Raw genomic sequence first — 288,358 nt, 5'->3', positions numbered from 1 at the left:
ACACTTTTCCTATATATTTAGTTTCAATAATAGACTTTAATAGGAATGCTGTTAGTATAGTACCTAGTTTGGGGAAAGTTTATTTGTAGAACTGACGAACGTATTTTAAACTTTGTCAGTAACACATATCAATTCAAATCATGTGCTGATTTGGTCAAAGAAATTAACTGTTGTTAAGCATTAGGTTGGCATTCTCCCTATGTCATTATTGTTATGGTTAATATCCAAACACTACTGAAGGCCTTCTCCAGGGGGTAATATTTCCCCAAAGGGAGTGAAAATTGGTTCTTTTAGGTGTGGGGTGAAAAAAGATCTTAGCTATTACAGTGGTTTCTGGCCACCTCAAGGGCCACAGTACATAAACTGATATGTAGGGTATCTGTGATACTAAAATTTCATAGTTTGGGGATGATTAGGGGAAAAAATATACAGAAAGGTTCCTTGTAAGGGTGGTAATGAAAAACAGGTTGAGAAACACTTCTCTACGGCACAAAACAGAGCTGCTAAAATGTGAGCCCATTAGAGATCATTGAGTCAGACCTTCTCATTGTACAGTGTTTAAATAAGGCACTGAAATGAAATAATTTACTTCCTGACAAAAAGAGTGCCTACTGTGTACAAGGACTCTACTATTCAGGGGGATAAAAAATGAAAAGACCTTCCGCTTCCCTTGGGAGAAGTCTTATCTAGAGTTAAATGTGGAGTGATTGATTATTGCTGTAGTTGAGGGAGGTCTATTCAAGGGGAGTGAGGGAGCACAATGGAAAGCCACATAAGACAGCTTGGGAGAGGCAGGGAAGGGTCCAGGAGGAGTACTGTGTGTAAGCTCTGAGTCTTGACTCACCCTTCTAGGCAGCTGTAGTAGAATTTAGTTATTTTTCAAACTTGAGTGTGTTTTATAACCACTGGGTTGCTTGTTTAAAATGCAGCTTCTGAAGCCTCACCCCAGAGAGTATGATTTGGGGTTGGGTTCTGGAGATTCTGGTGCAGGTAGTCTAAGAACCTTGTTTTGGGAAATGATGCGCTAAGAGGTGGCGTTGGAAAATTTTCATAGGCAAACACTTGGTCTAATCTTGCTTTGTGGACATTAACCCATTAGGCTGTTGCCTTTCTTCTTTTTTCCAGCAGCCTATAAATAAATACTCCCCAAACATGGATTAGAACTTTTTTCCCCTAGCTAAGCTGTCAGAACTGTTTCTTGCCTTCCTGGGTTGCTTATGTTCTGTTTGTATGTGTTTTCTTTAGCCATTTCTTTGTAGCCCTTGAGGGTGATGGGATCCTTTACCTATTGCTGTTCAGAATAAAGGCAATGTTAGTCCTGTCTTCTTTTATTTTTTTTAAAGATCGGCACCTGAGCTAACATCCGTTGCCAATCTTCTTTCTTTTTCTTTTTTCTTCTCCCCAAAGCCCCCCCTGGTACATAGTTGTGTATTTTTAGTTGTGGGTCCTTCTAGTTGTGGCATGTGGGACGCTGTCTCAGCATGGCCTGATGAGCAGTGCCATGTCTGTGCCCAGGATCCGAACCAGTGAAACCCTGGGCTGCCAAAGCGGAGAGCACGAACTTAACCACTCGGCCACGGGGTCAGCCCCTTCGTCCTGTCTTCTTACCTGGTTGAAGAATATTGCGTTCAATCCTGGGTGCTGCAGGTGACAGGATAGTGTCAAGTCAAGGGGACTTGAAGAGGAGAGAGACTAGCATTATCTGGGACTGATGGAAAGAAAGAACCCTGAGTGTTTAACTTGGAAAAGAACACATACTGGGCATTGTCCAAGTACGGGCTAAATCGCCACTCGTTAAAGTTGTAGAACTGGATGTCAAAACTACAGGGCCAGAGAGAAGATCCAAGATGGCGGCGTGAGCAGACTTCTTTCTCTCTCCCCCTTCAAATCTACAACTAATTGGACATTCATCGCTTGACAAAGGATATCTATATAGCATCTCAGGACGTCGGAGAGACCCACACTGCTATACATCAGAAGGCTAACGGACTTCCCTCCGGGAGGAGATGGAGATAGGTGAAAACTCTCCGACCCTGACCCCCGAACAGCCTAGATCCTGCGCGCGGCTTTCTCCTTGCGGACGCCCCCCAGAACATCGCTACACGCTAAGGGCAGGAGGGAGTGCACACCAGAGGAGCAACGGTGGAAACAGGTGAACAGACCCCTACCTAAGCCCCCGCAATTACACCTGAGACCAGAGGGAAGCTCCAGGGTTACACACCGGAGGCTGTGGGAAAAACCCCTACCCGCCATAAGCGGAGAGGTCCCCCCAGCATCAACAACGCCTGGGGGCTCCCGGAGAGAAACCCAAGCGGCGCGCCAGCCCACCAGCTGCCGCCGCCAGCTCCTCTGACCGGGCTTTCGCCCGGGAGGGGATCTGGACTACCGAAGATCTCCTGGGAGAGGTCCGGGCTGGGTGGAGCTCCAGCGGTTGGCAACTCGGCCTGGGGAAGAAACTCTGAAGTCCCGTCCCGGCGGCAGGCAGGGACTTTGCCTGCCATTATCGGAGAGGCCCCGCCCAGCCTCCACAACGCCTGGGGGCTCTCCCAAACGGCGCGCCAGCCCGCCAGCTGCCGCGGCAAGCTCCGCTGACCGGGGCTCTCGCCCGGGAGAGGCTTGGGACTACCGGAGATCTGCAGGGAGAGGTCCGGGGCTGAGTGGAGCTCCAGCGGCCGGCTCCGCGGCCTGGGGTAGAAACTCTGAAGGCCCGTCCGGGCAGCAGGCAGGGTCTTTGCCTGCCATTAGCAGACAGGCTCTGCCCAGCATCCACAACGCGGGGAGGGTCCCAAAGAGGAGAATCTCAGGCAGGGCAGCAGCCGACCAGCTGCCACTGAACTCAAGGTATCCGGCTATCCCCCAGTTAGGGGAATGAGCTCCCCGAGATCCTAGGGGAGAGGACTGGGGCTGGGTGGAGTTCCAGCTACCTGGCTCTGTGGCCCAGGGGGGAAACTCTACAGTCTCACAGAAGCCTCAGCGATAGCCTCTGCACAGCACTAGTAGAGAGCACCCATCTGGCAACCACAAGGCTGGAAGACCTTGGGACAAAAGTAGCATAGCTAGGGGAGCTAACCACAGACTGTAGAAAATGCCCATAGCTCTGCTGTGACCCATAGTGGAAAAGCGAGATTTTGTGGGCGCCGACAGTGACAGAGCTGCAAATATAAGTGATCCTGCCCCTGGCCGCTGGGAAAGCCCATAAAACTGCTGCAAAACCTAAGGAGGGACCACGTCTAGGTGGTCTGCAACAGTAGGCACCAGCAGTCTGAAGCCCCCCTGTGATGGCCTCCACAGCTGAAGAGGGAACCCATAGGATCACTCTGACTGCATGGAGGGGCCCAGGCCCAGTTAGCAACAGCTGATAGGGTTCCTGGTTGGAGCAGTATAAACAGCTGTCCCCCCACCACACCAGTAGAAACAAGTGGAAGCAGTAACTAAACTCTGTCTCTATGCGGAGGCACAAATCTACACCATCAAGCAATATGAAAAAATATATTAAATCTCCAGAACAGAAGGAAAATGACAAACACACAGAAAACAACCCCAAAGACAACGAAATATACAACCTAAATGATGATGACTTCAAAACAGCCATCATTAAAAAACTCAATGAGTTAAAAGACAATTCAGATAGACAGCTCAACGAGTTCAGGAGCTATGTCACAAAAGAGTTTGATACTGTAAAGAAGAACCAAACAAATACTGGAAATGAAGAACACAATAGAAGAGATTAAGAAAAATCTAGATGCACTGAACAGTAGGGCCGATAATATGGAGGAAAGAATTAGCAATTTGGAAGATAGAAATATAGAAATGCTGCAGGCAGAGGAGGAGAGCGAGCGAAGACTAAAAAGAAATGAAGAAACTCTCCGAGAATTATCTGACGCAATTAGGAGATGCAACCTAAGGATTATAGATATACCAGAGGGAGAAGAGAGGGAGAAGGGTGCAGAAAGCCTATTCAAAGAAATAATGGCTGAGAACTTCCCAAACCTGGGGAGGGAGATGGAACTTCATGTGACAGAAGCCAATAGATCTCCAAACTTTATCAATGCAAGTAGACCAACCCCAAGACATATAGTAGTGAAGCTAGCAAAGGTCAACAACAAGGAATACTAAGGGCAGCCAGGCAGAAGAAATTAACCTACAAAGGAAACCCCATCAGGCTTTCAGACTTCTCAGCAGAAACTTTACAGGCTAGAAGAGAGTGGAATGATATATTCAAAAATCTGAAGGACAAAAACCTGCAGCCAAGAATTCTCTACCTGGCGAAAATATCCTTCAAATACAATGGAGAAATAAAAACTTTCCCAGATAAACAAAAATTAAGGGAGTTCATTGCCCCCAAACCTCTTCTTCAAGAAATGCTCAGGAAAACCCTCATTCCTGAAAAATCAAAAAAAGGAAAGGGACTACAAAACCAAGAGCAAAGGAGATAAGTCGAAGGACAACAACAGAGAGTAGCAGCTCTACATCAGAACAGACTAAACCATGGGACGAGAAACAAAGGAAATTGAAGAGAACCAGAAAACAAGACATAAAATGGCAGCGGTAGGCCCCCACATTTCAATAATCACTCTAAAGGTAAATGGATTGAACTCTCCACTCAGAAGACACAGAGTGGCAGGATGGATCAAAGAACAAGACCCAACAATATGCTGCCTCCAGGAAACACACCTCAGCCCCAAAGACAAACACAGACTCAGAGTGAAGGGATGGAAGACAATACTCCAAGCTAATAATGAACAAAAGAAAGCAGGTGTCGCTATACTAACATCAGACAAAGTAGACTTCAAAGTAAAACAGGTAAAGAAAGACAAAGAGGGACAGTATATAATGATAAAAGGGACTCTCCACCAAGAAGACATAACACTTGTAAATATATATGCACCCAACACAGGAGCACCAAAATTTGTAAAGCAACTCTTAACAGAACTAAAAGAAGACATCAACAACAATACTGTAATAGTAGGGGACCTCAACACACCATTAACACCAATGGATAGAACATCCAGACAGAAAATCAGCAAGGAAATTATAGAATTAAATGAAAAATTAGACCAGATGGACTTAATAGATATATATAGAACACTTCATCCAAAAACAGCAGGCTACACATTCTTCTCAAGTGCGCATGGAACATTCTCAAGAATAGACCATATTCTGGGAAACAAAGCAAGCATCAATAAATACAAGAGAGTTGAAATACTATCAAGCATCTTTTCTGATCACAATGCTATGAAACTAGAAATCAACTACAAGAATAAAGCAGAGAAAGGTGCAAAAATGTGGAGACTAAACAACACGCTACTGAACAATGGATTATTGAAGAAATTAAAGAAGAAATCAAATATTATCTGGAGACAAATGAGAATGAGAACACGTCATACCAAATCATTTGGGATGCAGCAAAAGCAGTCCTAAGAGGGAAATTCATTGCAATACAGGCTCACCTCACAAAACAAGAAAAAGCTCACATAAGCAACCTCAAACGACACGTGACAGAATTAGAAAAAGAACAAAGCCCAGAGTCAGTAGAAGGAGGGAGATAATAAAAATAAGAGCAGGAATAAACGATATTGAAACTAAAAAGACAATAGAAAGGATCAATGAAACAAAGAGTTGGTTCTTCAAAAAAATTAACAAAATCAACAACCCTTGGCCAGACTCACCAAGAAAAGAAGAGAGAAATCTCAAATAAATAAAATTAGGAATGAGAGAGGAGAAATCACAACAGATGCCAAAGAAATACAAGGGATGATAAGAGAATACTATGAAAAACTATATGCCAACAAATTGAACAACCTAGAAGAAATGGACAAATTCCTGGACTCTTACAACCTCCCCAAACTGAACCAGGAAGAAATGGAGAATCTGAATAGGCCAATCACAAGTAAAGAAATAATAACAGTAATCAAAAACCTCCCCAAAAATAAGAGTCCAGGACCAGACGGCTTCTCTGGAGAATTCTACCAAACATTCAAAGAAGATTTACTACCTATCCTTCTCAAACTATTCCAGAAAATTGAGGGAGATGGAGTACTCCCCAACACATTCTATGAAGCCAACATCACTCTGATCCCCAAACCTGACAAGGACAACACAAAGAAGGAGAACTACAGGCTGATGTCACTGATGAACATGGATGCAGAAATCCTCAACAAAATTCTGGCAAACCGAATACAGCAATACGTAAAAAAAATTATACACCATGGTCAAGTGGGATTTATACCAGGGACACAGGGATGGTTCAACATCCTCAAGTCAATCAACGTGATACACTACATTAACAAAATGAGAAACAAAAACCACATATCATCTCAATAGATGCAGAGAAAGCATTCGACAAGATCCAACATCCATTTATGATAAAAACCCTCAATAAAATGGGTATAGAAGGAAAGTACCTCAACATAATAAAGGCCATATATGACAAACCCACAGCCAACATCATACTCAACGGACAAAAACTGAAAGCCATCCCTCTGAGGACAGGAACACGACAAGGGTGCCCACTTTCACCAATCCTATTCAACATAGTACTGGAGGTGTTAGCCAGAGCAATTAGGCAGGAGAAAGAAATAAAAGGAATCCAAATAGGCAATGAAGAAGTAAAACTTTCGCTGTTTGCAGACGACATGATCTTATATATAGAAAACCCCAAAGAATCCATAGGAAAACTATTAGAAATAATCAACAGCTACAGCAAAGTTGCAGGGTATAAAATCAACATACATAAATCAGTAGCATTTCTATACACAAACAATGAACCAACAGAAAAAGAACTCAAGAACTCAATCCCATTCACAATTGCAATGAAAAGAATAAAATACCTTGGGATACATTTAACCAAGGAAGTGAAAGATTTATGCAATGAAAACTACAAGACTTTCTTGAAAGAAATGGACGACGACATAAAGAGATTGAAAGACATTCCATGCACATGGATCGGAAGAATAAACATAGTTAAAATGTCCATACTGCCTAAAGCAATCTACAGATTCAGTGCTATCCCAATCAGAATCCCAAGGGCATTCTTTACAGAAATTGAACAAAGAATCCTAAAATTCACATGGGGCAGCAAAAGAGCACGAAAAGCTAAAACAATCCTGAGTAAGAAAAACAAAGCCGGAGGCATCACAATCCCCGATTTCAAAACATACTACAAAGCTACAGTGTTCAAAACAGCATGGTACTGGTACAAAAACAGGTGCACAGATCAATGGAACAGAATTGAAAGCCCAGAGATAAAACCACACATCTATGGACAGCTAATCTTCGACAAAGGAGCTGAGGGCCTACAATGGAGAAAAGAAAGTCTCTTCAACAAATGGTGTTGGGAAAACTGGACAGCCACATGTAAAAGAATGAAGATCGATCATTCTTTTTCACCATTCACAAAAATAAGCTCAAAATGGATCAAAGACTTAAAGGTTAGGCCTGAAACAATAAGTCTTCTAGAAGAGAATATAGGCAGTACACTCTTTGACATCAGTTTCAAAAGAATCTTTTTGGACACTATAACTCCTCAGATGAGGGAAACAATAGAAAGAATAAACAAATGGGACTTCATCAGACTAAAGAGTTTCTTCAAAGCAAGGGAAAACAGGATTGAAACAAAAAAACAGCCCACTAGTTGGGAAAAAATATTTACAAGCTACTTATCCGACAAAGGATTCATATCCATAATATACAAAGAACTCACACAGCTTAACAACAAAAAAACAAACAACCCGATCAAAAAATGGGCAGAGGACATGAACAGACATTTCTCCGAAGAAGATATAAGTATGGCCAAGAGACACATGAGAAGATGTTCATCATCCCTAATCATCAGGGAAATGCAAATCAAAACTACACTAAGATATCACCTTACACCCGTTAGATTGGCAAAAATATCCAAAACCAAAAGTGACAAATGTTGGAGATGTTGTGGAGAAAAAGGAACCCTCATACACTTTTGGTGGGAATGCAAACTAGTGCAGCCACTATCGAAAACAGTATGGAGATTTCTCAAAAAGTTAAAAGTAGAAATACCGTATGACCCAGCCATCCCACTACTGGGTATCTACCCTAAGAATCTGAAATCAGCAATCCCAAGAATCCCTTCCACCCCTATGTTCATCGCAGCATTATTTACAATAGCCAAGACATGGAACCAACCTAAATGCCCAGAACCTGACGACTGGATAAAGAAGATATGGTATATATACACAATGGAATACTACTCAGCCATAAAAAAGGACCAAATTGTTCCATTCGCATCAACATGGATGGACCTGGAGGGTATTATGTTAAGCGAAATAAGCCAGACAGAGAAAGACGAACTCTATATGGCCCCACTGATAGGTGGAAGTTAACATATAGACATGGAGAACCGATCGGTGCTTACCAGGGAAAAGGGGGGGTGGGGGGAGGCCACAAAGGGTGAAGTGGTGTGCCCACAACATTACTAACAATAATGTACAACTGAAATCTCACAAAGTTGTAATCTATCACAATCTGAAAAAAAAAAAAAAAAAAACTACAGGGCCAGACTGTAATTTAATGAGGTGGTGGGCCTGATGTACAGTATGTGACCTGGAGGGTACATGTCCATTCTAAAAGGGGCAGCCCCACCCATTAGCTCCAGCTGGATCTTATCATTAAGAGCCATGAATCAGTCAGATCTTATGATTTTTCAAGAGAAGTGAGATATCCAGATTTTTATGTAAACTCTCCCAGATTTTTTAAAAAATCACGCAACCAATTAAAGAAAAACAATAAAAACAGAACTACAGACCAAAACAAGTATTTCTGCATGCTACCAGTTTGTAATCTCTTATGTATCAGATAAAACTTTGACTAGTTAACCCATAAATTTTTTTCAAATTCTGTGATTAAGGTAGACAGCCCGCAAACAGGAACTTACTTATTTATAGGACCCGACCTTGGCAGCAAGATTGTAAGGCAAGGTAGAATTTGGAGATAAGATTGTATAATTGCAGGACCATACTTTTGTGAATTGTCGGTTAAAATTAGTTTGTCTCAAAGTGAGATTCAGGGTGCAGTGCCCCTTCCTCTCTCATCTCTAAATTTAGGAATCCCAGGACCCATTTAGGGCTATGTAGCCTAATAAAGAAGGTTTCTGGGGAATTAGCAAATGAGATCAGTCACAGAACATCCATTTTTGTTTAATCCAGTGAAAATTCTGGCCAGGCCATAACTACATTTAGCCTAGAGTACTCACTGGATCTCCTTTTACCCCCAAGAAAAATCAAACCAGTAGCAGCAGGGCCCTCCAACTTAACCCACTTAAATGGTTATTTTCTCGTAGTTGTGCTATCCCCTTAGACTAGACAGTCTCTCTCTGACCATTAATTAGTATGTCAGATGTTCTGAAATACACTGTAATAAATTAGAATTGGGGCCATCGAATATGAATTATTAGTAACCCTCCAAAGGTACTGGGCATCAGAAAAGGTAAATTCCCTAAGTTATTCATCTTCTTGAAATACAATTTGCTGTTAATCTTAATTATGCTTAATTACAGTCAAATCTGAATTCGGCCTTTGGATAGATTTTATATACAATACACAATACTTACATACATTTCCTCTTTCTAGTTTATCATTTAAAAAATTGGAGCAGCTTAAGAAAGATTTGAGTCAATTAAGAATCTTTACACACTGCTTGTTTGTTCCTACCTTTGACATGTATTTTAGTAAACTTATAGTCTTTCATCAGATGTTTGGGCTATGTTCCTTTTGAATAATTAATGTCCCTTTTGAATTAATTACTCTTTAGGTAACTGATTTTGAAAAACCTTTATTTGTACCACTACTAATTCTGACAATCCTTTTCTCAAATTGAGATGCCTTCTGTGACTACTCTCGTGTTGACTGAGTTTGTTTGTCACCACCGTTTTCCCCAAACAGGGAATCCCTATGGGACCAATATCACTCTTCGGTCAGGAAGAGGTTGTATAAATAGCTGTGGACACACTCAGAGGAGGGAAGGAGGAGAACTTAAGTGTTGGGCCCCAGATGTGAACTCCTCCTGTTTTTGTTTTAGGGTAATTAATGTTTCCTTGGATTGAGCTAAACTTGTGCTTCTCATTTTCAGTTCTGAATCAGCAACCTTTAGGCATGGGCTGGGGGTGGGGGAAATGGAGTTTGTATTTCATGTCATCCCCAGATGAATGGAGTAACATGAGAGCAATGCTTTTTTAAGCTTGGACTTGAGGCTAGAAAATGGGTTATGGAAGGTGGGAACTCTCCCCCTAGAATCCCAGAGACTTGGGAGAAACTAGACCACGAGGGGTCTCTTCTTATACTCTAATGACGTCAGTTCTTAGAGATCGTGTTGGGTTTTGTGGTGTTTGCTCCTAGGTTCTCTGGCTGATTGTGTTAAAAGGTGGGCTTGCTCCTGTCTGCCATTCTGCCTCCCTTTCGTCTCCCCCCTTCCCCCCCCAGCCTTCTAAATTAGATACATTCCCCCTCTGCTCCCAGACGTCTCCATCTCTTCGTCCCCTGACAGAGCAATCATTTATCAAGTTGTTTCACGCGTTGTCGGGAGGGGGGCCCTGGGGACTCGAGTTTGTTTCGTCCCTTTGTTGGAGCTCCACAGGATCGTCCAGCTTAGTCTCCAGCCAACTGCTGAGAGTTGCTGGACTCCAGGAGCAAATGTTAAAGGGGCCGCCTTTCATCTACTTGCTGCTACTTCAGTCTTGTATTTTAAATTCCAGTTTATTGGAACTGTAATCACCCTGAACTCTTAGAATTTCTGGATGGATGTAATCCTCAGAGGTTTTTGGTCTTTTTTTTTTTCATTACTTTTTCTTTCTTCCCTATCCCAGTCATTGAGGATCTGGAAATAGATTTCTATTCCCTTTATTTATCTTTGTTATTCCTTTTCTATTTTCTTTTCTTCCTTCGTTACTACCCCACTTCTTTCTAAGTGGTAGATTATTATGGATAGATTTAGTAAGTGGGAGTTTCTGCTTTTGTAAGACATCTTCTTTTTGGATATATTTTAACTTATCAACGTGTCATTTTTCCTGATGTCACATTTCATTATCAATAGATATATCTAAATAGTAGAGAGATTAAAAAAAGATTTTAAAGCTTGTTAAACTTAAATGCAAGGTGTTACTGCTTATTACTAGGGGTTATGCAAGTTTTCTAAAGTGTCTAGAAAAGTAAAAGGAACAATACACTTAGACTTAAGGATGTAGTATGAATGTTAACCAGTGTTCATTGACCATAAATTTGAAGATGCATGTTGCTTACTGTAATTTAATAGTTTAAAAGGGCCATGTTTATTTTGTAGAGTAATAGAAATCAGACTGTAATGTTACAAGGGTTATGAGAATTTTTTCTGTGATCCTGCAAATCCCCCCCACTCAATATTTTATTATGAAATCTTTCACATAAACGGAAAGGTTGAAAGGATTGTACCTTATATTTTGGGCTTAAAAAGTGTTTTTTCTTTACCAAGCTGAATGAAATGTAGTAATCTCACAATGCATTGTAAAGTTACATTCGGAAGCAAAATAACGAGGAAAAAATACCCCAGATGACATGCGTTAAAAACAGTCTGGGGCTGGCCCAGTGGTGCAAAGGTTGTTTGCACATTCCGCTTTAGTGGCCCAGGGTTCGCCAGTTGGGATCCCAGGTGCAGACCTATGCACTGCTTGTTAATCCATGCTATGGCATGCATCCCACATAAAATAGAGAAAGGTGGGCATGGATGTTAGCTCAGGGCCAGGCTTCCTCAGCAAAAAGAGGAGGATTGGCAGCAGATGTTAGCTCAGAGCTAATCTTCCTCAAAAAGAAAAAAGTCTGAATTCTAAAATGAGCCTACACTTGTGTTTCCTGTAGACAAGCTGAGCCCAGAACCTGAAGTTGTACGGCATTGCTAGTCGTCAGGTTTAATGGGGAAGATGTTCCCCCTCCTCATCGCACACTTGAGGTTGAAAGCATTTAGTCACCTTGATCAGACTTACCAACTGAAAAATAGTTTATAATGAGCAATAAATTGTCTTTAGTGCTGTGACTTTTAATATCAAAGTGAGTCCAAAATATTTTCCCCCAGGGTATGTCCTTATTGGGATATTTTTCAGCTATAAAACTGTAGTGTGTTATTTCCCATTGATTTTCACAATAAAACTTAATAAAATTGTATGTTGCTAATAAAAAGGATTTTTTCTTATATATACAACTATTCAAGTATCAGTAATACTTAGCTATATTTCAAGTTAATATGAAAGCAAGGAGACTTTGCATTAATCTGAAAATTTAATATGTGCTGTTTGCCAAGATACCGTTTTAGGCAGTTGGATTATAGCAGTGAATAAAACATGCAAAAATCCTCTTGGAGCTTCAGTTCTATGGAGGAAGACATATCAGGCACTCCATTTTCTTGATATTCTATGGCAAGAGTTGGTGAGCTTTTTTTCTATAAAGGGACAGACAATTTCTGTTGAATTACTCAACTTTTTATGTAAATGATTGGGCAAGCCTGTGTTTCAGTAAAACTTTATTTATAAGAACAACTGGCAGACCATAGTTTGCTGATCTCTTCTAAGCTGTAAAAGAAAGACAAACATTAGATCATAAAAATTCTTTAGAAATATTTGTATAACAAAAGACGCTTAAGTAAGTGGGTAAATGAGAGATTTAAGAAATAAGTGTTGGCAAAGCAGATGACGAAGAGTCGATACTGTTAATATATGTACATTCCAGTGGAACAGTAGGCAAAGGATGTGAAGAGGCAAATCACAGAAGAGCAAATTTAAATGGCCAGCAAATATCTGAAAAGATGCTCATCTGACTGGCAAAAATTGTAAGGAGGGTAATGTCTATTATTGGAAGAGAAAAGTGTACCCCTATATATTGCTAATGGGGAAAATGAGATTGATGCTGCCTTTTTGAAAAATAAGCTGACATCCATTAAAAATAAAACTTCATAAATATATAAACTCTGTCCCAGCAATGCAGCTCCTGGGGTTGGAGGAGGGGGCGGGGTAGTGATATTTCATTGCAATTTTATTTTTTCCGATTTTTTATTGTGTTAAAATACATATAACAATAACATAAAATTTACCATCTTAAGTGTACAGTTCATTGGTATTAAATATATTCATATTGTGCAATTATCACCACTGCCCAACTCCAGAACTCTTTTCATCTTGTAAAATTGAAACTCTGCACCTATTAAACAATAACTCTTCCCTCCCGCCAGCCCCTGACGACTACCATTTTACTTTGTCTGTCTGATTTTGACAACTATAAGTTCCTCAAAAAAGTAGAATCATACAGTCTTTGTCTTTTTGTGATGGCTTAATTGCATTTATCATAATCTCAAAGTTCATCCGTGTTGTAGAATATGCCAGAATTTCCTTCCCTTTTAAGGCTGAATAATCTGTTGTATGTATATACCACATTTTGCTTATCTCTTCATCTTTTGATGGGCAATTCCACATTTTAGCTGTTGTGAATAATGCTGCTATGAATGTGGATGTACAAACATCTCTGAGACCCTGCTTTCATTTCTGTTGAATATATACTCAGAAGTGGAATTGCTGGATCATATGGTAATTGTATTTTTAATTTTTTGAGGACCCGCCACACTGTTTTCCATAGCGGGTCTTCCATTTTATGTTCCCAGCAACTGTGTACAAGGGTTCCAATTTTTCCACGTTCTTGCCAACACTTGTTATTTTCTGGTTTTTTGGATAAGAGCCATCCTAATGGGTATGAGGTGATATCCCATTGTAGAAAGTTTTTATTTCAGTTATCTCTTATCAGATTTATTAGATGGAATAATAACCACCCCCTCACCAGCACTCCCTACACTCCCCACTTGGTCTGGGGCTGAGAAGCCAAGGCTGGCTGCAGCCTCTGTTATTCCTTAAACATTAATTTCCAGGCCTAGAGGATTTAGCAGGTAGGTTTTTATACACTTCTAGTCTTCCTTGCCACTGTGTCCTGTGTTTGTGTCTTAGATAAGCTTTGAAAAAACAGCTACCCAATACAATTATACAATTATTGGAGACTTACCTTTGTTTTCTGGCTTATTTATTTAGTAACTTAATGTCCAAGAAATTAGTACCTTTGTCTCTGTTGATGATTATGTTTCTAATTCCGTAGTTATTCAGAGAGTTATCATGTCTTATTATCACATGAAAATGGTATGTCTTGAGGAAGCAAGTATTAGGTGTTGGGAGTCTGGAATGATGGTGGATGAATTATACCTTTCCTGCTGGCAGGAAAATGACTATGGTGGAAGGCAGAAGTATGATGGTGTACTTAGATGATAATCTTAATACATAAAGCTGCTTAATTTTATTTTAGTTTATTAAATATTATTTGTGCTGCAGTATGGCTGTTTTAAACTAATTACCACTATTTTTATAGAATAATACATCATTTATTCAAACTGTTGAAAGCTTTCTTTTAAAGAAGAGTTGCCTGGGGAGATTCACCAAGAGTTTAATGGTTTCCCTGTGTCTTACTCTCTGACCCCTTTTTTTTTAATGAGTTTATGTTCTTGTTTTTGAGGATATTGCCAGAGGATAAGTTAGATAGTAGCTCAGTCCCAGATCTACGAATGGGTTATTTTTCAATCTTAATAGATTATCTGTTTCTAGGTTGACAATTTTACATGGAAACAAGATTAGGATAGATGATAAATAATTGTTTGCTTGAAGTGCTTTATGAAAGAAAATTTTAGAGAGATGTGATTGGCATAACTCACCTTTAGATAAGACTTTTATAGAATATATTTAAATATAAAATTCTAAAAGACCACACCAGGCAATCTGTTTGTCTATCAGTTAACAGTTTGTCTATCAAAAGGAAAGGAAAAATTGAGATACTCTAAGCCTATTTCTGAGCAGAAAGGGGATGACAGGCCTGTTGACCTTATTTTTAGTGAACATCTTGTACCTAGAATCAAACTCTTATTTCTCTGAAATTATACATATTCAAGAAGTTAACAACTCAGAAGAAGAGCCAGGAGGGAAGGGCAGTCAGAAAAAGAACGTTTAAACAGAGTATGTTATACTTGGAAGAATTCTGTGTAAAATTTCAGAATTTGGTCCCCCTTTAACGCTGTGTGCTTTGATGTTCATGTGAACCACGGTGAGGGAAGTTTCTTAAAAGTGGCGATCACTGGGCCTCATCTGAGATATTTTGATCCAGTAGGAGACTTAGCAATTGGCATTTTCTTTCTTTTTTTTTTCCCCCTCCCCAAAGCCCTAGTACATAGTTGTGTATCCTAGTTGTAAGTCCTTTTAGTTCTTCTATGTGGGTTGCTGCTATAGCATGGCTTGATGAGCAGGTGTGTAGGTCTGTGCCCAGGATCCAAACCATTTGACCCCAGGCTGCTGAGGTGGTGTGCGTGAGCTCAACCATTACGCCACCAGGCAGGCCCCTCAATTTGCATTTTTAGTAAGCACACCATGTAAGATGATTCAGATCCATAGAACACATATTGAGATACAGTTCTCTAAAACTTTGCTTAAATTAATGTCTTTGTTTTATTATTAGCATTCTAAAAAGGAGAGTGATGAATTAAATGATATGACAGATTTATGAACTAGAGAGGCAAAAGTAACTTGATCAGGTCACAAAACCCATCTCTACAATACTTGGTGCTAAAACCCTACTTTCTTGATAACACTTCCGATCTTCTTTTTTATTGTATTGATAAAATCTATCTCAGTGTTCATTTCAATGATTTTTGTTCATAAAAGCAACATTTTCTTATTTCAGAAATATGGGAAAAACTGTCAGTAATATGAGCTGCTGTCTTGCCACTGTAATTGGCATAAATGGAGCTACTTTTTTTCTTTAATACTTGTGATGAGTGGCAGCAATTTTTTTAACACCATTTCATCTTTTATGATTGTCCTTTGCATATTTTTCTATTGGGATTAGGATTTTTTTTCATATTGGGTTTAAAGAGCTCCTGTGTACCAGACAGCCATTTGTCCTACATTGCAATGTTTTACTTAGCAGTTGTTTGCTTTTGCATTCTACTTAGGGGTTATGTCAGACCTTTCAAGATTTCCTCTTTGAATGGAATGCTTAGACTTTTTTCATTTTAGTGTTAGTTTTGTGATTTTAATTAGTTTCTGTAATCCATACCAATTTTGTTTGGGTGTGTGGTATAAAATGGGAACCTAACGTTTTTCAGACAATTAACCAATTATATCAGAACCATTTATTGATCTTCTACTGATTTGAAATGCCACTGTGAGGGACATAATGTGTCTTTCCCATTGATCTGTCTGTTCATAGGCCAGCACTACACTGGTTGAATAATAACTTTATATGAGATTTTAATATGTGATACTTGATATTATTCTTTGCATGGGATCATCATGTTTTCGTATGTGAATTTGTTTATACAAGTTATAAATAATGTTTAAAAAATTACTAGATAATAACAGTAATTCATGATTCCACAGAATCATTAAAATTTCTGCTTAATGACTGAATGAATCATAGTTCTTGATGGGATTTTGCTGATATTTTGTTCAGGTTTTTCTCTTTTTTAACTTTATCTTGAAAATACCCCTTTGTTCTCATTTAAAGAACCTTTTTTGCATTCTTTAAATTGGGTTCCATTTAATTGCTGTCCAGTCTTGTTTAGTGGTATGTAGTCCTTTGTTCGTCTGCCTCTGAGCCGATCTCTAGTTCATTTTCTTAAAAAAACAAACAAAACCTCTCACCCAGCTATTCTACAAATCTTTGTATCTGTAAATGTGAAAAAACAAAGCCGATAGGAAGTTGGACGTGAAGTTAGAATGGGTGTGCTTTTAGGTTAGTGTTATGTGTGTAATCTTACCACTTGGTAGTGTTCCACGGGGTCATTTCTCTGTTAAAATTCTGCTTGGCTGTAACTTTGTAGTAATTGTAATCATATTTTAAATGGTGTTATTATCTTTGAAATTAATCTTGGAAGTTTCAGAAAGGAAGGAGGAGCAAAGTCCTTTTAAGCAACAAAAATCTATTATAAAGACTTCCTGGGAGCCTAGGGCAGATGGTGGAAAGGCACCGATAAGGAGGAGAAAAGATCATATTCAGTCCCAAGTGTTACTTATTTCTGATTTTGACCCGGAAGAGAGGAGAAACGCGTCCTAGCTGAGGAGGCTTGGGCAGCGCCACTTTCCAGCGGAGCAGCTGAAGCTCTCAGAGTGAAGCGCTGCAGGTGCTCTTCTCCCTGCAGCGCAGCCCTGAGTAGCAGTTCTCTGCACCTTATTCTCTTTGGTGACTCTGGTTGACTCCCCGTTCTTCCTAGTCTCCTTCCTGGTTTAGCCTGCTTCACCTTTTTGGGGTTCCTGTCTGACCCCTGGAGTCATTTAGATGTGTAACACCTAAAATAGGAGGCCCTTGGCTGACAAGCTGAGTATAGGAGCAAATATATAAAAGTTGATAGAGGGGCTGGCCCCGTGGCCCAGTGGTTAAGTTCGCGCGCTCCGCTGCAGGCGGCCCAGTGTTTCGTTGGTTCGAATCCTGGGCGCGGACATGGCACTGCTCATCAGACCACGCTGAGGCAGCGTCCCACATGCCACAACTAGAGGGACCCACAACGAAATATACAACTATGTACCGGGGGGCTTTGGGGAGAAAAAGGAGAAAAATAAAATCTTAAAAAAAAAAAAAGAAAGTTGATAGAGGCATAAAGATTCAGACTAGGAAAACATTTTGAAATGTGGAGCAGAAGAGAACAAAAATGATACAGCCGTATTGTAAAGAAGTAGAATTTGATGGCTAAAGGCAAGGTGGTTTGGATAGTTCACCAGCTTCTCTTTTGATCTACTAAAAGACTGGTTAAACCCTTTCAGCTTCAAAATCATCTTCTAGGTACTTGCGTATATAGCACACACACACATGCACTTTGCTGGTGCTCTTATAAGAGCTAATGGTGAACCCCTGCCTCTGGAGAGATGGTCTCCCTGGAGCTGGAATGTTCCTTTCTTACCAGTCTCTCCTTCAGCCTGCTGGTGGGTTCTCTTCATAGTTGACTGCCAGAGTTGATGGCAGGCAGTGAGGTTGTTGCTGGCTAATACAGATAGTGTTAATTCCCCAGCTAGCATCTAAGGCACCAGGTGATAGATGAATAAGCAACTCTTGTAGGTTGTCAGGCGGGTAAGGAATACCTAAAAAATAGCTTTGAACTACCACCATCACTATCATAAGATTTCCCATAGGAGAAGTTATATAAAATGAGAAATAGTAATAATGTCCTCTAAACCTTGCCTAGAACTACTCTCTGGAAGAGTGTAACCAGAAAGAGATGTTTTCTCTCTCCACTAAATCAGAGTTAGTGAAAACCTTCCAGTAAGAGGGCATGTGAATTTACTGTATTGATGATCTTGTTAGTAGCAATATTTTCTCAGGAAGATGATGCAGACAGTAATCTAATAGCTGCACTAAGAAGTATATTCAACAAAAAGCACCAAATAGCCTCACTTAAGATGAAAAAGAATATATCATGATTTCTTGTTGGAAAAAGTGATTTGCTCTTTAATTTCTCAAATAGGTAAAATTTTATTTTTCTCTTGCTTTAATGTTCTTAAGTGCTTTTGAATTCTGCATATTAACTTGGATTTGTTAGACTAGTCTTAATTGTCATATAATTAGGGAAACATTATACTTTATGGCCTAAGATTGGTAGATTTTCGTTTCAGCAGAAGGATTAGATTAATAGCAGGTAAATTAGTTGTAGAGCCTTGCATCAGCTTGTTAGAAATGCCTTACTCCAGACCTAGATGAGTCAATCTACATTTTAAGAAGCTCCCCTGGTGATTTCTATGCACACTCTAGTTTGAGGAACACTTTTCTAAAGCAGTAGCTTTCTGCTTTGCCTGCATTTAAAAATCACCTGAGTTTAAAAAAATATTTTATCTAGGTCTCATCTCTAGAGACCTTTATTTTTAAATAAGCTTTGGTCTAGGCATTAGGATTTAAAAAGTTCTCCTAGGTGGTTTTATTGTGCAGGCAAGGTTGAGGACCATTGTTCCAGAGCTATACCGTGCAGTGTAGTAGCCACTAGCCACATGTGGCTATGTAAATTTACATTCCTTAAAATCAAATAAAAATTTAAAATTAGTGTCTCATTCACAGTAGCCATATTTCAAGTGTTTAATAGCCACATGTGGCTAATGGCTGCTGTATTTGACAGTGCAAATAGAGGACAGATATGGTTCATCATCAGAGAAAATTCTCCCTTAATACTTTGAGAGCTTCCTGGATAACTTGTAATTTTTAGAGAGTTTTAATTTTAGAGAATTGATTTATACTGTTTTTTTTTATAATGAACAGACAAGAGTCTTTTTTATATATATGCTTTTTGGTGAGGAAGATTGGCCCTGAGCTAATATCTGTTGCCAATCTTCCTCTTTTTCTTTTTCTCTCCCCAAAGCCCCAGTACATAGTTGTATATCCTTAGTTGTAAGTCCTCCTAGTTCTTCTATGTGGGCTGCCACCACTGCATGGCTTGGTGAGCGGTATGTAGGTCCTCAACCAGGATCTGAATCAGTGAACCCTGGGCCACCAAAGCGGGATGTGCAAACTTAACCACTCAGCCACGGGCTAGCTCCAGTGATTTATACTATATTATAAATTGTTTCCTGGGGAAAAATACAAATAGACGTTCAAAGACTTGCAGATGTGAGTAGGGTGTGCGAAAACACGTGTGTTTTGGTTGAAACTTCCTTTTCACATCAAATCAACCAGTAATCAGTTATGCTTTTGCTATATGTAGTCAAGTGAAAAGACAAAAAAGTGAGATAGGTAGTACGTGTTCAAGACCCCAAAAAACTAGTTAGACATGACTGCTTTTGGCAAATAATTAAACACTTAGGTGCACTGGTATGAAAAATCAAAGTTAGATTAGTTATGTAACTAGTTGATGTAATAGCAGCTTTGTTTTAATTCTTATTAAATTAGATTTTTATAAATGTAATTAATGTAGTTTATTGTGTATGATGCGTTGAAGGAAGTAGTATAATGGAAGATCACTTTGTCATCTAACAGCAGTCAGTTCCTCCATTTACTTGCTGTGTGACCTTTGGTTTTCCCTGATGAATCTCCATTTTTGCATTTGTAAAATATAGTTAATAAGATCACCTACCTCATAGTGTTCCTGAGGATTAAATGAAATAGTGTATGTAAAGCTCTAAAACACTGCCTTGAAACAGTAGGTTTTCAATAAGACAGCTAACATTAACAGTATATTTATACTTTGGGACTAAGTAGATCTACTCTTGATCTTATGTCCCCCTCCATTCATTGCTGTCTTCCTTTCTCCAGTGTGAGTCGTCTTCATCTTTTCTAGGGCTATTGACTCCAATGCCAAATCAGTTGCTTTTCACTTTGGACTCTGTAGTACTTTCATCCTTCTATCCTGGGCTTCCCATGTGCTCCTCTCTTAACACCATTATCAGTTCTCCTCTTCAAGTTCCTTTTCTTGCACTCATCATTTAAATGTTAATATTCTGTTTTCTGCCCAGGGTGGTAAAATCTCTGAAACAGCAGCAGAAGACCATGGCTTGAATACAAACTCTGTCTCCTGCGCTCTATACTCCGTCACCTTTTGTTCCTCAGATACTTGAGACTCAACGTGCTTAACAGCGAACTCATTTTTCCTAACCCTCACACCTGCTATTTTACTTCTCTCCCCTGTCTTGGTAGCTGGCACCACCATCCATCTAGTTAAGACCATTTTCCATAGTCTCACACATTTAATTGGTAACCAGGTCTTACTTCCTAACCTTTTTTCATCTGTTCCTTGTTTAGTACTTAAGCATCTCTTGCCTGGACGATTGCAGTAGTCTGGTAAGTTTCCCTGCCTGCAGTGTCAGTCCCCTATGCAGAGCAGCACTGCTCCCGTTGGACTTCATTTCAATTATTTATGTACATAGCTGCATTTCTATGAGACAAGATTCCTCAAAGACAAGGATCGAGGCTCAGCACTGCATCTTCAACACATGCGAGGTAAATGAGCCTGAATAAACAGATGCAAGGCTTATGTAATAAACATCATTCTGCATTTAAGAAATGAGAACAATAGGAAGCAGGAATCTTTGAATTTGCTCTCTTAGCAGCTTGAATTTCCTGTTTTTTCTTACATGGAATTTGAACAGTCTTAAGTTGTAAATGTACATGCAAGCAATTTAGATACATTGGAGGAAAAGAATGGTGTAAAATTAGGGGTTTTTTAAAAATTAGTGTAGTACTGAAAGTCCTAGCCAGAGCAGTTGGGCAAGAAAAAGAAATAAAAGGCATCTGAATTGGGAAGGAAGAAGTAACATTGTCTCTATATGCAGATGACATGATATTCTGTGGGTTCTCATACTGTGGTGGCTTCTTGTTGCTGTGATGCTGAAAGCTCTGCCACTGGTATTTCAAATACCAGCAGGGTCACCCATGGTGGACAGGTTTCAGCAGACCTTCAAGACTAAGACAAACTAGGAGGAAGGACCTGCCCACCGGCTTCTGGAAGAATTGGCCATGAAAACCCTGTGAACAGCAGCAGACCCTTGTCTGGTATAGCACCAGAAGATGAGGGGGTGGTACAAAAAGACTGGGCAGGGTTCCGCTGTGCTGTACACAGGGTCGCTAGGAGGTGGAATCGACTCAGTGGCTCTAACAGCAACAAATGGTCTATGTAGAAAACCCTAAAGACTCCATCAAAAATCTATTAGAATTAATAAACAAATTCAGTAGAGTTCCAGGACAGAAAATCAATTTAAATCACTTGCATTTGTATGCACTAACAACAAACTATCAGAAAGAGAAATGAAGAAAACAATCACATTTACAGTAGCATCAAAAAGAATGAAATACTTAGGAATTAACTTAACCAAGGAGGTGAAAGATCAATGTACTGAAAAACTATAAGACATTGATGGAAGAAATTGAAGAAGACAGAAATAAATGGAAAGATATTTTGTGCTCATGGATTGGATGTAATAGTGTTAAAATATCCATACTACCCAAAACAATTATGTGATCAGTGCAATCCCTGTCAAAATTCCAGTGGGGTTTTTCACAGAAGAGAAAAAAGTTATAAAATTTATATGTGGCCACAAAAGACCCCAAATAGCCAAAGCAATCTTGAGAAAAAAGAACAAAGCTGGAGGCATCACACTTCCTGATTTCTAACTATATTATAAAGCTATAGCAATCAAAACTATGTAATTGGCATAGAAACACATACATGGATCAACGAAACAGAATAGAGAACCCAGGGGGCTGGCCCCGTGGCCAAGATTAGAAAAGTGGTTGCCAAGAGGTGGGGGAGATAGGGAGAGGTGGGTAAAAAGGGTATAAACTTTCAGTTATAAGATGAATAAAGTCTGAAGATTTAATGTATAACATGGTGACTATACTTGATAACACTACTGTATAATTGAAATCTGCTAAGAGAGTAAAACTTAAATGTTCTCAACCCCACCCCCCAAAAGGGGGAATAAACATGTAGAGTCAAGGATGTGTTGATTGAGTCAGTGGGGGGAATCCTTTTGCAATGTCTGTGTGTCAGATCATCACATTATACACTTTAAATATCTTACAGTCTTGTCAGTTATACCTCAATAAAGCTGAAGAAATTAGTTTTTAATGGGAAAAATGATAGATTAACTTAATTTCTTAAAACATTGAAACAGTACAAAAGTGTATGCAATGAAAAGATCTCTTCATTAACCACTGGTCATGTCTTTCCAGAAATACTTTCTGCATATGGAACCATCACCTGTGTGCATATATTTCCTTCTTCCTACTAAGTTACTTTGTCAGTTTGATTTCCCCAACTTCTAATCTAGTTTTAGCCATTATAATAAGTGGCATCATTATTGACTGAATTTTTGCCTACACCAAAATCTTAAGAGTCTTCTTAGCTTCCTGCTTTTCCTTTGCCTCACACCTTCCTGGGTGCTAGCAGTTCTGTTGGTTTTGCAGTCATCATAGATCTTGAATCTCTCCACTCTGTTGTTCGTCTCTTGCCCTGCTACTGCTCCAGTCCAAACCACTGTCATCCCACATCTGGATTATTATAGTTCCCTTCTAGCTGATCCCCCTGCTTTTCTTTGCCCCCTCTAATCCATGCACCGCCAGCAGCTAGAGTAATGAACACATTCAGATCTTGCCATTTTTCTGCATAAATAAGTCCCATTCCTCGTCAAAGCAGATAGAGACTTCTTGTCTCAGTCTACGAGGCCCTGTGTGATATCTCCCCTGCGTGCTTCATCTCATGCTGCATTTCACTGTGCTCATGCCATTCCTGCCTGACAAGATCCCTTTGGTTCCTCAGGTTGTTGAAGCTCCGAGCTTTTCAACTATGGTTTCATTTGCTTAGAAAGCTCTAATACTTTTTTGTGGCTGACTGCTTTGCATTCTTTAGGTCTCAGGTTAAATGTCATCTCAGCAAGACTTCCTTTTCCAGTTTCCCAGATTATTTCCATAAAAAATAATATGTTAGCGGGAGCTGGCCTGGTGCTGCAGTGGTTAAGTTTGCACATTCTGCTTCGGCGGCCCAGGGGTCGCCAGTTTCGATCCTAGGTGCAGACCTACGCATCACTTGTCAAACAATGCTATGGCAGGCGTCCCACATAAAATAGAGGAAGATGAGCACGGATGTTAGCTCAGGGCCAGTCTTCCTCAGCAAAAAGAGGAGGGTTGGCTGCAGATGTTAGCTCAGGGCTAATCTTCCTCAAAAAAAAAAAAAAAAAAAATATATATACACACACACACACACACACACACACACGTACGTACGTACAGCAGTGCACTAGGTATACAGCAATGAACTAGAGTTCCTACCCTTCATGTGTATAATAGCATGGCACTCTGTGCCTATCTTTTGAATAGTTCTAGAAGAAGGAGAATTGGTAATGCAAATGTCTAGAAATGGTGGAGGGTTTGGGTTGGGGAAACAACTATGAAGGCCCTGAGGCCACATCCAGACTTGGTATGTTAGTGGTCTAACAGTGAGCCCATTGGGCCTGATATAAGTCGGGGGAATAGTAGGAGTTCAGATTTGAGGTTGTCGGAAGGCAGACCATCTAGGACCTTCTAAGCCAGGACCTAAGTTTGAGTTTTATTCTGACTGTGATGGCAGTCTTTTAAAAGGATCCCTCTGGCATATGAGATTCTTTTCAAGGTCTCAGGCCTAAGAGGAGAGGAGGAAGAAAACTGGGTGATGGAGGTAGAGGTAATGAGCATGGTTAGGTGTTTGATCTGTTAAAGGTAGAGGCAACAGATTTTGCTGTTGGATTGGATATAGGGTGTGAGAGAGAGGAGTTAAGGATGATGCTAAAGATTTTGTCTTGAGCAGCTGAAACAATGGAGGTAAAAGTACCTTTTGCTGATATGAGGAAGACTGGGGAAGGAACACTTATGGGGTAGGTGCTATCTAGATTCAGTTTTTTGAAAGCATTAAATTTGAGATGTTTATTAGACATTGGTTATTGTTTAGGAAGTTGGATAGAGAGTCTGGAGTTCTAAGCTGGAAAGATAATTTTAGGAACCTTCAGTGTACAGGGAGTTCTTAAAGCCTTCAGAAGGGATCACTTAGGGATCACTTAGGGAAAGAGTGAGATAGAAAAGAGATTACTTCATCATGACTTGTAAATTTTTAAAAACTTAATTGTTTATTATCTGTGTTTTTTGCCAGCAGTAAACTTTATGAAAGCAGAGAGGTCTTTCTCATTCACCACGTCACTTTCCTGTTTATGAAATAGAGTACACACACAAATGTTTATTGAATGAATAAATACAGAGAGCTTCTTCCCTCCACCTCCATACAATACATTGTAGTACATAGTGGGGATATACCATAATTTTGCCCTTATTGGTGCATGTTTAGGTCTTTTCATGCTGGTGATAAAAATATATTTGTGCATATTTCTAGAAGTGGTATGTGAATTTGAAAAATTAACTTGCCAACTATCTTAAAAAGAGTTTTTCCCATTTATGAGAATGTTCCTTAAAATTTGGCGAATACTGTATTAGCCACATTTTCATTTAGAATAGTTTATGTACCAAATGGATACATCAACGCTGCATTCTCCTTGTTATAAAGGATATCGAGTTGACTGGCATAAGAATTATATTTTGGGGGGGGCTGAGGCGGCATCCCACATGCCACAACTCGAAGGACCCACATCTAAAAATACACAACTATGTAATGTGAGGCTTTGGGGAGAAAAAGGAAAAATAAAATCTTAAGAGAGAGAATTATATTTTTGGTTTTAGAAATATTTGCTTGATATGAATCTAAATTTTGATGACTTTTTTGGTCTATGATGAAATTTTATGTGCCTCAGAATCGTACAAGCACAGCTCATCTAAGACTGGAGTTCTCTGATCTGGGCCAGTACAGGGTTAGCTTTAGGCACACCTATCCACGTGCCAGGCATCAAATGTGTTAAGTTCTGGCCTTGCTGTTTCCCAGCACTGTGCTCTCAGGAGGGCACCTCCTCTTTTCTTTCACCTTATTTGTAAAATGATTGAGATAAGGCATGTAAAGAGTTTAGCACAGTATCTGCCACATAGAGCCCAGTATGAGTTAGCTAATACTGCCATCAATTGAAGTACTATACTTTTTGAAATTTTGTACTAATATGTGAAGTACTTTTTAATTGAAAAAAATAGAAAGTTTATCCATAAATTTATACTCTTAAGAAAAGGCCACCTTTTGTTCTGTCATCTTACTATTAGGTAAATAAGAATTTCAGTGATATTCATAGCTTCTTTTTAGTTTGAGGAATCGGGATGCTGACAGATCTGGTCAACAGGCAATGCTTGTGTAACTTTTTTACTGTTTTTGTTGAGTAGGGGCTACCTCTATCAATTACTGAGAGAGGAGTGTTGAAATCTTTGACTTAGATGTGAAATTCTTAAAATTGACTTTTCTTTTAAGGAAGCCATCTGAGTAGAGCTAAGCTGTGGTTTGAACAGGGAGTCAGAAAATTTACTGTTGCTGCTGGATTTGAGAGACAAACTTACTGTTAGTGGCTTTTAATAACTTCAGCTTAGAAAAGTAAGTAATAGCCAGCCTCCAAAATGCTCGCCAGTGTCCTTGTCCCCTTATCTCTGAATCAGGCCGACCTCTATGACCTATAGAATACTGTGGAAGGGACAGTGTGCAACTTCTGAAGCTAGGACATAAAGGACATTATGGCTTCTTCCTTGGTCTCTTGGATCGCATGCTGTGAGTGATGAACATGTGGTGTGAGGACACTCAGGCAACCCTCTGTGAAGAGAAACTGACTAGCCAACACCCAGCATCAACTTGCCAACTGAGTAAGTGAGCCACCTTGGAAGTGTGGATTCCCCAGCCCCAGTCAGTCCTTCAGATGACTGAAACTCTGGGCAACATCTCTCTACAGGCTCATGAGAGACCCTGAGCCAGAGCAGCCCGTGCCAAACTGCTCCCAAATTTCTGATCCACTAAAACTGTGAGAGATAACACATGTCTGTTGTTATTTTAAGCTGCTAAGTTTTGTGGTCAAGTGTTACACAGCAATAGATAACCAATCCAGAATGATTTATGATTAGTTTTTAAATTTTGGAAAATACCAAATTTTAAGAAAATTGTAACCTGTAGCCCCATGTTATTCATTTATCTTTAATAAAATTAGGAGGGTGTTAGGCGTATTATTACCTTTTTCCTTTGTTATTTATAGTTATATAATATTTCCATGCCAAACGCAGTCTTTTTTATTGATTTTTTAAAATTTTTGCACTCAGATATTCCTATCCCTAAATGCAGAAGAAAGTGAACCCACACTGCTGGGCTCTAAAATAGTGGTTCTCAACAGCATGTGTCACTGCTGCTCTTGGGGAACATGGTTTTGGTTTTCACAATAACTGGAGGGTGCTGCTGGCATTCAGAGAGCCAGGGATGCTAAATAGTCCTCTCACTTTTGCCTTCATACTACATTGGGAGAAGGACAGGGTCCCCAGAACTCCACCATTTTCCTGGGCAAGCCTACACTCCTCCTTTCCCCCAAAACTCACTCACTTGCTGTCTTTGTTCTATTTGAACTGTTCTCTTAGGCTCTTTATTCCTGTTTATGTCAGTCACTTTAAGACTCATGGGCCATCCCTCACCTCCTAGACCAGTACTGCTCAAAGTATGGTCCCTGTCTACACCAGATAAGGAGCTTTCATCAGAACATAAACCAGTTATGTCACTAAGTGTACTGTTTAGTTTAGCTGACTTTCTTTTCATAATACCTTTCTCAGTGAGGGAATAGGGCGTTGATTCACATCCTTCCTAAGTCCCGAAACATCCACCGTCAGTCGTGAGCAAAATTCCCATCATCAGTCTCTTTTGAATGTTTCCTACACTTTTTATTCTAAAACTAGTTCTCTCATGAGGACACTGCTTCCTTATAGCCCTCTAGGTCGTGGCTGTTTTCTTACCTCTAGCCCTCCTACCACTGAGCCTAGAAGTGAGTTTGGTGTCCAACTTACTCCTCATTGCTACTTCCAGAACCTTTCTGTCTTCTTCCTCCTTAAAGCCCCCAAGTTAAGAATTCATGATAACTGCTTTTTTTTTTCTTGCTATAGTCATCTATATACCTTCCTGTCACTCCCCCTTATTTATCAGTTATCTTGATTATGTCACTATCTACAGTACTCTAGTCCAACACTCGAGCCTCTTGGTTCCTAGCCCTCCCTTCTTCCACTGAGCTTGTCTTTCCTGCTTTAGCCACTCATTTACATGTTCTTGCTCTAGGCCAGAGCTTACCATTTGGGATGTCATGAGTGAACGGTTGGGTTGAGAAGATGGTCCCCCAGCACTCCCTCCCAACCCCCTTGGCTGGGTAGGCCTGAATTAGCAGGAAAAAACAGGTCTATAGTCCTGAGAAGGCTGTACAAGTACCTATTAGTGTCTTCTGAGTGTGACAGTGAGAAAAAGCCTAGACTTTCTCATTTACCAACAACTGCAGAATCTCCAAAGTTTTAATTTCAAGCATACCATTCTGACCATTGCTAGCCTACTCCTGGAACTGTGGCTCTGGCAATTTTTATATCCCCAGGATTTACATACATACATAACATACATACTGTCCCTATATTCATGTGTTCCCTACCCTCCTGATCTACTTCTGATTTCATGGTTTATTATTATAGTTCTTCTGTTGTATATGGCCTGCATTATTATCTGCTGACATGTAATAATGCATAACAGATGCAAACTTGGCAGCTTAAAACAATGGATGTTGGTTACCTCACTGTTTCTTTGGGCCAGGAGTTTGTGCACAGCTTAGTGGCAGTCAAGGTATTAGCTGGGGCTGTAGTCTCATATGAAGGCTCATCTGGGGAGGGATCTGCTTCCAAGTTTACCTGGTTGTATTGAAGTTTTAAAATTGAAGACCTCAGATTTTTTTTTAATTTAATTTTTATTGAGTTAATGATAGGTTACAATCTTGTGAAATTTCAGTTGTATGTTACTGTTTGTCAGTCGTGTTGTAGGTGCACCTCTTCACCCTTTGTGCCCACCCCCAACCCCAGCTTTCCCCTGGTAGCCACTAATCTGTTCTCTTTGTCTACATTTTTAAGTTCCTCATATGAGTGGAGTCATACAGAGATTGTCCTTCTCTATCTAGCTTATTTCACTTAACGTAATTCCCTCAAGGTCCATCCATGTTATTGCAAATGGGATGATTTTATTCTTTTTTGTGGCTGAGTAGTATTCCATTATGTATGTGTGTGTGTGTGTATATATATATATATATATATATATATACACACACCACATCTTCTTTATCCAGTCATCTGTTGATGGGCACTTAGGTTGCTTCCACATCTTAGCTATTGTAAATAATGCTGCAGTGAACATAGGGGTGCATGGGACTTTTGGAATTGCTGACTTCAAGCTCTTTGGATAGATACCCAGTAGTGGGGTAGATGGATCGAATGGTAGTTCTATTTTTAATTTTTGGGGGAATGTCCATACTGTTTTCCATAGTGGCTGCACCAGTTGGCATTCCCACCAGCAGTGTATGAGGGTTCCTTTTTCTCCACAACCTCTCCAACATTTGTTACTATTTGTTTTAGTTATTTTTGTCATTCTAATGGGTGTAAGGTGATATCTTAGTGTAGTTTTGATTTGCATTTCCCTGGTGGTCAGTGATGATGAACATCTTTTCATGTGCCTATTGGCCATCCCTATATCTTCTTGGGAGAAATGTCTATTCATGTCTCCTGCCCATTTTTTGATTGGGTTTGATTTTTTGTTGTTGAGTTGTGTGAGTTCTTTATATATTATGGATATTAGGCCTTTGTCAGATGTATGACTTGCAAATATTTTTTCCCAGTTAGTGGGTTGTTTTTTTTGTTTCACTCCTGTTTTCCTTTGCCTTGAAGAAGCTCTTTAGTCTGATGAAGTCCCATTTGTTTATTCTTTTGAAGACCTCAGATTTTTGCTGGTCGGAGGCTGCCCCTCAATTTCTCACCTCATGAACCTCCCAACATTGCTGCTTGCTTCATTGAAACCAGCTAGGGGGAGACTGTCTCAGCAAGACAAACATTACCATGTGAACGTAATCACAGAAGTGTTATCCTGTGACCTTTGCTGTATTGTTTTGGTCAGAAGCAAGTCCCAGATCCTGCTCACATTCAAGGAGAGGAGATCACACAAGGCTTGAGTGCTAGGATGCAGTGATAATTTGGGGAAACAGGGGCATGTTAGAGTCTGCCTGCTACCACTCCTTTGTCTCTTACCCTGACACTCTTACCCAGTTTTGGTTATAATCCGACTCTTCCTATTATGTATATCTTAGGACCTGCTGTGAAAGTAAATGTAGCTGAACAAAAATACACAACCATACCCGCAAGTCTGGTTTAAACTCATCACCACTAACTTAGGGAGTTGTTGGTTTCACCTAGTGATCTTACTGCATTTCCCTACATTCCATTATGATATGTGCGTTATCCATATTTTCTTCTGGTTTTCATAGTTGGCATTGTAAGTAACTCTTTAATCCCCGTGATATATGGTAGAAATCAAAACCTCTCCCCTAAATTTTTAACAAATGATTGCAGCACCTTGAATAGTCTACTGTTTACCATAGATAAAAATGCCATCTTTATTCTAAAAGTTTATGTATAGCTGAGTTTGCTTTTGGATTTCCATTCTCCTTCATTTTATCTAATGCCAACATCACACTTTTATTATGGTTTTATAATATGCTTTATTTTCTGGCTATGCTAGTTCCTCTTATTCTTTTTTCAAGTTCCACTTAGCCATTCTCCTAAGAGCTGACCCATGGCAACATAGAACATTGAATTTGTTGGGATCAAATCTGCTGCTTTCAAAGTGCTCTACTGTTTCAATACCCTAATATTTTGTCATTTACAACTTAAAACAATGAAACTTGAGTTTTTTTATTGATGTTATAGTAGTTTATAACATTGTGAAATTTCAGTTGTGCATTATTGTCAGTCACCATATATATGTGCCCCTTTACCCCTTTTGCTCAACCTCCAACCCCCTTCCCCTCTGGTAACCACTAGTCTATTCTTTTTGTCCTTGTGGGTTTTTTAACCTTCCACGTATTGAGTGAAATCATACGGTGTTTGTCTGGTTTATCTCACTTAACACAATACCCTCAAGGTCCATTCATGTTGTTGCGAATGGGACGATTTTGTCTTTTTTTATGGCTGAGTAGTATTCCACTGGAAATATATAGCATATCTTCTTTATCTAGTCACCAGTTGATGGGCACTTAGATTGCTTCCATGTCTTGGCTATAGTGAATAATGCTGCAATGAACATGAGGCTGCAGAAGTCTCTTTGGATTGTTGATTTCAAGTTCTTTGGATAAATATCAAGTAGTGAGATAGCTGGGTCATATGGTATTTCTATTTTTAATTTTTCAAGAAATCTGCATACTGTTTTCCATAGTGGCTGCAGCAGTTTGCATTCCCACCAGCAGTGTATGAGTTCCCTTTTCTCCACATCTTCTCCAACATTTTTTGTTTTTTGTCTTGGTAATTATAGCCATTCCAACAGGTGTAAGGTGATATTCATTGTAGTTTTGATTTGTATTTCCCTGATGATTAGTGATGTTGAACATCTTTTCATGTGCCTATTGGCCATCGTTATATCTTCTTTGGAGATATACTGATTTTCTTTGGAAAAATGTCCATATCCTCTCCCCAGTTTTTGATCAGGTTGTTTGTTTTCTTATTGTTGAGTTGTATGAGTTCTTTATATATTTTGGAGATTAACCCCGTGTTGGATATATGATTTGCAAATATTTTCTCCCAATTGGTCAGTTGTCTTTTTGTGTTGTTCATGGTTTCCTTTGCCTTGCAGAAGCTCTATAGTCTGATCAAGTCCCACTTGTTTATTTTTTATTTTGTTTCCTTTGCCTGAGTAGGTATGGTATTTGAAATGATCCTTCTAAGACCATTGTCAAAGAGTGTACTGCCTGTATTTTCTTCTTGGAGTTTTATGGTTTCACGTCTTACCATCAAGCCTTTAATCCATTTTGAGTTAATTTTTGTGTATGGTGAGAGGTAATGGTCTACTTTCATTCTTTTGCATGTGGCTGCCCAGTTTTCCCAACACTATTTATTGAATAGACTTTCCTTTCTCCATTGCATGTTCTTAGCTCCTTTGTGAAAGATTAGCTGTCCATAGATGTGTGGTTTTATTTCTGTTCCATTGACCTGTGTGTGTGTTTTTGTACGAGTACCGTGCTGTTTTGATTACTATAGCTTTGTAGTATATTTTGAAATCGGGGATTGTGATGCCTTCTGCTTTTTTCTTTTTTCTCGGGACTGCTTTAGCTATTTGGAATCTTCTGTTGCCCCGTATGAATGTTAGGATTCTTTGTTCTATTTCCTCAAAGAATGTCATTGGGATTCTGATTGAGACTGCATTGAATCTTGTAGATTGATTTCAGTAGTATGGACATTTTAAGATTATTTTTCCATTTCTTTATGTCATCATTGATTTCTTTCAATAATGTCTTAGAGTTTTCATTGTATAGGTCTTTCACTTCCTTGGTTAAATTTATTCCTAGATATTTTATTCTTTTTGTTGTAATTGTAAATGGGATTGTATTTTTGAATTCTCTTTCTGTTATTAGAATATAGAAATGCAATTGATTTTTGTATGTTGATTTTGTACCCTGCACCTTGGGTGTAGTTGTTGATTACTTTTAATAGTTTTCCGATGGATTTCTTTAGGGTTTTTTACATATAAAATCATATCATCTGCAAATGACGAGAGTTTCACTTCCTCCTTGCCATTTTGGATAGGTTTTATTTCTTTTTCTTGTGTAATTTCTGTGGCCAAAATCTTCAGTGCTATGTTGAATAAGAGTGGTGAGAGTGGGCACCCTTGTCTTGTTCCTATTCTTACAGGGATGGCTTTCAGTTTTTCTCTGTTTGAGTATAATGTTGGCTGTGTGTTTGTCATATACGCCCTTTATTATATTGAGATACTTTCCTTCTATACCCCTTTTATTGAGAGTTTTTATCATAGATGGATGTTGGATCTTGTCAGATGCTTTCTCAGCATCTGTTGAGATGATCATGTGGTTTTTATTCCTCATTTTGTTAATGTGGTGTATCACATTGATGGGTTTGCAGATGTTGACCCATCCTTGTGTCCCTGGTGTAAATCTCACTTGGTCATGGTATGTCATCCTTTTGATGTACTGCTGTATTCTGTTTGCCAGTATTTTGTTGAGGACTTTTGCATCTATATTCATCAGCGATATTGGCCTGTAGTTTTCCTTCTTTGTGTTGTCCTTGTCTGGCTTTGGGATCAGGTGATGTAGGCCTCGTAAAATGCGTTAGGAAGTGTTCTGTCTTCAATTTTTTGTAATAGTTTGAGGAGCATAGATGCTAAATCTTCTTTGAATGTTTGGTAAAATTCACTAGAGAAGCCGTCTGGTCCTGGACTTTTATTTTTGGGCAGGATTTGATTACTGTTTCAGTCTCTTTACTTGTGATTGGTCTATTCAGATTCTCTATTTCTTCTTGGTTCAGTTTTGGGAGGTTGTATGAGTCTAAGAATTTATCCATTTCTTCTAGATTGTCCAATTTGTTGGCATATAGTTTTCCATAGTATTCTCTTAGAGTCCTTTGTATTACTGTGGTATCCATTGTAATTTCTCCTCTTTCATTTCTAATTTTATTTATTTGACCCTTCTCTCTTTTTTCCTCAGTGAGTCTGGCTAAGGGTTTGTCAGTTTTATTTATCTTCTCAAAGAACCAGTGCTTAGTTTCATTGATCTTTTCTACTTTTTTTTTTTTTTTTTTGGTTTCAATTTTATTTATTTCTGCTTTAATTTTTATTACTTCTCTCCTTCTTAGATTTAGAGTTTTGTGCAAAGAGCCCTTAAAGTTGGCCATGTTAATAAGTTGTTGTTTCACAATGAAAACTAGAAATTTCTCTACTTTGGTGGCTTTGTTATAGCCCCTAAACTGGAAATAACCCAGATGTCCATCAACTGGTGAATGGTTAAATAAACTGTGGTACAGCCAATGCTGTGGAATACTACTCAGCAATAAAAAAGAGTGAACTGTGTGTGTGTATGTATGTGTATACAAATGAGTGCATGTAAGACTGATGAAATCAATATGGCGAGTGAAACGGTACCAATGCCAATTTCCTGGTTTTGATATTCTATTATAGTTATGCAAGATATTACTATTGGGGGAAACTGGGTGAAAAGTACACAGGACATCCCTGTATAGTTTTTTTACAACTTCCTATGAATCTATAATTATTTCAAAATAAAAAGGTTTTTTTAAAGAATGAATAAAAAGACTAATTAGAAAACAGGCACATCCTGATCATGCACAGAAGAATTAAAGCTACTAGGTTATTATTACCAAATATTCTTGAAAGCACTTACTAAAAGATGCAGTATTCTGTGTGTGTTCTTTTATTAAGGAACAGATTTCTTGAGTTGAAGTTTTGTATTCTTTATGTGCGTAACACAATTTTAGGTACTTTGTTTTAAAACATCTTTCAAAGGAACAAAAAATCTAATTTCAGGAGCTTTAAAAATATGCTACGAGGTTAGCATATTTGAATAATAGTGACTTTTAGCTTTGTGAAAATGTCGTTAATTGTGAATTACCATCTGCATCAGTTTTAAAAGAAACCAGCTTAAACTGGAGAAAGTAAAAGAGAACCATCCTCCCTCACCTTAAGCACATTTTTGTTTCCCAGTTAGTTACACAAAAGTATTGCAAGGGACTGACCAAGGATGTGAACTAGACTTAAACATTTGATCTACCTTAGAAACAGTTTTTCCTACACTAAGGGGTATTCTCTAATGATGAAGTTGTTTTCATATTAACCCTTGTCATATGATAAGATGGAACTAAATAGGCACATGTTCTAAGAGATTAGTTTTGATTTTAGTTTCTGTTGGATATTGCCAGTTGTGCTAAGATCCAGCAGAATGGTATGACTCAGACCCCTAAGAATCGCCAGGGTCAACTTGGGGTTTATGTTTGAGAAAAAAGATTGAGAGCAAAGATGCAATTTCTTACTACCAAAAATATTTTTAAAAGGGAGGGTAGAGGAAGAGAAAAACAAAAGCCACATACAGTCAAAATAATTATAGCTGCCTCTTGCTGGCAGCTTTTTAGACTGTTAAACATCTTCGTGAGTGAAGTCCAGTGTGCGCCCTCCTCCCTGTTTGAAAGTCTTCAGTGTGGGGGGTTTTCAAACAGGCAGTCTAAAGCAACTCTTTCTTGAAGCAAACTCTTGAGAAGCAGCTCACCCTTTCAACTCCTTGAGCAGAGCACTTTGTAAATTGTCTTTATGAAGGGCCGCGTGTGTTTACACCAGTAACAGCTTAAAGTATGCTATTCAGGTGTTTCTCAGGTTGTATTTGCTGGGGGCACAGTAGGGCACAGGTAACTGAAATAAAGTAGGAAACAAATTTCCCCCAAGCAAACAAAAACTCTGCCGCAGAACCCAGTCCCTTTATCATCTCCCTGTTTCCTGCAAGAGAGGCCCATTGTGTATTTCACGTGTACATCACTGCTGCTTTCACCCAGCTTGCTCTTGTCTGTGGGAGTGAGTCTGCCTGCTATGGCCCAAGTGCCCTGCCTTGCCGGGAGCTGCTCCTTAGACGTCCTTCCTTTGAGCTCTGTTCCCACCTAGCCATCCTCTGTTTGCTCAGTTCTCTTTTCTAATTCAGACCTCTCCAGTACTCAGTAGCTTTTTCTCTTCCATGTTATATTCCATTAAAACACAAATTATGCCCTAGCAATACAGGTTTTTATTTGACTCATTATTTTTAAAATTTATATCAGTATAGATCCATAAATATTTATTTTGTTTTTTATTTGCACATATATCATGTATTTTTATAGTTTTATAGTCCATTAGTTGATTTATGTTGTTATTCAGATTGTTCCAGCTTTGGCCATTGGGAGCGCTTTCAGTTGGCTATTGGGTGGTTTTGTTTGGTTTTGAGTACTTCCTTACTTTCAGACACTAAAAGATGCTCCAGGCTCATTTTGTATATTTCCTGCCCCAGTCCTACATTCAGCCATTTCTCCAAGGAGCTCTGGTTCCTTTTATTGGAGAATGGTGTTAGAAACCAAGATTTTGGTGCTAGGTGTGCTCTTTGCTACTGGGTAATTTTTGCTCTAGGCCTTCTCAGCTGGCAGAGCAAGGAGATATATGAGTGTATACTAACCTGTGTATATACGTATATTTACAAATATTTCCGTGTGTAACCCTCTCTGTAGTAAGACTAAACATGAGCTCATTCTGATGTCTCCAACTCAGATCCATTCCCCCATGGATCATTGCAGCCTCCTCCCCTTGCTTATCTGTAAACTCTCACTCCAGCAGTGAGAAACTGGGTTCCCACCTTCTGCCGTTCATTAGTTTAATTGTTCAATTCCAGTATACATGTATATCAGTATAAGAATCGTTAACCCATGGAAAACAACTCTATCAACCAGAATACAATGCTTCTATACACTCTTTTGCCTTTTAATCTCACAGATTCCACTCATTTCCAATGTTACTTAGGTCAGCACGCATTTATTTTATAGACACTCCCTCTTCCTCCAGCCCAGAAGGCAGTCCAGTGTCCTCAGTAGTCCTCGCCCATGACACTGACCTGTTTACAGTTGTAACTTGGAGTCTCCTCTGATGTTTTGTCTTCCCTCATTTTGGACCTTTGAGAGGGAGTGAAGGTTGCCCCTGCGTGAGTCATGTATTCCCCAATCACTCAGGAGTCTTGATTTTGGGGGTTCAGTTTCTTGCCTAGTCAGTTTTCTTGCTCCCTCTCATTTAAGTTTAAAGCTTCAGGTTGGCAAGCCTGTATGGAGACAGTCTTAGATGTTATGGATAGTCTCTGTCCCTAGTCATATGCCGCCACTCTTTAGTATCTTAATCTATGGCCTGATAGTTGAATCACCATCTTAAACGTTGTCTGCATTGCTACATCCTATATTTCACGTCCCATGTTTCTCTTCCACAAACCCAAACTTCATTTTGGGGGAAAAAACCTCTCTCGTTTGCACCAAATACTTTAAATTCCTGCCTAAGACTTCATTTCTGGGTCTCTCTGGTGAGTAGTCTTTCATCTCCACAAAAACTAGGAGGATATGGTCGACAAGTTTGGTTTAGTCTTAGCTGGCCTTTTGCCAAATCTGGAGACCTATTTGGGGAAAGCTATACTCCTTGTCGACGTACAAGTGCTTGTTGTTGCTTCCCCAATTCCCAACATTGAGGAAACACTCGTTCCTGTGATAGATTTTCCCCACTGGTTCCAGTAACTGAGCTGCTGTGCTGGTAGCACTTGTTATTTATCTGCAGAAGCAGAAAATTGTGTTTATGCAGAAAGTCTTAGTTAATCCTATTTGAGGAAAGCGTCTCTTCTCTTTCTCTCTTGATTCAGAGTTTATTCTTTTCCTCCAAAGCAACTTATTTTGCCAGACAACTTATTAGCATTAGTTTTGATTCCAACCAATCTCCTAAAACAATGATGAGTTTTTATTAAACAACCTGATTTCCTTGATCCTCTTTTAACTATTCTCTGTGTGCTGAGGCAGTATTGTTCAAGCCCCTTTCTCTTTTCAAGCACTCTTAGCTGATGGGTGCCTCAGGCAAAAAAATAAAGATAGCACACCCTATACTCCCCACCCCTTCCGTGTTTCCTATTTTGGATTAAGGTTCACATTTTAATTTACCACTGTTTGAGAGACTCAGCCTCTCTCTTGAAACTCCTGGGTACAGGAGTTTGGGCCTTTCATTATCAATAGACCAGTTTGTCCAGGTGAAAGCAATTAGCAGTGTCCAATTAGCAGATATTTGTTAGGGGCTCAGGCAGGCATAACTCAGGCCAGCCTTTCTCACAGGCAAGCCTCTGTGCACCAGGATGCACAGAAAATCAGCCTGCCTTCCAGGGTTTTGCCATTTTTGTCCCCTGTGATTGGATTGGATGGAAGTGAAGGAAGGACGTTTATTCTAACAGAAGAAATGACAGGAGTAAAAACTGGGAAGTACCTGTTACTTTTGAAAAATACAATTAGTTGGTTCTCCCCAAGATCTCTTTTCTTTTTTTTAAAGATTGGCACCTGAGCTAACAATTGTTGCCAGTCTTCTTTTTTTTCCTGCTTTTTTTTTCTCCCCAAATCTCCCCAGTACATAGTTGTATATTTTAGTTGTGGGTCCTTCTAGTTGCAGCATGTGGGACACCACTTCAACATGGCCTAAAGAGCGGTGCCATGTCCGCACCTGCGATCTGAACCCTGGGCCACCGAAGCCGAGCGTACAAACTTAACCACTCAGCCACGGGGTCGGCCCCCCCAAGATCTCTATCTTAATGGGAGAGAATATTGAAAAGGTAAGTTGAGGTCATTTCAGAAGGGCTTTGAATGGCGAGCTTAGGAGTTAGTGCTTGCTCAATTTGGTGAGCTGTGGGGGGGTCTCTGGAGGCTTCTAAACAAGTGATATGACAGTAATTGAATTTGAGCATATTTAATATGGCAGCGGGTTAGATTGTCTGTGTTGGGGGTGGGAGGTCAGCTTGGAGGTCCAGGTGAGAGTGTTGATTAGCAAATCCTGTCCATATTAGAGCAGTGGCAGTGGAGGTAGAGAGGAAAACATGGATTTAACAATACTCAAAGTGGAGCTCTTTAGCTGTCCAGTGTTCTTCAGCATTGCTTCCACCCAGAGAAGTGCTTCTCTGTCGCTTGTGTCTTCAACCCAAGGGTGAGCTTAATTTTCCCTCGGAGCAACACCTGTATTTGCTGTGTTAGTGAATAGTTACAAGTTTAATTTTTGAAGAAAATAGTTTTCATAGATCTAGGTAATTGTTAAATGACTTCAGACCAAACTTTAGCGTGATCATAAAATGTTTCAGGTGCTTTATTTTCATAATAGGCTTCTAATATTCATATTTTTGATATCCCATACAATAGCTAGACTTTAGGGTTTATTGGGATGTAGTCTTAAATTTAGAATCTTGGCTTATGGATGCTGGCCAACTTCTTTAAAAAAATATTTACTAAATGCTTACTCCAGGCAGATAGGATTTTGGGGACACAGCCACGAACAAAAAACAGACAAGGCTCCTCCAAGGAGTTTACATAATGGCAATGGAAGAAAGAAAATAAATGCATATAGTAGGTGATAAGTTAATTAGAAAAATAAGAGCACCACAGATGGACTAGGGAATGATGAGGACTTACAGGAGGTGAGATGGCAAACTGTGCGGATGCTAGGGGCGGGGCTCCTGCAGGCAGGGGAGGAGCAGGTGCAACGGGCTGAGGCCAGAGCATGCTGAGGGTGTCTGAGGAGCAGGTAAGAGGCGTGACCGACGGGGGTGAGCAAGAATAGGAGATTAGTAAGAAATGACAGGTGTCAGCAGGAGGCTCTGCAAGGTAAGATCCTAAAGCCCAGAGTATAAACTTTGGGTTTGCACAGAGGAGTGGCGTGCTCGCTGTTAACGTGGACAGACAAGACTAGAAGCAGGGAATTGAGTGAGGAGGCTGTCAGGTCGTGGCGAGGGTAGTGAGAAGAGAGGTCCATTTCTGAATCTGGTTTGAAGGTAGAGTCGACAAGATTTGTTAATGGATTGGATGTGAAAATGAGAGAAAAAATGGAGTCAAGGATGACTGAAAAATTTTCTGCCAGAGCAACTGGAAGAAGATGGCACTTACTGAGATTGGGAAGGGCAGAATGGAAACCGTGAGATCACAAGTTCAGTTTTGGTTACCTTATGTTTGTTGTGCCTGTTTGACACTCAGTGGTGATGTACCCAATTGGATATTCTGAGGAGTGGTGTGGAGCTATAAAGGGAGAGAGTTATTAGCATAATAGATGGTATTTAAAGGCATGAGGCTGGATGGGCTCATCAAAAGGACAGTGAAGAGAGGGGAGGTTCAAAGACCAAGCCCCAGAGGTATTCTGCAACATTTAGAATTAAAGGAGATGGGGCAAACCAGACAATGGAAAAGGAACACCAGTGAGGTGAGTAAGTGTTTTGAAGCCGAGAGAAGAAAGTGTTTTAAGATGGAGGAAATAAGCAACTAATTTAAATGCCTCTTTTAGGTCCAGCATAATGAGGGCTGAGAACCGTTCATTAGAGTTGACTTGGTCACTTGTCTGCAGCACTAATGTTGGCAGTAATATTTTGCACAGAGATTTTTTTTTTTTTTTACCATCTCTGAGATCCAGTCATTTTAGTGAAGAGTTTCACTCTTAAGTGAACTACTGTTTCATCAGTTTGAGGCAAATAATTAATCGAGAGTTTCATTGCTTGAGGCCAGCTGATGAAATTTCTTGACTGGTAAAGAGTTTTAAAAGGTATCCACATGTTTTTTTTAAATTCCCAATTCTTAAGTTGTCAGAGAAGTGACCATGTGTTGCAGTTGCCAACTCTCTGCTGCATATACCTGAGGGGTAGAGATTTGACAGAGTATCTTTGCTCTGCGACTCCTTTTTACCATGGCCCAATTTCAGTTAATTTTGGCAGTTATCTACATTTATTTTATGCTCATTGTGTGTTTGAGGAATCAGAGTCTTATGTGGATGTATGAATGAGTGCTTTCCAACAGTTTTTTGTTTTATTTTGTTTTTTAATGTCTTTTGGCCTGTCCTGGAGATACCAGTCTCTTCCATATATAAATGTCATCAGAATACTGCAGTATTCTACAAAGTATTTGTATCTAATATTTTGTTACAACCACCGGTAACCCTATTTCTTGGTTTTGTCCTTTGCTGTTCATAATGTACCTTCTGATCTTCTACCTGTATTATTCCTCTATCCTCCAGGTTGTTTGCATCAAAATCTTTAATCGAATTCAGTCTTCTGCCTAATACTTAAAGACCCTAACTGGTTTTTTTCTTGTTACCTTTCAACTCCTTCCTGCTATGAAGTTAACATTTCCCACTACAGTTGTTGATAAAACCTAATTGGGAAATATTGGATTATTTTACTAGTCAACTTGATTAAAAATACAGTTTTTGTGTGGAGGATGAAGGGGGATGGAAGCAAAAACAGAAATAGAGGGGAGAAATCTGGAGATTATAAAGATGCCTTCTAGATTGGGGCCTGGAGAACTAGAAGGGTATGTGTAAATAACTGGTTATAATGGAATATTGGATGGGGGTAGTAGGGTAATGATTCTCTTATGGGTGGGGTGTAGGTAGTGATTCTGATCTGTTTGAAAGTTGACTACGGAATATAATGAAGTCAGGCTATGTTTTAGAAGAAATGGGGTCATTGTAAAATATTATTCTCCACACCTTTTCCCCTTTCCAGACTTTTATGGTCTCTGCCTTTATGAGAGGTGTGATTCCCTTTCCTAAAGTGGGAAGAGCATGAGTTAGGAATTCTGGCTCAGTCACTTTTGTAGTAGTAGTAACATGTGTAAGTTCCCATATATGCTTAAATGTAAGCAATACCCCATCTTCCCAATGAGATGATTCAATAAAACTTTTTCGGAATACTGACTTAGAGTATATATAAACTTTTAATGACAGAGATGAAATAGCCGAATTTCTGTTTGGAAAAATTATTTTAGGGATTTTACATAAACATTTGAATTTTTAAATTTAGAAATAATTGCTTTTTTTCCCCATCTTTATTTCCAGAAATAATTTATCACTAGAACCACTTTTGAAGGACTAATAGTACACTAGAATACTTCAACCTCACTTTCATCTTAGGTTTTGAATCTGCTTCTGATGCTTTTTTCTGAAAATTTTATCCCAAGTCACAAGTACCTTTTCATTTAATAGTAGCATAGTTTGGTTTCTCAGTTTCTCTGTAGGTGTATATTTCTGATCATTATAACATAAATACATATATTTCTATTTAATGTGACTTTTATAGTGGCATTCAACACTTGTAATTGATATCACACCCCCAGAGCTATTACTGAATCATTGTAAAGTTTTGTTTCCTTGTAAAATGGATTCAATCAAATGACCTCTGTAAGCATGCTAAACTGGCATTGATTGAGGTTGTTTCAGGCTATTGTTTCTTAATTTCTGTTATCCAAAAATAAAACAATTGAGTGAGTGTCTTGTAATAGAAGAAACTTAGTATTTATGTTCAAGATAACTCTGTTTTGTGAGAGAGAATTTTGCTGAAAATTCTTTGCTCAGCCCAACAAAATCATGTGTGTTCATTTGCTAATTGGCTTCTATGGGTTCCCAGTTCTGGTCTTCAGCTTTGTAGGTTGAAAAATTTAACTATGTTGATAGCCCAAAGGTCTCAAAATGATATTTTGTGTATTTAAAATTGGATTAACATCCTTCCATGGTTGTTTTATTCACATCTGCCATTCACCACACACCACCTTCCTAATACCAAGACCCACTTACTAATAAAAGAGCTGAGAATCAAAGAGAATGAATTAGTCTTGAGGGGATAATGTCTCCCAGGCCTGATGAAATATTTCTGCCCCCATAACCGATATCATCAGTCGCTTTCCCAGGATAGGGCTGGATAAACACTGCCAAATTCTTTACCTTGGGGCATTTTTCACATCATAGATCGCATACAGGTTGTCTCCTTTTGGTTATAACATTCTTTTTTTTCCCCCAATGAGAATTTGATACTATTTTTTTTATAATTACACCCTGGTCATTCTTAGTTTGTCCTGCTTTTACAGATTTCTTCTCTTGTTTGGATTTCAGCCATTTCTGAAAATCTTAAGTTACACATTTCTATTTTAGACTGGTTGTTCCCAGTAGCTAATTTCTTTCTGTTTTCTCTGTGAACGTTTCGTGACCGCTTACTCTGTGGAGGCACTGGGCAATACCAGGGATTTCGGCACAGATTGTTAGGAAGTTTTCATTTTTAACATTTCATTCGTAGACGTGAGCCGCGTTCTACCGAGAACCTTGCTCTTCCCACCTCCTTGGAGTGCATTGGCTGAGTCCTGCTCATCTTCCACCTTTGCTGCTCTCCATGGGAGCATTTTGACTGTACCTCTGCTGTGCTAATCGTCCATTGAATGGAGATTGCTGCTAATTTTTGCCTGTCTCCCTTCTACATCTTACCTTACTTGGGAGTAGGGTCCTAAGCCTCCTCTCTGCATCCCCAGCACTGAACACAGAGCCTGGCACAGAGTGTGTCTTCACATGCCAGGGTTGCCTTTCCACTTGTGACATCCCACTGTCACATGACCATGATATGTAAACTGGCCAATTCAATCAGAAGGACACTCTCCCCGCCCGCCCCCGCACACATTGAAATTATATATAAAATTTTCTGTGCGTGTACATTTCTGCCGTTCTCAGGTAGGAGACCAGGACACAATCAGATATGAACAAGCAGGATTTAGGACACTGCAAGATTATTTCCCACCTTAAACTTCCAGGGCGTTAGCTCAAGCATCAAGTCTTTGTTGTCTGTATTCCCCCACCCATTGAACTTTTACTGTCCTTATTTTTGTTTCTCAATTAAAGATACCATAATCTTTTGGTGGGGGGGAAACAGGATTAAAACTTGCTACCTAGAATTTTTTGGTCCTTTTTTCCTCCACATACAGTTAGAATCATGTACCACATAATGGTATTTCAGTCAAGGACAGACCTCATGCACAACAGTGGTCCCATAGACTAGTACCATTTAGCCTAGGTGTGTAGTAGGCTATACCATCTAGGTTTGTGTAAGTACACGCTATGATGTCTGCACAGTGAGATCGCCCAACAATGCATTTCTCAGAACAGATCCCCGTCGTTAAGTGACAAGTGACTGTAGTTGCAATATCTCATTGACTCTGCTTCTGAAATTCTCTCCTTTCATCTCATCCTTTCTAGTGCTGGCCCCATCACTTCTTCCCTGGACTAGATCAGGGATCTTCAGTTTCTCTCCCTAACAATGTGACCTGCAAACCACAGATTAACCTTCCAGGTTTAATTATTCTTTCTTTTCCCTGTCCAAAAGCATTCCTTGTTCTTTAGTTGCTCCCCAGTACCTAAAATAACTTCAGCTAATCCAGCAGTGAGCTCCTAATGGCAGAGGATGACGATTGCACAACCTCAGAGGTCTAGAGCTATATAGTCAGAAGGAACTCCAAACGTAAATTGTGTGAAGTCTCTTGTTTTATTTTTAAAATTCATGCAAATGTTTATTTAAAATATCTTTCCAAGCAACAACAATGAAAACAAACAAAAAATCAAAGTAAAACCCATTCTCTAGGAAGCTGTGCCATTTCTACCTGGCGGTTTCCTCTATTGTGGCCACATACTGTGGAGTCCAGGGAACACACATACCCTAAATGGAAAGCCTTGGTCTGAGCGGTGAAGTCTAGACGACTCAACCTGGTATCTGCTGCGGTTGTGTGTATGGTTTGCCAAGAACCTACTTTTCCCAATCTCTTAGCTGCATGGCTGTGCTTGTCCATCACTAGCTTCACAGAACGTGCTGAGGAGCCTTCCAGCTTCTTCAGTGCTCAGGAATTGTTTGTGTATCATAGGCATTTTCTTGTGGTACAAGACCCATGAAACTTCTGAGCCTTTTTTTTTTTTTTTTTAATTCTGGAACCAGTTTTGGTAATTTATACCTTTTCAGAAAATCGTATTCTTCTAGATTTACACATTTATTGGTGTAATTAGTATTTTCCAGTTAACCTAATATTTTAGGGTAGCAGTCGTATTTGGGGGGAGGAGCTATCTGGGTTTCCTTTCTGTTACCCAACAGCGTAGCCAGTGACACAGCTGTTTCATGGACGGTTGAGAGCAGTGGTATGGTTACAGCAGAGCCGCAGTGGGGACCTGCTAGCCTTTGGGGACTCCTGGGATAAATCGCATGGCCCACTGAAAGTGTTATAATAGCCAGTTTCAGGTCCCTCACCATTATACCCACTCGAGCTGATTTATACGTTACAGTCTAAATTGGCATGGGGCAGGCCTTTGGGATTAAATTAATTTATACCAAGTTAGAAAGCATCAGCTGCCAGAGTGAGGAGTGCCTTCTGGAGGCTAGAGTGCTTATTTCTTCCTGTATTCTAAGCCCACGCTTGGGCATTCTCTCTTGGATAGCAGCTGGGGTAGTCCTTCAAGAGGGCCTGCTTTGCATCTTCTTTGTGTAGGCACGGTTCCGGGTCCTGTACAGAAGCCCTGATTTTTGACTGAGACTCACTACGTTGCAGTTCGTCCTTGTGGAAATTAGTAAGATTTGTAATCTTCTAAAATGTAACACAGCATATACGACTCTTTTTCCTTTGGGCCTTTTCCCCCTCCTTATGTAAACTCAAAGGAATTACTGTGCCTGAGTGGCAGTAGTGCAAATCTATGATCTTGATCCTTACTTGGAAGTTGGAAAAAAGAAGGTTTTTCTCTCTTTACCACCTTCTTTAGCACCAGATTAAAGAAAATTTTTAAAGATTAGAAGCATGTCAAACAATAAAAAGTAACTGTAATGTTATTTAAGAAAAGGTGTTAAGGTGGTGGTTGTTATACATGAAAGGAATTAGTAATATTCTGTGTCATTTTACTATCTCAAGACTGGAAATTATCTTTTTTTATTAGTCAGGCGGGACTTTTTAAAGTAAAAACTGTAAACCTTTTCCATGAAATATGCTGGAGGCCCTCTTTCCCTCCCTCCAGTTGCCTGTCGGGGTTGGAGCTGTTCCCCTTGCTTGGTCCTGAGTTCTTTTCCCAGCAGCCACTGCTGTTCTTGAGGGTGGAGGAGGTGGAGCCACGTTAAACAGACTTGTCCCTAATGAGCTGTGACGCCAGCTGCTAAGAGGGCAAATCCTGTTATTCCCTCCACCTACTCTCTGAAGCTACAGAAGGAGCAGTAGGAACGGTCTCCCTCCTCTAGGCTGATTTGCTGATTTTTCTGCCCACGCCCCCTTCTATCCCAGAGCATCTTGGCAAAGTTCAGATCTCTGTGCTCACAGTTCAATGCTCACAGTGAAAAGGAAATACAAAAGAGGAGGAGAGAAAGTGGGCACAGAGAGGGGGAGATCTTTTAGAAGGATATTCCTTATTGCCTTTAGTCTGAGACTTAAACTCTGGGTTGAAGGCATAAGTAGTGTAGCTTTGAATAACCTGGATTTCCAAATAGTTCTTTGGAGATAGTTTTATTGGCTCATGAACACGGTAGGCCATGTATTAAAAGAATTTGAATTTCTATTGTTCAAAAACCTCCGAATTTTAAAAAGACCACTTTCTATCTCTTCAATCTTTGTTTTTTTCCTGCACTGTCATTGTAAGGAAGATGAAGTAATTGTAATGTTAACATGTGGTAGAGCCTTTACCGAGTGCCAGGGACAGCCAGCTTTTATACGCATTTAATCATTACAACAGCCCTTGGAGGTGTAGACACTTTTAATGTGAACAACTTTTTTTCTAAATTGTGATAAAAAAACAACATAAAATTTACCATCTTAACCATTTTTAAGTGCACAATTCAGTAGTGTTAAGTATACTCACACTGTTGTGAAACGGAGCTCCAGAACTTTTTCATCTTGCGGATCTGACTCTATACCCATTAAAGTGAAAATTTTTTAACTGATTAGCCAGTTCTTTTTTGTTTGGCACGATTAAAATTGCTTTCCTGTTTCTTTTCTTCTTTGCTGTCTTTCTATAACATTTTCAGTCCATATTTCACCATAGGGTGGTAGAAACTGAGGCATGAGCCTGTGTGCCTTGGTTTTATCCATTTGATACAAACAGCTGGGGTTAATAGTTACTACGGGAACCAGGAGCAGCTTAGCGGGGCGGGGCAGTGTTCATCATCACCTATTCTTCATTCTAATCCTTTTATTGATTCTGCATTTTAAGTTCTGCTGAGCTAGAAGGGAAAAGTTCACTGATACCTGACAAGTTACCATGGGTCTGCATATTTTTTGGTGGGTTATCTAGGTAGCTTATGATTTATGAAGCATAATATCATAGAAATACGTTTTAAAAGCAATTTTATATTTCTGAGACCCATTTTCTTAATGATTTATGAGTTACTGTATTCCATGGGTAAAATGGTAGGCAAGGGTGAGGAGTTGCATTATATTTATAAATGACACATGGTTCCTCTCAATGCTTCTGTCATTTGAGAGACAGTTCACGCCTGCTCAGTTCTCCTTGGAAGAGCTGATTCAACATCCCTAATAGTCTACCCTTCAATGCAACAACCTTTGCCATTTGCTGACTCACTACATCATTATTGTGCTGGAAAAAGCAAACCCAGGTTCACCGGGGAGAATTTTTTGCTAATCCCTTTTAGCCTGTCCACCACAGTTGGGTAGAACAAGATCATTTAATTTTTTTTTTTTTTTGTAATTTAGATAGAGGTTGTTAGTCCCAGTTTATGCTGATATGTTAAGAAAACTATGGTTGACTCACCAATGAAGCCTAGGTACTGAGGCAGGCAGAAAATATAACGCAACGACTTTTTATTTCCTTCTTTTTTAAACCTCAGATTCACCTTTTTCCTTCTTTTATCTTTTAAACCTCAGAGTCACAGATTTTATTAATCATAATTATTGATTCACACATTCTTATCATGGGTCTTGATTTATTCATTCCTTTATATGTAATAACATCATCAGTGTCCATGCTTCTCTCCCATCCAATCTTCTGCTCCCAGCACCCATGGGAATTTCTAAAAGTCCAGATAGGGAGTAAAAAGTTACCTTAGATTTACTGAAGAAAATGTAGATTTGCTATACAGATTAACAGTTCAACTGTTGGGCATGTATTTTAAGATAAATAGTTCTTAGACTCTGAAAGAATCTAGTTATATACAGTTGATTTATTAATTTTGATTTCTGCTAACCACGATAGGTTAATAAGATGTTAGTTTCAAACTTGAAAATTCATAATTTACATGTAAATGAAATGTGGATTTAAGGACATTTTATCTTTTCGACATGTCACTCCAGACCTTTGTGGGTCTTAGCTTTTGTTTTGTCATTGAAGGTCTTACTTCACTCTAATTGTGTGTAATTCTATTTGATGACTGTTTGGGAACAATAATAAAAGGATATTGGCAGTTGATATTGTTTGGAGAACACTTTAACCAGAAATTTCATGATACACCCTCACATTCTTAGTTGGTTGCTAAATAAATTTATTGATAGAAATGACATTTTCCTATAAGGAGCAAATGACCCACTCTTCCCATCTATAACAACTAGTCTTGTATTTAGAGTAGATTGCTTAGTGGTCTACCGTATATTTGGATTACATTTAATTCTTCAATACAATAAATTTCAACAGGTTTCAGAGGTGGAGGCAGGAACTCTAAATTCCACAGATATTGATAACCAGACTTTGTCTGCATGATTTGATTATGATCATACATTACTGCTAGTGTTTTTAGATAAACAGGGTCTTTGTCTTGAGATTGTCATTTGAGTATGGTTGGGTTACAATGTAAGGATTTCATTCAGAGTCCTTATGTAAGAAATGAACTTGATTTATGAGAGTTCTCTCATATTTTAGAGCATTTTAGGTCCATGGCATTATTTCATTTCTGTTGGTAGTTATATTTATGTCTTTTGTTCATTAAACCAGCGTTTATTCATCTTTCACATGTTCTCAAATCCTTCCCTTCTCTATTCCCACAGCTGCTGTGGTATTTACTGTAGACTCTGACCTTTCGTCTTCCCGACTAGCGCCTCCCAACTCTCTATGCATGTGAGTCCTGGGGCTCTTGTTAGGATGCAGATTCTGGTTTCAGTAAGTCTGTTGTGGGGCCTGAGGTGCTGTGCATCCAGCAAACTTCCAGGTGATGCTGACGCTGCCAGTGTACACCCACCTCTGGTACCCGCAGTCATTCTGCATGCTACTCTCAGAACTCTTTTCCTGAGACAGAATTCTGCTCATTTCACTCTCCTTCCGACTTGATTGCATAGGGAAGTAAAATCCACTCTCTTTGGTGTGGTTTTCAGAAAAGGTCCTCAAGAAATAGGCTTGTCCCGTCTACTGTTCTCTCTCTAATCGCCATCTCTGCTTTGGGGAGAGCGATTGGTACTGCTACACATTCCATGAACTTCACACTTCACTCTTCCTCACTGTGCCTGTGCCAAGTAAGAGTCTCCCCTTCAAGGCCCCGTGCAAATCTTAGCTCCTTGGCAAAGTCTTACTCTGTGCTAGCCTCAACTTCTCTAGTTTTTTCCATTTTCCCATATCACTTGGTGTATTTAATATAGCTTTTATTATATTGTCTCAAAATTCTTTGGTATCATTCAGTCAAGAAAATGTTTTTACATCGGTTCTGCATCAGGTACTGTTCTAGTTGCTGGGGAGACAGCAGCGAACACAATAAAGAATAAACAAAAATTTCCCCTTTTTGACTTACATTTTAACCCTCCCTCAGACCCTCCCTTCCTTTTCCCTTCCTTCCTTCCATAAACATACTAGGACTTTCTTATTCACCTTTGTATCCCTACTGTCTGGCATGTGGTAGGTGAACTATATATAGATAAGTTAATTTGACTACCTACGATTTGCTAATTTTTATCCTAATATTATATGTAGGGCCCAAGAGAAGAAAACAAGAACATTTCTTTCCAATAAGCAGCTTAAGAAGAGGAGGTGAATGAAACTAACACTAATGTGTTATTTTTAAGGAAGAGAAAGGGCGTTCAGTGATGCTACTGCTACGTTTTATTTTTACCTTCTCAGAGGACAATGTTATAGGTAGAAACTGGACAGCTAGAGCTTGCCTCTGGTGAAGGTGACACTGATAGGAAGGAAATGCCCTGGTCCAGTGTTTCCACCTAAGCTAGAAGAGAACGTCTGCAGGTGGCAGACAGGAGATGGAAAAGAAAGGGAATTAATAGTATAGTTTAAACTTGTTTCTACAAGAGTGACATTTTTTAAGGAATCTCTGCTAAAAAGTTAATGTAGATTTTGCATTTTGCTCTATAGTATGATTGTTTTATAAAAGTAATGTTTTAAATAATTTACTAAGGAATAAAACTGGGGGGCCGGCCCAATGGCACAGCAGTTAAGTTCGCACGTTCTGCTTCTTGGCGGCCCAGGGTTCACCGGTTCGGATCCCAGGTGTGGACATGGCACCGCTTGGGAAGCCATGCTGTGGTAGGCGTCCCACATATAAAGTAGAGGAAGATGGGCATGGATGTTAGCTCAGGGCCAGGCTTCCTCAGCAAAAAAGAGGAGGACTGGCAGTAGTTAGCTCAGGGTTAATCTTCCTCAAAAAAAAAAAAAAAAAAGAAAGGAAGGAAGGAATAAAAGTGATCCACATTGTCTCCTGTGACTTCTAGGAATCCTGGCACAGCTTCGCAGTGATCTGTGGCAAGCTTCTTTCCGTCACCTCCTTGGGAAAGCCTTCCTAGTTCTTACCTCTTCCAATGTGGCCTTTTATCATCGTTTAATTTGATACTCTTCTTTAAAAACACTAGGAAGCAACAGTTAGTACAGAGTACAGCACCTCTAATCAAGAATCACTCTGCGTTCTTAATTTACACCGATGGGGAAAAGGACAGCATCGATAGAAATGTGTAACAATGAGTAAACATACAGTGAGAAAGGAATTGCTGAAGGAACCGGCAAAGTGGAACTCAGCCAGGAAGATTTTGTAGATAAAAGTTTTTCATGTAAGGGACTACAATATGGCTTGGCAGAAGGGAGCCAGGAAGGGATTTATTCTACATAGGGAGAGTGGTACCTGTCAGGGCTTGGAGAGGGCAGTGATGAGACGTTTACTATAAATGTTAAAACCATCAGGCCTTTCTAGAACAGAGAGCCTGTGTCAGTGGGAAGCTGCTTACTTTAAGGGAAGAGCACTGTACCTGATGATCTGGATTTCACTTGGCTCTGATTTGCTGAGTGCATCTGGGGAAGTGCATCTGGACCTAGTTTATCTTTAAATTGAGAAAGTTAAAATAATATCTTCTGTGATTTCCCTTCCAGCTCTAGCATTCAGTAATTCTGGCTTATCTATCAAACAAGATGGCCTGGGACTTTTTACTTCAAGGGTTTGGCTTCTGTTGTAATTGCGGTTTATTTTGGAGTCTGGCCCAGCTGACCAGGCTTAAAATATGAGTCATTCAAATCTTCCCTTGCTTTGCCTCTCCTTTACTTCTGTCAGATCTTGAATTCATGTTTCTTCTTCCTGCTGTTTCTCTCCTTAATTAAGTCCTTCAGAATCTTTCTCCTGGGCTGTTGCTTATACTGAACATTGCCTCACCTCCCCCCTCTGCCACTAGAATTCATCTTGTATGCACAGCAGCTAGATTAACCTCACTGTGTCTTTCCTCTGTAAAATAACTGTAGTGGATCTCCACTGTCTTCCAAAGAAAGGCCAGACTCATTAACTCTGTCTTCAGTATCAGCTCTCAGTCTTAGCTCACATTACTCCCCTCCATACTCTGTAGAATAACAGGGCCTAATATCCTCTTGATGCCCTTGCTCATGTTGTTCCTTGCACCTACTTGCGCCCTGCCTCTCCATCGTCACACAGGTCACAATTTTGCCATCTCAGGTGCCGCCCCCTTGGTGAAATCTCTCAGGCTTCACACAGCCAGAAGTAATCCTTTTCTTCTCAACTCCCACAGCACCCATAGCATCTTTTCTGTGCTTTAATAGTGCTAATTACTGTGTTTGTCTGTTTTGTACTGTCTTGTCTGTCCTGACTAAGCTAAGGTCCACAGTTCTTAGGAAATACTGTGTTATCTTACACAAGGTGGGTGCCCAGGAAATATTTGTTGAATAAATGAATTCTGACTAATTGGAGCTCAGATCCTTGTTATCTCTGATTGGCAGAGTTTCTTAGTTTTCTGGATAATCACTAACTAGAAGGTAGACAAGAACTCTGCCCAAAGGAGTTAATAAGCTAATATAAGAATAAGAACCATTGCTATGGGTGTGTTAATAATTCCCAAATTTGTATTTAAGGCAAGCAAAATGTTTTAAAGTTTGAGCCTTGTGTTTGAATTTTGAGTTTCATTTGCCTGGGGAACTGCCTCAGGGTGGTTTCTATTTTGTTTATTTTTATCAGTTACTGGGCTTAGCAGTTTTTTGTCCTGTGAAGTTTTTAGAGTGAGTGTTTACAGACTTAGGAATTTGTTAAAATAAGATAATAAATAGAACAATTAATATAGTTTACAGAAGAATTGTACTGTTTTTATACTACAAGCCGGCTACCCTCTTTAGTATATACTGTCCTGTAATTGGTGTTAAGGTCAGAATTGCATCTTATGCACACTTTGTGTTTTCAGAACCATTAATAAGATCCTCGGAAGTTTCATTTATAGATCTGGATAATAGAGCCTGGTCATGAGCTGGTCAAACCATAGGCATAGCGGACCCTTGGAAAATGGTTTGCATGCAGAAAATAGATAGCATCCTGGATTGAAAGAATATGGGCAAACTTTGCTTGAAAAGAGTTGATGACTTAGAACATAAATGTTTCGTCATCTCAGAGAATACCAGTTTATTATGGGAGATTGAGAAGAGAAATAAGATCTTGTAAAATTCCCCACTGTCACTTTTTGTCCCTGTAGCTCCTCTCAACTAATCTTTGTTTAGACTACTATGCTCAGACGAGTTAAGTCTTTGGCATGGTCCACCTGAACCCCAAGGAAAGCAAATACATCTCACCTAGGGTTAGGTCATTAACATAGACATTACCTCACTTCTCTCCAGATGATGTAAGACTACTCTCAGTTCTGGTAATCTCCTATCATCAGTCGTGTAAGTGTAGTGTCATGACAATAAAAATTCCAAAATTGTTTACACCAATACTATTTTTCAAAATGCAGTGGTTCTTTAAAGCTGTTGCTGATGGTTTACCTCTTGAAACTGTTAAGTGAAGAATACTTTCTGATTAACTACGTATTTGTTCCTTTATTCTCTTGCCATTAAAATAGAAAGCAATGCAAGGTATTTATATAAGTTAAGGTCTTTGATAATTATGCTAGCATTGATTTATAAAAGGAAATATATGTGTGTTTCTTCTAGAGCGCAGACGAAAGGAATGGAGCTGTGTAAGGAGCAATGGGAGAAATAAAGCCCATGGGACAAAAGAAAGTTGGACTCTAGTTGCTTTTCTAGCAGTAATAACTGTGGGAGGAAGGGCAGAGTTGATCCCTAACAAGCACTTCTGTTACAGTGACCATTCAGTTGCTTGAGGGGGTGATGGTGATGGTGGTGGAAGGGGTGGATGGATTTTAAGACATCTCTCTCTGTGTTTGATCCCTCAATCTCTGTCTCCCCTTCTCCATCTCAGGAGTTAGAAGCAGCTCTTCACAGAGATGACGTAGAGTTTATCAGTGACCTGATCGCCTGCCTGCTTCAGGGCTGCTATCAACGGAGGGATATCACGTGAGTAATCCTGATCTTACTAAGTATTTCTTGCGGAGAGAGCTAATTAACCAGTTGTAGTGATGTTTATGTCTTCTGTTACAAACCAGAACAGATCATTAGCCATTATATACCAGTGTAGACTGAGCAGTTACAAACAGATTCCCAAGCCCTGTGTTTGGCTCCTTCTGCAGTTGTTTTAATTTTATCATAAGCCTTGGCTTTACTTCACTCTCACAAGTCTATACCCCATACTCTTGGATCCACCAGCTAACACGTTCAAGTGTAGAATTTCTTCTTCTCAGCATATGACTTTCTTTCTGATTTTTGTTTGCAGTATTGGTAAAATGTTGCCTAACAAATTAAAACCAGATTTTACTGCCTTTCTACCCCTTGAGTATCTTCTGTGGCTCACGTAAATGGTAGTGTAATTTTCTACATGGAGCTTCTAGGCCCCTCACACCATAACTGCCAGGTAAACAGCTCTGCAGTGCATTTGAGGTGTGGGGGAAGTTTGGACCACAGTTTTATCTGTGTAGACAAATAAAGAGTATTCCTGATATGGCCTTGGCCTTGTCCCTTGTTTTGACCCTAACTTGATATACATTCTCTTTGCTGCTACATTTCCACACAGAACAGAACTATAGGGCCAACTCGCACAAAGCTGAGACAAAGCAAGTGTCCCAGCCTCCAGCCCGTCAGTCCATGGACGACTTTGGGATGCTATGATTTATATTTTTCAGATAGTTAAAGATGGGATCTGAAATACTTCTGTTCTGTTAAATCCACTCTTAGGTGTCTGTCAGGGCTGGGAAACCAGGCCTGATACTCATGTGTGATAAACTTGTGGTTACAAGGTGAATAAGAGTGACAAAATGCCAGTTTTTTCAGGGTGTAAGTGATGAAGTGCCCTTTTTTTCAGGGAATAAGTGTGTATTAAGAGAGAGTTACTGCTCCTGCACTCAGTATTATAATGACTTTTTCCCCCTAGAATACCCAAGTTGTGCCAAACCAAGAGGAGAAAGAAAAGGGGAAAATCGTTTGTCTTACTGCCAGAACATGATGTTGCAGTTTTTAGTCAGAAGAAATCCCCATTTAAGATACTTCTAATAAATTGCCACGGTACCCACCACAGAGGTTCTCCATTTTACCCTTGAACTGTCAGCACATGACCAGTATCTGTTTGCCTAACCCTCATTCTAGACACTGCCCTTTATATGCTGGGCCGCAGGTACTGTTGGAACAGACAGACACTCTCAGGGCCCTCATGGAACATATAGTCCTGTGCTGTAATAATTACAGTAATGATTATACAGTTGCAAATTATACAGTTCCCGTGATAATGCTCTCAAGTCAACGGAGCATATAACCTGGTGTGAGAAAGTTATGTGTGAACTGAGCCTTCATATAGGAGCTTCCCTGGGCCAGTGTCCATATCTTATAAAGCCCAATAAATAAGTGAACGAATGAATGAACAAACCCACCAAAGAAGTGCAGCTAGGAGGAATAATTTTCTAGGGTTTGATTCCCTAGAGCAGAACCTAGAGGTTACAGAAGGTCCCATGTGATTCAGAAACGTGATTTGTTTGAGCTGTACAGTTTTGCCTCTGAGTGTTAAATTTCCGTTTGTTGCCAACATCTAAAATGAGATTTCACATTTAAAATCTCGATTTATAGCTTCCAGAAAACATCCAATCAGTGGTCTGGCACCCATCAAGACACCCATTAGCTGGAGGGAAAACAGGGCCTGTGTGCTCTGCTCTGCCTCATCCGTAGCATTCCTTATTGCCCTTCCATGCTGGAGCTTATTGCTACTTACCATCTGTAATGTTCACGTGGCCCACCTCACATATTTTCTTTACCTACTTGTCTTCTACAGGCATTTCAGTTCAAGGAATCCAACATGGCCACAGCACAATAGGAATTGGAGCCTAATAGGCCCTGTAGGCTTCTTTAAGAATTTGGGGATATAATCCTAAAAGCAAAGAGATGGGGATATGGTGAGATTTGTGTTTTTATTTTTGAAAGGGAATTTTTTTTTCTTTTTGGGTGAGGAAGATTGTCCCTGAGCTAACATCTGTTGCCAATCCTCCTCTATTTTTTGAATATGGGACGCTGCCATAGCATGGCTTGATGAGCCGTGTGTTGGTCCACGCCCAGGATCCGAACTTGGGAACCCCGGGCCGCTGAAGCAGAGCGCACGAACTTAAACAGTGTGCCACTGGGCTGGCCCCTAGATTTTTGTTTTTAAATAAGCATCTTAAGGCAAGAGGGGAAACAGGAAGGTCAGATAGGGGCTAATGAATTAATCAGGCAAGAGAGGAGAGAAGTGGACAGAGTGGAGGACTACTATGAAGGTGAAATTGACTGGACTTGAGGTTTCTAATCTTGACCAGATAGGTAAAAGCTATTTTAACTTGGATTTCATTGATCCTTCCTCACATGTTCAATATCCTTTCTTACGTTTATTGGGCATATTGGTAATTTTTGTATGCTTGAATTTCCTGTTGTATACCAGGGTCATTTCTTCTATTGGTTTATTGATTGAAGATCAAGCAAAAGAAATGCCCATTTAAAATTTATCAGAGGTTGTTCTATTTTACTGTTCTCATGAGAGTGTTCCTCCACCTATGGCAGCTCTGGACATCACCCATGACACGCCAGCCCCTAGGTGCTGGTAGGACTAAAGTGTCTCCTCTCCATTGTGGAGCTTATAGTCTTCTGTGCGTGATGATGAGGAGGGGGGAGGGCAGGGTGTGGTTGACGATCTAAATAACTAAAGTCATTTCATACCATTTATGGGATAAGTCTTCCCTTCTCTGTTGGTATGATATCTGTTCAATCTTTTACATTTTGTACATATGCTAGAATCTACTTAGTTGTTTCTAATTGTACGTATCAGTCTGTTTTAACTCTAATACCGTTTTAATTAATCCTGCTTGGTAATTCTTGCAGAAAATGATTATGTAATCTGTCAAATTTGATAAGAAATTCGCTTGTTTTGATTAGAATCAAATAAAGCTATGAATAAATTTGGGCAAAATTGACATCTTTACAATGTTGAGATAACCCTTTTATTTAAGTCCTTCATATTACTCAATAAAAAGTTGTAAGCTTTGTTCATTTAGGTCAGATACATTCCTGGCTATTTTAATTTTTGTTGCTATTAAGAATAGAATCACATTCATACTACAAGTACTTTAGAATATATTCCTCCATATATATCTTGAATCTGCCCGGTTTATTGACCTTGTTTTTCTTTAATTGATTCTCTTTTGATTTTCTAGGATTATCATCCTACTTTCCTTTCAAGATTTGTCCCCTAGCCTGTTTCTTGCCATGTTAGTTATCTGCTGCTTTGTGACAAGGTGCCCTAGAACTTAGCAGCTTGCAAACAGCAAGAATGTATTCTATCTCAGTTTCTGTGGGTCAGTAGTCTGGGCGCAGCTTAGCCAGGCCTGTCTAGCTTAGGAGCTCTTCCTAGGCTGCAAAGTATCAGCTGGGACTACAGTTATCTGGAGGTGTGACTGGGGGGAAGATCCATAGATTTGTTTTCTATTGCTGCGTAGAAAATTTCCAGAAACTTAGTAGCTCAAAAAACACATTTTTGGGGGGCCAACCTTTTGGCACAGCAGTTAAGTTCACACATTCCGCTTCGGCAGCCTGGCGTTCACTGGTTCGGATCCTGGGTGCAGACATGGCACAGCTTGGCAAGCCATGCTGTGGCAGGCATCCCAGATATAAAGTAGAGGAAGATGGGCACAGGTGTTAGCTCAGGGCCAGCCTTCCTCAGCAAAAAGAAGATTGGCAGCAGATGTTAGCTCAGAGCTGATCTTCCTCACAAAAAAAAAAAACAAGACATTTTTGGGGGCCGACCTGGTGGTGTAGTGGTTAAGTTCATGTGCTCTGCTTCGGCCGCCCAGGGTTCATGGGTTCAGATCACTGGTGCGGGTCTATATGCCGCTTGTCAAGCCATGCTGTGGTGGTGTCCCACATACAAAATAAAGGAAGACTGACACAGATGTTAGCTCAGCAACAATCTTCCTCAAGCAAAAAGAGGAAGATTGGCAACAAATGTTTGCTCAGGGGCCAATCTTCCTCACCAGAAAACCCAGATTTATTATCTCTCAGTTTTGTAGGTCAGAAGTCTATACATGGCTTACCTGGGCCCTCTGCTCAAGGTCTCACAGGGCTGTCCTCAAGGTGTCAGCCAGTCTATGTTCTAATCTGGAGGCTTAAGTGGGGAGGAATTCAAGTTCATTCAGGTTGATGGCAGAGTCATCTCCTTGCAGTTGCAGGACTGAGGTCCTAATTTTGTTGCTGGCTGTTGGCTAGGAGCTCTGTCAGCTCCCAGGTCGCCCATAGTTCCTTTGCCACGTGGCCCTCTCACAACGTAGCTGTTTGTGTGTTCACAGCCGGCAGGAAAACAGCTTTAGTCTGCCAAAACAGAGTCTTATAAGACATAACATAGTCATGGAAGTGACATCCCTTTTGCCATATTCTTTTGACTAAAAGCAAGCCACAGACATTCTCCCTCACATTAGGAGAGGGGATTATACAGGGTGTGAATACCAGGAGGCAGAAGTCGTTTTGGGAGTCTCTTAAAGGCTACCTGCTGCGCATCCTTTTGTTGTACTGACCGTATCTTCCAGAGTACAAAACTTAACAACATTGGTAAGATGGATGCTTGCGTCTAATCACATTTACTTAGTTGTTGACAATATCTCATAAATTGTCTGTGTATTTTGATAGACTTTCGACAAGAACCAGTTGACTTATAGATCATCACATGTGGTGTTAGTGGACCCTTATGTATCTAAGGAGTGGCCAACAAGAGGTCTGATTTACCCTTTGTGTGGGTAAATGGCTGTAACCCACTTGTTCTTAGTTTAATTTTATTCCTTCCATTAGTCTTTCCTTTCCATTAGTCTCCAGTATAAATTATAGAAAAAGTATATATTTACATTGATAATACTCCCTTTAAAACCAATTTGTTTGAAAATGATGGATATTCTATGGAACATTTTCAGCTTAGATGCAACCTTTCCTGTCATTCATTATATTTTCATTTGGGTCCATTTCGTTTTTTCAGTCTCATGAGGTGATGAAGGAGAGATGGTAGGGGGTCATCTCGCAGGTCCTATTTTATAGGGGAGGAAACAGCACATCCAGAGAATGTGAGTTATTTATCAGGTCATATAGCCAGTTAGAAGATGAATAACTCTCACAAGGGCAAGAGGAAGTACAAAGAACTGAAAGAACAAGAGTTCAGATCTTTCATCATTCATAGAATCTGAATATTAGGCCTATAACTCAGCCCCCTTCTTGTTGTATCTTCTTCATATAGAATTAATGCATTTTGGTAGGATAAAAAGTTAGGTTTAAAAAAATCATCCAGTATAGTGTAGAGCAGAGATCCCCATCCTCTCCCTGAAGACGGGGCGCAGAATGGGGTAGGTGTCTCTTTCACATATGTATACCTAAAGGTAAAAATAGTATTTATGTATTTTAGAATGTATCTGTCTCATCGGTCACATGTAAATGCCGTGTACCATTCCGCCATCTGTTTCTGTCCTCTCCACAGCTTGTGTCCTCCTAGGCTGCACAGTGGCCAGTATTCGGGAGCAGTGCTGAATCAGAGCAGCTCTTAGGAATACCAGTTTGCTCCTTTCACAACACGGTGTCAGTTACTCCTACATGATTTCTTTTGAAATGAGGGATTGATTTCTTAAAGAAAAGACTACTCAAATGTCATAAAATTTCAAATGCTTGGTTATAATGGGGAGGAGGGAAATGAGTTTCTTCCTTTCCCTTTTGCCAGCAGCTGCTTCTTTGATTTTTCTGCTCTCTAAGGAAAATATGAGAGTCTCACACAGGCAGAAGCAGAGAGCGCACAGGGAGTGCAGTGCTCCAGCAGTGTTCATTATCCTTCTGTGGGGGCAGCACAGCCCCTCCCTGAGTGAGGAAGAGCTCTTCCGGAAGAGACAGGCCCTGCTGCTCTGTGCTGAGGCTGGGAAGCAAAGGATTGTTCCAGCATTTCTGAAACCATGTTCTGCAAAACATAGCTGTGAGCTATCAGAGCACTGCAGAAAACAATATGTGATTTTTATTTGTTTAAAAAAAATGGACACATGAAATAAAAATATTTCTGAATGGTCAAAGAAGTTTAGGAACTGGTAGCCCCAAGCTTTTGAATTAATTGTTCTGGGGTGAGGCGCAGGCTTCAGCCTTTTGAAAACTTGTTATTGTTGATGTATAATATACACACAGAAGCGTGCACCTTCCTTAACTATACAGCTCAATGAATTTTCACAAATTGAATATACTGTGTCCTGAGTACCCACAGAAGAAAACACAGTGATGGATTCTGCTTTTTCCATTGAAAGGAATTTCCCAAAGTGAGGGGTATTTTGTCCCACCAGTGGTATCCACAAGCATTTAGAGTGAATGCATGTTCATTGTTATGCTCTGAAGTTTTACGTTCATCCCATCCTAAAGAAAGAGAAATTTGGACAAATGAATGCTTGTGCTTTCTGTTTCTAAGACTTAACCTACTATATGGAGCTAAGAAAGTTACTTAATCTCTTTGTGTGTAACTTGCCTCATCTGTAAAATGGAAATGATGACAATACACACTAAAGTTACTGTGAGGATTAAATGAAATTATTTATGAAAAGCCTTAGAACAGTCTTGGGCTTTTAATAAATACCAGTTATTATCAGTGTATGTAAAAATATTATCATTAGTTTTCTACACATGCTGAGTAGAAAGTTGACATTGACTCAAGCAACTTTCCCTGTCTTATCTGTTGTAGTTTGCACATTTTAGAACTGGGATCATCAAACTCTTTTCTGTAAGGGGCCAGAGAATAAATATTTTAGGCTTTGTGTGGATCACATGATCTGTTAGAACTATTCACCTCTGTTGTCATGGTACGAAAGCAGCCATAGGCAATACTTAAATGACTGATTGTGGCTGTGTTTTATTAGAACTTTATGGACACTGAAATTTGAATTTTATATCATTTTCACATGTCATGAAGTAGTTGTCGTCTTTTGATTCTTTTTTCCCCCAACCATTTAACGAAGAGTGATTTTCACATTCTTAGCTTCCAGTATGGACTTGGCCCATGGGCCATAGTTTGCCAGCCTCTGTTTTTAGAAAATTAAATGGGTTACCATTCCAGTTCGACTAACTCAGTCTAATCTTTAAACTGGCATGTGGAAGCCACATTTCGTTTTAGTTGTATTCTCCAAACTCAAATTTGTGTCCCTATGGAGAGAGCGTGATGCTGTGTCTGGTTATGGGAATGGTAACTGTCTCTACTGTCTAGGCGCTGCTCAAAGTGCTTTTCAGGGGCTCCCATTTAATCCTCATAGCGGCTCTCTAAAGTGTTCTCTCACAGAGAGGTTAAACAGCTTTCCCAAGGTCACACAGCTGGTAGTTGGCCCCTAACTGTTGAACCCTAGACCTCCAGCCTCTAAACTACAGCCCCATGCTGTAAATGAAGTAAAAGAGAAATGTAATGAGAAGGTTTTCCTCTAAAACAAGGATTTTTAACTAATTTTGTACTGTGAGCTTCTTTGGCACTATAATGAAGTCTACGGGCCACATCTTAAGAATATGATTTCAAATCGCAAAGTAAAATAAGTAGGATTACAGCAGAACCCAACTATACTGAAACGTAGTCAGTAAGATATTATAAACAATTTTTTATACAGTAATGTGTTTCAACTCATTAAATAACATGCTCTAGCAGCAAGCCTGATTTCTCGAGATTACTATCTTAAAGTATGATGTTTATAAATATTATTTTAAGGTATCTATGATACCTGTAATGTAATATGAAAATATATGATATCTTTTGATGAAAAATAGACATATTCCTAAAATTACTGTATTTTATTGCCTGCAGTCATAATGGAACAGAATGTAAAATTTCAGTTAATAGGTTAGTTAAAAATTATTTCTCAGCCAGGCTCATGGACTGTCTGAATTCTGTCTGTGGACCTCTGCTTTAAAAGCTTTTTCAAATGTCAAATTAATCTACAGTTCAGAATCAGCATCTCAGAAGTAAAAGAACTTTAGATATCATCTAGTGCGATTTGTTTTACCTACGAGGAAGCTAAGGTAAACAGCAAGACTGGAACAAGCACCCAGGTCGCCTGACTCCCCTTTCCACACACATTCCGTCGGACTCTCTTGTGATAGCCAATCACACAGGTATCTAAACATTTTCTCAATAGTGCACTTGTATTCCAAGGCACATCTTTGGTTTGGCTTGGTTTTATTTTATTTAGGAATTTGAGGTGCCTGATTTAGAATAAAGTCTTAGTTCAAAAGTTTTTCAGGAATTTGTTCATTTTGCTGCCAAGAAAGGGTGGTGTCTTTAATGGGTACTGAGTGTGGCAGTTGGACTCTGAGGGGCACCCCCATGATCCTGTGGAAATCCTCTATGCGTTTGTGAGGTCCCCTCCCCTTGCGTGTGTGCAGGACCTGCTCCTAACTGTTCAAATATGGCAATGGTGATGGGATGTCACTCCTGATTAGCTTACATTAGCAAGACTCCAGCTTGCTATCAGATGCTCTAGAGACTCCCCTTGTTGCTTTGAGGAAGTAGACAGCCATGTTGGGAGTGCCTCCATGGCCACAGACTGCGGGGGTCTCTGGGAGCTGCGAGCAGCCATATCACCAGTATATACATTATCGTGAATAAAGCAGGCCAAAAAATAACATTGGCAAATAAAGCAGGTCACAGAAGCATACATGCCCTTGATTGTATTTTTATAAATGGAAAACTAAATGAGGATAAATGTATGTAGAAAGCTCAAAGAAAATCAAAGGAATATTAATGCAATTCAGGACCTGGTAAGAAGGGACTGTAGCTAGGGATGAGCATAAGTGGTAATAACATCTAAGGTAGTGATTATCAAAACTGGGGAACATCAGAATCACCTGGAGAGCTTGGTTAAAGACGTTGCTGGGTCTATCATCATCTAATTCAGTAGATCCAGGTGGGGCCTGAGAATTTGCATTCTTTACAAGTTCCAGGTGATGCTGATGTGCTGGTCCAGCACGTTGAAGTTCCACTAATTTAAGGTACTGCTAATTTTCTGTTAAGCTTGATGGTGGACGTACGGGTTCTTGTTTTATTTTTGGACCTTCTTTCCCTTTTTTTTTCTCTTAATATATAAGCTTAAAGACAGTTTTGAATTGTTAGTAACACACTTAGGACTTTCACAACACTCCGTACTTTTCTCCTGTATTCCCCCTGGAATTGTAATTCTAGCTGGTGGTTTTATGGGCCTGTATCAATAAAAGTACTTTAGGTATTTAAAGTGATTCATCAGCTAGGTGATCGTTCAGCTGCATTTCGTTTTCTTCATTGGGAAGGAGCCCAGCATAATTGAACACTGGATTGGAAATCAGGAGCTTCTGGTTTGTTCTTAGCTGTGAAAGTGAAGATAGACTTGAATCACTGTCTTGAGCAATGGTTTAAGCAGTATAAATATATTCTCCATTAAATGCTCATTATGATATTTGGCACCAAAAGATTTTTATCCTTTTGTCATCTTTATTAGAGTACTTTTTAGATAACCTAGACTAATTCATGCTTCATTGTGGTGGTTCCTTCACTTTTCTTTGTGGTTTCCACTCTTAAGTAGAAATTCATAACAATTGTAAATTTAACTTCTCAAGGTTAATTATGTATCTAACATTCTGTAATAGATTCTCTAAAGTCAATTAAAAACATTTAGTGTTTCGGGGTCTTATCTGCCCTCTATAGAAATATTATTTACCTTTTTGCAAATTACAACACTTCTGTTAAGTATGTTCATTTAAACTCATCTTTGTTGAGATAAAATTTAGACAATAAAATTCACGCAGTTTAAATATACAGGCCAGTGTTTTTTTGGCAAATGAATACATCATGTAGTCACCATCCTACTCAAAATGATAGGACATTTCCATCTCCCCAGAAAGTGTTCTTTGCATTAAATCTACTCTCCCTCCCCCCGCACCCCCCCCCCCCCCAAAATACAACCCAGGCAACCTCTGATCTGATTTGTATCACTGTAGATTAAGTTTTACCTTATTCTAGAGTTTTGGATGAATGGGATCATACAATATGTACTGTTGTGTGCGGCTTCTTCAGTTAGCGTGTCTCTGATATTCATTGATACTGTTGTATGTGTCAGTAATTTGTTCCTTTTGGGGAAGAGAGGGTCTAAATTGTATTCCAGTGTAAAAATATATCACAGTTTATCTGTCCACTAGTCAGTGGACTTGTATGTTGCTTCTGGTTGGGGGCTATTATGAGTAAAGTGTTCGTGTGGGCATATGTTTTCATTTCTCTTGGGAATAGCTGGGTCATATGGTTAGAGTATGTTTGACTTGAAGAAAATGCCAAGCTATTTTCTAAGCAGTTCCAACATTATACTCCTAACTAGCAACATATGAGCAGTCCAGTTGCTGCATGTCTTTGCCAATATTTGTTGTTTTTAATTCTACTGATTCTGTTTTGTGTAACTTGATAACTCATTGTAGTTTTAATTTGCATTTCCCTGATGACTAGGTATATAATGGGTTATGAATATTTTCTCCTGATGTGTAGCCTGCCTTTCCATTTGTTTGACAGTGTATTTTAAAGAATGGCAAGTTTTAATTTTGTTGAAGTACAGTTTGATTTTTCTAGTATGTTTCATACTTTTTATTACCTAGGAAATCAGAACCTACCTTGATGTCAAGATTTTCTGAGGGCTGGCCCCATGGCCTAGTGATTGAGTTTATTTCACTCTGCTTTGGCTGCCCAGGTGTGGTGCCTGGGCCTGGGCCTATGCCACTCGTCGGCTGCCATGCTGTGGCAGCAACCCACGTACAAAATAGAGGAAGATTGGCACGGATGTTAGCTCAGGGCAAATCTTCCCCAGCAAAAAACAAAACAAAACAAAAGTTTCTTCTAGGTTTTCTTTTAGTTTTATAATTTTAGCTTTTTGCAGTTGGCATAATGATGCATTTTGAGTTAATATATTTGTGTATGATATGAAGTAGAAAGTCTTTTCATTTTCTTCCTTACAAATACTGTATATGTTCCATCCATTTCTGGACTCTGCCTTATTCCATTGATCTGTATGTCTTACAATTTATACAAGTATCAGATTGTCTTGAAAAACCCTACTTAGAGAGAATGGACACTTTGAGCAATATTGAATTTCCCAGTCCTTGAACATGATATATATATATCTCCATTTGTTTATCTTCTTTGATTTCAGCAATATTTTGTAGTTTGCAATATAAGGATATTTGGACATATTTCCATTTGTTCCTAAGTATTTTTTAGTTTTTGATGATAATATTAAGTTCAATTATTTAAAAATTTTTATTTTCCATCTATTTGTTGCTAATATGTGTATAATACAGTTGATTTTTGTGTATTGACCATGTTCTGTAGTCTTCCTGAACTCACTTTAAAAATTTTACTGATTTTGTTGTAGATTCTTGAGGATTTTTTGTGTAGTCTGCAGTCAAAAACAGTTTTGCTGCTTCTATTCCATTCTTTATTCCTTGTTCTTCCTTCTCTTGGCTTACTATATGGGCTAAGACTCATAATATATTGTTCCTGATTTCGGGGAAAGTAATCAGTCCTTCACCATTGAGTATGATGGAATGTTGTCCCTCTTGTATATTGCTGAATTTGATTTGCTGATACTTTGAGGATTTTTGCATACTTGTATCTGAGAAATACTCGTCTGTAATTTTATTTTCTTCTAAATCTTCGTCAGGTTTTGGTACACGTTCCCTCCTCTGTTTTCTGAAAGAGTTTGTGTAGTTTCTTTCAAACAATTCCTTGAATATTTGAAAGAATTCACCACTTAAAGCCTTTGGGTTTGTAGGTTTCTTTGCAAGTTTTTTGTTATTATTGATTCACTTTCTTTAATAAATTAGGCTTTTCAGGTGTTCTATTTCTTAAGTCATTTTTGGTAAGTTATCTTGACACTTTTTAAGGAATTTGTCTATATTATCTAAGTTTGTGAGTTTATTTCTGTAATGCTGTTCATAATCTTCTCTTATCCTTTTAATGTATGGTCTACAGTGATATTGCCACTCTCATCCCTGATACTGTAATTTGTTGGTCCTCTCCCTCTTTATTCTTTCTACAGGTTTCCCAACTTTTCAAATGTTTACTGACGAAATAACTTTTTACCTTACCTATTGTTTACCTGCTTTCTATTTTATTAATTTCTTCTGTTTTATTGATTTCTTGTGTTTATTATTTTCTTATGTTTACTTTGGCTTTAGTTTGTTTTCCTTTTTTTTCTTCTTAAGTTGCAGTGCTGGTTTTGAGCCTTTTTTCTTTTCAATACAGCCATTTAAAGCTATAAATTTCTTCCTAAGCAGTGCTTGGCTGCATCCCACAAATTTTGATGTGCTGTGGTTTTATCATCATTCAAAACATGTTCTAATTTATTTTGTTATTTCTTCTATGAACCATGGGTTATTAACGGGGTGTTATTTAATTTCTGGATATACTAGTGTAAGTGAGTCCTAACTTAATTTCATATGTTCAAATAATATACCCTATGAGATTGCAGTCTTTTGAAGTTTTTTAAGGCTTATTTTATGTCCCAGTATGTGATTTATCTTGGTGAACATTTTACATGCATTAGAAAAGAATATGTATTCTACAGTTTTTGAGTACATATTCTGTAAATGTAAACTAGGTCAGGTTGGTAGTATTTTTGAGATCTCTGTCCTCATTGATTCTTTTGTCTACTTGGTATACTAATTAATGGAAAAGATATTAAAAATCTCTGGCAATGCTTGGGGATTTGTCATTTCTTCCTTTAGTTCTGTCAGTTTTTGTTTCATGAGTTTGATGTCCTGTTATTGGATATACACGTATAGCTTTGTTATATATTCCTAGTGAATTGGCTTTTTGTCTTTAGGTCTACTTTGACTGGTATTAATAGAACCATTCAGCTTTCTTGTGCTCATTCTGCCTAGTATATAACTTTCTATCCTTTTACTGTTTGTATTTTTGTATTTACATTGTATCTTATAGATGATATCCTATAGTTGGGTCTTGCTTTTTTTCTGCTTAGCCTGACAGTTTCTGCCTTTTAGTTGAGATGTTTAGTTCATTTACTTGTAGTGCAGTTATTGCTATGGTTGATTTTCCATTTGTTCTTCTGGGGTTCTTTTTAAATGTACAATTCATTGGTTTTTCATATATTTACAAAATTATGTAGTCATCACCACTATCTAATTCTGGAACATTTTTGTTGTCCCCAAAAGCACCTCATTAGCAGTCACTCCCCATTTCCTCCAATCTCCAATCCCAGGCAACCGCTAATTTGCTTTCTGTCTCTTTATTTTCGACTGTTCTAGGTACGTAAGTGGAATCATGCAAGATATGTCCTTTTGTGTCTGGCTTCTTTCACTTAACATAATGTTTTCAGGGTTCATCCATGTTGTAGCATGAATCAAGTACTTCATTCCTTTTCATGGGTGAAAAGTATTCTATTGTATAGATATATGTTTTATTTATCTAGTCATTAGTTCATAGATATTTGCACTGTTTGAACTTTTTAGCAATTATGAATTATGCTGCTTTGTCTGATTGATTGTGTACACATTTTTGTGTGGATGAATGTTTTCATTTCTCTTGGGTATATACCTAGAAGTGGAATGGGTGGGGCAGATGGTAGTTTTATATTTACCTTTTTGAGCAACTTGCCAGACTTGTCCAAAGTGGCTGCACTGTTTTACATTCCTACCAACAGTGTATGAGGGTTTTAATTTCTCCATGTCTAGGTCAGCACTTGTTATTATCTGTCTTTTTAATTTTAGCTATCCTGGTGGATATGAATTAGTATTTCATTGTGGTTTTGATTTTCATTTCCCAAATAACTGATGATGTCAAGCATCTTTTCACATGCTTCCTTCTGAGTTTTGTTCCTCTGTTGGTCCTTCAGTGCTTTCTTTTGCATTATTTTTAAGCATTTCACTTTATTTCATTTATTGGCTTATTTGTGTCTATGTTTGCGTGTTTGAGTGGTCCTAGGGCTGGCAATATGCATCCTTAAATTATCAGAAGCTATTCAGAATTTTTGTTGTACCTTTTCACACCTTACACTTGACACTTCAGACTTCCCCATTCATACAAATAGTATTTAGGATCCCATCTGGCTTCCGTTAGAAAACGTCCTTTATTGAGGCTAGCCCGGTGATGTAGTGGTTAAGTTTGCGTATTCCAGTTCTACAGCCCAGGGTTCCTAGTTTTGAATCCTGGGTGCAGACCTACATACCTCATCAAGCCATGCTTTGGGGGCATCCCACATACAAAATAGAGGAAGATTGGCACACATGTTAGCTCAGGGACGATCTTCCTCACCAAAAAAATAAATAAGTCCTTTATCTTTTTCAAGATTATTACATGTTGATTTCCATTTGACTTTTAATACTTTTCTTTTTTACCCAACATAAATATTCATAAACACATGTTAAAATCTATATTGTGTACATCTTTCCCTGCTGAAAGATATATTTTGTGTCTTAGTCATATTTTCCTTTAATTTGAAATTGCCATGATTTTTATTACATCCTTATGATTTTAAGATATATTGGCTATGGCAGCCACTATACAGCTTTAGAGAAGAGATGTTGTTAAAATTATTTTGGCCTGGGTCTTTTACAGTCTTTAAGGATAAACACTTTATCAAGTGTTCTTATGGAGCCTTTTACTTGTTGCTTCTTTATCTCAATCCAGTACTCATGTTAAATGTGGCTTGAATGTGCATACGTGTACTTCATTTGTTTCACAGATAGCTGCAGCAAAGGGGAGAAGGGGGTTTTTTCATTTAGTCTCCATTGTGCTACCCAGGATGCCATGCCATAATTGCTCCCCTGCAAGTAGACTAGGCATACCCTTTCACATCTCAAAGAACTCAGCAGCCTTCTTTCATCTGTGACCTTCTAAAACAGGTTGCAAGTGTTAAAATTTGTGGCCCTCCAGAGTCGGTTTCTGCCTGCTCCAGCCAGCTGAGACTTGTGCTAAGACCCTTTATTCAGGTCATGCCATCCTTGTCAACATTGGTCTCACCAGTAGAAGCATGTTCTGTCTGAAGCAAACTGAGAAATTCTCGGCTGGGATTCTAAGAAATGGCTAACTCTGGGAGTGTGGAAAGTGGGTCTCTGTCTCTGTCTCTCTCACTATTAAATGAAAGAAGGGTAATTAAAAGCTGCTCATTTAACAGCGTTTGGAATGTTTTTCAGACAAGAAAGAGTAGACTTGGTTGTGTTCAGAACCTCCAGTTGGTTTGATCTTTTTGTTACCATATTCTGTTGAAACATTTCATTATAATTCTGAGTAATTTGAGAAAGATGAGCAATAATTAAGTCATTAAGATAGAATTGCACTGAGCTGAATGGATGACTAAGTCAGTGAATGTTCCAGGCAACCTAAACTCTATAACTGTAGTCTGAGAAATTTTTAAAATATTATATCCCTTTTTAGCAGCTTCGTGCCACTCTACTCGTCTTTCTGTAAGTAGCAAAATCTGAAAGTGTGCACAAAATTGTGTGTGTGCTCATTTTTCTGAGGGGAGAGAATATATGGTCTTAATCAAATTCTTAAAGAGTTTTATGTCCAAGAGAAGATTAAGAACCTCTAAGTAGAAAGTATTAGCCTAATTTTTAGCTTCCTGAAGCCTTTTTGATTCAAATACTCTTGGCCAGATTGCCTTCAAAGGTTTTCCCCCTTGAATTTCTGATGTTTAAAAGAAAGGGATATAGATTTAGATGAGAAGGTTTATATATATATATATTATATATACAAGGAAAAGGAATTATCTTGAATTGTAAACCCTCAAGGTATGGAGATGCCTTAAGAAAACTTCTAGCAAAAGTGATGTAATTGAAACTGAGTAGGATAATAGGCCTATTGGAAAGGAATCTCAAACATGCAATTCTTTGAGACAAGTAGGGGCTTTCAGACAGATTGTAGGCACAAAGAGCAACACTGTTTACACACATACGATGGTCGCTGGACTGGTATGCTAAGGAGGGCCTCCCTAGTCTGGTCCAGGCTGTCTCCTGCCCTGTCTTCCAGCAAAGCTACATTCTGGTGAAATGATCTCAATGTCATAGATTCCATATTTTATTTTACTGCGGGAAAAACATGCCTTGTTGTTTGGGATGCTTGGTGTGCATTAGAAATTCTAGAAAGCATGTAATAGCTAAAGGTATTTATTACTGAAGAGAGATTGTTGTCTTCATAGTCGTCGCTACTGAAAAAACCCAATTTTTAAAAAACACCCCATTTTACTTTCAAATCACCATTACCACACTGTCTGCTTTTGCCACCAGTTTGAAGTGCTTTTGCCCGGCTCCTCCTTCCCAAAGAGCAGCACGAGCTTCACAGGCACTGGGGAGAGGAAGCCAGTCCCAACACACTGTGACGCAAGCAGGTATTCAAATGCCTGTGCTCAGGCTTTGGATGTGAATGCTGCAATCAAAGTGAATTTGTGAGAGCCTTGCAATTTACAGGTGTTATGCTGCATTTTGATAAGCTAACACATTCACATTTTGCCCAGTTGAGGTATCAATAGTGAGGAAATAAGGTTTGTTGTCTCTCTGAAAAAGCAGAATGTTTAATTTCTTATTTGCCTAAGGCCCTTTGGTTTGTTTTCCATGACTATTTCCTCTGACTCTTTTCTGCAAATATAACTACTGTGGCCGATAAGTCACCATGGGACAGGCCTCTTTTAAAAATTATGTTGATGCAGAACTCCTTCAGAGCCCCTGCGTAGGGAGAAAAAATTTTTAAATCAAGCATTAAGTGAAATTATATCCAGATTCTTTAATAGTTGAGATATAGAATAACCGTCTAACAATTAAACAGCACTGTATTATTATATAGGCACATTTAGGTACTAATGAAAATGCAATTGTAGAATTGCCAAACTCTAACAGAAAAAATTTAAGTTGCCACCAAACTGTCTTAAATGTTGCCTATTGAAAAATTATCTTCAAAATTTAGAATATAGTATTTTGTAACATGCCCCAAAGTTTGTGTATAACAGAATGCAAAATTATAGTTGCACATTGGCTTAGCCGCTCATCATTTGCCGCCTTTTCATCTTAACCTGAAATATAAATTGATTAGGCTAGGCAGACATTGAGTTTATTTTTTGTTTGCCCTCTAAGTTGTGGACCTAATTTTGAACTGAATATCCATCTGAACTGCATAGAGTCTCTTAAATTGTGTGAGTAAAGGGAAGACTGTTGCCTCAGTTTCACTCTCTGTACCATTGATTTTTAAAACTTTTACCTATTTCACCAGAATGTGCTTTTTGGGGTTTAAAGTAAAAAAAAAAAACCTGTTTAGCGAGAAACCCTGTTAACGTATTTATCTTCTTCGGGATTTGGCAATAGAAAGTTCAGGTAGATACTGTAATAACATGAAGTGATCAGCAGGGGACTTTCAGATCCTTCCCATTACTGCTTTCTCGTTTCCTGCTTTCAGTTTAAGGTTTGTGAGCTGTCATACCGTCACTTCTCTCCCCTTTCCCACCCGTCCTCTGTATCTTATATTAATGTACTTTTGTGGTAGGCCCCAGACGTTCCACAGCTACCTGGAGGACATCATCAACTACCGCTGGGAGCTCGAAGAAGGGAAACCCAACCCTCTGAGAGAAGCCAGTTTCCAGGAGCTGCCTCTTCGTACTCGTGTGGAAATCCTGCACCGACTCTGTGATTATCGGCTGGATGCAGATGACGTCTTTGATCTTCTCAAGGTGCTTAACTGGCGAGCCCTTTCCCGAGAGCAGAATCTGAAGTACTGAAAGAAGCCAGAGTTTGGCTTGTGTTACTAGTCTTGGGACTCTTGATTGACAGTAACGATGGATACGAAACCATGACCACTGTAGCCAGAGGAATCCAAGCCATGCATTTATATGACTGTGGGTTATTTTGGTTGAATTTCTAGTTTGGTTTTGTCTTCCTTTACGTGTGCTGAGTCCCATCGGACACCGGAACAATCAGAGGCACGTGTTTGTTCTTCCTGGCATCAGCCAAAATTGCAACTAAATTAGCCACTCAATGTTATTTCCCAACGTCTGAAATTTGATTTACCATATTGAAATATTTATTGAAAACTCTTAAGAACTTCAACCTGTATATACAAGTGAAGTTCATCCCTACATACACATTACAAAATTTATGTTGGAGAAGGAAGGTGTAAATCTCTCTTCCCTCCCTCTTACTCTGTTGTCATCATTTATTTTAGAAGTCTCTGTCCAAGTGAGGGTGTACAGGGTTGTTGCTTTTCACTCATGGGGAGGTCAGTTTCTAATCCTATTCAGTCAGAAATGATTAAATGTGTTGATGACTCCTCAGTTCACCCCCGTTCGTGGACATGGTATAAAAATCATTGTGCAGTTTAGCACGGTCTTTGCTAAGCACTCAAGGACTTCACTAGCAGTGGGAATGCCAATGCAGGTCAGACCCTGGGTAAGTTGGGAGCTGTGGTGCTGGATCTCAGCTGGAATGAGAGGCTGCTATAGGTTATGATGGAGCTGCCACAGGATCACATGGGACAACGCTTTCACAACCTTGGATTCCCTTGTGTTGTAGTTGTCTTTCCCTTTATGGGTGCACACGTAAATAACAGTAAGTCCAAACCAAACGTGTAATAGTTTCATCACAATTCCTTTTGGTTTTTCTTTCTTTTCTGAAATGAGGGCAACAATGGGGATAGGAAGCATTTGAAATATTTTCCCTATCCTCTTCATCAAAGAAGTGACCAGCTTCCCATTCTATCTGTGTTTCCTATGCCTTGATTGAAAATTACATAAGTTGCTTGGGCATTTTTTAATTATGAGGTTTATCATGAGTATATGAAGTATATCATGAGTATAAATTTTGAATCCTCATTTTAGGTCTTTCTTTTTTGTTTTGTTCCCCATTTCCCCAACCATTTCCCTGTTTTTCTACCTAGGGTCTGGATGCAGACAGTCTCCGTGTGGAACCATTGGGTGAAGACAATTCCGGGGCGCTCTATTGGTATTTCTATGGAACGCGAATGTACAAGGAGGACCCTATACAAGGAAAATCCAATGGAGAGCTCTATTTGAGCAGGTATACACTTTAAGACCAAGCTGTGATAGCTACTGTAAAAAATGTCATTAAAATTAAATACATCAGAATTCTGCAGCAAAAAAGTTTTTTCTTATGAAGGGATTGGCTATAACAGCATAACACAAATAGATGCAAAGAGTTATTTCATAGAAAAATTGAAAGGGCGGGGCCGGTCCCATGGCCGAGTGGTTAAGTTCGCGTGCTTGCTTCAGCGGCCCAGGGTTTCGCCAGTTTGGATCCTGGGTGCAGACATGGCACCGCTCGTCAGGCCATGCTGAGGTGGTATCCCACATAGCAGAGCCAGTAGGACCTACAACTAGAATATACAACTATGTGCTGGGGGGCTTAGGGTAGAAGAGGAAGAAGTAAAAAATAAATAAACCCAAAAAAAGGGCAGCAGATGTTAGCTCAGAGCAGGACAGTCATTTCACTGTAGCAGTTTTCCTCTTTCATAGTCACTTCTTGAGAATACCTTTTTTCTGCTAGAATTGGTGATCTACGCTGTCAGTATAGGACCAGATGGACCTTAAAGAATGCCTGAACATAAGCCTTCCTAAATGAGGAAGAGACCCCTGCTATCAATAGCATCCCAGAACAGTGCTGTCAGCTTGTTTTATTAGACTTTCCTATTGCTAGGAGTGCTCACTATTAAGAAAGTGCTACGTCTTACTCAGTTTTTAATAGTGTAGAAGGTCAGTTTTCCTTGGTTCCACTCTCTAGTAGTGGAAGACAGGAAGTCCCCTGTTCTTTCCCGATGGCTGCTGCATTTAGTCTTTTGTAGTAATCTCTTGGCCAGAAAAGCTGCAGTTACTCATTTAAAAGTCGTATGTAACACATCAATCCTATGACAGAACATTTCTAATTAATATACTATTTCTTAGGGAAAGCGAAGGACAAAAGAATGTCTCAAGTGTTCCTGGGAAAACAGGAAAAAGAAGAGGAAGACCCCCAAAAAGGAAGAAACTCCAGGAAGAGACTACAGTGAGGTAAGAAGATCTCATTAGTCTTTGATGGTTCTAGACCCTCATGCTGGGAGGGACCTAAATTTCATTTGTTCCTTCACCCTTGATCTTCGCTCGAGCCATCGGAAGGACGTAAATTATGGAGATCTCAATCAGACTCCCCATGAAATTACTGCGTGTGCGCTAGGCATCACGAAGCCCTAGCTGCACGACCTCCAGCAAGCTCCCTCCCCTCTCTAAGCCTGTTCTTTTATTGGACAGTGGGGATGCTAGTAGTAATGAGGATTGAATTGAACAAGACAGTGAATGTGACAGTGTAATGAACTGAAAACAATGAATGGCCCGTAGTGAGTGCTAAGTATGTGTTAACTTTTAATATTTGTTCTGCCGCACGTTTTTTCATAGGAGCGTGGAGCAAGTTAATTCTGTGATTAAGTGTTGACTAATAATCAGCATTTTAATAGAATTATATATCATACCTGAGTTCAGGAGTTAATTCTTTCCTGTTACAAGATTTTAGTAGCAAACATGCATTATTTTGTTTAAAATACCATTTCCTACAATAAAGAAAAGGTCAGATCTTTAACATTTTTATAGTCTTTATTTTATATTTAATTTTAGCAAAGAAAGATTACATTACGTTTCAGCAATTCTTTTAAGAAATTCTACCATCAGACCTGTCATTATCTACCTATGAAAGTTAGGTCATGTTCTTAAAAATTTGAATCACAGGACAAACTGCTTCTTCCCTCTAAATTTTAGAACTACTAAATAATCTAAATGCTTAGAGTAGGCCAAATTTCACTGTGTTGCTTATTAACCACTAAGAAGTGTTTGCTAGGAATTAGATTATGAATAAATCAATCAGAATTTGATATTTTTACATATAAGAATCTGCGTTCCACTTAACTTCCCGGAACGTGGCTGCAGCTGGCAGCTTTCCTCCTACCAGTGTTTGTGAGAAATGTCTCTGATCGTATTCTGTACATGTGGCCTCTGTGCTTGGATCTTGTTAGCAATCCACACCTCCTCCTGTGTTCAGAAAGCCGTTTTATGCCTATCTCCATTTTCTTGTAAGTACCAACAATTCAAGTGTTGGGAATATAGAATCACTCTAGCAAACATACGTGGACTTGTACTACCCTCTACTGGTGGTATTACTCTTTAGAGCTCTGTATCCAATACAGTATATACATATTTTTTAATTAAATAAAATTTAAAATTCAGTTCCTCAGTCACACAAGCCACATTTCAGGTGCTCAGTAGCCACATGTAGATCGTGGCTACCATATCGGACAGCAAAAATATAGAAATTTTAATCTTCACAGAAACTTCTGTAGAAGAGTACTGCTTTAGATAATTGAGAGCAAGCCCCCAAAAAAGTCCACAGAGAATGTCCTGTACGACTCGGGAATACAAATGGCAGTGATACCTAATGCCATTGTGCGAGTACTTTGTATTTTATATTAATCCCAACATCCCTTTGAGGTAGACGTTAGTAATAGCCCCATTTTACAGGAAAGTTAATTGGCTTTCCCAAGGTCAAGTGGTGAGTGACAAGCCTTGAACAGGGCCAGTCTGCCTTCAGAGCGCATGTTCTTACCCTCTGCTGTATGTGAGGTTATGTTAAATGTGCCTTGTCTATAGGGCAGCCTTGCCTCAGTGAGGAGGATATTGGAATCCCTATAGTTCTTTTTTTCTCGGCATTTAACTATTAACACTTAACTGTTTGATTACAAAAAAAAATGTTTTAAAAGTTAATATTTTTCTATTCATTGATGTTAGCATAACATTGGTTTCCTATACAGCAGTCCTTCTCTCTATACCAACACACCTACATCCTGGTGTTTGTTTATTCAGGACAGTCACTCATCATCTTTTTTTTTTTTTTTTTTTTTTAAAGATTGGCACTGGCGCTAACGTCTGTTGCCAATCTGGTTTTTTTCTTCTTTTTTTTTAAATTCTTCTCCCCAAATCCCTCCAGTACATAGTTGTACATTCTAGTTGTAGGTCATTCTAGTTGTGGCATGTGGGATGCTGCCTCAGCATGGCCTGATGAGCAGTGCCATGTCCACGCCTAGGATCTGAACCAGTGAAACCCTGGGCCACGAAGCAGAGTGTGCAAACTTAACCACTCGGCCACAGGGCCGGCCCCTCCTTATCTTGACCTTGCCCCGCTGACACACACACACACACACACCACTCTCCTTGTATTAAGTTAATTGAGTCTGCCTTATGGGGGAAGCACAGAACAATTTTGAACATGTCTTTGTTTTAACTGGTACCTCCTTTTCCTGTGTTTCAGTGAAAAGCCAGAAGAAAACTCCTTGGTATCTGAGACACAGACAAGAAATGGTAATGACCTTTGCTGGAGTTTAGAAAGGATTAAGTAAGCATGGTTGATTTATATTATGATGGTGACTCTCTCATTTTCCAGAGTCATACAAAGCAGTTAAGGTTATTGCAGTGACCTTCTAACTATTCTCCTTGCCCTCCAGTTCTCTCTTCCTCACACTTCATCCTGTCCCCATCTCTCCCTCTGATGAATAACTAGAGGGAAAGACCAGGTCTTTCCACTTGTATCCTGTTACCTGGACTCAGTGTAATAGACACCCAAACAGTGGGATGAATGAGCAACTTCTCAAAGAGCTATCTTTTTAATGGAGAATGCTTAACTGCATAAGGGAGTATACTGGTTTCCTACCTAGATTTCATTTCTGTAATCCAGATTGCATAAATTTGTCAGGAGATATCAGTTTACACTCTCAGTGTAAATGAAACAAGGAAGACTGCCAAACCTCAAGTCAAAATCAATTGCATGGAAAGTAAATACATTTAAGCATTTTTAGGATATTAAAATCTATCTTATGAAGGTCACAAAAGTTATATTTGTATTGCCTGTAGGCAATCTTAACTTTTAGGGGTAAATAGTGATAGTAACAGGTAAACCAAAAGTATACATTGTCAAGCTTAAAATTTAAAAAGTAATAGGTCTCCGTTTTTTCTGATTGCCTAGTTTTGGTCATGACCCAGGGTAAAAATGAAATTGAGAATAAATGGGAAAAAAGCTCCTAGTGAGATCTATTTAATGAACCCATCCTTTTCTTTTCTAGGATCCCAAGGGCCGGGTCAAGGCACTTGGTGGCTCCTTTGCCAAACAGAAGAAGAATGGAGACAGGTCACAGAGAGTTTTCGGGAGCGGACCTCCCTTCGAGAACGGCAGCTCTATAAGCTCCTCAGCGAGGATTTCCTGCCTGAAATCTGTAACATGATTGCCCAGAAGGTATGCGGTGATTCCTCCCTCTATAGGAGGTAATCCAGCCATGTTACGTAAGGATTATTCGTTAGAGGTTTTGAATACATTCACCTGTCTCCTGTAAGTGGTATAGCCTCTATCTTCTCTCATCTGGAGTGTTAAAAGGGGACCTCATGCTACCCACTCTCCTTCACTGTGAGTCAGTAATTTAATTCTCCTTACCCCAAGAAGTCCTCAGTGCCCCCCACCCCCAGTACCACAAGGGCTTTTCAAATCTGGAGCCACCTTTCCTTCTGTAACATTCCTCAGGAAACATTCCCTGAGCCTGCAGCTGTCTCTCAGAGCACCCTGTGCGTACCTCTGTGTATATGCTCCCAGCTTTTTAAAATTGTCTTCTTATGGCCTCCCTCTCTCCCACTAAGCAGCAAGCTCTGAAGAATCCTTGTCGCTCCAGTGCCGGCTCTTTTCCCAACTGGACCTGAGCTCTATGTGTCGCCTCCTCCAGCTTCAAGGCAATTTGTTTCATAAACCATACATCCTATATTTTCATACATATACACCCTAGTTCATGACTTTTTCCAACATCTTTCCCCTGTCTGCCCCACCTATTCGAATACTATTTCAAAAGCCCCATTTTAAAGCTATCTCCATGAGCCATCCCGTTTCTCCCAATCTTAGGATTCTCTTCCCTAACATGTTTCCTCATCCCTCACTTAATTTCACTGTGAGTTGTTTAAGCATCTTCAGATTAGGGACCATGTCTTACTCATCATTTTAAACCCCCACAACACCTGTGTGATGCCTTTTCTATGGCAGATGCTCAATAATTATTCAGTTTGCTTATTTCGTAATTCTAATACTCCTGATTGTTAATACATGTTAATAGAAGACAAAAACTTGACCACCTGCCCATGAAATCTGAAGAGAAAGTATTTATAAATTATTGCTGCAGTACCTTTAGAGAAGTAAAAAATGATAAATATATTATTTAATTTGTTGTGAATCCAATGATATTTCTAACCATTAAGCAAGTTGATGCTTTAGGGAAAATTCTGGAAATTCACCTTTCTCTAATAGCGAGAACTTACAAATAGTGCTTCAAGAATTACGTTTTCATGGGGCCGTTCCAGTGGTGCAGTGATTAAGTTGACATGCTCTGCTTTGGCGGCTCAGGGTTTGCAGGTTCAGGTCCTGAGTGCAGACCTACACACTGTTCATCAGGCTATGCTGTGTTGGCATCCCACATACAAAATAGAGGAAGATTGGCACAGATGTTAGCTCAGGGCCAATCTTCCTCACACACACACACACACAAAAAGAATTACATTATCACAAATGAGCAAAAAAGTCTGCATTTCCCCATCAATATACTTAATTCCATACACTATAATTACACGTAGTTTTTGTGATCTGTGGCTCACCGTGATGCTTTTTCCAAGAATTGAAATATATAATCTAATTGTTTAACTATTTTATAGAGATGGTTTTATAACTTTATGTAATCTTTTATGTGACTTTATTGCTAGGACTGATGATGGCACATTAAATCATCTATAAGGCGTATATCTAAACATGCTTAAACCTTCTTTTATAATTTCTGCTTTTTTACTGCAATGTTCAACCTGAGATTTTTTTGGATAGGATAACTAAGAGGAAAAAACCTACATGCATAAAGCTGATGGTTTTGATGCAAAAAATTTCAAGAATTGACTCTTTGCAAGAGAAGAAAAAATTAAGATAAACCTTAAATATAATTCTCAAGAACCATGAAATCAGAAACCAAAAAAAGAAATAATAAATTTGATATTTTGAGAACTGTGCAGTGCTCTAAATTTGCAAACCTCAGTGAAATGGGATGTTGATTACCAAAAAAAGAGAATCTAAATTGTGCAATAGAAAACCATAGCGGACCTGTCATTGGGGAAGAAGAGTTTTCACAAAAGAATCCCGTGAAAAGCTCCAGAATTATTTGGATTTATTCACAGGTAAAATTTTCTAAACCTTCCAGAGAAGATAATCTCCAAGCATGTCAAAAATGAAGAAATAGGTAGCTAACCTGTTCATATAGTATTGGTGTCTTAGATCCCTATTCCTCAGAAAATTAAACACACTCTCCTCATTCAGTAGTATAAATATCAACTCCTTGATACTGACAAGTAAAACCATCACTTCACCTAAAGAGTAACAACTCAGAACCCAGCAGGGTTAAGCCTAAGTCTGTAGTGCTGGTAATATTGTTTTGGAAGTCTTGTCCAGTGTAATATAACAAAAAAGAAGAGAAGAGGCAAAGTTTTAGAATGTTTTGCCTGGAGTAATGTAAATCCACTTATAAAGTCGATTGATTAGAACTTAGTAATAATACCGAGTAACTAGATGTCCTGCATCTGAATCACCTGGCGTGCTTAGTAAAAGCTCAGATTCCTGTCAATGCCCTGCCCCCAGGCCCCGCCAGAAGGTCAGAGGTGGTGTCTGTTAACCTGCAGATGTAAAAGCTCTTCAGGTGACTCTTGTGCATCCTAAAGTTTAAATATCACTGAAAATAAACCCATTTACAGTAGCAACAAGACAAATTTTGCTGTGAATCTAACTAGAGTTGTGTGTAGTTGATAAGAAAGAAAAAGCTACAAAACTATTAGACATGTTTTTGAGGTCTCAATGTAAATATATTAAGACGTCTCTTTCTGGAAAGAAAGACTAAGTTTGGGTGTCAGTATTCATCAAGATAAATTGGGATTCATTATAACCTTAGCCAAATCCTAGAATGATAAAGATTTTCCTCCTAAATACCAGGTGAATGTAAATATTATAAGGTGGGAGCAGTGGGATAACTAGTCCTACCATGTATAACCACATAGATCAGTATGTTAGAAGCATCTCAAGGAGCTTTCATTTAATAGACCAGCTATCATAAAGGATTTACTCAAGGCGGGACACAAGTATGAACTCCTCACAGTCTGCTGAACTTGGCCTTCAGCAGAGTTTTATGTTCATCAACGGTTGTAATATTTTTGCCAACCTGTTGTATCCATTGTAACTTATTACTGAATTTACACAATTAAATATCATGAAACCAATAAAGTATGAGCATAAAAATTTCTGTAAAAAGTTTTTATTAAAAAAATCATTAAAGATCAGTTGCTTCTAAAAAGTTGACTGTCAAATTAGGGTAAAACAGTAAAGACTGGATGGGAAAGAATTGTTAAAATCTTAAGATTTCTGTATTTGGATTACAAATGTCCTTAACATCTCACTTTCACTTAAAAAAAAACTAAACTAGAGGGAAAAATAAAGGAGTAAGAGGGTGATTTATATGAAAGAATCTCAGGAAACCCCTCTCGATGGGGCCCTCCATGTAGGATTGGTGAGTGACGGAACATTTCTACATTGTTAAAATAAGTGCTTGAAGTATATACATTTTCTAAATCCCTTGCTTTAACTGTGTTAACCTACCACTACCCATCCTACTTGTCTTGGCCAAAAGTAGTTTGCTCTGATAATGAAGAAAACCTATGATTCAAATCTGGAATTGAGACGCATATCAGTAAAATAGAATGTGATGCTTGCGTATGAAAATGTAGTATGTAAAGCAGTCACAGACACCTGGAACGATGGATGAAGGCTAATGTGTGGTATGGTGGGAGTGACTAGCTTTCCCTTCAGCTTCTATAAATTATAGTGCTGCCCTTTTCTTAGCTATCCCTTTGGATAAGTTACTTGATATCTCTGAATTTCACTTTTCTCATTAGTAAAACAAAAGGCCATAACTCCACAGAATTTTTCTGGGAATGAAAAGACCCACGTCATCATAGTACCTGGTGTAATACTTAGCAGTCACTGGGCACTTGGTCCCTTCCATTTTTTATGGTGGTGGATAATCGATGAGAAATTTTGGTAGAAAACTATGTCCACGCTTCTTACCAAAATGAGTACAAGTCAGAAGAGAGGTAAAGCAGATAGGATGAATTGTAAAGATGTGACAGCCCTGTAAACTTTAAAGGAATAAGAGAATCAGAGGTGAGGCCTGCTTTGACCATATAAAGTTAAATTTTTATGGTAAGATTTAAATAAAGGGGACGTAGACGAGTAAAAATATTTTTGCTAATCTTACAGACAGTAGTCTTTAGACAGCTTATAAGCATTAGATCTTTAACAAGTAAATTGATTAAGGGTATAGATAATTCACACCAAAGATGATAGTAAAGTACAGAGGAAAAGGAGCTCACCTTCTGTATCAAGAACACCACTTTTCCTTGATAGTAACTTTCATCTGATTTGGCGCAGTTGGAACCAGACTGTTATTGACCTATTGCTAGTGGCAGGGAAACTGGCATGATCTCTTTGAAAGGGAGTTCCGTGGTAAGGTTTTACGTTTTTTTTTTTTAAGTTGAAGACTCTTCCTGTTGGGGTCTTAAAGATTGTAGAGGGGTTGCTCACAGGCACATTAGAGAAAACTGCTGGGGTAGCTTTTGGGAAAAGGAGGCTCATGGCACCTCGGACAGTTGGGGTTGCATTTGAGTAGGCCTAGTCATTCTCATAACAGAAAAGCTTTCTAACGCTCTGTCTCATTAAATCAACTGCCATTGTTGTGCAGTATGTTTACAATGTATAAACCACCCCTGTTTTCATTGAGTTTTTTATCCTTTGTTGCTTTACCTGTTTGATTCTTCAAGTCTGAAGATTTTTGGTTAAGTGATGCCAGAACCAAACCTGGATAGTGCTGATACTGATACTGAAGCCACAGAAATTACTCATCTTAGGGGCCGGCCCGGTGGCTGAGTGGTTAAGTTTGCGTGCTCCGCTTTGGCGGCCGCAGGTTTTCCTGGTTCGGATCCTGGGCGCAGACATGGCACTGCTCATCAGGCTATGCTGAGGCGGCGGCCCATATACCACAACCAGAAGGACCTGCAACTATAATATACAACTAGGTACTGGGGGAATTTGGGGAGAAAAAGAAAAGAAATTACTCGGCTTCAAGACCCTTGCTTTACTACCTCTTAATAGTACTTCACAACGATGAAGCTATGGGGCTTATCCCACAGAAACAAAACTTAGATTGGCCATCAAAATGGTTGCCTAGCTTCAGACAGTCCTCACACTCCTCCTCTGAATTCCCTATGGCGCTCACTTTCTAGCCTCTGCAGACTTCTCAGGGCTCAGCCTCTCAGGCAGGCTCTGATTCCTGCTGGTGAGTCTTTCCCTTCTCTGTCTTACTCCTTCTGACCCAGCCCGGGCAGCTCCTCTTACTTCTCACTGCTGCCACTGAACCGCCTCGACAGGGATCTCTGCCGTCTGCTGCTTAGACGCCCTCTTTCAGAGCCATTCCTGTCAACTAAAGGTGATCAAGCATGGCTTTCCCTTAATAATTTGAAACAAAATATTTTTTTAAATGTTTAAACAAACAGTTAAGGGTATTTCTTGCCAGTCATAAAGATTGACAAAGGAGACACCTGGTGTCTATGAGTTGTTCTGGTTTTGTTTTTTTAATAGAATAAACTGGCTTGGTACCTTGTGGAGTTGAATAGTCATCTTTACTGACTGTCCTAAGGATACCTTTGGCCCTTTGTAGGTAAAGCCATCACCTATGTGCCTTAAAGGCCACTTTTCTACTGGCGGCAGCAGTGGCAGAAGCTGAGAACACCCTAATCTATCTCTTCCTTTCTTTTCCTCACTTCTGACCATAGGAAAAGCGTCTACAGCGCACAAAGGCAGAGTTGCAACCTAGGTGGATGTCTGACCACCTGTTCATCAAATCCATCAAGCGAGAGGTGAGTGTGTGTGAGAGTAGAGAGGAATTTTAAGTGTTCAAAAAGGATTGTTCCATTTTATTTTGTGTACTCCTTTTAGTCCTAATTCTTTATTTACATCATTTTTTAAAATCTCAGACCTTTATAGGGCATTCTTATACATAAAATGCATTTCTAGAAAGAGAAGGAATGATAAAAATAAGACATGAGTTCAAACTCTTGGATATTACAATCTCCTGGAATGATAAGCACATCATATTTAATTTCATATAGATCAGAATGATAAGTATCATAGTAAATATATATGTAATAGAAGTTCATGAATGCAAAGAGGTAAGGAATTGGAGCTGGCCAAAGAAAGGAGAGTTGGGACAGGCAGAGCTATATTTCACCTGAACCCGATAGGCTGGCTAAGATTTTGATGGTAGACAGAGAGGGTGGAGGAGTAATATGCAGGAGTAATGAAAACAAAAGCCCAGAGGATGGTGCATGCAGTCAGGCGCCACATAATGCTGTTTCAATTAAGGATGGACCACATGTACGACGGTGGTCCCATAAGATTAGTACCATATAGCCTAGGTGTGTAGTAGGCTCTACCGTGTAGCTTTGTGTAAGTACACTCTATGATGTTCACACAACAATTAAATTGCCTGACGACACATTTCTCAGAACATATCTTTGTCGTTAAGCGACACGTGACTATAATATGGTCAAAGAGCAGCGTGTATTTGGATGTGGCTAGCATATAGATATACTATAATGTAAAGTGGAAGAAAAGGCTGAAACAGATTTTGGAGTTCCCTGACTATCGTGCTTATATCTTCCATAGGCAGGCAGAAGTAAGGGAGGTTATATCATTCGATCTTTGTTTTAGGAAGATACGTCTCTGGTCACACCATGATAAATGATTTTGTAGGGAAAAACTGGAAGGTAAGAAAGCAGTTAGTGAGCAGTCCTTCCAGCAGGCACTGGCAGTTAGAATCCCTCCTATTGGAAATGCGGGGTCTGGAATAGAGGAGGAGATGACCTTTGAGCCGTAAAAACATTTCATTAGAGAATGGTAGCTATGAAAGTTCAAGTTGCAAGAAGTTGACTAGTTAATAAAAAGATGGATTCTTATTGATTATCGTGTTGTGTCCTTTTGAGAAGTATGATGATGAGAGAAAACAAATCATGAAAGGGTAAAGAGGCAAGATTGTGGAGAGCTTGTGGCAGGTTCCTTTTTTTTCCTAATTTGGAGGTATAGCATGGACATGAAAGATATCCAAGTGAGGAGCGTGGATGTTGCTGACTCGTAAGGTGAAGGGCCTACAAGCAGGTTCGCCATGGAGTAGAGTTGCTCACGTTTCTCCTATGTAAAGACAAACTTTTGAGGTGGCAAGGAAAATATCAGGAGTTCACGTTGGATGTCCGTCTGTTCTCTGAAGACAGACAGGGCATCAGGTGGTAGTTGAGATGCAATGTTCGGTGAAAAGAGGATATTTGGGGCAACAACTAGGTATTAAAAGGATTTACCAAGCAGCATCCAAGAGCCAACTGTTTGGTGTTTTCATTTTGTGACAGTTCAGAGTAGTTAAATGACTTTATCTAGCATCACACTTATAGGAAGGGACAAAATTGATACTTATATTTACTGAGATTTAAAATTTGGCAAGATGGGAGTGGAATGAGGCCTAAGGACCCTGGATCACAGGTAAGGATATATTTGATGATGGAATCAAATAGGAGAGTAAAGTGAAGGAAGAGGCCAGGAATAAGAGAGAGGCAGGCAAAATGGGGGTGTTGGGTGGCCTCTTCTCACTCTGAGGGCTGCAGAAGCTGCCTGCGCTCCCACACCTCCACCTCGCACACCTCCCCCTCTCACTCTTCTCTTTTACCTGAGAAGATTTTTCTCTGTTGATTGCTAATCTAACTCTCATGTCCAGACTCAGTGCTGGCCAGTTCTCATGCTCTCTCCACGTTTTAACCACTTCACTTGTTGCAGCTTTACATTTCACCGAACACTAAACAGTGGAGTGGTCGCAGCAAGGGTTACCTTGGGTTGACTCTAGACCATGTCTTTGGCTGGCCTTACAGTGTGGAACCTTCTTCCTGCCCCGCAGTGATGTTTTCATGGCTTAAATTGAAGTGACAATGTGATAGTACATTACAGAGATGATGGCATTAACTAAGTGTGTTCTACCCTGAAAAGGGAGAAACTATAGATTTGTATTTACTTCAGTATATTTGGACAACTCTTTTTTTCAGTTCATATACCTGTTCTGCCAGGGGATAAATTGCCCAACATGTAATAACTCTGGATTGGCAGCTCCAGAAGGACCGCCCTCGCTCTCCCCAGCGCAGCAGCTGGTTCTGAATGGCCCTCATGGCTCATGGCCAGCCACAGCTCTCAGATGGTTTTCTGGTTCCTCTTGCTTTCTCGGGTCCTCTCCACCATCTCTGTCACTTCGGAACCAGCACCTCTTTGGAAGCTCTCCTTCCTGCTCTGACCGCTCTGGCCTGAGTGCCCTCGTTTACATTTCAGATTGCACAGTTGTCTCAATACAGACCAAAAGTTCTTCATTGCTGCAAGCAAAAGCTTAGCTTCAAACGCTAAAAGCTTCTTCTTTTAGTTCTTCTTGGGAGTGATTTTTTTCCTTTTTTCCTTTCTTTTTTTCCCCTTCTCTTTAGTTTTAGTTACAGGTAACCATGGAATTATAGAGACTCTGAGTATCTGTAATGGTACCAAATATACTGCAGAAAACCTTAGTGTGGGCAGAGTTTTGTGCTTTTTTGTTTAAACAGCAGAAAATCTTCAGGCCTTTAAAGCCTTACAGGCAGGGTTTCTGACGGATAGTGATAACCCAGGAGTCCAATCTTCTTGCCTCCAAAAGTCTTTTAATTGTGACTCCTGGAGAACATAGCAGTGGAGAGAGATTGTCTCTCTGAACCCCGGGATTGGGGCTGCAGGGGTTATTTTTACCAGGGGATCTGGACATTGCTGTTGCTCGGGAGCTCATTGTGGTGGTACAATCTCAAGTGTGCTGCTAAAGCTGGCAAGGCTGCCAGGGAGTCTGATGACCTGCCCTTGGGGGAGGGGAGCACGGAAGGGGAGGCCTGGGCCCTGCTTCAACCGGAGATTTTATTTGTAGTCCTGTAGAGTATTTCAAAGTGCTTCTCATTAAAATCCCTACTTGATTCTAGCGGGCCTCTTTCTCGCCTATATAGCCTTTAAACACCAACCCACACCCCATTTGCAACTGACTCCATTTAAAGAAAGAAAAAATTGCAGTGTAAGATACTGTTTTTTATCTCTTCAGTTTTTTGTACAGTTTTTGTTCACTTGGTTGTACTTGTTTTTTAAATTATTAGTGTTCAAACTGTTTAAGTTTAAAACACTACTGGAAGTATCTTTGGCTGGTGAGTCCTGGGCTTTAGTGGTGAGTGTTTTCATTAGTACTTGCTTTACCCAGGGGTGGTGAGCTGCTGAAAATTAGCACAGAAATTTTAAGACAGACCCTTGGTGCACAACATAGATTTTTTTCAGATGTATATGATACAATTTATATAAAATAATTGTTAAATTCATATCAGATGGGAACTGCTGAAATTATAACACATTATGATGAAAGAGAAAAGGGCATGAGAAGGTTTCTATTGAAGAAGTGATGAAGCAGTACTGCTGGGTAGGAGGTCTGGGGAAAGTGATCAGAGAACAGGTGGAGTGAGAAGTGGAGGTTGAGTTTGGGGTGGAAACACAGGAAAGAGGCCACGGTGGGCACTGGTAGTCAGGCCAGTGCCAGTTCAGGGGCTTGACCTCCTTTCTTGCCCCTCAGCTTCAGTGGACATTCTGGGAGCTTTAAGTTTATTTTTTAAGATGCTATAAATTCGAGTGACTCAATTGTTACATCTTAACTGCTTAGCACAAATGTTAATGTATTTTAAAAACAACTAGACACATATCGTATGATCCCATTTATGTGAAATACACAGAGTAAGTGAATCCGTAGAGACAGAAAGCATTTTGGTGGATGCCAGGGGCTGGGAGAGTCAGGGAGCGACTGGTTAATGGGGCTGGTTTCAGGGTGCTGTAAATCTTTGCAACTTGGTATAGGTGGTGGTTGCACGACGTTGTGAATATACTAATTGCCACTGAAATGTTCACTTTAAAATCGTTAATTTTATGTGACTTTCACTTCAGTTAAAAAAACTTATTTGAGGTAATCTTTACGTATCTTTTAAAATGATGTAGAGCCTCTGACTTAGCAGTAATCATTTACATTTATGATTTTCCCAAGTTTTAAAATTCCTGCTTCATTGTTATCAAAATATCTTCAGCTGTCATCAGTTTTTAATACATCACCTTAAAATTTAAAAATTCTAAGCTTTTGGTACTTGAACATTTTAATTTTAGACTGTTAACAGGGATCACATAGTGGAGGGAGTAAAAAGTTAATAAAATTAGATCATTTTATAACATGTAATACAAGTTGATTTTCCCCAGATCACTTGGGAAGTGATTGTTCTGGGTCCAAAAGAATGTCCATGCTCTTGAAGAAAATGGGAGATGACACGTAGAAAAATCCCCGCAGTTCAGGAATCATCACTATTTACATTTTTACATGTTTGCTGCAGGCCATTTATGCATTTATTACAAATCTGGGATCATATTGAATATTATTTTGTGACCTGTGTTTTTTATTGAACATTGTGAGCATTTTCATGTTACATTAGATATTCCTCAGAAACAGAATTTTTAGTGATTGCATAGTGATGATTATATAATTTCACCTATTATTAAACATTTAGGATATTAACAGTTTTTCACCATTTTAAATAATGTTGACTTAAACCTACTTATACAAATATTTTGCTTATCTCATTTTTAAGATAAAATTACAGAAATGTTGGGGCCGGCTCCGTGGCCAAGTGGTTAAGTTCGCGTGCTCTGCTGTGGCAGCCCAGGGTTCGGATCCTGGGCGCGGACATGGCACCGCTTGTCAGGCCATGTTGAGGCGGTGTCCCACATCCCACAACTAGAAGGACCTGCAACTAAGATAGACAACTGTGTACGGGGGGGGGGGGGGGTTGGGGAGATAAAGCAGAAAAAGAAAAAAAAAAAGATTGGCAACAGTTCTTAGCCTAGGTGCCAATCCTTACAGAAAAAAAAAAATTACAGAAATGTAATTACTCTGTTTAGGGTTCCTGATACATATATCCAGATTGTCCTCCCGAAGACCTCTTCCCCGACAGGTTGATAACGTTCATTTTACCACATCTCTGCAATCACTTTTATCATCTTTAGCAGTTTTGTAAATGAAAAGGTTGTTTTACTTTCCTTTGATCATTGACATGGTTTGTCCATCTTCTGTGTATTCAAGTTCCATTTGATGGGGAGGGGTGCTACTGTTAATTGATTTGTAAGACATCTTTACATGTGAAGAATAATAAGTTATTGTCATATTTGTTGCAAAAAAGAATTATATAGATATTCTTAAGATTTATGTAATTATTTTTTCCCTTTTTCCCCCTTTCATTGACTTAATGCGTAAAACTCAGATGACTCTTTGGCGACTTAACATTTCTATTCATAAGTCAACGGCTTGCATTTCATTAGTCCTTATTCAAATGCTGGTCCTGTTTCATATCCCATAGTACTGGTTGAAGGAAGAATATTTCACATGTTTTCACCTGCCAACCTTTGTCAGGGAGGGACAGAATACACACACATTATCATTATTTTATATATATGTAAATAACTTATGGTTTTTATACATGCCTCTTTTTTCTCTCCTTTTTCATTGTGTCTGATGTGTAGAAAGCACTATAGTTTTCTTTGAAATACGGTCATACCTCGCTTAAGAAGAGGGATACCTTCTGAGAAATGTGTTAGCCTATTTCGTTATTGTGTGAACATCATAGAGTGTGCTTAGACAAACCTAGATGGTGTAACCTACTCACACCTAGGCGTATGGTCCTAATCTGTGGGACCACTGTTGTGTATGTGGTCTGTCATTCACCGAAATGTGGCTATGCAGTGCCGTGACAGTGATTCCTTTCTCAAAGCTTAGTTTTCCTCTGTCTTCTCCCTTTCCCCCACCCTATCAATTGATATCTTAGGGGTATCTCCTTGGAGTCACTGTACAGCTGAACGGAGCAAAGGCAAATTGGTTCATTAACTGTAGTTTCACCCTGACTTCTCAGCTGAGTGAAAATGTTGCCGGCCCCATGGCCGAGTGGTTAAGTTCGAGCACTCCACTTCGGCGGCCCAGGGTTTCGTCGGTTCAGATCCTGGGCACAGACATGGCACCGTTCATCAGGCCATGCTGAGGCAGTGTCCCACATGCCGCAGCTAGAAGGACCTGCAACTAAAAATACCCAACTATGTACCAGGGGGCTTTGGGGAGAAAAAGGAAAAATAAAATCTTTAAAAAAAAAAAAAAATGTTGCCAAAAAGTTGGGATAAGTGTGGCCCTGGGGGGTGGGTACTTCTGGAATGCAGGGAAGGTGCTTAACTGGCATTCAAGAGGCCATAGCTAGAGATGCAGTCCTGACAACAGTCCTGCTTAGTGCCAGGACCATCCCCGTTTCAGAAACATCATCTCGCATGTCTAAACTGCCTGCTCTTAGATGAAGATTTTAGGAAGCTTTCTCTAATTTTGTTTGGGCAGCTGCTGCTCCTTATGAGTACAGTGTTATGTGTGCAATATTGTTAATTTTTTTGTTTTATTTTTCTCTCTCCTCTCTTATTCACTCCACATTTTTACCTTGCAGGTGGCAAACTCTTTTAAAGTCAGGCTCATAGACTTTTAATGATAAAAATTACTTTGAGGGGCTGGCCCCGTGGCTGAGTGGTTAAGTTCATGCGCTCCGCTGCAGGCAGCCCAGTGTTTCGTTGGTTCGAATCCTGGGCGCGGACATGGCACTGCTCAAACCACGCTGAGGCAGCGTCCCACATGCCACAACTAGAACGACCCACAACGAAGAATATACAACTATGTACTGGGGGGCTTTGGGGAGAAAAAGGAAAAAAAAAATTTTTTTTAAAAATGACTTTGAGATCTGCTGTCAGGGAAGATCGTTTCCAAATTCTGAGTCAAATGAGAGTCTAGACTGGTTTTAAGAATCATAAAGAAAATAACATGAAATTGTGATCAGAGTAGTTTGTGTTTAATGATGACTTATATAAATGGCAATCTGCATTCATCTTTTTTCTCCCCACATGAAGACTACTTATGCAGTTTCCCTGATATAAAACTTTTGAAAATTTATCTGGCGTGGAAGATTCGTAGGTGGTCTTCCTATTGAAAAGATCTGTTAAGAAAAGCTTCACATTCCTGATTAAGTTTCACCTAAAATGGGATGGTTAATTTTACCTTTTCTGTGAGGTAATGTGAATTCTCCCTGTGCTGACACCTGATTCATTTTTCTGTATCTCTGCAGCTTACGCTCTCTACTGCAGGCAACAGTTACTACCTCATCAATAACAATTTCAAAAAATTGAAAATTGTAGCTTTCACATCAGCACAAAAGTCAAGGGAAGAAATTATAAATAATCTATCTCAGTCCTAGCTTCAGTGTTCTGGGCTACAGAATGGCTCAGAAATTAGTTATGTTGGAAAAATGTGCAGAGTAAACTTTCATAAATTAATGGCAGTAGTGGTTCTGTTTTCCTGTCTTTACTTTTCCTTTCAGTAAATTTCTTAGTCACATTCCCAGTGACCACCTGATGATATAAATATGGTCACCTTCATTTCTTCTCTGTATTTTAAAGGAAAGTGGTGGCCCTTCCTACCAAACCCCCAGTTTTAGTTAAAAAAAAAAAAACTATGAAAGTTAAGGGTTTCAAAGTTATGTACGTTATTGAAGGTGTGAATCTGTGTTCTCTCTAGTGGCTATCTGTGATCCTTCTAGTTTACTTAGATGAAGATACTTTTTAAGATTTCACTTTTACCAAATATTAAGTCTGTAAGAATTGTGTCTCTGAACTGCCTCAGTGTGTCTTCTCTGGTTCATCATATTCTTCATAAGATTATCTTCCAAAGACTACAAATTATGTAAATCATTGGGCCCAAAAGTTTTACCCTGTTTTAAATCTCCATTCTTTTAATGTTTCTATATATATAATGTTTATATATGTTTATATACATCCATACGTTTTTTCTTTAGATGATAACATCAATTTGTAGTTATGATATAAATTCTGTAGCTATCTAGTATTATTTATTGAATAACTCGAGTTCAATAAAAATTTAATCTTAACTCAAGGCAAAGAACTAATGTTACCTTATTGTGTATTGACCCTGTACACTTCCTGGCTCCTCACAGGAGACCCCTGTGCTCACCAGAATAGAAAAACAGAAGCGCAGAGAGGAGGAAGAAGAACGGCAGATTCTTCTAGCAGTGCAGAAGAAGGAGCAGGAGCAGATGCTAAAGGAGGAGAGGAAACGAGAGTTGGAGGAAAAAGTCAAGGCAGTGGAAGGTATGTGGGTTTTCTGTGCAGTCTGGAGAGCTGCATGTGGTGTGAGAATAGCCCTCCTGGAGCCAGAGCCACACCAAACTAGGTTCTAGCATTTGTCTAAGCTATTTCGCTCTAAATCTCTTGTCAGTTGTATTCTGTCTTATTTATGCATCTGGATCCAGTCTTCTTGCCGTTGCATTCCTGCTAAGGTACTTGTGCTTGTCATTCTTGGGATTCCTTTCAGGCTCTTGCTTGTTTGCTCTCATCTCTGCCATGTCCCTTGTGTGGAATAGCAAAAAAAAAAAATTAAGGTATTGATGACAACTAATTTCACAGAAATAATTTTGAACACAAATGAAATGTGCTTAAGAAAAAGTCTTAGAGATTTTGTTCAAGTATGGCACTATACAAATCTAGGTATTACCCATTAGTATTATGAGGGCACATAGTTTTCTCGGGCTTAGGTCTGGGTCTTAGTCTTAGTGTACTATTTTTCTTTCATTTGTGGTTAAAGCAGAGGATACCAACCATCTCTAGGTGTGTTAGCAGCCATATTTACAAGCTGTACCCGATAAACCTTGTGAAAACCAATCATTTGGCTTGGTTGAATACAGACTAATATTTCTTTTCTTTTAAATAAATGTATTGAACTTTTTGAATTTTTGAATACAACAGCATAATATGGATTCAACTTTTTTAATGCAGTGTTTCAATGAAAAATTATAACAAATTTTGGCTATTTAAAGGATTCTGGCCTTTTATATGCATTTTTACTCCCATTCCTAAGTAGTGCCTTATGTTTCTTAATAGGCTAACCTGATTCCTACCTCAATCATTTCTTCCTTCTAAAACCCTTAGTGTTTAATCGACATATTTATCCTGTGCCACATTATGTATTATATTCTACTTGTAAGATTTTGCATACGTTTTATTTCCGCTGCTAGATAGAAATTCCTCTAGAAGGTAACTATGCCTTGCATTTCTTTATAATTTTCAGCAGCATTCTTCTTGGGTGCACTATGGTCATTTAACCTTAATCTATACAGACAGGTTCAAAACTTATTTTTGTGGTTTAGTTTCTATACCTGTAAGATCAGTCATGCTTATGTTATACATTTTTGTTTAAATCAGCAAGTATTTCTTGAGCCACCTGTTCTGTGCTAAGCACTCTTCTAGGAATTTGGTAGTAAAACTCCTTTCCTGGAGCTTACATTCTAATGGTGGGAAGACAGAGAATAAACAAATATTGTAGAATCATAGATAGTGGTAAGAGATCTCAAGAAAAATAAAACTGGTTTAGAAAGAAGGAGCATCGTGTTATAAATGGCATTTAAGTTAAGATTGTTAAGAAGCCCTTCTCAGGGGCCAGCCCGGGGTGCAGCGGTTAAGTTCGCATGTTCCGCTTCTCAGCAGCCTGGGGTTCGCCAGTTCGGATCCCGGGTGCGGACATGGCACCACTTGGCAAAAGCCATGCTGTGGTAGGCGTCCCACATATAAAGTAGAGGAGGATGTTCATGGATGTTAGCTCAGGGCCAGTCTTCCTCAGCAATAAAGAGAGAGATTGGCAGTAGTTAGCTCAGGGCTAATCCTCCTCAAAAAAGAAAAAAGAAAAGAAGGCCTTCTCGGAAGATGTGGCACTTAATAATTAAATGAGTGAGGGTGCCGTATGAATATCTGATGGAGAAGAGCCCTGCAGTCTGGGGTAACAGCAAGTGCAAAGGCACTGAGGTGGGACTGTGTGGCAGGAGGCCCGTGTGGCTGGGTCAGAGTGAGCAGAGCAAGGAGAACGTTGGCAGGAAATGGTTCATAGAGGTAACGAGTCAGGTCATGTAGGGCCATGCAGACCTTGTTAGAAGGAATAAATGAAAGGACAGTCCCTAGCACACAGCAAGCTCACAGTGATAGTTATCATGGAGGAAATGTGGAGAGAATTTTTACAGGCTATAAAATAGTTACAACAAGAAACTTTTCCTGACTTCTTGGCAGCTAAGTTAAAAAAAAAAAAAAGGAAATAATAGATTATTTACTGATAGGAGAATTTTAAGGTTTGTAACAGTTAACTCAGAGAAACAAGCTTTTTGTGACATTAAATTGTAAGAGGATTTTATTGTGTGGGTCCTTTTTACCATAACAGTATTGATTGTGTTGAGGGTGCATCAGAACATTTTTCATATTGATGTTTAAGATCTATCTATAAATGAAGCAAACGACTTAATGATTAGTTTTACTCGATTGTGTGCTTCTGTTCATACGCATTGTCCCACCGGTACTAGCAGTCAGTCACTAGGATGAGGGTCCCCTGAAATTGCTGGTAAAACTAATGTAATGTGACACATGAGCACATATTTCCAAGGAGAGGCTTGTAGCTTTCATTTGTTTAAAGAAATTTGAAAGAAGGGAAGTGGATTAAGAAAAAGTAGAAACCAAAAGATAGAAACAACCCAAATGTCCATCAGTGGATGAATGGATGCACAAAATGTGGTATAATTGGATTTCCACAGTGTAGTTGTTATCACCTTTGCCTCACAAAATGTGTCATGTACTTACAGTGGATTATTATATAGCCTTAAAAAGCAATGAATTGCTGATACGTGCTGCAGCAGGGAAGAACCTTGAAGACATGACACAAAGGGAAATAAGTAGGGGAGAGGGGACTGAATATTTACGATTTAGCAGATAGAGGTTCTGTTTGGGTTGATGAAAAAGTTATGGAAATGGATAATGGTAGTAGTTGTACAACATTGTGAATGTACTTAGTGCTCCTGACTTTTACACTTAAAATGGTTTAAAAAGGTACATTTAATATATTTTTTACTAAAATTTTTAAAAAGGAAAAGCCCAAATAAATGTGCTACTATTTATTGGTGTTGTCTTTGTGTAAAAAGGTTGTTACAAGAGACTGGACAATGGCGTAAATCTCCATTCTAAGTCGAGCAAGTCAGTTTGGAAATGGACATTATTGAGACTTTCTCTCAGTAGGGTTAGTAGGTAACCTAAAAATTATTCTTGCCATGGAAATTATATTTGTAATATATTATCTATATGTTATAATATTTTATCTCATATTGTATAAATACCCTTTAAAGAGCATATCTGAAATCTTAATCAAAGAAGAGTTATCAGGAGCTCTTTTTAGGGGACTAAAAGCAGCATCCAGAAAGTGAGCAAACTCTTAGGTTGAATTGTGGCTGCCAGGAGTGGTCAGTCTAGGTCAGTCTAGGACCTCTACCTTGAGAATGATAACCATAAACAAATCCCTGCAAAAGATGAGTAGAAAACTAGACTTTCAGAGCACACAAGGAAGCACCACTGTGAGCAGTAGGTGATACATGCAACAGACAAAGAAGAAATATATTTAGCATTATCAGATATAAAAAGGAAGGAATTGTAAACATAAGGGAAAAAATAACCTTGATGAAAATACAGGCAAATTCAAAGGAAACAAATAGAACTGCTAAAAATGTAAAGTATGGTTATTGAAATAATAATTGAATAACTGGGTTAACAGGTTAAGTACACATGAGAAAAGAATCAGCAACCTGGAAGATATATCTGGGAAATTATTACAGAATGCAGCACTGAGATAAAGAAGATAGACATGACGAAGGAAGTTACCTTTGGTTAATCATTCAGTGTCTGGTTATGAAAACAAAAACTACATATGGGTCCTTGGTTAAACAGAAGTTAGAGAAGTAAAAAAAAGTTAAAGGAGTTCTGAAGTAGCACCCCTAAAGCAAGGGAAACAAAGGGAAGAGGTTGGGGTTATCAGAACCTGGAAGTTGAGGGGCTGTGCAAAGTTGGACCTCTGACACCTGAAGATGGTGCCTCTCTAGGCAGGCAGCAACCTGCTTCTGGGACTACCAAAAGAACTGGGTTATCAGAACCAGCTGCCTCTCCACAGATGAAGGACCAATGCTGGGGTAGTGTTGAATGGCAACAGCAAGCAAACAAGAAGAAAGAAATCCCTTCTCCCCTCATCTTGCCTCTCATTCTCCCTCTAGTACTCCCTTTTGACAGAATAAAGCCAGCAGAGAATGGAGAAATGATGGATTTGGAGCTCATAGAAATAGCTTAATAACTGACTCAGGTGGTGTATAGCATGAAAGATGCAGTATGTGTCTACTATAAGTTCTAGAATGAAACAACCAAGAGAATAGGCTAGAGAAAATATTCAGATGTAACGGTTGAGAATTTTTTTCATTTGATGAAAAACACGAATCCTGTGATTTAGAAAGCAAGAAGAGGACCAGCCCAGTGGCCGAGTGGTTAAGTTCACGCGCCTGCTTCGGCGGCCCAGGGTTTCACTGGTTCGGATCCTGGGCACAGACATGGCACCACTCATCAGGCCATGCTGAGGCGCCGTCCCACATAGCATAACCAGAAGGACCTATAACTATGTTCTGGGGGGGCTTTGGGGAGAAGAAGGAAAAAAAGACAGTTGGCAACAGATGTTAGCTCAGGTGCCAATCTTTTAAAAAAAAAAAAAATGGAACTTTCTTAACTAGTATCTAAAAAAAATCTGAACTAAACATTCTGTTTAATGGGGAACATAACAATTATTTCCTTTTAAAGTCAGGAAGAAAACAAAGATTTTCTCTATCATTGATTCTATTCCGTATTGTATTGTTTTGTAGGGATTTCTTCTCAACAAAGGAAAGAAATGTATGTATATATACATATGTATATATATTGTTTAGGAAATGTATGATTTCAAACTCCCAGGAAATAGTCAAGAAACTATTATAAGAATACAGCCAGGTAGCTAGATTCATTATTATTATTATACAACTATCAATATGAATAATTTTTTTTTTTTTTAAAGATTGGCACCTGGGCTAACAACTGTTGCCATTCTTTTGTTTGTTTGTTTGTTTTTCTGCTTTATCTCCCCAAACCCCCCCTGTACATAGTTGTATATCTTAGTTGCATGTCCTTCTAGTTGTGGGATGTGGGACGCCGCCTCAACATGGCCTGACGAGCAGTGCCATGTCTGTGCCCAGGATCCGAACCCTGAGCCGCCGCAGCGGAGCACGCGAACTTAACCACTCGGCCACGGAGCCGGCCCCACAATATGAATAATTTTTTTAAAGATAGCATGACCCAATAGCAACGAGCATGCCTAACACTCAGATGGTGGTCTCTAAATATAATTTCCCTCCAGAAGGAATGAAGACTCGGAAAATGACTGATTTCAGTACTAGGGCAGTAAAAATGTAAGATGAGCCTAGACTCTTTTATAATAGAAAGCAAAGAAGCATCAAAGACTCCTGGAACTCTGTCAAAAAGTATAGGAGCCAACCTGAAGGGGCTCTCGCTGGCCAAAATGGGACATTCCAAGCACTGAAGAAATAAAACAAAAACCTTAATAGATTACAAAACATCCAATGAGTTATAAATTCATGAGTTCATAATGATATTTTTTTAAAAATCAGTGATCACTGTAGGAGTTTAATGGGACAGCTTGTTATTCTGAAAACTGGTAAAATAGAGGAAAGAATCAAGTGTTTTTGTTTCCTTCTCTTTACAGACTGTATTTCAGAATATGCAAATAACTTATGAGGAAAAGAATTTGGTCAATAAATGTAGCAGGAATAATAGAATTTGAATAACAAATAATGGAAGACTGGATGTAGGCAAAGCTGCTCTCAACTAAGGTTTCAGGAGACTGTTGAGACCTAATGCCCTAAAGTAGAGATCCACCAACTTTCTGTAAAGGGCCAGAGGGTAAATAATTGAGGCTTGGAGGCCATATGGGGCTCTGTTCCCATAAAACCTTACTTAGGTATTTATTATTACACAAGCAGTCAGCTAGTCGCCCTACATGCTATAGTTTGCTCTTTGCAAACCCTGGACCCAAAGCATCCACTGCGCGTAATGAATTAACTTCTCTTCTGTGTGTCTTTAGAGGTACTGAATACATACCTTGGAACTATTGAGAACACAGTCACAAAAATAATTTTCCCCGCGCCTTAATTCTGTCTTGGAACTCTGGTTAAACTTTGGGTGAAAGACCGATGAGGAACTTTATAATGGAAGGGTCAGGTTAACACTGATGAAATTTAACATAATGAAGAGAGAGAACCAGATCTATTTCTCCTGATATGAGGGAAAGGGAAATACACAGCATCACTTCTGAAATAGTATTGCCCCCAAGTCAAACCTGTTCGTCTGTTCAAAGCCTCTAGATGTAACTGCCAGTTTACAGGAGGTCCAAGGAGTTGGGGGGCACATTAACACCACAGTGAAGATGCCGTCAGCCAAATTCAGAATGTGGGAAGTTCTACAAAGACAAAATTACCAAGTTTCTCCACCAAATAAATTGGAGAGGATACTGTTAGAAATTCAACTAGATTTAAGAGACATATCAACCACATGCAATGTGTGGACCTTTTTTGAGTTGATTTGAACAAACCAACTTTAAAGAAAAGTATTGAACAAGTGGGAAAGTTTGACCCTGGCTCAGTATTTGCTGTTAAATAAATCGTTTTGTGTTCCTAAGATTCATACAGAAGAGCAAAGGACCAAGGATAGCCAAGATAATTTCCAAAAATGGTATGGTAGGGACATTCATTCTATCAGATGGCAAAATAAAAGCTACAGTGAATGAGAGAGAATGGTGTTGGCATGGAGATAGGTGATGAGACCATGAAATGGAATACCCAGAAACAGACCTTGGTAGGCATGTGGGTTCTTTAGTAAGTGATACAGTACCTTCGCCTACTGATGGGGAAAACAATTACATCTCTGCTTTTCATATAAGGATAAGTTCTGGATAGACCAAAGGCCAAAACCCTTTTGGAGAAAATATAGGTGAATATCTTCAAGATATAAAGAATTTATTAAGTATGAAAAATTCAAACTATAAGGGGAGAGAGATTGATATATTTGATTAGATTAATTGCTGAAAAGTTAAATATGGCAAAAACACTATAAACAAAGTGAAAAGACAAACTACAGACTAGAAGGTGATTTTAACACATAGTCAACAAAGACTTGTGATCCAGATTATTTAAAGCAATTCTTCAAATCAGTAAGAAATTCAGCAACCCAGAGGGGGAAAAACGCAAGGACCGTAAAAAGGAAGTTCACGGGAGAGGATGTTCAATGGCCAGTAAGCATAGAAGATATGTTCGTTCTCACTTTAATTAGAAAAACGAGAATGAGAACATCAGAATTCCCTGTGATAGTCATCAGTTTGGCAAAATGCTAAAATTTTATCAAGTGAGTGTGAGGTAGTTCAAATCACTATTGAAAGGATAGATGGAACCCTTTGGAAATCATTGACAGTGCCTGATAAAGTTAAGGGAGATATATATGCCTATGTCTGGCAATTCCACTGCTGGGTTGGTATCACAGAGAGCTCTCACACATGCATAAGAAGACATGTCAAAATAATGGTCATTATAATACTGTTTACAAAATGTGGAAAATTGCAGTCAACTAGAAAATGGATTATTAAGCTGTGAAGTACTGTATTCAAGTTAATAAGGTAAAAATGTTAGCTTTGACGGTTTGGTAGGTACGTGGGTATTCATTAATTTAGTTACACTTTTCTTTAAGCTTAAAATTGTTCTCTTAAAATAGTTTTAAATGTTTTCAATGGTAAAGTGTCTTTGTAATTAAAGCAGATGTCGGTCACTCTATGTTTACAAGTGGAGATAATGTAGGAGCAAAAGCACAGGTCAGTGGAAGTCGGCAGGGGTGCGCTATTGGCAGGGTCACGCCACACTCACAGCAGTGGACTGACGTGGAGTAGATCCTTTGGAGAAGAAAACAGGATCTTTCCTGGCTTCTCCTTTCCATTTTTGTTTCTTGCTGTCTGACAGTGTTCTTCGTCTCCCTGCCTCTTTTATTTTCTGACCTTCCTGTTCCCTGCTGGCAATGAGTGCCCCATGGAGCTGGTAGTGGAATGCCAAGTATGTTTCTCAGGGCCATGGCTATGAGCCAGAGAAAAGTCATCCGTGTCTGTCAACTCCTTGCCAGTTCAGCTGGCATCTTTCCTTTGTTCCCAGCCAAACTTAGTTCTACCATGGCTTGGTAGGGGCCATTGACCATGGCGGGGGTGGGTTGCAGAGCAAAGACAATTGGTGTGTGTGAATGCCTTTGTAAATGTGAAACCTTGAGAGCTTGGATGTGCATATAAAATCCTGTATGTATATTTGGATTGAGAGTCTGATCCTAAAAAACGGATGTTGCTTTTTTTGAGAGAAAGCTAGGAAAGCCTTAGGTAGTCAAAGAAGGATAATCCTCGTTCAATCTTCTATTTTTCCTTTTTCTTCTAATTCTGTTTTTCTTCTACCTTTCTCTTTCCCCACTCCCCATCCCACTGCCCACCCATATCTCCCTCATCCCCCAACTTAAACTCAATATGATGACTAAGGAAATGGGTCCCATTCGTTTATATTTTTCTTAAAAGCATTCCACTATGGAATCATCCTAATTACCAAAAAGAGGATGGAAAGAAAGCAAAAATAGTTTCCTAATACTACTTTGGTGATCTTTGTTTCTTCCTCCTCTCAAGATGGTTGACAAACATCTAATGGCCTAGAAAGCAGTTGACTCATGGTGCTGCGGTGCTTTGTGTTCACTGTAGATCGAGCTAAGAGGAGAAAGCTCAGGGAAGAAAGGGCATGGCTGCTGGCACAAGGAAAGGAGCTCCCCCCAGAACTTTCTCATCTGGATCCTAACTCCCCCATGAGGGAAGAAAAGAAGACTAAAGACCTGTGAGTGTTTAATGATACTGACAGTAACAGCCGGTCACATTTGCCAGGCTCTTTCTCGTTTAATCCTCAAAACAGCCCTGTGTGGAGGCAGCGCTCAGTGTCCACACGCTCCTCAGTCTAATGAGTGCTTTTTTGGATTATTATTTGTTACATTAAAAAAATTAAGTAAAGTAAACCTGGAAAGAATTGTGCTATTAAATAACTGATATTATAGAATCATAAATTAAGTTCCAGATCATCTAGGCGAACCTCATCATTTTATAGATGAGGAAAATGATATTCCCTTTTTTACTAAGGTTTGCTAACTCTTATCTTTATAATTATTTCCTGGAGTGTTATCAGTGTTCCAGACTTATCTTTAGAAAAATTTATTGGGACTATTCCAAATCTTGTTGCAATCAGCGTGTGTCTGTGATTGGATTAAGGAACTAAGAGAAGGTGGTCAAAGTTACTATTGATTTCTTATTTTATGATTTACAGCTTTGAGTTGGATGATGATTTCACTGCCATGTATAAAGGTCAGTTTCCCATTCTCAACTATTGTATTTCTGGTAGAAGTATTCCCTAGTGTGCATGTGAACTAAGCTCTCTCCTGTGGCTCTCAGTTCTAGATGTGGTAAAGGCTCACAAGGATTCCTGGCCCTTTTTGGAGCCTGTGGATGAATCATATGCCCCAAACTACTACCAGATTATTAAGGTAGAGGCTGCCTTTGCAATTATACCTCCTATGGTATATTTGTCTTAATTTTGCGTTGTTGTTGTTTGTTTTGTTTTGTTTAAGTTCATCTGTTGTTCCTTGAAAATCAGGGTCGCTGGGTATACACCAGGCTTTTCAGCATCTCGTAACAGCATGATTCCTTTGCCTCATGGGGACTATGAGATGTTTTTTTCTCAATCATGTGATAACTTAAGGTGTCCTATTTTAGGTCCCCATGGATATCTCAAGCATGGAAAAGAAACTGAATGGAGGTGTATACTGTACCAAGGAGGAATTTGTAAATGACATGAAAACTATGTTCAGGAATTGTCGGAAATACAATGGAGAAAGTAGTGGTGAGTGGGGAAGGAGGTTGCTCTGGGTACACATTTGCTGGACCATCGTAAGCAAGCATACAACGCCTTCTCAGAAATACACATTCTAGTGACTCACCCCTTTCTTTGCAACTATAAAGAGAATGTGTATTAAAAGCCATCAGATTGGCCATTCCAGCCACCTACAAAATGTGTGCCAGGCCCACTCTCCTGTGCCACATGACGAGAGCGTATCTGGTGGCTACCTTGGCTCAGCTTGTTTCTTATTATCTTAGAGACCAGTCTGGGTCTAGTTTGTGCTGTGCCTTCTTGACACAGACAGTTAACCACTGATGAGACTGAACCTAGATAGAGCTGATTCTAGATCGTGTTGACAAGTCTGCAGAGTAGATCTCTAATAACAAGGTGTATATGGCTCCGAGTATAGAAACGTGGGCTCATTTGTGCATTAGCTCAAACTGCCTCCGTTTAAACACTTGGGCAGATTCAGTGATTATATTTAATATTTCTGCAATTTAGCCTTACAGAATTAAATTTTCACAGGTTTGAGGTAATAGTCCTAGACTCCCAGCAATGCAGCCTGGAGCCTCTGAGTATTGAAACCGTGTCTTCAACTTGCACCTGTAGCTCTACAACGTAATATGCACTCGAGCTGAATTAAACTCAGCGTTTACCCGAGTAGCACCTATTCTTGTTTATTAGGAGAGTAGTCCTTGTGGCCTGAAAAAGCTGTACCTGAAAGTCGATCCTTGTGTCTTCCTATAGAGTATACCAAGATGTCTGATAATCTGGAGAGGTGTTTCCATCGGGCTATGATGAAGCATTTTCCCGGTGAAGATGGAGACACAGATGAAGAGTTTTGGATCAGAGAGGATGAAAAGCGGGAGAAGAGACGGAATCGGGCGGGGCGAAGTGGCGGAAGCCATGTTTGGACCCGCTCCAGGGACTCCGAGGGGCCCAGCCGGAAACAGCAGCCCATTGAGAACGGAGGGCAGCCGTTGCCGCCCGCGCGCCGAGCCTCCCCTTCTGCGGGCGATCCGAACAGCAGTTCCTCCCAGCTCCCTCGGGGCGGGGGCGCCTCGCACGGCCGGGGCTTTTCTCGTCCCCTCTGTTACAGTGGGGTGCCCAGCCAGACACCCCTTTTAAACCAGATGGTAAGGAACAGCTAAGCTGTTGGGGTTTCTCCTAGTTGGTGAATTCAAAGGGGAAGTAAAGCCTTTCTGATTGGCTCCTCTTCCAAAACAATTTTTCTTTGTAGAGATGATTTCTTCTCCCTTCATCTGTCCTTCCTTTTTTCTTCCTTTATTTTAAATCCCCCTTTCTCTTGATCATTTGAACCACACGTTCTCAACATGGGCGGAAATTGGGATTAGAAAAACTTGCCTTTTTTCATGTGTATAAAACACAGAGCACATACAGTATGTAAAATATACAGCGTATCTGTGGTATGAAATTTCATTGGGGCTGGCCCCGTTGTGTAGTGGTTAAGTTTACGTGCTCCAGTTCAGCAACCCCGGGGATTTACAGGTTCAGATCCTGGACACACACCTAATACCGCTTGTCAAGCCATGCTGTGATGGCACCTCACATAAAGCAGAGGAAGAATAGCGGAGGTGTTAGCTCAGGGTCAATCTTCCTCTCCAAAAAAAAGAAAGAAAGAAAAATTTCATGGTGGGGGGCAATTAGGGGAAAAGTTGGCTAAAAAGTCTCCTGCAGGGAGGAGGCAATAATGAAAGAGATTAAGAAACACCAGTTTGTCTCTCCTGGAGAGGGAAATTGCTTTGGGCTCAGGAGCTGGTCCTGAGCTAGGTGAGCCGTGTGCTGGGCCATCTTCCTCTCCTGGCCCTCTCTCCTGCGTTGTTAGTGGTCTGTGTTATTTTAGCAGGACATTCATCTTCACGAAAGTCCTTATTTTCTACTGAATGTCTGTGCTTTCTCTTTTTTTTCTCCTCTTGCCTTTGCTCATTGCCCTCCAGAGGCCAGCAGTACCAGGAGCATTTGGCCCTCTTCGAGGATCAGACCCTGCTGCCTTATATGTCTCCCCTAGAGTCCCGGAGCCGCACCCTCGAGAGCCTGGACAGCAGCAGCCAGCTTTTGCCATGCAGGTAAGCAGCCTCCTCAGAAGGTGCAGGTGCAAAATGTCAGACATGCAGTCTCTTCCCAGGTTAAATTCAATTTATTATCTCTTCTTCTGTAGCATCTGTTTCTCTAGATTAAGCACGTTACAAAGTATGCCTTATTCTGTCAGTCTGGTGAACTCTGCTGTCTTCTCTTGTTGCCAGCCTCCTGTTGGAATTAACAACCATAGAGGACCCAGGCTAGGCACAGCCGAAGAGAATCAGGTGTGTGGAGGACTGACGCAGTTTGCTAACATGGGATCACACCCTGGATCCTTGCAGCTTGGGCAGATGAGTGGCCCCAGTCAGGATGGAAATATGTATCCCCCAACTCAATTCCAGCCAGGATTTATTACTCCCAGGCACGGTGGGGCTCCAGCCCGAGCCCTAGACTTTCCTGAAAGCTCAGAAATTCCTCCTGGCCACATGTACCGATCATACAAGTACCTGAATCGAGTGCAGTCTGCTGTCTGGAATGGGAACCACGGTGCTACAAACCCAGGACCCTTGGGGCCAGATGAGAAGCCCCCCATGGGGCCGGGACCCTCTCACCAGCCTCGTACTCTTGGTCAGATGATGGATTCCCCAGTGATGAGACCACCTCTCCCTCCAAACCAGTGGACTGAACAGTCAAACTTTCTACCTCATGGAGTCCCTTCTTCAGGGTATATGCGACCACCCTGTAAATCTGGTGGACATCGGTTACAGCCACCTCCAGCCCTAGCGCCCAGTCCTCTCTTTGGAGCTCCCTCCCAGGCACTGCGGGGTGTGCAGCGAGGGGCCTCCATGATGGATAGCCCGGAGATGATCGCCATGCAGCAGCTGTCTTCCCGTGTCTGCCCACCAGGTGTGCCTTACCACCCCCGACAGCCCGCTCCCCAACACGCGCCTAGCCCCTTCCCACCAGCTGCTCACTCAGCATCAGTAAGTGTGTCTGCCCCCAAGCCTGCCTTGGGGAACCCTGGGAGGATGCCGGATGACAGTGAGACACAAGAGCCTGAGAATGACCGAGGTAATTTATGCTGTCACTTTTGTCTGACTTCATGCTGTGTAAGCTGTTGAAGTCATGAGTAATCTCTTTACACAGAATATCAAACCAATTGTAAACTGGTTTCCAGCTTCTCTTTCTTGAATTACTGAAGGTCAGGCCAATCATAGTATTGTTTTTGGTCCAAAGATCCAGAAGGATTTCTGGTGATGGTGATCACTACACAGGTGTGGTACTCACTGTGCCAGGCACTCTTTTTGAGACTTGTGTGTGTAGTAACTCAATAATTCTCAGAACAAACCTTTGAGATAGCTACTGTTATCATCCTTGTTTTTACATGGAAAATCCAAGGCACAAAGACACTAGATTATCTGCCCTTACCTCACTAGTAAGTGGTGGACCTGAGATTTGAACCCACAGACTCGGTCAGCATCCATGCTCTTACCCCCTGCATCATCAAACTGCCTTTCAGAATCCCTGTCTTGAAAGTTTCATTATGAAATAAGTTTTCAGTATTTTACTTAAAGTCTACTCTCATCCTTCTGTTCATTTTGAGTACATGTCTGTATCTACTAAGAGTGAAGAACAGTGAGATCTAGCAAATCTTGAAAGAATTTCTTAGAAGTGCCATTTAAGAGAGTAAACCTGAAACTGGAGGAGAAAGATGAACACTTTGTGTGATTGATGTTTATTTCTAGGATAGATGTCTAGCATGTATTGCATGTAATTTTCTTCAGTTCGTGACTGGTAAGGAAGGCACCTAGACTTTTATAAAATATGAAGATTCCACATAAAATTGATAATAGGCCTAAACTCAAACTTAACTTCTTAGTGTTTCTTTCAAGGAAAGGCCTACTTTCTGAACACCAGCTCTAGCAGGATTTTTTAATACTGATTTCAGATGATGTCTGGAATTCAAAGCTTTAAAACAAGAGTCCCTCTGGTGAGACCTTGGAGAAGTCTGTTTGTTAGCCACCATGTTTTGTGCTGACTGAATAATGAAAAGTGCAGATTTTAATTTTCATTGTATACTTGTACCTTTGATCTTTAAAGCAGCGTTAGTTCATCAGTAGCCTGAGATCCTAGTAGATCTTTAAAAGTTGCTGTTAATCCTTAATCTTGTCCTTAAGATCTGTTACCAGAATTGTATTTGGACCACACCTGGGCAACAATTCTGTCCTACTTGAAAGATTATAATAATAAGACCATATTTATGGGTGGTACATTAGCAAGACAATTCTGAGTTTGTAATTAAGCATCTGAGTCTAGTATATTAATTTGTTTGGGTTTATTAAATTTCTGTAACATGTTAAAGATGCCTTTTGAGTTTTATGCTGTAGGCATCTTGTTTTCAAAACATCCAGACAAGATGAATATTTTCATTCATTCAGTAAATATTGACTGAGTCCCCGTTTTGTGCAAGTACTCAGAATATGGTGGGGAACACAACAGAGCCCCTACTCCTGTGGAGCTTATGTTCTGATGGAGCAGAAGTCGGGGATCCAGCCTTCCTGATACCCAGCACGTCCTGGTCCTTTTCATCGTGTGAGTTTTAGAGCTTCCCAGCCTGGCCTGCAATTCTAGTGACACCTGTGCCGTCCTGCTCTACTTACATGCATCTGCTGGAAGTCCATGGAGTCATCTCACACCCTCTTACTAATCTGGCTGTGACAGCACAGGAAGAGGGAGGCCAGGACATCTCCATTCTTTGGCAGACCCTCCAAGTAGCCGTAGAGGTGCTGGGTCTTACCTCCTGGTCTGTGAAAGGAAGTGTGCAAGGGCCTCAACATTAGGACCCTTTCAGGGACTCTCAAAAGAAGCTTGAATGGCCACACATCCACCTCAACTCTGAGTCCCCTTATCTGACTGCTTATGTTCTTTTCATTAACATGTCCCTCAGTAGTGTCATTTCAGCTACTGAATTAGTATTTTTTCTCCATTTTTCTTGCAGCAGATCCCTTGCCTGGGCTTGAGGAGAAACCACCAAGTGTCGGTGCATCAGAGGGGGTGTACCTCAAACAACTACCTCACCCCACGCCTCCTCTGCAGACCGACTGTGCCAGGCAGAGCTCTCCACAAGAAAGGGAAACAGAAGGCCCGGGGCTCAAAAGCGACTCCTTGGAATCTGGAGACAACTGTAAAGCAACAAAGGGCAAGAGTCCCTGGACCACAGAGAGCAGCTATGCCAGCACAGCAGCCCAAGGGTGTATGAGAGACCTCGCCGGGCTGGCGGAGAGAGGGGCTCTACCCGAAAACGGAGTGATCGTTGAAGCGTCCCCGTGTGGGTCAGAGGGGAAGGGCTTCAGTGGTAGTGGTTCAGAAAAGCCACTGTGCCCCAGAGGCAAAACACTGCAGGACACCATGCCATGTACAGGACAGACGCCAGCTACGCTTCCTAACACAGACCCTAATTTGATGGGAGGCACCATAAGCCAGTTTTCTCCCTTGTACATGCCTGGCCTGGAATACCCAAGTTCAGCTACACATTACCACATCACTCCAGGCCTGCAGGCTTTGGGCCCTGTGATGGGAGGTAAACCCTCAGTCTCACACCCTCAGCAGTTTCCCCCTAGGGGCTTTCAGTCTAACAACCCGCATTCGGGGATCTTTCCCCGGTATCGCCCCCACCAAGGGATGAGGTATTCCTACCAGCCACCACCTCAGGCTTCCTACCATCACTATCAGCGAACTCCTTATTATACATGTCCACAGGGTTTTTCTGACTGGCAGAGACATCTCCATCCCCCGGGAAGCCCAAGTGGGCCCCTACCTAGTCATCCTCTGCCACCAAGACCCCTCTTCTCAGATAAGAGCGCCATGGCTGATCTCCAAGGCTGTGAGACACTGAGTGCTGCCTTAACCTCCCCACCCCGAATGGAGGCGGTGGCTGCCACGGTGGTCACCACTGAGGGGCAGAATCCTGGTCCAGAGGGAGAGAAGCTGGATGAGTCTATGGAGAGGCCAGAAAGTCCCAAAGAATTTTTAGACCTGGACAACCATAATGCAGCTACCAAGCGACAGAGTTCATTGTCAGCCAACGAATATCTTTATGGAAGTCCTCCTCCCCCTCTGAGTTCGGGGATGGGGTTTGGCTCATCTGCTTTCCCACCCCACGGCGTGATGCTACCGTCGGGGCCTCCTTACACCCCTCAGCGGCCGGCCAGCCACTTCCAGCCCAGGGCTTACTCTTCCCCTGTGGCTGCTCACCCTCCTCGCCACCCAGCGGCCGCCCAGCCCAATGGCCTCTCTCAGGAGGGCCCCATCTATCGCTGCCACGAGGAGGGCCTGGGCCACTTTCAAGCAGTAATGATGGAACACGTTGCCGCTGGAAGTGGAATGAGGGGACCTTTCCAGGACATGTACAGACCGTCAGGGTAAGATTGCATTAGATTGAGTTTTTTTGAAAAAAGAATAGGTGTTGGTTTTAAAAAGAAAAATAGTCTTAGGAATAAAGATAAACTTTAGTGGTCTAGGTCTGGGATCACGCATGTGAATCATTGATGACTTACTGGAAATGTGTTAGCGTTCAGAGTCCAATTTTATCTTTGGCGTTTTCTTTCCCTCTTGAAAGTGAATTGACTTTTAAATGACTGTTTTGTTAGATTTTGATATTAGAAACTTGGCAGCTGGGTTGAGAGCTGTAGGCAGAGGGTTTAACATTGCTGCTGAGTTCAGACGTACTGACCAAGAGGTCTCTCTCAAACCCTGGGAGTATGGGAGGTCATGTGTGGTGTTCAGGGTTTACTCCTTACCCTCATTTCTTACCCTAATGTTGAATGAAAGAACTAGGTTTATCTAGAATTGGAACAAGTCATATAATATCCTCATAAGAATTCTCGGAAATGGTGATGTTTTTAAAGACCCACTGAGGTGATCTGTGATCCAGGAGGTTTCCAAATTAATAATATATAAGAGATGTGTAGATAAAATTGTTCATATTAAAGTTATGAAGCCTAATCATAAAACCAATACCATCCAACTTAAAAACCAGTGTGTCCACCGAAGCAGCCCTTGCCTCCAAACCCTCTCCCCAAGTTAACGTTTTGCCATGTTTGTTTGGTACCTCCATAAATATCTATTGTCATTTCATTTCTTTTCTTTGCCCCTTTTCTAAACCATTGGGAGGTAAGTTGCAGACACCATGACCCTTTATCCCTCAGTGCTTCAGCATGCATCTCCTAAGAATAAGGACTTTCTCCTGGAGCACAGTCTCAGACTGTCCTCACACCCAAGGAAGATAACCTTATGTAATGTAGAGTCCTTACTTAATTTCTTCACTTGTCGCCACAATGTCTGTTATAGCTGTGTTTCTTTGTTTTGATTTTTTTCCCATCCAGGATCCATTCAGGGTTCATGTATTTACATTTGGTTGCTATGTGTGTTTAGTCTCTTAATTTACAACATTCATCCTATTACCGTTTTTGTTTTTCAAAGACTCCAGGCCAGTTCTTATGTAGTGTCTCCCAGATTCTGGATTCTTCTCATTGTTTCCTCATGTCAGATTAAACACTTCCTCAAGCACATTACATATGTGGTGTCGTGACTTCTTGTGTCACACCTAGGGGCACATAATGTCACTTTTCCAGTATTGATTGCAAGTTTGATCACTTGGATAATTAAGGCAGTATTTGCCTGAGATAGGATTCAAGTATCTTTTTTTCTTTTCTAATTACTATATCTTCCTTCTTTCTCACTGTTCCTTTCTTATGTCTAGAATACAAATGCATCCGGTCCAGGCACAGGCCTCGTTTCCAAAGACCCCAGCACCGGCAGCATCGCAGGAAGAGCTGCCACCACATAAGCCCCCAACACTTCCCCTTGATCAAGTAAGAATCAGCAAATATCACAACTGTTCTGTCTCTTCCAAGTACGTGAGATCATTGCTGTTCTGAAAAAGTCTTCCGAGCTGTCCTGTTGATACAGGGGCTTTCCCTGGAAAGTGCTTCTGTCCTGCAGGCACCAGGTAGAAAGGGCCACTCAGCCGTGTGCTCCCTCTGAGCCGGCTGTGGAAAGGGCAGGAGAAGAAGGGCTGACAGAGGGCTGCTCCGCTCTTCCCTTGTGGTCCTTCTTCTTCTCATGGGATCAGCTGTTTAGGGGTTATTTAAACCTTATTTCTCCAGACTGGCTACTAGCATTCCTTTCGATAGGATACCTTGTCTCTTTTATCCTTACCACCTGTTTCTTGTGAGAGGGACAAGTCAGTGTGCCAGGCACGGTGCTGAGAGCTCCTACGTGCTGCATCCCACTCAGCCTCTTCATCGACCCTGAGAAGCAGTCATCATCCGCACCTCAGCAGTCTCGTCATTCCCCGATGTGCAGGGAGTCCTGCAGCCTCTGAGCTGGGGGCTGCAGTTGGAAGTGGGAGGCCCAGAACTTAGAGCTCACCCTCCGGTAGGTTGCAGTAAACTGTGGCAGGTGAAGCAAAATCAAGCCATTTTCCTAGATGTAGAGGAACATGAACAGCTCTTTGGCTTATTTGTTTTTAACGGTTAACACAAATGTTAATTTTAAGTTGTCTTTATTTTGCTTTTCTCAGAGCTAGTCCAAGGAGGAAATGACCCCCAAGGAAATGGAAAGCTGCACATGAAGACTGGAACAAGGAGAATCTGGGGGAACCATCTCCCCCATCACTGTTCCTCTCACCCCGCTGCGCCCTTCACCATGCATCACTTCATGCCATCTCATCGCTGGACCATTCCTGAGCCCTGGAAGCACATCCTTCGATAACCGACACACCGCTGCTGAGGTCCTGGGTTGGGGATCTCTCAGATGGCTGATAGTCAAGAACAAATGAACTGGAACCAGTGATGGCTTTTGTGAGTCCTGAGACTCTTGTTCAGGGAAAATCATCTTAAACTTGGCAGGGGGGCATACTTAATGGAGTGGTGCTTGTAAATCTTCATGAGCAGCTAAACTCAGGTATATGTTTGGGGAAGGGACTACTTGTAGTATTAATGTGTTTGGAGCTGGGTCCAGTTTACAGAATTTTCATGTTGCCTTTTAAAATAATTTTTGTTGTTGGTGGTGAATGTATTGTACATAGAGTGGGAAGGGTGGGTGGGGATGTGGAAGAAATGGAAATCCTCACTGGTGGGCACACCGCACTGGAGTGATCCTTATCTGTTTACAATCATGTCACGCTGAATACTTTGGGGAGCTGGAGACGAGGGTAGGAAAGGTTTGCTCGTGTGACATGGCACTGGGTTTCCTCAGTGGCCAGCCATCCTTTTAGTGCTCAAGGCCTTCTTTCTAGTCAGCCCAAGAGAGTACTGTTACACTGCCCCCAACAGCTCAGCTGCTCAGTTTGGAGGCAGAGAGCTCTCACGGCCTTCCAGAAGCTTCAGCCCAGAAGACAGGCTGCCCTCTCCTCTGGTGGCCCAAATCCTGGATAAGAGAGCAGTGCCCTTCCTGAATGCCACCAGCCCTACCAGATAGTAGTAAACAGTATCAGGAATTGGGATCACTAGAGTGTTTTGCTTATTAGAGGATAAAAGGAATCGCCCTCTTCACAGGCCTCCAGACTGTGGTCTGGAAGGCGCCAGGCAAAGCTTCTGGCACAAGCCACGTTGTGCGTGAGTGACTACTCAGGTCTGTGTATGTTAGTATCAACAAAGAAATTGCACAGTTTTGAATAGGAAAAATGTATTCTATAGATTTACAGTTTGGATTTAGGAATATTTCAATATATATAGTTTTTATTCAGTTTAAGTGAATCATAGTAAAATAAGTCATGGTGATTTAAAATAGCTATCAGGAGCAAGTTCTTGGAAATCATTTGTCGTATCTGTGATAGCAAACAATTTTACAGTATTAAATTACTTTATTACAGTTTTAGAAGTGAATTACACTGGATTCTCCCTGTTTAGCATTCTGTATTTGATTTTAGCTGAGATGCCACCAAAGTTAGGACTCATGTTTTAGACTTTTGAATATCCCACAAAGAAAAAAAGAAAAACTAAGGAAAATGCCCTGAAATTACAGGTTTTGTAAAGAATAGCATATTTTTAAGCATGCCTTTGGGATAGTAGAAAACCTTCCGTATAATATTAATCTGTCCTAGTTTCTTATAAATTCACCTGTGTGAGGGTCAGTAGAACCCCTCCCTCCAATTCCAGCATCCTTGATGAAACATGGAGCTGGCATGTTTAAAGTTTGCTAAACATAGGCTATCAGTAGGAAAAGAAACAAATGGGAGACGTCTGTGTGATACAGCTGGAACCCAAGTCACCAACTCCAGTATAATGGAAGTTAGTACAAAGAAGCGAGTGCTTACTGACCTGGCTGACGGCTCAGGCAGGATGGAGAGTTGGATCGGGAACACAGATGCCTTTAAGATCACAATGCACAAAAATACCACTGTTTCTCTAATCGACTTTAATTTTAAATTTGGTGTGCTTTTTTTAAGTGGAATGAGTTTTGAGACTGTGTTCTCATTTGATCCTGATTCTTGTTAGAAACTATCACATCGTCATCTGGTGTTTGCAGGAAGAATAGATGAGGAGGTTCGTGGACAGGCTCAGTCAGCCCTTGAACTAGGGAAAGGTGGCGTGGAGGAAGCGTTCCTACTTCCATGTCCGTGTGTGCAAAAGCAGGGAGGAGGAAAGACCAGCTGGTCTTTACAGCTAGTTTGGGCGTGGTTAGACCTGGTCTAGGCCTAGAGCATTCTGCCACCGACGGCCTTTCTCTTTTCACAGTAAAGCTGCTTTGAGAGGCCTCTGGCTCCTCCCTGACTGGGAGCACAGGAACCATGGGGCCTTTTCCCTTGGTGCTGGAACTACAGGGGATTGCTTTGTGCCGAATCACCCTGGGGCACAGGTAGGATGGGCTGAAAGCAGTAGGTGAGCTGATTTGTACCTGTCCTTCCGCCCTGGTGGTGTTGGAGCAGCTGTGTCCACACTGTTCTAGGTAACCCTTTCTCCTCTCTCCCAGCCCATTCCCCCAATTACCTGTTGCTAGAGAGAAGCTGTGAACAATATAGAACAAAAACAGTAAATTCTTTTATTGTTAATCTCCCTTCTTGGTATGTAGGGAGGTGAGAAGAATACTGAGGGAGAACAGTAGGAGATTGAACTGCTGTGAGCACAACACTGTGAACAAGGGCAGCAGCAGACCCGCAGTCCTGCTGACCCCACGTGGGACGGGTGTGCACACAGGTGCCAGTGCTTTGTCCTTTGTCTGCTGTGTCTTGAACCTTGAGTGGTCTTCAAAGTGCCGATCTGCTGAGAGCAGGCGGGAGCTGCAGGGTCACAGGAGCACTGGATGGAGAGCTGCCTGGACCAGTGTCCTGCTCTTCTGCCAGGCGGGCCTGTCTTTTCACCTCTTCTTTCTCCTCCAGCACTTCTTCCCAAGTGTCTTCAGCAGGCGCAAGCGCATTTGCCACCTTCTGCACTCGGGATTCATGGATAAGTGACATGCTGTAACTGGACAGGAGTGCGTAAGGGCATCCTGAAAAGCCTCCGGCCTCAGTCGAGAAGGCCTTTGACACTGCGGCTCCCTGCCACCTGTTGATGTGCCGGCTCTCGGTGGTCCCCACAAGGGACAGCTGAGCTCCATGGGTCATGAGAAATGCTCTCACACCTGTTTGATTGAACATCTAGGGCTGACCTTGATTTAGAGTTGCTAATAAGTTCGAAACTCTTTCCCCAAGACCCAAGAGAAATAAAAGACCCACAAAGAAAAGTAGAGCCTTTGGGAAGGTTTCCACTTTGGGTTTTTTTTTTTTTCCCATCAGAGTCTATTCATTTAGTTTTTGGCTAAAATATATTATAGTAAATGTATATGGAGAATAAATAAGGACAAAATACGCAGATTCTTACTCATAACTTTTTCCATCTCACTTTTTAAAAGTAAAATTAAACCTGTTCCATCTCACCTTAGTCGGATTTGCTTAGTTCTTCTGGTGCACACAAGCACACAGCTTATTATTAACAGTTCTTTGTTATTTTATTATTGAGTGAGCCCAAGTGGGCGAACTGTATAATGCTCATCTTCCTTTTTATGTTTATTGAAAACCTTAAGACCAGTAGTTTGTGCCCCTTGAAGTTCAGTCAAACCTCAGCAATAAGTGTCCGTTCCTCCTGGCCTCAGGCCGAGACCTTGAAAGTGCTTCTTGTGACTAGCCCTTTGGCGTCCTTATCCCATGGCCTTTATCTGCTGTATTATTATTACTGTTTATGTTAATTCCTGCTGGAGTGAAAGAGTACACTAAATGCTGTCCAAAACACAAATCTTCGTGTGGCCCTCATCACAGATGTTGGAAAAAACTTCTAATCTGTACTACTTTGTTGAACTTTCTTCTTCTTTTTTTTTAATGGAAGTTCAAATCTATAAATAATATACTGCTGTTAAGACCTAATTTGAAGTTTACAGGAAGTCTTAACCCAGCAGTCCCAAGGCAAGGACAATTAACATAGTGTCTGGACCCTAACCGGCTTTCAGAGAAACTGTCTTCAAGGAAATGAAGGGCTTAGAGTTTTCTAGCATCATTGCCTGCTTTGTGCCTGTCTGTCAGTTCACCGCCTGCCAGATACTGCATGGCCCCATCCTGGGAGTCAGCTCCGTGTGAGAGTGTGTATGTGTGTGTGTGCGTGTGTGTATGAGAGAGAGTCGAGGACTGCTCAGCCCTGGGGGTCTCTGGGATGCAGCATGCCTACAGCTAGCTCTCTGTTCAGCACTTCAGTGCGGACGTTGGGATTTGGGTTGAGCGTACAGAGGCTTTTATTCCTGGGTTCCCATCCCTGTCCAGGAGCTGAGAATGTGACTGAGATGTGCTGTGTGAAAAGGAACCAGGCCCTCTTTGGCTCTTTGGGTGGTTGAACTCTGTACCATGTCACCTTAGGACACTGAGCCTTGCCCTGCTTTCCTTTTGGGGAAGCAACTTGGGTGAACACTTCTGCATCCTTTCTCTCATATGGAGTCGTGACACAAAGCTTTGTCTCCAGGCTGGCTGTGTATTCCTCTCTGTGCTTTGTAGGGCTTTGCTGAATAGACATTTCGGGGGACTGTCTCCCTGGCTGTTCTCTCTCTCTGCACAGGGGACTCACTGAACTTCGATGTCGAAATGCCCGATAACCAACTGGTTGTCTTGCATGTGTTTGAAAAGGGTGGGGTGGGGTTGGGAACAGGGGTGTGGGTATTGAGTAAGTTACTGAAATGCTGAACCTGTTCGATATCCTCTATGACCCCTTCTTTTCCCTTGCCGGGCTCGGGTACCTCACTCTCCTGCCTTGCACACAGCTTCTGGAGCCCAGGCCAGTCTCCCCAGCCTGCCATGCACAGTGTCAGGGATTCTTTGCTCCTGCTGCAAAAGCCGTGTGAACTTTCCTGGCCAGTAATGGAAAGGGGAATGCTATTTATTTTTATATTGTGTATATTTTGTCGTGGTCTGCTGATTCCCTGTTTCACTGAGAGCGACACTTACCTCAATAGTTAGTTCAATATTGTGTGTTGGATAATTTTTTAAGAGAACTTTTTAAAAAGCTTTTGATCTTCAGAGGTCTGTAGATTTATTTCCATATGAACTGGTTATTTTGTATAAAGTACATTCTTAAAATAGCAAGGCTCTGATATGTGTGAGTTGTGTGTGTCTGTGTGTCACTTTTATGAGGACAACAGTTTGAACTGGGCCCCAGTGCCGTGACCTAAAAATGCCTCCCTGTCTCAACCTCGCTCTGTCAGGGGGGGTAATGTGGGGCGGGCGGTGGGGGCAGTGGGCCCTGTGCAGGCGATAGTGCTGTGTGCTCTGTAGAGACCTTCAGAGCAGTGGTCACACTGACTGACAACTGTACACAGAGTCAGGGATAAAGTACTCTTCCCAGCTAGGCCTATCCACACCCATCTCGTGCATCTACTCCCCATACCACCCACACATCCCCAGCCCTTGGTACGCCATCTTAAACATACTGTAATACACTAATTTTGATCTCCTTCCAAAATCTAGGGTGGACTGGGGGCCCAGGAGGCAGAATACAGTTGCTAATGGGGGAACAATGGTCAGCTCTGGTCTGGAGCCATTGGTGAATGAATTACAGGTGGCCCGACATGGGAACTATAAGTCTAATTAAGAAGATACTTTTCTGTAAGCCAATATGACCCCAATAAAATAAATTTAAAAAAAAAAATGGCCAGCCCCTGTGGCCAAGTGGTTGGGTTCGCGCGCTCTGCTTCAGCAGCCCAGGGTTTCGCCAGTTTGAATCCTGGGCACAGACATGGCACTGCTCATCAAGCCATGCTGAGGCGGCGTCCCACATGCCACAACTAGAACGACCTACAACTCGGATATACAACTATGTACTAGGGGCTTTGGGGAGAAGGAAAAATAAAATCTTCAAAAAAAAAAAAACAGAGAAGGTACTCTTCTACCTGCCCAATTTATTTATTTTTTATTTGCTGTTCCTGGGAGGGTTTTTTTTATTGGGGGAGGGGGAGAACAGATAAAAAGTCCACCTTATCAGTTAGCTATAGTCTTAAGGTACCAAAACTGGCCTGTTTTATCCTGAAATAATTGGCCTTGTAAGTAATCTCATTCAGTAAAAATTGTACCACAAATAGTACCAACTTCCAAATCTGTTGTCCTGTCAAGTTTGTCACTTTCCATGGCAATGAGAGAGCTTTCCGTCTTGACCTCCAGTTGTTTGGTGTCACTTATCCCCGTTGATGATGTATTGTTGGCTAACACATTTTTGTGACTTCCGTCCTGTTTTTTAACATCATGTTCAAAATTAAGTCATACTCCCATAAAAAGCATTTTTCCTATAAAATATCATGTCAGTCCCATATTCTAGTTTAGTAGTTACATTTCCATATGGTTTTTGAAACACAAAAAAGTCACCTATAAAGTGAGAATCCTTAGTAAACCGCAGTTTTACGTGATGCTGGTCAGATCGTTTCTCTCACTTGGTTCTCTCAGTATCTCTTGCCCTGGTGGGGCGGGGGCGGGGCACCATTCTGGCCTGGCTTCCTTTGCTGTCGTGACAACGGTGACACTGGAGCATCAGCTCCACTCCCTGTGCATATTGGTATCACACCCTTAAGAAACATGTAAAATTGGATTTCTAACTTTTGGATCCCCAACTGGAACCTCTCCTCCTGTGACATGAATTCCTCACCAAACAAACACCAAATGTTTTGACAGTTTTAACTAATGATAAGGTTTAACTTTATTCTTTAGCAGGAACTTAGCTCTCAGCTGAGTGCCCTTTAGCTTGGGACCAAAACAAAGTATCTTCCCCTGGTCAGCTGTCTCAAACTCAGCACAGCAGGCAGTGTAACCCAGCTCTGTTTGGGGATGATTATTTGGCAAGCCCCGTGCCCACCAGACCTTACACAAAGATTATCCTACTCAGTGAACGTGTTGCTTCAGATTGGGGCAGAGAGGAACGCTGAGAGGGTAAGATTTAGGGGAAAGGAAGGGAAGCCATAACCCAGCAATGAGGATTAGTCTCAGAATTCTGATGAGCTCCATTTTGACATGGGGAAACATCCAAAGGTGCTTGTTAAAACATTAACGTCTTTTGTCTCTAAACCAGTTCCTGTCATTGGGAGAAGAGGCGTCTGAATTTTATAAACAAGGACCCCCCTAGGGGCTCAGTTTTGCCATAATCCCCACAGTCTCCGAGAGTGCTATGAACAGAATTGAGAAAACACAGGTTGGGCTTTTTTGGAGGCTGACATTCATCCTGAAATCTTCCTGGAGAGGTAGATGGGCTATGTCTTTACATTGTGGCAAGAGTGGCCTTGGGAAGAGATTCCGTTGGACCTTTCCTTCCCGGTGGCTGGATTCTAGGCCAACGGGGAATGGCAGAGCCCTGAGTTCCCAGGCTGCCCCAGCCTTCACTGTCCCTCCCCCACTGGAGTCTCTGTAGGTGGGCCCTGTCAATCTATTTCTCTGGCCTCCTGGTTGCCTGTGGGTTTTTAAAAGAAGAACATCTATTTTAGTCCCCTTTCTGCTGCCAGGGCTCACTCCTCTAGTTTCCTTAGGCAATTTTAGCAAAAACCTTCAGTGCAAGATGGACTGTGAAGTCCTAGCCAAGAAGACAGCTGGAAGAGCCCCAGATCTGGTGGTTATGTGCTGAAATCCCACCTCCTGCACCGTGCTGTGCATGCAGATGCAGTGCTCCTGAGAAGAATTCAGGTTTGGGAAGTACTACCTGCTCCCAGAATCTTGCATTGGAACCTCATACCAGACAGCAAATGAGGAGGACACAGGGGCCCTACTCTAGCCGCTTAGAGCTGAACAGAACTTTTAAAAGTACTAGAGTCAGTTCCTGGATTGTAGCAAAGCTTATTGCTTTGGGAAGGAATTGAGTCCTCAGAGGGCAAAGACGCACCCAAGCAAAGCCTGGCCCGTGCGCGCCCCGAGAACTGAGATGAAGACAGCCGGACTCGCAGGCCAGTTCTCGTAGGTATTTAGCAGATACCCAGTGTGCGCCTTAGTGCTTTGCCTAGTTCCTAACAGTACAAGAGGGAAAAAAATTGCTTCCTCTGCTCAGACTTCATAATAAGCGAGACAGACAGAACACAGAAAAAGTGGGCCACAGTCAAGTGTCAGAAAAGACCCTGCTTGGCAGAAGTAGGAAGTTCGGGACAGGTGTGTGTGCCCTCCAGTTTGATCGTCCAGGGGGAGGGGTGCTCAGCTTGGATAGACCTCTGCGTGCAGGCTGCGTGTGGAGGGCTGGCATCTCCTCCCTGGGGCCTGCAGTTTCATAGCTTGTTCCCTATAGCAGTCTCTCCGCCCGCTTTCCTCTGAGTCCTTGTTCCAGCTTGAATCCCTCTCTCTTCACTCGTTCCACCCTCACTAGGCTAAACAGAGAGGATGACATATGCAGAGCCCAGGCACCAGCACCTCTCCCAGTGCAGTCCTGAGAGCGCACTTCCTAGAGATGGCTAGATCTGCAGGAACCGGCGCTGGTTTGGGGAGAAGCATGGCATGGCCCCACTCCGTCAGCCTTACGCAGTCTCAGTTCTCTTCTTGCGGTCACATCCTCTGCTCTGGTGGCTCACAGGGTGGTCTCTGGACCAGCAGCTTCAGCTTTGCCATCACCTGGGAATTTGTTAGAAATGCAAATTATGGGTCGCCATCCCAGACCTACAGGATCAAACAGGGTGGGCCTCAGCGGTTGTTGTAAGTGAGCCTTCCTGGTGCTGAGGCAAACTAAAATCTGAACGCTGACCTGTAGGAAAGGCCAGTAGTAACATGTTAGTCCTCAGGTGCACCTCATCCCGACTGACCGGTTCGTTCAAACTCAGTGCATGTCAGAGCATTCTGCTGATAAGCCGCTGGAAATTGATGCCCTCCTGCCGGTTCACGTGGGGACAGATGCTCCTCTGTTGCAAACCTGGGGGGCGATTGCAGAACAAGAAGGGCTGCAAAGACGAGGCCTTCGCTCATTGCCCACCCTGCCCCCTTGACTCCCTGCTTCTGGCCTCCCACTCCCTCCATCAAATCTCACGGCCAGTCTCTGCTTTCTCTGCCCCGTCTTCTGGGCTATTGGGTGTCTTTTTGGGATCTAAACCCAACAGACCACTGCCGTTCCAGCGTCTCGCTCTCCGTCACGTCAAGGCCCTCCCTGCTGTGTTACGGCCTCCTGCAGCTGCTGCTGGCATTTATTCAGCAAATTTCAGTGAGTTTTTATTTGGCTTTGCAATGCCCTAAACCAATTGTTGCCAATCTAGGCTGCCATTAGGGGGTTAACAACCTGGGCTTTAAAAAAAGTAGATACAAGCCAGCCCTGACGGCCTAGCCGTTAAAGTTCAGCCTCTGCGTTGGCGGCCCAAGTTCAGTTCCCGGGCTTGGAGCCACGCCGCTTGTCTGTCAGTAGCCACGCCGTGGCAGTGACTCACATGGAAGAACTAGGAGGACAACTAGAATCTACAACTATGTACTGGGGCTTTGGGGAGGAGGGAAGAAAGAAGATTGGCAACAGATGTGAGCTCAGGGTGAATCCCTGTGACGACAACAAGAGTCAGATACCTGGGCCCTCCCCCCAGAGAGTTTTCCACTGGGCTGGTTGCAGCCTGGGCAGAGGGAGTTTTCAAAGCTTTCCCATCAATTCTGTGGTGCAGCCAACATTTGACAATGTTTGCAGTTTACAAAACTCCAAAACCAGTGGCTTGCAAACTTGCATTCTGCCCATGAATCACCTGGGGAACCTTGACAGGGTCAGATTCTGGTTCACCAGGTCTGGGGTGGGTCCCGAGATGCTGCATTTTTAACAAGCTCATCACAGGATAACGCAGAGCACTAAGGCCTCAAGTGCATCCTTGCTTTCCCGCACCAATGACCTCACCTTGTTATTTAAAGAGGAGGCCTGGCCGCCCGTGGCCCAATGGTTATAGTTCTGTGCTCTGCTTCAGCAGCCTAGTTCCCGAGTTCAGATCCTGGGTGCAGACCTACTCTACTCATCAGCCATGCATACAAAAAAATAGACGAGGATTGACACAGATGTTAGCTCTGGGCCAATCTTCCTTAAGCAAAAAAAAAAAAAAAAAAGGAAGATTGGCAAAGGAATGGATGTAAGCTTAGGGCAAATCTTCCTCACCAGAAAAAAAAAGAGGGAGGCCACCTCACACAGTGCTCTCACTTGCCATGCTTTTCCAAATCTTTACCTTTCTTCTTTTCTGCCAGTGATGTCCCTTCATCAAAGCTGGCTTCCCCTTGTGCTTGTGTTCCAGCCTCTCCTGTCTGTGCCCTGACCAAATCCAGTCAACTAGCCTCTCCTCCTCCTCTCTGCCGTCCCTACACAAGTGGCTCCAGTTTCCTCTACTTAAGTATGACATATTGATCTCTTTGCCTTCATTCACACTCTTCGCTATAGGAGCTGGCATTTCTTTCTCTACTACCATCCTCCTGCAATTTGGCTATCCCCTCCACCCCCCGCCTTTCTAGAACTACTGACTTACAAACAGCCTCAGCCAGATCACTTCACAGCCCTCCAGCTCCTCAAGTTGGGCCCACACCTGCTGGGACCAGCTGTCGTGCCATGACCACGCTCACCCGGCTCTCCTGCCCCGCCCTCTGCTTCCCTTCCTAAGGTGTGCTCTTCCTAACACTCAGCCCCTCCTTAGCTTTACACACCTTCCTCTAGATGATCTTGTTTTTACCTGCAAGTTCAGTTGTCACGCTGTGCAGTCAACTTGTGCTTGCGAAATCTTCAGTTCAGACTTCTTTACCATCCTCTGGTCACATTTTCCAGATTTCTTCTGGATGTTGACACCGAGGTATCCTGCTGCCATTGTTTTGTGATTTTTTCTTTTTGTTTGCCACTGTTTTAAACTTTTTATCGGTAAAATGACTTGAAATTTTATTACCGACACCTTGCCTCCTTGTTTTTAAAATCCTTTCTAAGCCGTTTTATTACAATTCACCTTAATACTGACACCTCCCGTCTTCCTCTAATGCCATCCATTATGTTTAAATGTAATACACTGGTTTCATTGCTCACTTCTTTTCCTTTTTATTTGTTTATTTATTTTTGAGGAAGAGTAGCCCTGAGCTAACATCCCCTGCCAATCTTCCTTTTTGCTGAGGAAGATTGGCCCTGAGCTAACATCTGTGCCCATCTTCCTCTATTTTATATGTGGGATGCTGCCACAGCATGGCTTGACGAGTGGTATGTAAGTCTGTGCCCAGGATCCAAACTGGTGAACCCCAGGCCACAGAAGCGGACCACAAACTTAACCACTATGCCACTGGGCCGGCCTCTCTTCCTTTTTATTGTGATAAAATACACATAAAATTTCCCATTTTAAGCATTTTTAAGTGCACACTTCAGCTGCAGTATGTACATGCACATCATTGTGCAACCATCACCACCACCCATCCCAGAGGTTGACCCTGCCCAGACGCCAGCACCCATCACAGGCTAACTCCCCCGGGCCCTAGCAGCCCCTGTTCTACCTGCTGTCTCTGAATGTGACTATTCCAGGTGCTTCAGATAAGTAGAATCACAATATTTGACCTTTTGCGACTGACTTATTTCCCTGAGTATAATGTCCTCAAGCTTCCTCCATGTTGCAGCAGGTGTCAGAATTTCCTTCCTATTTGAGGCTGGATCATATTCCATTGTGTGTATAGGCCATATTTCTACCTACTCATCCGTCAGTGGACGTGTGGGTTTTGGCTACCGTGAACGATGTTGCAATGAACATGGGTGTACAAGTACATGTTCGAGACCCTGCTTTCAGTTCTGGGTATATCCGCAGAAGTGGGATTGCCGGGTCCTGTGGTAACTCTGTTTTCAGCCCTTTGCAGACCTGCCGGGTCTCCACAGCCGCCACACCATCTCGCCCTGCCGCAAGCTTGCAGGGCCCGGCCCACGCAGGTGCAGGGCGCTCCACTCGCTCTTTCTCAATTGCCATAGCTGCCACTAACCCCACATCAACAGCCAAATTTTTCTTCCCTCCTCTCTCGCCACCCACTCCTGATGCTCCTGGTTGGAGTGATAATCAGTCTTTCTCCCGCTGATCCGTGTTTGAAACCTGCCACTTGCCCCTGACATGTTTCATCAGCTGCCCAGCCCTGTCGATTCTGCACAGAAATCACTCGCCCCTCTTCCCGCCTGCATGCAGCTTCTCATTTTGTCTCTTGCCTTGATTATTGTAATCCCCTTGGCCTGTCCAAACCACCTGATGCTGCCATGAATTTGAACTGTGCCCTCTAACCCCATTCCACATCCTGCATCACCTTTCCATTGTTCACCAGAAAAAGGGAGGACAAAAGCATTTAGCAAACACCTTTTACGTGCCAGGCACTGTACTCAGTGTTCTGCATCTAAGTATGAGTCTCATTTTGTAGATGAGGAAGCAGGCACCGAGAAGTTAAGTAACCTGTTTAAAGTCACACAGCTAGTAAGTGGTAAACTGGAATTCAAACCAGTTCGAAAGCAGTCTTACTCCAAAGCCCATTCTTAGCCACACTGCTCTCCTGCCTCAGGAGATCCTCATAGCAATCCTAGGAAGTGGCTATCTCAATCCCCTTTTGATGAAGAAAAGCACTAAGTTAAGTAAGTTGCTTCGAGAGAGAGAGTTATTAGCCTGGCAGCTGGGATTGGAGCCTGGGTCTCTGACCCCAAAGTCTGTGCCCTGCAGGCTCCTCATCTCCCCAGTGCCTGGCGGGGCAGCGAGGTCCCCTCCCATCCGACCCGCATGGCTACAGCTTTCCTCCACCCCACTGCCTTAGCCCCTTGCCCCAGACTAGACGATGTGCCACTAAAGAGAAGCTGGTGTCGCTGTCACCTCTCTGCCTTTGCTCTTCAAGCCCCAAGTCAATCCCTAATTCCTCCCTGAAAAGCGGGAAGGAAGCCGCCCCGAGCCTGCGCCGAGTCCACAACTCAGCCGTGACGCTCGAGCGCGCGGAACCGTGCCGGCCCGGAGCGCGCCGTGTGGACCCCGCACGCCCACTCGCCGGAGCGGTCAGTGGCCGGAGTGGGAGAGCGCGCGGGCCGGAGCAGGGCCGCCCCGCGCTGCTGTCCCTGCGTGTCCCCGCCCCGCCCCCAGGCCTCCGGTGGCCGCGAGCGAAGCCTTCCTGGCGCGGGCTGTCGTCCCAGTCGGACCAGCGACCGAGGGCGGCCGGGCGACCGGCGGCGCGGCGGCCCCTTCGGGTTTCCTCCAGGCCCACCCGAGGGAAGGTGCCGGAGCCGGTGGGGCTGGGGCCGCGGCGGGGGCTGCGGCGGCGCGCAGACGGGGAGCCACAGACGGGCCGGGCCTGGCGCGGGCCTCTGGCGGGGAGCTGGCCCGATTCCTGGCGTCCTTCCTGACAGCAGGCGAGTGTGTGTCCGTCTGCGTCGAGCTTGGAGCTGCTCAGAAAAGACCCTCTTCGCGCACGTGGACAGCCGGGAAGAGGCGGGAGCGGTCGTGGGCAGACGGGCCCCCGGGGCAGCCGGCGCCGCCAGCTCACTCGAAGGATTGGCCCTCGTCCCTGAGCCTCTCACAAGGTGAAGCGTGAAGCGAGGAGGGCCGCGGAAGAGCAGAGCCGCCTGTCTCGCGGGGTCTCCCTCGGGCGTCACTCCGACATCCGCACGCGCCTCTGCCCTGGGCCCGTCTGTCTCCTCCGGTAACTTAGCATCGCGCCGAGGGCGCAGGCCAGGAGACAAACGGTCGTGACACAACGTGGGAAGTGCTCTAAGTGGGAATTAAACGGGGTCACAGAAGAGGGCCCCGCTCCAGGATTGGCGGGCCTTCAGGGCTCCTGGGAGGAAGCGGAAACCCACGGAACAACTGTGCTTCATCAGGTGGAGATGGGGAGGAGCGTCCTGGTCAACAGGGACAGTGTGTGCCCACCTCAGACAAGGGGCCTGGGCGCCTCCTGGAAGGGCAGGTCCAGGCGGCCGCAGGGGCGGGGGACGCAGCCCAGGGGGCAAGAGGGCCCATGAGGATGGAGTGGGGAAGCGGTCCTAGGAGGTGGGGTAAGTTAGCAAAGCCCTTTAGGAGGGAAGTGCCTACATGGCAGGCTGGAAATGGGGCCCAGCCCACCCTTCCCCTCACTTGGCCTGTTATAGGGAGTAGATTTGAGGGGAGGGAGGCTGAGGGCCGTGGGCCGAGTCAGGCTGTGGGGCTCCAGGCAGTAGGTGACACCTGTGTGATCTGGCCGTGGCTCTTGGGCCCTGGAGACAGTGTTTTCTTCCATGATGAAGGACCTGTTTTCCCTCAGTCCAATATAGACCTATAATTTTGTAAAATGTAATAAAAATGAATTACTAGAAAAATAGAATTTTTAAAAAAGATAAAATATAAGCCCACATTTTTATTAATGGATTCCAAAACATGAAATTCGTCAAGTTGCCATGAAAATTTCTGAGGCTTCACTCACAATTTCTGTGCGTGTCACAGACCACCCTGAGCCACACGCCTGAGCGGCACTGACTGAGGAGGAAGAGCTGATGGTGCGTGAGGACGGGTCATCTGTGGGAGGGTGGGTGGCCGTGTGCAGATTTATCCTGGGTGACTGAACGGCTGCAGGTGCTGTTCTCAGAGCTAGGGAGCCAGGAGGTCTGGAGGGGCGTTGTGAGCGGGAAGAGGAGAGTCCAGCACATTGTGTTGGACTGGACCAGCAGGGTGAGAGTGGCTGGGAGCAGTGAAGATGGTGGTGTGGACACAGACAGGGCAGAGCGCCTGAGCTGGGGCTGCTTGGGAGTCATGAGTGAGCAGACAGTGAGCAAGCCCAGGAGGAGGTGGGCTTGCTCAGGATGCCTGTGCAGAGGGCAAGGAGTCAAGAACTCAGGCAGGATTCTGCAGGCACCGGTGAGCGAGAAACATATGTCACAGGAGGCTGAGGAGCCACTGGGGAGAACCCAAGGGGTCACAGAAGTCCAGGGAATAGAGTGTTTTCCTGTGGGGTGATGACAAGCCACCACTTGATCTGAGGAGCTCAGAAACCCTGGCCTGCTAGGGCCTGCAGCTCCCCCCACCCGGGGATTGTTTCTCTAAAGAGATGTGTCCGAATGGCCTTGGTCAAAATAGGATCCTCAGAAACAATGCAGCAAGAATTACTTTACAGTTTTCTGTGCTTTCTGAATTTTCTAATGTTTTTCTATTAAGTATTTTAAGAACTAGAACGAATGTTCATTATTAACAAAAAAAAAGGAATTGATCATTGCCTAAGCATCTGTTAGCCAGCTATCTCCCTGGGAAGCAGATGGAACGGGTCACAGGTTAGTTTTGATGTGAGGGGTGGGTCCCTGGGGGTGGGGGAGGCCTGAGCAGCCCTTGGATGCCGCCCTCAGTGTGAGGAGACTGAGGGTAGAGGCCCGGCCTCTGACGCAAGGACTTCCCCCATCCACCAGAACCTGTCAGCAGCTGACTGCCCAGGACCACCCTGAGCCAGCTCCTGGTTTGCAGAATAGAGTTGACAGTCACGAGGGCAAGGGGCAAGCAGACCCATTGTGTACAAAAACACGCACACAAACACAGGGCAGAAATGCTTCTCGAAACTGGGCAGCCGAGGGTGGAAAGATGTGCCCCGGCCGTGCCCCAGCAGAATGAGGTGTCTGCGATTGCGTTGAGCTGGGTGTCCCTTCCCGCTGACTTGTCCCTGGAGGGGACACTTCCTGAAACGCAGGCAGCTTCTGTCTCATTGTCCCTCCCTCCCTGCAGGCAGCTCCTCTCCGTGCAGGCCTTCCTCCTCAGGTTGCAGGCCTCCAGCAGTTCCACGTCTCCATCTTCTGCAGCCCCCGCCCCTGTACTCTGCGCCCTCCCCACCGCCCTAGTCCTTGCCTCTCCACTCCATCCTTTACCACATGGTCTCCTGACTAGTCTCTGACCCCAGAGTTCCTTTTCTCAACCCGTTCTTCCAGAACTACTGTCCCCCTACCACACGCAGTTTGGGAGGTTGCCCTTTAAAAGCATTCAGTGTTTCCTTACTGCCTATAGGATCAAATCTGTCAAAGTTTACTTAATTCTGGGGTACACGCTTATCCGGTGATCTCCAGGTTCCCCACACCTGGCCTCAGCCACCTCTGCAGCTGCCTTCCCAGCGCGCCCTGCGGGCCGGCCAGGGCCCCATCTTCACGCCCGCAGTGCTCGCACCCAGGCTGCCTCCTCCCTCTTCTCCTTGTAAACTTTCTCTTGTTCATTCAGGCCACTTCTAGCCCTTTCTCCAAGCCAGTCCATAATGACCTGGCACGAACCCTACAGCACTCACTGTCTAAGCAGCCCTATTGCTATTAAATGGAATTTGAGAGTTTTAAAAGATATCCATTAGTTAAGGACTCTTTTGTTACCAAGTTACAAAAACTAACTAACTTGCTTAAGACTATCCTTTGCCAGAAGCATAGTGGAATATGCCCTCGGTACCCAAGGTCAGGAATGAAGTGGGTCGCTGTGTGACCAGGGTTTCTATTCATCTCTTGCTACAAGTTGTCTCTCAGTTTCCCAAACACTGTGACAGTTCACACGACTGCTGATAGGCCCCATGTTTTATATGTCCCAGAAAAAACTCATTGAAAGAGCTACATAGTCTCTTTGCTGGAAGGATTCCCCTTGCCCGGGGTCTTGCGAGGCCTGTGTTGGGAGAAGAGTGCGGAGGGTGCCCAGTGGGAGGGGCGCTGTGTCACTTTAGAAGTCTATTCCTGTCACTGCCAGAACCAGTAGCATTTAAACTCTGAGAAGGCAGGGACCTTGTTTTTGTTCTCAGCTGTATCCCTCCTGCCTAGAACTGTGACAGGCACACAGTGGGCACACATCACATACTTGTAGACTGACTAACACTGGGGCCTGTGGATTGCCTTAGGGATGGAGCAATTATGGGCCCTGTTGACAAGTTTGGGATTTTTGTGGTGTTGTGACTCCTTTAAAGCCTTGGCTGGCTGGCTGTCAGTTTCCTCTTTGCTGACTCTGTTTACTAGTGCACTTTCCAGTGCCAGAAACTTGTCAAATCATGGTCTCTGGTACTAAGTAAAGGCACTCTGTGGCTGCAGACGCTACCATGTCTGTCCAGTGGAGGTGTAGGGAGTGGACCTGGGATTGGGGTGTCCCTAATTTCTCTGGCTTCGGCGGCCCGGGGTTTGTGGGTTTGGATCCCGGTGTGGACCTACTCACCACTCATCAGCCATGCTGTGGCAGTGCCCCACATAAAAGAGAGGAAGATGGGCATGGATGTTAGCTCAGCAACAGTCTTCCTCAAGCAAAAAGAGGAGGATTGGCAACAGATACTAGCTCAGGGCCAGTCTTCCTCACACACACACACAAAATCCCTCTTTGGTATCCCCTCAGCTTCCCTCACCTCTGCTCTCCCTTGTCTCTCTAGAATGTCCCAGAATGCCCCAGAAGTCCTCCCCGTGAGCCATAGTTTAGGCCCATTATTCCTTTCTCTCATCCTCCCTTCTAGTCTCAATCCCAGAGTCCAAAGGTCTGGGAAGGGAAAGTAATGAAGCAAGCTGGCCCATGGCGGGCAAGTTGTGACTTGCTGGGAAGGTGGCTCAGGCCAGTCTCCACTGACACCCAGGCTCTGCCCGCACTGCTATGGCGGGGAGAGTCGAGGGCACGGATGCTGCTTCTGCTTCAGCCAGGGACCCCCTGAGGAGCACAGCCTGCGTCCCAGGGCCCCTGCCGTGCCCGGCCTGGTGCAGGATGTTCAGCCTGGATCAGAGGTGAACTCTGCCTGTCAGCCCTCTGGGCCAGGTTTCAGGGAAGGGTTGCTGTGGAGCTACATGTTGCCCGGCTTCTCGTCCAGATTCCTGGAGGACAGCTGAGCACAGCTGAGCCCTGCCCGGGGGAGCAGGCAAGAACCACTGACCCGCAGGATCCCCCCAAAAAGGAAAAAAACATCTACAGTTAAACATAATTTGTAATTATTTGGATAGCATCTTCTCAGATTGCAAAATTTAAGTCACAATTCTGTTTGTTGTCACCAGGTTTCCTGCGTGCTCCTCAAGGTCCAGTGGTGAGAATATCTAGGTTATCTGCTCTGACCACTCCCAGATGACCTCCCTCGCCTGAGAGACAAGGACGTCCTCCTAGGTCCCAGGAGTCTGAGAAAGCTTTATTTTCTATTTTGGTCTTCCAGAACTCCTGTGGGATGAGGGGCCCATGTTACGTGAAGTGTGACTTCACTTTTGGCCAGAATCAGACAGTCTCGATACTCCACCTGGTTCCTCTGCTGACAAGAAGCCCTCCTTCTCAGAAATGTGTGCTCTCCTATTATTAATAATAGCTATCACTTACCAAAGGCATTAACTTATTTCAGTCTCACAAAACCCCTGAGGCCAGTTCTACAGAGGGGAAAACAGGATCAGAGAAGTGAGGTAACTTGCTTAAGTGAACAGCAAAGCCAGGATTCAAATTCAGCTCTGACTGACCTGAAGCCAGGAATAAAATTGCAATGTGTTTGAAAACTTTTCCACACGTGGCTCCAATGGTGGGGGACAAGCCAGAGAGCAGCTGCTGGTGGCAGCTCTGATGGCAACCCTCGGAGCCTCGTTGAGGACTCCCACCCCATGGCAGGGCCCCAGGGGGCAGAGTTGGCCTCTGGGCTGGCTCCTTCCCAGAAGCCCTTGCAGTGCCCTAGCTTTACGAGCATTTCCCTGTGGGGTGAGGGCAAGATGCTTCAGCCCTGGTGAGGGCAGTGACCCCAGAGGAGGTGGCCAGGCCCTCCTGGCCCCTAACCTGTCTCTGGACCTGGATCTTGGAGAGGAAGGCACACCAGAGCAGCTGTGGGGGCTGCTGGGTGGGCAGGAGGCTGAGGAGAGCGGTCTCTGGACACCTGCAGGGTGTCAGTCCTACCCTTTTCCACTCTAGTCCCACTCTCCTGCCCTCCTCTCTCCGTTCGCCCGCCAGGCCTGGCCACGAGCCAGCCTCCCTCCGTGCTGCTGTCTCTTTCTGTGCCGCTTGCTCTCACTCTGTACTTCCCTCCACCCCATGGCCTAGTGTCACAGCAAAACTCATCAATGGAGGCGTGGCAGGGCTTGTGGGGGTGACCTGGGTGTTCCCCATTGACTTGGCCAAGACTCGACTGCAGAACCAGCATGGAAATATACCTACAAAGGGATGTAGGTCCTGGGGCTGGGGTGCGGCAGGCGGGGGGCCGCAGAGGAGGAGCATGGGGCTTCACTCCTTCCAGTTTCTGTAGGGGGTGTGTACATCAGGGGGTGTGTGTTGGAGGTTTGGGGGAGGCAGTCCCCTAGGGTGTGCCCAGCACAGGGTGGGGCAGGGCTGATGGAGCAGCCTCCTATTCACCACTAATTCCTTTTCTGACCTCTGCTTCTAAGATAGATTGCCTGATGAAGACAGCGAGGACGGAGGGCTTCTTGGACATGTACCGAGGCGGGCTTATTAGGCATCCCAGAGGCCTGGCTGGGCACAGGACGGAGGCTGTGGCACAGGAGCCCCAGTCTTTGTGAGTTTATAGGACATTGGGAAATGGCATTCCCTCTGCCCAGGGAATTCCTGGATGGGGCCTGGCCACCAGGTGATCCTGGACCACATGTGCTGTTCCCCAGCCCTCATGTTCTTTGGTGGAGGCAGAAGTGGTTATGGTGAGGTGTGGGGGCACCAGTGAGCACACTGAGGAACCCAGGAGCCCTGGGCTCCGGCCTGGCACCACCACTGCCTCACTGTGTGATGTTAGAAGCAAGTGAGCCCTCAAACTTCTTCCCCTCTCCTTCAGGGCTGTCAGGGCATCTAGGTGCTAACAGCAGAAGGGGGAGAGGCTGGCAGGGACAGAGATTGGAAAGACTTTGGAGCTCCTGGAAGGGAGTTACTGGGTGGCTCTTCCCTGACACAAGCCAGTGCTGTGTCGGTCCCCACAGCGTCCCTGTCCAGGGCAGCACAACTGTGAGTATACCTTGGAAAATGGAGACGGTGCTCTCGTGGAAAAGGAGCTGATGTGCGAGTACCCCTGAGAAATGAAGGAAACACCTGTGACCCACACCGCAGCCCATGGGCCTGGGCTAGTGCAGCAGAGTAACGAGGCCTCCAGCCCTGTCCCCCAAGCCTTATCATGGAGGCTTACTCTGGGAGCTGCTCGTTAACCGGCAGAGGTGGGCAGCACCAGGAAGGACAGTGAGCCCAAAGGAAACACACACATACAGAAGGGCAGCGTGCTGAGAGAAAACGACACAGAATGCATATTTCAGCAAAACAGGCAGAGGAACCCACCTTGACCCTGTTTACTTCCAGAAACTTCCCTGGCTAGAGCTGGGAGTGGGTTGCCAACGTGAGTGGCAGACTCAGGGAATCGTTACTCCTGAGGGGGCATTTCCTCCTCATCTTCGTTTGTCACTCCAGGGGCCGCTGGGAACCTAACCTTGGTCACTCTGGAGAAGGCCATCAAGTTGGCAGCCAACGACTTCTTCCGGCAGCTGCTAATGGAGGATGGGTACGCCAGGTGGGAGGATGAGACACGGAAATCCCGTCACTGTGTCTATGGTTTTTTGTTTTTCGGAAGGTGGTGGCGAGAGGACTGCAAATGTGCCTCAGTTTACCTTTCTGCATGTATATAAATATGTGCACACAAATGGCTGAGGGTTAGTGTGTTTTGGCAGATGGAAAGTGAAGGAATAAAATGAGCTGGTGTAATTTGGACGTTCTAGATAGACAGACACTGACTGACTGACTGACCATATAGAATATATATACACACACACGTATATTCATCAACTAGTGATGAATTTTTTTTCAGGTCTCATTGAGATATAATTGACATACAACACTGTAAGTAAGTTTAAGGTATACAACATAATGACTTGACATACATGTATTATGAAATGAATACAAGTCTAGTTAACATCCATCACCTCATATAGTTACAAAAAATTTTTTTTTTCCTTCTCATGATAACTTTTAAGATCTACTCTCTTAGCAACTTTCAAATTTACCATACAGCAGTGTTAACTGCGGTCATCATGCTGTACATTACATGCCCAGGACTTGTTTATTTTATAACTGGAGGTCTGTATCTTTTGACCACCTTCACCCAATTCCCCCACCCTGGTAACCACAAATCTGATCTTTTTCTGAGTTTGACTTTTTTTTAGATTCCACATGTAAGTGACATCATACAGTGTTTGTCTTTCTCTGACTTATTTCACTTAGCATAGTGTCCTCAGGGTCCATCCATGTTGTCACAAATGGCAGGATCTTCTTTTTTCTGGCTGAGCAGTATTCCACTGTGTGTACCACGTTGTCTCCATCCACCCATCTGTCAATGGAACTTAGGTTGTTTCCATGTCTCGAGTGTTGTCAGTAATGCGGCAGTGAACACGGGGTGCAGATGTCTCTTCAAGATGGTAATTTCCTTTCCTTTGGATAAATACGCAGACATGATATTGCTGGATCACATGGTAGTTCTATTTTTAATTTTTTGAGAAATCTCCAGACTGTTTTCCACAATGAGTGCACCAATTTACATTCCCAGCAACAGTGGACGAGAGTTCTGTTTTCTCCACGTCCTCTCCAACACTTACTTCTCCTGTTTTTAATGACAGCTATTCTAACAGCTGTGAGGTAATAGCTCATTGTTGGTTTTATTTGCATTCCCCTGATGACTAGTGATGCCGAGTGCCTTTTTCATGTACCTGTTGCCCATCTCTACGTCGTCTTTGGAGAAAGAAGATCCTCTGCCCCTTTTTTAATCAGATAGTTTTATTGCTATTGAGTTGTATGAGTTCTTGACACATTTTGGATTTAACCCCTTATCAGATGTGTGATTTGTAAATATTACCTCCCATTCAGTAGGTTGCCTTTTCATTTAGTTGACGGTCCTTTGCTGTGCAGCATTTTAGTTTGATGTAATCCTACTTATTTATTTTTGCTTTAGGTGCCATATTCAGGGAATCATTGCCGAGACCAATGTCAAGGAGCTTTCCCCCTGTTTTCTTCTAGGAGTTTATGGTTTCAGGTCTTACATTTAAGTCTTTAATCCATTTTGAGTTACGTTTTGTGACTGATGTAGGATATGCGTCTAGTTTCATTCTTTTACATGTGAATATCCAATTTTCACAACACCATTTATTGAAGAGACTGTCTTTTCTCCAGTGAGTTTTTATGGCTCCCTTGTCAAATATTAGTTGACTGTATGCTTGGGTTTATTTCTAGGCTCTCAATTCTGTTCCATTGATCTATGTGTCTGTTTTTATGCTGATGAATTTTTAAAAATCAACCCCCAAACACTTGCTGGTTCTCTCTGTACCCCTCTTTGCCCTAGTGATTACTGCTTAAGGGATCAGGGACAATCAAATGCCTGTAATGGGTAGTTCCATGGTACTAGTTTCAACTTTGATGGACTGCTACCTCCCTGGCAGCCTGTTTTTTTTTTTTTAAAGATTTTATTTTTCCTTTTTCTCCCCAAAGACCCCCAGTACATAGTTGCGTATTTTTAGTTGTGGCATGTGGGACGCCACCTCAGCATGGCTTGATGAGCAGTGCCATGTCTGTACCCAGGATCTGAACCGGCGAAACCCTGGGCCGCTGAAGCAGAGTGTGCAAACTTAACCACTCGGCCATGGGGCCAGCCCCCCTGGCAGCCTGTTTTAAATTTAGTCTTATGTCTTTAAGGAGATTCAGCCTGAGGGCCAGGTGATTATTTACTCAGCTGACTGAGTGGCAACCGATGGGGACAAGACTAACTACCACACATGGAAATTCCCAACTACCGAGGGAGGGTAGACAGGCCGGGTGGGATGGCAGGGCTGGGCTGTGTCTGGAGGAGCCTGACTCCTGGTCCCACAGGATGCAGCAGAATGTGAAGATGGAGATGCTAGCCAGATGTGGAGCTGGAAGGTGCCAGGTGCTAATGACCTGTCCCATGGAAGTGCTCAAGATTCAGCTGCAGGATGCTGGGCGTCTGGGGGAGGCCTATCCCAACTTCACACGGGGTTGATAAAGGGCTATGAGCAGAACAGATTTCCCCACATTCTGTGCTCATTTGCTAGACTGCGCGATCCAATCACTTTCCAGGTTAGTGCAAGTCTTTATTTTATGGTTATCATTCTAGATTTCAACTCTAGAACCACTCTAGCTCCAGAACCAATAGCAGAAATGAGAATCCTGATTCAGGAGGGACACAGAATACTCACCCTACTACCTCTATCATATTGCCTTGATATGTAGGCTTGATTTCCTAAAGATTTTAGGAACCGCCCATGGCCTGTAACACTTCTGTCCCCAAGTGCTGATAGGATACAGCTATAAATAGGTTCAGAGGTGGTTTAGAAATAGAACACAGATCAAAAGCAGTTTTAACAGGAGGATAAGGAATGGGGCGGGGGGATTATGACTGCTTCCTTTAAAGAAAGCCAGGCAGGCAATGGCTGTGCTCTTGGGAAGCATCTTATGCAGCAGAGACAACGCGTTAAGTAATACAGAACTTATAAAGATTTCTTTCGAGCCAAAATTAATGTTCTAAAATTAGGACAATCCTCAGAATTCTAGCAGGGTGTCAGCCTTGCCTCGGAGCGGTCCCAGGGATTGGACAGGGAGCCAGACTCGTGCGAGTGTTTTGCCGCATATGCTGGGCCTGCCTTGTGACGGGGAGTCTGTCTCTTGCTTTCCGTCCATCATCAGGGCTCGGCCTCAGCACCTTCCTCCTTCAGGTCCTACACTACTGGCTCAGCAGCCACCCACGAGCGCCCATCTGCCACCCTCACTGTCTGGGAGCTGCTTTGTACCCAGGGCCTGGCTGGTCTCTAAGGGTCTGGGTGCCACTCTCCTCAGGTGAAGAGACACAGGTGAGGAGGTGAGTTCTTCCTGGACTTGGGACACAGAAGGGAGAGGGAACAGAGGGCCAGAGAGATTGCTGCCCCAACCTGTCTCTGTGGTTTCCTAGAATATTCACACCCAGGATAGCAAACTATCTCGGTGCTTCCTACTTTGTCCAGAATTGGGCAGGGCTACATAGAATGGGCACCTGGAAGACTAGTCCTAGGCCCATCTCCAGTGACCAGGCCCACAGGAGTACTGGCTGTTCTGTGGCCAAAAGGCACTTAAGAATCTTCGTCTACCAAAGACCACGGATCGCTTAAAAGCATACACCCCATCATTTTACTTTGCTGCTTGGCCAAAATCCTTCAAGCTGATCAGAAGCATCCCACGACACGGCCTAGTTCTTCTGTCACCTGGGCAGTGGCTAAACGAACTGCACCTTCCTGCCCATCCCACCCCTCAACCCTTCCTTACAGCTCTTCACCAGCCACTTACCCAACTTACTAACTCTGACCGTGGCCTGCCTGCCCTCTTCTAAAGAACAAGTTACTGGTCGCTGAACCTGCACCTGGCTCCTCATCCAGAAGCTGCAGGTGCTGGTAGGGCAGAGTAACGAGCTGGGGGTGGGGGTGAAGGCAAACTGATCTCTCTGATGTTGTCGCCCTACATTATAATGGGTGCCATGGAAGGACTAAGTCGTTGTGGGTTTGTCTCTGACCCATCTGAGGAGCGCTACAGCTAGTGGGCTCACTGTATGACCTTGGGCAGAAGCCCGAGGCATGTGGCTCAGTGTTTCTTATTCCTCCCCTGCAGAGACATTCCCTTCGCCATCATCTACTTCCCACTGTTTGCCAACCTGAACCACCTTGGCTTCGATGAGCTTACTGGGAAGGCTTCCTCTGCTCACTCCTTTGCGCCAGGCTGTGTTGCAGGTTCTGTAGCTGCTGTCACAGTCACGCCTCTGGAGGGTAAGTGCATGGCAGATGTAGGGGCTTCAAGGGTTGATTTGCTTTACGAATTAGCCACCTGTGTAGTCATCCATAGGATAAACAGGAATTGTGCACATTTTTAGAGATGCGTCAGCCCCAACTTGAAAACCCTCTTGGGTCACAACCTGTGGCCACAGGCAGAAACTCACCAAAGGTCCTCACACAGAAAAGTGGGGCCCAGGAGACCTCTGCTTTCTTATCATTGACAAATCTCCTCACCTTCTAAGTGCTGATCTCATTAGCTTTTTGTCCCTCAGCAGAGTTGTGAGCATCAGCTATAAATGACTGCTGCTATTTTAAAGTTTGAGGCGGTGGGAGCCCTCACTTTAGGGCTGCGTCCAGCTGCTCTAACACGCAGATGGACCTTTCTAGAGTGCGAGTGACCTGGAGGGTTGTGCAGTTTCCAATTCCTTCATTTTATGAGACCAAAGAGAGGAGACCTTCCAGTACAGACCACAACGGCAGAACTGGCCTCAGGATTCATCTCACGTATACTGGCTCTAAAAGGAAACCCAACCACTTCATGCTGAGGACACCAAAAGCAAAGTTCACTACTTATATGGATTGTGGCTGGGACAGTTCTCCGTGCTGGTGTCCACCTATGCCAGATCTGGAGAACCATTTTATCACTGTGCTATGCTGAGCTCTGGATTTCTTTGAAATCTGTCCCTTTCCCTCACCTCTCAACAAAACCAGGATGCACTGGGACCTTTTTCCTTCATCCCTACACCATCTTTCTCCCAAAGGGTCTAGCCGGATTGAGCCTATTTTCCATGGCCTGGACCCAACTGCGTAGTAATCAAACTGCAAACACATAATGGGTGAGGCCCGGCTCCACCCACTGGGATCTCACTATTGTGGAAAGTGCTGCTGCTCTCAAAGGAAAGGCGTGCACACGCTGGAGGGGAGGACGCCACCTAGCTGCATTGTACTCCTGCCCATCAGCTCACTGGGCTCTTCTTTCTCCCCAGGAAACTCTGGATTCAGGAGGGACCATCTGCCTTCACGAAAGGAGCAGGCTGCCGGGCCCTTGTCATAGCTCCTCTCTTTGGGACTGCCCATAGTGTCTACTTCATTGGTATCGGGGAGAGTATCTTAAAGTGTTCTGAGTAGACAGAGCTGGAGCTCAAGTCCCCTTACTTGCTGCCATCTCTCCAGCTCATTCTTTCTAGACTAGAGGGGGAAGAGCAAGATGGCCCCCGTGTTGCATTTTGTCCTCTAACCTGCAGAACTACCTCAGTCTCAGAAGAAACCGCCTTATTCTAATAAGCAAGCTGGGTAGAGCCTTGCTCTCCCTTCGTGATACCTGCATTCATTTTCTTTGAGGCCACAGCTTCCAGGGAACTGCAGAAGCCCCTAACCACCTCCTTTTCAACAACAACTGAGCAGCCCAGGCAAAGTCAGGGCAGCCATCCTGTCCCAAATCCTCCTTCTGAAGCACAAGCTCTTGCAGACCAGTGTCCATGGAACACTGTTTGAAATAAAGTCAACTAGTTAAAATCTCGTCTTGTAAGTAGTGGGAGAAGCAGGCAGGCTGCAATGAATAGTGTCTGTCATCTACCTTTCTGTGTCCGTTTCAGAACCAAACTACAGTCATGCGCCACATAACGACGTTTTGGTCAACGACAGACAACATATACGACGGTGGTCCCATAAGACTATTACCACACAGCCTAGGCGTGTAGTAGGCTATCCCATCAAGGTTTGTGTTAAGTACACTCTGTGATGTTTACACAATGAAATCACCTAATGACACATTGCTCAGAACGCATCCCCGTTGTTAAGTGACATGCACGTAACTGGACAGTTCAATGAGCACTGGAGCAGGCCTCTGTCACTTACTCTTCAAACTGCTCCTCATGAGTGGGGAAGAGCAAGAGGAATACTTTACTTTATTTTTAAGTTGGATTTGGTTTTAAGTCTTGGTTCTATCACTTCCTAACTGCACCATCTTGAGGAACTGAGTCTGCAGTGACAGAGTCCTCATGCGCCTCAATTCCTTCCCCATAGGCTGCAATAGAGAAATGACATTACACAAGTGGAGTTAAGTCCTAAGAAAAAAATAGGTGTTCCAGGAGCTGGTATTCATTAGTCCTCACCTAATCTAAAACTTAAGTTAATGAAAAAACGGTCAGCCTTACTGGCCTCATTCTCTACCAAGAGGACTGCATGGAGTATAGGCTCTAGAGACAGAGCTGGAATTTCTGCCACGTACTAGCTGTCAGACCTTGGGCCGCTCTTACTAGACATCTGAGGAAAAAAGAATGAGGAGTGGGAAGAAGAGGATCTTTGGGAAAAGGTTTAGGCCTAACACACAGTAATCCCTAACCCCTCTCCCCTTAAAAAACCTTAGTTTCTTTTCTGTCTCTGCCAAAGCTAATAAAACTACTTCCTCAGTAAAGCTGTCAAACCCTCTAGAGGACAGGTAATACTGAACACTTGCATGAGTGGAGGTTCATACGGGGCTGGAAGGAACATTCCTTCTGGGTGAGTCTGGTAAAAATGAGCAGGAAGCACCAGAGGACACAGAGAGGGTTAATGGCTTCAAGTACTGACAGCTGTCAACCAGCAAATGCCACAGGGGTTTGGGAAATGCTTCTTTTCTAGATACGTCAGTAAGACATTTACCCTCTCAAACCACAAACTTGTAGTGCCTTGCATAATAAATTACACTGAAATCCACGTAAACCTTTTGTTTTAATAAATAAAGCATACTTGTCACTTAGATTTTAAATCACATTTACAAATAAGGAACATTTCTAGGCCCAAACAGCTAACAGTGAAGCTACTACTGCTGGAAGGAATGCACGCCCCACATGCATTTGAAGCCTAAAGAGCAGAGACTTAGCGGCACAGAAAACAGCAGACACATCACCCTCCAGACTAGATAACTAGGACCAGAGAGGAGCAGAAGACGTTCACGCAGCCACTATCTGACCCCTCACCCTCAGGCTGCAGAACCAGCCAGAAGCTGTGTTACTTTTAGATAAGCTAGAGGTAGGTTTCCTGATCATACAAGCGTAACTTTCTCCACTGGTAACAACAAGGCCAAGAGCATTAGCTACAGAAGGGCATTCACTGATAAATAGAGTATATTAGAACAGCAAAGTGGAAGCTACAGAGATCATCTTGTTTCTTCCAATATCAGAAACTTGCGCATCACAGCAGTGGAGCAGTGGATGAGCTCCAGCTCCCAAGGCTTAGTCCAAAAACTTCCTGTTGGCATTTGCACCAAACAAGGCTCCCCGCACTTCTGGCATCATCTGTGAAGAAATAAGTTTGTAAATAAATAAGCAGTCAACTGGAGAACGTGGAAACAACTGCACAGCTCAACCACAGGCGGCAAGTCATTAACGCCTACATGGCTGGGAAGGAAATCACAAAGCTAAGGGCATCCAATCTTTCCTTACTTATCTAAAGCACTGCAACAGAATCCTTGGTGAGAAACAACCCATCACAAACTTGGGGTTAAGACTGGCTGCTTAACGGGGACAAAGAAGAAAAACTAAAGTCATCATCAGTGTCTATAGCTTCTGCTACACTGTGATGCAGGGAGAAGAGATGAGTCCACCAACATCATGACCTCCTCATGTTCTGGATCACCCATGTTCTTTCTCTCAACCAGTATTTCCTGAGTGCCCACTCTGTGCCAAGCAGAACCCTTAGAATGCAAGGTCGTGCTGAAGCACTCGCCACGGCAACTGCAAACTCTAAGGATTTAACCTCAGTCTTCTAAGGCTGTGCTCTCCAACAGAGTAGCCACCAGCCACACGTGGTTACTGTGCATTTCAAAGCAGCAGTGCAACTGAGGAGCTGAATTTCTAATTTTACGTATTTTTAATTAAACTGAATACCCACATTTGGCTAGTGGCTACTCTCTTGGGCAACGCAGCTCTAGGGTCTGAGTTACCAGACGATACTTAAGGCCCAAGGGCTTTCACTATAAGACAAATAAGCAGCCACGGCAACAGACCACCACCACTGGAAGATGCCCAGCCTGCCGCAACAAGCCACTTTCCCTGCTTTGGCTCCCAGCATTTATTGGTGCAAACCTGGAAACATCTCAAGAGCCAGCACCTCTATGGTAATTCCCTTACCCAAGGATTTACTTTAGTTCCCATCATTCCTGTTGGAGAAAGAACTTTGGTCAGCATCTCTACATGTAGTACACATTAGAATCCTAGATCAACTAAACCCTTGTTCTGACCCCAAATCCTCCTTCGTGTAAATGGTATCGCCTCGGTAAATGCCACTAAATGCCTAAGCCCCATGCCTTTTAAGAAACTGTCAAAAAAAGGTGGAAAGAGACCGATGAATTCCAAATACCAGTGAATGAATGCGTGTTCTCTGTGCCACCTCAAGGCGACACGGCAGCTCCCGAGGAGCACACTCACCTGCTGGGCTATGAGGTCCAGCCGGCTCTCCAGGGTATTGCACACCTTTATCTTACGATCCCCATTATAGATCTCAACTCCTCCAGCTCTACAAAGAACACAGCAAGTAACAACTCCTATAGATTTGAGGCAGACAGACACACACAGTGCATTTACTTTATTTCCTTGAAGAAAAGCCGTTTTGGTGTGTGGAGTGTCTAAGCGGCCAATAAACATCAACAATGAGTTTGAAATTAATTCAAAAAGCTTCTGAGGATTTAAGGTATGCATAGTTATAACTGCCATTTACCAAGTGACTGCTCTGTGCTAATTTGATTTTATGTTATTGCACCTAATTTAATTCTACAGCCAGCCCTCCCCAACCAAGAGAAAAAGGGGAGGATTCAGTCCTAGTTTGCAAATCAACAGATAGAGTCCTCATCTGAATGTTCCTTAGAGGCCAGATCCTGCTAATTACCACGGGTTACTGATAAGGCGATGTTATGTATCAGGTAAAAGGTACCACACCAAACCTGTGCCAAGCTCGCCCTCAGAGAGTCCTGCCTCTGGCCGTACTTCCCTGCTGACAATTCTTTCCTCAAAGTTTCTCAGCATTTACAGGTTTGAGGTAAACAGATCAAATTCTATTACAGAGAGCCTAAGGGAATGACATTGTCTTGCTACATTAGAATTCTATAAAATATTTCTTGAAACAAGCAGGCGATGAGGCAAAGACTGGGGGAGGTTTTGCGAATTTTCTTTGGGAAACTGTAATGGACTCCGACTTCAGTTATTTTCATACTCCCTCCTAACTCCCCCCTATTTCTTTGTTTCATCTATCCTTGGTTTCTATAAACAGACTATATCCTTCATTAGGGCATGGGTGGTTCTTTCCTGAAATCCTGACCCCACTTCGGTGATATAATTCTTTGTCTCTGTTGGGGGAGTAAGGCAGGGAAGGAAGACTACCACTAAGTGAGAGCGTCTCCCGTGTGCCAGGCACTCGCCGGATATAAAGCCCAGGGCTTCCCACGACTTCCACCTGCCCCGTAAACCTCAGAGAGTCTTGGTATCCTCACCATTTCACAAACAAGGGAACAAGCATAACAAGGCTGGACAGAATGACAATATGTAAGCTTCCAAGAATTCTGTGACGTAGGTGTTATTATCCCAATTAAGAGACGACAAAATCAAGGCTCAGTGAGATTAGATAACTAGTCCAAGACTACCTAGTAAGAGGCAGAGTGGAGAATCAAACCTCAACAAGACAATAATGCTCAAGCTTTTTTCACTAGCGTATAGACTGTCTTATTTTATAAAGCAGTTTCATATACAGTAGTCCTCCCTTATCCATAGTTTCAGTTATCTGCAGTCAACCACAGTCCGAAAACATTAAATGGAAAATTCCAGAAACAATTTATAAGTTTTAAACTGCACGCCATTCTGAGTAGCATGATGAAACCTTGTGCTGTCCAGCTGTGTGCCACCTGGGACAGGAGTCATCTCTTTGGCCATGGAATCCACGCTGCATACACTAACCTACCCATTTGTCACTTAGTAGCCATCTGGGTTACCAGATCAACTGCGGTGGAATCGCAGTGCTTGTGTTCATGTAACCCTTATTTTACTTGATAATGGCCCCAAAGCGCAAGAGCAGTGATGCTCGCAAGTCGGATATGCCAAAGGGAAGCTATAAAGTGCTTCCTTTATGGGAAAAGGTGAAAGTTCTCAACTTAATAAGGAAAGAAAAAAATCATATGCTGAGATTGCTAAGATCTATGGTATATTGTTATAATTGTCCTATTTTATTATTGTTGTTGTTAACCTCCTACTGTGCCTAATTTATAAACTAAACTTTATCACAGGTATGCATGTATAGGAAAAAACATAGTATACATAGGGTTCAGTACTCTCCGAGGTTTCAGGCATCCACGGGGCTCTTGGAACATATCCCTCGAGGATAAGGGAGACTACTGCGTACTATCTCATCTTTTCTCCTCACTTTATGAAACAAAAAAGCAGAAAGCATTGATTCCATTTTACAAATGATAGAATTAAGTCCCCAGGTCCCACAGCTAGCAAAAGGTCAAATCACGACTCAAAGCTCGTTCTTACAGTCCTGAATCTGGTGCTCGTTCAAGTAAGTTCATGTGTCCCAATGACTCTGCAGTGTGAGCCAATGGTGTGCCAGCGCAGCATCAGACAGACAGGTGCAATGGGAAAATGACCCTGGCTGTACCCTTGTAAGGACTTTCCATAGCCTATCCCAAATGCACCAAGTTTATCAGGGATGCTGAAAAAATGTTCTGTCATTTCCTCACAGTCAGCAGAAATACCACTGGTATTTACAATTTTTTTTCTTGTTTTTGATAACTTCTCAGAAGTAGCGATTATCTTCCTCAGCATGTAATACAGAAAGTGGACCCAGCTTTGAGTTCTGGGCGCAGACTTAGTGCTGCATCTTTGTAGTTTGAACTGAGCGACCACAGGGAACTAGACCGTTACCAGATGTCTACTGGCTAACAAGAGAAAACAACAACAGTGTGGACAGAAACACAGCAATGATTGCAAGTGGAGCATAGTCACACCTCTGTGGCGAAGAGTGCCTTGGAGAACACTTTAAAAAGCCCAGTATAAAGGCCATTCTCACAGTGAGAGAAGCTTAGATGTTAAAAGCAGGAATACTCCTTACATTTCTTCAGGCAGGTAGGCCTCCTGATCAATTTGGACATCGACATCTCTTTTGGTGGCGATTTTGTACATAGGGATTGCTTTTTGCACTGCAGCCTGGAAAAACAGAAAACATAAGAAGTTTCAGCATAAACTCTGGAACAGGTATCCAAAAAAATCCACAAACTATATAAGCAAGAATATTCCTATTTATCTTTCAAGTAAAAGAATAGCTGCATTGCTGGTGGGAATGTAAAATGGTGTAGCTGTGGTGGAAAATGGTATGACAGTTCCTCTAAAAATTAACCCGAGAATCACCGTATGATCCAGCAACCTACCTGTGGGTCTACATCCAAAAGAAATGAAAGCAGAGACTCGAACATATACTTGTACCTCCGTGTTCACAGCAGCATTATTCATCAGAGCCAAAAGGAGAAACAACTTAAGTGTCTATTAACAGATGAGCAGATGAACAAAAATGTAGGATATACATACAATTTCAGCCTTAAAAAGGAAGGAGATTCTGACATATGCTACGACATGAATGAACCTTGAAGACATTATGCTAAGTAAAATAAGCCAGTCACAAAAGGACAAATATTGTAGGATTCCACTTACATGAGGTTCCTAGAGTAGTTAAATTCAGAGAGATGGAAAGCAGAATGGTGGTTTCCAGGGGAGAGGGATGGGGGGAACGGGCAGTTAGTGTTTAATGGGTGCAAAATTTCAGTTTGGGAAGAAGACAATTTCTGGAGATGGATGGTGGTGATGGTTGCAAGGTAATGTGAATGTACTTAATGCAACTGTACACTTAAAATGGTAACTTTTATGTTATGTGCATTTTACCACAATTTAAAAAAGACATGAACTCACTGTGGAAAAAAAGAATAGATGGAAGTGGGTTTTTAATGCTTTACTGCAATTAGCATGGTAAAACATAATTAGTGGAAAGTCCCGTCTTTGAACAATATTGTGCACTCTAGTCGACATGTAAATAACATTTTCTCGAAGGAACTTTAATATTTTTCTCTGACAAGAGTACTAGCTAACAGATCTATGTATACATTCAACTCTTTCCTGCTCTTCATATCTAATATAGCACCACCTTGGAGAGCTACTCTCTCACAGTGGATGCTGACACTGTGTTAATTTCAAGAAAAAACTTGGCTGGTACCTAGCAATATCATGGTATCATCTAGAAAAGGCTAGTTGGTCACTCAGACCTGCCTCCATAGAATGATTTTCACCTTGATGAACTCCCCTCTTACATCTAGCTCTCTGTTTTACCAGTTCATAAATAAGGCTGTCAGCACAAACACAGATCCGGGTTACTGGCATGGCTTATACACTAGAATCACAATTTATTAATTTATAGTGGAGACCGAGGGGAATCGACCCCTGTGTTGTCTGGCTGGGATGTTTTCTTTCCTAGGAGACATGTTACTTGGGGAGACAAATTATAATAAGAATGCGAATATATTATATGTTGTAAATGTATTAATTTATAGCAGGAAATACTGCTGAAGGACCACGCACCCACATCCTTGTCTGAAAGCAAGTTACGTGGAAGAATGTGAATCTACAGAGTAAGTTGATGACACAATCAGAGCCAGGACAGTTCATTCTAGGATTCGAGGCTCCTTCAGCCCAGAACATCTCTACTGCTACACGTGTATGTTCCTCCCATGTGGCCAGCAGATGCCCCCCAGGCCAGGGCACCTTCTCCCTCAGAGAGGACATGGAGGAGAACCTCAGTATTTGCCTCTGGGGCTGCAGCTATGTTTCCACGGCTGATCAGCCTTTTTTCTGGTACCCACATTCGATCTCTAGGTATAGGAATATACGAGGTTACAGCCAAGCCTTGCTAATCTGGGAAAATTTCACCCCTTTAAGATGGTATTGCCTCTCTTTGCTCTAATGCAATAGATCCTGCTTTTATTGCTGAATTTTCAGAAGATTATGGTATCACAAAGTCTCCAGAAAAGGAGGAGGGTACTAGGTGAGATGGCAAAACCTGACCTCTTTAAGAGAAGAAATCAGAGTCTTAGGTACACTTAAGTTAATATCTACAATGTGTTAAGACTCCTCTGATTCCTGTGGTTGAGCTGTCATCTATTAGAGCATGTACTTCATCCCTAACATTTTGATGTTAAAAAAAGAAAAAAGGGGGCAGGCCCAGTGGTGCAGCAGTTAAGTTCACACGTTCTGCTTTGGTGGCCCGGGGTTCACCAGTTTGGATCCCGGGTGCGGACATGGCACCGCTTGGCAAGCCATGCTGTGGTAGGCGTCCCACATATAAAGTAGAGGAAGATGGGCACGGATGTTAGCTCAGGGCCAGTCTTCCTCAGCAAGAGGAGGATTGGCAGCAGTTAGCTCAGGGCTAATCCTCCCCAAAAAAAGAAAAAAAAAAAGATTTCTTCTTTAAGCTCTTTACCTTTACCAGAGGGAAATCCTGTTTTTTGCAACGAACAATCATTCGGGGCTCCAACAACTGGTACAAACCCTATAAGACACAATCATATGCAGTTAGCAGGAAATGCAAACTATAAAAGAAAGCAACAGCAAAATAAAATGTTTTTATAATTCATTCTAGTTTGGAAAAAATGTCCTCTTGTAAGTTCCCCAAAAGACAATGTACATAGTATGAGAACGGGAAAGAAGATCTTGATTACACAGACCAGATAAATATACCCAATGCTCTGGTGGTAGGAATAAAATTCACATGGGAGTCTTATCTTACCTCCCCTAGGTTGAGGATAACTATTATTGTAATTAACATAAGTAAAACAAGGATTCAAAGCCGAGCAGAAAATAATTAAAATGCATACAGCCTTTGGTCTGAACTCCAATATCTAAAGCAAGTATTTTAGTGGTGAAATCAAATGAGGGAAGTTTAAAGCTGAAGTTGTAAGCAGATCTGACCATTGAGTTACAAAGGAACTAACAAGACTATGCAAAAGAGGGGGAAGCCTGGAAGTCAGATCCAATCGGACAGACATTACTACCCTCCCATGCATTTCTCTATTAGACAAGGAAAAGAGCAAAAGGAAAAAAAGCTAAGATGAGAAAAAAGGAAAAACAGAGCTGGTCTCTAATATATCTTGTCCCTTCTGTAAAAACTGCGGCTATCTCTGGTAAATCTGGCCTATAAGCTTACCTGGAGTACCAGTCCATCCAGCAGCACTTGGTACCTGGCTGTATCTTTTACCACTTTGCTGAGTCTCTGTTTTGCTTCATTTAGTAGGTCCTATAGAGAGTGGAAAACACAAAAGTTATCTACACATCTGGTAGCCAGCTCAGAACCCTTTGTAGGCTGGTCCTGGCTCATACCCCAGTGCTTCACATTTCACTGTTGTTTCCAAACATTTCTCACGTCCTCTGAGCAATATGATAAACCAGATGCTATGTACATTGTACACTGATACAAGGAAGCACGAAGCACCACCATGGCTCCCAGGAGTTCACACGCAAGCAAGACAGCCCAGATTATCAATTAATTCAGAAACCTGCATAACCGACTAACATGGAAAGGCGTCATGACGCAGATTTGAAAAGCAAGCCATCAAGACAGTTATGCAAGATGATTCCATTTTTTATTAGAAAAAGACAGATAATATCTGGATATAGATCAAAGTGTCAACAATGTTTACCTCTGGGAGGCTGCATTATCAACGATTTCAATTTTCTTTATGCTAGCTTGTATTTTCTAATTTGCCTATAATAAACATTGACTTCTGTACTAAAAATAAAATTAAAAAGGATTATCAGGAAACAAATCTCATATGGTTGAGAAGAACATCTTGGAAACTAGGCAAGAGTAAGAAGCATTTATTGGCTTACTGGCTAAAAGAGGACTCGGGTCTTTTAAAAGGAAGAGGTAATGCGTTTGAATTCAACTGCTGGCCCCTAACACTGTCAGGCACATTTAGTCATAGCAAGACTTCTACAGTCTATTTTACTTAATAAATATGATCTTTGGTAAGTTATGTTTTTTAGTATTTTAAGGACAAGGAAGAGACAGATGCTCATCTAGAGGACAATCAGCATTTGGGGAGAAAGGGCAGAGAGGAGAAGGTGGCCCTGTATGTTGAAACCTCCTTTAATACAGCTCTGAGAGCCAGCCCTGGTCCCCGTCCCTCTGAAGCACGGCCGCAGACACCTGCAGTGAGCAGTGCCCAGGCGAGGGTGCTGTCTGAAACTCACACATCTAATTGCAAGCAAACATTTCTTTTGACACCTATTAAGTCTTCTGACACCTACTAAGTGCAAATATACCAAGATTAAAAAACAATCAGGAATAATCACTTTAAGAGCCAATTAAAAAAATTTTTTTAAATAAAAAGTAAAACAGACTCAAAGACTTCAACAGCAAGGCCTGGTATTTCATCACAGGTCTATTCTAAGAACAGTGACCCCCACCTCCTCTACAGACTTACACTTTGCAACAAAATAGTCTTCAGAGTCAAATTTGACAGCAGACAACTAAATGTCCAACCACACACACTTTCATAGGAAGACTGTTTCGAATGCACTAACAAATTAAAAAAAAAAATTTAATGTGAGTATGCACTACCGTAGAAGATTTTTAATCTGTGGCTGGACACCTGCAAGAATTTCACGAAGGTGTTCTGAGGATCCAGGTCATTCAAGATTGTAACGGAAACTACTTAAAATTTATATCTTTTCAAAAGCAAACAAAATGATTAGTTTAAAAAAATTCTAATTCACATATTGTTATATACCTTAAGATTATCTTCACTGAATTCAACATCTGCACAAAATCCTTATACTACACATCACAATGTCTCTAGAACATCCAAACTAAGAAAAAAATATATGTATAATGATGTATTTCCAAGTTGGCTTTTCATTTATCTGGAAACAAAGACCAACCACACCTACAGTGAGTTATTTGCAGAGATATCCTTGCAAAAAGATTGCCCAAATTCTCTTATTTTGTCCTTAGAACCCTCTTCAATTATAAAAATAAACTGGTTGACCTTTTTAAGCTCCACATGCAAGGACTCCAGACATCAAGTGATGAATGCAGTTTCTATCCACTTTAGAAACTTTTAACACACTGTTTACTTATTCTTATATTTCAGTCTACATTATAATATATACTCCATCACCAAACCAAACATGACTTGATGCCATTCACTGGTCAATGAACCACACCTTTCACTCATATTTTAAGTAAAACGAAGTAGACTACACCACTTGTTAAATGGAGAAAAGGTAGGAAGATTATAATTATTTTAAATATATTTTAAATATACTTTAAAATACTAAATTTTTTCCCCTAAAAATCATGTTTATATTACATTCTGTACAAAACTGATGAAGCGATTAAAATTTCCAGGGGAGTCTGCAAGATTTGTTAACGAATCAAAAGAAGATAAAAATAATGCTCTTTTACTGCTTCTCTGTTATGACCCAAAGTAGAAGTCTTTTTCTAACAAGGCCCTATTTAAGAAAAGGGCCCCGGGCCAGCCCTGTGGCGTAGTAGTTGGGTTTGCGGGCTCCACTTGGGCAGCCTAGGGTTCGAGGGTTCAGATCCCGGATCCTGGGTGTGGACATGCAAACCACGCGTCGAGCCATGCTGTGGTGGCATCCCACATACAGGGTAGAAGAAGACTGGCACAGATGTTATCTCAGGGACAATCTTCCTCAAGCAAAAGGAGGAAGATTGGTGACAGATGTTAGCTCAGGGCTGATCTTCCTCACCAAAAAAAAAAGAAGAGGAGGAGGAGGAGACGGGCCCAAGTAACAGCAAAATATTATATAGTCTGAAAGCTGAAACAAGTCAGCAGGCAAGTTTTGCTAAATTTACCTATGAAGCAAAACCAAGCACTTTTGATATTAACAGCAATGTCCAAAAAGGCCGTTTTTCTTCTTCTGAATATGTAATTATTAGATGATAGTCACTTTCTGTTTCCCATTGGTGGGATCATCTTAGTGGTTACGGTAGGTTGGATCTATTTCCATTTCTATTCCCTCCTTCGCCAGCTTTGGTTCTGAGCATTCAGCTCAAAGGGGACTCCTGTGATAACTGCTATTATAGGAAGCTACTAAACAAACTGGGAAGCCATAACCTCTTGAGTGTGATTAGCTTCCAGATTTTTCTAGTCCCTGAAGGCTCAAGAGAAAGTGGAGCCTCAAAATCTCCCCCACAATGACAGTCATTCTCCAATGTTCTGCACAAACCAGACTAAATGATCAGAGCAAGAAAGATTTACACAGTAATTCACCACCTCACAACAATGTGGAGACTGAAGACAGGATTATAACTCTGAGTTAGGCCAGATCTGAAAGAAGTGATGACAACGGCAATGTGAAGAATGTCTTCTTTAAAGTTCAAAGGAAAAATATGTATTAAAAAAAAAAGGTGAGAAAATTAACGCCTGGGGGCTAAAAAGAAACTGGGTGGAACATCGTGCCTTGATAGAACATTTTTAGAATTAAAATTTATACATGAACATAGTGAAATTATTACAAGCTGATCAAAATTCAACCTCTCATTTTTGATGTCCATCAGAACAACTAAAGCCCTAGGAATGTTACTAATTAACCCTAACAGACTGGGAAGAAGTCGCTTAGGTGTCTAAAATCCAGGACGTTGATGGGCGCAAAGATTCAAAGCACATACTACATAAGACATTTGAAAGGAATCTCACCCCTCCTCACCAACAGATCCCTCACAGATTTTTCTCTTTGTGCTGAAAAGACTTAAGGGTTACCGGGTTAGGCAACTGGATACATGGTGGAAGAGGAGGGAAGGGTGATGATAAATCTCGGAGTCTGATTTGCTTTACGGATCCAAGTGAACAGTATGAGTGGGGCTTGAGACAGTGGTTGGGACTCAGATATGGACAGCACATAGGTCCCAGATAGAGTTGTGGACATGGGGGAGATCGCTAAGGTTATGCATGCAGAATTACAGGGCCAAGTAAAAAAACCGAGAAACACTAAATTTACTAAGCAGGAAAATAAGAGACTGCTAAGGAAACACGGGGAAAAAGTAGTCATGTTGGAGAAGAATAAGGAGAAGCCAAGGGAACAGAAAACTTGAAGAACAAAATGGTAATCTAACATAGTGTCTAAGGCTTCAAAGCAGCTCAGGAGGAAGAGCACAGGAGTCTGCAGCTTGAGCTGTTATTTTCCTAATTTATAACCAGAATTTCGTGAAAACAAACATTTAAATAATTTCAGTTGTTCTAAACACACTTGTTTCCTTAGCACTTTGCAGTCTAACTTCCTGCCATCAAGGAATTTAGCTCAGCAAACCACAATAAGCAAGAGGTAGGAGGGGTGAGAGCAGACTGAAATGACAGAGCACACAGGTTACACACACACAAAAGCACACACATGCCTCAAATGGACTTGCTATTGTAAAATATTTTATTTCTAACATAAAATGAAATGAAAATAGAAAAGTGAAAACTAAGAGATCAAATTAGTATAGAAAACACAGAGCATTTCGTTTGTGATAATTTTAGAGGTACGCAGACAAACTCTGGCTACCCTGGGGTCTACTGGATTTGGGGAAAATGTGCGGTGCGACCCAGAACGGCTGCTTTGTGTCCAAGTTATGAGCAGCAGTCCCCTTGCTCTAGCCCATCTCTTGCAGAAAATGACAGTTAACTGCATTTTGAAAAACTATCCAAAGTTGAATCTTCTCCAAGTGTAAAAGCAAAACATGTTCATTCCATACTACTCTCTATACCCACCCCTCAATTTCAAAATCACTATGTATGAGAGATGTTACTAACGTGTAAAATAATAGTATTAATATTCTAGATAGAGGGAAAAAAGCTGAGAAGCACTGGTACCGAAAAAGAGAAAAAGATAGAAAAGCAGAAAAGAAAAAAAACACACCCAGATTTCTGCTATATTTTATCAAAACACAACTCGTACTCAACATCCTAGGATGTTAAGTTCCACAAGGGCGAAGACTTGATTTGATCGTGTCCCTAGTACTTAGAATTGTGCGTGCCACTTAGTAAACATTCAAATATTCGATAAATAAATGACTGACCTGAATTTTAGGAGTCAAGTTTTCTTACTCATGACACCAAAAATTCCCTTCTAAAAGCCAAACCACTAATTCTTTTTTTTTTTTTTAAGATTTTATTTTTCCTTTTTCTCCTCAAAGACCCCGGTACACAGTTCTATTTATTTTTAGACGTGGGTCCTTCTAGTTGTGGCATGTGAGATGCCACCTCAGCATGGCTTGATGAGCGGTGCCATGTCCGCGCCCAGGATCCAAACCAGGGAAACCCTGGGCCACCGAAGCAAAGGGCGCAAACCCAACCGCCACGGGGCCAGGCCCCAAACCACTAATTCTTTATACAGTTAGGATTTAAAGCAGCTTACAAGAATATATTCAACAAAAAAATTCAAATTAAATTTTTAAAAAGTTAGGAAAAATCACTAATAAAATATAAGTAAGTAGATAAAAAAAGCAAGTCAATGAAAAAATAATTTTAATTGGAAGTGAGGTCAAATCAAATAAACCACTGGGTTGTTTACATAACCTAAGTATGCCATCTAAGATAAGTGTGCCATCAGAGAATGTATAATCAAAAGTATTTCTCGAACATCATAGATGATCTTTCTCAGGATTCAAAAAGGCAGCATAAAAAGATAAACCAGATAGAAACTCTAATAAAAACCTCTAACTGGGCAAGACTGCAACATTTAACATGTGTTATAGCCCCTAGTACTCAATATGAGTTATTCATATTATTACTTCAGTTATCTGCCCCTAACTATTGAATGGTACCAATAACAGCATCTACACAGCAGCTGACACAGTTGTCATTTTTGATTCCAGGCATAAATACCAAAGCAGCAACTTATGGTCAAGGGGCTTTCTGAGCATTGGCACCAATGAGCTGAGAGAACATCTTATCCACCCGGTCCTATTATGAGAAGGGTTACTACTGGAGAAGATGCGGGCTGGAGAGAGGGAACTAACATTTCTTCAATAAACACCACGTGCCAAGTGTTAAGTTAGGAGATTTAAATGTGTCCTCTGATTCAATCCTCACAGCAACGCCTGAATCAAGTATCATAATTAATATACCAAAGAGGAAACTGAGGGGTAGAAATAAGAATTTATTCAAACTAATACAGCAGAGCGGCAATTTAAATTCAAAGTTGATGGACTCTTAAGTCCAAGTTCTTCCACGACAAACTACCTTCCCTAGGCACACACTATTATTCTAAGAGCAGCTTATAAATTAGGTCCATCAGTTCAGGGTGCTAAAGGAAGCTGAACCCCCCAGCAGGAAATTCACTACTGATTACTGAAAGTCAACATTTTACTGAAGACACCTGATAACAGTTGTCCTGAGCTACTAACATTTTGGAGTTAAGACTTTCACAAGAAGCTCTCCAGTCCTCCTTCTGTGTTTTACAGAGGATGAACTAATACCGCGTAAGGCAGATTAGCAACAAACTTTCCCACATTCTTAGACTTGAAAAGCACTCAAATTTGAAGTATTATGGCAATTATGTTAGGTCGTCTCTGTGTGTCCTGAGTATCAGTCCCTCACACTTAACATCCTGACAGACATTTCCATCTAGAGGTTTCTTGGCCCCACAAAGTATGTCCAAAAGTGAGCTGGTTATTTTCCTTCAAAGAACTTATCCTCCTAACTTCCCACTTCTGTTAATGGAACCACCACTCCCCCAGTTAGCCAGGCCTGAAATTCAGTATTTAGTGTTGGACTTGGAAGAGGAGGAGGAGTTAATGTCTGGAACATCTTCCTGTAAAATGTGTCAACGATGACTCCCCTATTAGTTCTCACTGCCACTACGTAAGAATTGGCATCTTACAATATTAGTCTGTGTTTCTTGAATCATCCAAGAAATGGTTATGTCTTCCATTTATTCAAGTTTTATATTTTTAGTTTTGTAGCTATTTCATATAGGTCTTATTTACTAACATTCCTAATAATTTAATAATTTTGGTAGCTATTATAAAGGGATCTACTTTTAATTTTACTTGCTAATTGGTTATTGTTGGCATACAGATAAACGATTCATTTCTGTAGATTCTCTTGCTAGTCAGTCACCTTTCTGAACTAGTTACTAGTTCTTATTGTTTTTCAGATGTTGCACTTTCTCTGTAGACAATCATATCTGCAAAAAGTCATCACTGTTTCTTATTTCTTCATTTTATCAGGAAGCTGGAGCCTCTGCAATAACAATGGGTAACAGTGGAAACAGTAGGCATCCTTGTTTGGTTCCTGAATATCATTCAGATACCTCTAGGCTTTCTCAACCAAGTGGTATGCTTTTGTTAAGCTTCTGCCCTCTTCCTTGGACGACAATACTTCCCAAATGGTTTTCTTGTATCTAACCTCTTCCTTGTTAAATTTAGCCTACAAACTCACACTATGAACCCTATTTATGATATTCTTCATAAAATAAAAACTTCAATGGCTTTCTATTGAAAAGAGGTGAAGCTTTTTAGCCTTGCACTCATGGCCCCTATATATTTACATACATATAACTCCATCCTACCCCTTCAGTCTTATTAGTCCCTATCACTCTCAGAGCCCATACAGTCTACCATCATGGGCTGTACAATCCAGGAGAAGCTATATGCTCTTTTAGATAAGAAGGTCCTTGAAGACAGAGCATGTAACTTATTCATTGTTTTATTTTTACAAAACCTAGTATAATGATTTGCTGATGAAATGTTTTCCCTCCAAAATTGTTCATCAATTCCTTAATTAGCTAATGTTAACTGGTGAATTCTCTACAATAGGCAAATTAATAAAGATTTTGTAATTTTACAACTAATAAGGCTAATTACTCACTGTAATAAGGTCATCTCTCGCTCTGAGGACTTTCAGCCTTGCTTGATTCATCAAATTGGACATCTGACTGCAGAGAGCAGGGGAAAATAGTATCAGTGTAGCATAAAAACAAAAACTGCAAAGAAAGAGATATACAGCTCCCCACGTATATATAAATATTTCTCTTTGCACATACCCCAAAGAGAATCCCACCGAAATATATTTAATGGTTGCTACCAACTTATTTTCAAGGACAAGGAAATATTTATTGAGTGCTTACCAAGTGGCAAGCACTTTTATATCAGTTATTCCAATTTAATCTTTCAATAATGCTGTGAGGCTTCTATTTTCACAAATAAGGAAAGAAAAGTTAAGCAACTTGCCCAAAGTCAGATAAGTAGTAAGTTGTCCAGTGAAGACCGGAACCCTTCTCTGCCTGACTCCAAAGGACCTGCTCTGGCCTTTGTCACTATTGACTTTTTTTTTTTTTTTTTTTGGCGAGGAAGATTGGCCCTGAGCTACCATCTGTTGCCAATCTTCCTCTTTTTGCTTGAGGAAGATTGTCCTTGAGCTAACATCTGTAGAAATTTTCCTCTATTTTGTATGTGGGATGCCAGCACAGCATGGCTTGAAGAGCGGTATATAGGTCCATGCCCCGGATCTGAATCTGTGAATCCCAGGCCGCTGAAGAGGAGTGCACCAACTTAACCACTACACCACTGGGCTGGTCCCCCCACTGACTTTTCTAAGCTTCCTTAGCTCAGTACTGTGACCAGCATCTACTTACATTTTCTTCTGCTGCTCAATCTGCTTTTCCTTCTTTTCATAGTATTCCATAATCTTCAGTCTTTGGGTTTGCACGAGACGACCTTTCTCAATGTTGAACTCTTCTTCTGCCTACCAGGGAACTCACTATCAGTAATTCATTCTACCAGATTCGGAACTCACTATCAGTAATTCATTCTACCAGATTCTGACCAACAGTTTTATTCTAAGCAGCTGGTAACCAGGGGTACTTGCTTATAATCACTTTATTCCATATCTAAAACAGGAAATTTATTATGACTCATCTTCAAAGATTACTTGTAAGTTATTCAAAAGGAAAGTCTGGTGACTCTCATCATAAACGATGAACGAGAAGACTAAAATTTGATCAAGGAAAACAGTACCCAGCAACAAAGTTACAAAGGATATAACCAGATAGAAGATTCTGTATAAGAAAATAAATTATTATGTATTCTAAATTTAATCCACCTGCTTACTAGACGGCTAATGAACATGGAATGTGGAGTTTAGAAGGTCTGATCACTGCCTAAAAAAATTTAGTCAAGTAACTTCAGTCTTAGTGTCTGGCCTCACAAAATAAAAAAATAAAAACAGTATTCTTTCTACATAGGTCAAATAGCTAAGATAAATCTAACAGTCTTTTTAAAATTGTAAATTATATACATGTAAGTTATTAGTTTTATTAGTGCAAATTACTGAGCATTACTTTTTAAAAAGATTATCTTAGCAGCATATCAGATGTCTATGATTTTCAAACATAATTCAAGAAATTATGATTTTGGAAAATCATATGATTTTGGAAAATGAGTGAAAGTTGTTGATTCAGATGTTTAATGCTTGGCACCATCACTTGAGCTTTCATATTCTAAAATTAATGCCTAACAGCTTATTTCTATACCTATCACGGGAAATAAGCACAGATGACGGTGTTATAAGAGATAAGGCTATCTTAAATAGAAAAGCATTTACACCGAAGTAGAATTTCTGTATCTGTGCCAGAGAGAAATAAGGGGACTAGTCACATAAAACTGCAGTGCTTCTATGACCATCAACACAGTAAACCATGCCCATCGACTGTCATAGATCAATGGTAGGCAAAACAGTCTTTTTCCTCAAAGGATGAATTAGTCAAAGAGTTTAAAGTTTCAGAGAGTTTTAGTCCTAGAATACCAGGCACACATAATTTCAAGGCTGTATGATAAGTAACAACGTAACAGTAGATTAAATTAAAAGGACAATAAAATATTAGACAATATATTCTGGTTATAGTTTAAAAGCAGGTTTTTAAAATGCCTATTATGATTGTACTCAGGGAAAAGAACAATTTGATATATTGTGTATAAACAATGTACAACTGGAAATATCTGTAAAATTCCTAAAAGCTGATGGAGTGTCACCTTTGTGATGGACAGGGGCTCTCATTTTATACCTTATATATTTCCAAACTTTATTTTTTTGCAACAAGCACAAAGTAATAAAAAATCAAAATAACAATAAAAAGAATACTACACCCTCCCCTAACCAACTATCACAATTAGACGCAAATGCTAAATGTCTGAACTTTGGAGTCCATGAAAATATTAATCCATTACTTTTCTACTCCCTACCATAAAATTTTAGGACACTTATTGGCAATTAGAACGTTTAAAAAGGAAAACTTAATCTTAAAGAGATATTATTCTTAGTCCCATGCAATGCATTGTTAAATAATTTTACTAATTATTGTTTAGCAAAGCAAAACAATATGAAACTTCGATAACTTTTTTTTAAAAAAGATTGGCACCTGAGCTAACAACAGTTGCCAATCATCATCATGTTTTTTTCCCCCTTCTTTTTCTCCCCAAATCCCCCCAGTACATAGCTGTCTATTTTAGTTGTGGGTCCTTCTAGTTGTGGCATGTGGGACACCACCTCAGCGTGGCCTGACGAGTGGTGCCATGTCCGCGCCCAGGATCTGAACCAGCGAAACCCTGGGCCGCCAAAGCGGAGCGCATGAACTTAACCACTCAGCCATGGGGCCGGCCCCTCAATAACTTCTTCTTCTTTTTTTTTTTTCTGCTTTATTTCCCAAACCCCCACCCCCCGGGTACATAGTTGTATATCTTAGTTGCAGGTCCTTCTAGGTGTGGGATGTGGGATGCCGCCTCAATGTGGCCTGATGAGCGGTGCCATGTCTGCGCCCAGGATCTGAACCCTGGGCCGCCGCGGTGGAGCGCGCGAACTTAACCACCCGGCCACGGAGCCAGCCCCCTCAATAACTTCTTAAAGCTAGAAAATAGAATCTCACCTTAGCATCTATTTCTTCTGCTTTCTCATTGGCTTCTTGTTCAATGAAAGCCATCATATGCTTAATCTATAAGGAAAAAGAAAACTTTATTTTTTAATGTAACAAGAGAAGAAAATACATCTATCTTTTCTGATTCATTCAATAATCAACCATTTACTGAAGGTATATTATATGCTAGGCACTGCATACAAGGATAAGTGAGAGAGCTTCTGTCTTCAGGTAACTTGGAATCTGGAATTTGCTCTAGCAAATGGACCAGATGCAATATTCCGTATTACAGGCAAACAGGACATTATCCTACTCTCAAGGAACTCGGTGTCCTTAGGGGAGGGAGGACTAATATATATTCTCCTCTACTTCCTACCCCCTTCAGCCAGCACTCTCTTTCTCTTCTCTATCTCTAATAAAATGTACCAAAGAGCCATCTATATTTACTTTCTCAACTTTCTTACCTCTTACTCTCAACACCGTTCAATCTGACTTCTACCCCCTCTTCCAGTCCACTCAAATTACTCTCATAAAATGACAACAATTTCCTTGCCCTTAAATCTCAGCGTTATCTTACTTGATCTTTCAGCATCTCTTGATATGCTGACCAACCCTCCCTTCTGGAACAAGCACTTCCCTTTGATTCCATGACTTCTTTGTTCTCCTTCTTAGTCTTCTTTGGGGCCATACTCTTCTTCCTCTGCCTCCTAGACAGCTCTTTTCTGGATATTCTACTCAAAGTAACCTAAATTCAATACATTCGATAATAAACTGTGAATCACTCTCCTCCTCACCTCCCACTTTCATCTTGAGAATCTGCACCAATATCCAACTGTGACTCCTCCTTGTACCTCAGTCCTCACATCCAATCACCAAGTCCTAGCAATTCTCTCTTCTAATAGTTCTTTAATTTGTCCACATCTCTCCGTCTTTATAGCCTCTACCCTAGCCCTTGCTATCGTCTCCGCTCAGTGGAATTACTGCAACAGCTTCCAAATTTGCCTCCCTGCCCTCAGTCTTGTTTCCTCTCTAATCAGCTCTCCAGGGCAAGCAGAAAGATCCTTTAAAAATGCCTAACTCGTCACGTATTGCATTCCTGCCTCTTACGATAAAGTGCCAAGATTTTAGAAGGTACATGATCTGGTCACTGCTTACCTTTCCAGCGTCACATGAAACATAACCTTCACCACTCACCATTCTACAGACTCTTCATTCCTGTTATACTAAACTTATTTTTCAGTCCTTGAGTTTGCCGTTCTCTTTCTCACTTCCAAGATTTCAAAAATGCTGCTGTTTCTTCCACTTGGAACACTCTTCCTCCCCCTCTTCACCTAGCTTACTTTTTGGGCCTCAGCTTGCTTAACTGTCGCCTCCTTTGAAAAATCTTCCCTGAACCTCTCACCTATATGCACCTAGGGCACTCTGTACTTCCTCTACCTAAACACACATTCACGATTGCTTGCTTGCTTGTCCCTGTCCTCAACTGAACTATAAGGCTAGGAACTTGTTAAAGGGTTTTAGATCTCTGGCTACAATTGTAGAATAAAGTCCAACGAAGTCTTCTGAATGGGGCTTGGGGTAACTGATCCAACTTATACTCATAAATGAAGTACTGTCTCTAGGGGCAGATATAAAATAGACCCCAGTGAATACACAAGCAACACAGCTAATCAAACTCACTGGCATGTCATTTCATAGGGGCTCTCCCTGAAAGGGATGATGAAGTTAAAAAAAAAAAAGCTGATTAGAAAAATCAGGACCCTAGGTTACTAACTCATTTTGTTTATTCATTCTCCCACTTAAAGGTAAGCTCTATGAGTATTGGGATCTTGTCTGTCTTTTAGACCACTATAATCCCAGGACATGGAAATGCTACCATATTAGGTGCTCAACAGACATTTGTGAATAAATGAAACTCTGTTGGGAGTTTCTAGCCTTCTGAGGTATCCCAAGTACTTTTTAGAGTTTAACAATCTAGAAACAATTCCCAGCTTCTGCATGTTACACGAAGATACAATCAATCTAAGATATGCATAAGTGAGTTAAGATTTGTTTCACAAGAATGTGAACATACTTAACACTACTGAACTGTACACTTAAAAATGGTTAAGATGGTGAATTTTATGTTAAAATTAAACGTGAGTTAAGACTACAACCTTGCGGCATCAAAGTCTTAAAGAAAACGTACAGCACAGGCTTAGAAGGGAAGATTTGTTTTTTATCAAAATTCTTGGGAGCCAAAGTAATTATGATACCAGAACCTATTTTATAAGTAATACAATACTTATAAAATCTCAAGCCTTGAAGTATTTGGGGTACCTAATCCAGAGCTACATGGACAGAAAATTACTGTGACCTTACTAAAAGGACTGGCCCCCAACAGTGTGTATGTGTTCGTGGAGAGGAACCGTGTCTCCACAAGTTCAGTTTTAAGTCTCACTGAACTCAGCCCGGAATTTTAAAAGTAGCCTAACTAACTAAACACAGTAAACAAAGCAGGTGTTTACAAATGCTACAAAGCACATCTGGCCTCTCCAGGCGAACCCCGATTCAAACCTGCACTGTCTGCCTTGATCACTCTGCTGGACCCTCTGCTACCAGATTTGACTAGATCAGCACAGCCTAGAGCAAAACCACTAATTTTAACTCAGGTCAGAGAAGCCTGTTTACAGTCAGCATGATCCTGCCTTTAAGAGTTCCAACAAGAGAAACAGTCAACCCCGTAAGGACATTTAACTCTACCCCGAAGGCAGAAAAACCTGCCCTTTAAAAAATACTTTTCTTCTTCCTGCTAACCTAGTAATTTTTTGAAGTCAGATTCTTCTGAAAATCTGACGAAATGACCATACTCCCAAGACAAAAAAGGAAATATGTACAAATGTTTTAATACAACGGGGAGGAAGTCAGGGAATCTAGGATTTATTAACCACCTACTAAGTGCCTGGCACTTGGCCTATTCACTGCTGAGAATACACAGAAGGAACGCGCTGCTCTCATGGAGCTTACATGTGGTGTGGAGGGGTACAGGCAAGAGATGAAGATTTCTTCATTCTTCCTATTTTACAGGGAGAAAAAATGGTTTTTGGTCTAGATTCCAAGGAAATACACTGCTTTACCTTTCTATTTTTCCTATAACAAGAGAGGAAGATGAAGCAACAAGAAGAAGAAGAGAATCAGTACTACAATTGTGTTTACTAGAGTATGTGGAGGGCACTGTACTCTTCCACTCCATCAAGTTTTTCCTACAGTAAAAATCAGAAGCAGCAGTGATAAATGTTGAAAAAACCCCACTGTTCTGTAAGAACATGGTAAGAGTTCTCAAACTTCTCCACAGATACTTTTTCATTACCCTATTCTCCCTCTGTGATTAGCACAAGAACCAACGAAATGAAGAAGAAATTCCACTCTACCTCGTGCATATTAGTTTAAGAATAAAATGCAAAGACATTTAAGGAAATGGAAATATCCAAGGGAAAAAACCTCTTACCGCTCACCTAAGACGATTCACAAGCCAACGAGTGAGCTTTAGTCAGAGAACTTTCCTAGTGTTTTAAAAAGAAGTCGACTTAGTTCCCTAAACTATGCGGAGATTAAATTGCAGCCTTAAGTTTCCTTCTCTGAAAAACCTACTGGCAATATGACTACTAAATGCAATGACCCTGGTTTCGGCATATCTATTGACAGGAGAAACTGAAATTGCTTTTTCTCATGTTAGTTACAGCCCTATCAACACCACTATATTCTCCCGAGAGATTTTTGCAGTGTAACATCCCTAATGCCTACAAACCTGAAGGTATGACACATTTTAACAACTAAGGTTTCCCAGCACTTGCAAAATTGATGTAGGTTCACGACTTTCACAATTTTTCCCATAAACTTTGACTCATCTACTTTGTGCCAAACACTGTTAGGCGCGGGGCTCAAAGCTCTAAGAAAAAGAAGAGCTCTGCATTTGACAAATATTAACGTGGACTAGTGGGAGACCAACCACTACAATTCGTTATGACAGAGAAGACTCCTCCAAGACGAAGATTAGTTCATAAAAGTGTGTGATCTCACAACACTGGAAGCAGCTCTCGCCCCTCAGCACTCTTTCCTTTCTCGTACTGCGAACCATTCCTTCAGGGTTAAAATTCCAGTGGAGAGGAGGTTTCCAATTCCCGCCTCCAGTGTGCATTCCGACCCTTGCTTCCGGTCTCTGCTCTAGCAAGCACAGTTCGCACCCCGGGAAGACAGGCACCGCCGCGGCGGGAGCCAAGGAGCCGGCGCGTTCACGGCGGCGGCGCGCCAGCCCCGAGCCAAGGGAACCGGACCTGCGCGCAAGTCCCCGGGAGCAAATCCCTTCCCGCAGACGGACCACTCGGAGGCAGGGACCTGGGGCAAGGGACCTCCCCTCGGGAACTGGGCCGCCCAAGACCCGCGCCCTCCCTGAGCCGGGCTGCAGCCTTCCCCCAGGAGCGGCGTCGCCGCTCCGCCAGCCCCAGCCCCAGCCGGTCACCTGCTTCTGCACGTCAGCATCGCTGAGGGCCATGGCGAAAGCGATGCTAGGCCGGAAGGTAATTCGCTCGAGCTTAGGCTTGAAAGAAGCGTTGGAAAAAAGGAGGCAACGAAGGGAAGGTGAAAGGAAAAGCCGGCGCAGGCTTCCGCTTCCTTGCTTTATAGCCCCGGCTTCCGGTTCCTGCCAGGTGACCGCGCAGTGAGACCCCGTGAGCCTTCTCAGCCAGTGGGAAGAGCGCGGCCCCAGGAAGTCCCGCCCCCTCCCCGGCTGCGCGCGTGCGCGGACGGCCCCCACCAGTCCTTTAAGTCTCTGGCTTTTGACTTTGGTAGCGGCCTTCGCTCCAAGGGAAGGGAGGAGATGAGGGTTTCCGGTGTCTGAAATTAGTGGAGCTGTGTGGATTTCCCCAGCCTTACAGCCGTTGCTTTTTTTTTAGAAAAAGTTCAAATATTTTATTTATGCTAAAACCAAATTTATTATTTTACTTTCCTGGCCTTAAAGGAAGCAAATTCAGCAATGTTAATATTTTATTTTTAGAACAGTTTTACAGGAAAATTAAGCAGATAGTTTCCTCTATTATTAATACATTTGTGTGGTACATTTGTTACAATTAATTAACCGATATTGATGTACTAACCAAAGCCCATAATTTATTCAGATTTCCTTAGTTTTAACCTAATATCCTTTCTCTATTCCAGGATCCCATCCAGGATACTACATTTCTTTTAGTTGTTACATCTCCTAAGTTTCCTCTTGGCTGAGGCGGTTTCTTAACCTTTCCTTGTTTTGAATGACCTTGACAGTTTTGAGCAGTAATGGTTAGGTATATTGCAGGCTGCGCCTCTGCTGGAACTTCTCACGTGATTGGTCGGTCGTGATAGGTTTTTGACACAGAGGTAAAGGGCCATTCTCATCACAACATATGCTGTCAACCTGATTTCTGACTATTAGTGTTGACCGTGATCACCTGGCTGAAGCAGTTTGTCAGGTTTCCCCACTGTAAAGCTACTTTCCCCCCCTTTCCATACTGTAGAAGTACCTCGTGCAGCCCACACTTGAGGAATGAGTTTGCTCCACCTCCTGTAGGGTGGAGTATCTACGTAATTTATTTAGAATTCTTCTGAATGAGCCTTTGCATTTTTCAACATCATCTTCAGGCCTACTTAGAGGGAATTATTTGGAAAATTAGGGCAGCAAGTCCCCCTGACTTGTTTGCTTCAAGCCCCAATTTTTTTCCCCAACTATAAAGCCAAAAACTTTTGAAAACTGCTTTATTTTTAGGATAGACTCTTAATAGTAGAACTATGGGTCAAAAGATACACACATTTTTACCACTAGCTTTTTATTTTGAAGAAGTTTCAAATATAATAAGTGGTAAGAATAGTACAATGAACTCCCTTCACCTAGATTCACCAATTGTTAACATTGTGCTCTATTTGCTTTATCTTTCCATGTATCTATTATTCGTGACTCTGAATAGTTCAGCATGTGTTTCATAAGAACAAGGGTGTAGGTGGATCAAATTCAGGAAAGTTAAGTCCGTATTCAAATTTTGCCATCTGTCCCACTAATATCCCTTGTGGCAATTTTTTTTTCTGGCCCAGGATCCAATCCAAGGTCTCCTGTTGTATTGTCTTTTTAGTCTCCTTTAATATGAAACAGTTCCTCAGACCTAGTCTTTCCTGGTAGTGACGTTTTTGAAGAGTGCCAGACATTTGAAGAGGCCAGTTGTAGAAAGTCTCTCCATTTGGTTTTGTTTGATAGTTTCCTCATAGACAGACTCAGGTTATGCATTTTGGAAGGGGCACTGCATGAGTGATACTGTGTCCTCAGGGCATCACATTAGAAAGCCCATGCCACTTTGTCCTTTTAATGGGAATGGTGTGCACATTTTTAAGGCTGCCAAATTGTGTTTTCCAGCTGTACTAGTATATAATGTTCTTTGTAGTGTATGACAGATTGATACACGTATTTGAGAAAACTGGTCATGTTGGATAAGGGAAGGATTCAGCCACAGGACAATAAAACTAACAGGGCAGCAGAAATCCACACAGTTGATCTGAACTTGATCAGTATTCTAATCAACTGAGCTAAACCAGACGATAGGCTTGTTTCTCTCTTGTTAGTTTTGTATTATTAACTTCATTCTTCACCATCCCAGAAAACAGATTTCCAGGATTACCCCTCCCCCTAGCGTCCCTAGGTCAGGATGAGGTGGTATTCACTTGTTTGGATTACAGTCCCTCCTCCCGTTGATTTTTACAATGTTCTGCCAATAACAGGGGTCAGGGAATGGGAGCGGCAGCCTAAATGCCATATGCCCAATTGTTTGTGAATTAATGTCTGGAATAGATGTGCACTGTCCAGAGCAATGTGCTCTTGTTTTTTGGAAAACAGTGTGCTGATTTTTGTGATTTATTATTTTGAGACAAAAAATATAGAAAGGTACAAAGAATAATTCAAATATTCATGTACTATGTACAACTACCCACAACATTTGTCACACTTGCCTTAAGACTTTATTTTTTTTCTTTTTAAAGATTGGCACCTGAGCTAACATCTGTTGCCAATCTTTTTTTTTTGCTTCTTCTCCCCAAAGCCTCCCAGTACATAATTGTATATTCTAGTTGTGAGAGCCTCTGGTTGCGCTATGTGGGACGCCCTCAGCGCAGCCGGACTAGCAGTGCCATGTCCTCGCCCTGGATCTGAACTGGCAAAACCCTGGGCTGCCGAAGCAGAGTGCATGAACTTAACCACTAGGCTACAGGGCCGGCCTACAGACTTCATTTTTAAAATAAAAGAAATAGTATTACAGATGTAGTTAACATCCCCTTTTGGGCAGCTCTCTCCTCCCTCATGTTCATGCTCTTTACAACTAGTTTCTGCAGTACGTTGTTGATTCACCAAGGAACAGGCCAGGCCCTGTCTGATGAGAATGCAGTGAGCTTCAGAGAGTCTCTGGAGTGAAAACATTATGATGAGTACACGCAAAGATTAACTAGTTGGCAGTTTTCCAAATCCAATTTCCTCCTATACTGGCTAGGTCTGTGGAGAAGCTTTATTAAAACAGCTTGTCAGATAAATTCCAAAAATCCCACTCCCAGATAAGCCTATTTACTCATGGCTTCACCAAAATCACTGACCTAGATTCCTGTTAGGTTAGTCACAAAGAGATGGACTGTGACCTCCTTGTCTCACCTGCGCCCAGGCTGAGGCTTCACACTGTGGGTTAATTAGCAACTGAGACGGCAGAATAGATAAGCTAACTCTTGAGACTTTGGTGGGGGGACACGGGACATGATGGGATGACACAGAAAGAGAGACAGGAGGTAAATGTAAATCATCTGTCTTTGAATGTTGAGGAATTAATTTTATTTATTTTTTATTTAAAGATTTTATTTTTTTCCTTTTTCTCCCCAAAGCCCCCCAGTACATAGTTGTATATTCTTCGTTGTGGGTGCTTCTAATTGTGGCATGTGGGACGCTGCCTCAGCGTGGTTTGATGAGCAGTGCCATGTCCGCGCCCAGGATTCGAACCAACGAAACACTGGGCCGCCTGCAGCAGAGTGCGTGAACTTAACTACTCGGCCATGGGGCCGGCCCCGAGGAATTAATTTTAAAAAGAAAAAACAAATGGTAGCAGAAAGCAGTGAAACTCTAACTTTGGTGCCTGCACTTTTTGCCCCTTTCCAACCCAGTTTCCACACAGCAGTTATTTAAAACCTCAGTGGAGGCCAGCCCTATGGCTGAGGGGTTAAGTTCGAGCACTCCACTTTGGTGGCCCAGGGTTTCACCAGTTTGGATCCTGGGCACAGACATGGCACCGCTCATCAGGCCATGCTGAAGCGGCGCCCCACATTCCACAACTAGAAGGACCTACGACTAAAATTCACAACTATGTACTGGGGGGCTTTGGGGAGAAAGAAAAAAAAAAGATTGGCAATAGATATTAGCTGAGGTGCCAATCTTTAAAAAAAAAAAAATACAACTATGTACTGGGGGGCTTTGGGGAGAAGAGGAAGGAGGAAAAAAACCACACCTCAATGGATAGGGCCGGGAGTGGCCCCATCATAGTGGTGGGTTTGTGAGTTCAGATCCCAGGCACAGAACTACACACCACTCATCAAGCCTCGCTGTGGCGGCATCCGACATAAAACAGAGGAAGACTGGCACAGATATTAGCTCAGTGACAATCTGCCTCACCAAATAAATAAATCAGTCAATCAAACTTTAAATGGCATCTAGTCGCTCCCAATTTATAAGCCTCTAGTGGCTTCCATCTGCTCCTGAACACCTTCTGTTATGGTGTGTGAGCACTGCTAGGCCTGGGCCTGCCTGCTTGTCTGATCTCATCACTCCTCTTCCCTTCACTCCCCACCTCAAAGCTTCACTTTTTTTTTTTTCAGTTCCTGGAAAACAGCAAGTTTTTTGCCTGAGAAGTTCTTTTCCTCCACTTACCCCTTAGCTTGTTTTTCATCCTTTAGGTCTCAACTTAAAATATCTCCTTCTCAGACAGAGCTCTTCATAAACACCCTTTCACCTTATTTTTATTTTTTTAAGAAAGATTAGCCCTGAGCTAACATCTGCTGCCAATCCTTCTCTTTTTGCTGAGGAGGACTGGCCCTGAGCTAACATCGGTGCCCATCTTCCTCTACTTTATATGTGGGATGCCCACTGCAGCATGGCTTGCCAAGGGGTGCCATGTCCGCACCCAGGATCCAAACCAGTGAAACCCGGGCCACCCAATCGGAACATGCGCACTTAACTGCTGTGCCACCAGGCCGGGACCTCTTTGTTTGTGTGTGTGTGTGTGTGTGTGTGTGAGGAAGACTGGCTTTGAGCTAACATCTGTTGCCAATCTTCCTCTTTTCTGCTTGAGGAAGACTGTCCCTGAGCCAACATCTGTGCCCATCTTTCTCTGTCTTGTATGTGGGATGCCACCACAGCATGGCCTGATGAACAGTGTGTAGGTCCAGGCCTGGGATCCGAACTGGAGAACATGGGGCCAGTGAAGCAGGGTGCACAAACTTAACCATTATGTCACCGGGCTGGGCCTATGCATGATCCTGATTTTAAAAAAACTACAAAAGCCATTACTTGGACAACTGGAGAAATTTAATTATGGACTGGTTATTAGGTACTATTAGGGAATTTCTTAGCTGACTAAGACTTTTCTTGGCAAATCTTTGTCCCATTTCTCTATTAATGGTGTCACTGTTTTCTCAATCACACAAGCTTAAAGCCTCTTATGACGCTGGCTCCAACCTTCTTTTCCATTCCACCACCCAACCTCAGTTTTTTATGTTTTTATCACCTATTCTCTCAGTTTTATTGAGATACAACTTACATACCATAAAATTCAACTATTTAAAATGTACAATTAAATGGTTTCAAGTATATTCGTAGAGTTGTGCAACCATCACCATCACCACACTCAATCTGAGAACATTTTCCTCACTCCAAAAAGAAACCTTGTGCCCGTTAGCAGTCACTCCTCATCAGGCTTTTATCACTTCTGATCTGGCTCCTTAACAGCCTTCTAACTCCTGATCTTCAACGCTCTCCTTCCAAATTTATCTCACGTTGGAAGCAGAATTTGATTCCCCTAAAGCATGGTTTAGATACTGCACCCCCTGGACTAGACACCTTCAGTGACTCCCCCAAAGAACGCTTGGGTTCAAGTGAACAAACATCCACTGACACACATTCTCGTCCAGGCACTGTGCTAGGTGCTGGGAACAAAATGCTTACTACTGAAGATCCGCCATAGTGCAGGGCCCTCCTCCGGGAAGGACCTCTCTGTCCCCACCGCACCCCATCCGGCGGAAACCCTTCCCAATTTCAAGGAACATCTTCCCCACGAGCGGCTGCGAACTATGCAGCTCTCGGGACTCCTTGACTCCTCTCTCACTTGCCCACACGTACAGCACAATAGTTGTTTGCTCAGTACACACACAGAACGTGTTCCGTAGACGCAGCAACGCTCCTTCCCGCCGGAACCGCCAGCATCCCACCCCACCTTCGTCAGCCGTCAAACTGCTCTGCTACCGCAGGAACGGGAGATTTCAGCCACTCCTAGGAAGAGCTGGCTAGGAGAAATCAGGTCTTCCTGGTCACGTCTGCGCGACGAGACCTCCAGGCCTCTATGGTTCATGCTTCCGCTCGGGAGAACGGAGCCGCCCCCTTCCGGCGCTGCTCGGCGCCCCCGACCCGCCCCGACGCCGGCCGTGACGGAAGCACGTCGGGGGTGACCTAACCCTCCAACATGGCGGCGGCGGTAGATTAGGGCCGCGGGTCGAAGCAGCGACTGCCGCTGGGGGACCCTGTCGGAAACAGCTGCCACCGCCGCCGCCGCCGCCGCCGCCTCTTTCGTCTCCTCTGGGGCAGGGGCCAGGTGAGGGGAGCGGGGCTCCGGGCAGGCAGAGCTGGCTCCTCACCCAGCTCCTCAGGCGAGTTTCGCCGGGTAGGAAGGTGTCCAGAGTCTCTTCTGCCTAACCGCCGGCTCCCCAGTGGTTCCGACGACGCGTGAGTGAGTGAGAGTATGTATGTCCTGGTGCTCCTTCGCCCGAAGGTTCTCGAAGCTTAAGGGGTCCATTTCATCCTCCCCGGACGTGTCCTGGTGGTCCCCTCCTGGGGGTTGCTGGGCGCGGCGTCCCGAGGGGGCTGCCGGTGGCGTCGCGGCCCGGCCGGTGCCGTGCGCCTAGCCTCTGCCCCGCAGATCCCTTCACGCGAACCCCGTCCCATTTTAGGACCAGGCTGGGGAACGTGGACTTCTTTTTGGTCGAGGAAAGGGATTTCTTGTGACTCAGGTAGAATGATTGTAGATTGGCTTTGCCAGTCCTAGCCGTTTCTTCTCACAGGGTGTTAGAAATTTTTTATCCTTTATTCACTGCTGTTCTGATACCCATTATTATTCCCCCCCCCCCCCCGAAAAACCTGCCTTCTTACCCTTGGAGGCAGTACGGTTCACAGTAAGTCGTTTCTTCTTTTGACTTTCCTCCTCTCACCATTCCAAGGAGATGCCAGGTGTCCTTCCGTCGTAAGCGACCGTGAAGGAAGACTCCCAGACTGCGAGTTGGGGCCTTAAGCAGGTTGAGGAGCGGACACTGGCCGGCTGCTCGCGGGCTCCTGACCGGCAGCTTTGTTTAGCTCTTGACCGCTCCCCGCACAAGTGTTTGTTTATCCAAAAGAGCCGTCTCTCTCTTTCTATTTGGAAGTTTTAAACTAAACTCAGAGTGCCCCCGTTTTTTTCCCTTTATGATGTGAAGCAAAACAAACAAAAAGTCGTTTTGCGAAATTGTCAGTAAGATTTCCGCTGGAGGTTTGGTGTAAACCGGAATGTTGATCTCTGCCCTAACTTGTTGTGTGACCTTGGATGCGTTGCCACACCCTTCTAGTACCTTCTTTTTTTTTTTTTTTTATCTTCCAGAAAGTTAAGCAAATGTTTGTGTAGGTAATGAACTGTTTATACCCCATGCACACAGTTGGATAAATTTCTACTCACATTTGTACCTGGAAAATGAAAATGTTTAAACTATTATGAAATGTTCTTCGTATGATGATAGGCCACTAAGGATTTTGAAAATTCTTTTCCTCTGATTGGTGAGGTTCTATTCTCGGTATATTTGTTTCAAATGTTTCATTTTCTCATGGAGAACTGTATCCCAATAGTTGAATTCAGTTGAAGGATATGTAAGGTTGAGTCCCGCCAGGTTATAAGGAAAACGTGCTCACTAGCACATCAGTTAATGAGTGTTTACTAAATAGCTTACACACTAAGCTTTTAGGACAAGTGGTGTGCAGCAATAAGAATCATTGTTTTAAAAATATATTTCTCTTAAGAAATATTTTAGACATACAGAAGTTTTAAACAATTACTTAGTACTGCCATTCTGCTTTTTATCACTGGTTTTCAAACATGATTTTGATTCGTATCTTATTCCAAATAAATGGTCATCAAAAGTTCTTAATATGTATTACAGAATTGAAAAGAGGGAGCTGTTTTCAGAGTAGCTGATTTTTTAACAGCTTTGTTGAGATGTAATTAGCATCATGCAACTCACTAGTTGCAGAATTTAATGATTTTTAGTATATTCACTGTGCAACCATCATCACAATTTTTATCACCCCAAAAAGAAGCCCGTACCCATTAGCAGTCATTCTTTATTCCCGCTCTCCTTCATCTCTCCTACCTAGGCAACCACTGTCTTACTTTCTGTCTCTATAGTTCTGGACATTTCATCTAAATGGGATTATACAATATATGGTCTTTTGTGACTGGCTTCTTTCAGTTAGCATAATGTTTTCAGGGTTCATCTAAGTTGTAGCATTTATCAGTACTTATTCCTCTTTATGGCCACATAATATTCCATTGTGTGATATGCTCCATTTTCTCTATTAATTGATGGGCAGTTACTTCCACTGCCCATCAATTGTATATAACATTTAGTTGTTATATATAACAACTTCGGTGGTTATATATAATGCTTTTATGACCATTCATGTGCCAGTTTTTGTGTAGACATGTGCTTTCATTTCTCTTTGGCATATACCTAGAAGTGGAACAGAGTAATTTTATATCTTCCTTTTACACTAGTTATCTACATGTCTATAGGAAGCCTATTTAACTTATTGTGAGTCAGACTGTGTTTATGTGTTTGTGGGGAGAAAATGAGAGGGAAGCATTCCTCTCTGAGTACATTATCTTTGGGTGCCAGGTGCTGAGTGAAAATGTTTTCAGGCAGCTCTTAACACAAGATCGAACTAGAGGGTTTCAATTAGGCATATTTCAATTGGAAAGGGATAGTCTACACTAGAATACTTAGTGTCTGCTGAGTCTTAAAAACGACACTTTGCTCAGTTGCATTTCTCAGCTGGATGGTATGAATTTTTGCAATTTCACAATTTTTATTAGGATTATTTAATTTTACTTCTTTCATTTTGGAGAAAGTCCTAGAATTCTACAGGAACTAATAAAGCATGGATTAAAAAAATACAGTTATTGGACTTCTTGTTAATTTGTGGAACTTTTAGAAAAATTCCATACTCAAACCACCAGTGAGTTTTGAGACTAGAGATCTGGTAACCAAAAAACTTTGTTAATGTTTGAAATTCCAGAGTTTTGATTTGTGACTGAGTTATCTGTCTTATTTTTATCTTATTTTTCTCTTTTTAAATGGGGATTATAGATCTGTTCTACTCCATATTACTAGAATATTTAACAAATATTACTACATTATAATTTTATTTTAGTGGAAGGAAATAGTCTAAAAACAAAGAACTTCCTGAAATAATTTAATTAAAACATGTTAAATTAGGTTTCTGTTATGGTTCTATGGGGTTAAGGAATACAATATAGGTAGGATATTCTAAATTAGTATGTCTGAGGTGGGTGCTAGAAATTTCTTTCTTCCTTCCTTCCTCCCGCCCGCCACAGCATGGCCACTGAGAGTAGGTCCGGGCTGGGAACTGAACCCAGGCTGCCTGAAGCCGAACGTGGTGAACTTAACCACTGGGACTGGCCCAGAAATTTCTATTTTTAACAAGCATTCAAGGTGATTATGCTTAGACAAGTTTGGGAAACAACTGTAACAAACTCATGTTGCTGCAGATTTGTTTTTCATAAGAATTTAAAGTAGAATTTAATAGTTACTACATACCTTCTGGTTATAGTTCATAAAATGTACTTAATTCCTGTAGTACTGTCTGTGCTAGCATCTTGGGATTTGCACTGGTACTCATAAAGAAATCTGGCTTAAAAAAAAAAAAAGGAAACCATTATTGGAGATTGTGGATATTACATTTGTTACTGAAGAATCATGGATGTTTTATTTGAGACTGGTTTTGGAGATGCCACCAAATGAATGTATAAACACAGGATTAAGTTACCCTAAGCTTTCTCAGATTGTCCATCTGGCTGACGGGTACTTGTAACTTAATAGAGGAACAGACTAAAGGTGTCAGGCGGAGACAGAAATGGCAGGGTAGCGCAGATATGTTCAGTAGCTTGTCAGAATTGTGCGGAAGACAGGAGTTTTCATGTTTAAGATCATTCTTGTATTTAATCACATCTTGATACCAAGAACACTCGTGTGATTTGAATTCTAAAAGGTCTACTAGATAAAATGTAAAGAATAGAAGTAACTATGTCCTTCTCATCATTTAAAAAGAAGCTTGAGCTGTGTTAGATATGAAATGGACTCTGTGTTGGTGACACAGTGGTGGGATGGACCTGAGCATTGTCCCTGCTTCCAGGAAAGCTCTAGGGGTGGTCTCAGATCATAACTTACCTTTCATCCAATCTGTCTTTCTCCCTTTTTTTCCATGCCCCATTCTCAAAATTGACAAATGTACTTCTTTCAGTACTCTGGGTGTCTGAAATTTGGAAAACCACCTTGTTTTTCTACCATTTCTTCCTGCTATTATTTGTGTTACTATTTTCATCTCTCCCTTCCTCTCACCCAACACACTGCCTGGCGTGCAGTACATATGTGTTGAATGAATGCAGGTAAGGGCGAAGAGTTCGAACTGAAGAGAATGGACCTAACCAAGTGGTTGCACTGTTAACTAGCTCAATGATTTTGGGCCAATAAATTGTCTATTCTTGTTTCTCCATCAATAAAATTGAGACTCTTACCTTTTCCTTGTAGCACAGGGGATTGCAGTGACATCAAGTGGGAAAGAGCTTCAGAAGTAGAGATCTCATGGAGATGTAAATTATTTGTGATACTTGTTAGAAATGCTAGAGCCCATTCTGCAGCATGCTGATTATTCACCACTGAGTCTTGCACAGGAAGTGGATGCCTTCTCTTCCAGATACCTTAGAGTCCACGACCCTGTGGTAGTGCTCTGGAGTTTACATTTGGCCTTTTCTCAATGCCTTTGTCCTGTAATCTAATACAAATGCACTCGATGTGGTACTGTTCCTGAGCTCTCTACCCCACCACCTAAACACAGGCCTGAATGAGGTGCTTCATTGCTATACACTGGAAGCTCAAGCTAAATTAGAAGTTGGATGGATATTTTGTACTATAGGTCTGGTATGTTTATAACTAGAATGTCAAATTCACATTTAAAGCCTAAAAACCATATACTAAACTTAAATGATTGAAGTTTGTATTATCCTCTTCTCCATTAGTGTGAATCACTGAGAAATGACTGAATATAATTATTCACAAAATATGTAGATGTATGGGTATTAACATGTATACTAGCGCTGAGGACTTTATTGCAAATAGGATGGTGAGTGTGAAAGATGGAAAATTATGAAATCCATGATTAAGGTTGCATTTATGGTTAGGCAATTGAAATTTGTAAGAAAATTTGAAGAGTGCTAGGCTAAAAATCAAATTCGGAAACTCAGTGAACTATGCTTTGTCTATGACATATGGGTTGGAGAATGACTAAAAGTGTCTTCAATGATATGGATTTTTGATAAGTACAAGAAATTTGAATATAACATTCTAGAACATCAATTTTTTATTTAAAGCATTATTCAAAATATGAGTACTTTATTCCTGTTACCAAAAAATTCTGAGACTTTTTTTTTAAAGATTGGCCCGGAGCTAACGTCTGTTGCCAGTCTTCCTTTGTTTTTTTTCTCTCCCCAAAGCCACAGTATATAGTTGTATATTCTAGTTGTAGGTCCTGCTAGTTCTTGGGTGTGAGCTGCCACCACAGTATGGCTGCTGACAGATGAGCGGTGTGGTTCCGTGCCCAGGAACCAAACCTGGGCTGCTGAAGTTCAGCGTGATAAACTTTAACCACTAGGCCATCAGTGCTGGTTCTCTCTAAGACTTTTTAAAGCTTAAATTTTGTTACTGATTTCCTCTGTTCTTCCTCCCCCTCTCTTTTGAAATTTTACTTCATAATATATTCCTTGCTCTCTATATTTATATCTCACTGGCTCCTTCTCCACTGAGTGTAAACGTGCGTAAGTCTCTTTCATGGTGTACAAAAACAGAACAAAACAAAACAAAACAAATGCACTCTCAAACCTTTGTCTCTCTTTGGCCTCCATTATTTTCTTCCCTTCAAACCATGCTCTTTCTTTGAAAGAATAGACTAAAACTCAGCTTCTCTGCTTCTTCACTTCCCATTCACTCTTCAGCTCCTTGCCTTCTACCATTGCGCCTGCCAGTCAAACAAAACTGTCCTGTCAGGGATCATTACCCTGACATTTTCATTCTTTTTGATGTGTTGTTAGATTTGACAAATTTATTCACTACCTTCTTATTGTAGTGCCTCTGTTGACTTCTGTGAACACACTCTTGCCTGATTTTCTTCCTACCTTTGTGACTGTTCTAATCCAGACTTAAACATCTCTGCCAGCTTCTCATCTTTTGGCCTCCCTTGCAATTTTTGTTTTGCCCTGAATTCTAATTGTGTTTCTTTTTCAGATTAAACCAGTATTTCTCAACATTTTTTCTTAATGTCTGCTTTTAATAAATAAAAATTTCTCTGTCTCCTATTCCGGTGGTAGTGCTTGGAGTGGTGGAGTTGAGGGGTGCATTATTCCTCCCTCCCATCCCCTCACTGAGAGTCATTGATAGGAAGAAGATTGAAGATTTGCTGAGCTTTATTTTCTATTCTTTGTAATCTGAAAACAATAGGCACTGTTTCCTTTTCCAAGTAATGAAACTAGATATTGAATATGCTTTTTCGAATTATGTTACCCTTTCTCCCTCCCTGAAATTCTGACACTCCCTTCCAATAGGAAATCACTGCTCTCCATTCACTCTCTAGGTAGTTTTATTGGCTTGCCTCTATGCAGAGTGCAAATTTGTATCCCTAGTCCAGGCTGCTTTCTGAGTTTAAGACCTGTATGTCGAAGTATTTGTTGTACATCTCCACCTGGACAACCCATAGGGTATTTTAAAATTCAGTATGCCCTGAAGTGAACTTGTTACCCTTCTCTAAACCAGCTCTTCTTATATTATCTGATCTGAAAGATAGAAATAACACCACTTTCCATACTTTCTAATTACTGGATTACTTTGTAATTTAGTTGGTTAACAAATCTTTGAACTCTTAGTATTTTTCCTATCCATCATCCCTTTCTTCTTTCCAGTGTTCCTGCTCTAGTTCATACCTTCATACATCTCTGTTTGGATTTCTCCAATATTCCCCTAACTTGTGTCCTTGCCCCCAATCTCCATTCTATCTTCCAAGCTGCCTCTTAGGATGATTTTTCTAAAATATAATCTGTTAATATGCTTCTCTTGTTTAAAACCCTTCAGTGATTACTAATGTTGTTCTCTGGTAGTTTTTAGCCTGTTTTGCATCATGATCTAATTTAAGAATCGAATGAAAGAAATCTGATTTTTCTCTTCAGAAAAAATTCTCATGCACACAGAATTTGCACACAGCTTTAAGGGGTTCATTCATGGACCTGGTTAAAATAATTCCTAGCTTACAGGGTAAAATCCAAACTTCCTAGCCTTCCATAGCATACATGGCCCATCAAGTGCTGACTGCTGCTTACTGCTGAGCCTAATCCCCCTTAGATCTTATGATTTAGCCATGTCAAATTTCTTAATTTTTGTGGTCTTTTGTGCTGTTTCCAAACGCTTTTGTGCCTTTTCCTTGTCTTTTTTTTTTTTTTTGATGAGGAAAGTTGACCCTGAGCTACCATCCATTGCCAGTGTTCCTCTTTTTGCTTAAGATTGTCCCTGAGCTAACGTCTGTGCCAGTCTTCCTCTATTTTGTATGAGGGATGCCACCACAGCATGGCTTGATTAGTGGTGGGTAGGTCCACGCTCAGTATCTGAACCCACAAACCCGGGGCCACTGAAGCAGAGCGCACAAACTTAACCACTACACAACTGGGCCAGCCCCGCCTTGTCTTCTTTAAGTCTAAACTTCATCCCTGTCCATCCCCACACTGGTTCAATTAGTGAATATCTATTCATGTTCCAAGATTGGCTTAGATTTTACTTTATAAAGCCTTTCCTCATTTCCACTTCCTTTTTCTCTTCCCCAGGGAGACTTGCCCATGTCCTCTTTTGAGTTGCCCTCTCCCACTCCATGGATACTGACTTGTATCATAGAACTTTATTGTTCTTTTTTGTTTATATATTTTTGTTTTCTTCTTGGTTGAAAATGCCTGTGGGCAGGTGATTTATCTTAATTGTCTTTGTGCCTAATGCCTCTAGGGTACCTTGTATCTTAAGAAATGTGTGTTGAATGAATACAAAAAATTATCAGAAGGCGTTATCTTCTGTTTCTTTAGATGTAATTACTAGATCCATAGGCGGACTTTGCAGAATTAGAAGATTTTTCTAAAACTATAAATTTAGTAATCTTCACATGAAAGTAGTGTGTTATAATTCTTGGGGAATTGCTATAGAATTTTTCAGAAAATTAGGTTCGAGTAAGGTCTTGATTGCAAACAACACAAAATGACTTTAGCTTACTTAAGCAGAAAAGGAACTTATGGAAAGGGCATTATTAGGTAGCTCACAGAATGGATGGGAAAGCTGGAAAATTAGGCTTGGGAAACGGGCAGGAACCAAGGGAGACTTCTGCAGACTCAGCCAGGGTCAGTCCACAGAAATAGAAAAGTTAGGATCCATACCACTGCCTCTGCTGAACTCGTACCACCACCTTCTCCAGAATTATCTTTAAAGGTATTTCCGGATTCCAAATCCTACGTGGAAGCCTCTGACTTGGCTGAACCTAGATCACATATCTGTACCCTAGGTGCTAGGAAACAGGAGACTAGGAGAGAAAATGTCTAGCCCATTTTAGCTTTTGTAGGGGGGTCTGGGAGTTTTCTGTTACCTAAGATTAACGCAATGTGGGATGTTCCATAGATAGGAAATTGGGTTTTCCATTTCATTACATTACGTTACATCACACTGCTAGCTAATACTTGGTTGATAGGCCTGAGAATACTTGTTTTACCTCTGTGGGTTTCCCTTTTCTTATTTGTAAATTTGAAATACTGTCTTGTATTAAAAGGTAACAATGTAAAAGTATTATTAAATATTTTGAGCTCTTTGAGAGTAAAACACCCTGTAAGAACACAAGAATGTGGCTTTTATTCCCATGATGTAAGCTGTAACATTTTTTCCCTTTCTTTGGAATATTATTAATAATTTTGGAATACCTTTCTGAAGTTTATGGGAACTTTTAAAGTTGAACAGGGTAGTCCAAAGGCTGTTGTTCGATTTATTGAATATTTTGATATAATTGGGTAGCGTTGCCCCCTGAAGATAGAAACAATATGGACTTTTAACTGTTGAACCAAGATTTCTTTTGATAGCCTAAGTAAACATTGATATAAATAGCCTTTTTTAAAAATTAAAATTAAATGAATTTTTTTAAAAGAGTATTTAACCATTCCAACAGATTTCCATGTTGTCTTTCTTTTTATCTCTTTATGGAGCCACTCTTTTATTTTATACACTTCAAATTCTGTATGTATTTTTTTCACTATTTATCATCCTAGGACATTTTTGTTAGTTTGCCTATTACAGATCTTAAATTTTGCCGACATTGTCTGTCTCTTTTTCCTATTGTTAGTTATCTGAACCTCTTTTTCTTTCATGGGATATTTCTTGAGATCTTTGTTCTTTTTGAGGAAGATTAGCCCTGAGCTAACATCTGCTGCCAATCCTCCTCTTTTTGCTGAGAAAGACTGGCCCTGAGCTAACATCCGTGCCCATCTTCCTCTACTTTATATGTGGGACCCCTACCACAGCATGGCTTGACAAGCGGTGCCATGTCTGTACCTGGGATCCAAACCAGCAAACCCCAGGCGGCCGAAGCAGAACGTGTGCACTTAACTGCTGCGCCACCAGGCCAGCCCCTCGTGAGATCTTAAAGCAGTTTGAATTACTGTTTTAAGTAGAAAACAAAGTTCTTTGGGAACCTCGTAAGACATTTTGACTTGAAACAACTATTAAGGTACATAGTAGGGGGGCAAAAGGTTCAAGTTTCCAGTTATAAATCAGTCATGGGGTGTACTATACAGCATGATGTCTATAGTTAATGATACTATATTGCATATTTGAGAGTTGCTAAAGTAGATCTTAAAAAAAAAGATACATAATAGGAAAAACAGCTAAGTCCATGTGAAGAAGTGAGAGTTGTAGTTATATTGATTAGAGTACAGGTTAGGATGCCTAATGATGAGATTCAGAATAAAGTGGCTTAAGTAACAAGTCTGGAGGCGAGCAGTCCAGGCTGGCAGGGTGGCTCTGTTCCACATGGTTGTTCAGGGACCCAAGTTTCTTCTGTCTTGTTGCTTTACCCCCAAAGTGGCATAAAGCAACACTTTGCGTGTCAAGGCTAGGTGTGTGCCATAGTCACATTTCAAACGATAGCAAAGGGGGAAAAGGAAATATTTAGGAGAAACCCACAAATTACACATGTAACTTCTGCTCATGTTTCTCTGGCTCAGACAAATCATATGATACATTAAGCTGCAAAGGAGACTGGGAAATGTTGTCTGCAGCTGTATGGCCATGGACCTAGCTAAAATTTAGGCGGAGTCTTTATTAGTAAAAGTAATAAGAGGACATATACTGGGGCGGGGGGCATAGGTAGTATTTCTGTCATTCGTAAGTAGAGAACCGAGGGAGAGATAGAAGGGGAAATTTGCTTTTGATCTGAAATCTGAATAAATTCCCACTTGTAAATAAATTAAAGTTACATTTTTTTTTTTAAGATTACTGGGAAGAAAAGACTGAGAAATATTTATTTTGGTGTGTAGTTGAATAATTGGAGTCAATGGGAAAATGTACTGGCATGTAATAAACTTTAAACTGAAAAAATGTTCTATGTTTTTAGGTTTTACACATCTGTAAGTAGACCTTTTTGGAGCTCTGCAAGCCAACTCAATGGCGTCCTCCACAACTGTGCCTCTAGGATTTCACTATGAAACAAAGTATGTTGTTCTCAGCTACTTGGGACTCCTCTCTCAGGAGAAGCTGCAAGAGCAACATCTTTCCTCACCCCAAGGTATTATTTTTGGCTTATGGTGGTTATATTAAGTAGTGATACTTACTTTGTACATAAAAGTATATGAATCTGAGTAATTTATATCTTTGGTTATAAGATCAAATAATACTAATAGATTTTGAAAGAATAACCCTTCAGCCCATCCCTTCCCATCCCCTGATCCATTCCCAGAAGCAATTACTTTTGCTTTTTTTTTTTTTTTTTTAAAGATTTTATTTTTTCCTTTTTCTCCCCAAAGCCCCCCGGTACATAGTTGTATATTCTTCGTTGTGGGTCCTTCTAGTTGTGGCATGTGGGACGCCGCCTCAGCGTGGTTTGACGAGCAGTGCCATGTCCGTGCCCAGGATTCGAACCAACGAAACACTGGGCCACCTGCAGCGGAGCGCGCAAACTTAACCACTCGGCCACGCGGCCAGTGCTTTTTTTTTTTTTTTTTTAAAGATTTTATTTTTTTCCTTCTTCTCCCCAAAGTCTCCCGGTACATAGTTGTATATTCTTCGTTGTGGGTCCTTCTAGTTGTGGCATATGGGACGCTGCCTCAGCACGGTTTGATGAGCAGTGCCATGTCTGCGCCCAGGATTCGAACCAACAAAACACTGGGCCGCCTGCAGCGGAGTGTGCGAACTTAACCACTCGGCCACGGGGCCAGCCCCTACTTTTGCTTTTTAAGAGCTTGATATTTTAAATGATTGCTATTGGTAAATGTAAAAATGTACTCGGTACATTTAAATAAACAAATCCATTTGTTTTTAGAGATTTCATACTTAACAAGACATAGATTAGCGTTACATAGTTCTTTTTAAATTTTTTGTACAATTAAGTTCTTTGAATTGCCGTTTTTCAAGGATATTAGATTTAAACAATGGATTCATTTGTAGTGGTCCCCCCTTATCCACAAGAGGTATTTCCAAGACCCCCAGTAGATCCCTAAAACCATAGATAGTACTGAACCCTTAATATACCTTGTTTTTTCCTATACATACATACATATGATAAAGTTTAATTTATAAATTAGGCACAGTAAGAGATTAACAACAATAACTAATGATAAAATAGAATAATTATAACAATATACTGTAATAAATTGCCAGCATCACTACTCTTGCACTTTTGGGCCATTAAGTGAAATAAGGGTTACTTGAACACTAGCACTGTGATACTGCACCAGTTAATGTGATAACCAAGACGGCTGCTAAGTGACTAACAGGTGGGTAGCATATGCAGCCTGAATGTGCTGGACAAAGGGATGATTCACATCTCAGCAGGTTGGAGCAGAATGGCATGATATTTCACTACCCTACTCAGAATGGCGCAAAATTTAAAACTTAGGGATTGTTTATTTCTGGAGTTTTTCATTTAATATTTTGGATCGCAGGTCATGGAAACCGCAGATAAGGGTGGACTACTGTATCTGATAGACTTAGAAAGTTTTTAAGTCTTTGTATTGTGAAGTTGTATGTATCCTTCTTTAAATATTTTGCCAAACAAAGCTTAAAACAGTTACGGAGTCTCAGTTAGTCTTGTTCATTGAGCTGTAACATCATCATCTTAAATATTCTAATCCATAGATTTCTACTGCAGCTATAGAGGTACTTCTTATTTATCTCCTGCCATTCTAACTTGAGAAAGGATAGTCTTGAGAATTCAGCAATGATAGAATCGAGTAGCCATTCTAACAAGAGGGCTGACAGAAGGTATCTTAACAATGCTAATTTAAATACTGACGTGTAACTAGAGGATGTGTTCTGTTTTTAAATATTGAATCATATTTTGAGTACCCCAAGGCAGGTTGCTATTTAAACAAAATTACATCAAAATGACCTTAAAAACTCATAAAAGAAAACATGATACCAAATCTTTATTATTTCACCAAACTTACACAACTATTTTACTTTCTGTTGTCTTCTAATCTTTATCGATATACACATAGTTTTTACATAGTTGTAATCAGTTATTTGTGATTTTTTTCACTCAGTTTTATCTTAAAACATGTTTACGTTTCTATATTTCGTCTCTTCTATTATTGTGTGTCTAACTATTTCCAGTTTTTTAAAAAAATCAGTAGCATCGTATAAAATTTTTGCTTTACCATAAAAGCCTGTTTGCCTAGGTCACTAACACTGGCAGTAGGGCTTTAATTGAAAAAGTCATTTAAAGAGAGAATCATAAATAAAGAGGTTATTATAAGAAATTTTAATTTAAAATGTTAATAAATTTACATGTATTTAGCAATTTTGATGTAGGGCCAAAGCTTTTTTTTGAATGTGGGTCTGTTGATTGAGATTCCATGGCATATTTTTAGCATAAACCGTATCTATTACCTGTAGTTTCCAATTTATGTTTATTTAAAGTGGAGTAACAACATAAAGACACTTATAAAACAATCTGATTGAAGAGTCATTCTAAATTTTTATGACTTTTTTCTCCAATCTTTTACAGTTGGTTCTCTCACACCCAATAGGATATGGCATTTTTTAAGAATGTTTTTTTTTCTTTTTTCCTCCCCAAAGCCGCAGTACATACTTGTATAGTCTAGTTGTAAGTCCTTCTAGTTCTTCTACGTGAGCTGCTGCCACCACAGCATGGCTGCTGACAGACGAGTGATGTGGTTCCATGCCCGGGAACTGTACTCAGGCCACCGAAGCAGAGCACTACAAACTTCAACCACTAGGCCATCAGGGCTGACTCTGATGGGGTATTTTTAAAGCAACTTCCCCAAACATTTAATTTAGCTTTCATAGAAATATGAAGTCTCTTTGCACAATCATCTTTCAATTATGTCTATGATTTTAAATGTTAGAGAATTTCAGTAAGTATAATTTTCATAAACAGGTTGGGAGAGAAATAGCTGATTCTTGGTAAGCATACAACTTATGCAACTGTGCTAGAAAGTAGTCTACTAGCTGCATGTGTTCAGCTTGCTGTGGGCATTTTCAGTATGTTTTATAGTGAGGCTGTAGTGGGTCTCTTAATCCAACAAATCACTTCGCGGAGGTTAATTAAGAGCACTTCTACTATATATTGTTTTTCCCCCGGTTATTTACTTTTGCTAAATTATCTAGAGTCAAACTACTGCATCAAAGAGGAGTAATATTTTTGTGAGGAGCTTGCCATTTAAAGTAAGTAGGTAGCCTATAAATTGTCAAAGCATGTAACATATCTTTTTTAAGTTTTCACACATTGTCTTAAAAACTAGTTATAACTTCTGAAAATGCTGGATCCTATTGTTCTAAGACTTGGTGCTTCAGACTCAGTGAACATCTACCGTAATAGACTTACTTTGAGTCCAGCTGAGGAGTTGCATTGATAGTGATTAATGCATACATGGTTAGCACATCTGAAATAGGGATTGTGTCTGTACAGTATTGCGGTTTGGGAGGAAGATTCTCGGAATTAATTTTATGAAACGTGGTTTTTATATTGAACCTCCTAGAACTCTTTAGGTGCCAAAAATAGACATCCCGACTAAGTGAATTAGAGCAAGACCATTTATTACTCTAGCCCAGCAAACACCAGGAGTATTACCATGGTAGCAGTGGTTCCCCTGCCCCCAAGTACCATAGGGTAATGGAATGAACTCACTCGATGGCATTTCATGTAGTGGCTTGTGCTGCAGCTGAGGAACCTAGTACTAAGGGCTTAGCACCTTTTGTAGCAAACAGTAAGCAAGCTAGTTCCTTCTCCCAGAAAGCGAGCCGTCCATTGTGGTCATTTTGACTTACCTAATTGCCTTCCTGACTAGCTATAGGCATGGCTTAGAGTCAGAGGACAGGCGTTCAGTTTGTCATACTCGGCAAGGACATACAGGGATACTTAGGGCTCCTTGCAGGCTATTGGTCCCAACAATCTACCCCTCAAGATTAAATGCAGTGGCATTCAGTGGAATCCATTCAGTTTGTCTAATATAACACTTGATTCAGGCCATTATCAAGAGAATCTGAATTAGCAGGATGAGGCCATTCTGAGTGTTAATCTCAGGCATCCACCTCAGGACCCCAGATTCAGCCAAGTGAATAAGTCCCGAGGGGACTAGTAGGTCTTTTTTCACATAACCACTTAGTTTCCTTTCCTTTAGCATGTATGGGTTGTTCCACCTAACCAGTAGTAGTAATTCAACTCAACAGGAAATGTTGTCAGCTGTACATGCTCCTCCCTGTTCAGCCAGGATGTAGTTCAAGACCAGTCTATTGCCCATTATAATCCATGCAAGGGCATTTAGACTGATCTGCTGATCTTCTAGGGCTTGTTCCCTCTCATTGGCTGTTGTAGCTAAAGTTAAGGATACATTCCTGATTATTATCTGTGGGGCACGAACTCCAATACCAGAGAACAATATTTGCTTTGCTGTATGGAACCAGGAGTCAGTGTATCCCTGGATAGGACAGCTTTCTTTGTCTAGGGACACCACAAGGGGACTGCAGTCCAAAGGCTAGTGTCATTGACTCTTAGGAATATTGTCCAGGGCAGAGTTGGCAAACAGCAGGCCTTATAATGTTAGATTTAGTTCATTAAGAAACGTTTTCAAGTCTGCAGCAAAAGCTAATTTCCAAAGCTGTTCATTATTTGATAATAGTGGTTGACGGTGGTTCTTCTTGTTCAGAAAAATTCCTTTGTTGTTCTTGGGCTCAAAAAATTGTAATAAAACACTACCACTGCTTAGCCATTGAACTGCTGTGCGATAGGGTATGTAAGGGTATTCAGCTTTGATTTCTGACAAAAATTCATGGAACTGACAATGATTAAGTCCATGACAGCAAATGAAGGTCACTGTTGAAACCCCTGGTTCATTAACACAAGATAGATTGAAGTATTTCCCAGAATATCTATTGAAGAATACTACAACGAATAACCGTAAGTTTTAAATACCTTACAGTGTCACAATCTTTGTAAATTTCTCCAATTAATAAGCCACCTTCTGCTCCACACATATTTTTTTCCACTATCAGTAACACATCGTAGCAGATTCCACTTCGGGTTGTAGTGAATTAGTGTTTTCTCAATTTCTTTGAAAATACCTGTAATTGTTCTGTGCAGACTTTGCCGGTTCTTTGGTCACGTAGCACTTGGCATTGACTCCTTGAATAAACGGCAGCTGAGCAGTTTCAGACATCAGTTAGTACATCAAGAGCCAAGGAAAAGCACTCAATTGTTTGCCTTGTATTTCAGTTGACTGTTGATGTTGTTCCCCTTGTCCTCAACTCATTGAACAACTGTTCTCTCCAAAAGACTAATAATCTTAAATTTTTATTTTATCTGGACGTGTTTCTTCAGCTGCTGCAGTTGAGCACAATTTAATTAACTCAGTGTCAGTAGATGACTTTCCTTGCTTGGCTAACAACTGAGCCACTTAGAAACTTATTTTGGTTGTGGCCTTATTTTCATTTTTATGAAGAAATTCTATGATGAGATGTTACGCTTTTAAGTTTTCTAACTTTTTTGGCTGTTGCTTTCCTGTGAGTTGGGAATATTGTGATGAGTGCTTTATAGTCTGGTAATACCAATGTATATTGTGTTCTTTTAGCACAACTATAATGTCATTGCATAATAAACACAATACTTTGCCATCTAATTTGATGACAAAGTAATCTATATTCCATTATGCCTTACAAGGAGGATATTCAAAGTCCACTTGTCTCTTCTTTTCTTATTTTGACACCATGGGTGTGCACAGGTAAAATAAAAGTTGTGGTACAACAATGCCTATGGTGGTTGAAATGCCATTAGTTATAATTGTGTCACTGCAGTTTGTAGTGCACTGAGCAACAGTGTAAAGCTGTGAGAGCGCCTCGCATAGTCTCTGTTGCTCATCTCTGCCATTGTAGCACAAAACAACCATAGATGATAACTGAATGAATGAGTGTGGCCATATTCCAATTAAATTTTATTTATGGGCACTGGATTTCGTATAACTTTTATATATCACAAAATATTAATCTTCAGATTTTTTCAACCATTTGAAAAATGTAAAAACCATTCTTAGCTTGTGGGCTGTACAAAAACATGCAGGGGCTCAGATTTGCCCCATAGGTCGTAGTTTGCTGATACCTGAGGTATTACATCACTGCAAGGAACATTTTCTTTTTTTTCATTGTTATTAAGGAGCTCATTTCATTTATGCACAAACTAAATGCTGGATTTTTTTGTTTTTTTATAGATTTTATTTTTTTCCTTTTTCTCCCGAAAGCCCTCCGGTACATAGTTGTATATTTTTGGTTGTGGGTCCTTCTAGTTGGTGGCATGTGGGATGCCGCCTCAGCATGGCTTGATGAATGGTGCTATGTCTGCCCAGGATCCAAACCGGCGAAATCCTGGGGCTGCCGAAGCAGAGCACGCAAACTTAGCCACTCGGCCACTGGGCCGTCCCCTGTTTTTTTAATATTAAGCCCAAATTTGTCTCCTTGTCACTTTCATTCTTTAATCATATTTCATTTTTTATTATATAAGTAATATATATTTGAAGCTATTTAGAAAATGGAAAAAGAAAGTAAGAAGAAAATCTTATAATCCAGTAATTGAAATTAATAAATGTTAACATTTTTTCCAGACGTTTTTATAGGTACATATAAATTTGAATTTATGGTTTATAAAAGTGAGGTCATATGTATGATTTTTTTCTTTTTTAAGATTTTATTTTTCCTTTTTCTCCCAAAGCCCCCCGGTACATAGTTCTGTATTTTTAGTTGTGGGTCCTTCTAGTTGTGGCATGTGGGATGCTGCCTCAGCTTGGCTTGATGAGCAATGCCATGTCTGTGCCCAGGATTAGAACTGGCGAAACCCTGTGCCGCTGAAGCAGAGTGTGTGAACTTAACCACTCGGCCACAGGGCCGACTCCTATATGATGTTTTATAAGACTTTAAAAATTGACAGTATATGTGAACATCTGTCCATGTCAATAAATAAATATCTGTAGTCTCCTACTGTAGGACATTTAGGATATTCAGTATTTGCTGGTAAAAGGTAATCATCAGCCTTCTTTGGAGTGGGCACATGACAGTCCTTAAGTTAGCCCCCAAATTTCTTAAAACTTTTCCTTTCCACTTTCCTTTACTTTTCCAGAACCTTCCCCTGACTAGTAATGGCCTGATAGGTCTAGAAAAACACTTTTTAAATACGACTTTGTGCAATGATGAAAATGTTCTGTATCTGCTCTGTCCAATATTGCAGTCACAAGTCACATATGACAATTGAATGCTTGAAATGTGACTAGTGTGACTGAGGAACTGAAGTTTTAATGTTATTTAAACTTAAAAAGCAACATGTGGCTAGTGCCTACAGTATTAGACACACAGATCTAGAACTCAGTTTTTTATCTTCCACTCTAAGCCAGCCACTATTTTTACAGTAATTTGTTAATGATGCCACTTGCTAGCCATGCTTGAGACATAGGAGTCATCCTTGAGCTCTTATCTTTGCTTCTTGCCCTCTTACTTTGTCAGCTGTTAACCAACTGTCCCAGTTTTGTGATGATTTTCCTACAGGCCCTGCCCCAAATTATAGTAAATGTCTCCTGATTTTTCTCCTTCATTTTATGTCTTCTCCATCATACATTTTGCATACTGCAAGCAGATTGAGCTTCCTAACATTGCCTCTTGCGTGGAGAACCCACAGCTGCTCCCTTTTCCCTAGGGCTACTCTATAAAACTTCCCTTGGTTTCCGTGGTCTGGTCCCATTACCTATTGTGTCTTGTGTCTGTTATTGCCTTGTACTTTAAGCAAGCCATGTTTATTCGTATCTGTGTTTTTTCACTCAAGCTGAGATGCTCTAGAATGGTAAATTCCCATGATAGTGATTACTGATGCTTACCCATGTCTCATTCTTTTTCTCTCCTTCCTGGCCCATGGGAAAATTGCATTTAGGCAGGGCCATGTGACTAGTCCCAGCCAATGAAATATGAATGGATGTGATTTGTGTCACTTCTAGACTGTGGCATTTAAGAGCCAGTATGCCTTTCCCCATTTTTCCCCTTGCCTTGTAGTATGTATGTAGGGGTAGAGGGGAACCATATGTTCCTAATGGCCTAGTTAAAATAGGGCAGAACCACTATCAGGCAGGGTTTCTAAGTGACTGTATGAAGCAGTTGGCTTGCTTTCCATTTCCCCCAGTGACATATGTAACATGAGGGAGATATGGATCTTTGAGTTAAGTTGCTGAAATTTTGGCTTTATTTATTTTTGCAGCATAGACTAGCATGTCCTAATTAATGTAGCTCCCAAATAGACATATGAAGGTGACCAGCTGTCTGGTTTGCCAAGGATTAAGTAAAACTGGGAAAATCCGGGTCAAACTGGGACAAGTTGGTCACCATATAATACATACACACTTCTCTATCTATCCAAAAATTCTACTTATTTATGTTGTTTCTCAGCTGTAACAGACTTCATGCTCCACAAAAACCAGGCCTTTTCAACCCCTCTGATTTAGTAAATTTGTAAGGACCTTAAGGGATTATGTAAGCCTGTATTGATAATTTTTTTTCCTGCTTGAGCATAGAATTTTTTCCACCTGAAATTGTAGATTCTGAGAAGTTTACTTGCTCTAGCATTTTTGTTTTGCTTTGTTTTTGAAATTTGTTTGTCCTTATATTGTTTTCTTGTAAGCCCAAGTACAAAATATTTACACATAAATACAAACGTGTAGGCTAACTTTTTAGAGGGAAAAATAAGGTTCTTGTTGCTGTCTTTGCTGCTTTACTATCCTATTGGTTATCTAATTTGTTGCCTTACTATCCTATTTCTTGAGATGTGATGTCATGACTCATGCCATGCTGTTGTAAATAGGATGTGCTGTAGCAGTCATTGGGTAATGTAGGTAGAGTTTGGTTTCAAGTTCATGAAGCAAGAAGTATGAGAAAAAGAGACTAAAGGAGGTGACCCTTTCATGACTCAAGATTTCTGTCACATTAAATGTCTTTCGTTTTTTCCTGAGGCATGCTCAGTACAGAATTTTCCATAAATCGTTAACTCTACACTTCCAGAACTAGTCAACTCTTCCAATTCTTCCAGACTTCCAGATTTGTGCTGAATATAGTCAACACTGTTCAGTATTATATAGTCTGTCTAGTAGAAGTCCTGACTTGCATATTTGATGCCACATAATAACTTCTGTTATACTCAACTTTTCATTTATTAATATAGAGCACTTTGATGCTGTAGTAATTAATATGGATTTGACAATAAGACATTTCTTTCTTAGGAAAGAGAGCAAATTCATGTCTGTTAATTAGTAATGTAACTATCAAAGAGTAACCCCTCATTTTCCCCTCCTCCCTCCAGCTCCAGGCAACCGCTATTCCGCTTTCTGTCTCTATGAATTTTACTATTCTAGGCATCTCATTTGAGTGAAATTATACAATATTTGTCCTTTTGTATCTGCTTTATTTCGCTTAGCATAATGTCTTTAAGGTTTATTCATGTTGTAGCATGTATCAGAATTTCATTTCTTTTTAAAGATGAATAATATTCCATTGTATGCCTATAGCACATTTTATTTATCTATTCATCTATTGATAGACATTTGGGTAATTTCTACCTTTTGGCTATTGTGAATAATGCTACTATAAACATTGGTGTACAAATATTTGTTTGAGTCTCTGCTTTGAGTTCTTTTGGGTATATACCCTGGTGTAGAATTCCTGGATCACATGGTAATTCTGTTTAATTTTTTGAGGAAGTGCCATACTTTTTTTCATAGGAGCTGCACCATTTGACATTCCCATCAGCAATGTGTGGGGAATACAGAGGGGTTCTGGTTTCTCCATATCCTCACCAACACTTGTTTTTTGTTTTTTTTAATAATAGCCATCCTAATGGGTGTGGTGTGAAATGGTATCTCGTTGTGGTGGCTCATTTTATTGCTGAAGAATATTCCATTGTATGAGTACCATAGTTTGTTTATCTATTTACCTATTGGAGAACATCTTGGTTGCTTCCAAGTTTGGGCAATTATGAATAAAGCTGTTGTAAATTTTCATGTGCAGGTTTTTGTGTAGATGTAAGTTTTCAACTCATTTGGTAAATGCCAAGGAGGGTGATTGCTAGATCATGTGGTAAGAGTATGTTTAGTATAATAAGAAACTGCCAAGCTGTCTTCCAAAGTGGCTGTACCATTTTGCATTCCCACCAGCAATGTATGAGGAGGGTTCCAATTTCTCCACATCCTTGTCAAACTTGCTATTATCATATATATTTTTTTTTTAAGGAAGATTTGCCGTGAGCTAACATCTGCTGCCAATCCTCCTCTTTTTGCTGAGAAAGACTGGCCCTGAGCTAATATCTGTGCCCATCTTCCTCTACTTTATATGTGGGACACCTACCACAGCATAGCTTGACAAGTGGTGCGTAGGTCTGCACCTGAGATCTGAACTGGCAAACCCTGGGCTGCCGAAGCAGAATGTGTGAATTTAACCACTGCTCCACTGGGCTGGCCCCACTATTACCCATAGTTTTGATTATAGCTATCCTAATGGGTGTGTAGTCGTATCTCATTGTGGTTTTAATTTGCATTTTCCTAATGGCTAATGATGTTGAACATCTTTTCATGTGCTTCTTGGCTGTTTGTATATCTTTGGAGAAATATCTTCATATCTTTTGTCCATTTTTAATTGGGCTATTTGTCTTTCTATTGTTGAGTTGTAAGAATTCTTTATATATTTATATATTCTGGATACCATACCCATATCAGATATAATCGTGTGCTGCATAATGACATTTCAGTCTGCAACAGATTGCATATATGTTGGTGGTCCCATAAGATTAGTACTAGATAGCCTAGGTGTGAGGTAGGCTATACCCATCTAGGTTTGTATAAATACTGTAGGGGAGGAAGACATTTTCCTCTACTCTTGTAGGTTCTTCTGACTGGTCCACGAACTAAATTGACATGAGACAGATTAACGGGAGAAAAACAAACAAAAGTTTAATAGCATGTATACGTGGGAGAAACCCAGGAAAACCAAGTAACTTACCAAAATGACTGAAGTCCTCTCCTTAAATACCACCCTCAGCTAAAGACAAGAGAGGATGTTGGGGATGGGGAGAGTCAGGGACTTCAAAGGGAAGGAAAGCAATTCACAGGTAAGTGAAAAGGAGCAAATGTTTAGAAAACAAGTGTTTGGCCAGACAGAAACAGAAGAACACAGAAGGGAGCCCAACAAGCAAGCTTTTCTAGGTTCCTCCCTCCCTACCACCTAGTTCATGTGATGTTAAGGTGATAGCTCACTTCCTGAAACAGGTCTTTTTTTATTGGAATTCTTTAGGAGGCGGTTAAGGGGGAGGTAACAAGAAAACTTTCTGAGTCTTTTGTTTCTTAAAAATAATCAGCCTAAAATAATCCTCATGTTAAAGAGACACATTTTGGGGTGGCAAATTTTGTTACCCTTCCATATACTCTATGATGTTTGCACAGCAATGAAATTGCCTCATTACGCATTGCGTCATTACACATTTCTCAGAACATATCCCCATCATTGAGTAACACATGACCATATATGATTTCCAGATATTTTCTTCCATTCTCTGGTTTGTCTTTTCACTGTATTGGTAGTATCCTTTGACATACAGAAGTTTTTAATTTTTATGAAGTCCAGTTTATCTGTTTTCTCTGATTTCATGTGTTCTTGGTGTCATGTCTAAGTAACCATGGCTAAGTAACCTAATCTAGGGTCATGCGCATTTTCACCTATGTTTCCTTCTAAGAGTTTTATAGTTTTAGGTGTTAAATTTAGACCTTTGATCCATTTTGAATTAATTTTTGTGTATGGTGTGAAGTAGGGGTCCAGATTCGTTCTTTTGCATGGGAATATGCAGTTGTCCCAGCACCATTTGTTGAAAAGGCTGTTCTTTTCCCCATTGAATAGCCTTGGTACCCTTCTCAAAAGTCACTTGAGGGCCAGCCCGGTGGCGCAGTGGTTAAGTGTCCATGTTCCGCTTTGGCGGCCCGGGGTTCCCCGGTTCAGATCCCAGGTACAGACATGGCACTGCTCAGCACACCCTGCTGTGGTAGGCGTCTCACTTGTAGAGTGGAGGAAGATGGGCATGGATGTTGGCTCAGGGCTGGTCTTCCTCAGCAAGAAGAGGAGGGTTGGCAGCAGATGTTAGCTCAGGGCTAATCTCCCTCAAAATTAATTAATTAATTAAATAAATTAAAAAACAAAAAACCCCCACATATTTAAAATAATTTTTTTTTAAAAAAAAGTCAGTTGACCTTAAATATATGCATTGATTTGTGGCCTCTCAATTAGATTCCGTTGGTCTATATGTCTGTTCTTATACTGTTACCACATTATCTTGATTACTGTAGCTTTGTAGTAAATTTTGAAATTGTGAATTGTGAATCCTCCAACCTTCTTCTTCTTTTTCAAAATTGCTTTGACTATTTTGTGTCTCTTGCAATTCTATATCAATTTTAGGATTGTCTTGCCCAGTCCTGGAAAAAGGGCAGTTGGAATTTTGGTAGGGATTGTGTTGAGTCTGTAGATCAATTTGGGGAGTATTGCCATCTCAGATCAACTTTTCAAGACAGGTTCTTATAACCCATGTGGGGAAGGCAAAAATTTCCCCCCTTCTCTTCTTGTTTGTTATAGCTGGTGAAATAATTAAAATGCCATAAGGCAGGTTAACAGGAGAAAATCATATTTAATTTCTGTGCAAGGGGAATTCACATAAGCGTGAAAAATTCCAGACTCAGGCAAAATGAGGTATATATGTCATTCTGGACTAAGGAGAAGGGGTCAAGGGTCTGGGCCTTAAAAGGGAAAGGAGGCAGTTTACAGGAAGATGAAAAGACCTAATGTTTGGCACAGAAATATTTGTTGGGCCATCAGAGATATTGGGACACAGAGAAGACTTTGATCAAACGGGCCTTGCTAGGTTCCTTCCTGTCTACCTCACCTAGTACATATTATACTTTGTAGAGTATCTGTATATCTATACTATATAGCTGTTTCCTGAAACAGGCTTTCTATCTTAAATTTCTTTTTTTTTTTTGAAGGGAAGCTGAGTTTTATTTAGAAAATTAACAGCAATTGAAAAATAATGTTAAAATGTTTTAAGAACAGTTTCAAAATAATTAGCAATTTGTCATTTCATGAGTCTGGACATTCTAAATAAATTTGTTTTAAATTGTTATGATTATCTTTAAAAAAGAAAATATGTTGAAATAGTTGTCACAAGGCATTAGTTATATGTAGGAATTATAAGATAAAATATAAAATTAACAAGAACATGCAATTTTTAAAATTATCCTTTCAACTAGAAACTAAGTCTTTAGAGAATTTAGTTTTCATCTATCTATCACCGTCATTGTTATATAGTCCTTATAATGAATTGAATTCAATTCTGGATCACTTGCAGCAGGCAACATTTCTTCTGTTTTCTCTGAGAAAAAGGCTCACCTTCTTCAGTCATGTACTTGCTCAGTTCTTCCTTAGAAAGAGACCCACATTTTGCTGGCTCCAAGACCTCAAAAAATCGAAGAAGGATATCCTCTGGAATTGGTCTCTGTCCGTTTTCTAGCAGTGCTTCAGTCATCACTGGAAGAAATTTTTTGAATCAAACGTATCCAGTGGGTTCTTCTTCCTCTCCCTCTGCAATCAGATCCTGCAGCTCTCCTTGACTAGAGTAGCATCCTAATGAACTAAAGATTTTTCTGATCTTCTCCATTCCACCTCCTCTGAGGGGGGCTCCAGCCTCTCGGCCTTCTGTCATATGGCTGGGTGGATCTCTCAAACGTCTTCTGTGTTGTGTTTGGATGTCCTCTATTGGAGTATGGATGTCTTTTTCATTGTATGGTGGAGTGGAGAGATTACCAGGAATGCTCACTCATCGTGATGCTGATGTCACTCACTTGCCCAAGACTTACTTCTATCTTAAATTCTTTTAGGCAGTTGGTGGGAAGGTCAAAGTTTCTTCGTGAGTCTTTTGTTTCTTAAAAATAATCAGCCCAAAATAATCCTCAAGACAAACACATTTTGGAGTGGCAAATTCTTCTCCCTTATACTCCATCCCAAATTATGATTCACAATTCATTATTTCTGGAGATGTGTACTGTTTCATTTTCTCAGTCTTTCTATAAGGAACAGGAGATGTTTGACCCCGACCACTATGAAACCAGACTTTGAGTGGGTGCATGGTGGATTTTCTCTGTGTTCTTCTCCTTCAAATCTGTCGCCCAGTCTGCAGGATACCTGGGGGGTGTGGTAGCACTAGAACCTGAAAACTGCTATTGTGATTGGCTATTTTGGAATTTTTTTTTTTTTTTAAATCTGATTTCTTGCTTACTGGTCCAGTATGGTATCATTTGATGTAGTTGTTTTTTGCTACTGGATGAATAATTGAACCATGTTATCTATATGTTCAGTAGATGTTTTAAATTTGATTATAATTATCTGGGTTTTCTAGAGCAGTATTTGCCAAGATTAATTGCCTGAATGCTTTTAAAACAAAGATCATGGAGCCCTACCCTAGATCTGCTGAACCAGATGCTTCATGCTGGAGCCTGGGAATCTGTATTTTTAATATATTCTCTTAGTAATTTTAATGTGCCTCCGGTTTGGGAAACCATAGATTTAGAAAGTATTTTACTCTGGAATGTCTAGCCCTTGCAACTGTTCTAAACTTATTGATCTAATATTCACTTTGAAAGCCCTGAGTGTATTTCAGGGCTGGAATGTAATGATTGCTGACTCACCTGACTTCATTTGACACTGAAGTGGGTGGGGTTTAGTGTGCTAAAGTCTGTTTATCGCTGAAATATTTTTCTTTGGGTTTATAGCGCAAGATTTATGCTGCATTAGTGCTACTGTGTAGCTCTGTGCTTTTGAAAGTCTGGGCGGGGTTGATTAAATGAAAATCACTGAATCTGGCTTTGTCGTTGGTTAGCTAAATAAATAGCCTTTTGTGTCCTGACAGCAGTAGACTTTTTCTGGTTTAGGTTTTCCACATGGCTGATTATCAAGTATGACAACTTGTCATCTGCAATCAGCGTCACATTAGTCTCAGGAGAATAGGCACTCCTTTAATCAGCTGCTTTTCTTTAAATCTGGTGGGGTGAGGCATATGGTAACCAAGACATTATTGTCATTTACTTTGTGGCTTGGTGGTGGTGTGATTGGGTGTGTGGGTATGTGTATGTTTTAGGTGTGTAGATTTTCCAAAAGGCAGCAGATGGCAGATAGAACATTCATGTATTCCTTATTTTTCACTGTACATCAAAAATTATAATCGTATATTTTAGAAGTCAGTGATAATTTTGCTTACCAGAAGACCTACTTTCTAGTTTTGTTTGTGTATGATATATTTGAGCCTGGGCTAGTCATTTAAATTCTTTGAGTCCCATATTCTTCGTATAATAAGGAGGAAGAACAACTTTTACTTTACAGACCCTTTCAAATCTAAAATTCAGTTGGTTCAGAGAATGGTTAAACTCTCATAAGCATGGAGACAACAGTTGAGGTCTTATTCTTTCCATTCTTCATCCTCCATATTCTCCATCACAATTCCATCACCATAAATAAATGGTCTAGTTACTGTCCTATGTCTGTGTTGGGTCTGTACTCTGTTCTCTTATACAAAATGAATTCTCATTTTCTTTATTTCTTTTAACTGTTATTGTTTGAGCTAGCCTCAAAATATACTGATAACATTGGTTTTTTTATAGTCTTTTCTTTTTTTCTGCTTTTTCTCCCCAAATCCCCACAGTACATAGTTGTATATTTTTTAGTTGTGGGTTCTTCTAGTTGTGGAATGTGGGACGCTGCCTCAGCATGGCCTGATGAGCAGTGCCATGTCCGTGCCCAGGATCTGAACCGGCGAAACCCTGGGCCGCCGAAGTGGAGTGTGCGAACTTAATCACTTGGCCACGGAGCTGGCCCCAACATTGATTTTTTTTATTCCTCTGAATTTATATAACTTTCATTTCATTGTCTTTTTTCTTAAGCGTCCTCTCTCCCCGGCAAGGTTGTCATCTATACATTATAATCCTTTGAGTCTTCATCACAGTGACAGTGATAGCTATCACTATCAAGTGTTTGAGTACTTTTTTAGTTCTCGCTTGACACAAGTCTACTTGACACAAGTCTAGGACAAAGGAACTATCTCAAATAGTTTGTAATTTGGTCAGAATAATGATAATAAACTATAAAATCCTTGAACACTTTTAGTAAATATTTAAATGTTAAATGATGTGGCACAGGCTAAATGATATAAATGTTCAAATGTCAGTGATTTAGAAGTAGTCAGTGAAGATATTGTGGAGAAGCAGAGGGACTTAAACTGATTCTTGCAAAGTGGACAGAGTTTGAATAATCAGGAAAAGAAAGGACAGTCCAGGTTAGGTAAAATTGTAGCATAATATGTCTTTTTCGTTAGTGAAGAAATTGGCAGTGAGTTCATACTGAGAAGGAGCAGAAATGAATTTTTTAATTTATTTAAATTCATATAACTTATTGTGGCTTATAATAATACATAATGAAAGCATATAAATAAACAAATAAAAGTATTCTAATAAATAAAACCAGAATAGGGAAACTGTACACTTCTATAGTGGGAATAATAAATCACAGATATGTAGTCTATAAAGTCTCGTACAGTAATATTGATCAGTGAATTTGGTTCTGAGGCAAAACCAAAAAAAAAAATGGAGGTATACTTAGTAACAGGATTATTTTTCCATAACTAAAAGCTATACTATTTTCTTCTAAGTGGAACATTATTCTTTAAAAATATTTTTTTTCACTTAGAGCATTATTACATAGGGTACAGAGTAATGTAGTACAAAATATTGTCAATATCAAATACAGTATTAGGTTTCAAAACGTTGTCTCATAATGTGATTCTGGATAAAAGCTAAGGAAATGACACCAAAGTGCAACTCAGTTAAAACAAATAGTTGACACCATCTGGGTACCTAGATTATATGTGTGTACTTTTGTGATGATCCAGTTTAATATGAGGATAAAGTCTAGACTGCAGAAGAATGGAAGGACTACCTGTCACATCAGGAAACCTTATAAAAAATTAAATCCAACAGGTTGTATTTGGCAAGAATCTGAAATGTTTAGGTGCTCTGTGTTTCTGATTAAGGGCAGGTCAAGAGCAAACTAGCAGATGTTAAGTTCAAAATGTTTCTGTGGAACTTTTTAAAAGGCTAATAACCAAGACATTTTTCAGCATGGTTGTTACCCTACCTCTGTCATAGAAGTATGTTTGAAGGAGTATCAGTAGGTAAAAGAAGGACTTCTCTTAAAAGCACTTTCATTTACTGTAGCTCATGACAATGATTGATCAGACTTCTTACATTGTTGAATATGGCAGGGATTATTTTAGCCTGCAAAAGTTTGAAGGCAAATCTCTTATAGGTAAGTCACACCTTGAAATGTAGAAAATCATGGAACATCTGGTATTCAAGAATCTTAGCAGGGCTGAACACTCATGCCCGAGTGGTTAAGTTTGCATGCTCCGCTGCAGGCAGCCCAGTGTTTTGTTGGTTCGAATCCTGGGCGTGGACATGGCACTGCTCATCAAACCACGCTGAGGCAGCATCCCACATACCACAACTAGAAGGACCCACAACGAAGAATATACAACTATGTACTGGGGGGACTTGGGAAGAAAAAAGGAAAAAAATCTTAAAAAAAAAAAAAATGTTAGCTTCTTAGTAAAACTTCCCAGATGAGTTTATTGTGAAATGTACCCTAAATTAAAAAAATTTAATTTTCCTTTTGAATGTTTGAATATAAACTAATTAAATTCGGTTGGACATCTATTCAGGGAAAAAAGATTTTAGTTTTAGATCAGTTGATCTAAATTGATCATTTTCTCTTACAGCAAATGAAGAGCAAGAGTAATTGCCTGTCAAGATTTCTCCTAGTTCCTGTTATAACAGCCCTATATTATATCATTTGGCATTATTTAAACTATCAGAAGGTTGTTTCTGCTGATTTAAACTCTTACAGTACTGAAAGCAGATTCTGTATAAGTGTCATTGATTAGAAATTTATGATGAACTGTTTTTGTTCACAGAGACAAGGCTTGGGGAAAGATCACTGTTAAATAGTAACAAATTTTAGAGAATCAAAAAGGCTTGATGAGGGGCTGGCCTAGTAGCCTGGTTGTTAAGTTCAGTGCACTCTGCTTTAGCGACTTGGGTTGAGTTCCCGGGTGTGGACCTACACCATTTGTCAGTGGCCATGCTGTGGTGGTGACCCACATACAAAATAGAGGAAGACTGGCACAGATGTTAGCTGAGGGCAAATCTTCCCCAAGTAAAAAGAGAGGAAGATTGGTAACAGGTGTTAGCTCAGAGTGAATCTTTCTCACCACACACACACAAAAGGCTTGATGAGTGGGAACTACTATCTATTGAGCATTTTTGATTTGATGAAACTGGATTTATTTCTCTGATTACCCTTGACAACACCCCTTTGTGTTTCTTATGATTTTCCCATTTTACATAAGAGGAGAGGCTCAAGAAGATTATTGTTCTTGTCCAAGGTCACATGTAATGATGAGCTGGAATACTTGACTCCAAAGTTTATCTTCTACTTCTGCTGAGCTGCCTTCCAGGAAGCTGGAAGGGAGAGAGATAATTTCATTGAAAGACCTTAAATTGATTTCCCAGTCTTTATTTGCCCTGTTTTAATAAGTCACAATATCATATCATTATTGTTATAATTATAAACAATACTTGAGATTTATTGAAAATTTATCTGTTAGCAAAATAAGCCAGTCCCCGAAAGACAAATAGTGTATGATTCCATTTATATAAAGTACTTAGAGTGGTCAAAATCATAGTGACAGAAAATAGAAGGGTGATTTCTAGGGGCTGGGGGAATGAGGGTATGGGGAGTTATTGTTTAATGGTTTAGAGTTTTAGTTTTACTAAATGAAAAGAGTTTTGGAGATGGATGGTGGTGATAGTAGCACAGCATTATGAATGTGTTTAGTACTACTGACTATGTATTTAAAAATGGTTAAGATGGTAAATTTTGTTATTTTTATTTTACCACAATAAAAAAAATTGGGGGAAAAAAGCCTGTCTGTAAAAAGATAGACTTTTATGCTTTGTGAGAATTTGCAAAGATTGCCTTCTTCCTAGGATACATTGTCTTCAAATTTTGCATAATAGATTGTGTGTGTTTCATGGAATGTTTTTAGGTTTTTATGTAGTTTCATCTAAGATATTTATTTAGGCATAAATAAATGAAATGTCATTAAGCAAAATATATATTAACCATTACCTAGAGGGGATCCTTTGTGTTGCACTTCAACTAGAAATATGTAAGGAATTTTATATTTTCCACAAAAATTCTTTTTTTTTTTTTTAATATTTTCTTTTTTAAAGATTTTATTTTTCCTTTTTGTCCCCAAAGCCCCCCGCTACATAGTTGTATATTTTTAGTTGTGGGTCCTTCTAGTTGTTACATGTGGGATGCCACCTCAGCATGGCTTGATGAAAGGTGCTATGTCTGCCCAGGATCCGAACTGGCAAAACCCTGCATTGCCGAAGCAGAGCGCGTGAACTTAACCAGTTGGCCACGGGGCCGGCCCCTTCCACAAAAATTCTTTTAAGGGTGTGAGTTTTATTTTGGTTAGTCTCAGCTTAGAAGGCAAGTGTTTTATGTGGCCTAAAGGAAAATCATTTTTGTCCACTTTAAAACTTGAAACCTAATCAGAGAATCTGTGAGATATAGAAATATCTAACTTTGTTTTTCAGAGGTACTTCAAAGACCCATGGATGCTATAATAATCAGATTTCTTGGCCTAAACTAATAAGCTCATTTTTGAATTCAGAGTTTTTTGCTTGCAAAAATGAAAACATATTAACAGCTCATCTCTTTCTTTATAAAACTTGTCAGTGGTTGAGAATAGTGATATGACCCACTGAAAAAGTACTAGAAACGTGTCTATAAATTTTTCTCAATGGGAGGGGCGAGAGGTGTCATATTTGGATTCAGTGTTTTAGGTGAAATGATGAAGCTCTGCTCTGAATATCTGAGGCAGGAGAAATTAGTAAATTATCAAGTATCTGGTCTAATTTTCTCCTTTAGACTCTTCCCCTTTGTTTTCCACTCTGTCCTATAGACCAGGAGCTTCCTCCTCCTTTTACTGCATAAGGATAGCTTATGCCCAGTACTTTTGGTATATTTATAAGCTGGAGGATATAAATCTTTTGGTGATAATAGACATTCTCTTGGGCTGCCGTTTGCATAAAGATGTGAAGATAAGGGACCGTGAGTGTCAATGTCAGAAGACACTATCACTGATCTAGATGACCTTTCAGGTTCCTTTTCTATTACATCAAAAATGTTTCTAAGATATTTCCTTCCTAGCTGCCCAACCAGAAGATGAGTAGGACATAGCCTGGATGAATCGTTTTGTATTTAGACCAGCCTGAGTTCCAATCATATATACCAGTCCTCTGTGGGAGTAGTATAACCTACCCAAGCCTTAGCTTCCTTATCTTTAAATATCTCCTAGCCCCCCTAGCCTGGATAATGAGTTTTGATTTTGTATTTTCTAACTTAAAAGTTAAAATGCTACCCATATTCTAATGGCTTCTCTCTGTCTCTTTCAATGGTAATCTTTTTTGTTGGTTTCAGGAGTTCAACAAGATGTAACTTCACAAACTCTGGATCAAGAAGTTTTATTAAAAGTTAAAGCTGAAATTGAAGAAGAGCTAAAATCCCTGGACAAAGAAATTTCTGAAGGTCGGTTTATCTTTATCTTCCTAGGTAATTAGTAGATTCTGTTTCGTGTGTTTGCTGTTGATGTAGTTTGATTTTTTGCAGTAGAGTGTTCTCAACATTACACAACTTCATTGGTATAGGATTATAGGATGAAAATAGAAGATATCCTTTTTCTTTCCTGGGGGATATACTTATAAAAGTTTCCCAACTATACCCAACAGTTTAGATGTAGCCTTTTCTGGTGTTAAGTAATAGACTAAACAGTCATGATAAGATACTTTCCATTCAGTGTGGTTTGATTTATATTTGGTATCTTTGTAATTAATAATAACATTAAAGGGAAAAATGTAAGTAAGCTGCTTCCATTTTTGTATGCATATATGCTATACATGGTTGTAATCGTAATGTACCTGTAGTTTTATAGCCACATATTTTGTACTTAACATTACATCATAAACTTTTAAAATAGTTATTCTACTTAAATACATGAAATTCTGTATTGAATGAATATTTACTCAATCATTCCCTTATTATTGAGAGGAGCATTTGGATTATTTCTTATTTTGCCTTACATAAGTAACACTGCATTGAACCTCTTACCCAGTGATTTTCTTTTACAGCTTTATTCAGATATATTTCACATACCGTAAAATTTACTCATGTAAGGTGTACAGTTCATTGGTTTTTAGTATATTCACAGAATTGTACAACCGTCACCAAATCTAAGTTTAGAATACTTTTTCCGTCCCAAGAAGAAACACTCTGCACATTAGCAGTCGTTTACCATTTCTACTCCCACCAGCCCTTGCCCCTGTCCCCACCCATGGCAACCATTAATGTGCTTTCTGTCTCAATGCATTTATTATGGATATAAACGTAAATGGTGGTGGTCTTTTGGGACTTCTTTCTCTTAGCATAGTGTTTTCAAGGGTCATCTGTAGTATGTTTCAGTACTTCATTCCATTCTACAGTGGAATAATACTCCATTCTGTGGATAATACCACATTATGTTTATCCATTCGTTAGTTGATGAACATTAGGTTGTTTCCCCTTTTTGGCTATTATGTATAATGATGCTATGAATATTTTTGTAAAAGTGTCTATGTGAATGTATATTTCACAATAATTTTTAACAAGAAAAATTATAAATCATGTTTATAAATTAGTTCCCTGTTTGTACAGAAAGAGTATGAAAAGAAATATACAAATAATCCAGAAACCTAATTTTAATCTTCTCTTTTATTTGCCTTTATCAACATTTTTAACTGACTAAAGTTCCAATTCTATTTTAAGCCTTCTTCCATTTTTAAAAAAAATTCATACTGGTTTATAACATTGTGTAATTTCAGGTGTACGTTATTATCAGTTTCCTTATGGACTGCATCATGCTCACCACCAATAGTCTAATTTTTATCCATCACCATATTTTTGTGCCCCTTTACCCCTTTCGCCCGTCCCCACCCCCTTTCCCTCTGGTAACCACTAATCTGTTCTCTTTATCCATGTATTTATTTTTCTTCCACTTATGAGTGAAATCATGTGGGTTTGTCTTTCTCTGTCTGGCCTATGTCACTTAACATCATCATACCCTCAAGGTCCATTTATGTTGTTGCAAATGAGATGATTTTGTCTTTTTTTGTGGCTGAGTTACAGTATTCCATTGTATATATATGCCTCATCTTCTTTATCCATTCATCAGTCGATGGGCACTTGGGTTTCTTCCACATCTTTGCTATTGTGAATAGTGCTACAGTGAACATAGGGGTACCTAAATTTCTTTGAATTGTGGATTTCAAGCTCTTTGGATAAATATCCCACCAGCAGTGGATGAGGGTTCCCTTGTCTCCACATTCTCACCAGCTGTTGTTATTTTTTGTCTTGGTAATTATAGCCATTCTAACAGGTGTAAGGTGATAGCTCATTGAAGTTTTGATTTGCATTTCCCTAATGATTGGTGATGTTGAACATCTTTTGATGTGCCTATGTATCTTCTTTGGAGAAATTTCTCTTCATATATTTTGGAGATTAACCCCATTGTCAGATACATGATTTGCAAATATTTTCTCCCAGTTGGTGGGTTGTCTTTTAGTTTTGTTCATTTTTTCCTTTGTCTTGTAGAAGCTCTTTATAGTCTGCTGTAGTCTCCATTTGTTTATTTTTTCTTTTGTTTCCCTTGCCCAAGTAGACATAGTTTCTGAAAATATACTGCTAAGACTAATGTCAAAGAGTGTACTGGCTATATTTTCTTCTGGGAGTTTTATGGTTTCAGGTCTTACATTCAAGTCTTTAATCCATTTTTAGTTAATTTTTGTGTACAGTGTAAGATAATGCTCTCCTTTCATTCTTTTGCTTGTGGCTGTCCAGTTTTCCCAACACTATTTATTTATTTATTTATTTATTTATCTGAGGATGCCCAGCCCTGAGCTAACGTTTGCTGCCAATCCTCCTCTTTCACTGAGGAAGACTGGCTCTGAGCTAACATCCGTGCCCATCTTCCTCCACTTTATACGTGGGATGCCTACCACAGCATGGCTTGCCAAGTGGTGCCATGTCTGTACCCGGGATCCGAACCTGCCAACCTTGGGCCGCCAAAGCGGAATGTGCGCACTTAACTGCTACACCACCTGGCTGGCCCCAGCACCTTTTCTTGACACTTTCCTTTCTCCGTTTTATGTTCTTGGCTCCTTTGTTGAAGATTAGCTGTCCATAGATGTATGGTTTTGTTTCTAGGCTTTCAATTCTCTTCTATTGATCCGTGTGTCTGTTTTTGTGCCAGTACCGTGCTGTTTTGATTACTGTAGCTTTGTAGTCTATTTTGAAGTCAGAGATTGTGATGCCTCCAGCTTTGTTCTTTTCTCTCAGGATTGCTTTAGCTATGTGGGGTCTTTTGTTGCCCCATATGAATTTTAGGATTCTTTGTTCTATTTCCATGAAGAATGTAATTGGGATTCTGATTGGGATTGCACTGAGTCTATAAATTGCTTTCGGTAATATGGACGTTTTAACTATGTTTATTCTTCCAATCCATGAACATGGAATATCTTTCCATTTCTGTATATCTTCTTCAATTTCTTTCAATAATGTCTTTGTTTTCAGTATAGGTCTGTCCCCTCTTTGGTTAAATTTATTCCTAGATATTTTATTCTTTGTGTTGTGATTGTAAATGGGATTGTATTCTTGATTTCTCTTTCTGGTAGTTTGTTATTAGTATATAGAAATGTAACCGATTTTTGTAAGTTGATTTTGTACCGAGCAACTTTGCTAAAGTTGTTGGTTATTTCTAATAGTTTTCTGATGGATTCTTTAGAGTTTTCTATATATAGAATCACATCATCTGCAAATAGCAATTGTTTCATTTCTTCCTTTCTTTTTCTTACCTAATTGCTCTGGCCAAAATCTCTAGTACTATGTTGAATAAGAGTGGTGAGAGTGGGCACCCTTGTCTCATTCCCGTTCTTAGAGGGATGGCTTTTAGTTTTTTACTGTTATGTATGATGTTGGCTGTAAGTTTGTTATATATGGCCTTTATTATGTTGAGGTACTTTCCTTTTATACCCATTTTACTGAGAGTTTTTATCATAAATGGATGTTGGATCTTGTCAGATGCTTTCTCTGCATCTATTGAGATGATCACGTGATTTTTATTCGTCATTTTGTTAATGTGGTACATCACATTGTTTGATTTGTGGATGTTGAACCCTCCCTGAGTCCCTGGTATAAATCCCACGTGATCATGGTATGTGATCCTTTTAATGTACTGCTGTATTCATTTTGCCAATATTTTCTTGAGGATTTTTGCATCTATGTTCATCCAGAGATATTGGCCTGTAATTTTCCTTCTTCATGCTGTCCTTGCCTGCTTTTGGTATCAGGATAATATTGGCCTCACAGAATGAGTTGGGAAGTGTTCCATTTTCTTCAGTTTTTTTGGTCTAGTTTAAGAAGGGTTGCTATTAAATCTTCTTTGAATGTTTGGTAGACTTCTCCAGAGAAGCCATCTGGTCCTGGACTTTTGGGAGGTTTTTGATTGTCTTTTGAATCTGTTTACTAGTGATTGGTCCATTCAGATTCTCTATTTCTTCTTTATTCAGTTTTGGGAGGTTATATGGGTCTAAAAGTTTATCCATTTCCTTTAGGTTATCCAATTTGTGGGCTGTAGCTTTTCATAGTGTTCTCTTATAATCCTTTGTATTTCTGTGGTATCTATGGTAATTTCTCCTCTTTAATTTCTAATTGTATTTATTTGAGGCTTCTCTCTTTTTTTCTTAGTGAGTCTGGCTAAGGGTTTGCCAATTTTGTTTATCTCTTCCAAGAACCAGCTCTTGGTTTCATTGATCCTTTCTACTGTTTTTTTAGTCTCTGTTTCATTTACTTCTGCTCTGATTTTTATTATTTTCCTCTTCTGCTGACTTTGGGTTTTGTTTGTTCTTCTTTTTCCAATTCTGTTAGGTGTAGTTTAAAATTACTTATTTGAGATTTTTCTTGTTTGTTGAGGTGGGCCTGTATTGCTGTGAATTTCCCTCTTAAAACCGCTTTTGCTGCATCCCATAAGAGTTGGTATGATGTATTTTTATTTTCATGTCTCCAGATATTTTGTCATTTCCCATTTGATTTCTTCATTGATCCAGTTGTTGTTTAGTAGCATATTGTTTAGTCTCAACGTGTTTATGACTTTCCCAGCTTTGTTCTTGTAGCTGATTTCTAGTTTCATAGCATTGTGGTTGGGAAAGCCGCTTGATGTGATTTTAATCTTCTTAAATTTATTGAGGCTTTCCTTGTTTCCCAACATATGATCTATCTTTGAGAATGTTCCATATGCACTTGAGAAGAATGTATATTCTGCTGGTTTTGAATGTAATGTTCTATATATCTCTCTTAAGCCCATCTGGTCTAGGTTTTCATTTAAGGCCACTTTTTCCTTGTTGACTTTCTGTCTGGATGATCTATCCATTAATGTAAGTGAGGTGTTGAGATCTCCTACTATTATTGTGTTGCTGTTAAGTTCTCCCTTTAGGTGTGTTAATAGTTGCTTTATATACTTTGGTGCTCCTGTGTTAGGTGCATATATATTCATAAGTGTTATATTCTCTTGGTCGAATGCCCTTTTCTCATTATATACTGCCCTTCCTTGTTTCTCATTGCCTTTTTTATTTTGAAGTCTGCTTTGTCTGATATAAGTATGACGACATCTGCTTTCTTTTTGCTTGCCGTTAGCTTGGAGTATTGTCTTCCATCCCTTCACTCTGAGCCTGTGTTTATCTTTAGAGCTGAGATGTGTTTCCTGGAGGCAGCATATTGTTGGGTCTCATTTTTTAATCTATCCTGCCACTCTGTGTCTTTTCATTGGAGAATTCAATTCATTTAAATTTAGAGTGATTATTGATATATGAGGGGTTCATGCTGTCATTTTTTTCTCTTGTTTTCCGATTGTTCTACATTTCCCTTGTTTGTCTTCCCTTGTATTTCTTTTTTCCTTTTTTCTTCTTTGCTGAGGAAGGTTTACCCTGAGCTAACATTCATTGCCAATCTTCCTCGTTTTTTTTGGTTGAGGAACAGTCACCCTGAACTAACGTCTGTGCCAATCTTCCTCTATTTTTTTGTATGTGGGACACCTTGACAGGGTGGTTGGTGAGTAGAGTAAGTCTGCACCCAGGATCCAAACTTGCGAACCTGGTTCACCAAAGCAGAGCACGTGGAACTTGAACGACTCACCTACAGGGCCAGGCCCTGTTCTCTTGTATTTCTCACCGCTGTTTAAGTTTGGTTGTTTTCTGTGACGGTTTTCTCATTTTCTCTTAATTTATGTTTTGTGTCTCTGCTCTGATTTTTTGTTTAGTGGTTACCATGAGATTTGTATAAAAGATTTTGTAGATGAGATAGTCCATTTTCTGATAGCCTCTGATCTCCATTAGCCTAAGCAGGTTCCATCCCTTACGTCTTCCCCTTCTAAGTTATTTTTGTCACAATTTACTATTTTGTGTTATGAGTTTGTGATTAAAATGAAGTGTTTATAATTATATTTGATGCTTTCCTTCTCTTTATCTTTTATGTTGTAATTCAGTATTTGCTTAATCACCTGTTCTGATAGAGAGCTGCAATTTTCTGATTTTGTCTGTCTATTTATCTCTGCTCAAGGCTTTGTAAACCTTTGCCTTTTTGTTTCAGGTATGAGGGCATCCTTGATCATTTCTTGTAAAGGTCTAGTGGTGATGAACTCCCTCAGCTTTTGTTTATCTGGGAAACCTTTTTTTCTTCCATCATATCTGAAAGATAGTTTCACTGGATTGAGTATTCTTGGCTGAATGTTTTTGTCTTGCAGTATCTTGAATACCTCATACCACTCTTTCCTAGCCTGTAAGGTTTCTGCTGAAAGCCTGATAGGGGTTCCTTTGTCCATTATCCTCTTTTGCCTTGCTGCCCTTAATATTTTTTCTTTGTCAGTGACTGTTCCCAGTTTTGCTATTGTCTGCCTTGGAGGTCTTTTTGCATTATGTAATTAGGAGTTCTTTTGGCTTCATATACTTGTAAGTCCAGTCCCTTCCCCAGATTTGGGAAGTTCTCAGGTATTATTTCTTTGAACAAGCTCTCTGCTCTTTTCTCCTCCTCTCCCTCTGGAATTGAGTTGGATATTTCTCAGAGTGTCTTCATTCTTTTTAAGTCTTAGTTCTCTCTCTTCCTCCACCTGGAGCATTTCTGTATTTCTGTCCTCTAAATTACTAATTCTGTCCTCCATAACGTGAGCTTTGTATTTTGAGGTTTCTAGATTGTTTTTTATCTCATTCATTGCATTCTTTATCTCCAGGATTTCTGTTTGGCATTTTTTTTTGAGTTTTAATCTCTTTGGTGGAGAATTCCTTCTGCTCATTAATTTTATTCCTGAGTTCCTTGAATTGTTTCTGAGTTTTCTTGTAACTCATTGAGTTTTTTTATGAGAACTATTTTGAATTCTCTCTCATTTAATTTGTAAATTTCTGTGATTTTAGGATTGGTTTCTGGAGACTTATCATTTTCCTTCTCCTCTGGAGTGTTAATGTAGTTCTTCATGGTGTTTGATGAAGCAATCCTTTGCTGGCATGTAGTGATAGTTTTGGGTCACAGATTCCACCTGCCACCTCTACGGGGGGTAGGAGCTGTGTTTTATGAACCTGCCATGGCTGCTGGAAGTGCTCATAGCGCTCGTCTCCATTTCCCTGCTGGCCAAAGCCACTTGGTGGGTCACACATGCATGTGTAGGTGCTCTGGTGCAAAACCACTGCCTTGGCTGGGGAGTGGCCAAACTGGTGCACTAGGCGGGAAGGAAGGGGCATTTTTATTCACACACATGGGTCTGCTCTGAGCTCATGGGTCATTCGCCTGGGCCTCTGTGCTTGGTGGGGACACCTGCACGGTAGGTGAGCTGTGCCACTCGATGTGAAGCATTCCCGAAGGCTGGACAGCACTGTGAAAGTGAAAGTATTCAAGCACGGGTCTGCCTGCTCCTCCACCTCCTCTTATAGTTGCGCATCAGCTGCTGCATGAGAACCTGCGACCTGGATCACTGCTGCTGGGGTGCGAAAGGGGATCCATTCACCTCCTTCTGTTGCTTCCCAGGGATCCAGTAGCCCCACCTTCAGATGTATGGCTGGGTGGCTCTCTCTCTTGTGCTTTGTAGGGGATCCTGTGTTGGTTAATGAATGTCTGTTTGGTTCTAACTTAGAAGAGACTAAGGGAACAGCTCACTGCCCCCTGATGCTGACGTCACTCCAAGCCTTCGTCCTTTTCTGATAAAAATACTTATACGTAGTAAAATGGGCAAAAGACAGAAAGGAAAAAAAAAGCAACAAAGGCTTACATGCTCTCACTTATTGCACCTCATATTATCCAAAACTGATCATTATAATGGACAACAAAATATGTGTGAACTTTGCAGCCGTATGCATCTTTCTTGGAGGCAAGCACTTCACAGAGAAATATGTATTTAACTCTGTAGTAAAATTTGCAGCCTTCTAGAAGCAAGCCTTAGATTAATACCGTAAATACTTTATAGAGTTTATTGATAACTCTTAGGAGTGGATATAAGCCACTTGCTCTGCTGGGAGTCTATGCCCCCCATCCCATTTGTATCCTGGAACAACAATGATTCTACCTTTTCTTTCTGCACTTACAGAATGGCTAAGTCTATATAACTTGGAGTAAGAAAGCAGGTGAGATGCTGGTAGTGTGAGCTGAGGAGAGGTGGCTGTGACTACTTCTTCCATGTGCAACTTGTATAACCTTCATAGTTTTAAAATTTATTCATGTGCAAGAATATTGAGTTTAATAATTCATTTTGAAAAGGGAGTAAAAGTAATCTACTCATCCTCCAAGTTGGAATAAACTGATTAGAATCTGGTTTAAGAAGTGCCACATTTATAGAGGTAAAAGATTATTAAGAGAAGGATGAGAGTTAGGAGTTGTCTCTCCTTTATCATTTTTATACTAAATTGGTCTCTGGTAATACACTAAAATGGTTTGTGTATTTTAACACATCAGTTTAGTATTTTTCTTCTCTTGAAACTAAGATTTTTTTGTAAAAATCTTTCTTTAAAAAAAATCTCGAAGCTTAGGACCTATCAAATTTTTTGTTCCAGGAAAGATTAATATCCCATAATGACTATCTGACCTTTTTAAGTGACTTATAACTATTAGCTTGTTCCCAATAGTAAGTGCCTTAATCCTCCAAGCTTTTATAGTACAACTTTTGATATTGTTTATTAAATTAGGTTTTTCTTTTGCCCTGTCTTCAGCCTTTACCACCACAGGCTTTGACCGTCATACTTCTCCTGTGTTCAGCCCTGCTAACCCAGAAAGCTCAGTAGAAGACTGCTTGGCTCATCTTGGAGAGAAAGTGTCACAGGAACTGAAAGAACCTCTCCAGAAGGCGTTACAGATGCTCCTCAGCCAGTGAGTTACCATTGCTGAGTGGGAACACGGTTCTGTCAGTAGTCTCTGGATCCCTTATGCAGCACTGGGTTCATTAAGGCTATGTTTGGGTGAATGGTGTCACTTCTTTTCTCACTTTTCTTCACTTTTTCTTTTACTTTTACAAGCATCTCTGTTTGTGGTTTGAGTGACAACTTTTGCATCAAGTTGTGGTTTAACTGTTCCAACATGAATTTGATCATTTGTATTTACTTGTTGAGCTGTCAGGTTTCAACAGATGCTTTCACAGAGTTGTAAATATAAGCTGTTTCACTTGTCCTGACCACTTTTTAGTGCCATTCTCTCTAGCAGCCAACATAAATATAATGGATAGGGTTTTATGCATTGCAGTGTGGGATTAACATTTTATCCGTATTTTAGGTATCCCAGATGTTGTTAAACTTTGAGGTCACACATCTGTCCATGGAACTACTGCCACATTTTTATAGGGGAAACTTCTCTCCTAGCTATGGTTCTGACTGGTGAAGGTAAAGGCAAGAAGCTCATAGTGAAAGTGTATTAAAATAGAATCAAGTCATTTATTGTAACTCTTAAAAATTCATTTCCCCTTATTCTTTGCTGAGAGTCATTAAGGAATTTGTTTGAATTACAAAGATATTTGGTTTAATGAAGATTGACAACTATCTAAAACAGGATGAAGACTGTTCCTTCGCTAAAAGGCCAAAATTCAGATGCCAAATTGCTGTCGTAGTAAGGTAATTCCTTACTTTCACGTAAGCAAAGTTTATACTTTACCATTTGTTAAAGGAAGCAATTTGGGTTTAAGGAGAATTCACTTTGTTTCTGCATATTCTGGTGACATAAACAAATGTTATAAATCCAAATTATACATAGGAAACAGTAACATGAAAATTGTATTTGGATTTTCTTAACTTTATATATAGAAAAGTTTAAAGATAAATGTGAAGACATTTGGGTGTCAAGAAATAAAACTTAAATAAGAAATTTGGATATACAGCTGTGGCTTTCAGCATTAGGAGCCATGAGGAGGGGAGGGGAAGGGTGAGTGGGTGGGGCTTGTTAGGCCCTCTCCACTCTTCTTAAACTGGAACAGCTTGTACTTTCATATATTTTATATATTGAGGTTTCAAAACCTGCTGTTTTGCCAAAACAAACAAACAAAAAAACTTGTAAAAGCTTTTGGAACTGAGAGGAAAATGACTGAGGAAGCAAAAAAATCTGTTTCTAATTTTGGTACAAACTATTTGTAGCTTTGAACAAACCATTTCACTCTTTTTGTGTTTGTGTGAGGAAGATTGGCCCTGAGCTAACATCTGTGCCAATCTCCCTCTATTTTACATGGAATGCCGCCACAGCATGGCTCAATGAGCAGTGTGTAGGTCCGCATCCAGGATCCAAACCTGCGAATCCTGGGTCACCGAAGCAGAGCATGCGAACTTAACCACTACACCACTGGGCTAGCCCCTTACCATTTCACTCTTTATCTCAGTTTCTCTATCTCTTAATTTTAACTGTACTGAGATATTATAAGCTCTCTGAAGAACAGTGTTATATAGTTAAAAAAAGGAAAAGTATTATTTTTGGAGTCCTTTTCATAATCTGCAGAAAAAATTGGTATCTTCTCACTGCAAAATAACTTATATTTGTAAAAATATTGTCTTAGGGGGCCAGCCCCATGGCCGAGTGGTTAAGTTCGTGTGCTCCACTTTAGCAGCCCAGGGTTTTGCTGGTTCAGGTCCTTGGCGCGGATATGGCACCGCTCATCAAGCCATGCTGAGGCAGCATCCCACATACCACAACTAGAAGGACCCACAACTAAAATATACAACTAGGTACCGGGGGGCTTTGTGGAGGAAAAGGAAAATAAAATCTTAAAACAACAAAAAAAAACTGTCTTGGATGAATACTTGTTTTGGTTTTTTCCCCAAGCCTGAATACTGATATAATTATTTTTTAGATTGGTACTTCTGGTTGTATATCAAAGTCAGGCCTCTTTATGAATAATTTTTTTCAGACATCTACTTTTGAAAGTTGTTAAGCTCTGTTACTAATACTTTGAAAATAAAAAAGTGTTGTACAGGTTGATGGCAGTATCTTTTAAGGTAGAAAATATCACCTGCTCCTCCCAACAGTTTTGTTAAAGTGGGCAATTAATCCTGAACTCATCTATATAACTGAGCACCAGCAGTTTCAAAGGCTTCCCCCACCTGCCTCCTGCTGCTTCTTGTTTGCTCTGTTCAAATAGCTCATTAGATAGAGCTAATTTTTCAGCTACTTACTTTTCTATGTATTAGATTTCCTTTAAATGTTTTAATATGCTGGATCTTTTATGTCCATATATGTGTGTACATATAATGTTTCAAATCATATTTCATTCTGAAGGATGCTAAATACTTTAGCCTGATAGACAAACTACCATTAAGGACTACTGTGACCCACAGCAACATCAAACAGTTGAGGAAAGGAAGTGAAGGGACTGATAGACGCAATAAAGCTTCAGGGAGAATATAGGTAGGTAGACTGTATAGTATCTGCTGAAGTTCGAGTTTTACAACTACCTGGTATTTAGCCCAAGTCTTCTAAAAAATTCTAAGCTTACTTTACTAGGAATATATCAGGAAGGGAGTACATCGCATTTAATGAAAAAGGTTATCCCTGCGATCTTCTTTCAGCAAAGCTGAAGTGCTGATTTTATGTTGACTTGTAGAAAAGAATGATAGCTGTGTCATCAGAACTGTTTTCTGAAATACCTAGACCAGCACTGTACAATAGATATAATGCAGGTCACATATGTGTAATTTATTTTCTATCAGCCACATAAAATTAAATTAAGATTTTTAATAATATGTTATTTTACTCAATATATTAAAAATATTATAGTTTTAACAAGTACTCAATATAAAATATTATTAATGAGATATTTTACATTCTTCTTTTCTTACTAAGTCTTTGAAATCTGGTTGTATATTGCACCTTCAGCATATCAGTAGTCACATTTCAAATGCTTATTAGCCACATATGGCATCTAGACATTATCATGGCATGTGTCAAAATCCTAACTTAAAATAGGAACACTGTGGCCTTTGGAGCCAGATCTAATTGGGTGTGAATTCCTACATTACTGCTTGCCAACTGTGTGGATTTGGGATAGTCTCTTGACTTTTCTGAGCTTCAGTTTCCTAATGTGTAAAATGATAATATGTAATATATAATATAAATATAAAAAATATAAACCCCAACAGTAATCTACCAATAAGTGGTAGCTGTAATCAATCTAAAATATTCATAGGCTGAAGAGATCACAGGCCAGAGACATCAGAGCAGAAAATGCCTTTGGAGTAGATTTTAAAATCCTATAATAGACTCCTGTCCTTTTTTACATGTATGTTAATACTTTGCCCACAAAGGGGAGCGGGGGGTAAACTTTATTACACCTGTTACCCAAGCTATTGATTCCTGCTTATTTTACTTGGTACCAAGTATTTTTGTTGTTGTTAATTTGCTCGTGCAACCAAGGCTTAGAATACAGTACTTAAAGGCCCTCAATAAATTAGTGAGGGAGCATTGTTGTCATCACTCAATGATTTGAGTTTTTGGTATGAATAGAACTTACATGGAAATAATCAGAAAGGCTTATCTCTCTGCCCTCCAGGATTTTATGTCATAAGACTCCAAGTTAAAAATAGAGCTCCGTTTATTGGCCTTGTTTATTCAAACTCCTTATATCCTCTATTTGAAAAATCTTCCAGTGACATGTCTCTTTAATTTTCAAATATTTTAGATTTTTTGCCTTTTAAAAAAGTTAAAATTGTGCTTTTAATTTTATTAGAGATAATTTTTATTTGTTATTATTTGACCCTATATTAATAACCCAGTGTTTATGTTTATCTGCAACATAGAAATCCTGTTGGATGAGTTTCAAGCAATTATGAAAAAATTATTATTTATTATTATTTTGTTACGTTATTAACCGCTTTCCCAAGCTGTTAGCATGCATCTCAGCCTATAGAGTAATCCTTCAAGAAAAACGCATACCAAATGTTAAAAGCCCTGTTTCATACGAAACAATATATTGAATAATCTTTGTTACTTTAGTAAAAAGTTCAACAGCAGAGTAGTAACTGTATGTTTATTCATCTGGAGATTTAGAATTTTCCTTATTTATGACACAGACTTTTAAAAAAATCTCTACAGGCCAGTGACATATCAGGCATATCGGGAATGTACACTGGAGACTACAGTTCATGCCAACGGCTGGAATAAGGTATTAACCAAATTATCTTTTCTCTTTCAAGATTTTAGTGTGTTAAAGATAAAGTACAGAAGGAATTGCTAGCATTATATAAGAGAAAACTCTTAGAACTCATTATTTAATGCATAAATCCAACTGTGTTATGTGGATATTTTTGATTAAAGTAGTTTTTTGATTAACGTTCCAAGGTTCTGGTTGGCCCAAAAATAAGTGTCCCATAGTATGCCCCTCTTCCTTCCTCTCCGTCTGAATTTCTCATCATTTCTTCGTTTCTCTGCATTGGGACATGTATCTCTAGATGGTTGGTTATTTGTTAACATGTGAGTGTCTTGGGAAAAAAAGAATTAATGGCTTCATTTGGGGCACAACTTCTTCTGGTTCTCTTAAATGAATAATACCATTTGTGTTTTATAGTTTACAGGGTATCTCATGTCACATCTCATTTGATCATTACAACCATCCTTTGCAGAAGACTGAATGGATTTTATTAGCTTTTGTTTTGTTGTTTAGTTAGGTCAGGTAAATAATGAGAGAAAAAAATTAAATGACTTGTCTAGGACCCCTTGGCTAGTAAATAATGGAACCGACACTAGAGCTAAGATCTGCTGATTCTAGCTTCAGTGTTTTTTTCTAGTATACCATACTGCTTATCCGTTATCTCATACAGTATTACCTACTTAGCATTTTGAAAAGGCAGAGAGTCTAAGGGGATGCGGTATAGGATGGCTCAGCTCAGTGTGAGGAAGAAATATGGCCCTCAATGATGTAGTGCTAGGGATGAGAAAATTCAGTAGAATTATTTTTATAAATAGCCACCTCTACTCAGGATTGTTAATAATATGTCAGACCATGTGACCTAATTGATGTATATTATTTTTACTCACCTTAATACAGGCTTTGGAGGCATTATAGTATAATAATTAGCATCATAGGCTTTGTAATCAGACTTGTTTCAGATATCAGCTTTCTCATGGACTGGATGCGTGTCTTTGGACAGGTTAAGTAAGCTCTCTAAATGTTACTTTTCACGTCCGTTAAATGGAGCTGATAATACTAACCTCATAAGTTTTATTAGAATTAAATGATATGATATATGTTAAATGCTTTTAGCACGTTGTCTGAAAGTGCTAAAAAATAAAAAATAAGTGCTTACAATAGTAAGCACTCAGTAAACAGCAGCTATTATATTAGATTTAACACACGAGACCTTGTTCCCAAATAGTCACTGTTATGGAATTTTACTGTGTTACTTACCTATAAATAATTTGTTAAAATATCTGTTTCATTCGCTTTCTTGGAGTAAAAACACCTCTCTTGGATGGAAATTTGAAATAGATTTTATAAATAAAAATGAGCTCATATACTATGAGCTTAGAATATCCAACAACAAATATTTAGGTACCTAGTATTAGTAGCCTTCATCCCCTATTTTATGTTCTCTTCCTGTCACTCCTGTCTGGTAACTGTTATAATCAACTCTTATATATCCTCCTCTGACTGGATCCTAGGGTTATCCTAAAAAATCTGAGTAAACCCTAGTCTTCACTGTCTCTCTTCACCCATCCTTTTTGTCCATTCCCTCCTTCCATTTTAGTCCCTCATCTGGACCAAGGGCCAACTGTTGATCTTTGAGGCTGTGGTTTGATAACCTCATATAAATGAGGCATGCCAATTTGAATATTACTTGCTTCACTGAATCCAATATTATTCTCCTTCTAAGCCCTCTAGGGCTGAAAAGAACCTGGCTTATGATAGGCAACTGAAATGCCCCCCAAATCAAAGTCAGATGGCTAATTTGAAACAGCTCCTATTTTACATTTTACATGAATGTTTGCAAAATTCTGATATAACATTGTTATATGAGTGTGGCTCTCTGGCAGGTAAACGAGGCTCAAATGAAACACCCGTCAGAGGGAAAAGAAAAACATGTCTACAAAGCATGCCAGGTTAGGGCAAACTGAATATCACTTTATCTGTATAGGGGTTTTAAAAGCATCTTGGTAGAATACTCTTTAAATATATCAAAAGAAGTGGAGGAAAAAAGCTGGTCACAAACCTGTATTAATAGCATGATCTTTTCTTTAAAAAAAAGTAAACGGGGGCCGGCCTGGTGGCACAGCGGTTAAGTTCGCACATTCCGCTTCAGTGGCTGAGGGTTTGCCGGTTCGGATCCCGGGTGCAGATATGGCACCGCTTGGCAAGCCATGCTGTTGTAGGCATCCCACATATAAAGCAGAGGAAGATGGGCACAGATGTTAGCTCAGAGCCAGTCTTCCTCAGCAAAAAATGAGAATTGGCAGCAGATGTTAGCTCAGGGCTAATCTTCCTCAAAAAAAAAAAAGGGAAAAAAGGAAATGTATAAATGTAGATTGCATGTAGTCGGCCCTCTGTATCTGCAGTTCTGCATCCATAGAATCAACCAACCGCAGGTTGCCTCTGTACCAATGTGTACAGACCTTTTTTTCTTGTTGTTATTCCCTAAATAATTCAGTATAACAACTACTTAAATAGCGTTTACATTATATTAGGTGTTATAAGTAATCTAGAGATGATTTAAAGTATATAGGACGATGTGCTTAGGTTACATGCAAATACTACGCCATTTTATGTAAGGGACTTGAGCATTGTAGATTTTGGTATCTGTGGGGAATCCTGGAACCAATCCCTCACAGATACCGAGGGACAACATTTTTCTATATGCCTAGAAAAATAATTGGAGTATGTGCCAAAACATTAAGTAGTACATAATAGTTATCTCCGAATTGTAGGGTTTTTTTTTCCCCTCTCATGAGTATTGTTTTTTTCCTATGTACTTATCTGCTTATTGAAAAACAAAAGCTTAACCATCAAAGAGGAAAAAGTTAGCTAGAATGTTAGTGCATGATTTTCATAGTGTAATAAATAGACTTTAGAAAAATAATAAAGATAAATGAATTATTTGCCTTGGTTAATTTTTAGTGTCATGTTAAATCACTAATCTTTTAAAATCTTTTATTATTAAAATTCCAAGCATACACAAAAGCAGAGAGAGTAGTATAGGAAATCCCATGTAATCCATCGGTAAGCTTCAACAATTATCAGTATATGGTTGGTCTTGTTTCATCTATTCCTCCCCACACTCTTCCCACTCTCCTTCTAGATTATTTTGAAGTAGACCCTAGACATAATATCATTTTATTCATAAATACATTAGTATGTGTTTCCCAAGGATGATGTATCCTTTTTTAAACCAAATGATAATACCATCATTACACCTCAAAATATTAACGGTAATTCTAAATCATCACATAATCTATTCACTGTTCAGTGTTCAGATTTTCTCAGTTGTCTCATAAAGGTACTTTTCTAAGCTGATTTATTTTAATCAAGATCCAAACAAGGCCCATGCATTGTATTTGGTTGATATGTCTCTTAAGTTTTTCCCATTTTTAAAAAAATTGAAATATAATTTTTATACCATTCTAAAGTATACAATTCAGTGGTTTTTAGTACATGCACAGAATTCTGCAGCCATCTTCTGTCTAATTCCAGAACATTTTTATCTTCTCAAAAAGAAACCTCATACCTAGTAGTAGTCACTCCCCATTTCCTGCTTCTCCCAGCCTCTGACAATATTACTCTGTCTCTATGAATTTGCCTGCTGTTGACATTTCATATAAATGCAATCATACAATATGTGACTTTAGTCTCTTTTAATGTGTAGGCTTTCTCACCTTCTTGTGTTTTTTTTCTCTAATTTACTTATAAGTTATTTGTCTTGTAAAATTTCCTACCTTCTGGAGTTTATTGACTGCATCACTGAGATGTCACGTAATGTGTTCCTCTGTATCTATCTTTCCTTTCCATTGGTAGGTAGATCTAGAGGCCTAATCATATTCAGGTTTAATCTTTTTGGCAGGAATACTTTATTTGTGGTGTTCTCTATTTCCTCTTGCATCACTAGGTGATACATAATGTTTCATTGTCTCTTAAATGTTATTTTGAAGCAGATAGGTCAAAGACATACAAACCTAATCAATAAATCAGGTCCAGATAAAATTTGTGGGCTGTGACATTTACTAGAATTATTAAGCATAGGCAGGTTAAATAGTAGATCAATGGACCAAAATATGTAGTTTATCATTGCAAATATCTATTCTATTGGAAGAGACCCTCTGAGCTATAAATTGGTATACTTCATTTCTACACCAGGCAAGCTCATATATTCTTTAATAAAAGGATAATGTTAGCCAAGTCTAACCTTTTGGAGGAAGACACCACATGGTACATATGAGGAGACAGCTCCTGCAGGTAATCCTTTTTGATGGTCACAAGTACCTTAGCATTCCATTGCAAAAGTTATTGAAGAAAAAAATAATTTATATGGATTGTGGGGAGTACTGTTATCCAGTAAGGAAATGATTTACAGTAAGGAATTCAAAGGGTAAGACTATTTGATTACTTTTTAGTCCTAGAGATACGGATAGTGGGATCTTCTAGGAATGGATGCTTGAGGATCCAGTTTTATTTTAATGTTTCTTTAATACTGTGGGAGGGAGAGTACAAAACATATCAGGTGTAAAGATGATATAAAATTCTTTTGGCTAGTGAAATGCCAAATTGATAGAGATCAGTTGTAGAAATAACTCAGTGAAGCTTTGTGTATGATCACTCACAAAAATTAGAGGGTAAGTGGGTTTAACTATATAAAGACAATCTAAACTGTACTTAAAAGTTATTGGGTCTGGAAGTCATCATACAGGTCCCTGAAGATAATATGTCAGATAGGTAAAATAGACATAACATGTATTATCAACGAAGTAGAAGAGGTTAGTCCTGTAAAATAAAGTTTCTGCTCTCTTGTTACTGCAATTTCAAGACAGATGTAATTGGGATGGAGAAGATCCAGGAAAGGAGAACTTAAATGATCAAAGCAATGGAGGAATTGCCATATGAAGAATGGACTAAAAGATTAGTAGATTTCAGCCTAAAAAGTATAGTGAATGAGGGGGAATGTGATTAAGGACTAAAATTAAGACAGGAGTGAAAGAGGATTACAGTTTTACCTCTAGATTATTATAGAGTAAAACTAAGGCATCTAGTTTTTGATATGAGATAGATAAATTTGGAACAAATAGAAGTATTATTTTATGTAGCAAGTATAAAATGTTTGCATCTCATTTCCCTAAGAGCTTAAACACAAATAACTAAATTGTTGGATATGAGTAGATTATTATGGGAAGTCAGAACATTCCAGACCTTTCAGGTTGATATGATGTGAATCAGCTGATTCACAAGCTATTCTTTACTGCTCCTGCTAAGACAAAATAATGGGGCTAGATGAACAATAGTTTTTTGTGTTTGTTTTTAATAGTATGACAGGTTTTCTAATTGTGGAAAAAGCCTAATATATTCTTTACAGCCTTATACCCTCCATTAACATTAAGAAGAGGTTTTTAATATGTTTAGGGCTGGAGTTCATTTAGAATATCAAAAAAGTGAAGATATGTGTTTGTTACATTCTTTCTTTCAGACTTTGATACAGATTCCCTCAGGGCTACTTTTACGTAAAAGCCAAAGAATATTAGTAAGAATATAAACTCAGTGTTTTTTCTGTTTGTCCTCTTCTGCAGAAATATTTTGTAATCCCTCAGTTATTACCTTGGCCTTCAGTAACAAAGAACTGGACTTAGTTTCATTTCCTTTCGCATTCCTTTTCCAGTCATGTGGAGACCTCTTGGTGTTTCAGGCAAGAGAGGATTGCATGCAGATGGTTAACTGGAAATACTTAGTTCTTTTCAATGTGCAATTTTTAAGGGAATGCAAGGCTCTCTAGTTAGTCTTTGTCATAAATTTTGATGATTTTTAAATATTGAGCCACAGAGCTATTAGGAATGATAATAACTCCTTTGGTTTTGATGACCTTTATAAGATAGCTCATAATTTTGAAAGTTCTTATTTTTAAATAGGTAATAAAAGCACAGTACAAAATGCAAGAAGTATGGAATGGTATACATTGAAAAATAGTGTCCCACCCTTGCTGCCAGTTACCTAGTTCTCCTATTGTTAGGCTACCACTATTACCAGTTTCTTGTGTGTTTTTTCCAGAGATACTATAGGATTGTACAAACATGTATGTATGTATATGTATTGTTTTGTGTTTTTACACAAAGGATACCATCATTGTATACAGTCTCCTATATCTTGATTCTTTTCCTGGAAATAATTCTTTGGTGATTGGGCAGTGAACAGTCTTTTGAACAACTATGTGATATTTTACTGGATGACCAAAATCAATTTAACCAGTCCCTGTTGGGTCGTTTCCTGTCTTTTGCTGTTATAAATAATGCTTCAGTGTGAATTTCCTATACATATGTTGTTTGATACACATACGCACATGAGCCAAATTATTTTTATATAATAATTATTTCTAGCACCCTATGGTATAAAACCTACATGCATTAGTCAGAAAAATTCTAGTAGAAGTCAATGTTTTATTTCCTTTATTATAATAAAAATGAAATTCCATAATGATGCATCTGAATGTAATTTTCTGGTAATTGAACATATAAAATGAATTATAAGAATTTCAGTTTGTTTTTCTACTCTCATCTTTGCATTGAAGATTTTGGTGCCTCTGATTTTGCTACGACAAATGCTTTTGGAGTTAACAAGACGTGGTCAAGAACCTTTGAGTGCCTTGCTGCAGTTTGGTGTGACGTACCTTGAGGACTATGCAGCAGAGTACATCATTCAGCAAGGTGGCTGGGTATGAGCTGTTGTGTACTTTTTTTTAAAATTTTTTTTTTAATTAAGTACCTCATGGTGGTTGTTTTTAACAGCATAGGTTTAATATTTTAATATTATTTAGTATTGAATGGATGACAATCCATGGAAAGTCTATTCATACAGTTTAACTACTAAGATTTTACTTGTAATAAATCAATATGTGATATTTTTAAGTAGTTCTTCTCAGTAGTTCTAATTCTGAAACATTTCATACTAATAAAATTACGTGAATAACTACGGGGTGAAGAATAATAAAATAAACAGTTATGTATTTACTATCTCAATCCAAGAAAAGAACACAGCCAATTCAAAAGTGTTGTGAAGTACCTACTTGGCAAAGGTAACTCCTATTCTAAATTGTGTTTTTATTATACTTTAACCACATATCTATCTATCTATCCCTAGACAATATTTTCTATGTTTTGACTTTATGTAAATAGCATCATACTATATGTATTCTTCCATAACTTGCTTTTTTCACTTGATGTTATGTTCTTGAGATTCATCTAGGTCATTTTTTCTCAACTTTCTTTTCATTATCCCTCCCCGAAGGATCCTTTTCAGACATTTTTATCCTAATCATCTCCCTTCTCCCCGCCCATGAAATTTTAATACCACAAATATGTCTTTTTTAAAAATTTTTTTTTTAAAGATTTTAGTTTTTTTCCTTTTTCTCTCCTTAGCCCCCCGGTACATAGTTGTATATTCTTCGTTGTGGGTCATTCTAGTTGTGGCATGTGGGATGCTGCCTCAGTGTGGTTTGATGAGCAGTGCCATGTCTGCATCCAGGATTCGAACCAACGAAACACTGGGCCACCTGCAGCACAGCACGTGAACTTAACCGCTCAGCCACAGGGCCAGCCCCTACAAATATGTCTTTTTAAGTACTGTGGCCCATAGGAGGGCCACAAGCCATTGTAATATTAATATCTCAGATTTCCCCCACTTCCCCAAACCAGTTTTCACCCTTGAAATCATCCCTGTTGGGAATGCATTGTTTAGGTTCATGTGTTGGCTGACATTTGGTATTCCATTGTGTAAATATATCATAATTTATTTTTCTATAGTTTATTTATCTGTAGCCTTGTCAGTAGACATTTTCACCTTTTTACTGTTACAAACACTGCTGTATGAGTATTCTTATACATACCTGTAAGAATTCCTTTGGCTGTATACTTGGGAGTAGAATTTCTGGGTCCAAGAGCATAAACATGTCTTTACAAGATAATGCTAGTGTTTTCCAAAGTGGTTTTCCGACTGAAACTCTGTTAACAATATATAAGAATTTTTGTTTTTCTACATCATCCCTAACACTTAATATTGTTAGACTTATTAATTTTTAAAATTGTTTATTAAAACAAGATTATTATGAAAATCTGGACTCTCTGAACAGTAGGGCTGATAATATCAAGGACAGAATTAGCAATCTGGATGATAGGAATATAGAAATGCTTCAGATAGAGGAGTAGAGAGAACTAAGACTAAAAAGAAATGAAGAAACTCTCCAAGAAATATCCGACTCAATTAGGAAATGCAACATAAGGATTATAGGTATCCCAGAGGGAGAAGAGAAGGAGAATGGAGCAGAAACCTTGTTCAAAGAAATAATAGCTGAGAACTTCCCAAACCTGGAGAGGAAGCTGGAAATCCGTGTGACAGAAGCCAGTAGATCTCCAAACTTTATCAATGTAAAAAGACCAATTCCAAGGCTTATAGTAGTAAAGTTGGCAAAAGTAAATGGCACAGAAAAAATGTTAAGGGCAGCAAGGCAGAAGAAAATAACCTACAAAGGAACCCCTACCAGGCTGTCAGCAGATTTCTCAGCAGAAAACTTACAGGCTAGGAGAGAGTGGAATTATATATTCAAAATTCTGGAGAACAAAAACTTTCAGCCAAGAATACCCTATCCAGCGAAAATATCCATCAAATATGATTGAGAAATAAAAACTTTCCCAGATAGACAAAAGTTAAGGGAGTTCATCGCCACAAGACCCTGCCTACAAGAAATCTTCAGGAAGGCCCTCATACCTGGGCGGGGGGGTGGGGGGGGGGGCGGGAAGGAAAGGAGTTACAAAACCTTGAGCAAGGAGATAAGTAGAAAGACAAAATCAGAAAATTGCAACTCTCCATCAGAATAGGTTAGCAAATGCTTAAGTATAACATTGAATATAAAGGGAAAGGAAACACCAAGAATGAATATAATCTTGTCATTTTAACCAACTCACAGCACAAGAAGCAATAAAGATGTGACAGTAACAACTTAGAAGGGGAAGAGGAAAGGGATGCAACCACCTTAGTCTAAGGAAATAAGAGGCTATCAGAAAATGGAGTCTCATCTGTGAGATGTTTTGTACAGACCGCATGGTGACCACTAAACAAATAATTAGAACAGAGAGACAAATTACAAATATGGAGAAAACCAGCATAGAAAACTACCTACCTGAATTGGTAGTCCGAAATACAAGGGATGAGAAACAAAGGAAAAGCAGGAGAACTGGAAAACAAGTCATAAAATGGCAGCATTAGACTGCCACATTTCAGTAATCACTCTAAATCTAAATGGATTGAATTCTCCAGTCAAAAGACACAGAGTGGCAGGATGGATTAAAAAACAAGACCCAACAATATGCTGCCTCTTGGAAACACACTTCAGCCCCAAAGACAAACATAGATTCAGACTGAAGGGATGGAAGACAATACTCCAACCTAATAGCAGACAAAACAAAGCAGGTGTCACCGTACTTGTATCAGACAAAGTAGACTTCAAGACAAAACAGGTAAAGAGAAACAAAGAGGGGCAGTATATAATGATAAAAGGGACACTCCACTGAGAAGACATAACACCTATAAATATATATACACCCAACACAGGTGCACCAAAGTACATAAAGCAACTATTAACAAAACTAAAAGGAGATATCAACAACAATACGATAATAGTGGGGGACCTCAATACCCCACTAACACCAATGGATAGATCATCCAAACAAAAAGTCAGCAAGGAAATTGTAGAATTAAATGAAAAACTAGACCAGATGGACTTGATAGATGTGTATAGAACACTCCATCCAAAAACAGCAGAATACGCATTCTTCTCAAGCACGCACGGAACATTCTCAAAGTATACCATATATTGGGAAAGAAAGCAAGCCTCGATAAGTTTAAAAGGATTGAAATAATATCAAGGATCTTTTCTGACCATAATGCTATGAAACTAGAAATCAATTAAAAGGAAAAAGCTGGAGAAGGGGCAAAGATGTGGAGATTTAACAACATGCTATTGAACGACCAATGGATCGTTGAAGAAGTCAAAGGAGAAATCGAACATTATCTGGAGACAAGTGAAAATGAAAACACACCATACCGACTCATTTAGGATGCAGCAAAAGCAGTCCTAAGAGGGAGTTTCGTTGCAATACAGGCTCACCTCAGCAAACAAGAAAAATCTCAAATAAGCAATCTCAAACTACACCTAACAGAAAGAAAAAGAACAACAAACAAAGCCCAAAGTCAGTAGAAGAAGGGAAATAATAAAAATTAGAGCAGAAGTAAATGAAATTGAAACAAAAAAGACAGTAGAAAGTATCAATGAAACAAAGAGCTGATTCTTTGAGAAAATAAACATAATTGACAAACCCTTAGCCAGGCTCACTAAGGAAAAAAAGAGAGAACACTCAAAATCAGAAATGAGGAGAAATTACAACAGATACCACAGAAAAACAAAAGATTATAAAAGAATTCTATGAAAAACTATATGCCAACCAATTGGACAAACTAGAAGAAATGGATAAATTCTTAAGACTCTTACAACCTCCCAAAACTGAATCAAGAAGAAATAGAGAATCTGAATAGACCAATCACAAGTAAAGAGATTGAAACAGTAATCAAAAACCTCCCCAAAAATAAAAGTCCAGGACTAGACAACTTCTCTGGAGAATTCTACCAAACATGCAAAGAAGATTTAATACCTATCCTCCTCAAACTATTCCAGAAAATTGAGGAAGATGAAGCACTTCCTAACACATTCTACAAGGCCAGCATCACCCTGATACCAGAACCAGACAAGAATAACAGAAAGAAGGAAAATTACAGGGCTATTTTGCTGATGGATATAGATGCAAAAATCCTCAACAAAATATTGGCAAACTGAACACAGCACTACATTAAAAAGATCATACACCATGATCAAGTAGGATTTATGCCAGGGACACAGGGATGATTCAAAATCCGCAAGTCAATCAGTGTGATACACCACATCAACAAAATGAGGAACGCAAACCACATGATCATCTCAGTAGATGCAGAGAAAGCATTTGAGAAGATCCAACATCCATTTATGATGAAAACTCTCAATAAAATGGGTATAGAAGGAAAGTACCTCAACATAATAAAGGGCATATATGACAAAGCCACAGCCAACATCATGCTCAATGGGGAAAAACTGAAAGCCATCCCTCTGAGAACAGGAACAAGACAAGGGTGCCCACTCTCACCACTCTTTCAACATAATACTGTAGGTTTGGGCCAGAGCAATTAGGCAAGAAGAAGAAATAAAAGGAATCCAAATAGGCAATGAAGAAGTGAAACTCTTGCTGTTTGCAGATGACATGATCTTATACAGAGAAAAAAACCTAAATCCATCGAGAAGCTACTAGAAGTAATCAACAATTAAAGCAAAGTTACAGGGTACAAAATCAACTTACGTAAATCAGTTGCATGTTTATACTATAATAACAAACTAACAGAAAGAGAACTCAGGAACACAATCCCAACAAAAAGTATAAAATATCTTGGAATAAATTTAACCAGGGAAGTGAAAGACCTATACAATGAAAACTACAAGACTTTCCTGAAAAAAATTGATGATGAATAAAGAGATGGAAGGACGTTCCATGCATATGGATTGGAAGAATAAACATAGTTAAAATGTCCATACTACCTAGAGCAATCTACAGATTCAATGCAATCCCAATCAGAATCCCAATGACACTTTTCACAGAAGCAGAACAAAGAATCCTAAAATTCGTATGGGACAACAAAAGACCCCAAATTGCTAAAGCAATCCTGAGAAAAAAAAACAAAGCTGAAGGCATCACAATCCCTGACTTCAAAACATACTGCAAAGCTACAGTAATCAAAACAGCATGGTACTGGCGCAAAAACAGGTACACAGATCAATGGAACAGAAATGAAAGCCCAGAAATAAACCACACATCTATGGACAGCTAATCTTCGGCAAAGGATCTGAGAACATACAGTGGAGAAAGGAAATTCTCCTCAATGTGTGGTATTGGGAAAACTGGACACCCACATGTAACATAATGAAAATAGATCGTTGTCTTACACCATTCACAAAAATAAACTCAAAATGGATCAAAGACTTAAAGGTAAGACCTGAAACCATAAGACTTCTAGAAGAAAATATAGGCAGTACACTCTTTGACATCAGTCTTAAAAGGACCTACCGTGGCTTCTCCAACAAGGGAAACAATAGAAAGAATAAACAAGTGGGACATCAGACTAAAGAGCTTTTATAAGGTAAGGGAAAACAGGATTGAAATAAAAACACAACACACCAACTGGGAAAAAATATTTGCAAACCATATATCCAACAAAGGGTTAATCTCCATGCTATGTAAAGAACTCACACAACTCAACAACAAAAAAATCAAACAACCCCATCAAAAAATGGGCAGAGGATATGAACAGACATTTCTCCAAAGAAGATATACTGATGGCCAACAGGCAAATGAAAAGATGCTCATCATCACTGATCATCAGGGAAATGCAGATTAAAACTACACTAAGATATCACCTTGCACCCTTTGGAATGGCTATAATAACCAACACAAAAAATAACAAATGTTAGAGAGATTGTGGAGAAAAAGGAACCCTGATACACTGCTGGTGGGAATGCAAACTGATGCAGCCACTATGCAAAACAGTATGGAGATTTCTCAAAAACTTAAAAATAGAAATACCATATGACCCAGCCATCCCACTATTGCGTATCTGTCCAAAGAACTTGAAATCAGCAATTCAAAGAGACTCATGTACCCCTATGTTCATTGCAGCATTATTTACAATAGCCAAGATGTGGAAGCAACCCAAGTGCCCATCGACTGATGACTGGATCAAGAAGATGCGGTATGCGCGCGCGTGCGCGCGCGCACACACACACACACACACACACACACACAATGGAATACTACTCATCCATAAAAAACGATCCCATGCATAAATCATCCCATAAAAAATCGTCCCATTCACAACAACATGGATGGACCTTCAGGGTATTATGTTAAACGAAATAAGCCAGATAGAGAAAGACAAACTCTGTCTGATTCCACTCATATGCGGAAGATAAACACATGGACAAAGAGAAAAGATTAGTGGTTATCAGGGGAATTTGGGGTGAGCTCAAAGGGTGATGGGGTGCACCTATAAGATGACTGACAAATAAAATAATGTACAACTGAAGTTTCACAGTGTTGTAAACTATCATAACCTCAATAAAAACTTTTTTTAAAAAAGATTATTTTGGAATAATTTTAGATTTACAAAACAAGTTGCAAAGATAAAGCGTTCCCATATACCCTTCACCAGTTTCCCCTAGTGTTAACATCTTACCTGACTGTGGTACCTTTGTCAAATTGACTTTTCCATATTGATTATGTAGCCAGCAAATTTGTTAAACTCTCTTATTACGGTATTCTGATTACTGATCTCTAGATTCCTTTGCGTTTTCTACATTAAAAAATCACATCATCTGTGAGTAATCACAATTTTTTTCCTTGATGAGTCTCTTTTTAAAAAGTTTATTGCACTAATCAGGATTTCCAGTACAATATTAATAGAATAGGTGTTAGAAGGTATCCTTTTCTTTTTCCTGATGTTAAAATGAGTGTTTTTAATTATTTCACCATTTAGTTGTATCAATCTCAGTGAGTGGGGTTGACTTGTAATTTTTCTTATTTGATTTCAGTTTTAAGGGTATGGTGGCTTCATAAAAGAATTTAGAATTAGGAAGTGTTTGCTCATTTTCTATACTCTAGAATAATTTGTATAAGATTCATGTTATTGGTGCCTTGCTTCCTATAACATGCCTGTAAAACCACTTTGTATTTTCTTTGAGGGAAGATTTCTGGTTTTTCTTGTTTGCTTTGATATTTTTTCTAGGGTATTACCCCTAAATTTTAAGATTTGTTGTCATAGAGCTATTCATAATACTCTGTTATTTTTTGGAGGACAGTACAGTGGATTTTTGTTTCTTAATTCTCTTATACTACTTACTTTTTTAAAAAAATGTTTTATTTTGGAGAATTTTGAACATATGTGAAAATAGACAACATAGTTTAATGAACCCCAATCCCTAACAGTCAACTCATTGCTGGTTTGCTTTATTCACATCCTAATTACTTCCACTCTTAATATTATTTTGAAGCAAAACACAGACATCACAATTTTATTTATAAAAATTTCAGAATATATCTCTAAAAAATAAAAGTTCTCCTTTTTAATCACAGTCCTATTGTCACATCAAAAAAATTTTAAAATACTTTCTTCATATTATCAAATATCCTGTTAGCATCCAAATGTCTCAAAAATATCCTCTCTTAAATTTGGCAATGTATGGAGCTATATCTCCCTTTTCTTCCTAATATTATTTCTTAATTCCATCTTTCTTTTGTATGTATGTGTGTGTGTATTTATTTATTTTTTGTTTAAAATAATTTTTTATTGCACAGGATACTTTTTTTCTTGTGTCTTGGACTTTTTTGTTGTTTTCTCTTTAATAACTATAAATTCAAGCTTAGGGCTTGCCTTTATCTTGAACAAGAAAACAAAACAACAAAGATTTATCATTTGCTAGCCTGATCTCGTTTTGAGAGAGAGATGGTAGTTAACTTGCAAGAGTAAATTTATACCATGAATGATGTGGGTCTAAGTCTGGTGGTACTAAAAGGAAACAATAGCATTTTTGACAAAAGTGTCATCTGTTGGTGGCATTTGCAGAGAAGAAGCCCATGCAAATTTCTTAACAACAGTAAACTCTATTATGAAATTCTAAAGTGTCTTACAGGCCAAAAAGGGAATGAGGTTAGTAAAATGCCTTAGAGTTTGAATAAAGTACTGGATTTGAAAGTTATTGAAACTTGGATATGTAAAAATAGGGTGGTAGGTTGGATCATGCTTTCACTGGTCTCAGGTTCAAATAAACTACTGTGACAGTATAGCGCTTCACAGGCCACACGCTTTTCAAGGGGCTTTTCTTTCCTTCAGTACGTGCTGGAAGTAGGTATGCTCAGTCGATTCGAAAAGAGTTGCCTAGCCCCAAAGCTAAAACATGAGAAAGGAAGAGAGATGGAATGATCACCTTAAGAGATTCTGCAGAGGAAATACCACCTTTCTTCACGGCTCCACTTTTCCTCATGCTTAAAGAAACACAATGTTTAGGGTGCCTGAGGTGAAACTCCTTAGGTAGAATGTTTTCAGGTCTGCTGGACCAGTCACACAGTCTACATTTTTCTTCAAAGCAACAACTTCTTTCCCTCCTTTTACAACTTCTTCTGACAGAGACCTGTGGTCCCTGCTGGTGTGCATTTCCACATCAAACAGAATCTACCCACCTTCTGGTGGGGCAGGGCTATCACAGAACTGCCTCTTGAATTACTCTGTCCTGATTCTTGTTGTACATCCAGAAGAATCTTCACATCTCCATTGTGGATAGAGAGTGAGGAACGTACATGTTCCAGCCCCCGTTTTTCCCATTGCCATTCCTGCTGTTCCTGAGTAGCTCCACCCAGGGACCTTCCTCACCTATATGGTGCTTTACAACAAAGGGAGAAGAAAAATGCAAGCAATGGTGTGTATTCCTTTCTCACTTTTCAGTTTTATTATGATATAGTGCATCAGAATTTGTTGGTGATTATAGTTTGTTAACAAGAAAGTATTTTATTCAACTAAAATCTGTGTGCTAAAGAAAAAAGCAGTAATATGGATAAATGGTTTATTAGTATTTAAAATGTGTTTTTATCTCTAAATTTCAATGCCCAATCTGTATTTCACATTATTAGGTCTAAGCATTCTGATTTTTCATGTTTCAAATTGAGATTGCTTTTTTGCCTAATTGGTGAAAATTTATCCTCTGATACAAAGTGTCAACATGAATCACCTTTAAGGTACTTTGTGTTAAACATTACCTGACAGCTATTAAAACCATTAGGGCCACTCTTCCAGAGGAGAATCATTTGGCTACATGATGTTGCATGTCTGTTTACATAAAATCTGTAGTATGATTTTCATGTCATTTTGTCTTCAGCCACTTAAACAGAACAACAGAGTGAAACAAACTACCTAGCTCCCAAGGGGGAACTAGTGTGGAAACGTACAGAAGAGGAGGAGGTGCTGGCATCCATAACCTGCTGGATGAGTGGAGCGATAGCATATAGTTGTTTAGGAACAGGCAGGCTTTGGACATACAGATTTGCAGAGAGAAAAATTATGTTTTGTTCTCTGAATTACGCAAAGAAATTGCTAGGATAAATGCCTTTTGGAGTTCTGCGGATAGTTTTTACTTTTTCTGTGACTTACGTTTTGTGATTGTTTTTGTCTTAGTACATTTGAGATGGTTTTTCCATTGAACTGGTATTGAGAAGAGCACTTTATTGAGGTTTAGAAGTAACATGACCAGTTTGAATGTTTTTTAAATAGATTTTAGTTTTTAGAGTAGTTTGAGTTTCACAGAAATACTGAGCAGAAGGTACAGAGATTTCTTACATACTCCTTACCCTCACACATGCATGGCCTTTTCCATTATGAACATCTCCCCCCAGAGTGGCACATTTATTATAATTGATGAACCTACGTGGACACATCATCATCACCCAAAGTCCATAGTTTACATTATAGTTTACTCTTGATGTTGTACATTCTATGATTTGCACAGATTTATAATGACTGTATTCACCATTATAGTATCATACAGGGTAGTTTCACTGCCCTAAAAATCCTCCATATTCCACCTTTTTGTTCCCCCCTCTCCCCTAACCTCTGGCCGCCATTGCTCTTTTTACTCTCTCCATAGTTTTGCCTTTTCCAGAAAGTCATATAGTTGGAATCATGCAATATATAGCCTTTTAGACTGGCTTCTTTCACTTAGTAATATGCATTTAAGTTTCCTCCATGTTTTTTCATGGCTTGAGGTAGCTCATTTCTTTTTAGCACTGAATAATACTCCATTGTCTGGATGTACCACCATTTATTTATCCATTCACCTACTGAAGGAGATCTTGGTTGCTTCCAAGTTTTGGTAATTGTGATAAAGCTGCTACAAACGTCTGTGTACAGATTTTTGTGTGAACATAAGTTTCAAAGAACCAACTTTTTGTTTCATTAGTTTCCTCTGTTGATTTTCTATTTTCAGTTTTATTGATTTCTGCTCTTATTTTCATTCTTTTTTTTTCAGGAAGATTAGCCCTGAGCTAACTGCTGCCAATCCTCCTCTTTTTTTTTCTGAGGAAGGCTGGCCCTGAGCTAACATCTGTGCCCATCTTCCTCTACTTTCTATGTGGGACGCCTACCACAGCATGGCGTGCCAAGCCGTGCCATATCCGCACCCGGGATCCAAACCGGCGAACCTCGGGCCGCCGATAAGCGGAACATGCGAACTTAACCGCTGCACCACCGGGCCGGCCCCTCTTGTTTTTATTCTTACTTTCCTGATGCTTACTTTGGACTTCATTTGCTCTTCTTTTTCTTTTTTCTTTTTTTGTGAGGAAGATTTTTGCTGAGCTAACGTCTGTGCCAATCTTCCTCTGTTTTATGTGGGCTGCTGCCACAGTGTGGCTTGACAAGCAGTGTGTAGGTCCATGTCCAGGATCTGAACCTGTGAACCCTGGGCCGCCAAAGCAGAGCGTGCGAACTTAACCACTACGCTCCTACTCTTCTTTTTTCTAGTTTCCTAACTAGAAGCTTAGATGCTTAGGTCATTGATTTTAAAGATTGTACTTTCCTTTTTCTCCCCAAAGCCCCCTGGTACATAGTTGTGTATTTTTAGTTGTGGGTCCTTCTAGTTGTGGCATTTGGGATGCTGCCTCAGCATGGCCTAATGAGCCCTGCCATGCCTGCATCCAGGATTCGAACCAGCGAACCCCTGCGCCACTGAAGCAGAGCGCGCAAACTTAACCACTCGGCCACGGGGCCAGCCCCTAGACCATTGATTTTAGATGTTTGTTCTTTTCTAATATATGCATTCAATGTTGGGAATTCCCATCTGCTTTCACTGCCTTGCACAAATTTTAATAAGTTGTGTTTTCATGTTTTGGTTCAAAATATTTTTTTAACTTCTGTTGAGATTTGTTCTTTGACTCGTGTATTTAGAAGTATATTGTTTAATCTCCAAGTATTTTGAGATTTTCCAGATATCTTTCTGTTACTCATTTCTAATTGTATTCCATTGTGGTCTGAGACGAGGAGACATATTATGATTTCTATTCTTTTAAATTTGTTAAGGTGTGTTTCCCATCCCAGAGTGTGTTCTAGGTGACTAGTGCATGTGAGCTTGAGTAGAATGTGTATTCTGCTCTTGTTGGATGAGGTAGTCTATCGATGTCCCTGGATAGTATTGTTGAGTTGAACTATGTCCTTAGTGACTTTTTGCCCGCTGGATCTGTCCAATTCTGATGGAGGGGTGTTGACGTCTCCAATTATAATAATAAATTCATTTATTTTTCCTGCAGTTCTGTCAGTTTTTGCCTCCTATAGTTTGACACTCTGTTGTTAGGCACATACACATTAAAGATTCTTATGTCTTTTTTGGAGGTTTGACTGCTTCATCATTATGTACTGCTTCTCTTTATCCCTGATAACTTCCTTGCTCTGAAGTATGCTCTGTCTGAAATTAATATAGCTACTTCTGCTTTCTTTTGATTAGTGTTAGTGTGGTATATTATGGTATATTTTTCTCCATTCATTTACTTTTAATGCATATGTGTCTTTATATTTAAAGTGAGTTTCTTAGACAACATATAGTTGGGTCTTGTCTTTTTTGGTTTTTTTAAGTTTTTTTGAGGAAGATTAGCCCTGACCTAACATGTGCTGCCAATCCTCCTCCTTTTTTACTGAGGAAGATGGGCGCAGAGCTAACATCCGTGCCCATCTTCCTCTACATTATATGTGGGATGCCTACCACAGCATGGCTTGCCAAGCGGTTTGTGGGTCCGCACCCGGGATTCAAACCTGCGAACCTCAGGTTGCCGAAGCAGAACGTGCAAACTTAAACTGTCGCACCACCAGGCTGGCCCTGGGTCTTGTTTTTTGATCCACTCTGACAGTCTTTGTCTTTAATTGGTGTGCTTAGACTATTGCTGTTTAAAGTGATTACTGATATAATTGGATTAATATCTGCCATATTTGTTACTGTTTTCTACTTGTTGCCCTTATTTTTGTTCCTATTTTTGTCTTCACTCTTTTTCTGCCTTTTGTGGTTTTAATTGAGCATGTTATATGATTCCATTTTCTCTCCTTTCTTAGCATAACTGTTACATTTCTCTTTTTACTTTTTCTAGTTGTTACCCTAGAGTTTACAATATACATTTACAACTGATCCAAGTCCACTTTCAAATAACACTATACCACTTCACAAGTAGTGTGAGTACCTTATAATAACAAAATGATCCTAATTCCTCCTTCCCATCCCTTGTATCATTGCTGTTATTATTTCACTTAACATAAACATACATCACCATATGTGTGTGTATGCTACATACATAAGCATACATAATCAAATATATTGATGCTATTATTATTTTGAACAAACTGTTATTTGGTAGATCAATTAAGAATAAGAAAAATAAAAGTTTTTATTTTACCTTCATTTATTCCTTCTCTGATGTTCTTTCTTTATGTAGATCCAAGTTTCTGACCTATATTTTCTCTTTCTCTCTAAAGAACCTTTTTTCACATTGCTTCCAAGGCAGGTCTACTAGCAACACATTTCCTCTATTTTTGTTTAAGTAAGTCTTTATTTCTCCAGCACTTTTGAAGCATAATTTCACATGCACAGAATTCTTGTTTGGTGAGTTTTTTCTCTCACACTTAAAATATTTCTCTCTACTCTTTTCTTGCTTATGTAGCTTCTGAGAAGTTGGATGTAATTCTTGTCTTTGTTCCTCTTTAGGTAAGAATTCTCTTCCTCTGGCTTGTCTTAGGATTTTTTCCTTTATCTTTGATTTTCTGTAGTTTGAAAATGATATGCCTAGGTGTATTTTTGTTTTTGACATTTATTCTACTTAATGTTTTCTGAGCTTCCTGGATCTGTAGTTTTGTGTCTGACATTAATTTGGGGAAATTCTCAGTCTTTATTATTTCAATTATTTCTTCCGTTCTTTTCTCTCTTTCTTCTCCTTGTATTCCAATATGTTACAACTTTTGTGGTTGTCCCGTAGTCCTTAGATATCCTGTTCTTTTTTTCCCTGTCTTTGTTGTCTTTGCTTTTCAGTTTTGGCTGTTTCTGTTGAGATATTCTCAAGCTCAGAGATTCTTCCCCTAGTTGTGTCGTGTCTAATAATAAGCCCATCTTCGGCACTCTGCATTTCTGATATAGTGTTTTTGAGCTCTAGTGTTTCTCCTTGGTTCTTTCTTAGGATTTCCATCTCTCTGCTTACATTGCCCATCTTTTCCTTCATGCTATCTACTTTATTCATTAGAGCCCACAGCTTATTAATCATAGTTGTTGTAAATTCCTGATCTCATACTTCCAGCATGCTTGCCGTGTCTGGTTCTGATGCTTGCTCTGTCTCTTCAAATTGTGTTTTTGGCCGTTTGGTGTGCCTTGTAATTTTGTCTCGCTAGCTGGACACAGTAAAAGGAACTACTGTAAATAGGCTTTTAGTAATGTGGAGGTGGAGACGTGTAGGCATAGGGGAAGTATTCTATCGTCCTGTGATTAGGTCAGTCTTTTACTAAGCCTATGCCTCTGCACTGTGAACTTCACAAACGTTTCTCAGTCGTCCTCCACCCCCAACCTTTAGGTGGGTCAGGATGGCTGAAGTGGCCTGGAGTTGAGTATTTCCCTACCTCTAGATCGGTTAGGCTCTGGTTAACTAGTTTCTCTTGAGGGCAGGCCTTGTTAAGAACAAAGTGCTCTGGCGTATTTCAAAGTGGTTCCTTTTCCTCTTCCTCTTCCAGGAGCATGAGGGGATTTTTCTCTGGTATTTATCGTGAGTACCTGGTCGAGCTGCTGGAGGTAAATCTCACAAAATTTGCTGTAACTGAGTCCCCTGGAGTTTTTAACTCTCAGTGTTGTCCACCCTGAGCCTGCAGCAATTCGTCAATTATAGTTCTGGTTTCTCTACCCAGGCACTGGTTCTTGAGGAGGTTGCTGCTTGTGGGTTTCTACTCCAGTGAGTTGTGATACCCTGTATTGCCTGTTCGTCATTCCAGTCTTGGGAGCAGTGGTTTACCCTGTGGTCTCACTTCTCTTGTAGATCTAAGAAGAGTTATTCCTTTGTCTGTTCAGCTTCTTACTTGGGAGGATGGAGCAGTGACTTTCAGCCTTCTTATATACCTCTCAGAAACCAAAAGTTAAAATGACTTCAAGCTGAGACTTGGTTTTTTTTTTTTTTGAAACAAGGATCGCATCATTTTGTTTTTAGTTACTTCAACCATGGGCATAAGTCATATAGTTACAACTTCTATACCTTAGATGTAAAAGATTCTCAGTCTGCTTTTGAGCATTCCCAGTACTGATCCTCACTGTCATGTGAGGGTGAGACGTTTCCATAGTCCCTTTGAAATGTCTACATGGAATATAGAAGCTGGCGCTCCTGTTCCTTGGAGCTGTAATCTCAGCACCAACTCATGTCCTCTGTCGTGGTTTTCCTTGAGAAGTGGAATGGCCTAGTAGTGTTCATTACTGTCTAACTGCATGGCCTTAGATGAATCATTTTCCTGTGTATTCTTCAGATTATTTATAAACTCTAGTATACTAATGAAATCATTAGTAGTGTTTGCCCATTTTGCAAGGAGTTTGTGAAGATTAATTAATGTCTCTAATGCTATTTAAGCCCTTCAGATACTAATTTTCAATATACAATAAACCTTAATTGATTGCAAGTTATGCTAGGCACCATGCTAGATGCTGAGTATAGAAATGTTGAATAAAATATAGGTCCTACTTTTGAGCTCAGATCTGGCTGAAGAGACTTAAATGTAGGTAATCACATGTAGCATGTTACGTGCTGTGAGGTAGGTATCTTCAAAGTATAATAGGAAGACAAAAGGAGAGAATGTTTAACTGGGATGCAATTAGAAATATAAATTCAAATAGGACACACATCTTAACTATAATTAGCAATTTCAGAGCTAGAACTGGATTATAACCATTACTGTAATATCCTGGCATTGATAGGGGTTTGTGTTTGTTTGTTTGTTTTCTCTCTCCACCTTATTTTTTTACCCTACCAGAGAGTGGTGAGTTGAGAACAGGATTGGAAATCACAAGGTTTCTTTGTGGCCCCAGCTCTGCCAAATATTAGCCCTGTGTTTTTAAGGGAATTCATTTAACTTGTCTGAGCCTCAGTTTTATCAACTACAAAACAGGAAGAATAGCTTCTATGTCACACAAAAATAATGATGTAAAAGTGTTTGATGAAAATGCTACATTTTAACAAATGTTAGGTTTTAAGATATGTCTTGAGTGTGTATTTTCCTGTTCCTAAGTCTGATTGAAGTTTCCTTTGAGTTTTGGTTCTGCCTTTTGCTTGCCCTGCAGTGCAGTTAGGGCACAGACTAGTTGGCATGCTCAGATTTTCCCTGACTCATCTTGTTCCCTCCCTCCTCCTGCTCCTTCTCCTCACTGGCGTTCATTTCCTGGGATTGTGTTGCTACCTTAGAAGTCTGTCTTGTCTCCTGAAAAGGGCAGTGCAAGTCCACTGCGGTAAGGGTTCTCTTTTATTTTCTCCTATGTCATGTACTAAACTAAATACTTATTATGAAAAATGTAGTTTTATATTACATAAAAGATTATTGGAGAACATGTCATCTAATGTCTATCATAATATTTAAGTAGTTGAATAAAAGTAATTTTTGTCTTTTTTATCTTTGACTTGAAGTTTCTCATTTCTGTTTTAAGAATAGCAAACCTCAAAGTGTTGTTGTTGTTTTAATCAAGGATATTTGAAGACTGTCTCTTAGAAACTTTTAGGTAAGACTTTGTTACAATAGAGTTTCTACACTGTGGGAGGTGACACACAGTTTGTGATCTAAAAATCAGTTAAGTGGGTTTTGAAGCTAAAATAAAATTTTAGTGTAGTAAGGGTATGAGCTATTTGTTTTGAATGTGAGTGTGGGTGTTTACTTCATTGTGTTCTCAAATGTATTTTCGTGGGTCTTGGTCATAATATTAGGTAGAAAATTACTTCTCTGGAATTTCTTTCACATTCCCCATTTTCTTATTTTAGGCTAATAGTGATCTAAGAGGCATTTGCTTGTTAGTATCCTGTTGAGTGAATGTAGAAAACCAATTATCTGTTTTTATCTTTGCAAGGTGAATACTTGAGAGGTAGATATTATATAAAGGCTGAGAAGTAACGATAAAGATTTGTTGGCACATCTTAGGGGAGGTGAATCCCTAGGTGAATTTACCAATGAATGTGGTCTTTGCACTTCTGACAAACCATCTTCGATGGAAAAGTTAAGTCCGTAAGAGCTCAGTTTATCATCATCTGTGACCCTAAAGGTGAAATACTGCTTGAAATGGAAGAAAATTTGTAACTGATGTGAAACCAACAAAAAAAAGGAGGCAAAATGCAGTCAATATAGACATCATGAAGCAGCTACTGCACATTTTTGAAATGGTTCTTTGAATGATCTCCAAGCTGCTTTTACTTTGTTCCTACCACCAAAACCAAAAAGTTACATTTATATTTTATCTTACATTTATTTAAAAATATTCCTTTTATCTCCATATTTCAGTTTCTTCTCTACTTTTTATTTGAAGGTTTTCATGCACATGTCTTTGTGTTTGTGTTTCTTGCTTGAAGAAAACACCAAGAATAACCTTTTCCATTTCCTTCTTGCCGTGAACTCAGGGAAAAGCACTGGTACGGTAATTGGGGGGACTTCAGCCTAAGAGTTAGGGTAGCATAGTTGATGAAAGCATGGACCCTGGAAGTAAACTGTTTGGGCTTAAATCCAATCCGAGTTTTATGACTTTGGGCAAATTATTTATTATTCTCTTCAGTTGCTTCAATTTCCTTGTCTGTAAAATGGAAATAATAGTAAGATTTACTTGACAGCGTTGCAGGATTTAAATCGATTAAGTAAAGTCTTTAGAAGAGCACTTAAGAGTTATGTAAGGTATACCTCTTGTTACTGACATCTAGTTCTCATAGCAAGCTAGAGACCTTGGGCAAGTTCTTGATCTCTCTAGGCTTAATCTATTTAAAAAAAAAAAGGGGAGGGGGAAGGTCAGCCCCGGGGCTGAGTGGTTAAGTTCATGCACTCTGGTTAGGCAGCCCAGGATTTCACTGTTTCGGATCCTGGGTGCGGACCTAGCACCACTCATCAAGCCATGCTGAGGTGGTGTCCCACATAGCAGAGCCAGAAGGACCTACAACTAGAATGTTCAACTATGTACTGGGGTGTTTTGGGGAGAAGAAAAAGAAAAAAAGAGAGAGAGAGATTGGCAACAGATGTTAGCTCAGGCGCCAATCTTTAAAAAAAAAAAAAAAAAGGCATAGTTTGCTGATTCTTTTGTGCATAAACTCTGATAGTTGGTCCCAATTAGTTTTATATTTTTGAGTCCTTAAAGTTATTCCTTTGTGTTTTTGTATCAGTAGGACTAAAGAGCTGGATATTTCCAACAATATAAATATTTTGTGCTAAAAGTGATTTAGATTGTGGAAGTGGCTCTAAAGCTGGTTGAAGATGTTATTCCCCCAGTGTGCTAAGTTTAGGTGAGGTATTACTCAAAACAGCTCTTCATCTTTTACTGAAAGCCTACTCTTCATTAGTGACAGTAATTGTTAAGAGAGAGACCTCTTTTTATATTTTTGCTTTATATGAATTAGTTCCTAGGAGTAAAATTCTTGGTGGTCATCTATTCTTTCTTTTAAACTTTTTACATTAGGGAGAAAAAAACCTTCCTACATTAGAGCACAGAATTTTTGGTGAATCTTTATTAAAAGGTCACATGCCAAATACAGAAATAAATTGTAAGGGATGGAGACCATGACGACAAAGAAAAAAGCAATTAAATCTGAATTGGCTTTTGAGCAATGTATTATTCCAAAGTTGTAATTTGACAAACTTGTTGACCTAGTATGTTCGATGAGGTGAAAAGTTCCTCTAGATGTGGAACAAAGAATGTTTTTAACTCTTTTGCTATCTTTGAGCTGTTAAAAATAAAGAGAAAACTCATTTTTCACTAAATTCTATTTCATTTAATTTTTCCCTTATGTCTTCATGATGGCACTTTTGAAATTTCCTTTTCACTTGTTTTGGCTTAGAGCCCTAAAGAAAAAGTAGTGAAAGTCTGCTTTCTGACAATTAATATTCTTACTTCTTTTGTTATGGTTCTTTTGTTTTGTTTTGCTTTTGCTTTTTAAATTGGTTCTTGTTATTAGAGGTTCTGTTTTTAGAAATGCAGGTAAGTAACTTGTTGAGAATTCCTGTAAGTGAGCACTTAAGACCTCTCTGACCCTCGGATAACCATTCTGTTTGAAGAGTTCTGTAATTGTAAGGCTGCTCTGTGAATCCAGCTGTACTGTACATTTTTTGAAATGGCATGGAAACAGATTGCAAAACTTGTAGAGTGTGAACAGAGAATGCGAGCAGATGTGATTCTAAGACTAAGAATAAAGAACAAGGGAAATTACCTTCCTTATCTCCAGATAACTCAGTTGGGAGGTGGAGGTGGTTAGTAGCACCTTTTGAGTTTGTAGAGGAAAAGTTTTAAATGTTAATGGAAGAGGCAGGCGTGGTGGTCTAGTGGTTAAGATTCGGCCAGGTTTGTTTCCCGGTCGTGGAACTACGCTACCTGTCCGTCAGTTGTCATACTGCAGCAATGGCTCACAGAGAACTAAAAACTAACAACTAGGACACACAACCATGCACTGAAGCTTTAAAAAGAAAGAAAAGAAAAAGGAAAAAATATTAATAGAAGACTAAGAAGAATACACTATATTTTAAGTAACTTATTGTGGAGTAACTGATGTTCTTTGACTATTTGGCATAACTTTGTTTCTTTATGTTTGTTATTTTGGGATTTTTTTGAGGAAGATTAGCCTTGAGCTAACTGCTGCCAATCCTCCTCTTTTTGCTGAGGAAGACTGGTCCTGAGCTAATGTCCATGCCCATCTTCCTCTACTTTATATGTGGGACCCCTACCACAGCATGGCTTGCCAAGCGGTGCCATGTCCTCACCCAGGATCTGAACCTGCAAACCCCAGGCCACCGAAGTGGAACGTGTGCGCTTAACCACTGAGCCACCGGGCCAGCCCCTGGCATAACTTTGAAATGCAAATTCTTTGGATTTTGGTGTAGAATAGCAGGTTATGGTATGTGTTATATTGCACATAAAAGATGTTCCATCTTTATGGGTTGGTGATTCCAAGGCAGCAATCATGCAGAAAGAGAAATGACAGCTCTTCTGCAGTGGAAAAGATCCCAGATTCGAGAACTGGACCAGCTTGTCTAAGTTCCCCCAAACTAATATTATATTAATAGGATTATATTCAACTAATATAATCCTATTAGTATGATATGTATGGAATCCTGTAAGGCACATGGGAGGAATGGGACTGAGAAAAGAAAGAAATACAACAAAGATGTTATAAAAACATATCCTTAATCTCTGGGAACTTAGTGGGGATGTAAGGCAGATACACACTCTTTACTATATGTTTTATGGCCAAGAGAACAGATAAATCATTTAAGAGTTTAGAGACAATGAGAAGGGTTCAGAAGGGCAGAATTGAAAGGAGGGCATTCTAGGTGGATGGAACAAGGTAATGAGTCACAAAACAGGGATGTTGAGTTCTCTCTTCAGCACCAGCACTGTGTGACCTTGAACAACAGACACTGAGATGCAGTCCATATGTGTAGAAATATAGAGATGAATAAAGAGCTGCACCTACCAGTACCTGAGAAAACCAAAGTAGCTAGTGTTCAGAGCTGCTTTTATATCCAAAGATGGGACCAATTTTCCTGTCAGTCAAGCATTTATTGAGCACCACTGTTTGCTCGGCATACATTAGGCATTAAAAGGGGGATAATCAAGTTTAAAGCATATTTTCTTCCCTTGAGGTATTTATAATCTAGTTGGGGAGAGGATTAATACTTTTGAATAAATTAGTGAGAAATATGATATAAAATGTATAATTATGATACTTTGTGTGGCCCGAACTCAGAGCTATGAATGCAGGAGAAATAAGAGAGGGGGATTGGATTCAGTCTAGAGAGGGTGGAATTTAAGCCAGACCCTGGTTGAGCCAGATGAAGAGTCTTAAACTGGGACCCATGGATATTTCAGGGAGTCTGAAATTCCCCCTAAAATGGTATACTGCTTTGTATGAATGCACAGTTTTAAGGGAGAAGTCTCACACCTTTCATTATATTTGCAAAACATTTGTGTTCCTCAAAATGTTAACACCAGTACCCACATGAATAAGAAGCCAGGGCTTGGGAATTTAGTACAGCACTTGTAGGGACGATGAGCACCCCCCCCAAGATAAGCCTTCCCTCTTATGTGGAGCACTCACTATGTGGTTAAGACAAATGTAGGCTAAAGGCTGGCTCTAGGAATAGAGAGGAAATTAGCCTTGCCTCCTCTAATACCATTCACTGTACTGCAGCTTTAAAAAACACTTTTTTTCGTATACGTATTCATTTATTAATACCTGAATTAAAATTATTAGCAGTTAGGGAAAAGTTGTGTAAGATATTAAAATACAAGAGACATATGCAACATGCAGTGTTAAGGGAAAAAACTTGTGTATTGAGTAAATGACATACATTTTTTGGATTGGTATTATAATATTTAAAAGCATCAGAAATATCACAAGATACATTTGAGCCTAAAAATGTTATCTGACGCTTATAAAGTTATAGTTTTCTTAGATGCTATTTCCCTAGCCTTGTTATTTTTTCTTATTTTTCTTTTTTTGAGGTAATGTTGGTTTATAAATATGTAAATTTCAAGTATACATCATATTTCAGCTTCTGTGTAGACTGCATTGTGCTCACTACTAAAAGTCTATTGCCGTCCATTCCCATACGCATGTTCCCCTTTATCCCTTTAGCCCCGTACCGTCTTCCCCTCTGGTAACCACCAGTCTGTTCTCAGTATCTATGTATTTGGTGTTTGTTTATCTTCCACATATGCATGATATCATATGGTATTTGGCTTTCTTGGTCTGACTCATTTCACTTAAGATAATACCTTCCAGGTCCGTCCATGTTGTTGCAAATGGCAAGATTTCATCTTTTTTTTTTAATGGCTGAATAGTATTTCATTGTATACATGTACCACATCTTCTTTATCAGTTCATCTGTTGATGGGCACTTAGGTTGCCTCTAAGTCTTGGCTATTGTGAATAACACTGCAGTGAACATAAGGGTACATATATCTTTTCCAATTAGTGTTTTTGTGTTCTTTGGATAAATACCCAGAAGTGGAATAGCTGGATCATATGGTATTTCTATTTTTAATTTTTTCAGGAATCTCCTTACTGTTTTCCATAGTGGCTGTACCAATTTACATTCCCACCAGCAGTATATAAGGGTTCCTTTTTTTCCACATCTTATCCAACACTTATTATTTGTCTTTTTAATAATAGCCCTTCTGACAGGTGTGAGGTGATGTCTCATTGTAGTTTTCATTTGCACTTCCCTAATAATTAGTAATGTTGAACATCTTTTCATGTGCCTATTGGCCATCTCTATATCTTCTTTGGAAAAAATTACTGTTCAGATCCTCTGTCCATTTGTTGATTGGGTTGTTTTTCTGTTGTTGAGTTGTATGAGTTCTTTATATATTTTGGAGATTAACCCCATATTGGATATATGATTTGCAGATATCTTCTTCCAGTTGATAGGTCGTCTTTTCGTTTTGTTGATGATTTTCTTTGCCATGCAGAAGCCTTTTAGTTGGGTGTAGTCCCATTTGTTTATTTTTTCTTTTGTTTCCCTTGCCTGAGGAGACATATTCAAAAAATACTGCTAAGACTGTCGTCAAAGAGCATACTGCCTGTATTCTCTTCTAGGAATTTTATGGTTTCAGGTCTTACATTCAACTCTTTAATCCATTTTGAGTTAACTTTTGTGTATAGTGTAAGATAATGGTCTACTTTCATTCTTTTGCATGTGGCAGTCCAGTTTTCCCAACACCATTTGTTTAAGAGGCTTTCTTTTCTCCATTGTATAGTCTTGGCCCCTTTGTCAAAGATTGGCTGTCCATAGATGTGTAGGTTTATTTCTGGGCTCTCGATTCTGTTGCTTGGATCTATGTGTATAGTGTCAGTTTTACTTCTTCCTTTCCAATTTGGATCCCTTTTATTTCTTTTTCTTGTCTGATTGCTCTGGCTAGGACTTCCAATGCTCTATTGAATACGAGTGGTGAGAGTGAGCATCCTTGTCTTGTTCCTGTACTTGGAGGGATGGCTTTCAGTTTTTCACCATTGAGTATGATGTTAGCTGTGAGTTTGTAATATATGACCTTTATTATGTTGAGCTACTTTCCTTCTATGTCCATTTTATTGAGAGTTATCATAAATAGACATTGAATCTTGTCAAATGCTTTCTCTGCATCTGTTAAGATGAGCATGATTTTTATTCCTCATTTTGTTAATGTGATATATCACATTGTTTGATTTGCAGATGTTGAAGTAGGCCTGGCCCTGGAATAAATCCTACTTGATTGTGGTGTATGACCCTTTTAATGTATTGTATATGATTTGCTTATATTCTGTTGAGGATTTTTGTGTCTATGTTCATCAGCTATATATATATATATTAAAGATTGGCACCTGAGCTAACAACTGTTGCCAATCTTTTTTTTTCTGCTTTGTCTCCCAAAATCCCCCCAGTACATAGTTGTATATTTTAGTTGTGGGTCCTTCTAGTGTGGCATGTGGGACATCACCTCACTGTGGCCTGATGAGCGGTGCCATGTCTGTGCCCAGGATCCGAACCAGTGAAACCCTGAGCTGTTGAAGCGGAGCACGCAAACTTAACCACTTGGCCATGGGGCTGGCCCCCATCAGCAATATTGGTCTGTAATTTTCCTTTTTTGTGTTGTCTTTGTCTGGTTTTGGAATAAGGGTAATTTTGGCCTCATAAATGAGTTAGAAAGTGTCCTGTCCTCTTTAGTTTTTTGGTAGAGTTTGAGAAGGATAGGTATTAAATCTTCTTTGAATGTTTGGTGGAATTCAGCAGAGAAGCCATCTGATCGTGGACTTTTATTTTTTGAAAGGTTTTTGGTTACTGTTCAATCTTTTTACTAATGATTGGTCTATTCAGATTTTCTGTTTCTTCTTGATTCAATTTTTGGAGGTTGTATGATTCTATGAATTTATCCATCTGTTCTAGGTTATCCAATTTGTTGGTGTGTAGTTTTTCATAGTATTCTCCTATAATCCTTTGTATTTCTGTGGTATCTGTTGTAATTCCTCCTCTTTCACTTCTGAATTTATTTATTTGAGCCTTATCTCTTTTTTTCTTAGTGACTCTAGCTAAGAGTTTGTCAGTTATATCTCTTCAAAGAACCAGCTGTTAGTTTCATTGATCCTTTCTATTGTCTTTTTAGTCTCTGTTTCATTTATTTCCACTCTGATTTTTATTATTTCCTTCTTTCTACTAACTTTGGGCTTCATTTTTCTTCTTTTTCTAGTTCTTTTTGGTGTAATGTTAGATTGTTTATTGAAGATTTTTCTGGTTTCTTAACTTTCTTTAAGGTAGGCCTGTATTACTATAAATTTCCTGCTTAGTACTGCTTTTCCTGCATCCCATAGATTTTGGTATGTTGTGTTTTCATTTTCATTTGTCTCCAGATATTTTTTGATTTCTCCTTTGATTTCTTCATTGATCCAGTAGTTGTTCAGTAGCATGTTGTTTAGTCTCTACATATTTGTGGCTTTTTCAGCTTTCTTCTTGTGGTTGATTTCTAATTTCATACCATTGTGGTTGTAAAAGATGCTTGATATGATTTCAGTCTTAAATTTATTAAGACTTGTTTTATTTCCCAACATATGGTCTGTCTTGGAGAATGTTCCATGTGCACTTGAGAAGAATGTGTATCTATTAAGTCCATCTGGTTCTAATGTTTCATTTAAGGCCAATGTTTCCTTGTTAATTCTCTATCCATTGATGTAAAAGGGATATTAAAGTCCTCTACTATTATTGTATTGCTGTCAGTTTCTCCTTTTAGGTCTGTTAATAGTTGCTTTATATACTTTGGTGCTCCTATATTAGGTACATATATATTAATAAATGTTATGTCTTCTTGATAGATTGTCCCCTTTATCATTATATAATGTCCATCTTTGTCTCTTTTTTTTTGGCTTGAAGTCTATTTTGTCTGATATGATTATGGCTATACCTGCTTTCTTTTGGTTGCCATTTTCTAGGAGTATTATCTTCCATCCCTGAATTTTGAGTCTATGTTTGTCTTTAGAGCTGAGATGTGTCTCCTGGAGGCAGCATATTGTTGGGTCTTGTTTTTAAATCCATCCAGCCACTCAGTGTCTTTTGTTTGGTGAAGTCAATCCATTTACGTTTAGGGTGATTATTGATATATCAAGGCTTAATACTGCCATTTTATCTTAGTTTTGTGGTTGCTTTATCTGCCCATTGTTTCTTTTTCCTTATGTTTCTGTCTGCCATTTCAATTTGGTGGTTTTTTGTATTGTGTTTTTCAGTTTCCTCTTTTTTTATGTTTTTTGTTTCTGCTCTGAATTTTTGTTTTGTGGTTCCCATGAGGTTTGTATAAAAGATCTCATTGATGATCTAGTCCTTTTTCTGCTGATAACATCTTATCTCCATTTGCCTGTGGAGGTTCTGTCTTTTTCTTTTTCCTCTTTGTTTTGTGTTCACTAATTATCCCTTTTTGTATTGTGAGTTTGTTACCAAATTGAAGTGGTTATAGTTATTTTTAATTCTTTCTTTCCCTCTACCCTTTATATGATAATTGTTTACTAACCTATTCTGATACAGAGTTGCAATTTTCTGATTCTGTCTATTTGTCACCTTGCTTAAAGCTTTGTATACCTTTGCCTTTTTGTTTCAGGTGGGAGAGGGCTTTTCAAGATTTCTTGTAAGGCAGGTTAGTGGCAATGAACCCCCTCAGCTTTTGTTTGTCTGGGAAAGCCTTTATTTCTCCTTCATATTGGAAAGATAACTTTGCTGGATAGAGTATTCTTGGCTCACGGTTTTCATCTTTCAATATTTAATCATATCATTCCACTCTCTCCTGGCCTGTAGAGTTTCTGCTGAGAAATCCACTGATAGCCTAATGGGAATTCCTTTGTAGGTTACTGGTTTTTTCCCCTCTCTGGTCACCCTCAATCGTTCTTCTTTGTCACTGACTTTTGACAGTTTTAATATAATGTGCCTTGGAGAAGGTCTTCTTGCATCAAGATCATTAGGTGTTCTATTAGTTTCGTGTACTTGTCTATCCAGTTTCTTCCCCAAGTTTTGGCAGTTCTCAGCTATATTTCTTTAAGCTCTCTGCTCCATTATCCCTCCCTTCTCCTTCTGGGAAACTCATTATCTTTAGGTTGCTTTTCCTAATTGAGTTGTATATTTCCTGTAGAATTTCTCCATTTTTAAAAAATCTTAGCTCTCTCCCTTCCACCTGAATCGTTTCTAGATTGCTAATTCTCTTTTGCATATGGTCTGCTCTATCTCCAGTGCTTTCTGCTTTATTCTCCATTTCATTTATTGTGTTCTTCAGCTCCAAAATTTCTTCTTGGTTCTTTTTTAGAGTTTCAGTCTCCTTGGTGAAGTACTTCTTCTGTTTGTTAATTTTATTCCTGAACTCATTGATTTGTCTTTTTTTTTTTAAAGATTGGCACCTGAGCTAACAACTGTTGCCAATCTTTTTTTTTTTTTTCCTGCTTTGTCTCCCCCAAACCCCTCCTGGTACATAGTTGTGTATCTTAGTTGCAGGTCCTTCTAGTTGTGGCATATGGAATGCCACCTCAGTGTGGCCTGACAAGCGGTACCATGTCCGCACCCAGGATCCAAACCAGTGAAACCCTGGGCTGCTGAAGTGGAGCACATGACGTTAACCACTCGGCCACAGGGCCGGCCCCCTGATGTGTCTTTTTGAGTTTTCTTGTAGCTTGTTGAGTTTCTTTGTGACAGCTGTTTTGAATTGTGTATCAGTTAGATTGCAGTCTTCCATGACTTCAAGTTTGGTTTCTGGAGAGTTGTCATTTTCTTTTTGTGATACCATGTTTCTGTAGTTCTTCATGGTGCTTGATGAGTTCCTCCTCTGCTGGTGCATTTGTCGTAGCAAATACCTTTCTTACTTGGGTAAGCTTTGTTTGCTTTGATTCTGAGCTGCTTCTGGTTATATCTGAGAGCCTATGCTTTTCACCCTCCACTGCCTCTGCCAGAGGTATTGTCAGTGCCCTTCTTGTGCTGCTTGTGCCTCTGAGTTTGCTGGTGCTTTGCTGCTTACAGTGGCACTGCAGTTGCAGGTGTCGCCACCAGGGTCACAAGACTGACAAGCACTTCTGCTGCTTCTAGGGTCACCTGGATCACAGGTTCCCCCACTGTGGCGGATGGAGGGGCAGAGTGGGATGGGAGGCAGGGTAATAGGCGCCTCTGCCACATTCAAGTTTGTTGGGTCGGCAGGCATCACTGCTGCAGGTGAGGGTGTTGAAGTTGCAGGCACCACTGCAGCTGGGGGGCCCCAGAGGTTGTGGGCTCTGCTGTCACTGTTACCTGGCTCTCAACAGCCTCTCTACGGGTGCTGGTGCTGCTGCTGCTGCTGTGTGTGCCACCTGCACTGCTGCTCCCAGGTTTTCTGGAAGTGCTGGCACCACCACTGCTAGGTGGGCCAGTGTTATAGCGGACTTTACAACTGCCACAGGGGTAGAGGTACCTGGTCACAAGGGCTGCTGGGGTCTCTGGAGCCTCTGGGGTCTGGCACCTATGTGGTTCCTGGAGCCTCAGGTAACAGGCACCACCCACCACTGCTCGGGAGGAGGAACAACTGAGTTGCAAGTGCGACTGCAATTCCTGGAGCCTCTGGTCTCAAGCGCTGGTGCAATTCCTGGAACCTCAGGTCACCGGCACCACTGTCGCTGCCAGGGGTATTGGGGTCTTGGATGCAGCTCCCACTGCTGTGCAGGCCAGGGTCAAAGGCATAACCACTGGGGTTTGGAGGCTGGGTCACATTTATTGTCATGGTTCCCAAAGCTTCCAGTTGCAGCCCTACAGTTGGCCCTGGCACCTCTGGGAGTGTGGGCGGCCTGGGTTCCTGGGGTCTCCATTCATGAATGTTACCTCCGTTCCTGGGCCCTCTGCTAGAAGGCGTCGCCATGGTTCCTAGAGCCTCCAGTCTTGGGAGCTGCCACTGCTGCTCCCCTAGTTCAACCACCTCCAGGAGGTCCAGTCCACCCATCTTCAGATGTATAGATGTATGGATCTCTCAGGTGGTCTGGTGTGCTATGCAGAGTCCATTGTTGGTTGATGGATGTCTTACTGGTTGTAACTTAGAGGGGAGAGACAAAGGGAACAACTCACTCTGCCATGATGCTGACATCACTTCAAAATTTTTTTTTATTGAAGTACAATTGACATACAGTATTATGTTAGTTTCAAGTGTACAGTATAGTGTGATTCAACATTTGTATACATTGTGAAATGATCACCACAATAAGTCTAGTTACAATCTGTCACCATACAAAGTTAATACAATATTAAGTGTATTCCTCATGCTGTACATAACAGCCCGTGACTTATTTATTTTATAACTGAAAGTTTGTACTTCTTGATCTCCTTCACCCATTGCACACCCTCCTTAACCCCCCTCCTCTCTGACAACCACCAGTCTGTTCTCAGTATCTGTGAGTCTGAGTTTTGTTTTGTTTGTTTTGATTTTTAGATTCCACACAAGTCAAGTTATGCAGTATTTGTCTTTCTCTGTCTGACTGACTTCACTTAGTATCTTACCCTCAAAATCCATCCATGTTGTTGCAAATGGCAAGATTTCATTCTTTTCTATGGCTGAGTAGTATTCCATTGTGTGTGTGTGTGTGTGTGTGTGTATACACACACCACATCTTCTTTATCCATTCATCCATCAATGGACAGTTCATTTGTTTCCATGTCTTGGCTATTGTAAATAATCCTGCAGTTGAACGTAGGAATGCTAGAAATTTCTATATTTGGTTTTCTAAGAAAACTTTTAATGTGTTCAAGAAGAGATTATTATTCTCAATATTGTATGACTTTGCCCCCTTCATAACTGAAAGAGTCAGATAATTAGAAATAGATTTCAAATGTAGCACTACTCTATTTTATAAAATTCAAACCCAGCCTTTATCTAATGGCTGATGCTACCTTAGATTTATCTCTTCTGCTCTGAGTTATTGATGATGTCCAAGAGTTGCCATATTGGGAGATGAGAGGGAGTTTGATTTGGTTTTCAATAGAACCAAGACCTTTGTCAAACTCAGTAAGACTGTGGAGAAAACACTCACCTTCTAGGAGGTAGAGGCATATCCTTGTTTTATATCCAGGTGGACATTGGGATTTTGCTTTCCGTGCATTGGTATCATGCCTGACCTTCCCTGCTTCTCCGCTTTCATCTTTCTTCATTGCTCATCTTAAGCTTTGGAACACTGAAGAGCTAGTTGCCTGCGTATACTGTGAATTTCTCAGCACCCTGTTTTTATCTATGCTTTTCTGCTGCCTGGAGCATCTTTCTCACATCTTTGTTGGTTCTTACTCATTCTTTAAGATCCAGCTCTGTTGTTCTCTCTTCTAAGAAGCCTTCTGTGAGTCTCTAAATAAATTCCACTCCCCCTTGCCATGCTCCTAGAGTACCCTGTGTTTGTCTCCTTCACTAGATTTTAAACTATATTTTAAACTTTTTGAGGGCAGAGATGACATTGTTTTATTACAAGCCTCTAAGTAGCACAGTTCCCAACAATAAGAAATAACTACTTCAGGAATAGGGGAAATCCAGTATGACTCCCAGGTTTTTGGCTTAGGTGACTAGGGAAATGATGCTTTTCATCTGCAAATTGAATTTCAGGGTCAAGGAGACAGTCAGGAGTCTTTTGCATTAGTTCTAGTGAATGACAGTGATTGCTTATATTAGAGAAATAGCAGAAAATGTTGAGAGAAGGGGAAAAAATAGATTTAGATGTATTAAGATAAATTTAAGAATAAATATTTTGAGATGTGTTTAGTACTTAATGATTAAATATAGGGAGAGGAAGATGATGATGAGATAGATGCTAGCTAAAATAAAAAATTATTAAGTATGGGGTAAGACAGAGAAATGATGTAGAAGTGGTATTTGTAGTTTCTATTCTTCGGTAGGACAAGCATTGTCTTCTGGCTACTGTAACTGATGACCTCTGCTGTTCATGGGTATGTACAGTCTTTATGTGCTGCTTTTGTTTGTGAGAGGACTCTTTGTTATCATTCATTATTGATGATAGGCTCAGAACTGTTGAGTGGCTTTACATTACCATTATACTGATGAAAATATAATGAGAGTTTATAAAGCAGATGAATCCTGGGGCTGGCCCCATGGCCCAGTGGTTAAGTTCGCACGCTCCGTTTCGGCGGCCCAGGGTTTCTTTGGTTCGGATCCTGGGCGCAGACATGGCACTGCTCATCAGGCCATGCTGAGGCGGCATCCCACATGCCACAACTAGAAGGACCCACAACTGAAAATACACAACTATGTACTGGGGGACTTTGGGAGAAAAAGGAAAAATAAAATCTTTAAAAGAGATGAATCCCATAAGATTGTAGCTGTGAAAGTCTCTTTTAGTCATGTGGGGGTTGAAGGCTGGGAAAGGAATTCATAGGAGGAATGGCACTAATGGCAGATATCTTTTTAAAAATTAAAAAATAAAATTATTACCCAGCAGAGACTACTAGTTACTTTAGTACTTTTCCCCTCTGTTTCCTTTACTCTCAACCTTAATTCAAGCACCCATGCCCCTAAACAATTGGTTATTTTAATATTCAGCTATGTAGCAGTCTCGTTTAAGAATAAAAGATAAAACTCTTAACAATTCAACAATAAAAAGACAACCCAATTTAAAAATAGTCAAAAGATTTGAATAGACATTGTTCCAAAGAAGATATACAGATGGGCGGGAAGCACATGAAAAGATACTCAACATCATTAGTCAGTAGGAAATGCGAATCAAAACTACAGTGAGATACCACTTCCCATCCCCTAGGATGGCTGTAATTAAAAAAAAAAAAAAACAGACAATAACAAGTGTTAGGGAGGATCTGGAGAAATTGGAGCCCTTAGACATTGCTGGGAGGAATATAAATTGGTGCAGTTGCTTTGGAAAATAATTTGGCAGGTCCTCAATAAATTAAACATAGAATTATCATATGACCCAGCAATTCCACTCCTAGGTAGATACTCACAGAGTTGAAAATAGGTGGTCAAACAAAACCTTGTACATAGCATCACTATTTCTAATCAACAAAAGGTGAAAACAACCCAGATGTCAGCTGACTGATAATTAATCAACAAAATGTGGTATATCCATATTTTGACGCAAATAATCCATAACCAACCTATAAATCAAAATTGAGGTGAGTTTATTATGAGCCAAAGTGAGGATTATAACTCGGGAAGGCCTTAGAAGGCGTTCCAGAGAAGCATGAGTTTCAGTACAGTCTTATATATTTTTAGAACAAAGAGGATACATTAAACACACCCAGGATACATTTTCAAAGAGGTATTCAGTTAGCAGGTCAACATGACCATGATGCCAGGAAAGGGACCAGGCCTTACCAATAGGGTATAGGAGGGGAAGTATGCATTCTTTATCTCAAGAGAGATTCCTTACTTTAATGGATAAGCAGATGTACAATGTATGTTTGATAGACCATAAGTCAGGCTTTCTAGTTCAAGCCAAACCAGTTTTGAACTCGAATAGTTACCCCATATACCTCAATATGTGAAAATCTCTAGTCACATACAATGAACTATTTTGAAGCTATAAAAAGAAAGGAAGTACTGATACATGCTACAACATGGACAAACCTTGAAAACATCATGCTAAGTGAAAGAAGGCAGACACAGCAGGCTACATATTATATGATTCCATTTATATGGACTTCCCAAAATAGGCAAATCCAGAGACAGAAACTAGATTATTTGTTGCCAGAGGATAGAGGAGGGGAGAATCGGGAGTGACTGCTGAAGGTTTTCTTTTTGAGATGATGGAAACATTCAGGAATTAAATAGTGATGATGTTTGCACACATTGTGAATATACTAAAAATTACTGAATTGTACAGCTAAAAATGGTGAATGTTAGGTTATGTGGATTTTTTTATTTTAAGGATTTTATTTTGGGGGGGGCCTGGCCCCGTGGTCGAGTGATTAAGTTCATGCGCTTCACTTTGGCGGCCCTGGGTCTCGGCGGTTTGGATCCTGGGCATGGACATGGCACCGCTCGTCAAGCCATGCTGAGGCAGCGTCCCACATGCCACAACTAGAAGGACCCACAACTGAAAATACGCAACTATGTACCAGGAGGATTTGGGAGAAAAAAGAAAAATAAAATCTTTTAAAAAAAAAAAAGATTTTCTTTTCCTTCTTCTCCCCAAAGCCCCCAGGTACATAGTTGCGTATTTTCAGTTGTGTGTCCTTCTAGTTGTGGCATGTGGGATGCCGCCTCAGCATGGCCTGATGAGTGGTGCCATGTCCTCACCCAGGATCCTAACCAGTGAGACCCTGGGCCACCGAAGTGGAGCGTGAGGACTTAACCACTCGGCCACGGGGCCAGCCCCAGTTATGTGGATTTTATGAATGTAAATCTCAATCCTAAAAAACACAATAAAAGATAAAAAAAAGGAATACCAATTCCTAATAGTATATTCATATGCCCTGCCCTTTATTTTAGAGATGTGCAAAAGAAATTCAGGAGATTCTCTTTACCTGACTCAAAGTATTTCATACCTTATTATGAGATTGTTGAATATCCACTGATCTCGAGTTCCTAGGAGGTAGCAGAGCCCCATTTATATTTAAATTCTTTTTAAAAAGTGGAAATAGATTTTCTTTTACTAAGTCATGGCATTGTAAAAAATTTTTATAGTACACACTTTTCTTGTAATTCTGTCCCATAGAAGTAACCCCTATATTGGTTTGATGTATAGTAGTATACTTTCTAAAGAGATTTTATTTGCCAGTTTTGTGATGTCTCTATTAAAAGAGATGGGGGAGGAAGGAAAAGATTATCATCTTCTCTACTCAAAGAAGGGTATCATTTCAAATTGCTTTTACTTTTTAAATTTTTTTATCTAGATGGTACTTTGGAGTAGCTCTTTGTCCCATCACGTACCACCAAAACAACAATAGTAATAAAACAATGACAATAAAAACAATGAAAAAAATAGCATACTTAACTGATTGCTTTCTATGTAGAAGGTACTATGCTAAGCACTATAAATACTATGTGTGATTTTTGTAAGTCTTATCAAGTTAGTTATTCCCATTTTACTTAGGAGGAAATCGAAGTTTTAAAGGATTAAACAAGGCATTCAAATTCACACAGCTGGTATGTGGTGGAGCTGGAATTCAAACCAGTTCTTCTTTACTACAGACATTGTATTTGTAATTACTGTAATGTTTTGCCTCTCTACTTGTATTCCATTCATGGACTGCCCCTGATGCCTGCCAAGACCTCTTCTGAAGGAGCCTGAAGCAAGGGTTGAGGGGCTAAAATGCGGCGCAGTTTAGAATGTTGACATTATGACCATGTGATGTTTTCAGTTGTATTTCTCGTGTCCTTTTTGTGGGGCTGATAGAAGGACTCCTGATTTATGTTAGAGCCTTAGTATACACAGAGAGTTGTTGGTCTTGATTAAAGAGTAAAATTATATTTTATATGGCTTCATATAAATAGCAGCCATAATCACAAAATAAAGTAGGAATTAATTTGCTTTACATATCTTGCTGAGACTTTCTGTAGCATTTCTGAGTGTAATCCAGACTTTCTGTAAAACTTCTGTAGACGTCTGTGACATTACACTCCATTAGTTCTCTTCCTGCCTTTCTAATCATGTCTTAGCCTCTGAGTTCCCCAGCACCCCATGCATACTCCTATCTTAAAGATTACTGTATCATACTGAAATTAGTTATTCATATGTCAGTCTTCACATCGAGAAAGTGAATTTTTTAAGAAAAAGAATTGGGTCTCATTCTTCCTTATACCCTGGTGCCTAACACAGCACCTCATAGGCAATAAACACACAATGGGTCCTGTTAAACTAAACTGTGAAATGCGAACATGGAGACTGACACTATTTGTTATTGCTGCTTTTGTGTAGACTCTTGTTAAAGAGAGAAGCAAGAAGCTTCCATTTCTAGTGTCTCTCCGTCCTGCCACTGCTATCAGAGTAATTGGAAAGTGAAGCTCTCATTATTATGTTGTAGCTCAGAGACTTCATTGACTAACCATTTCCTGTTGAATAAAGTCCATGTTTCTTTGCTCTCTCGGGTTCCTCCATGGTCCTGTCCTAAGTGAATTTTCCATTCTTCTTCATGGACACTGTGCATTACTTAAACTGGGCTACTTGCTATTCCCCTTTTTTATATTCTATGCTTTTGATGATAGTGTGTCTTCTACATGGCTTTTCACCATGGAACCTTAGGCATTTTTCAGATGTCCAGTATAAATGCTGGTTCCCTCATTAGCTTTCAGTCATGTACCTGCCCTTTCCAGCCTCTACCAAAAGAAGTCATTTCCCATCTGAACTCTTAATAGTCCTTGGACTATGGTATAGCATTGCCCTACTAAGAGATGAAGTCCTTGAGAACAAGGTTCTTGCCTTTGTTTTCTCTGCTGTTTGGCATTAATTATTGCATTGAATATATATAAATTCAGTATAAATTAACTTTTTGATCTTTTAACTTCAAGGAGACTGGTCAGAGGACCATCTTGTTAAAATTCTTCCTCTGCATTGGTCTACAGGTAAATGCGTTCAATCCAGAAACTACATAGATTTACACAATGTATTTATTCCTAGAACTTCAGTTGAAGAAAGAATTTTTTTCCAGATTTATAGTTATTTTAAATATATTTGCCATTCTTTATATTGACTCTCCTTCTTTTCTAGGGCACTGTGTTTAATCTTGAGTCAGAGGAGGAGGAATACCCTGGAACTGTTGCAGAAGATAGCAATGACATTTATATCCTGCCCAGTGACAACTCTGGACAAGTTAGTCCTCCAGAGTCTCCAACTGTGACAACTTCTTGGCAGTCAGAGAGCTTACCTGTTTCACTGTCAGCCAGCCAGAGTTGGCACACAGAAAGCCTACCAGTGTCCCTAGGTCCTGAGTCCTGGCAGCAGATCGCAATGGATCCTGAAGAAGTCAAAAGCTTAGATAGCAATGGAGCTGGAGAGAAGAGTGAGAACAACTCTTCTAATTCTGACATTGTGCATGTGGAGAAGGAAGAAATACCTGAGGGTGTGGAAGAGGCTGCTGTGGCGTCTGTGGTCTTGCCAAGCAGGGAGCTGCAAGAGGCATTTCCTGAAGCCCCAGCTCCCTCGCTTCCACATATCACTGCCACTTCCTTGCTGGAGCCGAGGGAACCCGAGACAGAAATGATTGCGGTCGAGAAAGTCAGCCCTGCTACGTCTGTTTTTGTAGAACTTGATGAAGAAGAGCTGAAAGCAGCCACAGTTGAACCTATTAAACTGGAGGAGCAGGTGATCCCTGCTCTGGAGCCCACGAAAACACTGCTGAGTGAAGAGGAGAGAAGTGTCAGGAAGGAGAGTCTTACGGAAGTGTTCTCCTCTGCCAGAGAAGAGAAGGCCATCCCACTGTCTGAGGGCAAGGCTATACTGCTGTTTGGAGGGGCTGCCGCTGTTGCCATCCTGGCAGTGGCAGTTGGGGTAGCACTGGCGCTGAGAAAGAAATAGCAGATTTTTTGGAAGAGAAAGAAGACAAAAAGGATGTAAGGTTTTAGTCGTATTGACTGAATTTGAACTGCCAGCAGCTGATTGGACATTTGTGGAACACTGTGGGATAATTGGGGACTTCTGCTCAAGAAGGCAGTGGATTGGTCCACGTATTAGGGCTTAAGGCAGAGGGTGTTCATGTTTGTCTGATTGTAAGTTCCAAGGGCTTTGGCTTGTGCTAGATTCAGAATCTTATGAGTAAAGTACTCTCTCTAGAAGAGGGTTTCTCAACCTTGGCATTAATGACATCTTGAACATTCTTTATTGTAGGAGGCTGTCCCGTGCACTATAGAATGTTCAGCAACATCCGTGGTGTCTGCCCACTAAAGCCCAGTAGCACCCTTCCTTCAGTTGTGACAACCAAAAATGTCTCCTGACATTGCCAAATGTCCCCTGGGGGTAAAATTGTTCCCCTTGAAAAACACATCTTTACAGAGAGAGGGTTAATTTAGGAGAATCTGGGGTAGAAATTACCAGGCAAGAGAACTTAGCTGTGGGCTCCTCAGCTAGGGACTTGTTCCTGCCCTTGGAATTTCATCTTTCCTGATGAACATGCTGTGTTTCACAGCCATTCCTTTTTGGCTCTTCTTTCCTTCCCCGCCTTCTTAGTCCTGTAGTGTGAGGGTGCTCTCCCCTTATGTCTCAGCTGCATCTCAGGTACTGCAGCTTCTCTTCAACCCCAGGTTCCTTCTACGATCCCAGGGGACAGTCCTTGCTCTGCACCCATCAAGTCCTTGATGCTTCCTACAGCTCCACCTTGTAAAGATGTTGCCTTTAGTAATCTTTAAAAACATAAATATAAAAGAGATCTAGGGTTCCCTGCCTGTGAGTGCAAGGGCCAGTAACTGGCTAGTGAGATTTGTCTCGTTCAGAAGCAGAGTGGCTTAGATGACTATTGAGGTCTCTTCTGGCCCTTTTGTCTATGGCCACCCTACTGAGCTTATGGTTACTTCCCAGCAGCATCTCTGTTGCAGGATGGTCACTGTCTATCCTGGGCCAGTGTGTTTTCCCAGTATCTGGCCTCAGTTTTCTTACTGGTCAGCTAGCTCTTCTTTGGTCTCTTGCCACATGGTAAGGATTTTCATACTTGGGCTTATAGACCAATTGAATCATAATTCATATTAAATACAGAAAGTCTCCTAAATATCATTGAAGTGAAAAGAAAAGAGAAGCTTGAATTTCTCTAGGCTATCCTAGAGATTCTAGTTGGCTTTCAGAGTTCAAGAATGGAGGGTTCTTTGCTGAACTCTTCAGTCCAAATGCCAGAGTGATAAACCAAAATGATCCTAATCAGTATGTGTTAGTTGAGAATCAGCATAATTTTCTTTCGTCTGGCCAATCCCTTCCCTAAAGTGTGGGTGGGACTGTGTCCTTTCACGCCTGATGATCACAGTGTTACTGTGCAGGACACACATGCTTGATACAAATCATCTCAGATTTATCTTAGTAAATGTAACAAATTACTTTTTAGATCCTGAAATTTGTAATAAAATTACTTTACCTACCGTGATCACCAAAACTTGATGTTTTAAATGTGCTTTCTTTTTGAAATTTATTTTTTAAAATTAAATCTTCTCCCTGAAGCAGTACTATTTAAAAGTTGGTTAAGAAAAGATCTGCAGTGTGTTGATGTGTGTGTTCAGCTTTGTCACGCAGTGTATTTTCATGTTCTGAGTTTTAGCGTTTCATTCAGGGCGTGATGTTTTTAAGGGTTTTGATCTGCCTTGATTAATACAGCTAGGGGTGAGGGGAGAAATGAGATTAGTGAAGTAAAGCTTTTTCCTCCTTGGGCTCTGACAGTTGCATTCAATTACTCTGTATTCTAATTGGTTATGTTTGTGTGTGCATAGGGTGAGTTACCTTGATTTTTTTTCCCCTTTTATAATAAAATATTTTCCTCCCAGTATTCACAGTTTTTAAACTCTGGATTCTCAAACCCATTGGCTGAACACGTTTAAGCATTAATGGAAAGCAGGTTCGTTTCTGAGCTGCTAAAAGGAGATCTGTGGCTTAGGATATTTGGGTCTGTGTTCTCCACAAAAGGAAAGAATAAGACATGCGATATGATGCTGCTGCATGCTGCTTTATTTTCCCGTCTGTTGAACATTAACCCCAAGTGATTTGGCCAGTTGCATTTTGCTAGGTAATGGTAGGTAGATATTCTTTTCCATTGGCTTTCTCGGGATTGAACCATTGTTAGTTCCTGAGTAAAAGGATGTGTCAGTGTCCCCCTTCTTTCTTCACTTCCTTATCCTCTGCCTCTGGCAGTGGAAGGGAATACCCTAATAAGGACTGCTTCTTACAGCAGCTCCTATTCTTTGCTATTAAATTTAAAAAGATTATTTCTCAAACATCCCTCCCCCTTTTTGATGGGGGATGGTAGTAGGAGGCCATTCCTTCTTGCCCCGATTTACATCACATCTACACTTAAGGTAAAGGGAAGATTCAGAATAAATCCAACTTGCTTATGGAACTCAAATGCAGAATTAAGAACATCACCCTATTTATCACTCCTCACTCTTTGAACTATTGAAGAGAAGTTGTGTCCCCGCCTCCTCGGAAGATTAGCCCTGAGCTAACATCTGCTGCCAATCCACCTCTTTTTGTTGAAGAAGACTGGCCCTGAGCTAACATCCATGCCCATCTTCCTCTATTTTGTATGTGGGATGCCTGCCACAGCTTGGCTTGATAATGCTGTGTAGGTCTGCACCTGGGATCCAAACTGGCAAACCCCATGCCACCAAAGCAGAGTGGGTGAACTTAACCGCTGTACCACTGGGCGGGCTCCATGTTGAGGAAAAGTTTTTGTTAGAAAATCCTCTAGAACTTGTCTTAACTGCTCTATTGAATGTAATGATTTCTGATCACTTGGCAAAAAGCCAATGAAGGTTTCTTGAGAAAAATATCAGAATTAAAGAATGCCAATTTGTCTTCTCTGTATTAGAATAACAGTGCTGGGCCCAGAAATCAGTCAGTATCTACAGTGTGCCTTAGGGGGACTCTCATGATTATCACTGGCCTCTAGAGAGCTTTCTAGATAAACATAAGCATTGACCATCAGGTCACATTCACCACCCAAAGGCATCCTTGACACCTCCTCTCACCTGTGTTTCTGTCCCATCTCTAATATCAAATGCAGCCGCTACCTAGGTTTGTCCTAGGGGGAATAAACAGTGAACTCAGAGACGTGGTGTTTTTGAACCACAACTACTCTTAATTTCCTGTGGAAATTAATTTCCTCAGCCTTTTTGCTAATTTCCTCTGGTGATACATAAGTAATGCCTACTCCTTGCCTTTTTCCCTAATGGCATGACATGTGAACAAATGTCATACCCAGAGAATTTTTAAATTACTTTGAGATCTTTTATAGAAATAAAAGGTATTATAGCTAAGAATTTTTCCCTTTTCCTTTTTTTCTCTCAATTTCTTATGTCTTCTTACACAAACTTATGTTTCAAAGAATTTGAGGAGGTGGTAATCATAGTTTGTTAAGAGGGCCTGTTGGCTGTCTGATCACTTACAGAAACAGCCTCTAGTCTCTGAACCAATTCCCTCACAAACATTATCTCATTTAAAGTCTCAGCAACACACCTGATGCCAGAAAAATGTTTCGTCTTCTCTGGAGAACCAAGATCAGCCATTAGTGATGAGCTCCTGTTATACCATTCATCACTGAGGAGCTTCAGCTGTGACATAGGTTTGAGTTTAGGGTGCATATTTTTTTTCCATATTAGAATATCCTTTTCCTAAAAAATGTGTGGTAATTATAATTTTAACAAATGTAATATGCCAGAGATTGTTCCAGTGCCCTCACATACCTTATTTCACCCTGTGTTCTAATAGTTATGCACAGTTGTTTTATTCCCATTTTACAGATCAAGCAAACCTAATGAGAGTTTAATAACCTTTCTGAAGCCTTCTAGTGTAATCCAGCAATGATTTAAATTTTTCTGACTCCAAGTCTAGTGCTGCTTCCAGTTTTTACCATTTTTGTGACCCTGCAAAGAAGTATCAGCAGGCTCTGCAAACAGTTGTGCCAATTGTATACTGCACCAGGGCAGCCTGTGCTCACCATGGTGTGCATCCTGGAAGAAGGGGAGCCTTTTCCTAACTTGTACAAAGGTACCTGCAGGCTGGTCTAAATATTGAGCATGTTCTACTAGAGAAACTAAGAGTGAAGCTTAGGTCCAGCGTTGTTCCCAACTTCTAGTTAGACCGGATGTTTTCCCTCTAAATACTGAATGCCTTATGGTTATCACTGGTATAGATCTTCCGTTAGCTTTCTTAGTTAATATGTTAGATAAATATTTCTGCTTGTAAGCAAGGGTGAGGCAATCTGACACGGGAACCATTACAATGACTGCAGGGAGCACCACGGCACCTTTCCAGGTCAGCTCCTTCCCCCGCCTAGGCCATGGGTTGCACAGTGCGGGCTACCTCTAGACATTGCTTGGCCTCTCAACACTCAGAAGTCGCCAGCTCAAACAGGAGGGTTGACCCAGCACAGCCACAGGCTCAGAAGCTGACACTAGGTGACTTCCCGGTAAAAACCTTCCATTCTATTCTATGTATACTAGGGAATGTAAAGTTAATAGTAGCCTTGGCTGTAGAATACCAATTTCTTGAAATTCAGTCACTATTTTTTAGTTACCTCATAGATGGAGCTCCATGGTGAGTTGGAAACTCATGTTACTAAAATACTAATATATCTCCTCTTCCCTTTCTTTCCACAAGACTACTTAACCTCTACCTGGCTTGCCATGTTCCTGTGAATTAAAACCATCAGGGTCCTCCACATGTTTATGTTTACACTGCAAGAGCCCTAGCCAGGCAGCTGCTTCATTGTAAGCTCAGGTTGGAATTGTTCTCAGGGATATTTGCAAGGCCTTGTAATAAGTTAAAAAAGTAGCAGCTGGCTCCAGGTGATTCTTGCCCTGGTCTCACCTCTCCTAAGGGGAAATTTTATAGCGATATTGCTCATTTCAGTGAGTGTTCTTTGCACCACTAAGAAGAAATTGGTTAATTAGTGCACTATTTAGAACAAAAATTTTGACATTTTAAAATTACTAGTTTGTTGCTGCCTTCCCTGGTTTGAATAAAAGGAAGGAGAGATACAACCTTACCTGTTACAGTCTGGAATGATTCGGTGGTTCCTGATAATTTCTAGCAAGAGAATTGTATTATATAGACTAGTCCTTGGCCAGCACGAAAGGAACAGAGAATTTTTCTCCTAGACCTGTACTTTTCCTGCTACCATAGTCTTCCATTTCTTTCGCCCTTCAGATTAAAAGTGCCTCTTTCTACCTAACTCATTCCTTGACTGAGTCAATTTATTATTGGTTCTAATGCTTTCATCTTAGAATTACTGGAATTAAGTGGTAATTTTGGTAACTAGGTTACCACAAGCATTTCACTTAAGCAGCATATATTTCCTTTTTCTGTATGAAGTTCCATTAACTCTACTTGCTACAGCTCTGATTTGCTCAATTTATTACTGTGAGTTATTCTGGCTCCTTTTCTCTCCTGTTACCTGCCTTTTGGCCAATCTACTCTTCATCAGGGGAAAGGAACAAGATTAAAATCTATGAATTGTGCTTTCTGTGAGAAGCAGTGTGTGTGTGGGGGGGAGAACACATTGGAGGTTGCAATAAAATGAGATTTCAAGTTAACCGACAGACTCATCTTTCTATTCATATGGTAACCTTATGCCCTTGATTTAGGAGGGGTAATTTCAGATAATCTTGTAGTCGTCTTAAGTACATACTTGATTTGACTTCGGTTCTGAAAACATGATCACAATATCCAAAGGACACTCCACATTCACGTTCCCAAGTCAGCACAGCTAATGACAGTTTTTGAAAATAAAAACAGGCTGTGGGGCCATGATCCTGAAAGGCAGCCCTGAACATCTCAGCAGGTAATGCTGGATCTTAAGAGCTGAGGTCAGGAATGATTTGAACTCCTGAATACACCAAATAAATATTCCACCAGACTTTCAGTTATGCCAAGCATCTTTTGAGAAGAAAACTTTTTATCTTTTACCAAGGAATGTCCGTCACTTAATTCAAAAGTTAAAAAAACAGGATGAAACATATTCTCTGAATTAGCCACTTCCCAATTAAATACGCAAGGATTGTGTTACCAGTGTAAAATCTGTCAACTTCCAAGCTGTGCCTGAGTTATGGCTAAGATATGCTCACAAGCAGAACATTTTTGATACAGTGGAATCATTTTATAATGCTGACTTGGGTCAGAGGTGATAATCTTGCTGACTCAGAAAGTGTATCTTATCTAACTTGGTCTGGAAACATTTACACTAAAATGTGTACATTACATTAAAACAGTTGCCTACTGTAGTAATTTAAGCAGAACAGTAGAAGGTAAAGATGCTGTGAAAGATTAAAAGTATATAGTCCAGAAGTATTTGCTGTTGTAGAGCTCTTTTCTCTCCCAGTAATTTAGAGTTGACTACTATAATTGCTTCTTCCGGAAGAAAATCTCTCCCCTAGTGAGACTCTGTATTGACTGATGTTTATGTATGGATGAGAGTGTGTGTGTGTGTGTTTATGCGTACGTCAACTTATTTCCACTGTGATGCAAATTCTTAAAAAAAAAAAAGTCCACTCTCAAACATTCATAACAATAGTGTTACTGGAGGGTTTATTTCCAAATGGTGGTCTTTGCACTGCACGGCAACATCTGTTTGCGTTGAGTATCTGCAGCATACTGCAGACAGCAGATTGAGACGCAGCCCTGGTATATGTAATGCTGAACAATGTAGTTATTTTTCTTTCCTGATGAATTTAAACTCTCAAGGATGGAAAAGTGTTTGGTAACAACAAAGTATTTTATTAGTACTTCATTACTCTTGTTCATATGCTTCTCCAGAGCATCATGTTCATAGTAACAAGGGCATTACTGTTAGAATAAAGGGAATGTGTGTGGTGTGGACCCAGCATCCACCACCATACTTTTAAACAGAATCCCAGGAAACGCTCTTCGCTGAGAACGACAGACCAGTGTTGCACTGTTTCTAAACATTAAGCTCTCCCTGGTTTATTCTGGCACTACCTAAGTGACCTACTTTTGTTATAGGTATCTGACTGTGTCCCCAGGAAAGGGAACCACCTCAACTGTTGAATTTTTAAAAGCCTTAACTGTTCTTTCCTCTTTCTTTTGTGCCTAAACACCTGTTCTCTCCAGATGCAGCTTCTTAGGCATGGATGGAGCTGAGGGGTATGACTGGAAAATGAAAACATAAGATTATTAACAGACATTCCCCACAGGTATGCAGAAGCTTCTGGTACTCTATCAACTTAACATTTTTTTTTTTTAAAGATTTTATTTTTTCCTTTTTCTCCCCAAAGCCCCCTGGTACACAGTTGTATATTCTTCGTTGTGGGTCCTTCTAGTTGTGGCATGTGGGACGCTGCCTCAGCGTGGTTTGATAAGCAGTGCCATGTCTGCGCCCAGGATTCGAACCAACGAAACACTGGGCCGCCGGCAGCGGAGCGTGCAAACTTAACCACTCAGCCACGGGGCCAGCCCCTCAACTTAACATTTTTATCAAAGCCTTCACTTCTTGGAAAGAGAAAAGGTGCCTGATTTTGAAAACTGTGGTTGATATAGGCCTCCAAACCTATGGTTCTTCTTGACTCAAATAAAAGGAAATCAAGTTGAAAAAAGTCAAACACATGTTTTGAGGCCTGATTTCTCCATTGTTTGAGTACAAAACTGTAGTCCAGAAGCTCTTGTGCTATTTGATTTTCAAACAGGAACACTATTACCTCCTTAGTATTTTGAGAGGAATTTTTCATTTGTAAGGGGTATGTGCATTCCTTCTCCAATCCTTGCTCTCCTCAGACACAACACTGCCTACTCTAAGATCATGCCCAAGGTTGCACTTTAATAAACAGTAAAGATTTTTTGTTTTTGTTTTGTTTTATTGTTTTGTTTTTTGGGTTTTTTTTGAGGAAGATTAGCCCTGAGCTAATATCTGCTGCCAATCCTCCTCTTTTTGCTGAGGAAGACTGGCCCTGAGCTAACATCCATGCCCATCTTCCTCTCTTTTATGTAGGATGGCTGCCACAGCATGGCTTGACAAGCGGTGCATAGGTCCGCACCCGGGATCCGAACCAGAGAACCCTGGGCCGCCAAAGTGGAACAGGCGAACTCTGCTGCACCACTGGGCTGGCCCCTTATTTTTTTTTTAACAAAAAAACATTGTGGTTTTTTTCTTCTGCCTTACAATCTGCTTTTAAATTTAATTTTCATGTGGGGACCTATACGGCCGAAGATAAAGGCACAGTGTGTAGACAGATTTAGAAGATGGTATGAAAACTCATTCAAATATGTGCAAGTTGATGTTTTCATTATATTAATATAGAGATTCCTAAATGGGTCACCAGCTTAGAAATCATCTTTAAAATAGAAATAAATAGCTATTATCTCGTGCCTATCTTGTCTAAGAACCTTGTTTAAATGGCAATGGCTCCGTCTCTGTTGAAGGCAGCTATACTGCTGTCACCATATGAGGTTTTAACCAGTTACGCTTTTGCATCCATTCAATCCATCTCCTAGAGCAAGAAAGCAAAAACAGCCCGAATTAGTCTCATTCACAAACCAGGACTCAGTACTTAAGAACTCTAGTGCCACAATCAAGAGAGGTGAAGCTGGGGTTTATGCAAAAACACACTCTCTGGAGCCCTGTCATCCTCACGTCCCTGCAGCCTCCTTCGCTACATGAGAACTGCAAAACACAGGCTCTCAAGGTGCTGTGACCTGGGTGTGCACACCTCTGAGCCACTTACGGTGCCAAGAGGCTTCTTAGTGATCGGAGGCATCGAGGTTCTGCTCCGCCCTTCAGTGTCTGGTAAGTTGTTAATACAAACTACTGCTGAAGTCTTGCCCACTTACTCCCCCTTGAGATGGTGCTGGTGAAAGCTGTCCAGAACTTTCTCAGGCTCCTTCCAACAAGCCGGCTTGGTTTAACACCAGACTTGAGACTGAAACTCCTTCTCCCGTTTTAAAATGCCTGTGTAACTGAAGACCACAGCAGCTAGAGAATGCTTTTAAGGCTTATCAGTAAATACTAAGAGGCCGAGATGCGTGAGTAATGCTTCTGACATAGAAAATCCCAAACATTCACTAACATTTGCAAATTTATAGATCCAATAATCCACTTAACTTCCAGTTGGGTTTACGAACTGAAGCACCAGACTTAGAGGAGTGGGTGGCCCTTCTCAGGCAGCAGCATGAAGAACTGTGACTTAATATCCTGGTTATGGGACAGATGTTTTCTGGGGAAGATTTTAGGTAGTTTTCCCCCTTTTGACTATTCCTCTTGCTCTCTCTCTCTTTCCATCATCCTCTTTGGTAAGCATGTTTTTTAATTTAAATTATCCTTATTTCTGTCACAGGGTGGAGTTGAGAGCACAGAGGAGGCTGAGCTTGGGCCCTCCTGCCCCTGCCTTTCCTGCTCTCCACATCCATCCATACTCTTACGGTTCCATCAAGAGGACGAAGGGAGCCTTCACCACCCCTCTGATAGCAGCAGGTCTTACAAATAAAGCTGATAAATCTCGAAAGGACATTAAGTGTTCATTACCAGCTTCTGCCACATAACTTTCTTGCTCATGAAACCAAACCAAGCCTTTCCACCTGAGCAGAAAGGTCTCTAACAGCTTCTTTGTGGTTTGGTCGCCAGAAGCAGGGGGAGAGGAGGTGAAAGAAGCCCGGCAGGGGAGGGCTCTGCTGGGTCTCCAGACCTTGGAGGGAAACGAGTGTGGGGAGCAGACAGCAATCAAGAGGATTTAGTGAAATGCCAAGGAACTGACATCACCGGTTCTTACATTTCTGACTAAGTTCCTCACATAGGTGAGTAGGTTCTGGTTAATAAAGTTCACTGTTGTGCGAAAGACGTCACGGAGCAAAGACGGTGTGTGATTGGCCACCTTTTTGGCCAACAGCATGGACAACATCAGCATGGTCTTCTCCTTCTCCATGTCTTTAGGATAAGTCTGCATGACCTGCTCCAGCGCAGAAGTAAGGCACTGTCTTCTGTCCTGCACAGGGGTGAAAAGAAGGGGCACACAAAACCCACTAGCATTCTTCCCTCTGGAGGGGAAACAGTCCTCCACTGTTAAGTATGAAGAAGCATGCTTTCATTTGGAGGGACACACTTATTAAATAGCTAAGGAGGTTGGAGGAGAGAAGGAGAAACAATTTCATTTTGAACAGCAATGGAAAGGGAAGGCTGAGATCACTCCCAGAGTGGGATGCTCATTAACCACACACGTGTTTAGAGAGCATCATGTCTTCCCATTAGCGCTAGGCATCCTCTGCCTCTAAGGCCCTTAAAATCAGGAATTATTGAACTACCCAAGACATCCCATGCCTATCTTACTGGCATAGACCTCGCTAAAGGGAGGAGAATGAAGGGGGCTACATGTGACATTCCCACCTACATGGGAGAGGCATACTGTGGACAATTAGACCTGAAAGGACCTCACTGAACCATGTGCAAAATTAAGTTAACATTGTGGGAGAGGGCCCAAGGCAAAATATCACTAGATGTTTATATATGCTATGACAGTTGCTGGAGAACGTCAGACAGGGAGAGATCACTAGGGTGGGGACAAGCCTTCCTGGAGGCAGGAGACAAGCTGGCTGAACAGTGGAGGATGAATAGGTTTCTAGGTAGTGAAGGGCACCTGCATTTTCAGCTGAGAGTCAAAAGAATGGAAGCTTTCTCTCCTCTGAACTCTTGCAGGAATACATTTGACAGCTTTGGGTTACTTCCCTCTCCCACTAAATTTCCTCAGGAAGGACACCTTAGACCTCTCAGGAAGGGTGCCTTAGACCTCTCCCTGTATCCCACCCCCCCCCGAGTCTAGCAAATGGCAGAAGCTCTGTAAGTATCTGTAGATTGAGTATATCCATGAAGTCAAAAGGAGTAGGCTAAAATGTCACTTTTCTTGTCACACTTGGGTAAGTAACATAAAGTTCTCTATTGGCATTTGTATTCAACTCCCTATAACTGAAGAAAGAATAAGTTATTTCTGGAAGAGTCACATACATTTTGTTAATCTTTTTGGTGGCTTTTATCCCCAAACTCTTGACTCTGACTTTAGGTTCAGGTTTCCTAAATGTCAAGTAACTTAATTCTTTTGAAAGACAATTAACCATGCTAGGATTCTATTTCCAGTTCTTTTGTAGACAGTCATGAATTGAGTCACCTCACTGGACACTGGTCGGTCTGACAGAAGACAGAGGACAGACCTTGTTAGTTCAACTGACAACTGAAAAAGCCCTCACTGACCCAGATAAGGCACTGGCGGACTTTCTCACTTACTTCCTCCGACAGGTTCACATTCATAAACTGCATTGCCAGGTTATTCACCAGCCTTGGGTGGATGCTGTCGTCCATCCTGTCCCCTATTTGGGCAAGTTGCCTGGCGATATGCTGGATTATTTCCTCTTGACTCTCAGAATCTGAATGTTCAGGCAGGGGCAGCAGAGAAAAAGCAGATTCAGACAATCGCCCTGGTGGACACCCTCATCCCACGCCACCCTATACAGAAAAAGGATGGGATTCTGCTTTAGAACAAGGCTGGCTCCTGTTTCCGAGCACACCATGGCGGTCCCAGCCGAGCATTTGCTTTCCTCTCCTGGGGCGACAGTGTGAAGACCTGGGGATCTGTAGTTCAGGGGAGCACGGGCAGAGGGCTTGAGTGGGTCTGAGAAAGGAAAGGGCCTGAGTGAGCAGAAGACTGGCCTGGAGAAGCAGGCCTCTCCAGGAGTACGGGTTCTACATCTGCCCACTAAAAGGATCAGTGATGCTGGGCATCCATGACTACGGGCAGCTGAGGCAGGAACACGACAGCAGCCCTTATGGCTGCCAGCTCTAAACTCCATCCTTTAACAGATGTCAGCCTGAGAAGTCGTACAGTCAGAGCTCTGCAGTCAGATGAGCGAGGAGCCCCGCCTTCGCCATTCCCTAGCCACAGACCCTGCCACATCCTCCCCACCTGCTTCACAGGGCACCCACCTCCTCTCCCAAGTCCTGTCTCAGTAAAATCTGACGTCTTCACTGTGACCTAGAACGCCCTGGATGATCTGCGCCAGCCTCTCTAACAGAAACTCTCCCTACTTGCCCCTTCTCCCTCGTCTCCGGCTGCACTGTCCTCCCCGGAGAGCACGCTCCTTCTCTGCCTTCCTTATGGTCTACTCAAACGCCACTTTGTCCAAGATTAACACCCCCACTTCACAGCCACACACCCGCCTCCTCCGCCCTCCCTTTTCCTTCCTTGACACTCACTACTGTATCATACATTTTACCTGCCTGTGTTGTCTGCCTCCCTCACCAGAATGTAAGCTTCACAAGGGCTCTGATTTTTCAATGTTTTGTTTACTAGCAAATACGCAGCACCCAAAAACAATGCAAGGCACACAGTAGGTGCTCAATAAACAACTGCATGAATGAATGAATGAGTAAATGAATGGACCCTGTACCCAGTGCCTAGTAAGTATTCAATGAATGCTGGCTTTTATTATTTCTCCCACTAAATCCTATACTTTTCTCTGTTCTTGCAGTTTCCCTCTGGCTTCTTACTTACCCAGGATAAAACTCTCGTCCTCATCCTGGTCTTTGCTTTCGGGGCTTCAGTCCTGCTCACTGGGTTGAGAGGCCCGAGCCTAGGTCCTCAGAGTCACCCTGGGCTTTCAGGGCAGTGATTCTAACCAGGGTGTCCATCAGAAACACCTGGGGAGTCTCCATCCTAGACCATGCTGGGTCAGGCAGCTGGAGCAGGGCCCAGGGCCTATGCATTCTGCAAAAGTTCCTCATGGAACTCCAGTGTGCACACTACTGAGAACCACTGCTCCAGGCCCAAATCTGGGACTGGCTGAACCTCAACACGCTCCCCAGCCTCGCTCCCTCAGCCGTCAGCTCAGGGCGGCCTCCGTCAGTGGAGGCAGCGCCAGTGGCCGAGAGGAGTGAAAACTGAGGTTGGGAGGACAGCACAACTGTGAGGAAAGGGTGAAGAAAGTCTGGAAACTGTGATGCAGCACCGGGCAGTGGGAGCACGACTGGGTCCAGCCCCGAGGAAAGAGGCCTGGCCCCAGTCTCGGCTCAGCTGTGCCCTTAGTTGTTTGATTTGGGGCTTGTTGTTTACCCTTGTCTGGGCGGCCATTTCCTCATCTGGAAATGAGGTTCAGAATAGTTCAATGCCCCAGTTATCTGGTAGATAATTACAAGCCATAATATATATAAAAGTGTAAGGTGCTATACAGATGCAAAGAATCATTAGAAAGAAACTGAGTGGATTTCCAATGACTGGAAACTCAGCTACACCTGCCCCCTGGAGTAATCAAGCATAGACCAAACAACCTGTGACACCAACAGGGACAGGAGACTGAAAGCGTGGAGGTGGAGACAGAGCCCACAGGTCCCTTCCAGCACTTAGGTTCCCTAAATGTTACTGGTTACAGCAAAGCCCAGATGTGGAGCAGAGGAGGCTGGGCCAGATGCCTACCTGCCTCCGCTCTTGCCACGAAGTGGCTGCACCGGTTGCCATCTGTCTGCAGCTCGTCATGGTCCTCCCACAGGTAAGCTTGCACGGGCAGTTCATGGCCCAACACCTCCAGCTCTTTGTAGAAATGACGTTTGGAGCAGTTTTGGAGGAAGCTAAACACCAGCAAGTGTGTGATGTGCTCATCCTGGAGGCCTGAACCATTGCTGACCTAAGATGAAAGGGGAGTCAGGGAGACCTGTGGGAACCTGGTCCAGCCGGAGGCCCTCACTGCGGCTGAGCTGGCAGAGGGCTCCAGGTACAGCCAGGCCTGAAATAGCCTCACTGGCCTAAGAGATCTGAATAACCCTGTGGGCACAAGGACCACTGCAAGTGGGAGAGGCCAAGTGTGCAGTGCCTGCTTTGAGCAATGCCCCCTGTGGATGCCAAAGAGAAAGCTCCAATCCAGCACCATCTGCTTGACATCCTGACAACATGCAGCTGGAGTGAGCTTCCTTTCAGGGTAGGAAGCTCCAAAGGCTGTTAGGGAAGCCAAGCAAGCATCATCATTTAGATGCCATCCTTGTATTCATATGATTTGCCAAGTCTGACATATCTTACCGACTTAAGCCCACCTTTCCTAGCTATGCATCCAGCACTTAGAAGCTCTTTCTTTTCAAAAGTCTCCTTTGTGGGCCCAGGATTACATTGTGCAAACAGCAGACTTTCAATAAATACTGGGTAGTAGTGACCACAGATAACATCTGCCTCTGGGCAGGCTTGGTTTACTTCAGGTGGGTATGCCCCTGAACCAAAACCCAAAGAGGCGCGAGGATGGTTCCTGCTCCAACCAAGGGGCTGGTGTGCTCAGGCCCTGTCAGCTCTGTGGCCCAGGAGCAGCACTAGCCCCATTCAGCATCTGTGTTCTGGAGCCAGGAGGGACATCCCTGGTGTGCACACTGCATTTGGGACAGGATTCCTGACAAAGGTGAGTACCTGTAGCATCAGCAGCCACGTGTGCTCAGAACAAGCAAAGACCTAGGATGAAAGAGGAAATAATCTGGAAGGCTAGGGATACCGAGATCTGCCCAGATAAATGCAAAACAGACATGCTGGGCCATAACAGGCCAGTACAAGAAGATGAAGGTGTAAGTAAAATTTAGTTCCATCTTCTAGGTCCTTAATATTTTTTATTAATCAGAAAGCTTTTAGAGGACGGTTTTTAGAGGGCAAATTGTTTTAAATAAATAAAATGCATAAAATAAGTTGCTTATGTATTGCTATTCAGACTTCTCCAAAATTACTCCTAAAAAAGGAAAAATGTTATGTAAAAACTCTACTGGATCAAATCGTTACAGTGAGGCCAGGTGGCATAAAGCAGCTTGGAAACTCAAGAACATGCTTCACTGCTGCTTCAAACGGTATCCTGGGTAGAAGAGAAGAAAGGAGACCTGGGGCAGTGTTGTGGGTTAAACTGTGTTCCCCAAAAAGAAATGTTCAGGACTAACCCTACGTATCTATGAAAGGGCCCTCATTTGGAAATAGGGGCTCCGCAGATGTACTCAAGCTGAGATCAGGTCCTACCAGATTAGGGCAGACCCTAAATCCAATGACTGGTTTCTTTATAAGAGGAAGGAGAGGAGGATTTACACACAGACACACAAGGACAACACCACGTGAAGACGGGGCTGACGCTGGAGCGCTGTGTTAAAAGTCAAGGACTGCTGGCAGCCACCAGGAGTGGAGAGAGGCATGGGACAGATTCTCCTTCAGAAGCCTCAGAAGGAGCCAACGCTGCTGACACCTCGATGTCAGACTCCTGGCCTCCAGAAGTGTGAGGGGAAAATGCCCAGTTTGTAGTATGTTGTTACAGCAGCCGGAGGAACTAACGTAGGCAGCCTTTGCCAGAGGCCACCTTTTGATGCAGAGGTTGGTACACAGGGGTCCAAAGTCTGGAAGCAGAACAGTGGTTGCCACCAACTATGCCAGACCAGGTTATCAATATAAGTTCAGTGATCTTTGCCTTTCCCACATAAAATAAAAAGAATAGAGTTGGCAGGGAGGGAAAGGAAAGAATTTCATATGTTAGAGGAACACAGGTCCAGTAGCCCTGAGTAGATAACCTGTGAAGTCAAACGTTCAGTACCAGTTGGCTGGAAAATAGTCTAGACTGACTGTTTTGATGAGTATGTCAAGAACAGGCAGGACAGTGCCACAAAATGGGTAAGAGGCTCAGAAGACTGATAGTATTTAATTCCAAGAACAAACAGAGCTTGTGACGAGCCAAGTATGGAACTATGACCTTTTTTGATCCTTCTAGTGATAAAAGTTGAAATGGATGTCTCAGAACATGAAAGATTTGATAGTTGTTTATCCTTTTAGATCACAGGAAAAAAAAATACATTAAGAGAAATGATCAACACTTAGAAAATCTTGCTGGATATATTACAAAACTGATCTAAAGGAGGCAAAAATAACTCTCATGCTATAAAATCAGTTCCAGTGCAAAGAAAAACATGGAAAGCTATCCAATGTGTTTGATAAATTAGAATAATCCTGGTGCCCAATCCTGGCGAAAAGAGCACCAAACAGGGGGAAAAAAACCCCAAAAAATCCCCAAACAAATGTCACTTATTTTCTAAATATCAAAAAAGTCAAAGAAGAATGCTACAATATGGATGAATAGGACGATAAAAACTAAAAAAAAAACAAACCCAAGACATTATGCTAAGTGAAACAAGCCAGACACAAAGGACAAATGGGTCTGATCCATTTCTACAAGGGACCTCAAGGAGTCCAATTCAGAGACAGGAAGCAGAGCAAGGCTGGGAGGAGTGGGGGATGGGAGCTGGTGTTTAATGGGGACAGTTTCCGTTGGAAAGATGAACAAGTTCTGGAGATGGATGGTGGTGGTACAACAATGTGAGTGTATTTAACGCCACTGGATTGAACACTTAAAAAAGGTTAAATGGTAAAATCTATGATCTGTATATTTTACCACAATTTTAAAAAACTGGAAAAAAATTAAAGAAAAATCTACAACAGGATGAAATTCTGATGGCGGGGGGCGGGGGCGGCCAAACCCTGAAATGTAAGAGGAAATTGCTCAGTATGTGACTGTGAACCCCAACTCTGTGGGACACTGGGCAACGAGTGCGTCTCAGTTTCCTCACCTTGAAGGAAAAACACTAGGAGTAACGTCACCCACCTTCCGGTACTGAAGGCTGGCACGAGAAGTGGGACAATGTAGGAGGAACCACCCCTACAGTCAGTGTGCTCCACAAGGCCAAGGTGGCCGTGACACTGTAAGTCGCAGACGTCTCAAGAATAGGGGAGAGGAGACAACAGCTGCAAGGTGGAAGGGACAACAATGGGCAGGTTTAAATGGCGCCAACCGAAGAGTGTTTTGGACATTAACAGGCCTTTATCAGGACAAGGGGAGCTCCCCAAATCTCTTCTGTTCAAGCAACTACCTCTCTCCGGAGCCTGCGATGTCTTAGGCCCTCCAGCCAACAAACTGAAAGCCCGTGCTTCCCACCTTTTAGAAGGATTTCAACAAGTACATACTGAGAACCTTCCAGGAGCCAGGTGCTGCTATGTTCAGGGATTCACAAACTGTGGGCCACTGAGTTTACTAACCGCCAAATCCTTAGACTTTTGTAGATGCCCACAATGGCTGGTGAGAACAAACATTTGGGGTGGACAAGGAGGAGCCCCTGGTGCTAGTCGCCGCGAAGACTTCACAGAACTCGGCAAAGGAGGGAAGGAGAAAGACTAGAGAGTAAGCCAATGAATGAAGAGCTGTTGATCAGATATGCCTCAATTTTCTCTTCCAAGCCTGTTCAAAAGTAAGTGCGGACAAGGCACAGTTTGGGTGCCAGCCTGCTGAAGGCCGGGGAGTGGCCTATGACTGCTGGGTGACCTCTCCCAAGAACTCTACAGCTTTTAAAGAGTCTTGAATCAGAAAGCCTCCTTGCCCCGCAGCAAGCGCCCTGGCACAAGGTGTGGGAGGGAGAGGACGAGGAGATGAGAGCGCTCTGGTGTTCTTCTTTGCTGAGCTCCAGTAAGTGAAGGTGAGGCTCCTCTCTGCGGCTCTGTCAAATAGGGATCAGGCTGGGTCCACACTGAGAGCACACACGCCAAGAAGCTGGCCCCAGCCACCTTCACTCCCCCCCCACAGCATTCCTCCAGAAGTGCACTGTCTGACCTTAGAATCCATGGCACAGGCAGCCTTGGGGCGTTTCCACTCCCTCTGGCTTGCAGGTGTCCCAAGTCAGCAGCCTAGAAGAGGACACAAACACAGGGTAGGCGGCTGGTCCCGGCAGGGACTCCCACTCTGGGCGCCCTCAGGAAAGCATCAAGGAAGCCATCCTGGGCCCTGGCTCACAGGCGCTCCAGCTATGGCAGCCCAGCTCACCTGGCCCACCCCAAGCACGCTCACCCTGGGCTGCTGCTTTCTCCTCAGCACGGAACTGGGGCAGCAACCACGGGAGCCGCCCATGGAGAGTCCTCCAGACGGAGACTTGCCAAAGCAACAAGCTCCCCAGGATCGACCCTCCAACTTCAGAGTTCAACTCTCCCGCCCCAAGCTCACTGATAGGAAGACCCCACTGATCAGGCATACAGGACTGTCTGGTTTATGAACTCCTTTTTAGTAAATACCTATATTAGTGAGTTTTGTACAAAAATAACTTAGCTAACAAAGTATACCTGGACCTTTTCAGGGCATCTGTTTATTATTCCTATGACCACTAATATGGCCACTGTCACGATTCCTTCCAACAACAAAAGTCCCAACCCATTCCTTCAGCGTGCAAGGGTTCTGGAGCATTCACTGATTCTCTCTTGTTCCACAAGTGTGCTGAGAAGTAGGCAGTGTACTGTGTTCATTCTGACTCAGTGGATAAGAAAATAAGGTCTGGGAAGAAAGGGACACCCAGGCCAGTTCTCTCCATAGGCCACATGGCTTCAATGGACAGGTAAGACCAAAAATCCACAGAGAAAGAGCTCCTGTAAAATGTGTACACAGAAAGACAAAGAATGTATATTTGACAATTACACAAAAGATTAAAACTTCCATATGGCACAAACTCCAAACTAAATAACCCATCACAAATAACTGATCAGACAACAGCCAACTGGGGATTGAGTTAAAAAGACTGTGCCCCAAAATATCCAAAACCAAGAGTGACAAATGTTGGAGAGGCTGTGGAGAAAAGGGAACCCTTATACACTGTTGGTGGGAATGCAAACTGGTGCAGCCACTATGGAAAACAGTATGGAGGATTCCTCAAAAAGTTAAGAATAGAAATACCTTATGACCCAGCCATCCCACTACTGGGTATCTATCCTAAGAACCTGAAATCAGCAATTCCAAAAGTTCCATGCAGCCCTATGTTCATCGCAGCATTATTCACAATAGCCAAGACGTGGAAGCAACCTAAGTGCCCAGCAACTGATGATTGGATAAAGAAGATGTGGTATATATATACAATGGAATACTACTCAGCCATAAAAAAGGACAAAGTCGTCCCATTCACAACAACATGGATAGACCTTGAGGGTATTATGTTGAGTGAAATAAGCCAGACAGAGAAAGATGAACTCTGTATGACTCCACTCATAGGTAGTAGTTAACATATGGACAAAGAGAACTGATCGGTGGTTCCCAGGGGAAAGGGGGGTGGGGGGAGGGCACTAGGGGTGAAGTGGTGTACCTACAACATGACTAATAATGATGTACAACTGTAATTTCACAAGGATGTTAACTTTCATAACCTTAAAAAAAAAAAAAAAAAAGACTGTGCCCACTCTGTGTGTGTATCCACATAGAGAGATGCCCAAATATACTGAACAAAAGTTTCTGTAGAACAGTCTCAATGGAATAATCCTATTTTAATATATATTTGCCCATGTGTACATTTACACACAATATTAGGTTGAACCAAACGAAATGGTCATTTTGTAGGGCAAAAACAGTCAAATTTGACAATTTCATTGAAGACACAAAGAAATGGAAAGATAGTCTGTGCTCTTGGATTGGAAGAATTAACATAGTTAAAATGTCCATACTTCCTAAAACAATCTACGGATTCAATGTAATCTCTATCAGAACCCCAATGACATTTTTCACAGAAATAGAACAAAGAATCCTAAAATTTATAGGGAACAACAAAACACTCTGACTAGCCAAAGGAATCCTGAGAAAAAAGAACAAAGCTGGAGGTATCACACTCCCTGATTTCAAAATATACTACAAAGCCAGAGTAACCAAAAGAGCATGGTACTGGCACAAGAACAGGCACACAAATATCAATGGAACAGAACTGAGAGCCCAGAAGTAAACCCGCACATCTATGGACAGCTAATTTTTGACAAAGGAGTGAAGAACATACAATGGAGAAAGGAAAGTCTCTTCAATAAATGGCGTTGGGAAAACTGGACAGCCACACGCAAAAGAATCAAAGTAGACCGTTATCTTACACCATACAAAAAAATTAACTCAGAATGGATCAAAGACTTGATTGAATGTAAAATCTGAAACCATTAAACTTCTTTTTTTTCTGGTGAGGAAGATTCACTCTGAGCTAACACCTGTTGCCAGGCTCCCTCTGTTTTGTATGTGGGTCACCACCACAACATGGCTTGATGAGTGCTGCAGGTCTGTGCCTGGGATCCAAACCCACAAAGCCGGGCCACCGAAGCAGAGTGCACCAAACTTAACCACTACACGACCAGGCTGGCACCAAAACTTCCAGAAGAAAACACAGGCAGTACACCCTTCGACATCAGTCTTAATAGTATATTTTCAAGTACCATGTCTGACTGGGGAAGAGAAACAATAGAAAAAATAAACAAATGGGACTACATCAAACTAAAAAGCGTCTGCACAGCAAAGGAAACCACCAACAAAATGAAAAGACAACCTAACAATTGAGAGAAGATATCTGCAAACCATATATCTGATGAGGGATTAATATCCAAAATATACAAAGAACTCATACATCCCAACAACAGAAAATCTAACAACCCAATTAAAAAAATGGGCAAAAGATATGAACAGACATTTCTCCAAAGAAGATACACAGATGGCCAACAGGCACATGAAAAGATGTTCAACATCATTAACTATCAGGGAAATGCAAATCAAAACTACAGTGAGATATCACCTCATGCTCATCAGAATGGCTATAATTAACAAGACAGGAAATTGCAAGAGTTGGAGAGGATGTGGAGAAAAGAGAACTTGCATACACTGCTGGTGGGAGTGCAAACTGGTGCAGCCACTATGGAAAACAGTACAGAGATTCCTCAAAAAATTAAGAATAGATCTACCATATAATCCAGCTATTTCCACTGCTGGGTATTTATCCAAAGAACATGAAAATATGAATATGTAAAGATATATGCACCCCTGTGTTCATCGCAGCATTATTCACAATAGCCAAGACTTGGAAACAACCTAGGTGCCCATCAAGGGACGAATGGATAAAAAAGATGTGGTATTTATACACAATGGAATACTACTCAGCCATAAGAAATGATGCAATCCAACCATTGTGACAACATGGATGGACCTTGAGGGTATTATGTTAAGTGAAATAAGTCAGAGAAAGTCAAATACCATATGATCTCACTCATAAATATAAGATGAAAACAACAACAAACACAGCCAGCTCTCACGGCCCAGCAGTTAAAGTTCTGCATGCTCCGCTTCGGTGGTCTGGACTCAGTTCCCCGGGCGCAGAACCACACCACTTGTCTGTCAGTAGCCATGCTGTGGTGGCGGCTCACACAGAAGAACTAGAAGGACTTACAACTATATACAACTATGTACTGGGGCTTTGGGGGGAGGGGGAGGGAGGAAAAAGGAGCAAGATTGGCCACAGATGTTAGCATAGTGCAAATCCTCCCCTGCAAAGAAAAAAAAAAAGACACTGACTTCTCCTTCACACAGATTATGTCATTAAAAATAACAAAAACAACAAACATAGAGACAGATTAGATTGGTGGTTACTCGAGGGGAAGTGGGGAGAGAAGAGGGTGAAAGGGGTGGTTGGGCACATGTGTGCGGTGATCGATGCTAATTAGTCTTTGGGTGGTGAACATGATGTAATCTACAGAGAAATGCAAATACAGTGATGTACACCTGAAATTTATATGTTCTAAAACAATGCTACCTCCGTAAAAAAATAAATATCTGTATTGTAAAAAAAAAAAAATTGGCAATTTCACATGGTTCCTAAATACACAGGAGATAAAAACAGAAGAACAGACAACCAACTCATCTCCAGGAAGAAAGGGGGAGGCTCCAACCCGTGTGGAAGGGGGTGGCAAGAAGGCCGTGCCTTCCGTGCACCAGGCAGCCATCTTGTGCCGTGCCTGGGACACACCGCTCTCGGCGCTGCCCTCTCCCTGTCTTGGGTGCTAACGCCGGCCGTGGGGGTCATGCGCAGACAATGGGGGTCTGGCAGAGCCACCCCTCGGCTGGGTATGGCTGAGTGTTTGGGAGGAGAGGGCCAGGAGCAGAGGACTCTGGTTTACGTGGACAGACAACAAGGACACTGGCTTGCTGGCCATCCACACGGCGAGAGGCAAGAGCTGGAGCCATTATCAGCATCAGGACACAGAACCGAACAGAACATGCTCCTCAGGAAAAAGGCCACAGAAGCCAAACCACCTCCACAGTCACTGCCAAGGTGGAGGCGCAGCACGCGGAGTCCTGGCCTCTGCTCCGCCTCGCTCTGTCAGGAAGGAACTTCAGAAAGCCATGGGGGAGGCAGCACTCGAGAGAATTCACACAAACCTTTGATCTGATTTCCTTCCACACTCTGACACACACACCCACATCCTCAGGGAGACTTCCGTCGTCTTCTACTTTCACTTATGTTGGGATGATTGTTCCGCTTCAATGGATATTCTTCAAAAAATGTGTTAATGTTGACACAATATTCTTTTGCAGTGGCTCGTTCTTGACCAGCAGTAACTTTGCCCCTGAACAAATTTGGCCCAAGGAACATTTGGCAATGTCTGGAGACATTTTTGGGTGTCACACCTGGGAGGGGTGCTACTGGCATCCAGCGCGTAGAGGCTGGGATGCTGGTCAACGTCCTACAGTGTGCAGACAGCCCCCACAGCAAAAAATGACCCAGCACAAAGTGTCAATAGTGCTGAGGCTGAAAACCTTCTTCTATTGTACGGATGCACCAAAATACAATTAATCTCCTATTATTGGACATGTATACTTTCCAATTTTTTCACCCTTAAAAATAGGACTGTGATGAATACCCTGGTGTGGCATTTTCCTATTAAATCCAGAATCAAATGAGATAATAGATGTGAAAGTTCAGCATGTCATCTTCTATGTACTGGCCTCATGGTAGTCACAGATGACAAGAGTGATGTCGCTCAGTTGGGCTGTGCTGAGGTCACCCAGGCCGCAGGGTCACTGCCAGAGCACCCTGGGAGCATGCGGCCCAGTGCAGGTCCTTGGCAAGCAGGGGAGGTGGGTGGGCTGCATTCCCAGGCTCGGCTGGGCAGGGCCCCGGGGCACGCCTCGACCGGCAGGGCAGACCACCCGTCTGCATCTGGTTCGCCTCCGGTTTTATTCCTTTGTTACTGTGAAGAAACTCAGTGAGTCAACTGTCCGCTGTGAGGGCGCCAGGAGGACAGGGCTGGAGAAACCCAGGAAAACCTCAAAGGCTCCCAGTCAACAATGGCTTCATCCCCAAACCCCAATTCCTAACCAGAGTTGCCAGCAAGAAGGAGAATTGAAGCCACCAAGAGCTGATGTCCCCTCCTTTCTGAGACCCGATGGGAAAATGGCCAGGTGGGAGGGAACAGGGAACAATAACCTGCTGCCTTCCCCCCAGGAGGCTTCCTTTCTGCCTACCAAGCACACGCACAGCCAGGCTTTCACCATCTCTGAGACACACTGTGACAGACGCACCTGGACTCGACACTCTTCACGGGTTATTTCTCCAAGTCCCTCTCACCCTTTTAATAACAGCGGACACTGAGGTGCAGAGATGACACCTATTCTTACTCCTGACAACAAGGACCCCAGCAACCACCATGTATTGACAATGTCCAAACACGCCAGCCACAGTGCCAGGCTCACCTTTATAGGCCTTCTCTCTGATCCTCCCGACATCCCTGCAAGGAAGGCAGTTCTGCCCCAGTTTTCAGGGAGCAGTGCCCTGCGGGTGCCCGGTGAGAACAGGGAACACCTCGCCAGCTGCAAAGTACCCAAGCTGGGGGTGCTGGGGCAAGGCAGTGCCCACCTCTGGGCCTGTTGCCCCCGAGTAGGATAAGCAGACAGTGGATAGCTCACCCATGTCTGCTCAGACTCGAATCCCCCTTTCCCGAGGCCTGAGAACCTCATCCATACGCTACCCAAGCACCATGCAGATCGCAAGGCCACTCAACACTGCACAGGAGGGCACACAACACTGAAGCTGGGAGAACCCAGCTGAGCCTAGCCCCCAACCAGCTGTGTGGCTGTGTGGCCCTCATCGATGGACCGATACACATTCGGAGGTGGTTCCATGCGCAGGCCCTGCGCCTGGAGCTGGAGGAACAGGGTAAAAAGGAGCCACGAGTCTCTGCCCCAAGGAAGCTTATTTACACAAAAACGTGCAGTTATAAATGTAAACCCTGTTTTTAAAGTGTGTGCTGCTATAAAAAGTCATTAATGCATCCATCAAATATTCAGTGTAACCGCGGGCCCTCCAGGACCAGTTCAACCAACTCCATCTCATTCCCTGAGTGATAAAGGGTGGCTTTTCAGGAATGAGACCCCTTGTCCAGTTCACGCAGGTTGGTACCACCAACCCATCAGCTGGGCCTGCGCAGACACCTGCTAAGTGACTCTTTTGACGTCAAAGGGTTGAAAACTTCACCCTCAGAGCATGCTAACCCACCACTGTGAACATGTGTCCTGTGAAGAGCCATGAAGATCAACTGCGCTTGCGCAGATCACCAATTACCTCATTTCTCCTCACCTCCAATCACCTATCTCCACACTCAGACGCCCTGCCCTTCACTGCATAAATTGCGCCCCAGGCCCTGGGCCGGGGAGACAGATCTGAGGGCACATGTCTGTCTCCTTGCAGATCCATCTAGCAATAAAGCTCTTTCTTTCCCCAAAAGCTCATGCTGTAATAATCTTTTTTTATGCACATCAGGCAAGAGAACCCCAATTTTGTGTCGTAACAAGAGTGCCTACTGTCTGCAAGGAAAAGCTATGTCTTTCTTACGGCGTGCTCTCTCTCTCTATATATATAAAAGATAGAGATATTTATACACATTTTATAGACATATTTATATTTAAAGTGTCAAAATTGACTTTAGTGGAGACATTTTAAATGGAGTTTTGAGAAACTGCCATATTAACTATAACTTTTAACCAAAGTAATTGATTTCTGTCTCACAGAGAACCAGGGGTCGGTCCCTGCGAGCCATCCGTCATGCACAGCCACCGGGCAGAGTGGCCCAGCTCCAGAGCACCCGGCTCACCCTGCTGCAGCCATGTGAGCCACGCGCATCCCTTTCACATGTTCTCAGAGCAGCAGATGCATCCATTCATGCCAGCCCAAGACAAAGCCTCTGCCTGGTATATTAAAAGAACTTCAAATTATACCTAGTAATTAGTGTTTCAATATTCTTATTTATAAATTATCTAGGTATACAATGATTACCTATTAATTAGCTCAATTTAATATGAGTCCAAGGTTTTAGGTTATCTAAGCTTTATCTTGGAATACTGTTAAAATAAAAACATTGTCAGAATTTAATTCAATTTATTTGAACACAAATTTACATTTTTCATAACGTTAGACATTATGTAAGAGTAATATTAGCTGATTTGATAAGTAAACCTGTAGAAGTGTTTTGGGGAGGAACCATGTAGAATAAAATTTATTAAGTATTGATTATTAAATATAATCAGTATTATATTTAATACTGATAGATCAGAGAAAAGACATAGCTTCTTTTTTAAGATCGGCACCTGAGCTAACATCTGTTGCCAATCTTCCTTTTTCTTTTTCTTCTTCTCCTCCCCAAAGCCCCCCAGTACGTAGTTGTATATTCTAGTTGTGAGTGGCTCTGGTTGTGGCATGTGGGACGCCACCTCAGCGTGGCCTGATGAGTGGTGCCACGTCCACACCCAGGATCCGAACCGGCGAGACCCTGGGCCCCCCAAGCGGAGCTCGTGAACTTAACCACTCGGCCATGGGGCCAGCCCCAAGACAAAGCTTTTTTAAACCAAAATTATTAATTTATTCTCATTTGCCAAAGATTTATCTTTTTTTTTAAAGATTTTATTTTTCCTTTTTCTCCCAAAGCCCCCTGGTACATAGTTGCATATTTTCAGTTGTGGGTCCTTCTAGTTGTGGCATGTGGGACACCACCTCAGCATGGCCTGATGAGTGGTGCCATGTCTGTGCCCAGGATCTGAACCAGCGAAACCCTGGGCAAAGCAGAGCACACGAACTTAACCACTCGGCCACGGGGCCAGCGCCCAAAGATTTATCTTAATTACAAGAACCCGTAGTCTTAAAACATTTCTGAATTTGTTTCTGTAATAATATTTTTAAGTCTAGTGCATTTAAATTATTAAAAATGGAATCTCTTTATTTTCTGGAAATTTTATAAATATTTGATTTATATAAATTTTTTTTTAAGATTGGCACCTGAGCTAACAACTGTTGCCAATCTTTTTTTTTTCTGCTTTATCTCCCTAAATCCCCCCGTTACATAGTTGTATATCCTAGTTGCGGCATATGGGACGCCGCCTCAGCGTGGCCTGATGAGCGGTGCCATGTCGGCGCCCAGGATCCGAGACGGTGAAACCCTGGGCCACCAAAGCGGAGCACGCGAACTCAACCACTCAGCCAGGGGGCCGGCCCCATATATAAACATTTATTTAGGTCCATGCAGCCAATCAGAGCAGAGTTCCTCTAATTTAAGACACTTCACAACCTAACCCCCCAATGATGAGAACCATTTTTTTCCACATTTACACAATGAAAGCAAAGGCTTTTCTGAATTATAGACACACAGAGAGCTGGTGGCATCAGTTCTACAACTGTGAACACAGAAACATGAAGGCTCGCTGGGCCAGATGTCAAAGAGTTGTTCCTCCTGGTGGGCACAACATTCTGAACTGAAGTGAGCTCAAAAGAGACTGAGGACACAAACAAAAACTCCAACAATCCAGATTCTCTATCACTTACTCAACAGAACAGACCTCGGTCATCTGCCTAGGAAGGCAACAAACGGTTAGACCATAGAGCCAAATCCTCACTCGTGATGCCACCAATGGGAGTAACTGATTGGCTGTGCAAACCAGAAACCAAAACAAAAGACAAAGTCAGGAGAGAGAGAGAGGGGGTCAGAGTCAGCAAAGGTGGAAGTCCACTGCAGCTGGGGGTTCACCTCTGGCAGCTCAGCAAAGACCACGTGAGTCCACTGGGCATGCTTCTCAGTGGACGACCTCCAAAGCTGCTAATGGGTGAAGAAAAAAACAAGGTGAAACTATGACTTTCATACAAATATAAAATGATAAAATGGACACGTGTCAAAGATTTCTCTTAGCTCATTAACCAGTGAGATGATACAACCAGTTTCTAAAGATGCCGGCCAGTTCTAATATCTACTTTTATGGACATAAAACCACCAGTCTGGAGTCACAAGAAGACAGTCCTTCCCTTTAAGAGGGGTGAAGTCCAGTTACGGGGGTGGACAGGGTCAAGGCGAAGCCTGAAAGACGGCCCTGACGGCCTCAGGGGCTCAGAGCTGCAGAATGCCTGCTTCCCACGGTCCCCAGAAGACCACATGGGCTTCACGCACACTGACTTCTTCCTTTGGCTTCTGACTCCTCACCAGTTTTCACATGAGCTCTTTCTGACAGTGCATGGGGGGGAGGGTGTTGTCACTCTCAGCCAGCACACACTTCTGCAGTGGGCCACACTTCCACTCAGCCCAACTGGATCCATCAAAGGAGGAAGCTGAAGTTGGGACACTGGTCCCTCTACCCCCTGTACTAGGCCGAGTCGGAGACCCCAGCCCCTGTAGGCTTACCCCCAGACGTGGGGGGAAATTCCTCAGAAATTCAAATGCTCTACCCGACTACTCTGTTCCCCTCCCCTTCCACTGCAAAGGCATGGGAACCACGGATCTAACCATGTGCTTTCCAACCTGGCTGCACACTGGAATCAGCTTGGAAGCTTTAAAACAGACTGATTTGACGTGATCTTATGCACAGAAACAAGGGATCCACTAAAAACTACCAGAACTAAAAAACAAGTTCAGCAAGGTTACAGGATACAAGTAATTTGCAAGATCAATTGTACTTCTATACGATAGCGAGAAAAAACCCAAAAACGAAAATTAAGAAAACAATTCCTTGAGGCCAGCCCAGTGGCGCAGCAGTTAAGTTCACACCTTCCTCCTCAGCGGCCCAGGGTTCGCTGGTTCAGATCCCAGGTGCGGACCTACGTACCACTTGGCAAGCCATGCTGTGGCAGGTGTCCCACATATAAAGCAGAGGAAGATGGCCACAGATGTTAGCTGAGGGCCAATCTTCCTCAGCAAAAACAGGAGGATTGGCAGCGGATGTTAGCTCAGGGCTAATCTTCCTCAAAAAAAAAAAAAAATTCCATTTATAATGGCATCAAGAAAAATAAAATAATTAGGTATACATTTAACAAAAGAAGTGTAAGACCTGTACAATGAAACCTACAAACATCTTTGAAAGAAAGTAAAGATCTAAATAAATGAAAAGCCATGTGCATGAACTGGAGAGTTAATATCGTGAAGATGGCAGTACTCTCCAAATTGATCCTCAAATTCAATGCAATTCCTCTCAAACTCTCACCTGGCCTTTTTGCAGAAGTGACAAATGGTTCCTATGATTTCTATGGAAACTCAAGGGACACAGAATAGCCAATCTTGAAAAAGAGGAAAGTCAGTGGACTCACACTTCCTGATTCCAAAACTTATTACTAAGCGACAGCATCAAGACAGTGTGGTCCTGCAAAGATAAACACATAGATCAATGGGTTAGAGACAACAGTCCATCAATAAACCCTAATATTTATGGTTAATTGATGTTTGACAAAGAGGCCAAGACCAGAGCAAAAAACAGTGCTGGGACAACTGGATATCCATAAGCAAATGTACAAATTTGGCCCCTACCTCACATTATGCACAAAAACGAACTCAAAATAGATTACAGACCTAAATGTAAAAGCTAAAACTATAAAACTCTTAGGAGGAATAAAAGTTCGTATCTTGGGTCAGGCAATGATTTCTCAGACACAACACCAAAAGAACAAGTGACACAAGGAAAAAATAGACAAACTGAACTTCTTGAAGATTAAAACCTTTTGTGCTTCGAAAGATACCATCAAGAAAGAGAAAAGAGGGGCCGGGCTGGTGACATAGTGGTTAAGTTCAGACATTCCACTTTGGTGACCCAGGGTTCTCGGGTTCACACCCTGGATCCTGGGTGTGGACCTGCACACTGCTTGTCGAGCCATGCTGTGGTGGTGTCCCACATACCAATAGGGGAAGACTGGCACAGATGTTAGCTCAGCACAGATGTTAGCTCAGGGATAATCTTCCTCAAGCAAAAAGAGGAAGCCTGGCAATGGATGTTAGCTCAGGGCAAATCTTCCTCACCAAAAAAAAAAAGGAGGAGGAGGAAAGACAACTCATAGAAGGGGGGAAAGTATTTGCAAATCATTTATTTGACAACAGACTTGTATCCAGAATACTGTATATAAAGAATTCTTATAACTCAATAATAAAAAGACAACTGGATTGAAAATTTAGCAAAAGATTTAAATAGGATCCAAAGATGATATACAAATGGCCAAAAGGCACACGAAAAAGTGCTCAACATTATCAGCCATTACACAAATGCTCATCAAAACTACAGCGAGATACCACTTCACACCCACGAGCATGGCTAGAATAAAAAAGACAGATAATAGTAAACGGTAGCAAGGATGCTGAGAAACCGGAACCCTCACATACTGCTGGGAGGAACGTAAATGATGCTGCTGCTCTAGAAAATAGTTCAGCGGCTCCTCAACCCACTAAACAGAGTCTAACACCAGCAATTCCACTCCCAGGTACAGACCTAAGAGAAACGAAAACAAATCTCCAAAGAAAAACTTGTACATGAATGTTCACAGCAGTATTATCCATAATAATTAGAAAGTAAAAATAATCCCAATGTTCAACTAATGAATCAGTAAACAAAATGTGGTATATCCAGTACAATGGGGTTATCTGGGCATAAAAAGGAGTGGAGTTCTGATATATACTACAACATGGGTGAGCCTTGAAAACATCATGCCGAGCGAAAGAAGCCAGGCACAAAAGGCCACATACTGTAGGACTCCATTTACAAGAACTTCCCAGGATAGGCAAATCCACAGAGACAGAAGGCAGATCAGGGTTGCCTAGAGCTGCAGGGAGAGGGGGACCAGAGAGTGGCTGATAATGTGTATGCAGTTTTAGGGTGTGAAATGTTCTAAAATTAGATTGTGGTGATGGTTGCGCAACTCTGTGAATCTCACGGTATGTGAAACAGCTCAATAAAGCGGTTAAAAGAACGGCAGCTCGAGGGAGGGTGGTATAGACGTAACTCAGGCCGTCCCCTCACACAGGGCTGCTGCTCCAGCCAGGTGCTCGCAAGTCGACCACCCTGGGTGCCAGAGCCTCCTGCTCCCCTCACCGGCCAGGCCCTGGGTTCCTGAGATCTGTCACATGTGCAGGGCAAGATGGGCCAGCAGGGAGAGAGTCTGGTAGCCCAGGGCTACTCCAAAGTGTCTAGGCTGGCCTTGGATGGTCCCCCGCCTCTCCCTTCAACACTCCACAGCCATCCTCCCCTGGGAGCCTAGGCATGGGGAAGAAAAGCGACATTACCAAGGCCAGTCAGGGCCCCAGAACCGCGGCCGCCCTGGGGCTGCTTCCACACCGCCCTTTGGGGCCGGAGCCGGCAGGGGGCGCTGAACAGAGCAGCATGGCAAGGCCACCACGGTGTAGACAGAAGGGCCTTGCGTGGGCAGCAAGAGTCCTCCCGCCTCCCAAGTTCTGGTGGGAAAAACTCTTTCATCTATGAAAGGTGAAAATAACCTGCATTTGGGAGAACAGTGCAGGCCGCTGGCATGCGAAAAGACACAGTCAGTGCAATCATTTCACACAAAGTCCCACCCTAGCAAAATGCAGTGACCAACAAGGGCCCTGGACTCAGCTCCCTGGTCAGCCAGGTAAGAGTTTTAGAGGTTAGACGTCACCGTGGATCCTAGGAGCTATCCTGAGGAGAAAACAAGGCCTCTTGAGAAGTGGCGGACACCTGGGGGCCAAGTGGTCTCACAGTTAGGATGTCCCAAGGGAATGGAGACATTCACCAGGCTGGGCAGGAGCCTCCTCAAGGCTGTGCTGTCCCCCAGTCCCAGGGGCCCGCCAGCCTGGGCCAACGCCTCAGCCTCACGGCCCCACATCCACCCTCTCCAGGGCGGGGTGAGGACACGCCTGCGGGACAGTTTCTGGGGAGGTTCCCGTCAAGGGCTGGGGCCACCTGAACTCTTCCAGACACAAGCATGGATGTGAGAAACGCTCTCACCATCAATGTTCCACATCTGCAGAACTTCACAGAATTCAGGGGAGAACTAGAAGGAGATATACAGTTATGCAAATTAAACCAAACATGGGTGCAGACATGCCCACTAAGAGAAATACAGCAACACTTAACCACCGGCCTCAAACAAAAGCTCGGGGCCAAGGGTCCACGTGGGACAAGCGCGGGGAGACTCAGCAAGTTGGAGCCCCGCCAGGCTGCATCTGGAACTCCAGACAGGCCTGTGCCTGCCGCAGCACTTGCCCCGCTCTGAAGACACGGGTTTGTTAAGCAAGCAGGGTGAACGCCGACCTGCCCCACTGGTTAGCAGAGCCATCAGCATGGCAGGAGCTTAGTAACTGCAGGCGGGGGTCCTGTCCAGATGTCTCCCTCCACATGGTGGCAGCCCCACTCCTGAGCCTCTCCCACACTTCCACCAGGGCAGACGCCTCCCGGGCCCCCAGGGCAGTGTCAGGACAGTTCCTGTGTGTGCCTGAAGGTCACCTGCCTGCTTTTAAACCCAGTCTAGACTCAGAAGGTGCTTGTTTCCCCTTTAAAACTCCACCTCCAGGTGCCCACCTCCACCACCACCAAGCTGATAGGATTATTGAGGAAACAAGGAATTTAAAACAAACCACTTCCTCATTTTCTAAGTTGGTGGCTTCTAGGACCCTGGACACAAATACCCAAAAAGCCAACCAAGAATTCGATTTGCAAGGCAGCAGAACTCCAGAAATGGCTGCTTTCTGGTTCGTCCAGATGATCATATTGGCCCTTCATTTGAAACTTCCCCGTTTTGACCAATGGAGGCAGGAAGAGGAGGGGGAGGAGGGAGAAATCCCAAGGACAGGGTCCACAGCACCGCCCCCTGAAGCCTCACCCTCTCCCACATACATCACTAGCCACCTCGTCACCTGGGCTGCCTGCAGGGGAGGGGAGTCAGCAGAAAGGCCATGGCTAATCTCTCTGATCCTCCCCCCTCAATGTCTAACGCGTGCCGGGGTCCAGAGGCGGATGGGCCGGATCTGGGAGGTGGGGCAGTGAGAGGCCTGGAAATCCAGGCAGTGTAGGGTCATGGTTAGAGCTGGGCCTCTGGAGTCTGACTCTCTTGGCTGTGACCCTGGACAAGTTACTTAATCTCTCCATGTCTCAGTTTCCCCATCTACAGAACGGGTATCTAGTCTATGATTACTGTGATGTCCAAACGAGCTAATCAAGGCATATAAAGTTCTCTCCGTGTCTATCGGGCACACAGTGAGCTTGACTGTTACGGCTGATCATCACCATCCTCAAGTAGCTGTCTTTTCCAGACGAGCCAGTGGCTTTGGGCAAGGATACATGTGGCCTCTGGGTGCTGCTCATAGACCTTGTGCGTGGGAAGCCCAGTGGGGCAGGCAGCTGGCCTCCAGGGCACTCCAGGCCTGTGCTGCCCTCCACAGTCCCAGCCTGCAATGGTCACCAAAGGTCTAACCACAGAAAGCACTTCCAGCAGCCACAGCTCTAGGGCAAGCCTTCTCATGGGCTGACAGTCCAGAGCCAGCATCCTGGGTACCACCACCAAGACCCTCACAGTCCTGGATTAGGATGGCTGCTTGGCCTCCAACACCAACAGTATCACAACCTCCTTGAGTCCCCAGTCTTCTACTTTGAGAGAACAGCTGGAATATTGTTCACTGCCCTGCTGCAAGGCCAAGACTCTTGCCCTAGAAGGTTCTGTCATCCAAAATCCATCCTCCTCCCTATGCCTCATCCTTCCTTCTCAGTCCAGGGCCCTGGGCACTGCTGGGGCTCCTGGACAGGCTATTCTCATTTGCAAATGAGTGGCACCTCCAGTTCCTCCAATTAGTCTCCCCAGGTCGCTAAGGCTGTGAGTTTCCCCAAGCAAGGCCTCGGGGCAAGGCGCGCAACGCCCCCTCCCAACTAGAGATCCCCCTTTCCCACCCAGGCACCCTTCCGCCAGCATTCCCTGCACTGCCCTCAGTGCACCCTGCCATCTCCTCTGTGGGTAAGCTCCTATTCATTCTTCAGAGTCCACCTCACACAGCCTAACCTCCTCGGACAGCAACTCACCCCACCTTCCCGCAACTCTTTGCACCAAACACCAGTGAAGCCTGCATCCCAACGTATCAGAGTCGCCAGTCCCGCAGCTCCACTCTCACCAGACAGCACCCTGTCCGTCCCCGCAGCCCATGAGACGCCTGCCTCTCAGCCCAAGATGAAGTGCTGCCCAAGGCTCCGAGGGTTGACTGGCACCTCTTCCCTGGGCAGGGGGACAGGAGAGCGCACGCGCGCTGGGCAGCAAGCAAAGGCTGGGCGGCATCTTCTTTCCAGCAAGGCCTCACCAGAGGTCTGCCACCCAACTGCTCACACCGCCGACTGACTCCTCCGCCCTCCTTCCTCCTCGCTCCAGACCAGTCTCTTCCAGTAAGTCATGCACGACTCCGGGGCCCTGGCTCAGGGTCTGCCCCAAGATGGCACAGACCAGGCCCAGGAGAGCCTGGCCACCCTCAAAGCATGCCAAGTGCCTCAGATGGGTGGAGACGGAATGTGGAAAAGCCACATCCTTCTGCAGCGCCCCCAGCTCCCTTCCACAGCGAGAGGCCACTGAGCCGCCACTGAGTGAGGCCTGAGGGAGCAGCTAAGACTTACAGAAGGGCAGGCAAGGCGGGTGAAATCAGGCAGTCGCCTGAAAAGGTGTGGGAGCTCTGTGCTGCGTCCCCATCCTGCTCCTCACTTCGTCCCAGGCCCACCAGATGAAGACCAATCCAGTCCCAGAAGGCCTTATCTGTGTTCCTCAAGCACATCCCTCACTGCCACCAACACTGTCCCACCACAACCGCGGCACCCGCTGGACATTCCTATTTGTTGGATGAACGAATAAACGAACCCCTGCTAAGCCCAGCCACTTGGTGGCTGAGGGTTCAAGGGCTCTCCAAGAGTTCCCTGGGGTCATTGAGTCAATCAACAAACTGCTTTCTACCACCAGCAGGTATTTGCATATAATTTCTAACAGTTCTATGACAGACACTCTAGCTACACCGAGGCAGGTGTACGCAGGTGCTGGGGAAAGAGCCCTAGACCAGAGTCCAAGGTCTGCGTCTGGATTTGAGTTCCGGATCTGGCTCTGAACAGGTGTGTGACCTGAGCCCATCCCTTCCCGTGGGTTTTCTCATCTCGGGTTGGAACCGGCAGTGTAGCCGCGAACTGTCCTCGGACCCGCGGGCAGGGGCTGGCTTAGCCCCCCGCCACTGCGCCCCGCACGCCGGCCCGGCCGAGGCCCGACAAGCAGCCCGCCAAACCCGAGGCTCGCGCGGGGGGAGACGACAAAGGGCCTCCCGCCTCCCCGGGCGCCGGCCGGGCGGAAGGCGGGAACCACCGAGTCGCGCGCGGGCTCCTAGGGGCGAAGCTCCGGCGGCGGGCGGGCCGCGGGGTGACCCCTCGCGGCCGCGCGTCCCCTCCGGCTCCCACCCCAGAGCGCGAGCGGCCCGGACCCGCCTGTGGGGGCTGGGCCGGCGGCGGGAACCCCCGAACTCGCAGCTCCGCGCGGACCCAGAGGGCGCAGGGCTCGACGCCGGGCCGGGACGCACGAGGCCGGGCCGGGACGCACGAGGCCGCCCCGGGACGCTACTCACCCACCCTCCAGCCGCGGGAGCCCGGAAGGGGCGGCGGGGGCGCGGCGGGCACGGAAGCGGAGGACACGGAGGCGGAGGCGGAGACGGGCCCGGGACGCAGAGGACGCAGCCGCCGGCGCTACTTCCTCTAGTTCGCGCCCGCACTGCCCGGCCAGCCCGCGGCCCGCCGCCCGCCCCGCCCCCCGCCCCGCCCCCCGGGCCAGCCCCGCTCCCCGCCCCCGGGCCCGCCGCCCGCCGCCCGCCCCCGCCCCCGCCCCCGCCCCGCCCCCGCCCCGCCCACTGCCGCCCGCCCCGCCCCCGGACCCGCCGCCCGCCGCCCGCCTCAGCCCCGCCCACCGCCACCCACCACCCGCCGCCCGCCTCAGCCCCGCCCACCGCCACCCGCCCCGCCCCCGGACCCACCGCCCGCCCCGCCCACCGCCGCCGGGCCCGCCCGCGTCCCGCAGCCCGCGCGGAGCCCGCCCCGCCCACCACCGGCGGGGACCCGGACTCGGAGAGAAGTCGGGAGGGGACCGGAAAGCGAGCGGGACCCGGTCCTACGCTGCTCCCAAAGCCGGGGCGCCTGGAGCCGGTGGATGAGCCCGTAATGGAGAAGACGTGAGGTTGGCTTTATTCCCGAGAGTCCACGATTTGCACGCTCAGATGGGGTGCTTGTCAAGGCCGTCATCCGGGAAGGTTGGCCGCTTTTCCAGCCATGCGGGGATAATTCCTACTGTTTCTCGCGTGGCAGTGCTTTCACAATCCTCCCGGGCTGTTTTTGGAATAGCCTCGGGGGTGCCAATTCTCCGTCCTAACGGAACCAGGAAGAATAGAGTCTGATGAAGCCACTCACCAGTCTCTGTGTCCAGATAGCCCCACAACGCGGCAGCGCGGCCCAGGCCAGGGGAGAAACACACGTGACGCCTAGGAAAGAGAAACAGAAACGAGAAAGCAAATTCCTGGAAAGGGCAAGGAACCTAATAGGATCAAGGAAGTTGCCACACCTGAACAGAGGACTGGAAAGTGAATTTTAAAAAAGAAGAAAAAGACTGGAAGGAAATATAACCAAAACCCATCACGTGGTTACATTAAAATAATAAAAATCAGTGATTTTCTACTTTCTACTTTTTTGCATTTTCCAAATTTTCTTAAATGGCTGTGGCAGTAATTTTACAGTGACTAAAAACTATCATAATAAACATCACGTAAGGGAATAGTTCATTAGATTAGGCAGTGTAAACTGTACTTCAAGTTGATTTCTTTGTCACAGTTCCAAGTCCAAGTGATTAAAGTATAAATAGCAAGTAATATTTTTAAATAGGGTTTTCTCTGAGGTTCCTGGCAGCTAAAGCAAAAGGGAGAGAGAGATTAATTTCATAATTCTACAAAAACAGGATGGAGTATACCAATTTCCACTTCAAGACAGTCCAACTTTATCTTGCACCTAAATTTAAATAACATCTGTGGTTTTTATGTGCAGCTTAAATTGGCTCTGAAAGAGGTGTCAAAGGGGACAATCTGGAAATTTTGAGCAAAAGCAGGTTCACTCCAATAAATATATTTCCTCCCACAGTGACTGGTGTGAAGGGGACAACAATCATTAAGATGTCTGAGATCAGAGAATAAATGACCCCATCAGTGGCCCCTGCTGAACGCTCTCCTCTGGGGGAGTTAGAACTGTGCTGGAGTTAGAACTGTGCTGCGCCCAGGACAGACACTCCTCATCTGGGCAGCAGAGGCCGGCCCACATAAGCTATAAGTCACTTCTGGCACCAGCACTCTGGTACCGTAAGAACATTTCTAGGACCATAGATGCGTTTCTAGTGCTATATGTGGACCAGTCAGGCCAAATCACGCTACCCAAGAAGCTGTTCCCAGGCTCTCATGGCATATTCTTGTCAGGAGGAGTTTAACTTCTAACCAATGCATTTAACTAGCGGTCCTTCCAACCTCAACACCACTCAGCTCTCCTCTTACTCTCGCCGCTCCTGATTGCTAAACTTTGAATGATGGATGACATCATCCTCTGCCTTCTTAAACAGGACTCTGAATATACTTTCATTTTTCCCGTGCCTCGGGGTCCTCATTACACACATGGCCTCCCGTGCTGTGAGGTGCAGCCATGGCTCCAGGCAGCACTA

At 41.2% G+C, this 288,358-nt stretch overlaps 5 protein-coding genes, 1 long non-coding RNA gene and 2 pseudogenes across 17 annotated transcripts in view; 3 read left to right on the top strand and 5 right to left on the bottom strand.

The window, feature by feature from the left end:
* The window catches only part of CECR2 (CECR2 histone acetyl-lysine reader), a 160,799-nt gene extending 47,100 nt beyond the window's left edge, over positions 1–113,699 (top strand). Inside the window, exons 2-19 of one of the 8 annotated variants that reach the window (XM_023642863.2) lie at positions 52,670–52,764; positions 70,358–70,541; positions 71,744–71,883; positions 72,765–72,869; positions 75,151–75,200; positions 75,959–76,128; positions 81,783–81,866; positions 90,153–90,306; positions 98,879–99,008; positions 99,489–99,526; positions 99,614–99,705; positions 99,935–100,061; positions 100,806–101,194; positions 102,017–102,145; positions 102,323–103,169; positions 105,097–106,519; positions 107,860–107,971; positions 108,682–113,699. In XM_023642863.2, the coding sequence (XP_023498631.2) occupies positions 52,670–52,764; positions 70,358–70,541; positions 71,744–71,883; positions 72,765–72,869; positions 75,151–75,200; positions 75,959–76,128; positions 81,783–81,866; positions 90,153–90,306; positions 98,879–99,008; positions 99,489–99,526; positions 99,614–99,705; positions 99,935–100,061; positions 100,806–101,194; positions 102,017–102,145; positions 102,323–103,169; positions 105,097–106,519; positions 107,860–107,971; positions 108,682–108,687 (4,275 nt within the window). In that variant the 3' untranslated portion in view covers positions 108,688–113,699. The remainder of the gene's footprint in view (positions 1–52,669; positions 52,765–70,357; positions 70,542–71,743; positions 71,884–72,764; positions 72,870–75,150; positions 75,201–75,958; positions 76,129–81,782; positions 81,867–90,152; positions 90,307–98,878; positions 99,009–99,488; positions 99,527–99,613; positions 99,706–99,934; positions 100,062–100,805; positions 101,195–102,016; positions 102,146–102,322; positions 103,170–105,096; positions 106,520–107,859; positions 107,972–108,681) is intronic. The other 7 variants (XM_070269768.1, XM_070269766.1, XM_070269767.1 and 4 more) reach the window with 7 other exon arrangements.
* Positions 46,918–46,984, bottom strand: LOC111774075 (small nucleolar RNA SNORD113/SNORD114 family; annotated as a pseudogene).
* Positions 88,973–101,037, bottom strand: LOC138924637 (uncharacterized). Its single transcript, XR_011439655.1, has 2 exons — positions 100,776–101,037; positions 88,973–90,564 (listed from the first exon to the last, which is right to left on the bottom strand). It is a non-coding gene; the product is annotated as an uncharacterized lncRNA (long non-coding RNA).
* A 7,731-nt stretch (positions 113,700–121,430) lies between the features above and the next one.
* On the top strand, positions 121,431–134,761 carry SLC25A18 (solute carrier family 25 member 18). The gene is made up of 7 exons (XM_023644027.2): positions 121,431–122,077; positions 127,851–127,974; positions 128,865–128,964; positions 131,307–131,534; positions 132,170–132,312; positions 133,092–133,246; positions 134,239–134,761. Exons 2-7 carry the CDS (start codon positions 127,859–127,861, stop codon positions 134,304–134,306), a joined length of 810 nt encoding a protein of 269 aa, XP_023499795.2. The 5' UTR covers positions 121,431–122,077; positions 127,851–127,858; the 3' UTR covers positions 134,307–134,761.
* Positions 134,762–135,945: 1,184 nt separating this feature from the next.
* Positions 135,946–158,951, bottom strand: ATP6V1E1 (ATPase H+ transporting V1 subunit E1). 2 transcript variants are annotated; one of them, XM_001489704.7, is made up of 9 exons: positions 158,681–158,951; positions 154,195–154,260; positions 151,909–152,018; positions 151,143–151,209; positions 143,468–143,557; positions 142,745–142,813; positions 140,333–140,427; positions 137,662–137,749; positions 135,946–136,530 (listed from the first exon to the last, which is right to left on the bottom strand). In XM_001489704.7, exons 1-9 carry the CDS (start codon positions 158,711–158,713, stop codon positions 136,468–136,470), a joined length of 681 nt encoding a protein of 226 aa, XP_001489754.1. In that variant the 5' UTR covers positions 158,714–158,951; the 3' UTR covers positions 135,946–136,467. The 2 variants fall into 2 exon arrangements, with proteins under 2 accessions (XP_001489754.1, XP_070125876.1); XM_070269775.1 differs by lacking the exons at positions 151,143–151,209; positions 151,909–152,018 and having other exon boundaries at positions 158,681–158,860.
* Positions 158,952–164,660: 5,709 nt separating this feature from the next.
* Positions 164,661–257,129, top strand: BCL2L13 (BCL2 like 13). Its single transcript, XM_070269774.1, is given in 7 exon segments — positions 164,661–164,922; positions 164,924–165,071; positions 196,240–196,347; positions 205,092–205,248; positions 209,443–209,512; positions 216,105–216,248; positions 250,615–257,129. Coding segments are annotated over 7 exon segments (1,527 nt in total). The 5' UTR covers positions 164,661–164,829; the 3' UTR covers positions 251,422–257,129.
* Positions 224,432–243,134, bottom strand: LOC102147858 (BCL2/adenovirus E1B 19 kDa protein-interacting protein 3-like pseudogene; annotated as a pseudogene).
* A 1,159-nt stretch (positions 257,130–258,288) lies between the features above and the next one.
* Positions 258,289–287,569, bottom strand: BID (BH3 interacting domain death agonist). 4 transcript variants are annotated; one of them, XM_005610818.4, is made up of 6 exons: positions 287,071–287,569; positions 269,179–269,252; positions 264,996–265,203; positions 262,814–262,953; positions 261,312–261,524; positions 258,289–260,036 (listed from the first exon to the last, which is right to left on the bottom strand). In XM_005610818.4, exons 2-6 carry the CDS (start codon positions 269,188–269,190, stop codon positions 260,025–260,027), a joined length of 585 nt encoding a protein of 194 aa, XP_005610875.1. In that variant the 5' UTR covers positions 269,191–269,252; positions 287,071–287,569; the 3' UTR covers positions 258,289–260,024. The 4 variants fall into 4 exon arrangements, with proteins under 4 accessions (XP_005610875.1, XP_023498625.1, XP_023498626.1 ...); XM_023642857.2 differs by lacking the exon at positions 287,071–287,569 and adding an exon at positions 286,239–286,427; XM_023642858.2 differs by lacking the exon at positions 287,071–287,569 and adding an exon at positions 286,243–286,415.
* Positions 287,570–288,358: the final 789 nt, after the last annotated feature.

Source organism: Equus caballus, chromosome 6 (genome assembly GCF_041296265.1).
Source record: "Equus caballus isolate H_3958 breed thoroughbred chromosome 6, TB-T2T, whole genome shotgun sequence".
NCBI classification, from domain to species: domain Eukaryota; kingdom Metazoa; phylum Chordata; class Mammalia; order Perissodactyla; family Equidae; genus Equus; species Equus caballus.
Note: the sequence above shows the minus strand (reverse complement) of the source record. Positions and strands in the feature narration are given on the sequence as shown.

Excerpts from the sequence above, each read along its gene's own strand:
- SLC25A18 (XM_023644027.2), top strand. The coding sequence starts at position 127,859 with ATGAAGACAGCGAGGACGGAGGGCTTCTTGGACATGTACCGAGGCGGG. Across the intron at positions 131,535-132,169 it reads GCGATCCAATCACTTTCCAG|GTCCTACACTACTGGCTCAG; the intron begins GTTAGTGCAAGT and ends TTCCTCCTTCAG. Across the intron at positions 132,313-133,091 it reads GAAGAGACACAGGTGAGGAG|AGACATTCCCTTCGCCATCA; the intron begins GTGAGTTCTTCC and ends CCTCCCCTGCAG.
- ATP6V1E1 (XM_001489704.7), bottom strand. The coding sequence starts at position 158,713 with ATGGCCCTCAGCGATGCTGACGTGCAGAAGCAG. Across the intron at positions 143,558-151,142 it reads CGAGAGATGACCTTATTACA|GACCTACTAAATGAAGCAAA; the intron begins GTGAGTAATTAG and ends CACTCTCTATAG. Across the intron at positions 137,750-140,332 it reads GCCTACCTGCCTGAAGAAAT|AGCTGGAGGAGTTGAGATCT; the intron begins GTAAGGAGTATT and ends TGTTCTTTGTAG.
- BID (XM_005610818.4), bottom strand. Across the intron at positions 262,954-264,995 it reads CGTGGCAAGAGCGGAGGCAG|ATTCTGAGAGTCAAGAGGAA; the intron begins GTAGGCATCTGG and ends CTGAACATTCAG. Across the intron at positions 261,525-262,813 it reads ATGTGAACCTGTCGGAGGAA|GACAGAAGACAGTGCCTTAC; the intron begins GTAAGTGAGAAA and ends ACCCCTGTGCAG.